At 35.8% G+C, this 288,358-nt stretch overlaps 9 protein-coding genes across 19 annotated transcripts; 4 read left to right on the top strand and 5 right to left on the bottom strand.

The window, feature by feature from the left end:
* The first annotated feature begins 13,174 nt into the window (after positions 1-13,174).
* Positions 13,175-19,193, top strand: LOC121413550 (transmembrane protein 35B-like). The gene is made up of 2 exons (XM_041606405.1): positions 13,175-13,393; positions 15,944-19,193. The coding sequence occupies exons 1-2, from the start codon at positions 13,292-13,294 to the stop codon at positions 16,262-16,264; spliced, it is 423 nt and encodes a 140-aa protein (XP_041462339.1). The 5' UTR covers positions 13,175-13,291; the 3' UTR covers positions 16,265-19,193.
* An 8,141-nt stretch (positions 19,194-27,334) lies between these two features.
* On the bottom strand, positions 27,335-57,370 carry LOC121413549 (aminopeptidase N-like). Its single transcript, XM_041606404.1, has 20 exons — positions 57,265-57,370; positions 49,748-49,999; positions 46,281-46,799; positions 45,639-45,912; positions 44,944-45,064; positions 43,563-43,717; positions 42,386-42,499; positions 41,592-41,726; positions 41,025-41,090; positions 37,230-37,295; positions 36,001-36,182; positions 35,557-35,651; positions 34,844-34,980; positions 34,236-34,439; positions 33,744-33,820; positions 33,151-33,261; positions 32,243-32,410; positions 30,884-31,027; positions 29,718-29,799; positions 27,335-27,998 (listed from the first exon to the last, which is right to left on the bottom strand). Exons 2-20 carry the CDS (start codon positions 49,894-49,896, stop codon positions 27,849-27,851), a joined length of 2,949 nt encoding a protein of 982 aa, XP_041462338.1. The 5' UTR covers positions 49,897-49,999; positions 57,265-57,370; the 3' UTR covers positions 27,335-27,848.
* A 3,562-nt stretch (positions 57,371-60,932) lies between these two features.
* LOC121413548 (MARVEL domain-containing protein 1-like) lies at positions 60,933-74,068 on the top strand. Its single transcript, XM_041606403.1, has 5 exons — positions 60,933-61,121; positions 68,511-68,719; positions 69,838-70,014; positions 70,391-70,486; positions 72,594-74,068. The coding sequence occupies exons 2-5, from the start codon at positions 68,555-68,557 to the stop codon at positions 72,777-72,779; spliced, it is 624 nt and encodes a 207-aa protein (XP_041462337.1). The 5' UTR covers positions 60,933-61,121; positions 68,511-68,554; the 3' UTR covers positions 72,780-74,068.
* A 400-nt stretch (positions 74,069-74,468) lies between these two features.
* Positions 74,469-117,940, bottom strand: LOC121413546 (mitogen-activated protein kinase kinase kinase 15-like). The gene is made up of 37 exons (XM_041606402.1): positions 117,837-117,940; positions 114,896-115,247; positions 114,150-114,334; positions 112,828-112,903; positions 112,101-112,193; positions 111,813-111,919; positions 110,885-110,933; positions 110,173-110,294; positions 109,533-109,645; positions 108,397-108,556; positions 107,768-107,921; positions 106,646-106,765; positions 105,858-105,904; positions 103,802-103,897; positions 102,948-103,035; positions 102,427-102,560; positions 101,570-101,703; positions 100,614-100,717; positions 99,625-99,763; positions 98,863-98,924; positions 98,121-98,186; positions 96,162-96,262; positions 95,161-95,294; positions 94,164-94,254; positions 93,732-93,776; positions 92,306-92,338; positions 88,704-88,833; positions 88,077-88,142; positions 87,596-87,674; positions 87,348-87,427; positions 86,642-86,753; positions 85,801-86,089; positions 85,301-85,393; positions 84,185-84,240; positions 83,077-83,153; positions 82,340-82,416; positions 74,469-81,973 (listed from the first exon to the last, which is right to left on the bottom strand). Exons 1-37 carry the CDS (start codon positions 117,866-117,868, stop codon positions 81,907-81,909), a joined length of 3,963 nt encoding a protein of 1,320 aa, XP_041462336.1. The 5' UTR covers positions 117,869-117,940; the 3' UTR covers positions 74,469-81,906.
* Positions 117,941-124,662: 6,722 nt separating this feature from the next.
* LOC121413545 (DUF21 domain-containing protein At2g14520-like) lies at positions 124,663-139,739 on the bottom strand. The gene is made up of 9 exons (XM_041606401.1): positions 139,454-139,739; positions 138,468-138,936; positions 137,260-137,518; positions 132,953-133,012; positions 128,388-128,494; positions 127,291-127,439; positions 126,655-126,912; positions 126,294-126,473; positions 124,663-124,975 (listed from the first exon to the last, which is right to left on the bottom strand). Exons 2-9 carry the CDS (start codon positions 138,877-138,879, stop codon positions 124,937-124,939), a joined length of 1,464 nt encoding a protein of 487 aa, XP_041462335.1. The 5' UTR covers positions 138,880-138,936; positions 139,454-139,739; the 3' UTR covers positions 124,663-124,936.
* A 1,667-nt stretch (positions 139,740-141,406) lies between these two features.
* LOC121413544 (ATP-binding cassette sub-family B member 7, mitochondrial-like) lies at positions 141,407-180,324 on the top strand. Of its 2 annotated transcripts, none has more exons than XM_041606399.1 (13): positions 141,407-141,530; positions 164,133-164,243; positions 165,904-166,113; positions 166,814-166,943; positions 167,676-167,862; positions 171,385-171,466; positions 174,391-174,567; positions 175,210-175,384; positions 176,550-176,707; positions 177,196-177,359; positions 177,788-177,917; positions 178,405-178,680; positions 179,618-180,324. In XM_041606399.1, exons 1-13 carry the CDS (start codon positions 141,408-141,410, stop codon positions 179,882-179,884), a joined length of 2,190 nt encoding a protein of 729 aa, XP_041462333.1. In that variant the 5' UTR covers position 141,407; the 3' UTR covers positions 179,885-180,324. The 2 variants fall into 2 exon arrangements, with proteins under 2 accessions (XP_041462333.1, XP_041462334.1); XM_041606400.1 differs by lacking the exon at positions 141,407-141,530 and adding an exon at positions 157,562-157,718.
* Positions 180,325-184,987: 4,663 nt separating this feature from the next.
* Positions 184,988-202,147, bottom strand: LOC121413543 (N-acylethanolamine-hydrolyzing acid amidase-like). The gene is made up of 9 exons (XM_041606398.1): positions 201,785-202,147; positions 200,313-200,477; positions 198,873-198,999; positions 195,124-195,214; positions 194,672-194,760; positions 193,296-193,468; positions 192,576-192,638; positions 189,761-189,856; positions 184,988-187,192 (listed from the first exon to the last, which is right to left on the bottom strand). The coding sequence occupies exons 1-9, from the start codon at positions 202,000-202,002 to the stop codon at positions 187,111-187,113; spliced, it is 1,104 nt and encodes a 367-aa protein (XP_041462332.1). The 5' UTR covers positions 202,003-202,147; the 3' UTR covers positions 184,988-187,110.
* A 160-nt stretch (positions 202,148-202,307) lies between these two features.
* On the top strand, positions 202,308-218,828 carry LOC121413542 (trifunctional purine biosynthetic protein adenosine-3-like). The gene is made up of 17 exons (XM_041606397.1): positions 202,308-202,411; positions 204,101-204,274; positions 204,843-205,119; positions 205,694-205,805; positions 206,266-206,334; positions 207,054-207,179; positions 207,860-207,947; positions 208,428-208,682; positions 209,823-210,057; positions 211,181-211,391; positions 212,115-212,313; positions 213,988-214,236; positions 214,977-215,336; positions 215,730-215,858; positions 216,671-216,807; positions 217,528-217,782; positions 218,257-218,828. The coding sequence occupies exons 2-17, from the start codon at positions 204,130-204,132 to the stop codon at positions 218,446-218,448; spliced, it is 3,039 nt and encodes a 1,012-aa protein (XP_041462331.1). The 5' UTR covers positions 202,308-202,411; positions 204,101-204,129; the 3' UTR covers positions 218,449-218,828.
* A 9,056-nt stretch (positions 218,829-227,884) lies between these two features.
* LOC121413540 (AT-rich interactive domain-containing protein 1B-like) lies at positions 227,885-284,635 on the bottom strand. 10 transcript variants are annotated; one of them, XM_041606386.1, is made up of 18 exons: positions 283,341-284,635; positions 279,326-279,559; positions 277,344-277,511; positions 266,849-267,253; positions 250,169-250,511; positions 249,650-249,742; positions 246,879-247,001; positions 243,501-243,611; positions 239,986-240,795; positions 239,478-239,611; positions 237,326-237,880; positions 236,763-236,939; positions 235,630-235,831; positions 234,525-235,257; positions 233,711-234,266; positions 233,037-233,271; positions 230,727-231,320; positions 227,885-229,961 (listed from the first exon to the last, which is right to left on the bottom strand). In XM_041606386.1, exons 1-18 carry the CDS (start codon positions 284,298-284,300, stop codon positions 228,202-228,204), a joined length of 8,193 nt encoding a protein of 2,730 aa, XP_041462320.1. In that variant the 5' UTR covers positions 284,301-284,635; the 3' UTR covers positions 227,885-228,201. The 10 variants fall into 10 exon arrangements, with proteins under 10 accessions (XP_041462320.1, XP_041462322.1, XP_041462321.1 ...); XM_041606388.1 differs by having other exon boundaries at positions 234,525-235,251; XM_041606387.1 differs by having other exon boundaries at positions 234,525-235,254; positions 283,341-284,552.
* Between the last annotated feature and the right edge of the window lie 3,723 nt (positions 284,636-288,358).

The following is a 288,358-nucleotide window of genomic DNA, read 5'->3' as shown; positions in this document are numbered from 1 at the left end:
CCCATTCAAATTTTTTTCAATTTGATGTTGCTGATTGACAAACCTGTATGAATATGATTCAAAATCTAACACTGATTCTAGAAATGGTAACTCCTGAACTTCCTTCGACCAAATTGAGAAGATAAAAAAGTGACTTGGAACTATTTTTTTGACTGGCGGACTAATTAGGGCTATTTTACTGTTTGAGTCGATGAATTTGATCCATTCATAGTTATCTTCATAAATGGCAATTTATTTTTAAAATGAGCTGGCTACGCTACCCTTTCCTGGTCAGATATGGAATGCCAGATATATATCCTATCCAATGGTAGTAAACATTCCACCCTCTAATTTCACATTTATTTTTTATGAATTTTTCAAAAGTGCCATTTTAACACACAAGTCTATGGGGAATGTTTTACGCGCGTGGCACCTATAAGTAATATGGGAAATCCCTAGTAGTGGATGGAATTCCTGGCCAAACTCTTCAGTAGCAAACAATTTCTCACTGATATCAATATGTTTAGTCATCAAGAGGTGCAAAGAATCGATTTAAAAGCTAGCAAGGCCATATCAGCTAAAGTTAGTAGGTCTGTGTATATGTAAGCCTATATGTAGACTGGTCAATGTATAGAGCGTCTATGCCTCTTTTTGTTCTGATTCATCATTGGTTTGTGTTAGTGTACATCACATACTTAATATTAGAAAGACCTTTACAAATTGCTCATGTAAGAGGAAGGGGGTAGAGAGGAGCTTTGAGAACTTTACTGAAGAGAACTAGAGTGGTACCTTCAAGAAGGTATTTAGAAAAAGGCACAAAGTAAGGTAAGGTATCTAAGGGCTAATAGTGCTCAACTAAGGAGGGATGGGGGGGGGGTGGCTGTGTGCTCCAATCTTAGTCTACCCCCCCCCCCCTCTTTATAAGCCATGCCATCTATGAAATTATCTTTCTTTCTCTCTCTCTCTCTTTCTATCTCTCTTTTTTTTTCTCTCTCTTCTATCTAATTTTATGTATCTCTTCCTTCTTACATCTGAGAGGCAATAGCCCGAGGAAAATTTTGATATACTAGGTCAAATGCAAATGTACTAAAGTAGTATGTTCTTATACTTTGATTGTTTCCTCATTCAATCTCATGTATATCTGGTAATTTGTTTGAGGCAGTTCTGGTATCCTGATATCTACACAAAATTTAATACACCTTTATATTACAATTAATAGGGACCTATTGTCATTCACTGCTGGGCTGTATGCAGGCAGGATATGTATGCATCCAAATAGTGAATATAACATGTATGAGTAATACATTAAAATGGGTCATTGCATAGAAAATAGGCATTTTCAATGCATTTCTTTGTGCTAGTGTGAGTGTACAGATATGAAAGAATAGCAAAGTAGCTATTCAATAAAATAAAATTCATAGGTCATATAATATAGGTGCCATGAGCCTAATTACATCAGGAGGGCTCAAGATATTCGTTCGACCCAACCCATTCAAATTTTTTTCAATTTGATGTTGCTGATTGACAAACCTGTATGAATATGATTCAAAATCTAACACTGATTCTAGAAATGGTAACTCCTGAACTTCCTTCGACCAAATTGAGAAGATAAAAAAGTGACTTGGAACTATTTTTTTGACTGGCGGACTAATTAGGGCTATTTTACTGTTTGAGTCGATAAATTTGATCCATTCATAGTTATCTTCATAAATGGCAATTTATTTTTAAAATGAGCTGGCTACGCTACCCTTTCCTGGTCAGATATGGAATGCCAGATATATATCCTATCCAATGGTAGTAAACATTCCACCCTCTAATTTCACATTTATTTTTTATGAATTTTTCAAAAGTGCCATTTTAACACACAAGTCTATGGGGAATGTTTTACGCGCGTGGCACCTATAAGTAATATGGGAAATCCCTAGTAGTGGATGGAATTCCTGGCCAAACTCTTCAGTAGCAAACAATTTCTCACTGATATCAATATGTTTAGTCATCAAGAGGTGCAAAGAATCGATTTAAAAGCTAGCAAGGCCATATCAGCTAAAGTTAGTAGGTCTGTGTATATGTAAGCCTATATGTAGACTGGTCAATGTATAGAGCGTCTATGCCTCTTTTTGTTCTGATTCATCATTGGTTTGTGTTAGTGTACATCACATACTTAATATTAGAAAGACCTTTACAAATTGCTCATGTAAAAGGAAGGGGGTAGAGAGGAGCTTTGAGAACTTTACTGAAGAGAACTAGAGTGGTACCTTCAAGAAGGTATTTAGAAAAAGGCACAGAGTAAGGTAATGTATCTAAGGGCTAATAGTGCTCAACTAAGGAGGGATGGGGGGTGGCTGTGTGCTCCAATCTTAGTCTACCCCCCCCCCCTCTTTATAAGCCATGCCATCTATGAAATTATCTTTCTTTCTCTCTCTCTCTCTTTCTCTCTCTCTTTTTTTTTCTCTCTCTTCTATCTAATTTTATGTATCTCTTCCTTCTTACATCTGAGAGGCAATAGCCCGAGGAAAATTTTGATATACTAGGTCAAATGCAAATGTACTAAAGTAGTATGTTCTTATACTTTGATTGTTTCCTCATTCAATCTCATGTATATCTGGTAATTTGTTTAAGGCAGTTCTGGTATCCTGATATCTACACAAAATTTAATACACCTTTATATTACAATTAATAGGGACCTATTGTCATTCACTGCTGGGCTGTATGCAGGCAGGATATGTATGCATCCAAATAGTGAATATAACATGTATGAGTAATACATTAAAATGGGTCATTGCATAGAAAATAGGCATTTTCAATGCATTTCTTTGTGCTAGTGTGAGTGTACAGATATGAAAGAATAGCAAAGTAGCTATTCAATAAAATAAAATTCATAGGTCATATAATATAGGTGCCATGAGCCTAATTACATCAGGAGGGCTCAAGATATTCGTTCGACCCAACCCATTCAAATTTTTTTCAATTTGATGTTGCTGATTGACAAACCTGTATGAATATGATTCAAAATCTAACACTGATTCTAGAAATGGTAACTCCTGAACTTCCTTCGACCAAATTGAGAAGATAAAAAAGTGACTTGGAACTATTTTTTTGACTGGCGGACTAATTAGGGCTATTTTACTGTTTGAGTCGATGAATTTGATCCATTCATAGTTATCTTCATAAATGGCAATTTATTTTTAAAATGAGCTGGCTACGCTACCCTTTCCTGGTCAGATATGGAATGCCAGATATATATCCTATCCAATGGTAGTAAACATTCCACCCTCTAATTTCACATTTATTTTTTATGAATTTTTCAAAAGTGCCATTTTAACACACAAGTCTATGGGGAATGTTTTACGCGCGTGGCACCTATAAGTAATATGGGAAATCCCTAGTAGTGGATGGAATTCCTGGCCAAACTCTTCAGTAGCAAACAATTTCTCACTGATATCAATATGTTTAGTCATCAAGAGGTGCAAAGAATCGATTTAAAAGCTAGCAAGGCCATATCAGCTAAAGTTAGTAGGTCTGTGTATATGTAAGCCTATATGTAGACTGGTCAATGTATAGAGCGTCTATGCCTCTTTTTGTTCTGATTCATCATTGGTTTGTGTTAGTGTACATCACATACTTAATATTAGAAAGACCTTTACAAATTGCTCATGTAAAAGGAAGGGGGTAGAGAGGAGCTTTGAGAACTTTACTGAAGAGAACTAGAGTGGTACCTTCAAGAAGGTATTTAGAAAAAGGCACAGAGTAAGGTAAGGTATCTAAGGGCTAATAGTGCTCAACTAAGGAGGGATGGGGGGTGGCTGTGTGCTCCAATCTTAGTCTACCCCCCCCCCCCTCTTTATAAGCCATGCCATCTATGAAATTATCTTTCTTTCTCTCTCTCTCTCTTTCTATCTCTCTTTTTTTTTCTCTCTCTTCTATCTAATTTTATGTATCTCTTCCTTCTTACATCTGAGAGGCAATAGCCCGAGGAAAATTTTGATATACTAGGTCAAATGCAAATGTACTAAAGTAGTATGTTCTTATACTTTGATTGTTTCCTCATTCAATCTCATGTATATCTGGTAATTTGTTTAAGGCAGTTCTGGTATCCTGATATCTACACAAAATTTAATACACCTTTATATTACAATTAATAGGGACCTATTGTCATTCACTGCTGGGCTGTATGCAGGCAGGATATGTATGCATCCAAATAGTGAATATAACATGTATGAGTAATACATTAAAATGGGTCATTGCATAGAAAATAGGCATTTTCAATGCATTTCTTTGTGCTAGTGTGAGTGTACAGATATGAAAGAATAGCAAAGTAGCTATTCAATAAAATAAAATTCATAGGTCATATAATATAGGTGCCATGAGCCTAATTACATCAGGAGGGCTCAAGATATTCGTTCGACCCAACCCATTCAAATTTTTTTCAATTTGATGTTGCTGATTGACAAAACTGTATGAATATGATTCAAAATCTAACACTGATTCTAGAAATGGTAACTCCTGAACTTCCTTCGACCAAATTGAGAAGATAAAAAAGTGACTTGGAACTATTTTTTTGACTGGCGGACTAATTAGGGCTATTTTACTGTTTGAGTCGATAAATTTGATCCATTCATAGTTATCTTCATAAATGGCAATTTATTTTTAAAATGAGCTGGCTACGCTACCCTTTCCTGGTCAGATATGGAATGCCAGATATATATCCTATCCAATGGTAGTAAACATTCCACCCTCTAATTTCACATTTATTTTTTATGAATTTTTCAAAAGTGCCATTTTAACACACAAGTCTATGGGGAATGTTTTACGCGCGTGGCACCTATAAGTAATATGGGAAATCCCTAGTAGTGGATGGAATTCCTGGCCAAACTCTTCAGTAGCAAACAATTTCTCACTGATATCAATATGTTTAGTCATCAAGAGGTGCAAAGAATCGATTTAAAAGCTAGCAAGGCCATATCAGCTAAAGTTAGTAGGTCTGTGTATATGTAAGCCTATATGTAGACTGGTCAATGTATAGAGCGTCTATGCCTCTTTTTGTTCTGATTCATCATTGGTTTGTGTTAGTGTACATCACATACTTAATATTAGAAAGACCTTTACAAATTGCTCATGTAAAAGGAAGGGGGTAGAGAGGAGCTTTGAGAACTTTACTGAAGAGAACTAGAGTGGTACCTTCAAGAAGGTATTTAGAAAAAGGCACAGAGTAAGGTAAGGTATCTAAGGGCTAATAGTGCTCAACTAAGGAGGGATGGGGGGTGGCTGTGTGCTCCAATCTTAGTCTACCCCCCCCCCCCTCTTTATAAGCCATGCCATCTATGAAATTATCTTTCTTTCTCTCTCTCTCTCTTTCTATCTCTCTTTTTTTTTCTCTCTCTTCTATCTAATTTTATGTATCTCTTCCTTCTTACATCTGAGAGGCAATAGCCCTAGGAAAATTTTGATATAATAGGTCAAATGCAAATGTACTAAAGTAGTATGTTCTTATACTTTGATTGTTTCCTCATTCAATCTCATGTATATCTGGTAATTTTGTTTGAGGCAGTTCTGGTATCCTGATATCTACACAAAATTTAATACACCTTTATATTACAATTAATAGGGACCTATTGTCATTCACTGCTGGGCTGTATGCAGGCAGGATATGTATGCATCCAAATAGTGAATATAACATGTATGAGTAATACATTAAAATGGGTCATTGCATAGAAAATAGGCATTTTCAATGCATTTCTTTGTGCTAGTGTGAGTGTACAGATATGAAAGAATAGCAAAGTAGCTATTCAATAAAATAAAATTCATAGGTCATATAATATAAGTAATATGGGAAATCCCTAGTAGTGGATGGAATTCCTGGCCAAACTCTTCAGTAGCAAACAATTTCTCACTGATATCAATATGTTTAGTCATCAAGAGGTGCAAAGAATCGATTTAAAAGCTAGCAAGGCCATATCAGCTAAAGTTAGTAGGTCTGTGTATATGTAAGCCTATATGTAGACTGGTCAATGTATAGAGCGTCTATGCCTCTTTTTGTTCTGATTCATCATTGGTTTGTGTTAGTGTACATCACATACTTAATATTAGAAAGACCTTTACAAATTGCTCATGTAAAAGGAAGGGGGTAGAGAGGAGCTTTGAGAACTTTACTGAAGAGAACTAGAGTGGTACCTTCAAGAAGGTATTTAGAAAAAGGCACAGAGTAAGGTAAGGTATCTAAGGGCTAATAGTGCTCAACTAAGGAGGGATGGGGGGTGGCTGTGTGCTCCAATCTTAGTCTACCCCCCCCCCCTCTTTATAAGCCATGCCATCTATGAAATTATCTTTCTTTCTCTCTCTCTCTCTTTCTCTCTCTCTTTTTTTTTCTCTCTCTTCTATCTAATTTTATGTATCTCTTCCTTCTTACATCTGAGAGGCAATAGCCCGAGGAAAATTTTGATATACTAGGTCAAATGCAAATGTACTAAAGTAGTATGTTCTTATACTTTGATTGTTTCCTCATTCAATCTCATGTATATCTGGTAATTTGTTTGAGGCAGTTCTGGTATCCTGATATCTACACAAAATTTAATACACCTTTATATTACAATTAATAGGGACCTATTGTCATTCACTGCTGGGCTGTATGCAGGCAGGATATGTATGCATCCAAATAGTGAATATAACATGTATGAGTAATACATTAAAATGGGTCATTGCATAGAAAATAGGCATTTTCAATGCATTTCTTTGTGCTAGTGTGAGTGTACAGATATGAAAGAATAGCAAAGTAGCTATTCAATAAAATAAAATTCATAGGTCATATAATATAGGTGCCATGAGCCTAATTACATCAGGAGGGCTCAAGATATTCGTTCGACCCATCCCATTCAAATTTTTTTCAATTTGATGTTGCTGATTGACAAACCTGTATGAATATGATTCAAAATCTAACACTGATTCTAGAAATGGTAACTCCTGAACTTCCTTCGACCAAATTGAGAAGATAAAAAAGTGACTTGGAACTATTTTTTTGACTGGCGGACTAATTAGGGCTATTTTACTGTTTGAGTCGATGAATTTGATCCATTCATAGTTATCTTCATAAATGGCAATTTATTTTTAAAATGAGCTGGCTACGCTACCCTTTCCTGGTCAGATATGGAATGCCAGATATATATCCTATCCAATGGTAGTAAACATTCCACCCTCTAATTTCACATTTATTTTTTATGAATTTTTCAAAAGTGCCATTTTAACACACAAGTCTATGGGGAATGTTTTACGCGCGTGGCACCTATAAGTAATATGGGAAATCCCTAGTAGTGGATGGAATTCCTGGCCAAACTCTTCAGTAGCAAACAATTTCTCACTGATATCAATATGTTTAGTCATCAAGAGGTGCAAAGAATCGATTTAAAAGCTAGCAAGGCCATATCAGCTAAAGTTAGTAGGTCTGTGTATATGTAAGCCTATATGTAGACTGGTCAATGTATAGAGCGTCTATGCCTCTTTTTGTTCTGATTCATCATTGGTTTGTGTTAGTGTACATCACATACTTAATATTAGAAAGACCTTTACAAATTGCTCATGTAAAAGGAAGGGGGTAGAGAGGAGCTTTGAGAACTTTACTGAAGAGAACTAGAGTGGTACCTTCAAGAAGGTATTTAGAAAAAGGCACAGAGTAAGGTAATGTATCTAAGGGCTAATAGTGCTCAACTAAGGAGGGATGGGGGGTGGCTGTGTGCTCCAATCTTAGTCTACCCCCCCCCCCCTCTTTATAAGCCATGCCATCTATGAAATTATCTTTCTTTCTCTCTCTCTCTCTTTCTATCTCTCTTTTTTTTTCTCTCTCTTCTATCTAATTTTATGTATCTCTTCCTTCTTACATCTGAGAGGCAATAGCCCGAGGAAAATTTTGATATACTAGGTCAAATGCAAATGTACTAAAGTAGTATGTTCTTATACTTTGATTGTTTCCTCATTCAATCTCATGTATATCTGGTAATTTTGTTTGAGGCAGTTCTGGTATCCTGATATCTACACAAAATTTAATACACCTTTATATTACAATTAATAGGGACCTATTGTCATTCACTGCTGGGCTGTATGCAGGCAGGATATGTATGCATCCAAATAGTGAATATAACATGTATGAGTAATACATTAAAATGGGTCATTGCATAGAAAATAGGCATTTTCAATGCATTTCTTTGTGCTAGTGTGAGTGTACAGATATGAAAGAATAGCAAAGTAGCTATTCAATAAAATAAAATTCATAGGTCATATAATATAGGTGCCATGAGCCTAATTACATCAGGAGGGCTCAAGATATTCGTTCGACCCAACCCATTCAAATTTTTTTCAATTTGATGTTGCTGATTGACAAACCTGTATGAATATGATTCAAAATCTAACACTGATTCTAGAAATGGTAACTCCTGAACTTCCTTCGACCAAATTGAGAAGATAAAAAAGTGACTTGGAACTATTTTTTTGACTGGCGGACTAATTAGGGCTATTTTACTGTTTGAGTCGATGAATTTGATCCATTCATAGTTATCTTCATAAATGGCAATTTATTTTTAAAATGAGCTGGCTACGCTACCCTTTCCTGGTCAGATATGGAATGCCAGATATATATCCTATCCAATGGTAGTAAACATTCCACCCTCTAATTTCACATTTATTTTTTATGAATTTTTCAAAAGTGCCATTTTAACACACAAGTCTATGGGGAATGTTTTACGCGCGTGGCACCTATAAGTAATATGGGAAATCCCTAGTAGTGGATGGAATTCCTGGCCAAACTCTTCAGTAGCAAACAATTTCTCACTGATATCAATATGTTTAGTCATCAAGAGGTGCAAAGAATCGATTTAAAAGCTAGCAAGGCCATATCAGCTAAAGTTAGTAGGTCTGTGTATATGTAAGCCTATATGTAGACTGGTCAATGTATAGAGCGTCTATGCCTCTTTTTGTTCTGATTCATCATTGGTTTGTGTTAGTGTACATCACATACTTAATATTAGAAAGACCTTTACAAATTGCTCATGTAAAAGGAAGGGGGTAGAGAGGAGCTTTGAGAACTTTACTGAAGAGAACTAGAGTGGTACCTTCAAGAAGGTATTTAGAAAAAGGCACAAAGTAAGGTAAGGTATCTAAGGGCTAATAGTGCTCAACTAAGGAGGGATGGGGGGGGGGTGGCTGTGTGCTCCAATCTTAGTCTACCCCCCCCCCCCTCTTTATAAGCCATGCCATCTATGAAATTATCTTTCTTTCTCTCTCTCTCTCTTTCTATCTCTCTTTTTTTTTCTCTCTCTTCTATCTAATTTTATGTATCTCTTCCTTCTTACATCTGAGAGGCAATAGCCCGAGGAAAATTTTGATATACTAGGTCAAATGCAAATGTACTAAAGTAGTATGTTCTTATACTTTGATTGTTTCCTCATTCAATCTCATGTATATCTGGTAATTTTGTTTGAGGCAGTTCTGGTATCCTGATATCTACACAAAATTTAATACACCTTTATATTACAATTAATAGGGACCTATTGTCATTCACTGCTGGGCTGTATGCAGGCAGGATATGTATGCATCCAAATAGTGAATATAACATGTATGAGTAATACATTAAAATGGGTCATTGCATAGAAAATAGGCATTTTCAATGCATTTCTTTGTGCTAGTGTGAGTGTACAGATATGAAAGAATAGCAAAGTAGCTATTCAATAAAATAAAATTCATAGGTCATATAATATAGGTGCCATGAGCCTAATTACATCAGGAGGGCTCAAGATATTCGTTCGACCCAACCCATTCAAATTTTTTTCAATTTGATGTTGCTGATTGACAAAACTGTATGAATATGATTCAAAATCTAACACTGATTCTAGAAATGGTAACTCCTGAACTTCCTTCGACCAAATTGAGAAGATAAAAAAGTGACTTGGAACTATTTTTTTGACTGGCGGACTAATTAGGGCTATTTTACTGTTTGAGTCGATAAATTTGATCCATTCATAGTTATCTTCATAAATGGCAATTTATTTTTAAAATGAGCTGGCTACGCTACCCTTTCCTGGTCAGATATGGAATGCCAGATATATATCCTATCCAATGGTAGTAAACATTCCACCCTCTAATTTCACATTTATTTTTTATGAATTTTTCAAAAGTGCCATTTTAACACACAAGTCTATGGGGAATGTTTTACGCGCGTGGCACCTATAAGTAATATGGGAAATCCCTAGTAGTGGATGGAATTCCTGGCCAAACTCTTCAGTAGCAAACAATTTCTCACTGATATCAATATGTTTAGTCATCAAGAGGTGCAAAGAATCGATTTAAAAGCTAGCAAGGCCATATCAGCTAAAGTTAGTAGGTCTGTGTATATGTAAGCCTATATGTAGACTGGTCAATGTATAGAGCGTCTATGCCTCTTTTTGTTCTGATTCATCATTGGTTTGTGTTAGTGTACATCACATACTTAATATTAGAAAGACCTTTACAAATTGCTCATGTAAAAGGAAGGGGGTAGAGAGGAGCTTTGAGAACTTTACTGAAGAGAACTAGAGTGGTACCTTCAAGAAGGTATTTAGAAAAAGGCACAAAGTAAGGTAAGGTATCTAAGGGCTAATAGTGCTCAACTAAGGAGGGATGGGGGGGGGGTGGCTGTGTGCTCCAATCTTAGTCTACCCCCCCCCCCCTCTTTATAAGCCATGCCATCTATGAAATTATCTTTCTTTCTCTCTCTCTCTCTTTCTATCTCTCTTTTTTTTTCTCTCTCTTCTATCTAATTTTATGTATCTCTTCCTTCTTACATCTGAGAGGCAATAGCCCGAGGAAAATTTTGATATACTAGGTCAAATGCAAATGTACTAAAGTAGTATGTTCTTATACTTTGATTGTTTCCTCATTCAATCTCATGTATATCTGGTAATTTGTTTGAGGCAGTTCTGGTATCCTGATATCTACACAAAATTTAATACACCTTTATATTACAATTAATAGGGACCTATTGTCATTCACTGCTGGGCTGTATGCAGGCAGGATATGTATGCATCCAAATAGTGAATATAACATGTATGAGTAATACATTAAAATGGGTCATTGCATAGAAAATAGGCATTTTCAATGCATTTCTTTGTGCTAGTGTGAGTGTACAGATATGAAAGAATAGCAAAGTAGCTATTCAATAAAATAAAATTCATAGGTCATATAATATAGGTGCCATGAGCCTAATTACATCAGGAGGGCTCAAGATATTCGTTCGACCCAACCCATTCAAATTTTTTTCAATTTGATGTTGCTGATTGACAAAACTGTATGAATATGATTCAAAATCTAACACTGATTCTAGAAATGGTAACTCCTGAACTTCCTTCGACCAAATTGAGAAGATAAAAAAGTGACTTGGAACTATTTTTTTGACTGGCGGACTAATTAGGGCTATTTTACTGTTTGAGTCGATGAATTTGATCCATTCATAGTTATCTTCATAAATGGCAATTTATTTTTAAAATGAGCTGGCTACGCTACCCTTTCCTGGTCAGATATGGAATGCCAGATATATATCCTATCCAATGGTAGTAAACATTCCACCCTCTAATTTCACATTTATTTTTTATGAATTTTTCAAAAGTGCCATTTTAACACACAAGTCTATGGGGAATGTTTTACGCGCGTGGCACCTATAAGTAATATGGGAAATCCCTAGTAGTGGATGGAATTCCTGGCCAAACTCTTCAGTAGCAAACAATTTCTCACTGATATCAATATGTTTAGTCATCAAGAGGTGCAAAGAATCGATTTAAAAGCTAGCAAGGCCATATCAGCTAAAGTTAGTAGGTCTGTGTATATGTAAGCCTATATGTAGACTGGTCAATGTATAGAGCGTCTATGCCTCTTTTTGTTCTGATTCATCATTGGTTTGTGTTAGTGTACATCACATACTTAATATTAGAAAGACCTTTACAAATTGCTCATGTAAAAGGAAGGGGGTAGAGAGGAGCTTTGAGAACTTTACTGAAGAGAACTAGAGTGGTACCTTCAAGAAGGTATTTAGAAAAAGGCACAGAGTAAGGTAAGGTATCTAAGGGCTAATAGTGCTCAACTAAGGAGGGATGGGGGGTGGCTGTGTGCTCCAATCTTAGTCTACCCCCCCCCCCTCTTTATAAGCCATGCCATCTATGAAATTATCTTTCTTTCTCTCTCTCTCTCTTTCTATCTCTCTTTTTTTTTCTCTCTCTTCTATCTAATTTTATGTATCTCTTCCTTCTTACATCTGAGAGGCAATAGCCCGAGGAAAATTTTGATATACTAGGTCAAATGCAAATGTACTAAAGTAGTATGTTCTTATACTTTGATTGTTTCCTCATTCAATCTCATGTATATCTGGTAATTTGTTTGAGGCAGTTCTGGTATCCTGATATCTACACAAAATTTAATACACCTTTATATTACAATTAATAGGGACCTATTGTCATTCACTGCTGGGCTGTATGCAGGCAGGATATGTATGCATCCAAATAGTGAATATAACATGTATGAGTAATACATTAAAATGGGTCATTGCATAGAAAATAGGCATTTTCAATGCATTTCTTTGTGCTAGTGTGAGTGTACAGATATGAAAGAATAGCAAAGTAGCTATTCAATAAAATAAAATTCATAGGTCATATAATATAGGTGCCATGAGCCTAATTACATCAGGAGGGCTCAAGATATTCGTTCGACCCAACCCATTCAAATTTTTTTCAATTTGATGTTGCTGATTGACAAACCTGTATGAATATGATTCAAAATCTAACACTGATTCTAGAAATGGTAACTCCTGAACTTCCTTCGACCAAATTGAGAAGATAAAAAAGTGACTTGGAACTATTTTTTTGACTGGCGGACTAATTAGGGCTATTTTACTGTTTGAGTCGATGAATTTGATCCATTCATAGTTATCTTCATAAATGGCAATTTATTTTTAAAATGAGCTGGCTACGCTACCCTTTCCTGGTCAGATATGGAATGCCAGATATATATCCTATCCAATGGTAGTAAACATTCCACCCTCTAATTTCACATTTATTTTTTATGAATTTTTCAAAAGTGCCATTTTAACACACAAGTCTATGGGGAATGTTTTACGCGCGTGGCACCTTCTCTGTGATATCTCTATTCTGTCGAGAGATGGCGCAATACCACCATTTTCAAATATTGATCCTGCAGCGGCGCGGCGGCACTAATCTGATTGTGAGCTTACCTGGGATTTTGAAGACTGCTTCTTTGCTTCTATTCAACTTGAGTCGGCTTTGAAAGTCAAATTCAATCTCCAAAGATGGGTAGTGCAACATACTATTTGGCTGTTGGAGTAGGACTTGCCTGTGTTGTCATAGGAACGTTGAAAGTTGCCCCAATTGAACCCGCTCATGGAAACCTGGTAAGAAAACACGTTAACGTGGTTGTGGAGCCCGATCCTCACTGCACTGGCGCAGCGCGCAGGGCCAGGCCAGGCTGTGCGTCCGCTAAGCTGCAGCTATTCTTTTGATAGTTTTATAATTAAGCCTGAGTCATATTGATTATTTTGAAAACCGGTGTTCGACAGCTCTAATTTGATCGAACATCGAATATTGAAGGCGGGGAAAATTTAGTCTTTTTGTTTTTGCGTCGATGCAATGCGCTTTGCATGTGCACTACGCACTGACGGTATGCGCTGGCGTTGACCGGGTACCGTAAGGGCACTAGTATTCAACCCGTTTGGAGAGTTTCCTCAAATATGTAGAAACATAGAATTTACCTGAATTTCAGACCCGTCTTATTTCAAAGAGCAAATGCTGGTTATTCTTTTTCCGTTATTTTTTTCTTCCACCAGTCGACTGTGTGCGCGGGCGATTGAATTATACGGTGACGGTTTTTTGCACTAGTATTCAACCCATCTGCACTAGTATTCAACCTAGCGATGAAAGATGGTCCTGTCACTCAATCTACCCTTGTCCCATCCGACTATGGACTAGACCATTTGAGATGAGACCAAACAGGGAATTAATCAAAGCCAGAGACTTACATAGATCTAGATCTAATTTACCAATATAAACCTTTTTGAGATTTACCATTTTTCCTCACTAGGTTGAATACTAGTGCAATTCAGTGCAAAAGGCCATCGGCGCATAATTCGATCCTAGGCGCATACAGTCGACAGATTGATAAAGAAAATACCGACAACAGATTACCCTGGAGATAACAAAGGTATGAAATTAAGATAGTTTCCATATTTCTAAATATTTCTGGAAATATGTCAAAATCTTTGAATTATGCCGGGTTGAATACTAGTGCTCTTACGGTACGCGGGTGACCGTTGCACAAGCAGATGACAGCAAAGTTCGTATACATTCATAAATTATCTCGGCACGAGCAGACGAGTAAAACTCAAACTATGATATAAATAAAATTCAAATTAATGGTAAATAGCATCATAATTACTCAATCGGTTTCATTGTGGGGGCAATAGAAATCAAGTAAGTAGTAAAGTTGGACATAGTGATATTTTGATGATTGATTGTGTAAACCAAACGAATCGGCCGGCCGACGTATTTTTATTTATTTTTTTCGATGCACCGATTTTTGCAAAATCTGCACCGGTGTTCGATGACATCGATCGAACACCGCTTTTAAAATCGATTCGACTCAGGCTTATTTATAATTATGGGGCAAGGCCTATAAAACTGACAAACGACTGGTCTTCGATCTGATATTTGAACATTATCTAGGCCTATCTTGAGTAGGGCCTACATGTATTAAACAGATTTTGATGATCTTCAGCATTTAAATTCACAACTTGATTAAGCTAACCCAATGTTTATGTGATTATCTTCTTTCAATTTATTCAAATTTATCTACTTTTGCGATGGGGGGGGGTAGAATGGATTCCTTTTTAATCATCAAAATACTTAGGGACAGTGATTTTCCGCGATCACGGAAATTGGCCTTTTGAAGCGGAATGTGCCTTCCCAAACGAACCCAGGTCATCGGAATCCGAACCCCCTGCTCTACCGACTGAGCTATCACGCCTCGTATGTTAATTATGTTTCTTTAAATATTCTTTGTACTCCTATCTCTTCGATTACAATAGACTTTAAAATGATGATTAGTACAGTGGGGCATTCTCAAGGTAACTGGCGTTACACGGCACAATGTTACACACTTTTCATTGTGTGTATGATGGTGGGCCCCAAGTCTGCGCACCTAACAATTTGAGTTAAGATTTAACATGAATTTCTTCCTATTTCACAAAATCTTTCAATTGATAATGTTCCTTACATCATGATGAGTTAGTGTGCCAAATATCTCATAAAAATTGAAAAGAAATATATGATTTTCTTGGAAAAAACCTCGGGCAGTCATTTTCAGATTGAAAAAAAAATGGTACCCCATGTCTGCGCACTCATTCACTTTGCACACGATTCGGGGATTTTGATGACAAAGGCTGCATTTTGAGGCTGTCACATGAAATGCCCTGAATTCAATATTTTTCCACCATTTTTAGTCAGATTTTTTAAAGAATACCTGTCGATGAATTGCATGTGTAAAGTTCGCGCTTGTTGCGTATCTTCTTTTACTAGAATCGCGCAGATACGCGGGTGCGCAGACTTGGGAGACCGCGCAGACATGGAGGAACTGACCATATGATTATCTCTAAAACAACAAATAATGGGAGTTTGCTTTAAAGGCAAACTCCCATCATTTGTTGTTTAGAGGTAAAAAATTTATCGGTAATATTTAATAAAATTTAATTGAAATTTAATTTATCGGTAAAATTTTGTACATATTTTCCAGACCTCTGGTCTGTATGAATTTGCATCAGTGACAGGTAACATCAGTCGAGCACAGATGGACTGGTCAGCTCAAATCAGCCCTAGAAAATTGTCATATCCTCATCATCCCAAGAAGCAACGTCTTTATTTAATTCCATTTCATCTTTTTTTTTTCATAGGTTTCTTACATGCACAAGTTTGCGGGAGTCTTCCCACTTCGCGCTGTCGGCTTCCAGCCATCGGGTGCCATGTACTGCGCCATGACTGCCGTTCTGGACATCTTCTGTGGCGCTCTCCTTGCATATGGCCGCTACGACTGGCCCGTCATCAGTGGTTTCGTCCTCCTCGCCATATCAGCCCTCTACATCCACGGCATGCTTGCTCTAAGTGCACCGATGGTAGACTTCTTCTTTCCGGTGCTTCTCACCGTTCTACTGGTGCTGCTGTTGTTTGGACGCAACGGACTCTGGGCGGGACGCGGAAAGGTCCATCTTGCCTAAGCTCCCATCATTAGAGTGAAGAACGAGTGCCCCTCGTGGTCTTGTATGGGTGCACTTGTACCCCACCATCTATATACCAAAGTCTTGACGGGTTAAGGGAATTTATTTAAGCATTTATTTGAATACCGTGATCAATTATTGTATTTTTCATTTGCAGTGGATAAGATCAGGTCTGTTTCTTCCAGTCAAACATCTGGCACTTTTGCCCATAACACAAAAGTTTACACTAAAATTGAAATTTGAAAGAACAATGATGATTAGTTGCTTGAGAGTATGGCAAATACTCTTTGCATGAAACAATGATTTTGATTGGACATTGTCATTTAGCAGAACTTTTGCAAACTATTGTGTTATAGGGTCATGCTTTCTAAAAAAGGAAGGCAAAGTTGTGTATTTGCAAAGTTGATAAGTTTTCCAATGTATTCGTGCACAGTGTGTCAGTGTGTCTGTTATAATGATAATATCACCTTTACTTGAATTGAGATAAAATTAATAGATGAATATTCTCGTTTGATGAAATATTTGACTGAATTTATAAACACAGATTAGGGCTTCACTTTAAACTGAATAACATTTTGAAGGAATATAATTCAGATTTTAGAAATTCCTCATGGAATTATATTCAATAATTTGTCACTTCCAATTAGGCCTACTTCCAATGTATTGGCAATTTACAAAATCAATGTTATAAATGAAATGTTTGCAGCAAACCAGAATATTATGCTACAATGTGTGTAGTTATTATTCTGGAAGCATGACTGCTGCATTCCACTTAAGTTAGTAATGCACAATGTAGTAATATACAAATAATGCACAGCATTGAGGGCATTAGCAAGAAATATGCACACCTGGTACCTTTGGAACATAATATACATGTACGTTATAACCATGGGCATTTGGACTGTTTAAAAGTAGCAAGTGTGTGCAATTATTCTATTGCCTCTGCAAAATGATGTGCATTATTTGTTTTATAAGGTGGTGGTGTGGATCCTTTGATAAACCATTCTCATCTCAAAATTAAACCAGTCAAAAGAACTAGTCATAAGTTCCATTATGGCGCAGTCACATGTCGCCTACGATGACTATTCGGCGAGTTGAAAAATGCTGTTTTTATCATTTTTGTACCAGCTTTGTGTTTGTGGTTCAAATAGAAATCCGTAAAACTGCTGCTTTCAGCTCAATGTGGGCACCATAGTGGAAATGACTGCAGGATTAGCAACTTCTATAATATGACTGATCACATGATATCAGCCAATCATATTACGATTCATACCATCATTTTATAACAGTAGTTACTGAATAGCAGATAGAAGAAATCTCATATGATTAGAATTATGTTATGTGACAGTACATGTTTTGATTAGCAGATGTTAGCAAACCAATTTGTTTTAGCACATAGCAAGTTTACTGTATGGTAGTAATTGTGTGTACAATGAAGTAGGACTTCATCAGTAATCTTGTATTTTGTTGGTTGATGTGTATATTTAGCATTCTTTATTTTTATGACTTTTTGATAAAGGAAATTGGACTCGGGTAACATTGAACTTGAATGGTGTTTATAAAACATCAAAGTATTTTTTTAAGTACACTTAATCATCATGTATTGGTAATTGGTCATTGATATTTCATTTGAAGATCATTCAATCCTATTTTGTATTTAATACATAAATATTGGTAGTGTGTACCATTTAGAGAATGTGATTTGGACAAATTGAAATGGTTATGAATTGTATGTAGCTCATCACTGGACATATCAAAGCAATTCAGGAAAATTGTTAGAAAATAGTCAAGTTAAGACTATCTATTCTATACTACATGTATGTATTTTATGAAAACATAAGTTATGTCAATTGTTCTATGCAACATTTTCTATCGGTAAGAGTGCTCATCATTAAAGTATAGGAGATGGGATAACAGGGTTAATGTATTCAGTATTACTTTAAATCATATATGCCAAAATATTGCATTGGTTGTTCATACCTGCCATGCGAAACAGTAAAAGAAATTTGGTGAAACCATACTTTTTATTTTTATTTAAAAATAGCCAGTGTTGACATGTAAAACAAATTCAAGGATGGTGACAGGTTTTGTTAGGGGGGGCCTCAAGGTGAAAACTTTTTTCTCTCTCTCAATTTAATAATTTAGGTAATTAGAAATTAAGAAATTCACTGATACCTCTCATTTTGCCACTCTTTTTCCCCCTCCCCCTTTCTTACTGTTCTTCTTCTACATAGAGGGCAGTGACCCCCCCCCCACACACACACCCCCTCTGAAGTGCCACCCCGGAATTCATGAACTCTATAAAATATGGTGCCTTCCAAGTTTGTTAGAGGGAAGGTTCAGTCTTGAGTGTGGCAATGCATTTTTCAATCCGACTAGAAGCACACAGCACCAATGGAAAGTCTCTGCACAAGAGATGAATGTTAATAATGTTCAAGTGATGATGATCCACAACAATATGCAAAGACTTTCGGTTGGTGCTAAAGTCTTGTGACTTCAAAGGATATGGTACTCTGACAAGTAACATTTTAAGGTGTACACTTGTATTTAACTTACATGTGGTGCAGAAGTCACCAACTGATTCATGGATCCCGAGTTCAAGCCCGGTCCACGTATTTTGGACAGTTGCAAGTCTGTCCCAAGACCGTCAGCACATAAACAATCCACATCCATTGTTTGTCTCTCTACATCTTGGGAATCTTTTCTATTTTGTCATTTTGAAAAGTGCAGAGTATGCCATGCCCTTCTACATACAAATGTTACCAAGATGTGTGATATTAGTCTCAGGTTCAGCTGTTTTTGTATTTAACATTCCTAGCCTTGTGATCATTTTTATATCCCATTTTTCTACCATTTTATTTATACCTGTGTTTAGTGTGCTTATGGTGTCAATTGTATTTTTTTCCTAATAAACTATAACTTCCTAGAATATCGTCTGATTTCAATCCTATGTTCTTATTACAGAGCTTTCCACAAGATGTTCTGGGTCCCATTCCATGAAGACTTGTTATTATAACAAATGCACAGTTTCTATATCAGCCAATCAGATTGAAGGATTTCAGTAGCTTTTAAGTGTTATTGTAAATTTGTTACTAGAACAAGTTTCATGAAATGGGGCCCTGGTGCTAATGTATAAAAGAAGCTTTCTGTTATGATAACTTATTCACCCAATTGTGTACTTCCTCTGAATCCTTGATTTTGATTGGCTGTTAAGTGTTGAACATTGTTACCAGGGTGCCTGTACATTCATTGATTGAATGGAAAATTGCATTAGATTATGTTTGCAAGGGTTTGCATGGTGGTATGAACAATCACGGAAGAGGTTTACGATGTACCGTGTGTAAAGTCCTGGGGAGCGTTTCATCAATATTTTCATGCGACAAGTTGTCAGATCTGACAACTTTCCATGATTTTTATTGGTTGAGAGGCACTGTTCCTATGGTAACTGTCAGATGAAATGGGACTTGTAGGATAAAATGTCTGACAAGTCCTTTCATGAAATGCTCCCCAGGAGGGACTAAGATGAAAAGTGGATAAAAATGGAGGTGAAATGGAACTAGGCGAGAAAGTGGAGGTTGGGAAGTAGAGTATTCTTTTTTAAATGAGTGTTGTCCTTCAAAGGACTGTAAACCAGGAGTGGAAAGCTGAGAAGTAAGCAGAGAGAGAGGCTTGAGTAGATGAGAGAAGGCTGGCTTGATTTGGCGAATTGAGTTCATATTAAATGGTTAACCCATTGACTACTATAATAGGGTGTACCCTGTGCAAAGCCTACGGGAATCACAGATTCAGTACTCAATAGGTTAATGTAAATTTTTAATATTAAGCACAGAAGTGCAATGCAGTGTAGCATCAGTTGTCAGATCAGGGGGCCCCGTTGCAGAAAGTGATGCGTTTGAAAGCAACTCAAAGAATCAAGCACAAGTCCCTATTGTATGTTTTGATTGATAGAGATATAGATAGAAGGGGAGAGGGGAAAGGAAAGAAGGGAAAAGAAAATGGAGGTAGAAGAGAGATATGAAACGGGTAAAAGAGATGGAAAAGAAAGAGAGGGGAATGGGAATAAAGATGTGAGAATGAAAATAAAAGGAAAGGAATGTGAGAGGAAAAAAAATCACTAGAGAGAAAATGAGAAATTGAAGGGAAATGAAAGAATAAGTTAATACAGATAATGAAAAAATACCATTAAAATCCACATTCATGCCATGAATATCCCACATATAAAAATAAAGTTTCACTAAATGGTATACTATCTTGAAGCAAAGATTAATGTTTTCAATAGAATTATCTCGAAAACAACAGATTTAAACTTAATTACATCATACATGTAAAATCAATGAAATAGAGATGGGCTGGCCACCTTGCAAGATCACATGATAATAGGTGGACCAAACGCATCACAGAATGGAGACCATGGCTAAGATCACAAAGTCGGGGTAGACAGATATGAGATGGGGTGACAAGCTCAAAAAGTTCATGGGCATAAAATGGATTGCATCAGCACAAGACAAGCACCTTTGCCACCAACTTGAGGAGGCCTTTGCCTTGCAGTGGGCTGAACATGGCTGATATGATGATGATGACATCGTACAGTATGGTTGCACTGATCCCATGCAATCTGGTTATATGCAACATACCTCCAGTATTTCAACTACAATTTTGTTTGATTTGCCGGGTCAGTTATTCAGACACAATGGTATTGGCATTACTGTATAAATATTTACTTACTGGTTTGACCAAACTCCAAAAATCTTTGAATAGTTGCTGATTCTAGTCTGGCTATAATCATATCCAATCTACATGTATAAGACTACAACTTGCACTGTATATGCCCTTTATAAAAGTTTATATGATATAATGATAATAAAATTTATTATCAAATTCATTTTACAAGTGACTGCACTTACTGTAGAAGTAACTGAAATTGTGATATAGTTGACAACTATGTGTCCAAGCATTTAATATTTTATTAAGAAAAAGAAATTATATAAAATAGGAAAAAAATCAATTTATCAAAGCTAGACTAGAGGTGACTCACCAAATGCTGAAAATAATTTAGAATATGATTAAATTGTTTTCTAATTATTTTCTAATGATGCTGATTGTTCTATAGTGTTCAATAATCAATTTTAAACTTCAATTTTAGCCATGTCACACCACTCATTTTAATATCAGATTTTCTGATCAAAGAGGGTTCATCCTGATAACTTAATTTAATGAAAAATATAACAATAACTGAATCATATCCATTGGTGAATGTTTATCAAAAGTAGTCACCCAAAGATGAACCAAGAATAGAATCTGTACTAGATGTTTTCTAGGTTGGTCTGTTTGGTCATATATGGTGCCAATGGGACAAGTACCCAGTATCACTGGGAAGCTGAGGACTTCTTCCATTTCCAAGTAAATTTAAATCAACACATTTAATAAGCTATTGTTACATTAATCTTCTCATTTTTAGTTTACCTTTATTTTGATAAACACTAGCTACTCCATTAAAAGCCATTTAAAGGAGAAAGAACTATTTCCTATGCCTTCGATATATCAAACAAGCTCCAATAAAGAAATAAATTCAATTCTTTTCCTTGGACACCCGTGCATTTTGGGCTTGCATTCAGCTGCAGATTACCTGAACGCAGACAAACGCACAAGATCAATATGCAGACAAAAGCTGAGGTTTGCGTTCTACTTCACTTTAGCTCGCTTTAGCTTGCTTTACTGCCACAGCTTTGTAGTTGAAGCTCGTAAGCAAAAGTGTGATTGCAACCAAATATTTTGCTGCATAGTATGTTGCGTTAGTCTTTACATTGCTTTTGCAGCAATACGCCACTTAAAATGGAAAGGTGTGAGCCAGAATTTATAAGCATACCAATTGTGAGTGACAAATTTCAAACAAAACATTTTTGTCCAAAGTTTAGCCAAGCACACAACTGAACACATATTTCAAGTTTTTAAGGGCAAAGTCCACTCCAACAATTTGATTGGAATAATCTGAGAAAAATCATACAAACTGACAAAGTCATGAAATTTGAGCATTAAGTAATTTTATACTCCTTATTTTTTTTTAAGGTGGCACATAGACTTTGCAGATCGTATCACACATTCACTTATTCTTTTTTTGCATTTCATTTTACAAAAATCAAATATTTCAATTATTCCTCCAACATTGTAACACAAAGTTCTTCATTACTAAAGACAAACCATTCTCACTTAAAAGTATAATAATAACAGTGATGATGATGATTATAATAATACTACTAATAATAAAATAATACTGATAATTGATTAATTTATCATTCATTCATTAATTCATTACTGTTTACCAATCAATTACTCAATATCAGTTATCACCATCATTATCATCACCATTCACTACCTTGTATCAGCTGGGGGAGGGGGTGGTGTGGCCTACCCCCCCTGTCTACTCCCCCCACACACAAATCACTATATCACTTCAGGTTCAGTTTTAAAGTACAACCTCAGGAAAAGCTTGGTTGCTTTGCTCCCTCTAATTCAGAACATCACATATTTTTGGCTCCAAGGAAGATAGAATTACCATCAACATCATCACCACTTTCATCATCTAAGGTGGTCCCAAGTATTCTGATATGAGGGGGGGGGGGAGGGCAGGGTAACTGGTTTTCCCCTCGTGAATTTCAACCGATACATCTGGGGTTTTTTCCACTCTCCTTTTTTCCCTCATTTTTTTCTCCCCTTTTTTTCACTACTAAAAAATAACAAATGGGTGGCTGCCCCCTCCCCCCCCACCCCCTCTGTAGAACCATCCCTGACCATCATTCTCACCAAAGTCCTAATCATAATTATTTGTTGTTCAGGCTACAAAATGTACCACAAATATCTTTGAACTTACACTACAAAATAAATAAAACTCACTCTTTATGCAAATTAGCAAATTTGTAACCTTTATATATATTCTTTTATCATTCTTAAATCATTTCAAATACATTTGATTAAAATTCATAATGGATATTTATCATAAGAAAACTCAAATATTGGTGAAAAAGCTGGTGAAATGAGGCTTTAAATAAATCAATGTCACAGATGAGTTGTAAGGTGTACATATATATTCTTCTGCACATATATTAACCCGTCATCAGTTTAATCGAATTGTGATGAAATATATTTTTATTTCACTTTTCATCAAAGTCACTTACAATATTCCTCCATCATACAAGGCAAAACTCAGGGGGGCCTTTAATCTACAAACAAGTGGAATGCCTCTGGCCGTCTCACCTGCATCACGCGGTTCAATATAGCAGCAGTGTTCACTTTGAATACCGGTACTACTCTAACTCGCACAAGATGTTCAGTGATACATGGTTACTCTTATTTCCCTTTTTAATGAACTAGACCAATAAACTTACAGAGATATGATGGTTATTCAACAAAAAACCCCAACATGGCCATGGTCAAGTTCATTGACCTTACATGACCTTTGACCTTGATCATGTGACCTAAAACTCGAACAGGATGTTCAGTGATACTTGATTACTCTTATGTATTATGTACAAGTTTCATGAATCAGATCCATAAACTTTCAAAGTTATGATGGTAATTCAACAGATACACCCAATTCGGCCAAAGTTCATTGACCTTTGACCTTGGTCATGTGACCTGAAACGCGCACAGGATGTTCAGTGATACTTGATTACTCTAATGTCCAAGTTTAATGAACTAGACCAAAAAACTTTCAAAGTTATGATGGTAATTCAACAGATACCCCCGATTCGGCCAAAGTTCATTGACCCTAAATGACCTTTGACCTTAATCATGAGACCTGAAACTTGCACAAAATTTTCAGTGATGCTTGATTACTATTATGTCCAAGTTTCATGAATCAGATCCATAAACTTTCAAAGTTATGATGGGAATTCAACAGATATCCCCAATTCGGCCAAAGTTCATTGACCCTAAATGACCTTTGACCTTGGTCATGTGATGTGAAACTCATGCAGGATGTTCAGTGATACTTGATTAACCTTATGTCCAAGTTTCATGAACTAGGTCCATATATTTTCTAAGTTATGATGACATTTCAAAAACTTAACCTCAGGTTAAGATTTCGATGTTGATTCCTCCAACATGGTCTAAGTTCATTGACCCTAAATGACCTTTGACCTTGGTCATGTGACATGAAACTCTAATAGGATGTTCAGTAATACTTGATTAACCTTATGGCCAAGTTTTATTAATTAGGTCCATATACTTTCTAAGTTATGACGTCATTTCAAAAACTTAATCTCAGGTTAAGATTTGATGTTGACGCCACCGCCGCCGCCGTCGGAAAAGCGGCGCCTATAGTCTCACTTTGCTTCGCAGGTGAGACAAAAAGGTATAGCAGGACTTGAATTAAGTACTCTAAATACTACAAAATGTAAGTAACACCAATTTACATAATTCATCAAATTTAGGCATTGCTCACAAATATGCACATCCGCAACTAACACCGTCAAAGATCACCCAAAAATCTATGGTGTTTGGAATGGTCATCGAACATTCATCCCTGAAATACATGTACACAAATATGAAAAGTGCTCTGTACATGAATACAAAAACATGTCAAATTGTGTCTACATCATTCAACTGGACGAGGCATAACTACAACTCTGAAGAATACAACCTGATGAATAATTAGGTTCTATTATGTATAGATAAATAGATTCATGCCTTCTCCCCCACCCCCTACCCAGGCCCTCAAAAAATAGAGCAAAATGACTACCATTTGATAACTAAATACAAAAATAACCATTCCATTGATTGGAATGTACAAGCCTTGAAAGATATCACTTAACCTCTTTCAAGGTATGGCACATATAGATAAATTCCAATAAATTTCACAGAAATGAATTAATTTCATTCAATTTTACACACATAATTTTCTTTTCAAAATTGATTTGCATATTGTTATTTTTATCAAAATAAATTATGATAGAGTGAATATCAAAATCCCTGCAATCTGATTGGTCAATTTTTGTGCATTGAATTTTAATGGACAGATGATCATTACTGATGTCATGTCAACTACTGATATACTCTGGTCTGTGCATTATTTGCATTACTATTCAATATCAAGACAATCATATATACATGTAGTAGATTAAATATGCATACATTTGAGAAAACATACAATGATATCTAAATTTCCATTTCCGAGTCATATAAATATTCATTTTGTTAAACTATACATGTGAACCATTCAATTAACTGAATTTTATTAAGTTAAATGAATTTCACACGCATAATCTTCTGTTCTTAGTAGAGCGTTGTGGCCTAGTTAATAAGTCTCCGGACTTTGAAACAGAGGGTTATGGGTTTGAATCTCATTGCATAATTTTGTTCAGCACAGAATTGATCCACAATATGCTGCACTCAACCCAGGTGAGGTGAATGGGCAATAGTACAAAGTAATTCTATAAAAAGCTGTGAGCACTGGAATCCATAGACTAACTTAGCTGGGGTAATACAAGAGAATCTTGAGCACCTATCAAGCTGGATAATATTATGTGGCTATACAAATACTTAACATTACTACAACTAGTATTCACATCAATTTTTGAGATCATATAATCATTCATAATAATTCAATATCAATTGGCAAGATCAAATTGAGATGCATATCATTCTTTTTATCAAAATAGAATTACTGTTGAATAAAAGACAATCATCAAAATAGATATATACATGTATATATTTGAGGAATAAAAGATATCTTATTTTCATTTCAGAGTCATAAAAACATATTCAATACAATTAAATCAATAGATTAATTTCATGAAATGCCACACACATAATTTCTGTTTACATCACATTATGTGATCATAGAATCCTTCATAACACAATCATATCATTTGGCAAGATCAAAATGAATTGCATATCATTCCTTTTATCAAACTAGAATTACTGTTTAATATCAAGACAATCATATCATTTGGCAAGATCAAAATGAATTGCATATCATTCCTTTCATCAAACTAGAATTACTGTTTAATATCAAGACAATCATAAAAGTGATATATATTAGGCCCGTTTCGGGTACACGTGTACACGCACGGTCAAGTCAGTGCACGTGTACTAAATTCCATCACCGTGTACACGGTAGCATCTGCATAAACAAGCTCACAGCCTCACATTAAATCTTAGTTCTCAGACACTGCACATGTTTTAATTACTAATATGTCAACATATTTCAATTAATCCAGAGTGAGTTCACTTCCAAAATCGCCAATTTAATCCACATTCTTTCTGGAGACTCACGTTTTTGTACCACGAAATGGGTCTGCTCCGGTCTCAAAAGCTCGAAAGCATTGCTCAATCACACTCAGAGTCAATTTGAGAATCACCAATTGCGATAGCGATCATCGCTACAACTTACGTGTTATACGCTCGCACACAAGCCTACAAACAAACGCTCTTCAAATTGGCAACATAATAATGAAAATTAATCGATAACTTCAGTTACACTTATTCTGCAGCGATCTGTGCATGCATGTACGGTACAGTATACAAAATGCGCATCCAACGAGCGTCGGCGCTAGCTAGGGCCCTGCACTGATTTTCTTTTGCATTCTTTATTAATTTAATGCGCTGCTAAGCCGAGTAAACTTTTAATTTGCACCAATTTTTGTGGATTGATACTTCAAACTTCTCAGGTGAGCTTTAAAACCGTGACTTAGGCTATATAGACCCCTTTTTATGACATATTGATGCGGGTCCGTGTCGACATGAAAACAGAACTCGCTCTCACAGTGTTTACAATGTGTACACGTGTACACGACCGAAAAACACGCCGTGTACACGTGCATCAAAAATGGACTTTCAAAACGGGCCTAATATATATACATATATATATATATGTGTGTGTTGGTATGTACGGGGGGCCGTTTCATAAAGCTGTTCGTAAGTTAAGAGCGACTTTAAGAACGACTGGTGAACTTTCCTTTCGCACTCATAACCATTGCCGATGAACATACCATTTACCACAAGAAAGGATCACCAGTCGTTCTTAAAGTTGCTCTTAACTTACGAACAGCTTTATGAAACACCCGCCAGGTGTACATATTTGAGAAATATATACTTCATTTCCATACACTGTACATATATTTTCAATTCCATTTTATATGGAGTTTGAATGGGTACTACACACCTTAAGAGTTAGGCCACATGGAGGTATTTCTTGTAAAGTCATGAAAGCCTTTATAATAGATTCCGGCAGTGATAGCTTTGACAGCCTTTTCATTTACATTATGACACAGGATGATTTTGGCTATGACGGCCTTTTGAGTTGGCTATGGAAGCCTGCACATAGAATGCATCAGCACATATCATCTTTTCATGTTTTTTTTTTTTTTAATGTTGGAAAAAGCAAGGTTTAATTTCAAAAATTTTGGTGCTGTTCTCCCTACTATGTACAAACATTCATTGATGAGGACACTGAATAATACCAAAATAAACACGCGAAAAAAAAGCCATTACAGCATACTCTTGTGATCCATAGAGTTAGGCAGAGAATACCCACTGTTGTGATCCATAGTTAGGCAGGGATTACCCAATATTGTAATCCATAAAGTTAGGCAGAAACAGCCCACTCCAACCACTCCATGACTTCTTCTTCATAGTCCTCCATCCATCTGATGTTAGCCCTGGTCTGGTCCACAGCCTGGGCAAAGGCTCTAGAACCTGTTCCTTGGTCTGGGTGAGTCTCAATAAAGTCCATGAGCTGTTTGGAGAGGTCAGACAATTATCATTATCATCATATTCGTAATCTTTTCGTGAGAGAAATTTATCATTGTCATTATTATGATCATCAAAATGATCGGTTACTTAATTTTCAAAATACAGACATAATGTAAAGTGATTGCATGGAGAGCAAAGCACTGAAATGAAAAATAAAAATAATAATACTAATCTCATTTGACATATTTAGTACGCAATTGCCAATGCACAAATGGCATTCTGCTTCATCATATCATGCTATTTCAATCAGTAAACCAATTCTTATCTACAAAATTTAATTCTTTGTTTAAAAAAAAAAAAAAAAATATTTTTAAATAAAAGTACAACGGCATACAATGGGTTTAACGTCCTGGGGCCCGTAACACAAAGGTTAGCGATTAATCACTAGTTTGAAAGAACAATTCTGATTGGATCCTAGTCAGTCTACTGAAACAAAATGTGCATGCAACGATGATCTTCATTGGTCATTTCACTGAGTGATTGATGGCTAACCTCTGTGATACAGGGACCTGGGCCCCAGAAGACAGAGAGTTACGATTGATCCAATCAATCTCAACTGTATGGAAATCCATCCATACCATATTTTTCCACAGGCAATTTGCGCAATCTCTCACTTAAACAAAGAGAGTCACACTGAATCTTAAAGAGAACAATGAATATACATCATATCTAGAAAATATTTTGAACAAGCATGCATTTTAGATGTTGACGTTGGCAACTCTGCAATCTTGAGATGCATAACTTTGATTTAATAGGACTGTCACATCGGGGACCTGTCGTACAAATAAGAAAGGCCCAAATTCACAAAGGTGGTTTTGAAAACCCATGGGGCTATTCCACGGTTACTCACGTTACATTTGGAGACACCTTGACTCATACTTGGAGCTGTAACTCCATTATTATTGATAGGAACTAAACATCTCCTTATCACAACAAAGTACACAGTCTGACTATCCTTTGTATAAAAACAAAACTTGAGAAATTCTATTATGCTCCTGGCAAATCTTTGGAAGGTGTCGGTTACTCACGTTACATGATTTGCACCAACCTGTGGAATTGCCCCATGGTTGAGTCCATGGTTTATGCAGATTTCCTGATAATTACGCTTGTTTTACCATGTATATTGAAAAATGTCCAATGCTGATGCGCGCTTTTGTCACAGTGTGCAAAATTGACACCCGTTATCCATGTTATTTTATTCATGAGTCCACTGTTTTGAATTAATGAGTCCACTCTTCAAACAGACGACTCATGAATAAAATAGCGTATCTAATCATGGTAACAGGCGTCAATTTGGCGCACTGACAAAAGCATGCATCAGCAATAGAGTTCTTATACACACACCCAATACGCGCTACATTAAGCGTAATTTATACAGAAAATCTGCATAAAGCATGGACTCAACAATGGGTTTTCAAAACCACATTTGTGAATCTGGGCCTTTGTATTTGTACGACAGGGCCCTGGTGTGACAGTCCTTTTAAATCAAAGCTATGCATCTCAAGATGACAGATGCATCTCATAAATGTTTGCTGCCTTGATCTCATTCCGTTTTGTGTGTCTTCATATCTTATGAAGATCATGTATTCTAAGAATCAACCACTCTTTGCCCTGCCCCTTCCATTCAGTGGGCTTTCACTTAGTACTTAACTGCGAAAAGGTGGTTGGTACTGTCAATCAATATCAACAGGGGAAAACCTACCTCTTGTAACTGAAATTCTGTATTGAAATGTGCCGTCACTGATTCAATTAGATCGGCGAACTGGAATACACTGCTGCCATATCTGATTCAAACAAAAGATATACAGGAGGCATGAAAATGAGAGATGGAAAAAAAATCACTGCCACCAACTTGAACATATTATAGGCCCAAATTTGAATTCACAAAGGTGGTTTTGAAAACCCACGGTTGAATCCATGGTTTATGCAGATTTCCTGTAAAAATTATGCTTAATTTAGTGTGTATTGGGTGCATGTATAAAAAAATTCCAATGCTGATGCGTGCTTTCGTCACAGCGCGCCAATTTGACGCCTGTTACCTTGGTTAGATATGCTATTTTATTCATGAGTCCTCTGTTTGAAGAGTGGACTCATTAATACAATAGCGTACTTTAACCATGACAACAGGCGGCAATTTGGCGCAGTGACAAAAGCGCGCATCAGCATTGGACATTTTTTTAATATACACGGTAAAATGAGCGTAATTTATACAGGAAATCTGAATAAACTCAACCACGGGTTTTCAAAACCACCTTTGTGAATTCGGGCCATAATTTCAGAGTTTTGAAGGGCATTGTAGAAAAAAACGGTACTACATACAAAACTGATGTAAATCATTTCGTGTATATAATACATCTATTATTCCATGACTTGTGTAAATGTACTAGTTTTGATATTAATTTTAGGAGAAATCATTAATATAGAATATTCCTGTTTCATAGACACTTATACAGCATATAGAAAAGGAATACATGTTAAAAAAACAAGGTCAGTACTTTTTGAATCAAGTTTTCTTTTTGCACAAGGAAACTTGCATTTTAAGAATGGTAACTACCTAAGTCAATACTGATAATATAAAGGCATCGTTTATATCACTTTCCATTCTTGCATTTAACATATTTTCTTTAAAACATATCCCAACCTCCCCCTTAAAAAGAACCTACAATTAACAACATTCCATGAAACCATTTTATAAATTGCTGTGAGCTCAGTCTTTCACATTATAATTTTTATCTTTTTCACTCATTCTTTTTTTTTCTATTTCACTTTTTTTTTTACTTATATTCAATCACTTCTTCAATGAAAAAATATACAATAGGAAGGGAGAAAATAAAATATGGAAATAATGGAATTAAGAACAATATTTACTCATTTCTGTAAAAATCCCAGTTGACCCGGAAGAAGTCCCAAGCAAGGTCATAACCAACAGGATTATAGGCAACGTATCCTGCCACATTCTCCGCATCCTGAGACTTGATCGTCCCGTTGGGGGCAATGCTCATATCTAGGTACCTATGAAATAAAATTATTGGGATTTTTTTTTAAACAAACTCGTAAAACTACATTAACCCTTATTAGACTGGGGGGGGTCAATTTGAACCCCCCTCAACAAATTTCATCAATACGCCGTCGCGCTAAGTTTTTGATCGTGCCGCTCACTGACTTTTTACTTTCAAGTCTTGCGCATCTTTTGAGACCAAAATTTAGTTATAGGGAAAAACATACACACACAAAAAAAAAATTTAGGGCAAATTTCATACGCTTATTTGCATAATCAATTAATTAAAAATATAAAGAATTTATTTTTTTTATTTTACCACACAGTCTTGTAGATTACATCCGGCTCTACGCGCATGCAAATTTTCGCAGTGATCGCGCGATCAGTGGCCGAGATCCGAGGGGGGGTCAAATTGACCCCCTCCCCCAGTATATACTGGTCTGAAATAGTTAAGATAGGGTTTATAATCTAGATGATGATCTAAATTTACAGGGTGCCTAAGACATATGCTGTAATGTGTATGTAGAGATCTTTTATCTTGGTCATCAGATTGAATCAGTCAATACTACACACACACACAATGAATGCACATTCTCCACTCCCTGAGAGTATTCCAGCCTATCATCAAATGCCAACTTGAGCACTACCTACATACATCTATTAAAAAGTTCTAGAAATCTGTAAAATATTTCTGTAAGTTACATTACATGCACAAAAACAGATTCAATCATAAAGGGCTGCAATTCTTAAATTGCAGACTCTGAAAACATACTTAAAGTGTACTCTAGTTTTCTCTACATATGGCAAATTTTAAGAACCTGACTGATATACTTCCAGCTTTCACACTGAAATCAGTTTGCAGAAATTCCATTCAATTTATTTGACCAAAGCATTACAAATACAATATGTACATAGGTACAATATATAAAATGATGCTTGGCAGGAAGCAGCCAGAAAGGAAAAAAAAACTTATAACGGCCGACCTTACAATATATCATGAAATGTTGTATAAGTACCTAAGACAATATAATACAATAGAAATACAAACAAAATAAATGGGGGGGGGGGGGGCAAGAGTTAAATGAAACAAATTAAAGAAAATTAACTCACAGCACATGATAATTGGCAAGAATGATTTCTCTGAATGCAGACAGATGGAGTGTTTGGGTGAAATCTGTGGGGTATAAGTAACTCAGAAATATTCTACCAATTAAGGTAGTGAAACTTACGATTTGAGAATCCAGGGTTTCTTACTGCACCCCATGCCCGCCAGAAGGATGTTCTTCTCTGTGGCAACGGGGGTTCGGAGGTATTCTCTGTAAGCAAAGTCCCATTCCTCTTGGCCCCCAGCAGAGATGGCCGTGCAGTACACGCGAGATTTCTGATTTGGAGGTACTCTGAAAGTCATGAATTATAATGATATTCCATATCAGTTAAAAATTATGAAAAGAGTAAGCATAATAATAAAGAATTCTTTAGATAATATTTAGGAGAAATATCATATAAAATGGTTCGCTTTGTACTTCACAACTTGACATGTGTCTAGCAAGATTAGACACGTTCAATTTCAGGGAAATTTAGACCATCATGCACAAACAATATGGCCCCTGAAATGGTTTTGTAGCCAACCCAGCTGGATTGCCACTCTTGAAACACCCTCACAAATATGCTATGAAAGGGAAAAGCTAAATGATCATTCTGACTATTTGCAGTCCCACTATTTCATTACTGTGCCAGTGCATGTGACTCTAGGATGCATCAAGTATTGGTGAAACCTTCTAATTACCTAAAACATACAGCAAGTTTTTAATATAAATGCCTTCCGCATCTGCTTTCAGACATGAGACATTCAATAACAAATGGTAATCTTTCTGAAAGGTAATTATACTTATGTGTACATAACTTTTCTTTGGCTAAAAATTTCAAACATCTCTCTTTGAATTTCAGAGAGAGAGAGACGATTGGTCAATAGTTACACTCTTGTATTAACCAACTGAACTGAACAAGGCACTGTATTTTGTTGTCTAGTTTCCTAATCCATGGCACACTGCAATCGATGGCTGTACTTTCTTGAAAAAATAATTGGTCAATAGTTCCACTATCTCACTCCTAACCACAATAACAGAACAATACTTACGGATTGTTGTCTGAATCATTCATCCATGTTGCATAGTAATTTATAGCAGTGTTTACACAGTCTTCGTTTCCATATCCACAAGCAAGACTAATCGCTATCACACGGCCTCGTCTAAAAACAAAACAAAACAATACCAATAATAATAACGTAAAATAGTATAGGTGTACTTTTTAATAGGATTCATAGATTGCACTTGATTATCAACATGACTGTAATTGGTTGGCCTACTCGTTTACATGGTTAGCTAGTCAAAGTTTGCTTATTGACATGGTTGTTGTGGTCAGACATTATAACTAAGTATGGTTGAAGTAAGTTGGGCTGATTATCAAAATGGTTGTAGTTGACTGGGCTTGTTTATTAACATAACAGTAGTTGGTCGAGATTCATTGCCGATTTATAGTTGAAATTGGTTGGGTTTGATTACTGACATCATCAAAGTTTGTTGGGCTTGATTATTGATTTCTTTTATTTCATTGAAGTTGGTTGGACTTCATTGAATGACATGGTTGCACCTGGGTTTGATTATATACTTGGCTTGAGTTGGGCTTTGCTTATCAAAAATTGTCATAATTCTTTTGTAAGAAATAACTCACTGATCAAGATGGGATCCAGCGCTGTCATTCCAACCAACATATTCATAGAAGGGTTCTACTTGTTGTCTCATATAGGTCTGTAAGATATAAAGGAATTAAAATATACCAATATTAGAGCCAGAAGTGGATAAGGATAGAACTAAAGTCAGGACTAGCTTACGTTCCTCTCCATAAACTTCCCTCATCATTTCCCCTCTCCCCCATCCCACCTGGTTATTTGGTCCAACAATCACCAGTAATCTAACAGTCTTAATGATTTCCACTTAATCTAAAGTTATACCCATTTCATCTCACTGCCACTTTATTATAACTATAAAGTCTTGGATCAGACATAAGAAGTGGATAGGACCAAGAAAGTTTTACATGAATGGGACATTTCTAGGTTCTGGCTGGCACCATAAAAATTGGAAATCTTATTAGAAAGATGAAAATGATGATGATCATCATAATTGCTGGTGGAAGTAACAACTATTATTCACAAAATAACCTTACCGAAAACAATCCATATGCTGGTGACCTGCTGAGCATGAGGTCAACGTACCCCATGACCCTATTTAAAACACTCCATGGAACATACTCTCGTTCGTCCTCCAGGTAAAATGTCAGGTTAAAGGCCGTGACCTGACTGAGTTGACCTGACACAGCAAGGCTAAAGGCATCGCTGATCAGAGCTGCTCGACTGGAGATGGGAATAACCTACAGAACAGAAATACATCAAGGAGCATATTTCTCAATCCAGAACATTGGCAACTGGCAAGAACTGTAAGTACCGGTATTCAAATCATTCTGCATCCATTTCGCAGAATTTTTTTTTTCTTGCAGGATTGTCCATTGTCAATGCCAACTATATCCTTTGTTTCTTATACAATGAAATGTGAAGATTGGCCATTAAAAAGATATTTGATGGATTCCTTTTTAAAGACACATCTCTGACTCTCTCTAGGTGCCTCGGTGTCTTAAATGATAGGACACCACTTATAAAATGGAAGAACTTATTCCACTGGATAAAGTGTGAAGGAAGCTATATTGTTTTTTTTACTCTTTTGAGCCTTTCAATTTTTTGACAGATTTTGTCTGCAAGCAGCAAAATGCTACCTCACCTCATGATCTGCTGTGAGTTGTTTACTGATAAGTTCCCAGTTCTCTGTGTCATAGTTCACCCTATAGAACCCATAGCCATTCACATTAGCAAGAAGCCAGTCATCGGCTGCCGTCCCATCATCAAAAGCAACAGACACTGAATATGATCAAAATAAGAAGATAAAACATGTACACACGATCAAAAAGATTTTAACATCTTTCAAACAAACTGAGAAAAAATTCAATTTCATTATCTATAAGAAGGTGGATGTTGTCATTCACAGACTGCTCTACTTGAGCAGCATCTTCTGGATAACCTGTGCCAGGAGGAAAAAAAAATGGCTTCCTCTAATATCTGATACTAAGGAAAGAACTCATGCCCCTTCTAAGTGTTTATATCTTATTTGGTTATAATCATTTTTCCTTTCTTTATTATATTTTCCTTTGCCTGCTTGTTTGCGCCTTTTGAAACTTTATATGTACTTTCCAAAAAAAATTTTGGGAAAGAAAAGGATGCTCACAGTCAAAACAAAGAGAAGTAAACAACCTTTGCTGATAATAACAGTAATCACAATATATAGGTGTACAGTATTTACCCAGGGAAGCCAGTTCTCAACACTGTTCTCCCAGCGGGCCCTGCCATTATTATTACCCCGGCTGATAAATCTTAATAGTTAAATATTTTTCATTTGAAACAAAAATTTTAATGAGAATTCATTTGAAAACTACCAACCTGACGCCATACTAGGTTCAATCCACTCCAACATTGGTTCAGTGTAGTTTCGAGTATCATTTGTGGTGTACTTAAAAGGGACATACCAAATGTATCTGAAAAGAAAAGAATAAGAAGGAATAAATTTCTTTATTCCATGATATCACTTGGATGCCTATCATTGATGCCAGTATGTTAAGTTGGTAGCGGTCATGGTGGTGGTGATGATGATGATGGTGATAATGACGATGATGATGGTTACAATGACGATGATGATGGTGATGATGGAGGTGGTGGTGATGATGATGATGGTGATGATGATGGTGATGATGATAATGATAATGATGATGATGATGATGATACTGGTGGTGATTGTAATGATGGTGATGATGATGATGATAATGATAATGGTGATGATGATGGTGGTGGTGGTTATGATGATGATGATTTTCATCATTATCTCACCCTAAATCATCATAATATGTTGTTGCATTAGCACCGGGGTTGATAAGAAACCGATCCTGACTAACTGTAAACCCTGTGGTATAATCACGAGTCACATTGATGCTAGGATAGTTCATCTGTTCTGTCCAGGTTCTCATAATATCCTCAACCTTTATGTCTTCTTTTCCATCTTCTTCTGCAGCCTGAGTGACGACACAGTAAAATAAGTACAAAGGTTAGTACCGGTACTTTGTCTATTTCAAAATTAAAATTGAAAGTCAAAATTTTCAAATTGATTCATAAAAGCAACTCACCCTAGATTCGTTTTTAAGTTGAAATTAGAAATTGATTATTATAGATTTATTTGAACAACAAAAACAGAAAATTGTTCTCACATCCTAAGATGTTTTGTTGTTTGAGCCTTAACCCAATAGATTCTTGATTCTATGATTTCCAAAGGCTTTATACAGGGACCTCCCGCATCAGTAGGCAATGGATTAATCAACATCTATATTGGTTCAATCTTGGTCCTGTATCGTACAGTACAACACTTATCCATCATTTGATTTGTAATAGTGCAAGAGTAGAAGAGCCATGGTGTAGTGGTTCTGAGTCTCGCCTTGTAAACAGAGGGTCGTAGGTTCGACTCTCACCGCGGACTAGCGTCCTTTGGCAAGGCGTTAATCCACACTTTGCCACTCTCGACCCAGATGATAAATGGGTACCCAGTAGGATGCGAAAGATATTGTATGTTTGAATTTGCCAGCGCCATTATCAGGCTGCAATGAATGCAAGGAATGCTCCCCAGAACTCAATGAAAAATTATATTTTCCTCATTCAAATGTTAATCTTTTTTTATCATCGAAGTTGTTACAGGTGTAACTTCCAAAAGAGTGCATTTGAACGAAGTGACAGCAGGGCTGGTAGAAGAACAATATGGGGTGATAATTACCAACACCACGAATAGTCTATCCCTCCCCCCTCTCCTGGTTAATCCCATTCTTCTCTCCCTAATAAGCCCTTCTGATCTTTTATAGTAATACCATCAAAATCTGTTTCTATGCATTATACATATTTTTCCATACACAAGAATTGTATATTTTTGTATGATACATTATTTTGGTATGATACACCATAGCTTTGCACATGCATTAGAAGGAAATAAAAAGGAAAAATGAAAATTTGTCTAATTAGGAGAAATTTTATCTATGTTTCTTATTAAAGGAACAGAATGTTTCACTATTACTTACCTCAGTCAACACTCTCCATAAATCGGTGTTCTTTGCGTTAGAATATTCAAACTCCTTGAGGTAATTCTGATAAAGACAAGTATAAAACCAAATACATGACAAATACAGTTCATTGGATGAGAACATCACGTATGTCATACCATATGCCTGCATTCCTACACTACTTGTTGCAGGATGGCTAGAGTTCCTTTATATTACAGTGCCTTCTCATGTAGGGTTGCAAAATTCCCGGGAATTTTCGAGGTGGAAACTTTCCATGGGAATAAACGGGAATTTATTGGGAATTTTTGGCAATTTTCGGGAATTTTCAAGAAGTGTTGGGAATTTTCAAGAAATGTTGGGAATTTTCAAAAAGTAGCAATTTTCTGATATTCATATACAGGAATTGAAAGGATTGCCCTGGCAGATGATGCTTGATTGTGCTTTGTCAGTAAGTTTCAAGTAAAATATAAAGATAAGATGGTTAGACAAAGCAGAATTTCAATGAATTTCATGTAAAAGTTGATTTACTGTATTACTGGTTGAATGGTATGTACGATGGCAGTACACGTACACTGCAAATGCTTTACACAAATGATATACATTGTTCATGGATTGATGCCTCTTGGATATTCTGATCTTTTTGCAGATGAGAAACATTATTAATAATTATGACATTGTTGTAATGAGCATTATATCATTATTATTATTATATTATCATTACTTTATTTCTCATTTATTTCTGCATAGTAGAAGTGATAACTTGGTGCTGTGTGCAGCATTAATTTATAAAAACAGTTTTCTGGTTAGAGCTTAAAGTTAATTTCAGTTCAATTAACCCTCTAATAGAAATAAACATTTTGTTCATTATTTTCAAAATACTAGATCAAATTAAATGAAACTGATATGAGATTGTCATTTAATATCACAAAAGATATGAAACTGATAACAAGTTTCTCAATCTCAATCAAGGTCAAAGGTCATTTGAGGTCAACAAGCTTTAATAGTGCATTTTTATTTCTCCCTTGGTGAAAAATTATTCATCTTGATTGTTTTCAAAGTCAGCCATTATAATATTGTTATTTCTTGCCCCCCCCTCCATTTTTTCGGGGGTGGAGGGCGGCATCAGAAATAAAGGAGTAATTTAACATTTTTCGTTCCTGGACCTGATTTTTCCCATTTTAAGACTCAAGCCAGCGCCATAGCTGCTGGTGGGATTAGTCTGCTGTGCAAACCTAGACTGCAGACACAGACCATGATTGAAACTTTAATCAAAAAGTGGGTCTCCATGCAAAGACTAGCCCGTCCTTCAGTTCACAAGGCATGAGTAGGCTGCACATTCAGACCCTTAACTCGAGTGAAGGCTTTACACAGCAGACTAAGTGCAAACCCTTCACTCGAGGAAAATGGTCAGAATATGCAGCCTAAGGTTTCTGCCAATGACTTGTGTACAGAAGGTCCTTTTGTTTAACAGAAAGTTGTATTTGTGCTAGTCTTGTGTGAAGTCCCACATGTGGATCAAAGTTTCAATAAGGGTCTGTGCATGCATGTTATTATATAATGGCAGGTTCTCACTTAAAAGACATTTACATTTAAAGAAAAGGTGGGATGCCTCTGGCCGTCTCACCTGCATCACGCGGTTCAATATAGCAGCAGTGCTGACTTTGAATACTACTCTACCTCGCACAAGATGTTCAGTGATACATGGTTACTCTTATGTCCACTTTTTATGAACTAGACCAATAAACTTACAGAGATATGATGGTTATTCAACATGGCCAAAGTTCATTGACCTTACATGACCTTTGACCTTGATCATGTGACCTGAAACTCGAACAGGATGTTCAGTGATACTTGATTACTCTTATGTACAAGTTTCATGAATCAGATCCATAAACTTTCAAAGTTATGATGGTAATTCAACAGATACACCCAATTCGGCCAAAGTTCATTGACCTTTGACCTTGGTCATGTGACCTGAAATGCGCACAGGATGTTCAGTGATACTTGATTACTCTAATGTCCAAGTTTAATGAACTAGACCAATAAACTTTCAAAGTTATAATGGTAATTCAACAGATAACCCCGATTCGACCAAAGTTCATTGACCCTAAATGACCTTTGACCTTAATCATGAGACCTGAAACTTGCACAAAATGTTCAGTGATGCTTGATTACTATGATGTCCAAGTTTCATGAATCAGATCCATAAACTTTCAAAGTTATGATGGGAATTCTACAGATATCCCCAATTCGGCCAAAGTTCATTGACCCTAAATGACCTTTGACCTTGGTCATGTGACGTGAAACTCATGCAGGATGTTTAGTGATACTTGATTAACCTTATGTCCAAGTTTCATGAACTAGGTCCATATATTTTTTAAGTTATGATGACATTTCAAAAACTTAACCTCAGGTTAAGATTTGATGTTGACGCCGCCGCCGCCGTCGGCAAAGCGGCGCCTATAGTCTCACTTTGCTACGCAGGTGAGACAAAAATGAAAAAAAGTGTAATACAAAAGTTTTTTTTTTCATGTTGAATTGAAAAGCTTCATTTTGTACATAATGCTCCATCATGTTACTGGATTCATATACATGTAATGTATTTATGTACAGTTTGATGAATATTTTATACCCTGGGCAATTTAAAGAATGAAGAACAGTATAAATACAAATGGAAAGTATGATATTTGAGGATATCTATTTATGATTGTTTATTTAAAAACATAATTTATCACTTTTTGTGAAAAAATGAAAATTCCCAAAATTCCCGGCAGCTGAAAATTCCCGAAACTTTCCATGGAAATTTTCCAAAATTTCCGGAAAGTTTCCAGCCCTTTGCAACCCTATTCTCATGTCAATCAAGGAATGCTGACATTCTTAAGGAGTGCTTCACAAAGATTTATGTGACTTAAAAGTCAAGGCCTACATGGTCACCTAACACATAACCCTGTTGCTGGACCACAAGACTTGAGATAATATGAAGAGGCTTTGAATGATGAAGGAAACCAATTGCATTGCTTGTTCCAGTTCTGGACATCTTTTCAATGCTAACATTGGGTTTCCTTCTTGGTCTAGTTCTATGTCTTAGAGGGTACTTGTCCTAGGGGGTACTTGTCCTAAGGGGATGGATGTCCGGGGGGTAGATGTCCCCCCGAAATACATCCTTAAATATGCTACACATTCTAGGCGAGTAGAGTCATTATTCCTTCAAGTCAAGGTATAGAGATATTGTTTCATCAACCATGTCTTATCCAATAGACCAGTTCGTAGTTACTTCATGGACAATTTTGGTCAAATGACCTTTCATTTTTTTCATTATGATAGGCAGATTTCAAAGCAAGATATTACGTAAGCATGTCTTACATAGCAGGATGAAGAAATTGAATAGACTAGGTAACTATAGCACATCAATGGACACTCTATGAAGGTATTTGTTGCATTTCTACTTTGAATGCATATTATAGCATGTTGTACAATGTACTTGGCAAACTGTAAAATACCAGTCGTTCATGGACGCATTGTTTTTTGTGGATGTAAATGAAAAACACAATTCAAAAGAATTATGAATAATCAAGACATCAAAGTTGGTGCTTATCTCATTAGATTTTAAACCACCATGTCACTTTAGTACCAATGACCTTCTTCTGATCATGCGCTGAATCTTCAGATCATGAGCAGAATGCAACTACGAACTGGCTTATTAAAGACATAGAACACAAAATTCTAGTCACACCACCTAAACTTACTCCAGACCAGCTGAATTATAACGTTATTTTCAATGGTATACATGTATATCTTGTGTGGTGAACTTACCGCTAGTCCTTTCTTGAATGTCTCCTCTCCTAAGAAGTTCTGTAACATCCTCAGAATGGAGGCACCCTGAAAAATAGAGGATTGACAAGCCAAATGGGCTACTCAATGCTTATTTCAACTATACAAGGTAAAGATACAACGATGTTCAACTACAATACAAACAGTAATTGTATCAGGTTTTTAGTGTAATTTGTTTTTTGTACCCGATGCTGATTACATTATTTGCAATGTGTTTATGATTTTGTCCACAATCCACTCAACCAAAGTCATGTGCAAATTAATGAACAGAGTTACTACATATTACTCACTGGGGGCAACATTAGAGGGAGCAGCGGGGTACCCCATCCCATATGATTTCAAGAAGTGAAAAAAATACAAAAATAAAAATAAACAAAGAAAGAAGGATATCAAAAAGAAAGATCTGGGTCATGTGACTCTATGACATCTATGTTATTCAATTGACAAAACAATTGTTACCTATAGGTCATTAAGCCCCCACCCCTCACAAAATATCTGGGCTCCGCCCACCACCAGCCTCCCCCCATCCACCCTCCCACTGATACTCACCTTGTTATAGGAGATGGTATCAAACTGTTGATTGATATCGTCAGGTGTTTCCACGTCAACAATGATTGGCCGAGAAGTGATGAGGGCATCAGCGTCAAGAGCGGTTTGGAAATCGGCCGCAACAAACTGATCTGTCTATGGATTAAAAGTACAATTGAGCAAACAAGACAATTCAGAATAAGACTGGTGACATTCAGCTTCCCTGTGGTTTCTGTGAACATTATTTCAAATGCTTTTCTGTTCATTTCTCATATTTAACACAAATTCTTGTCTAAAGTTTGTCTAGTGGGTTATTAATTTTCTTTTTTGTTTTTTTAGCAAGCATATAGCACATGACAATAGCATTAAGTGGAACGTAAAACCCTTCTACAAAACTTCAAATTTGAAGCAATTTGAAGAAGTCTACTAGCAACATTTCATAAATTACTTGACAAGTTTGTTTGGCAACGTTATAAGGCATGAATATTTGTGATGCCCAGGCAAAATCAAGTAATAATGATCGACATATAAAAAAAGTATTAACTACCCTTTTCTTTGGGAAACAGTAAAATTCATCATCCCTCAATGATGATGAGTACATGTATAAGCTTTCTATTCTACATTGATATTCAGGCTCCAGAAAATATTAGGCATAGTTCCTAAAAGCAATAGTTTATACCCTTATATGCAACCATTATTTGTACATCAGCTGTTCATACAAATACTCAGTTTTTCATTTTCATTTTGTTGGTTTGTGTTCTGAGTCAACTGTGTGATTATCACAAAAACTGGAATCTATATGTGATATTACATACCATTCCCCAATCTGGTTCAGCTGCGTCAGCTCCAAGATACTCGACGTAAGAAGCAAAGCCCTCATTGAGCCATGTATCATCCCACCACTCTAGTGTAACCAAGTTACCAAACCACTAAAAGGAGATTAAACGGTTTATCATCACATAATAATTTCTAAAGTGTCTCATGCAATTTTCAAAAGAATCAAGGCATGTATACATACTTCTTGAATATACAGACTTATAAAATGTCATACTACACAAAACTAGATGAAAAATCAGTCTTAAGAAGAAAAAACTTTTGAATAGCAGACACGAAAAATAGAGATAAAAATTAACATCAACAAACTTTCACTATATCTCTGAATTAATGTAAACAAAACAATAAGATAACAGATTAATGACCATTTAAAGATTGTGTATAGTTTTGGTAAATCCACCAAAATGCACCTATCACTATTCCAATTCATTGCTAGCTAATATGAATGGATATGCCCTATAACAGTTATGATGTGGAGGATATGAAATGAAAATGTGTTTTACAGGATAAATTTTGCGATTTTACATGGAAATTTAACTTGATCGGGTCACCCGATCAAATTAAAATATCTGTGTTTTTGTCTTTCAATTAAATCCTATTCCAAATCATGGAATGGGCTGAAACTTTCAAGATATGTTCTTTGTCTGTAACTTTTGGATATCTAATCACTAAATTTATAAGATAAGTGCTTGAATGCCCATTTTTTAATTTAAAACAAGCATCGCCGAGAGAGGGCGCTATATATCCAAGATTTGAATATTTGAAATTTTCTCAGAGAAGTGCAGTTGGAAAAATATCTAACACTCTCTACGCTTCAGTAAGACTGTCACATTAGATGATATTCGATTATCAATCACAATTGACCCTTTACCAAAGCTATACACTGGCTTTAAGCTACTGAAGTGATATGATTTGATTAGAGTAATAAAAAATTTGCTATGGAAATTGTTGATTTGTTATATCAGGTCTTTATAAAACAGGTCTCTGGGCCCCGTTGCATAAAAATTACAATTACAGTAGCTTTGTCATCCAATGATAATGTGCATGAATCCTTGATTTTGATTGGCTGTCGATCAGCGTTACCATGGTAGTTACCATTAGTGGGCAAAGTTATCATAAAATTAACTTTGTGAAACAGGGCCGTGGTATTGAAGTTACCTGATGGGCAAGTTCATGAGCAACGATTGCACAGACCCTCTGTTTGTTACTCGCTGACGATACCCCAGGGGTATAGAGAAGAGCCGACTCACGGTAAGTGATAAGACCCCAGTTCTCCATGGCTCCAGCTGCAAAGTCTGGTATAGCTATCATATCTGGGGAATACAATCAATAATTACAATTAATTGCAAATTGAGTAGTAGAATTAACCAGTTGTCTCATGATGGATCATACTACTAAATTCTTTGTCACGATGAACCTCTTCCACATCATCTAATGGCAAATTCTGTACATGAATTTTCATAGACTCATAGTAGCAGTGGTGCTAAAAACAAAAGTAACAGTGGTGCTAAAAAGTTACTGAACCCCACCAGAAAATGTACTCCTTTATGCAGAGATGCCAAGTTCAAAGACCAGCTATGCGTGAGATTTTCTGTGAATTCTGAGTGAGATCACAGACATTGTGTACAATGTATATGGGGATAGGCTGTGATAGTTGCGTGAGACAGAGATTTGAGGGGATGAACAAGAGTCCAAAATGCTTGAGTATCACGCATAATGCGTGAGACTTGGTAGCTCTGCTTTATGCCGAGTGTTCAACATACATAAAGACAAAAATGCTACAATGTCTGTTACCTAACAAAAAAAATTAGAATTTGAAAGCTTATAAATATGCTCAGTTTTTGGTGGGGTTCACAAAATTTTTAGCACCACTATATGCTAAATTGTAAAATTGTCTTTTATCTAAAATGAACTATGGATGGTATATCAGGAGGAGAACATTGTCATCTATACAAATGGAAACTACCAATATATCCTTGAAAAGGAGAGGGAAGGGGAGCGATAGAGAAAATGAATATTGAAGGATGGACATGGGCAGGGGGAGAGAATCAGCAGAAATGTAAGACAAGTTTTTTTTTAAGAGCGGTCTCCAAGTTTGTAGGAGACATAGAGAAAGAGAAAAAGGGAGGGAAGTCATATAGTGACGAAAGTGACAGAGGAAACAACAAATTCTTATAGGTTCCGAAGGATTTTGCTTGACTGATGGGCAATACATCATCCTAAACTTTTTAAGATTGATGACGGATAGAGTGATAGTTTGAATAAAATGAAGGAAATCAGACAGGAAACATAGAGAGAGCAGTGATGGCATCAAAGAAGGGACAAGAGAGAAATTAGTACATCCATTTTATTGTAGTTTACTGTAAAGAAATGTCAATTGGAAATTAACATTAATGAATGAGAGGGAGAACAAAAGACTTAGAAGAGGAAAAATAAAAGACAAGGCATGAAACAAAAGAAGATTGGGAGAAGGGGGGATAGCGGAAAAAAAATATGGGCAAGTGAAAAGAACAGTAAAAATGTCACCAGAAAAACATACCCATCTTTGGAAGTGGAAACTTTGTTCCAAAGTAGCCATCAAAAAAGTCCAAAACTTGAGCACCCTTCTCGAGTGCATAGTCCAATGAATCGCTGGCATCTTCCCGTGCCCATACACTTAGCTTTAGAATGGAGGAAAAAAAAGGTTATTTAGTATAAAATTCCTTAGCACAGCTCTCCGTAAGAATACTTTAAAGAAAGTTTTGAGATACATTTCTTCAAATTCAGAATTCACTAAATTTCTCTATTGATATTAAATTTCAAACCGTAAATGATAAAAATCAAAAGACAATTTATGCACAAGATACTGATTCTTCTGCTAGAATATAACAGCCTCTAATATTGTCCTGTTTTCTGTAGGCTGTTATAATTCCTTATAATCACCCTTGCCCCAAGATGATGCTAGTTTAAGATTTTTCTTTTTCAGGTAAGATGGAAAAGCACAAAATAAGTCAAAGAACATCATTTTCCTTCAGCAAGAAGTTCATCCACACTGTGCTGCACTCAACCCTGGTGAGGTGAATGGGTACCCGGTAGAAAAAAATTCCTTGAATGCTCGAGCCCCCGATCAAGATAGCCATGCTAAAGCTTATCATCTTAAGCAGGGCCCACTAGTAGGGCAGTTTTTGGAACTGAAGTGGCTACCCTGGGTAAAATATGACATTATTATTATTATTATTATCAAAACCCACTCACCAAGACATCATTACCGGTTGTGGTGTTCTTTGCAACAAAGTCACAAACCACAAAACAGACCAGATATGTGGACATCGGGACGCTCTTGTCAAAGACAGATCGTGTCCATCCGGTCATCTCTGGAGTTGTGCTGAGGATGGGCATGTTGCCAAGGGCGAGGTAGCCATCTTGATGGATCAAGGTCAAATTGAAAGTGACCTTCATAGCAGGTTCGTCAAAGCAGGGAAAAGCCTTGCGTGCGTCAGTAGGGGCAAAGAATGTGGTTGCCAGGTACCTTTTACAAATAAGTGATGACAAGATTTTTTGAGGAAACTGTATGTGTTTAATACTCCTAATCTAAAAAAATGTTGTTGAAAATAAAACATACTTTACAAAGAAAATTTGCGCTTTGCATATAGGTTCCCTTTCACTTGAGTCAAATTTAACATAGGTCAAACAGACACATTGGGCAAAATGTTTTTAATAGATAGCTAACTTTTCTTGATGATAAACAGTGTCTGAAGATCAACAACATGTAGCAGAGAATGTTATCCTACGAAATGTGAAAGCTTGGTTCATATTTATTTAGCAATATAATTATACAGACAATGGACACAGAAGAAGCATATATCCTGTAAATTACAAAAAAAAAGCGAAACCTACCTTGGCGTCCCGTCACTCGCCTGATAGGAACTCCGGTACAGTCCCACCAATCCATCTTCAAGTGGTGCTTTGAAGTTGATGGTGAAAGTGTAATTTTGTCCTGGAGTAAGCATCTCGTCAAGCTCTACAATGAGATACTGGTTGGCCGGGTACAACCGTGGAGCACCCTTCAGAGGCACGTCGGAGCCGTCAGCAACTGCCGTCATTGATCCAGTATCATCCACGATTTCCAGCTCCTTACTGTGCAGTAGGAGAAGGTCAGTGCTCTCGCGGCACTCCATGATGATGCTGATGGTGCCCTCAAACCTCTGCTGGTCATCAATGTCAATCCTGAGCTCGATATCATAATGGGAGGGTTTCAAGCTTGTTGGCAGTCGAAGGCTCTCCCAAGGTTTAGGAGCACTTGTTGGGGAGTGGGTAGGTTCTGCACTTTCAGTGGTCACTGAATCCTTTGTTGTCATTAAGGGTTTTGTTGTGACTGCAGGTTCACTTGGTGGCTCTGAAGGTTCAGGCACTACTCTGTTCAGACAGAGCACACACAAAAAAAAGTATTCCATTACAGGTATTGACATAAATATAAAGTTAATAACCAAGCAATAGTAATTCCCCTCAATAAATACATAGACCCATAGTAATTTAAAGGACAAGTCCACCCCAACAAAAACTTGATTTTAATAAAAAGAGAAAAAATCAACAAGCATAACACTGAAAATTTCATCTAAATCCGATGTAAAATAAGAAAGTTATGAAATTTTAAAGTTTCGCTTTTTTTTCACAAAACAGTTTATGCTCATCTCAATCGGTATGCAAATGAGGGAACTGATGACATCACTCACTGTTTCTTTTGTATTGTATTATATGAAATATTTTGATTTTCTTGTCATTGTCATGTCAAATGAAGTTTCATTCCTCCTTGAACATGTGGAATTTCATTACTAATAACATTTTGTGCTTCAGGCAAGGAGGTCCTAATCATCAAATTCATAAAAATTGAAATATTGTATATTTCAAACAATAAAAAACAAAAGAAATAGTGAGTGACATCATCTACTCTCTCAGTTGGATGTAACTGGCTCGTTCATATAACTATTTGTTAAAAATAACCAAAACTTTGAAATGTCATAACTTTCTTATTTCACATCCGATTTTGATGAAATTTTCAGCATTGTGCTTGTCTGATTTTTCTCTATTGATTCAAATCAACATTTTTCTGAGGTGGACTTGACCTTTAAGACACACATTGAAGAGTGGAAGAGCCGTGGTGTAGTGGTTCTGACTCTCGCCTTGTGAACAGAGGGTCGTGTGTTCGAATCCCACCGCGGTATAGTGTCCTTTGGCAAGGCGTTAATCCTTACTTTGCCACTCTCAACCCAGGTGCTAAATGGGTCGCATCTGGTAGGATGTGAAAGTTATTGTATGTTTGAATTTACCAGCGCCATTATGAGGTTGCGATGAATGCAAGGAATGCTCTCAAGGGGGTGGAAATTGTGCACTTTTCGTAAAGGAATGAAATGAATCCAGTGAACGGGTAATAATAAATTGTAGAGCGCTTTGAGCCATCATGGAAAAAGCACAATATAAAAACTAGCTATTATTCATTATTGAACCTTGGTAGTTTATAAAAGTTATGCAGCAAGAATGCAATTTTAAAGCCAAATTGTATTTCCTGTAAAAAAAAAGTAGTACTTGTTCCTAATTTGACCCTTTTGTTTTGGAGTGCCATTCATCATACTCTTGGTTAGTTTGGTAGAGGAAGACCAATGATGGAAAGCATTTAAGCTGTGAATCAAGATAGGCCTACTGTGGAGCGTTGTGGCCCAGTGGATAAGTCTTCTGACTTTAAACAGAGGGTCGTGGGTTCGAATCCCAGCCATGTCGTAATTTCCTTCAGCAAGAAATTTATCCACATTTTGCTGCACTCAACCCTGGTGAGGTGAATCGGTACCTGGCAGGATTAATTCCTTGAATGCATGAGCGCTGAAAGGCAGCTCGAGTTTAAGCCGGGGTAATAATAATAATAATAAACGCGCCTTGGAATAGAATATTTCTAGATAGATGGCGCTATATAAATGCCTATTATTATTATCATTATTATTACTGCTCCTGATGAAAAAAACATACTTGTCAAGATGTGGGATAGTCAGAGAATTCAGTCATCCAAGACTTTGCAATTTATCTTCATAACTCACAAAGCTTAGACAATGTAGTAATACAAATACATTACATAATCTAGTCCTTTAACATACATGCATTAACATAATCAAAATTGATCCATACGTGATGAGATCAAACTTACATTGAATAAATTTAAGGACGTTCCACCAGTTATACTTTTGCGCATCTTGATCTGCACATATTTTACTCTCTGTACTGTGTACTCTGACAATTAATTAATCAACTGTAGTTATGAGCTGATTTTCCTCACTACCTGCACTCTAATTGCAAATCTGATGTACTATTTTATGAAGCTGATAAACTGGAATACAATTTCAAAATACTTAACTCTGTAGTTCTGCAAAGTATGACGAACATGACCCCGAGTTTGAATAAATAGTGGAGTGGTTTAGAATTTTTCCTCACTAGATACAGAGCATATGGCACATTTTTGTTGTTTTAAACAGTACATTTGTTCTAATAAAAGTGCTGATAGTTTGAAAACAAGCACATAAACCCCCTTTTTTTAATGTTTTCACCTCATAAGTATGTATACCTTCCTCTACAACTTTGAAAAGTTTGGTGAAAATGACATGGGTTTCGAATTAAGTGCAGCATTTATTGTACTTCTCGAGTTTATTATTGAAGTTTTACCTTTTTTAATAAGATTTTATCTTTCACACCACTTTTAAGAACTGACAGTGCTGTTAGACTTTATTAGAGCAAACAAATAGCAATATAATTAGATTCTCCATCTTAAGGCTAGAATTATTAACTATCCAGTGAAATTTGGTGAATTTTTTATGGAATTTGACTGAGTAATAGAGGTTTTAACTTATTGTAGTGATCTTGTGAGGTCTAAAAATGCCAAATTCGTTTGAATGCACAATTCTCATGAACATCCATTTGGGTGAACTTTGAAGCTCTATCACAAAAAATCAAGCACATGGACCCATGTTAATTTTTGCATACTTGGAATATATTCAGGTGCGTATGTGCAAAGGATATGGATTTCACTTAAACTGTGGAATGTCCTTAAACTGGCTTTGACAAAAACAGCAAGAACTGACCTTGATTTACAAGGATATTTATTTGCAGGAGAATACAAAAAGTACGCCCATTGCTTTCCATAGGATGACAAGTCTTGTTGACACAAAGACCAGTTTCCCTTTGAAAAGTATAAATCCTTTTTACTGAATAACTAATATCACTGGCAAATAAAGCTGGCTTTTGGCAAGAAATGAATAGGATTGAAGGAGAAGGGGGAGAAGGAGAAGAAAAAACTGTGAAGATATTGGAGAAAAGGTTCTTACATATTGCAGGACGGATCATCGGCAGGTAGAAGCCCACACAGCAGACCGACAAGGAGGAGGGAACTACCATATGTACAGACAATCAGAATGGCAGTATTGCGGGAGATCCTGATTTTACCATCCTTGTAGCCCTCACCAGGCATATCCATGGTTACCAGGTCAAAGGTCAATTGCTGGGTCAACTAGCTGTCAGATGTTAATACTCAGTTGTATGAATTCTGTTGACCAGTGCTTCAACTTCGTACAGATATTCTAAATGTATGGAGAAACAAAATTCATTCAGTTGTAAAAAGGAAATATTTCGTGCAATATGTATCTATAAGGCCCCATGTTCTTTGAGAAATTATCACTTTTGCAGATTCAAGAATATGATGAATGCAGGAAGATATTCATGACAACAATCCTTGACTATATCAATCTACAATATTTAACGTTTCAATTGTTTCACTATTCACAATTGTTTCACTAATAAAACTCCTGTAAAACTATCATCTCCATATGCATGCTTTTTATAACAGAACTTGATAAAATTGGACATACATGTGCATGTATGTGTAAAATATTTCTGAAATTAAAAAAAAAATGCAGCAAATATATTTCATACTTCCAAATAAAAACAGAGAAATGAACCCAATAGGAGAATATCAAGAAGTCTCTCCAATTTCTCACTGTTTCAAGAAATACAATGTTTCATTGTAAAACAGTTCTCCTTTGTTTGTCATCCACACAAGATTGAGTTATAATTGCTGTACCATGTAGTATACTTAGACTACTTTGACAAAAGGAAGTAAGTGACATATCAACCAAATTGGGTTTTTGTCATTTTGTGTCTATATTCTTTTAAAATGGATTTCTTCTTGCAGGCCAAATTTCACATCAAACTTAACGCTTCCCATAAGTGGTTTACCATCATGATAATGTAGCAGTGTCTGTGTATCACAGATCTAGATTTTGGTATTTCAAAGAAAATATGTTTTTATTTACTTGTTTCCTTTTGACAATTAGAACAGAGCAGGTATATTAGCTTGGGGTACTTTATCAGTCCTCATTATAGGCAGCTGTTTGAAGTCCCATCTAGATAAGCCATATCTATTGAGATACATGTATTTGAAGGGCAATCATTTACAGAAAGATACCAAACAGGGACGACTCCCATACAGTTCAAAGGTTCGAGGGATTGAGGATTTATTTCCAAATACTGAATTCTGTAAAAAAAAAAAAAATGGTTCTAATATATTATGTGTCATTAATTGGGAGAGGTTATTGACTCTTTTTTTATCTGTGTATCCATCCTGCAGTTATATTAACCCAAGTTAAATATAATTTACTGAAAAAAACTTGCATAACCCCATTTTTATTGAATAATTTGGGGCTACTGAAAGATAGTAATATCAAAATCTTCAAAGTGATGTGAATGGTATTAAGTTTTATGTCTATCTGTTGGGAAAATGAGTGTTGAGGAGAAATGAAAAAATGTGGCTCACAGAGATCCATAATTTATTTATTGTTCGAAATAGACATGATATGAAATACTACGAAAATTTGCTTTGCCCAATTGATCGTGGGCCCGGCAGCCACTGTGCAGCGCCAGATCGACGAGGCTCTATCCCTTTAATCGTTGAACGCCAAACAGGGTAGCAGCAACTCCCATCTTTTCACGTCTTTTGGTCTGACGCGGCGGGGTTTGAACCCCCGACCTCCCGGTTGTGAGACGGACGCTCTACCAACTGAACCAACACACCGGTCATATGGTCCATATATGAAGAGGTGGTCATTATGGTGGACAAAATGGAAAAATGAATGCTTTTTTGTTTTTGCAAGTATACAATGAAATTCAGAGAATGTACTCTACTTCATGTAAGATTCTTCAACAGTTCCTTTATTTTTCAAGGAGACATGAACTGAGTCCATTTTCAAATTGGCAATTCAAATAAAAATTTAATTGGAAATTTCATCATCAAGCAAAATCAAATCTATTCCTGTATACCAGGGCCCCCATTTCATAAAATGTTGATATAAAAGCAACTCTTGCTAGAGCCAATAAAAATGTAGAATTTTCACTTTTGTTATGGTACATGTAGTGTAGTTCACATTCCAGCAAGACTTGCTTTCTTGATCATATTCTTTCAAAATACAGCCAGGATTAATACAGAGGTATTATCTAAAATACACAAGTTCAAACACAAAATGATAAACTGATATTTCATCACAACTACTTCTGCAAAATACACCTTTGTATCAATATAACACTTATAAAATCACGCTCTTGCATTGAAGTATGTATCATGCAAACACACCACACTTAACTTTTGTGAACTAGTTATTCACTGTACTCTCTGATTATCAACGTTGTGCAAAGAATTTGATATCTGTGGTACTTTTTGCAGATCTTGCTCCTCTCTCTTATTTCCCCATGTGAAATATATTGATAACCGCATCAGGGGCCTGTTTCATAAAGAATGTGCAACTGTTGTAACTTTGCCATTATGGCAACTACCATGGAAACCTTGATTCTGATTGGCTGCTGAGCCCTGTTACCATGGTAGTTTCCATAATGGCAAAGTTGCAACAGTTCCAAGTCCTTTATGAAACGGGCCCTAGAAAAGGTTTTAGCAGCACTGTGGTGCTGGTTTTGTAAAAAAGCAAGCAAAATTGTATTTCTATTCATGTTCATTGTTGGAGGCATTTGAAAGATAGTTAATTGTAAATGTTTTAAAAGCAGTGTTTTAATTATACAATTTTGAGAATTGTATCTTAATGATATCAATTGGTACATGAATGACATTGTTTTTGGCATTTGAAATTTTGAATTAATAATATTGGAGATGATGAAAAAATGTATTTGAATGAAAATTTAAATGTTGAAATAATGTTCTTTGAGTATTCAAATGTAGTTAAATGGTGATATTTCAATGATATTAAAATGACACATGATTGGTGGTATAAATGATGATTGAATAATGGAACCATTAGTGCATAAACAAAGGTATGAGAGTATGTTTTCGTGGTTACATGTATATGGAACTTGAATTACCTCATGTTGTTCATATGAATGCTATTGTTGCAATTATACTAGGATATGATGATGAGTTGATTGATGGCATTGATCATGGTGGTATATGAATGAATGCTGGTATTTGAATGATCTTCATGATGGTATTCAAATTTACACACAACCCTAAAGATAATCAGAAGTAATATTTTCAAAGAGAACGAAAACAAAATTCATCACATTACCTGAGCCAATATTAAACTTATTAGTACCTTTCATTCAGTGGTTAACAATGTTGAGTGACAGCAATCACTAAAATCCTAAAATTGGCAATGCAATTCAATTCGTGTAGAGGAGAATCACCACCTTTGCACGTTAAGAACCCACTGCACTATTCAAATAAGAGTAGGGGGAAACCCCGGTGTAGTGGTCCACCTGCATTCCCCAGTTGACCAGTTATCGGGAGGAGAGACCTGCGGGTCACAGTTCTGTGCGCGCGCCCTTCTAGTCGACCCAGATTGGCTGGCTCCTCTAATGCGCAGGCCTTTGAATGTCTTTGACAGATATATGGCGCTATACAAATGCTGTGCATCATCATCATCATCATCAATTCAATCCTACAAACTGCTATTTTTTTACAAATGGCAAATTTTGCACAATAAACTTAGAACTATTGGTACTGGTATTGGTATTTATTTTCCATATCACAATGTTAAAAAAAACAATACAATGTAAATGTATGTACATAATTAAAATTGAAAGTGAGATGGCTGGATTAACCCACTCAGCTTTGTTAATGTAACAAAGCTGTTCTTCCTTGGGGTCCAGAAAATAAAAACAATCTCTTTGATGTGAAGGGGAGAAGACGGAGGAAGCAATAAAAGAAAAATGTAGCCAATATGAACCAAAAAAAGGAGATCAAATACATGTGGGTAACAGAAAAGGGTTTAAACCTGTTTGGAGTATAAATGTTTCTGACATGTCTGAATAGGAAGCCTTCACAAGGGTCTTAGTTTACCACCTTCATCTCAAAGTAAGAAATTCATAAAATAAATTAAAGGTTCTGCCTTTGTTTACAAAGTGACAAGAGACACTTTTCCTCTATATGCTTCATCATGTGATTGCAACTACTTGTCAGGGGCCGTGGAGATAGATTTCAAAGTGGGGGGGAGGGCCGGGGGCTGAGCCAAAAGCTGACCATGCAAAAAATCACAATCATATGGTAATTCTTATGTTTTTGTACAAGATTTGGGAAAAAAGTGGGGGGCTGAAATTCATCTGAAATACAGATATATACACAAGTCATGCAGTCATGTGCCATATTTCTTTCTGATAAGAAATCATTGCTTGTTTTGTGGGCAACATTGGCACTCCCCAATGCAAAGTCTGAGTATGTGAGAACTGAGAATGATGCAGTAGACAGATATAGACTATAGAAAACCGAAAGGATGACGTCAGTCACGTCACAAAAATATGTTTTTGCACTTTAGTATTTTTCGATAAACCTGACGTATCTTTTCGGAGCATAATGAAAAACATCAACAACTCAAATTAAGTGGGAATCAGTCCGTGGGGGTCCAAGATGTAGTTATATATCAAACCTACATAAACTATGCCCCAATGACTAGAGTGTGAATAGCCTAATAAGCCAGTTCGTAGTTCCTTTCTGCGCATGATCAGAGGAAGGTCATTTATACTAAAGTGACATGGTGGCTTAAAATCTAATGAGATAAGCACCAACATTGATGTCTTGATTATTCATAATATTCTTTTAAATTGTGTTTTTCATTTACATAAAAAAAAAAAAACAACAATTCGTCCACAAACGACTGGTATTTCAGTTTGCCAATGCATTCAAAGGAGGAATGCAACAAATACCTTCATAAAGTGTTCATTGGTGTGCTATTCTATTCACCTGGTCTATTCAATTTCTTCATCCTACTATGTAAGGCATGCTTACGTAATATCTTGCTTTGAAATCTCCCTATCATAATGAAAGAAATGAAAGGTCATTTGACCAAAATTGTCCATGAAGTAACTACAATGTACGAACTGGTCTATTCCATACAGTAATGAACAAAGTCAATTTACAATCATTTCAATAGAGCCAATTAATTTGGTTGTACTTTGGGCTACCTTAAACTGATAGATTTGCTAAGTGGCAGATTTTTCATCATACTCTAGCGAAATAAGGTCCTGAATGATAATGCTAAAATGCACAAAAAGAAAACTGATGGTGTCTCACTTCAGAACTCTATATTAAACCAATAGATAATCATAGAAAATAGTATTACTCAAAGATATTTTTAAAAAATATCTCGTAATAATCAATAGGCAGGGCTCAACACTAATTTGTGGTCATGCTGGTTTAAAGACAAGAAATTGAATAAAACCTCTTTTAAATGGTAAACAAAGAATAATGACATGCTGATAACGTATTGCATGATTGTAAAAATTTGGCCGTCTCAAAATCTCTTATGATGCAATTTCACAGATTCTTCCATCAAGCAATTTAAATATTTCCAGTTCTGTATCATAAAATTATTTTTAAAAAAAATCACTTGTCTGTCCCAATGAACCTGCACGTTTTGCACTTTGGATATTACTAATGAATCATACGCCACTCTAGACAGTAATTTATTAACTAGTAGAAATATCACTTTTATAAACTAATAACAGCCATTAGTCTTCCTATTTGCCATCAAGATTTGCTATTGACAGAATTCACATATGTGTGAATTGTATCCTTGTAGGAATTTCATTAAAGGGCAATTCCAACAAAAATTTGAAGGCCAATAGCAAAATATCAAGCAAACAGATAGTTTGATAATTTCCATCAAAATCATATGTAGAATAGGAAAGTAACATGTTTTGCTTATTTTCAATATGAGTGGTAGGCAAACCAGTGAGTCGATGTTATTTGTAAATTAATGTTTTTTCTTTCTCCTCTTGAAATATGAACTATTCTAACTTTTTCTCCAACATGTATAATGTAAACATGGTTTCACTGCATGGATTGTTTTAATTTGGTTTTTAATTATTGTGGGGAAGTATTAATCTTTAAAAGGGGAAGCAACCCCAATTTTCAACTGGTTGTGATAAAATGAAAACATATAAATGAAGATTTGACAAATAATCAAGGTACCAAAATTGAAAAGAATTTGATCAAACATTGGTTAAGGAGTTGATTCCTTGTTTGCTATCAATACCCAACTTTCAATTTTTCAATTTTAATTTTAAAATGAAAGTTAAAAAGAAGCTGAAGAGAATTTTTTCCCGTTTTATCTTACTCTGGGTTTTCATTTGCCATTTTTGTGGATCTAAAAGTTTTGAACTAACATATTCCTTTTCAAATTGTTTTCACTTGTAAAAATATGAAAATTTACTCATCTTTTTTACTTCATTCTATGGAAGCTTGAAGACTGCCTCCTGCAATTAATTTTACTGTTTTGTGACCCTATTTAATTTTGCTTCATTTTCCATTCATCTACATCTTCTAAACATTTTTGTTCCTGTATCACCATGGTTTTTCTTTGTCCTCAGTCACTTTCTCTGTAATGTTTATTTACCCTTCATTCGGTCCCCTTTCCTACTATTTTTTTTTCATCTCTTCCTCTTCTGCTATGATTCAATCACATTACCTCCATATATCCCCATATTTTGCTTACACTTATTACTAAGCTTTTCCACTTCAGACAAATCCCATCTAGTTTCTTTATTGCTCTCCCAATGAACTCATCCATCTTATATTTTGTTTGTATGAAATTAGGTCTCTTGTGACATATTAATTACTGAATGTGGTACATTCACAAATATAAAAATTAATGATTTTCAAATTTTTTAATCAGATGGAAGAAAAAATTACATATTTCATCACATGGCATTTGTATCACATGAGATATGAAGAGCAAAGAAAATACAAATTTGTTGTTCTTTGCTGCTTGGATTTTCTGATAGGAAAATTAAGAAAATGGGATTAATGAAAAGCGAATTGACATTACATTCCCTGTTCTGTTGTAAATATTGGTTGTGTGGATCTTATTTTTAAGTCTATAAGTGTAATTTTGGTTGTGATGATGATGGAATAACTTTAATTTCAAATATAATTTTCCATCTTCTTGGAGGAAACTGTATAATTGATTAGGTGAGTCACTAATTACATGAGTTAATAGTGAGTAAGTCTGTTGTTAAGGCACTGATGACCAAGCAGAGTATATGATTATGACTGATTATTGATGCGGCTAGGCCAGGCAAGGAGTATAGCCGAGCAGAGGTTGCTGCGCCGCCGGGGAAGCTCGGCGACAAACGAAATGGTGAGCTCGATGATGTGCGTCGATGGGTACTTTGGCCGAGACCGAGTTGCATGAGAAATCATCAATCTCAATAGAACTCATTATTCTTTGAGATTCCTGTACATGAAATTCAAACAATGTTTAAGCATCTATATACCCTCACAACCCCCTCACAATATACATTGAATAACAAACATGAGAAGACAAATTACATTTTAAAAAGTTACACTTACTCTTGTTTTGGCACGGGCGATCCGGAAACCTGCACCTGTGCTGCAATTATATCGCTTTCCGAAAATTATCACGTGATGATAATAAGGGGCGTAAATTTGCTCCTGAGTCCTGGACCACGCCCACAAAAGTAAACTTTCGTTTCAAAACTATCCCGAACTTTTCGCATAACGGAGACATACAACGCATCAGTTCTTTTGAAAACTGCAAGTCAAATCACAATGAAGAGCTGAGAGGCTTTTACTGGGCTTTTGTCGAAAGTTGATTGACCAGGACAGCATTGGAATCTCCTGACTCCGGACAACGACATATTTGCAATGATTCGTCTGGCGCAAATCTTCGGATGATTTTGCTCCTAGTCAGTCTACCAACTTTCGACAAAGCCTGTCAGCTCTCTGGACATTCTGATTTTAATTGCATTTTCAAACGAATGATTTATTTACTGTTTCATTTGATATATTGTATACAGAGTTGCCCTCCGGAGTTGCCCCCCCCCCCTGCAGATTTGTCCCTTTGTCCCCTACCCCCTCCCCTTCTTGTGTAATGTACTTTATATGGATAAGGTTTTTTATGTATTATGTCTTTTTTGATGATGTCACGGTGCACTCGTCACAAGCACTGCTTACTGAGTTGCTATACCTCCATTGTGTTGTTACATTTTTGAAATTGTATTTATGCTGTTATCTTTGGAAATAAATGTTGAATCATACCTCGGTCACATTTGCTTTACGGCTGCCGTACGGCGAGTCGAAAACAGCCGTTTTATTCATTTTTATTCAAACCGCACCTATAGCTGGTACAAAAATGTTTCACTTTAAACGGCTGTTGTCGACTTGCCGTACGACCGCCGTAGAGTAAATGTGACCGATGCATAAATTGAATTGAATCAAATTGATACGTTATTGTAGAGAGTGTCTCCGTAGTCCGTAGTAAATGCGAAATCTGCTCTAGTGTGATTGGTGATCGACGAGCATTAATTTTCTCATGGACCACGCCCCCCCAAAAAAAAAAAAAAAAAATATGTGCGTATGGTGGAATTTTCAGGAAGATTTGTTTGGGTCGACATTACAAAAAAGGAAAAAGATTAAAGATCCATAAAAGGTAATACATGTATATCAGACCGGATACCAAACTAGATGCACTATATTGTTCACTCATTCATCAAAATTAATATAATTTGGAGCAAGGAGATATTACCTATATCTCCTTGCTATGGAGCGTAGTATTGCTATGTATTGACCTAGAAGTTATTTTAGGTTGGTTTAGCTTTGTTTATCAAACGCTTTGGGTTTTTTTTCATTATGATTGTGGTCGATCCTTCCCCCCCCAAAAAAAAAAAAAGCCCGAAAAGAAAAAAGGAGAAACCGCTTGATGGAGAAATTGAAGAAAGATATGGATATTAGCTTCGTGGGGGTTTCTTATTATCTTTCTTTTCTGAAAAGAATCAAAACCTAAACGAGAGGTTTTATGTATTCCTCTCTAATTTCATATGTTAATTGCTTTCGCGCTCCACTCGGAAAATGATGGTATTGCCTTTTCCCTTGTTTCCCCACACTTTCTCGACCATATAGGACGAGTGCTTTTTACTTTGAGCAAGTATACAAGTATATCCGGGTATGGATTGAGAGTAGAATTAGGACAAAGTATGAGAAGTTATTTTTTTTTCTTCAAAAATGATCACACAAATTTCTGCGCTTCTGATCAGATTGGGTAAACTGTAATATTCTCTGCCTTTTCCTCATAGACAATGTCAGTATAGTAAAAAAAAGTGGGAGAATAACATAACTGTAAATTATCTTCAGATTGGATTCTGATATTAGATATGCCAGAAAGCTTCCTACCTTACTAATTTTTAGCACATTATTTTCATATATCCCATTTTAGTTTTGAATCAAGATACATTCCCAGATAATTATGAAACATGATTTTGTTGATTGATACGTCTACCAGATGTGAATACATTAAAAGTTTAGACAGCATTGCTTCACTCCCAAATAACATTTTTTTTCCGTCATAAAAAAATGCATAATATACATACAAATGGTTTTGTCATTTTGGAACTATAAACGGAGTTTATTTTGAAAATGTTGAACCTGGGTAAAAATCATGATAATGCATTCTCTATACATATACTGAGGGCGCGCATCCTCTTTGAAAGAAGATTAACATTAATTTTAATTCAATCAGCTATAAACTTCGATGACTTCGTGAGCTTTCAAACTGCCATTAATTTCTGGGACGTCCTACTTGAGATCTCTAAAAATAAGTAAGGTAGAAAATATTTCCCTGTGTCACCGTAAAACGACATTTGTACATTGCCAGTCATTTATATACAGTAGCATAATCAGATGACAAATATTCAAAAGTCCACACTCCCCGCCCCCCAAATAAGGAAATCAATCTAAGATAAAAATGTAGGATTTTCCATACACAAAATGCTAGAAGAAATTCTAAATTTGGTTCATAAGTTTTTCAAGTCACTGTATGTTTAGGCATGTACTGAAATAAACATAAAATAGTTTAAAAGCATCACAAACCATCATCCAGCCCCCTCCCCCCGCTCCTCCTCCCCTTCCCTATCTCCCATTGTATCACTGCCCCATTATGGTATCGATGTAACATAAAATATTCCTGTATATCAAAACATAACTGCCATGAATAAAATAGCTCAAAAACTAAATATTATATGTAGATCATTATTTTGATGTCACAATTAAGGTAGTTCGATTTTTGTTTTATGTCATAACCCTTTTGGAAATGTCGCTTTCTTTTGTCCCAATGTGTTTTTAGAATCCCTTATGGTAATTGTTCCTTTATTCATGATGTAATATTCAGTTTATTCCAATTCTTCTGAGCTTCCAAATTGTTTGGACTTATTAATAAGCTTATTACTTAAGAGGCGATAAGACCAAGAAGTTAAAAGACGAATTGGCACAGTCTCACTTAAACTCAGATGAAGGCAGCGATAGATGGACTGAGAAGAATTTAGACTTAAAATGGTATGCTTCGGTTAGAGCCAGAGGGGCGCGGAACCACAGGGGTTGAATCAGAACCCCCACCCCCTTTAACCGGGCCTTTAAAAAAATGTGCACAAAACGTTGAAAAAATTAATGTGGCATTGTCAGTCCCTCTCCCCACTTTCGGCTCAACCCCTCCAATCTCCCTTTCAAAACTGTCCCGCTCCCATGTGAATGGGTGGAGATTATCTCTGAATGGGCTAAAGCGGATCATTATTACCTCCCCCCCCCCCCACACACACACACAATAAATTTGATTATGATTTTATGCAGCTAAAACTTGGTTGATGACTTCATTTATTTCATAAAACATATATAAGAAAACTTTAAAATGTCACAAATACATCAAAATCATTGTCCCTATTAATGAAAAGATTACCTTAACATTGACCCTCTCCCTTTCTTGCATGTTCACATCTGTCTGGCAATGCCCAATGGGTATTTTATATCACTTGATCACTGCTTTGTTATGTTTATATCTTCTCCAATTTAGTCTCCCCTCATCAAGTACATCAGCGCAGCAACGGTAGCATTATACATCGGGGCATATAAATATTCTAGTAGCTCCTTTGATAATTAACCAGGTAGCGGGCAAAGGGCATGTTTATTCTGCCTCTCTACTTATCACTAAACCCCAAATGAACATCATCAACCCCCTTTATCCCTTGATAACTACATTGGTAACCATCTCTGAACACATTCCACATCAATGGATGTGCGTTGTGTATTATTTTCCGTACATTGAGCGTCATTTTCATGTTTTTCTATGCAACAAGCCACTTTCGCTGATATACGATTTTAGGATAAGGACTTAAAGCCAAAAAGGAATCATAATTATTAAGGTAAGTGGGTGACAATACGGGTTAATTTTCTGTCATTAGGGGCCTAACTTATAAAATAACAGTCCGAGGCTAATCATGCTAATATTAATTGCGGTTACTATGATAATGACTATACCCGTATAATAATTCATTGTTATGCCGATATCCGCTATGAATAAATCTAAATTTGTTTTCATGCTTGAAAACAGACAAATATTATTTATTTCAACCATAGGCCTGTGAAAACAGTGATATAATGTGTTTTATTCATCTTACAAAATTAGAGAATACACCTATTTACTTCTGTTACGTTTTTATTGACAAAAATCTATTGAAATAGCTGTATGCAGATATTTAGGTATATGATTATCAGTATTAAACAACGGTCAAAATAATCTTTGGGAAGGATTTGGAAAATCCCGCCCACGAACTGGATATAATTGAATTTGTTTAAATTGCAAAAATGAGGCCAAAACTAATGTTTAATCCCCGCCATGATCTATCCTATTAGGCTGTATTATGGCCTAAATTGCCATGTAATAATGTCCATTATAAAACATGGTTTCAATGAAATGGGTTGATACTAATTCGAATGGGGGTGCGATTGGGGCCCCTAAGGATCAACCGCTGTATTATACGAGTAAAAAATCATTTATTTTTACGATGCACAATGCGGCAGCTTAATTATATTCTCATAAATGCTCGATATACGCTAGGTCTAACCCCCCCCCCCCATTTCCATGTATTTCTCTTTCTATGTCTTTTGTCTTTCTATTTGTTTTTCTCCTGAGATATCATCGAATCTTGTTTGAGATGGTTTTTTTTTTGGGGGGGGGCTTAATTCTTGTATTTCAAGATGTGTTGTATTAAGATTTTCAATTCCTTTGTCTTGTATATTCATGAATCTGGAGAGAACGAGAGAACAAATTAAATAATCACTTCCTAAAACAGAATGTGGCAGCGGCGTACCCAGGATTTTCCAAAAGGGGGGCAAATTTTAGGAGGATATTTCGTCCTCGAAAAAATTTGACAAGCCAAAAAAAAGAAAAAAAGGTCTTCAACCAACAAATAAAGGAGACTTCGTACGAGAAAAAAAATGGACAATTAAAAAAAGGGGGGGGGGGTCTTCAACCGTAAATAAAGGAGACTTCGTACCAGCATGGGTACGTCCCCTGCATTAGTAGCGGCTCGTCAGGGGGCAGTCTGCCCCCCCTTAGGTACGCTAGTTGTTTAGGGATGCTTCTATAGGATGACGAGATACAGAAGAAAGCTTAGTTGACTATTTCCGAATTTTCCGACAAGAAAGAAAAGTGTCTTACAAAAAAATCTTACAGACATAAACAGCCATGATAAGGGGAGCATTATTCTCAATATGGGCATTGTCATTTTTTCAATGAAAACATAATAACATTGCTAATGAGAGAGACAGGGAGATAGTTAGGGGAGCAAGATTATTGTTTTTAATGAAGGGGAGATGGGTGCAACTCTCAAATCTCTCGTTACCCCCAGAAAGAAATTAGACCTCCCTATTCCCGATCAAATAACAAAAGCAAATCTGTCTTTTGCTGACTTATAATTCCATCAAAATTATGTAATTAAGATCAATTAATATAAATAAAGTCAGTGTCAGCTATTAAAAGCTCATAATTGTCGTAACTTGCTTTGACGTGAAAAAGTAGAATATGTACATAAAATATGAGTAATAAATGTTAATTCCAAGCACTGCCCCGGCCTATTTTCAGCGCTAATTATTAACTCGCGGCGCCCCCGTTACGAATCACGTGCAACATGATATGGGTGTCATTATACATCTAAACTCTTTAGCTTCCTGGCACGTCGCGAGATGAAATGTTAGACGGGTAAACAGGTTCTAAAGAACAGTTTCCCCCAAAAAATTGTTGTAAACTGATCGGCGGTGATATTAAATCGAAAGAATATTCAGTGAGAAGGGCAGGGGAAGGTTGGTGACGAGATCGAATCCTCTCCCCCGACGACTTGGTGTCTATATTTTTTTCAATGCCGGATTAAATTACGAAAGAAGTATTGACCATCGACTGGACACATAAAGTATTAGATTCTTAAGATATCTTTTGAAGAAGAAAATGATCCTGCAAAGAACGAGAAATTTCTGACATAGGCCTAACTTTTTATGAAGTCGATAGCAGGTGCAAGTGTCTTAGTTCGTTGTTACTCGATGTTATGGAACGGATAATTCTGAGACAGAATGAGTTGAAATTTCCTATTTATCGGAGATGATTTTAGTGTCGACCATAACTTCGTTCGATAATAAAGTAGAGTGATATTCTTCTGGAAAGTATTTTATAGCAACTGTTCACAACGTTGAATGTGGAGTTTATATACATCGGATATAACTTGTATTCAAGGAGGATATATTTTGTACTATTGACCGGTAATATTCTATCATGAAGCTGCGTAAAGCCGTGAATGAATATGAAAATTGCACCGGGAATGTATTACCTTGTTTCGGGAGCGCAGCGGTCAGACCGCACCACGCCGGGAACGGATCGGCAGTCCCGATCGCCTTTCCCGGGAATGGGAATATCTATGTCAGGAATGCAGCGACTGAATATGTAGCCAACAATGGGCATTATATAGCAGCCTATCAGACGAGCTATGGACCCTACGGGGTCAGTCGGGACTCGATTTGTGTCCGGGATACCAGTGCCGTTTTCGGGAATACTTCATACGAGCTTCCCGATTTCATCAACTCCGAATCGGTGTCTATTGGATTACCAACAGAGGAGGGATTTATACATCCATTAGGTTTGTTGTAGAATAGTTTGAAATCAGAGGAGAATTCCACTTTAATTCACCAGGGACTTGGGAACGAGTTTTTTAAAGAGGGGTACTGTTTTTTTTTTTAAGTTATCGACAAAGACAAAGAAAAATGTTTTCGCTTAAAATGAAGGTGATTTTGGTCATTTTTTACAGTCAATTTTTTACAGTATTCAGCACCACCAGCATCCCCGTTTCCCACGGCGATGCAATTCACTTTATATCGAGAGCAATCAGAAAAGACGAAATAGGTCCCATTTTCAAAATTGATGTTAGCTAGATATATATATGGCTATATAGTGACCATGGTTAACCATAGAGCGTGTAGGGGCTGATGGCGTTTATTAATCTTTTACTGATATATATGGGCCCATGCGAATAGAATATTATGAAGACAATATAAAAGATTGCTGTTCTATAAAAAAACAGAAAATAAATTTATAATAATGATAATAATAATATTGTACTTATATAACGCATAATATTCGTGATCTCTATATGCGCTTAACAAATTAATTATTTATTACATAAGAAATCAAGCGAATTATTAATATGGTTTTCATTAAATCAAAACTAATTGTGCTACATTGAATTTACATTGCACTGCATTCTATTTGATAAAACTGCATTATATTTATTATAACTTTAGTTTGGTATTTCGCGAACTCTGTATTTAAACATGAAAAGAAAAGAAAAATCTATATGGCTGGTGAATCCATACAAATTACTGTTTGTACAATCGTATACAAACTATAATACGAGTAAGTAAATATGCATGTTCTCATGCTGATAGAAACATGTAACTTTATCTGAACAAAGTCGGATAAATTCCAGATAGTAAGTCAAATTTTTAAGCATGAAAATCACAGCATCTGAATGAATATTGACAACAAGAATTATAATGTTCATATAATGCTTTCAGCTGGAGTGAATTGATAATCTGCTTTAGTACACATTTTGGGAACAAGTCCCAGTTGTTCTTAGAGTCAGGAGTAAATTTAATTACATAATTTTTACCAAAAGTCCTCAGCCTGAGCATGGAATTCGTTTCCATGCAGAGTTACAGGGGCACAGATGAGTGAGCACCCGCCCCAATATATATTAATAATAATAAATAGCATTTACAAGGCCCTGATCTATCTAGTTGCCTATTCAGTGGCTGTAGCTCCAGCTGCTAAAGGCGCTTGGTGCATTCAAGCAATTAAACCTGCCGGGTACCCATTAACCTCACCTTTATATATATATATATGACCATAAAAAGGGATGAAATAAAAGGGAAAATATGAAATTATATTCTGGATTTTATGTTCAAATCTGTCACAAAATTACATTTTCATTTGGAAAAAAGGTCACATATTTGCTCTTGACTACTAGGAATCCTCCCTCCCCATGCAAGCACACCATCTTCCGCCCCGCCCCCCCCCCTTCAAAAATGATTAGTCTCTTACGCCCCACAAATGTCAACCCAATCACAAAACCCAGACAACCATCAAAAGAAACTTGAAGATTTTTTTTTCTAAACACTTGGGTGCAGTCCTTGCAAATTAAAGAAATGAAAATTATTAAAAATACAATAAGAATTATTTTTATCATTCACGAAAACGTGACTTAATTCGCCTAACGAAAAGTTCGGATGAAATTCGAGGGGTGCTGGCATTACGAATCTTCTCATCTTACCTCGGCCGATCTAGTTCCGGAACAATTACATTTTCAACAAGTGTTGCTAATCCGCCGACAGATAGTTCGTCAGTCATCTAAATCCTATGAATTATTACACATCCCTCGTAATCTTTTAGCTCGATTATCCGCTTTTTCCTAAATCTACAAGCATTAACCTCAGAATATGTTACAGTCTGTAGTTTGTCCGTTATGAACATGACTTTACAGAAATTCTCAAACATATCAGATATTACTTTACATTCATTTTAGTGTTATAGATATCTTCCCCATCATCATTGCAGATATTCTTACAACAACAAGTGGTTGATCCAGGAGGGGGTTCAAGGGACGTACACCCCTTTATCATAATTGGTATTAATTGCCCATTTAAGCATACATAATTTTAATGTAATAATATTGCATTTTGCGCGGAGTCTCCTTTTTTCTTCAAATTTGTTATTATGCGCTTCCTCTTTAATTCAAAATCAATTTTCATGTTTCAATTTCAATTTATTTCATTCCGCTCAACTCATTTTAACAACATAAAAAAACATACACAGATATATTATTATAACCATAAAAATGAACAAAATTATCATCTTGGATCGGCCACTACACAACCAAGGAACAAAGCCTAAATCAACAACTTTTTATTCTGGAAATAAAGATAATGCATAATAATAATAATAATAATAGGCATTTCTATAGCGCCATCTATCTAGAAATATTCTATTCCGAGGCGCGTTGTTATTATTATTACCCCGGCTTTAGCTCGAGCTGCCTCTCAGCGCTCATGCATTCAAGGAAGTAATCCTGCCGGTTACCCATTTACCTCACCTGGGTCGAGTGCAGCACAATGTGGATACATTTCTTGCTGAAGGAAATTACGCCATGGCTGGGATTCGAACCCACGACCTTCTGTTTAAAAGTCAGAAGACTTATCCACTAGGCCACAACGCTCCACATCCACGAAGCAAGAATACAAGAAACAGATAATGACAATACACATTGATTGATCACTGGATTAGCATATACATTGACATGTTATGATAATAATGATAATAAACACTGAATTGAAATGAACTGAATAATAATTGACATTTATATAAAGCGCTTTATCAACCTACGACTGCTCAAAGCGCTTCACAGTTAGGCGCACACTTGCTAAACCAACCATAATGACGGTTGTTTCCTACTGGTACCCCATTAGCACCTGGGTGAGAGTGGCAAAGTGTGGATTGACGCCTTGCCAAAGGACGCTAGGCAATGGTGGGATTTGAACACACGACCCTCTGATTACAAAGCGAGAGTCAGAACCGCTACACCACAGCACTTCCATGTAAAAAAAAGAAAGCTTTGAATAAAAGTGTTTTTTTTAATACAAGATGTGTGAAAAGTATATCAGAAAATAAAAATATATATCGAGAAAAATCGATCGATAATAGTGTATTCCATGCATAGTATTTGTATGAATCCATTTGACTATTTTGCTATTGTCATAACACCTGTATGTTCTCATTAAGATGCACATAACCAGGTGACGGTGACTATCATTGGATCAAAGGAATTAAGGATCGCGTTAATCATCCATCTCCTCATAGGTCCAGATGAAACGGTTCCCTGGATAAATAAATAAAGATTGAACATGAAACCTTTCTTTGTTCTCAAACACTGTGGATGTATGCTAATTTGTTATCATGATATATTATGTTAGTAAATATGTTCGCCCTACGTATTATGTTAATCCAGATAAATTATATCCATGGCCTTTATGTTTGCATCTAATCATTTCTTTCTAAATTTGATTCAGCTAAGATGAAATTTAAAAGTTCGATGGAGTATAATTTAATGATATTCAATAGAAATAAATTGGAAAAATATTTTAAGATTATATTTATGAAATGATTTTCGGAGGAACTCACCCGCCATCCTATACTCATTATGTATATAATAATAAATTTTAAAAATCCAAGTTAACACTTCGAATTAAAAACTGAATTTCAACCGAAGAGACAGAATTATATTATTACCAATCACTGTGATCATATACATTTTTATAGGAAAACGCAGTTGTCTATATGCAGGAAACAGAGGATGGTGCACTTTGGCGACTTTGCTATATGGTTGGCTATGTTCCATTTATTCTTAAAAACTGCAACTATCATAAATTATCACTGACATAATTAGGCAATTATTGTAAAGGGTACATGAAATGGGAAAATTATCCATGATTGATAAAACTATATTGTTTATTTTCCGTTCGAATCCCTGGCCACCCTCACCCGACTCCAGTTCTCTTTGGTCTATTGGCATCAAGATCTGTTGGATAACACCTGAATTTCGCGAAATAGATTCGAAGTTACGATTTCTAATTTGGTTCAGTATGCTATCTACGAATCATTAATTTCAGGGGATTTGTGCGACAAGTTGCAAACTAGATCTGAATTATTTAGTCATTCACTAAGTCTTTTCATAGCTTGTTACCTAGGTAACTTTTCACAATGACTGATAAATTGTTTTCGCTCGCTCCCTCTCTCCCTCTCTCTTATTTTATTCCTCTGTCAATGTCTCCATAACCCCTCCCTCCCACACACAAACACACACAATCTCACCTGACCTCCATTCCAATCTCTATAACCAACCCCCCTCCTTTTTTTCTTTTTCATTCTTCTTCTTCTCCACCTTTCTGTTTCACCCCCTTCACGTCCCTGTACCACCACTTCCTCTCTTCTCTCTCTCTTCCCCTCTCCTATCACCTTACCCCCCACGCGCACACACACACACCTTTCATTATCTCATTTCAAACATTGTCTGTACCCATCTTTCTCTTCTCCTTCGATTATTTTTCTCCATTTCCTCTCCTCCTCCCCCACCTCCTCCTACTCCACACTCCCCCTCTCTCTTATCGCCCCTATCATGCCTAGTTCTCTCTTTCTTCTATCTCCCATAATACAGGGAATTACATCTCCATTTTCGCAGATCCAAGTCGCCTCTCCATCATGGCTACCGAGAAGAGTCCCGACCAACCGGCCGTCATCACGACCACGACCGTCACATCGCATACGACCACCACCAAACAGATGAAATCAAGTTCGGGTGTCGGAATTCAATTCGATAAGTCTTTTGCCAAGTCGCCTCAGGGCGTCCTTGCCCTCATAGAAGCCGTAAGTTTCCCTTTGTTCCCCTACATTTCTTTTTAATTATACCGTTCCTTTTCTGTTTTGATCGATTCGTAATAAGTGAATATATATTGTTACATAAAACCAACTGTCTGAATATCCATCTTACCTGTTTTATTTCCTCTCCCTCTGTCCCTCTGTCCATCACTCTCCTCCTCCCTATCACCCCCCCCCCCCCCTCTCTCTCTCCCGCTAACACACACGCGGGTCGTGTGGTCCAGTGGTTAGAGCATTTGACTCATAATCGGAAGGTTGTGAGTTCAAATCCCAACTCTGCCATTGTCTCCACTTTGATAAAAAAGGCCCAAGGGTAATATCTGTCGTCTATAAGGTCAGCCACTATGACTGATAGACGTAAAAGGTTTCCTAGGAAATTGGTTATATATACCAGCTTGGCGTTTACCAGCAAAAATGCTGTCCTGCATGCCGAGTTCATATGAGGGAGTTACCATAAACAGAAACAGAAACACCCGTCTTCCTATTTCTCGTAGTCTTTCTTTTTCTCTCTTGTATACTATTTTAAAGTGTTTCCCATTTTCTCGGCACTGATATAATATGTCATACATATTTTCTGAAACTCTTCCTAAATTTATGAAAGAAAATATAAACATTGTGAAGTAAAAAAAAAATAGTGAGTTTTACAGCCTCCTGCACGTTGCCTTTGCTTTAATACTGAACGAGCTGATGTGCACAACATGCACTTATCTTGACTAGAAAGTTACGCGCAAAGCGCGAATAAGTCAGTAAAACGGGTACCGGTAGTTCAAGAAAATTCAAGAACACATATTTGGTCATCGAGGCCTGTGAGATTTCAGTAGTTTGAGTCTTGAAAAAGCGGGGTACAGACACAAAAAAAAATCAAACGCTGATTATGCAAATACAACACAATGGTTTAAAATTGCACGGTTTTTTTAAATGTAAGGGTATACTCCCTACATCAAATTAAAAGTAGGGTGATGTCTGATACTATGTAACTCATCAAATTTTACTTGTGTATATACTCCCAGAAATTTTATCCGAGCGTTTTTAGAATGGCATTCCATTTTTATTCATTTTGATATAATCTGTAAATATACATCATTTCTGTATTTTTCTAATTTCAGTTCTATTCTTTTGTGGCGTTTGTCATCATCGCGGCGAGTGATCGCCAGATATATAAATCGGGTAGTTTTGCTTTCTTTATGACGGTCACCTTCATCGTTTTCTTTTTCACGATGTGCTACTACATTGGTGAGGTCACAAACCTACGATACAAGCTACAGTTACCATGGACGATACTGGTAATATTTAACTTCGAGTCGATTCCCCCCCCTCTCCATCCCCCAAAAGTTTTGAAATACTCGACTATATATAGAAAGTAATCGCTAAAATATGTATATGTTATGATTTAGGTGATTTTAAATATGAGTACTTCCTAAGTGTGTCTAATAGACACATTTGTGTTCTTTTGTGTCATGTCTGTATATTTTATTTCGCCGAAACAATATACCAAGAAATGACAAAAGGCCAATAAATTGTAATAGATTTATGTATATAATTATATATTGTTTTTAGTGTTTCAGCGAGTCTGATATGAATCACACTCTATTCTAATTTGATAATCATTACATTTCTTTCATCTCACTCAAATCCCATGAACTATTTCATTTTTTATAGGATATGTGGATCTACTCCATATACATCTTAACCTTGCTGATATCATCTTCTTTGGTAGCAGCTAATGGATATTTACCTAACCACGGTGCAGGAGCGGTAAGTATGACAGATGTATATAATTATAGGGTTTTGAAAGTAGGAGAAAACGGTCTATTCAAATTTGAATAGATCAGAGGGCACTTTAAGCCCAAACAAAAAATTGATTTCAATAAAAAGATAAAAATCCAACAAGCATGCACTGAAAATTTCATCAAATTCGGATGTAAAATAAGGACATTTAAAAGTTTCGCTTAATTTCACAAAACAGTTTATGCACATCCTCGGTATGCAAATGAGGAGACTGATGACATCACCCACTCACTATTTCTTTTGTATTTTATCATATGAAATATCCTCATTTTTTCCTCTTGTCAAGTGAAACAACAATTAATTCCTCCATGAACATGTGGAATTAGCATTGTTTAATACTATATGGTTCAGTCAAGTTGGTCCTGTCAAATCTGTACAAAATGAAATATTGTATAATTTAAACAATAAAAAAAAATAGTGAGTGATGGACATCATCGTCTGTCTCATTTGCATGTCACTGCATGAGATGTGCATATCACTGTTATATGAAAAATAAGTCATTACTGTCATTACTTTCTTGTATTTTACATCCGATTTTGATGAAATTTTGAGCATTATGATAATTTGTTTTTTCTTTATTTATTCAAATCAACATTTTTTTGGGGGTGGACTTGGCCTTTAATTTTGACAAGAAACCATAATTATAGTCCTTCCACGTAAGAAAGAACACAATTCCACACAGTTTGTTTACAGTGTGTTTCCAGTGCGTTCCTCGTGTGCACAGTGTTTGTTCAAAGTGTGCTCACAGTATGTTCCCCATTGTGTTCACAGTGTGTTCTCATTGTGTTTACAATGTGTTCACGGTGTGTTCACAGCGTATTAATTGTATGTTCATCGGTGCTTTTTAAAGTGTGTTTACACTATGTATGTATGTTCGAAATGTGTTCACAGTGTGTTCCCATTGTGTTCACAGCGTATTCACAGTGTGTTCACAGTGTATTCCCATTGTGTTCACAGTGTGTTCACAGTGTATTCACAGTGCGTTCCCATTGTGTTCACAGTGTGTTCACATTGTATTCCCGGTGTGTTCACAATGTGTTCAAAGTGTGTCCAAAATTGTGTCCATAGTGTGCTCACAATAATTTCACGTTCACAGTGTGTTTTCATTGTGTTTGTTCCCAGTGTACTCACTGTTAGTTCACTATTTGTTTGACATGTGGAGATTCATACTATTAGAATGCTCACATTTCTTAATATTTATCACACACAAATCCATTATTCCATAAACTAAATATTCTAATAGTATTTGTCATAAATTCACTTCAAAGTTTACTGCTTATAACTTCAAGTACGTAAATAACATGCTTCTACCTTCATTCCACATTTTTCATACTATGAACACATCTGTTCATTGATACCCTACACGTAACTCTTCGAATTCTCATTTAATTAACCCCAAATTGCTTATTGCGTAGAGATCCATACTAAGACACCATGGTCCCGATTTATGGAACTCTCTACAAGAGTCTATAAAAAGATGCTATCTCATTAGGCAAACGTTAAATCTGAAGTAAATTTTCTGTGTCATTATTTCAGTTAATCATTAAATCACTCTTCCTGTGATTTAATCATCACCAAATACTCTCCCATGACCACCACCACCACCACCATCATCATCACCACCACCACCATCATCATCATTACCACCATCATCATCATAATCATCATCACCATCACCATCATCATCTCCATCTTCATCATTAAAATTATGAACAAATATTATCATTATGTTTTATAAATGTATGTAATTTTTCAAGCAATCTGCTTGACAACCCTGCAAATTGTAAATGTTAAAATTATTTGGCAGTAGATCATATTTGTTTAGAATTAAATTGTATTTAGTCTGTTTTATCAATGATTCATGCAAAAAACAGTCAACCATTATAAAATTCTAATGTAATGAACAATGAATTATGGCGAATGTAATGAATGCAGAAGAAGACAATAAATCAAATCAAATTAAATTCAACTAAACCAAGCTTGAATTATTGTTGCCTTTTTAAAGTAAAAACTCAATTTCAATTCATTTTTTGCTCTCTCGTTCAATCTTTTCATTGTACTCTTTTTCTTCCAGACTTTAGGTTTTGTTGTAATGCAGCTCTACATGATCAGCCTTGTCCTTACGATAATGCAATTTCGGGCAAACCAAGCTCTTAACCAACAGTCGACGGGGGCCATGGGGGTTGACAACACAGCTAACACAATAGGGGCAGGGGCGGCCCCCGACAATTTTTATAATGGCCCTGGGCCAGCATATTAGTTGAATAATCTTCTTTCAAATATTTTATACATTCAAAAGGGGAGGGGATCATAACCTTATCTAAAGTTTTGAATTAAGTGATATGATTTATTTCTATATGATTCGACTTACGAATAGACTCTGCAGATATTCTATCAATTAGAACAGATATTGTTTATTATATTTTTCATATTCCATCTAGACCTATAAGACTTATCTAACAGCGTGACCGTCATGTTTAATGTGTTTGTGTATAGTGTTTATTATTGACTGTATTATTGTGTGCTATCCGTTTTTTGGTTCATGCAAACTGTGCCACCTTGTTCGTTTTTTTATAACTTTTAAAGTGGTCAGAGAGAAACAAAACGGAACGTTCAGTGAATATTGTTTACGAACTTATCATATTTTTATTATTATCTGGGTCAATCTTTTGATCTGCTTTGGCATCAATATTATGATTTATTTACAGGGTATGCTTCATTCTAAAGATGCATTATGATAATAAGCATTCAGTTTAATTTTCTTGTTATGATTGCATGTATAATATATTTGTATTATAACACAAAATGTTCATGTCAAGTGAATGAAGATTATTGGTAGATAAAATTCAATTCATTATTGTTATGCAAAACTAAACAACTTTCAGTTAAATGCAAAGCATTTCTTCAACTTTCGTAACCATCTTAGTTGCTCGTGTCCATTTTGTACAAGCAAAAAACATGGTTTTCTATCAATGTGCAGCTGTGTTATTAATAAAATACTATATATTTCACATTTTTCATATATGTGTCTCTTTGAATTTCAAAATCGTATCACAATTATGTTAATGAAGCATGAAGGTTTGTAATCATGATAACATTGTAGTAATTAATTCATTTAGTTATACATGTATTTCATTTATTTACTATATATGTTTATTATTATATTACAATTCAATGCGTGTAATTCGTTATAACAAATTACATGGAATGAATTGTAATATTAACATTCGGGGCAAACGGGAATCCCCACTAATAAAAAAAAATATGTTTTCAAAGCTTTATGGTCCAACTGAAACAATAATTGTTGGAAAAAAAACATTCAAATTAATCAGCTATATACCATGTTTATATTTCGATTTGTACCTTTCCTTTTCTATTTTCCTTTTAAGATGGTCAGATGGTAAGATCAGATTATAAAATAGTTTTCTTGGCTTTTACATCGAATACAAATTGAGTGCGGCGAGAAAGGTATTTGATTCGATAATGGTATTCACGTGAAATCTTGTACATTTCATTTTTATTGGAAAAATAAATTGACTGAGAAAAGTGCATCATGTTAGCAGTGATTTATGTTGTTAAACCTGAGTCCCCATTAATATCCTATTTGATTTACTCCGATATGTTGTTTTCGTTTTTATTGTCCTTTCAATCGTACCTCCTTGTATATTTCCCTCTGTGCCTTCCATTTTCTATGTCCCCCATATATGTTGTCCATTATAGTTTATTTGTACTTTAGATCATTTTATATTCTGTTAATATTATGTTAGAATAAGCCAATACCTTCTCTCTCACCCTCCCCCCTCTCTCTCTCTCGTCTCCCCTTCCTTTTTCCACCATTCCTTCTGTCACCCTCTAAAAGGTTTCTCTCCCTTTTCCATCATGTCCATTCTCTTCAAACATAACCTCTCTGCAAATATGTTATAAAACAAAGAATGAAACCTGCGAGCTTAAACTGAACAATCCTTATTCAGATCAAACCAGTTACACTCATCACACTTGAATAATGATAACAATCATAAGTCACTTTTTTTCTTGGTTCTGTTGCAGAAAGAGCTGGTTACAATCATATGCAACTAAGAAACCCAAACACACTTCCAATATGGATGCATCTGATTGAATGACATTGAAATTATGTTGGATTTTTGTTAGTTGAGATTGACTGCAGCTCTTTGAGAATCAGACCCGAATAAAACATTACAACATGTATGGTGCAATGAGCTGCTGTAATACATGATTAAATAAAGTATAAATGACATAGTAAAATGCATTCCAAATGCATGTATTTTGCTAAGTTTACATAAATCAAAGTTTCAGAATATTCACATTTTACATAATGTTCATTTTGTTGGTTCACTCATATTCTCATTATAAATTTCAAATAAAGGAAGAAGCTATTTCCCTATGGCACAAACAAAAAGGAGCACAACATACAAGACATTCAGAGGTAAATGTAAACTGATTTCAAATAATTGATTTTCAACTTCTCTCTTGAACAGTTCGTTGTTTAACCCGATATCGTTCAACTATACAAATCAATGAAAAGAATTAGAATCTAAGAATTATTATTGCTAAATGATCGAAGGACATTAATATGCCAATAATGCCGGTCAAGTACAAGGATGCTAGATAATATATAGGGCATAAGGTTAATTAAATAATCATGGATTAAATACAAATACCAAAAATAAAGCTTAAAACAAAGTATAAATCAATTTAAAAAATGACCATGCTTTCCGAACTTATAGGCTCCACATGATATAACAATTGAGAAAGTACATAGAGAACATAATTGATTACCAGTAAAAGATCGGGGCAAAATTTTGGCTTGTACCGTTTGGCCTTACTATCAGTCTAATGTTATACCATAAGCTTCATATATCATGAATGATAAATATCATTAAAAAATGATTAAGAGATGTTCGGATGTTGTCTTTATCAGAAATAGAATTGGGATAACATTTAACATGATTAAACAAAATACTAGTGGCCTAAAAATTTGAAATTTAAAATTCATGATTTCATTTGGTAAAAGGTGTATCAAATCTATATTTCAAAATAGAGTTCAAAGGAGATATTGATTTAACATGATGTTGATTTCCTAAGTTATATAGATTACAAAATATACCAAATATATATCATTTGCAATATAATATGTTAAGTATAGTGATTATAGTGATTAAAATAATCATTATCAAGTAACCTGGGGCCTGTTTCACAAGACTTCCAACTATCGTAACTTTTACAATACAATGAATACCTTGATAGTGATTGGCTGGTGAGCCCTGTTGCCGTGGTAGTTGCTATTATAAGAAAGTTAAAATAGTTGTAACTTTTTATGAAACAGGTTCCTGGAGTTAATTAAGTACTAATATGAGAGCAAATGGATGCGAAAAAAAGTAGTCTTCTATCAATTCACTTAGCGATATGTATTAATCATTTATACAAAAAACATGAATAATGGCAGTAATGAAAAGTATGCATTCAATAAAAGGAAACAAATATGACCTGATGAATGCGGACAATGCAGTCTACAGAAATTGATCATGTTTTTAAGCATCTATATTCAGTACCAAAAACTTAGTATATGTAACAGCATAGTTTAGCATGACATACATTTGTAAACCTTGGTCTTTTTTGAAAGCACACTGCAAGTAATCATTCTAGAATTAAAGCAATGACAATCTACAGACAAAACTTGATTGATTTATCAGAGTTTAACAAACTTGCAGCCAAAAAAAAAGAACTATGAATGTATGATAGTTCTTCAGCTTATATTGATGCATAATATAAAGATATGTACATTTTCTTTCTTTTGCTTATTTTTTTCTTGGCCCTTGTAAACGTGATATGAAACAAAATATTACGGCAGTATATTTTGTTATGAAAGAAATTTGTAGGGATTGGTTTTAATTGTCATTTGAAATCATTCTAATAGTCATTTAAAATAATTTTCAAATTGACATAAATTATAAATGAAAATAATTTTGAAGATGTTTATTTGATATCATTTGCCCATAATTGCCATGTTCCACATATTGGTAGAACTGACCTTTCTGAAATTATGAAACATTATATCAATATTCAAAACATTTAATTTCAAGAAATGTAAGAAATGATTTCTGAGTTCTTATGTGCTTTCTTTTTTTTAATACTAATTTTGCCCAGATTCGACACTGATTTAGGAGTATTTATGAATGTACACAAAATGGATGAAATAACACATGTCTTTCAATACTTGACGTTAAGGTATTCATGCAATCACACAATGATAAAACAATAAATGTTAACTCATATATTTCATATTAACGTACCTGCAAGGAAAAATCCATAGAACTTACTTACAAGACTGTCCTGTTTTCTTTCATCATATGTTACAAAACAAATATTTGGCAAGCATTTGAACTATATTTACAAGAATATGTACAAAAAATGCTATAAATGCTATATATTATTAAGTCAGCTATTATCATACAATTCATGAAGAATTTGTGATGCCACAATATCCTTTTCTCTAATTTCATTCCACAGAAGAAAAAACGGGGTAGTCATTACTAATGAAAGTGGAATGCCCTGGGCCATTCGGGGAGGGGGGAACCTAACAGTGACTTTTTTGTACAAAATAGGGGAAGTATAGACACTACCCAGCACACACTTTTGAATATACTTTTTTCCCCTTCATGATTCTCCACCCTTTTTTTTATTATCATTATTATTATTATTTTTTTTTTTGGGGGGGTTGTTATATTGTGGGGGGGCATGGTGCCATCCCTGGGTTAGAGCCAAACTGAACCCATCACTTGCAATGTATGATCTTGTTGAACTGTGTGTGTGTGTGTTTTACAGATGTTTATTAATCACAGTCCCATTTCATAAAGTCTTGTTAACAAAATATACACAACTTCCATTGCAAGTGCATCATCAACCAATCAAATTGAATGGTTTCAGTAGCTTAAAACTGTTTTTAGAAATTAATTATAACAAGTTTCATGAAAAAGGCCCCAAGTGTGGGACAGTTTCTCTACATGTATCAAAGCTATGTGACCAGAGTCCTGTTTCACAATGGCTAAAGATTGTGGTAGCTTTACCATTATGATAACTTCCGGGGAAACCTTGATTTTTGATTGGGTGCTAAGCCCAACTACCAAGGTAGCAACTAACACGATGTCAGAGTGAACCCTATTGTATGTTTCTTTCAATGAAATAGTACCAGGTTTGTTTTCCTTCATTTGAGTAGAGCAAGCTTAATGAAACATTCAGCAATGTCACTATCTCCAATTTAGGCACAAACTTATGGAGTGTGGCAAGAAACTTGCCATTGATTTCAAGTCAATTTTAGGTCCAGAACCAATCACAATTTTGACAATTAATTGCAAATTTGTAAATGATTGCTGGTCTGCTTCTTGAATCAATAACTATAATTTTATTTGCTTCAGTTAGAACTGACCACCACTTGTAAATTTGCAACTGAAATTTGCAAATATTTGCTCTCAACGCTCCTTTAGAATTGCGATGGTGTCGTGATACGGGCCCCCATGGACTAGCTGCACATACTAACCCAAGCTGAATACCTGCCTTCGAGTAATTGAAATATAACTCGTAATTTTGAGTGTTATTGACTACCGTATACAGTGTAAGACAGAGGAAGGCACCCTAAGTATGCTATTGGAATATCATAACTATCTTTATCGAAATGGGATAATAAAAGGATTATTGGTACAGATAAGTATGTACAAATGTATCTGCAAGATTGAAGATGTCAATTCATTGTAATTTTATACATTACAAGTCAGGCCTAAACACGCAGTGTTTAATGGAACTCACACACACACATTACTATATCAACTGTATTACATGCATAATATCTCAAATTCATTACATAAATGTGTATATAATTATGTAAAGTGTCATTAGCCAAAGTGTTATTTGTGCAGTTAATGTAAAATGAATGACATATATCAATGAAGTACTGTTATAACAATATGAAAGAAATGATTGAATATACACATTTAACATAATTTCATACAAAACATCACTTAGAGAATGAACGGATAGTTTATACATGTAGTTCTTGATTTTGTTAAGTCACTTCTTAAATAAAACATGGCATGTCTAAGTACTGAGTTTAACTGGGGAGTAAAAAGAGGTAACCAAAATATTAGGCCAAATTCCACTGAGAACAGAGTAAAGGCTATGAAAATGTGGCACAATTTTGCTTTTTTAGGACCACCATGCGAAAGGAGAGCTTTCCATACTACTTGACTCATGAAAAGCATAAACAATGTGTCAATTACCAAATCTTGAAATGAAAATAAAGGGAACGATGCCTGTTTGTTATTTCAGATCTTCATGCAATCTGATGTTTTAGTGTCATATAAAGAGGTGTGCATGAACACCTTCAGAAAAAAAAATCACCCATGATGAAGATGTTACCGGTACATAAGAGCTTTCTATAAAACAAAGTTTATCACATACAAAACAAATTTCACTCTTGATTTGCAGTGAAAAAAAAAATCATTTGTATCTTGATTAGTTTTTGTTTTAATAACATTGACATAACTTACACAAGGTATTGATTTTCAAACCAAATTGTCAATATTTTAGTGTAATGATATGAAACCAGAGTTTAGGGGAGGGTTTCATTAACATGTTGTCAGATCTGAAAACTTTCCCTCATTTTGATTGGCTGAGAACCACTGTTACTATGGTAACTGTCACATAAAACAGGACTTGTATGATAAAAACTCTGACAAGTCATTTCATGAAATGCTCTACCAAATAAGACCTATGTGTATATGAGTAAAACATTCCATTAAAAATCACACACAACAAATGATCAGAAGTTTGGATAAGTACATTACAAAGCATTCTAAATTGAATACTGTCTAGTTCTAAATAAAGTCTTTCTTCATTTCAGCGATAGGCAATGATACTGTTGATAAGTTATATGTACAGTGCGGTAGTGCAGTGACTAAAGTTAGCTGGAGAATGGATGGTACTAGATCAAATAGCTACATTGCTACCTGCAATTGAAATCAAATGACAAGACTATACCAAATCTAAAATTTGGAGGTGATACCAGAACTTAAATGTAATCTTTTCAACAGGATACTGAGGCTAAAGCAAAGAGCGCATGTAGGATCACGTGCAGCAACAATCACTGAAGAATATGCAGAATTGAATGCTGGGGCTCTTGTTGGAGCAAGTGCAAGGTCAATTCTTATTTCACAGATATCATTTCTCTCCAGATCTTCTAGAATTCTACGAAAACCGAGAGAAACAGGCATTTTATATCATTTTTCATCTACTGTTTCATAAAAACACACAATGATTTGATAATTTGATTGTAATTGTGATGGCATAACTGTTGGTGTATATGTTTCTGGTACAAAATAAACAGCGCCATACATACTTTGGAGTTTCTAACATCTCTCAAAGGTAAACATGCAGCAAGTTTTGTGGCTGACGAAAAGTACAAACATCTATGAAATGACAATTGATGCCTGGAGCACTCCACATATAGAATAAAAGTGGTATATGGATATAATCAATATCTATGATTTGATTTCATCTATTGCCTATATTTTTTGTATAAGTACACATTTTCTATAAACCTCAATATACATGTATCTAAATAAACTAATGCCATAATGTAAAATATACAAATTACTCTATAAATGTAGCACACAGCATATAAAGACATTATTGAAGAATAAAGGGAGGATAGAAAGAGATGGGTGACATACTGAAACAGTCCAGTTGTATGATGAAATAATGAAATGTCCAATAAAAGGCCTGACCCTTTACTGAATTTTTATATAAAACCATTTTTTTCCATGACTCCATCTCAAATCACAAGAACTTACCAAGGGGGAGGGGGGGGGGGGCACAACCAAAAGCTGGACCTGGTTTAGGGTTATATGTTTTTTCCTCATACAACTGTTTAATTTGTGTCCCCTTCAAAATATTTTTCAGCATTTAGCATGAGTTTAGGTTTGTTTTTTTCTCATTATACATTTGTTGTATAAGTTCCCCCTTATTTTTGCTTGTTTTATGTCAACTAAAATGCAACATATACAGTAATGTGCTCAACAGTTAATAAACCCCTTCACAAAATGCACTCCTTCATGTTGAGTGTTGAATATAGACAACGGCACTACAATGTCCAGCAAGCCCAGAGAAACAAACTTTATTGAATGTAATATTTATCACCTGACTTCACAATGAAATATCTAAAACATGGCAGAACTTGGAACACTTTGAATACGTTCATTTTCTGGTTGGGGTTCACTAACTTTTGAGCATCACTGCAACTCGTCTTCAGATCACAAACTTTTGACGGGTTTTAAATCACATCAGGACCCTGTATCAAAAAGCGTAGTGTTTGATCTATAGCTGATTTCTATGATGGATCACATTGATCGTTACGAGAAATCTGTCACACATATTGACTTTAGGATCAATCACTATGCTTGGTGATACCGGAACAGGTGGGAGTTTCACCAAGCTGTTTGTAAGTTAAAAGCGACTTTAAGAACGACTGGGGATCCTCTCTTACACGCTAAACCATCGCCAGTGAACATTTTGGTTGATACCCAAAAAAGGATCACCAGACATTCTTAAGGTCACTCTTAACTTACGAACAGCTTTATGAAACACTCACCAGGCAAGGGGGGCTCAATCGATTGAACCTCCCATATTTTCAAAAGCAAGACAAATTAAGGAGGAAAACAGTTTTCTGTGACAAAATTCAACTTCTTTGTTTGCTTGTCAAAATGGTCAGCAGAGGAAGTGTAGGGATCGAACCCCCAAATTGAAAGTCCTGGCTACAGGGCTGCCCTGACAAAAGTTTGAGAAAAGACTAGTCAAGGCTATTGGCCGGATTCCTACTCAGCATCTTTTTCTTTCAAATATCCCGATCTGGTTCAGGTGACACAAAGAATTGCGATTGATCGTACGCTTGATTGTCACAATTGATTTTACATTTAAGTCAATGGATCCAATCGTAGAAAAATGTTGTACGAACATTGCTAAGTGTTGTGTTACAATCGTAGAAAAATGTACGATCATTGCTAAGTGTTGTGTTACAGGCACCAGTATAGACAACACAACAGGATAGAGAAAGTCAGTAAGTAATCCTTTATGTAATGAAGCCACAGATGTTAAGTAACGTTATTTTACCAAATATTTCAAAATCTTTGAATATCTACATTCTACATTCACAACTCTATGCACCGAAATAGCATCAAAGCAAAACTTATACTTGTCAAATAGACTAAATTGCACCAAATATAATTTTTTTTACATACAAGATGATCTTCTCAAAAGCAGAAAAGACAATTTTAGGAAGAAATAGGGAAAAGGAGAGGTGTTGTCTAAAGGGGTTGATTTCATCTCTTCTGCTCGTTCATTCTGTGTTGTTGGACGGCATCCCATATCCGCACCTGAGCTCCGACCCTGAAAAAACAAAGGACATCAGAATGAATTTTCACATTTGTCTCAATCTTCTAGTCTTGTTTTAACAGGACCTCAAAAATTAATTGTTATCATTTCTTTTTAGTAGCAAATAAATGCCAATAACAAGATTTTATGACTTATTATCTTATAAAGAAAAAATAAACAAATATTCAAACAAATATCCATAAACTGTTCATGAATGAGGTATAAATCACATATTTTATGACATATAGACATAATGAGAGATCTCTTTGCCAGATATTAACACAAACAGAGTGCCCATTCTAACCATATTAAAATCACAAGTCTGAATGAAAATGTTTACATTACTAGCATAAACATTACATTTTTCTAGCAAATACTTACCTAATTTTCAGAGACCTCAGGTCATCTCTAGTCATTGAATTAAGAACCAATGGCAAGGTAAAGTCCTCTTCAATAAACTATACACAAGAATGAAAAAAGAAGCAAAAATTGAATCTTGAAATCAAGAGGAGATGGTAGTCCTGCAGTAGTGTTTACTGTTTTTTTCATTACATAACACCAATATAAAATTCTCAGTTTTGGAAATACACAAATGTAAGACAAAAAGACAGAAAATACATACTTCTTAGGGGAATTGCAAGAAACACATTCAATTTCATTGGATTAAACACGAATATGCAGTTGATTTGTGCTAAATTTCTTGCTATGCCTCCCATTAGGATTTACAGGGGAAATCAAGTTTCTTTCAACATCTCATAAGAAGGAAATCAGGAAAAATATATGTAGTCTTCTTGGTTACATTTCATATGGCAAACAAATAAGGTTAATTTTGCTTTTAACTCAATATTCTATTATTTATTATTTTGTCACATAAACCAATTAATCAGAAAGATTTAAAAATTCAATATTCTATTATTTATTATTTTGTCACATAAACCAATTAATCAGAAAGATTGAAAAATTCAATTCTACAAGAAAAAATTATATAATTACGTCAATCCATTGTGTAACTAATTATCAGCCTTATGTCAAAAGGTCTTCACTCCAATTGCTTTCTCCGGCAATCATGCCCTCTCAGCATAAATCACATGGAATGTTGAGTAAAGTGTATAGCTTACCCTTCTAATACTATCTTCATCAAGTGCTATTGACTGTAACCATGATACTAACTCCTCCTGTTCACTGCCATATGCTCCTGTTGGGGAATATAATGATGGTGTAGTGATGAGTGGTGGTAGTATTGATGTGGTGATGATTATCATCATGAAGATGATAATGGTGATAATGATGATGGTGGTGATGATGATGATGGTGGTGATGATGATGGTGATGATGATGGTGGTGTTTGTGATGTTGATGATGTTGATGATGATGGTGATGATGATGATGATGGTGATGATGGTGATGATGATGGTGATGATGATGATGATGGTGATGATGATGGTGGTGGTTATGATGTTGATGATGGTGATGATGATGGTGGTGGTGGTGGTGGTGATGATGATGATGGTGATGATGATGGTGATGATGGTGATGATGATGATGATAATGGTGGTGATGATAATGATGATGGTGATGATGATGATGGTGGTGGTGATTGTGATGTTGATGATGGTGGTGGTGGTGATGCTGATGATGATGATGGTGATGATGGTGATGATGATGGTGATGATGGTGATGATGATGATGGTGGTGGTGGTTGTGATGTTGATGATGGTGATGATGGTGGTGGTGATGATGATGGTGGCGATAATGGTGGTGATGATGATGATGATGGTGGTGATGATGATGGTGGTGGTGATGGTGGTGGTGATGATGGTGGTGGTGGTGGTGGTGGTGTTGGTGGTGTTGATGATGATGGCGGGGGTGGTAATGATGATGATGATAATTGTGATAATGGTCATAATGATGATGGTGGTGATGATGATGATGATGGTGATGAAGATAATTGTGATAATGGTCATAATGATGATGGTGGCATTGATGATGATGACAGTTGGGGTGATACATTTGGAAGATATAAAATACAATAAAATCTAAGGTAAACAAAAAACTACAGGCCTATATAGTTGTTTCCATATTTTTTTTTCACAAAATAATTCATGTTCCAGTGAAAATAAGTATATATGACATTTATTCAAATATCTAAATTAAACACACACTGATTTATAATCTAAAGAGAGTAGGAAACCAATCATTATGTACTTATAGTGATGAATTAGTTACCTCTACTATCTTGTGTATTAGAGCTGACGGAGTCACTGGCACCAAGAGGCTGAAACCTACAGATGAAATATCAAGTCAAAGTAAAATTCATACATTATTATTACATTAGTAAATTCCGAGGGATTACATGTATGTGTCCTACTCCCAGAATATTTTACTTAATAGTAATAATTGGATTAATGAAGTGCTTTTTGCCTGCGGATACAAAGCACTGCTATTATTACCCGGCTTTAGCTGAGCCGCCATAGATGTGCTCAAGCATCAAGGAATTTCTTCCTACCGGTATTATTCACCCCCACATGCGTTGAGTACAGCACAACGTGGGTAGATTTCTTGCCAAAGGAAAACACAACATGACTAGGAATAAAACCCACACCCCTCGGATCAAAAGACAAGAGTCGTAACCACTAGACCACGAAGCCTTCACATAACTTGTTTTGCATAATATTTCATGAAGAGCATACCGTGAGCAACCATGAAGCATAACCTCTACATATCAAATTAAAAAATTTGATTTGTATCGGTCAAACACCTTTACACATCAAATTTGACAAAATTTGTTCTTCAAAAATATGGTATCAAAAATGCTGAAATGCATAAAAGAAAATCGATAATGCAACAATTTCATATTCTATACACTCCAGGGGAGCATTTCATGAAAGGACTTGTCAGACGTTTTATCCGACAAGTCCTGGGGTGCATTTCATGAAAGGACTTGTCGGACGTTTTATCCGACAAGTAGCATTTTATCCGACAGTTACCATAGGAACAGTGCCTCTCAGCCAATCAAAATCATGGAAAGATGTCAGATCTGACAACTTGTCGGATGAAAATATTGATGAAATGCTCCCGTTTTATCTGAAAGTTGCTATAGGAACAGTTCTTCTCAACCAATCAGAATCCAGGAAAGTTATCAGATCTGACAACTTGTCGGACGAAAATATTGATGAAACGCCCCCCTGAATAGACACAAGTACATGTTCTCACAAACTCAAGGTAGGATCTCAGATTAGGTAGAGAGAGGGGAATGAGGGAAATTTGAGTTAGAAGATGATAAAAAAAGACTGCTCATTCAGTAACTGACTTAAAATGTTTTTTAATATTCTGTTAACTTACCCTATTCTTTCCATGACTGATCTGCTAACACATAGCTGGGTTTGGAGGACATCATTTAAAGATTTCTGGACGTCTACCAACTCTTGAAGTAACCTTGAAAGTAAAGCGTAAAATAAAGCATATCAAAAGCAAACAGATTAAAAATGATGTCTCTCATTTTGACATAACCTGGTTTATAACATAACCCAATCACTAATCAAGTTCATTTGATAGTGGGGTAGTTTCATAAACTACGTAAAATACCTTTTAGTAGGCCCGACCACCAATTTCCCCCATATTTATTTACTTTATGCACTTTATAGAATAACAAAGTGTTGAAAGTCAATTCAACAACATTATTTATTAAAGAATTAGGAATGTCTGCACACATACCACAATGGGTTTGTTGTGACATTGAAAGACCCAAGTTACAACTGAGGACATTGCAGTCACTTTTTGAAAAGTGAGAATAATCTAACGTGTATATATTTCAATCATAAGCTTCGGTGGCATCTACTAACCTGCCCTGCTCCTGGACAAGCCTTTGATGGTCCATCTGCAAGCTAGCCATCAGGTTCCGGTTGGGTATGAAGCACTCATTGGACCTGGTGGAGCTGTCAAAGGTTGACACCCCCGATGTGTTCCCCGCCTCTTCCTCCGCCCCCTTGGGGAGGGGGAGGAAGTGGTGGGCGGTGCCGTAGATGCCCCTGCTGTCCCCGCTGGACGTGCCAGGGGGGCGGGTGTCCATGCCGTGGGAGTGGGCAGGGGGCATATCATCCTCCTTGCTGGGGGCTATGTTCTCTCCAAGATCTAGGATGCGGATACAAGTGGAAAGAAAGAGTTGCGAGTCATTACTCATGGAGATATCACCTGTCTTTGGATTAAGTCTATTACAAACATTGTTATTGATATCACACAAAATGTCTAAGAGCTTACACATATTAAAAAAAGTTTGATATTATCATTATAATTGCACAAGAATATGATTTGTTTAAGCCAGTTTTATCACCAAAGATACTTGGGAAACATCGTATCTCAATTTAATTTTCCCCCAAGACTGTTCATCACAGTCACCAGCTTTGGCTGGCTTGCTTCTCTCGACTATAGTGGACACTCCATATGAACAAAAGTAGTCCAACTGCATTGACCACACAATGCCTTAATCTTCAAATGCATACTTTTCACACACATAGATTTGGTTATTTTTTGCTTTGATATTGTTGTTTAAACTGGATATTTTTGAGAACATTCCAACCATTTCAAGTTTTTCCATACCATGTTTGATAAAAATCTAGCAGCCTTTGGTTCTATAATGCAATTAAGAGACAGAGTTAAAGGGTTTTGATATAAGGGATAGCTCACCTGGGCTGAGGATGGTAATAGTGACCTGTACAGCATCTCTTATTAGGTTATCCAATGCAAACATCCAGTGCGGTTTTATGTTGTGCATGTGTTGACGTAACACTTGATTTACCTGTTAAATATGAAATTAATGAAATAATTATTTAGACTGGTATGGAACCTCAAATGAAAATAAAATGTTCCTCACAACATTTTATTGAATATCTGAAAAGTTTGTAAAATAAACAGTTATAAACTTAATTACTTTTTAGCTTTTATTCAAAGTGATTTTCTTTCTTCTTTTCTTCATTTTTGGTAAGACTTGATGAAATTTTAAGTGATGTTAATCAATTATACTGTTCGTTTTCCTCATTTAATAGTCAACTAGTTCTATAATAAAGATATATGGTATATGATACACTGATAAATAAACTGAAATGAATGAAGTAGACCAATGATTTTATTCAAAGGATGGATTTTCATTCTTCCATACTCACATGCAAATTGGCAAAAAAAACTCACATTTATCAATTTTGAAAGTTTGTCAATAATGTCCGTAGTATATTAGAAACCATACACTGTTCTAGAGGAAATGTACCAAATTTTGTTATATTCTATAGTTTTATATAGAAGTACATAAATCATGAAAATAATTCTTTTGATGGTGCAAAAATATGAGTTGAAAATTTATAAATACAAGAAGCAACACATCCCCAATGGTACTTACCGAATCCTGAAATACATAGAGTGCAGTATGAATTTCACCAAGAGCTGTAGGGTCATAGTCTAAATCATTCCGCAGTTTCTCTGTGAAAATTTTGAAAATGAAGGCAATGTATTAACTAGATTGAAGCATGCAAGGATAAATCAAATACATTATGAATATGTGAAACAATTCACAACACTTCCAGGCACTTCCTATAATTGGCCTCTCATAAATATTAATTATCAACATTATCATTATTATCAACTTACCAAGAGCATCGACCAGCTTCCTTCGTTCTCTCTGCTTGATAAACACTGCTATCCCATGATTCAATGTCATCAGGTGAGCCTGAAATGAAAAATAAAATCATTTAAAATGAAAAAAGTTTCACGTCTGAGGAAAAAGAGCGATTAAGCAATTAGTTATTTATTGTTCCATTTCTATCCCACATATTCATCATCACCAAATAAAATAAAGGATAAATGGATAAAAAATGAGGAGGAACAGAGAGGGGGTGAACCAGAAGAACGATACAGCAGATATTTAATATCCAAAAGAGTTATATTATTTTTCAAAGGTGGGGGGGGGGGCATAGGGGCATGTCAGATTTTTCCAACAGTAATAATAATAACAATTATTAAAAAATAATGATATTGTAGTTCTTGTATAGTGTATATCGAATCATGATATATTTTATATGTGCCTGAAAAGGACTTGGACAATGTCAGGAACATATAAACATGTACTTACAGTTGTAATTTTGGTTGGTGGTCTCTCAGAAGTCAGCTGCAATTTCTTCATCCATTCATTGACGATCTGTAAATCAATAACATACACATTCACCCGTATATTAGGTTTACATTTTACTGGGTGTGTTTTCTCACTTACTGTAATACCATGTAGATGTACGGTGATATCATTAACTAGGATTAAGCATGAGACAATTCATTGTAACCAATAGGCCTGTTGACTATTTGGTGATTAAAAATCATGCATAATTCTTCCCCTTGGAACCTGCTGGTAATGAATAAAGTTAAATAATCCAATCCAAACCAATAGACATTTGATAGAGCACCTTTTCCTTTCAGTTATAAAGTACTGCACACACTCCTCCAGGTTTGGGCCACTAAAACAATAATTCAACACCTCAGAATGGACAGCTTAGTCCATGCAATTCATTGTCCTCTGCACAAAATAGATGGGATTTAATGGCCTTCTTGAACAGGTGTAAGCAGAGGATGCTGTCTGTACTTAGAATCCTCTTTACAAAAATAAGTTGTTGCTATGTCTGACAAGCTTTGTTGAAAAGTATGCATAAAATTTAAAAATGTTCTAAACAGGTCTATTTGAAAAGAGAAACTTGCACCCATATCCCACCTTATCGCCATCGCCTTCGATGATGGTGAGTAACGTCTGACGTCTTTCGCTGTCCTTCCTAAGCATGTAGAACCCGCCTTGCTCCCGATTGTCAGGGGTTACAGGAGTCTCAAGACCATCCTCACTGCTGCTGTTTACAAAGACAAAAAATATTATAATAATAAAATAACATGATAATAGTAAAATAATACTGATAATATGCAACAATATAGCACTTAATACATGTTTCTAAGGACTGCAAACTATTACCCTGGCTTTAGCACGGCTACGCTGATTGGGCGCTCAAGCTTCAAGGAATTACCCATTAACCGGTTACCCATTCATTACACCCTGGTGGGGAATGGCAAAAGAATATAAATGCCTTGCCAAAGGATGCGAGTGCTGCTGTGGGATTTGAACCCCGGACCTTGTAGTTCAAAGTCCAGAGACTTATCCACTGAGCCACAAAACCTCTGCAAACTGCACAACATGGACAGTAGTCTAAACTCTGTAATAGTATGGCTGTGTTCAAGTGAAAAATTAAAACATGGATCATGTTTTGGAAACAGGATTAGTTGAAAAAGATATGGTTGCGTTCATGCAAATTTCAAATGCTGGTAATGGAAATGCAGGCATGTATTTCAAAAACAGCAAAATATGAACAGTGGTCTAAACTCTGGTTAAAACATGGCTGTCTTCAAGTAAAAAAAATGTATACAGATCTTGATTTGGGAATAAGGTCAGTTGAAAAAGATATGGTTGCTTTCACGCAAATTTCACATCCTGGTAATGAGTGAAAATGCAAACATTAATTTGGAAAATAGACAGGTTTATAAAAGATCATTCTATCTGAGAGATGACTGCCAACATTGTTTAAAAGCAACAAATACCCTTTTTAGACAGGCTAAAATTTCCTTAACCCCGTACTATTGGTGGGGCTAAATGGCAATTTAGCCCCACCTATAGTACGGGGTTAAGCTTAGCCCACTTTCGTTTTACACAGCGTTTTTGCAAAGTGGGCTAACCCCACCTATAGTACGGGATTATTTGGCCCTGCAAAAAAGCAGGGTTATCCCACCAATTGCGGTGCTAAGAGCAATAGTACGGGGTTAAGATCGCATGTGTAAAACGAAAGTGGGCTAAGCTTAACCCCGAACTATAGGTGGGGCTAAATGGCAATTTGGCCCTACCTATAGTACGGGGTTAAGGAAATTGTAGCGTGTGTAAAAAGTGTACGAGTGAAGCACTTGTACTACGAATGATCGACAAAAACCACTAGTCCGGGGTTAGCGAGTTTCGTGTGTAAAAAGCAAGCATTCCTTATCCGGGGTTAGCAATAACAATTTGGCATGTGTAAAAAGGAAAAAAAATAGTACGGGGTTAAGGATAGTACGGGGTTAGCGATAGTCCGGGGTTAAGAAAATCCTGTGTAAAAAGGGCAAAAGTTCTCAATCTTTTTATTTTAGTTATGTCACATAGCAGAGTTACAGCTAGGCATGACTTGGAAGGTGTCTAAACTATTCAGATTTGAACTTCATTCTCAAGGTCAAACTGAACTTCATTCTCAAGGTCAAACTGAACTGAATCATACAGGAATGGTAAGAATTGCATTGACAAATTAATACAAGAATGCTCCTTTGCAGAAATCAAAATCGCGATATTGATTTTGGTCCATATTTTGTGAGAACGCAGTTTTCAAGTATGATTGAAACTGTGGTTTTTTAATGTGTATCAAAAATAAAGTTTAACATTAAATACTCAAATTCATCAACATATGAAGAACAAGTACCGGTAGTACTATTCAGTTTTCTGTTTTATAAATGCATGAAACCTGAATAAATACAAACCTAGTTCAAAATGATAAAGAAGTGAAAATGCAAGCCCAGGATTAAAAAAAAATGTGGATTACATAGTACTATCAGAGATATAAGACAAATTGAAAATAAATCCAGTTCCTATGATTTTCTTTTTCTCCCTTTCTTTAACTACATTTTTTGAACAACAAAATAATGTTATCATGAAAGCAGATACTCAATAATGGTTCTTCTAGTTAGTATCCCAACTACTTCAAAGAAATAGCAGGCACCAGATACAGTAAAGTATTTTATGATAAACATAGATGCACCTACCTATATTCTAGTGTCTATTATACACAAAACATCACAATGAATTAAAGTATGAAAGCAATGAATGCAAACACCTTTTCTGATGAAATATCTTATAATGATAATGAAAAGCTGATTCTTTTTTAGATGAAAAAAAAACCAATTGAGGGTCTATTTCTTCTTTCTTTTAGATAATATAATTCTCCTGTAGAAAAGAGTTATAATCAATTGTAATTCTTATTACACCATTTGCCCACACCTGAATGATATCAATTGTTAGCTTGAACAAGTCTGTTATGTTACAGAATGCAAATATTGTAGATTTTATGAATATCTGGTACTCATACATGTAAAGGTAGTAACACTATAAAGTGATATAAATTGTATAAACCCACTATTACCATATCAATCAAACAAACTATAGTATAGGATATCAAATATAGGTCCCAATATACTAGGAAAAAACAGGAATCATCAGCAAGCACCAAAAATATACAAGAAATATGGATGCTATCATATTTCACAATGAATGAAGGCTTTAACTGAATAAGATCGATCACACATAAATTGAATTTCCAAATACTTGTGGAACAGCATTGAAAAGATTAAGATTATAAATACAAAAAATAATAAAGAGAAAAAAATGTTATTTTGTATTCATTAATATTTTCACTCACAAGATGTACAATGTATGCACCTCAAGTCTGAATGTAAAGATGTGTACTAACAGCAAATTTCTAACATGTTATTATTTTGAAAACAGTGAAATGATCGCAGTGACAGTTTGTTAATTTTTCTGTTATGTATGTACAATAGGGCTTCAATCACAGCATTAACACACATTTCCATCCACACCTGTATTTCATTGATGAAATGATCAGCAAAATCTGAATTTCACACACTGCATACAACCTAGTTATCAAAAAATTTTGGAGAATATCCTCTAGGTCCCGTAACAGAAAGGTTAGTGATTAATCGCACACCTGATTTTCACAATTGTGTATTGTAGTCAATGGAATCAATCGTTGAAAAGTGTTTCTACGATCATTGCTAAGCTTTGAGTTACGGGCCCTTTCTCAAAAGCAACAATAAACCTTTCTCAATAAATGTTGAGTTTGAGTTTTAAATCTCTGTTTCAGCATCTACACTTTTTTCTTTTGCCTATCTTACTCATCTTTTTATCACACAAAACCAAAACATAGAAATAATCTAAAAATGTTAAAAATGCTAATTATTCAGAGATTTTGAAATACTAAATCTTCCATTTCATATGACTTTTTAAAACAACAAAAGAGGAAAATGACAGTGAAATAGGGAGATGTGATAAACGCACACAAAAGTTAGTGATTTTGTAAAAGTTTGAAAGATTAGAGAGGGTGCACCTAAAGTAACAGCAGTTGATGCAAGAATATATTTTTGGTTAAAAAGATTTGTATTTTTGTAAATAAACTACAGTACTATGATCATTCTCACACTTCATTCAAATTTAACAAAGATAAAATGGTTTATACGTTGTACCTTAGTAAAGATGAATTATGCCAGGAATACACTCTAGGAGATAAAGAAACAATATCTCAAATCATAAATAATAATCATGACAATGACATTGAAGATTATGGTGACATTGAAAGTGTTGATGATGGTGTCGATGATGATGATACTGATGATGAATACCAAACAATAATATTGATATTACAAAGAATTATAAAACTATATGTAGCATTCATTACAAAAACAAATAAAATCATATTGATAATAGAATAATAATGGCAAATTAAGTTAGAGATTGAAAAAAAAAATGACTACAACTATTGTATCAATGGATGTATGCATCAAATTCTAAAAACTTCCATTCGAATGATGAATATGATGTAATTGATATTGAGCTATACATGTATGTATTAATAATGCAGCTGGTAACATTCTTATAAACTAATCTTAGGTATTACTGTTAGGTTAGACAGCCTTTTTTACTCACAATACAAACATCAAACATGAAATGAGTCTAGTGCTGGGAATAACTCCTCTTGGTGTATTATATCAGTAATCATGTGATTGGTAACACTTTTGTGAACCGACGTCAGTGTTGAAGTTATCATTCTGAGCAACCTTTCATACAACTAACACAAGCACAAAACTTGAACTAACTCACTGCGTAAGGGTGTTTCTGTGTGATGCAATACACTGTGGTGCTATGTGTATACTTGCATTAACACAAAACTTTAGAAAAGTGCATGACATGCTAGGGGTAATGCCTAACAAAATAGAACAACCTTTTCATTTCCACTCCATAAATATGCAATATAACATCTATTTGCTTAATACCATCATACAAACTGTGATAAAACATATCAATCACACTAACATCACAAATCCACACACACACACACACAAAAAGTTTAAACCTTAGCCATGGTACCAGAAGATAAAAATTCAATACATTAGGAAATAAAACGTGGCCTTGCATCATGTGCTCTTTGTGACAAAAAAACTAACCTCCCCTAAGAAAAAACAAAGAAACAAACCAAAGAACAACAGATAAAATCATTCCACAACAACAGTTTTACAACTACTATACCTCATCTATTACTTAGTAATTTCCCCCATTTCTAAATTTTCCACAATGAGCAAGTAGCTGTACTAGTCATTAAAGCCGACTTGTTCATGAGGTACATTCGAGCAGTAGACTACACCAGGGGAAGTTCTGTGATTGGGGCTGGTGTGAAAAGGTCACCCCACTTCAGTTATAACATTCACCCAGGTGACTCAAAGGCACCATTATGACAATAGTAACTTTGACATTATTATAACGTCCAAGAATCCTCTACTTTGATTGGCTGCTGAGCCCTATTACCAACATAGTAGTTGCCGTAATAGCAAATTTACGATAGATTTCCAACCATTATCAAGCCAATCGGTGACAAAAAAGATTTGAACAACTCACCCAGGTGATAATAGCTCAAGTGATCTTCGCTTGTCAAGCCGGAGACTGCCGAGTGCAACAAAATTGAAACAAAAAACATATACAGTCAACACCATTTTACCGTTTCAATTATCACAAGTGTAGAGCAGCTGAGTGATTACAATACAGACCAGTCACTTTGGGATGTGCAACAAGATCAACTTAATCTGCAGTGCATATAAAATGTATGCAACAACAAGGTATTTAATAGTAAACAAGGAACATGTGTAAATAAAAGAAGGATGGTGTAGAGCTTGATGCTGAGTAAAAAAACGCAAGTCACTGTACTGAAACTTGAAAGAAAGTTTTAATTGAAGATCTTCTATTTAATAAATAGTCAAACACTAAACAAAAGAAATTAAATTAAAATAGATATTAATTAACAAAATAAATGAATGTAACATTGACACTAACCTTGAGACTGCATCAGCTTCACTGAAATTGGAGAGGGTCGACGCTATGGTCAAGGGAGACTCTGGACGGCTACTGGGACTGACCATTGGCACTGATGATAGAACAGTATGGTTGAATCATGTCACTATTTGGAACTGCATTTTCTAGTGTTTATGCTTAACCATTACCATAACCAGTATCAGAACTAGATCACCATTACCATTGCAACAACTTGATTTGCTTTTGTCAATCTGATAATCAGCTCCTGAAATTCACTTTTTGCTCATTCATATCACTATTTCTATTACAGCTCAATTCACCATTACTATTATAATTACCATCACCATCACTGTCACTATTACCATTACCACTTTCATCATTATCATCATTACCATTACCATTACCATCACTATCACCATTACCATCACCATTATCATTCTCATCATCATGACTATCACCAGTACCATAACTTTTATCCTCACAATCACCATTACCATCACTATCATCATTACCATTACTATCACTATCACCACTACCATTAGCATCACTATCTCCAGTACCGTTATCATTACCATCATCACTATTACCATTACCATAACTTTTACCATCACTATCACCATTACAATCATTATCACCATTACCATCACTATCACCATTACCATTACAATAACTATTACCATCACCATCACTATCACAATTACCATCACCGTCACCACTACCATCACTATCACCATCACCATCATCATTACCATCATTATCACCATTACCCTTACCATAACTATTACCATTACCCATACCATTATCATTTCTATTGTTAATGTTGTCTGTGAACCTACTTGATACACACCTATTTGTCCTGTAATTGGATTTTTTTTGCACATTCACCAATACCATCGCTATCACCATTCAAATTACCATTATCAGAACCAGCAATCACTATCCCATTATCACTCCAATCACCAACACCATTACCAAGATAATTGTTGATCATCATTATTGATAATGTGTTTGAACCTACTTGATATGCTTCTGTCGGTCCTGTAATCGGCTCCTGAAGCTCCCTTTTTGCTCATTTTTTTCCCCTTGATGAGGAACGGATCCTGGAGGAGATCATGGGCTGTAGCTCTCTTCTCTGGGTCAGGCTCAAAACACCTACAAATAAAAAAAAAAATTCGAATTTCATACCATCTATTCTCAAGCAACATACCAAATGAATAAAGGATTCAAATCTTAAGCCATTTTTGCTTGAAACATCAACCAAACGAACAAGGGATACACTTTTTACCATAAATGATCAAGACACTTATCAAAAGAATGAAGGATACAGATTTTCACCCATCTATGCCCAAATAACCTACTAAAAGAATAAAGGATTCAAATCCATTTATGCATGAAACACTAAACATTAGATAGAATAAAGGTTACACTTTTTTAACTGTCTAGGTTAAAAACACCTACCAAAAAGATAAAGGATGTACTTTTTTACCATCTATACTCAAAACATCTACCAACTCCCCCACTCCCCATCCCTCCACCTCCCTCCAAAACAGAGGGCTCAAAAGAATATGAAAAGGGGGAAATTTCAGTGCTCTGGTGAATAAAAAATGAACCCCAAGTTTATGATGAAAAACAGATAACAAGGAATGTGGGTTGTACAACAAAAAAAGTTTTGTTACGATGGATGTTTAAAAGACATTTCTGCCATTGTGTACTGTGTGTTGGATAGACGCAACACAGTCAGGATGGTCACAGACTACAATATCTCAGAAACTTGCTAACAAAACCATCATCAATGGAATGGACCCACTATAACACTACAGACATTCAATCAAGATTCAAAATTTACATTAGCACACAATATAAGATATACAAACACCAAAAGGGCATAGGTTTCACATACAAAGAAAATGAATCAAATGTAGTTGGGTCACTGAAAAAGATACAAACAGACTTGCCTACGATTCATTATAAGCAGTACATGGCACAAAAACTGACCAAATAACATTTAATACAACATACCTGAGGATAAATTCCTTGGCTGCGTTTGACAGGCTTGATGGAATTTCGGGATGATCCTTGTAGAAACCGACTTTGAACATGGCTGCTTGAGGTGAACCAAGCTGTTAAAGGAAAAATAAATAAATGAAATAAAATATTTACAGATTATTATAAAACACAATAAGATTTGATTTTACTCTAATAAAATATATGGTTGATTTTGCTTTTGTTATTTATAATCTCATTCTGACTCATTTCATTTTTTTCATGCATGTATAAAAATATCTCTCTTGTTACAAGAGAGATATTTAATGCATTGGGGATCATACATATGAAATGAAGATTCAATCTTTGGTTCATATATTTTCAGCAGAAAATTAGAATGAGTGCATTTTCATACTGTCAATTACAAAAGAAAAAGTGGGTAATTAAATCATAAGCTCACTTATAAAACCAATGAATCAAAATAAAGGATGACTTTGTTTTGTATTTGTTAGTATTTTGCTTGTTTGATTTTACTTCATTTATTTAAATCATATTCGGCCCTGGTCAGAAAAATAAAACATCTGCTGACTTGAAAATCAGGAAAGAAATATTGTGTGGGTTTTCATTGCAGAGGAAATATTATATTTCATGTTTAGCTAATAGCTATATCATATACAAGCCAATGCCCAAATCAACGAGAGAGTAGGTATGCCCTTGATACAGAAAGTAGTGAGATCTCTCCAAACTGGAAGACTGTTATATCTACTATGAAATGACTGATGTTTGCAACACAATGGACACACAGCATTAAACATCAGTTAATATTATCTAATGATTGTAGAACAGAGAATACACAAACTTGACTTGCTACAATCGACTAAGGCACATTATAGCAGCTATTTAAGGGTCAGTCATTACAATAGCATTTTCTTTACCACATCCTTTATCAATTTCCAGATTTACAGATCAGGTGATGTCAGTTTCCTCTATCATGGTTAAAGGTCATTACCGTTAATAAAGATGTAAATGTGCAAGGACCCATAACATGAAATGCATGTATTGGGGATGTGCGCTTGATTTATGAGTTCCATATAAATGAAACTGTTTCTGCAAAGGCTCCTGAAATTGAAAGGAAGTGAGCTTACCCACTGCATAAAGTCATTCTCAGTAGCAACATTCAAACTCAAACTTTGACTAAAAACCTTTTTTTCCATCACTTTTGATACATTCTCTTTTCTTTCTGTATACTAAATTTGTTTTTTTAAAGCATTTCAGGAGCTCCTAATTACAGATCAGTAGAATATATGCACATAGTTTCTGCGTTTTACAAATCAGAATTGAAATATCAATACCTGCTTACCAAATGGGCATGGTAAAGGAAATATGATTCATTTTCTGTTATCCAACCAGTGGCCCGTAACACAAAGCTTAGCGATAATCGTAAAAAAAAGATTTACGATTGATTGCATTGACTACAATGTACAATGAATCGTGAAAGTCAAGCACACGATAAATTGCTAACCTTTGGCTTACGGGACCCAGGCCCTGTAGCTTAGCAAGAGATTATAGAGTTGATTTGAATGATGCAATGAATTGTACAAATGAGATGAACAATGGTACTGTAACACAAAGGTGAGTCATGAATTGTTTGCTTGGTTTTCACGATTTGATTGTACATTGTAGTCTATACAATCAATCGTAAAAATATATTCTACAATAATTGCTAAACTTTGTGTTACGGGTCCCAGATGATGATTATTCTACTTATTCTTAACAGTACATTATTATATATAATTAAATTTTCACGATGGTTTTATTTTTTGTGTGTCCATTGCTTTACATACATATAAAACCAAAATCATGAAATAATAAAAACTCTTGAAAATGCTGAATGAGTCTGAAATTTTGAAAATATCTGTACGCAAAATAATTGGCTTTTACAGTATATACATGTAGCAGATCTATCAAGTTAATCATTTTATTTTTTTATCTTACCTCAATAAAAGGGGGTTTACCAGTAGCCATCTCAACGATAGTACAACCCAGTGACCAGATGTCCGCCTGCAAAAAGAAATGAATGTAAGTTTAGCATGTTCTGTGATTTTGACGATATTTTGTTCATGAAGAGCAATAAAGTAAATCTAAATAATAAAAAAGTAAAAAAGAAACAAACAATAAATACCACCATCAAAGCCGATTGTCAAATCACCATGACATTCTACAGATTTTTTTGTGTGGACCCTTACATGAACAGCACTTTGGCTAAGGAGAAGGCCATCCAGCACATGTGTGGAGAACAAATTAAAAAGTGAATACATAAATAAAAAAAATCACGGTCAACCCTATCAATTTTAACACCGCTTTCTTCCCACATCACTATGACTACTACTAACATCACTACCACTATCAGGAATGCCACCAATCTAAATATCACAATCATCATCTTCATCATAGTGTTTTCATCACTACAATTAAGGATCTTTCAAAATGATACGAAAGTGGTTGGTAGTACTAGTTAGCTAGTGTGCAGTGTCTAAATAATCCACTGATCCATTCTCTGATTGCCATGACCAAATTCTAGTAAGAAACAGGTAAAATCATTTTCGCACCATGAACAAATCAACAGGAAAATGTCTTTAATATTTTGAAACAAGAAAAATCTATATTTTCCACTTCTCAATTCTCATATTTCTCCTCATACATTGTGCAATCATTTGAAGATTCAAAATCTACTTACTGGAGCACCATGACCTCTAAGACCTTTGTCAATCACTTCCGGTGCCATATACTGAAGGGTTCCTACAAAAAAAAAAGAGATAAGAGAAGAGAAATATAAAACCTAAACGTTGTAGGTTCCATTCCCCGCAGAGTCATATTAAAGACTTTTGAAATAAGACGTTTTGACTTCTAGCCAAATGCTTGGCACTTTAGAATGGAGAAGTTTAATGACAACATATCATCTAATCCAGGGCCAGCTGAAATATCAGGACTGTTGCAACAAATTTTAGAATTATCATGGAAAGTTTGAAGTCAAATATTAACTACATAGGAAACAAAGTTGAACAGCCAATCAGAAACAAGGATTCCAAGGAAATCACCATCGGATTGCAAGGTTACAATACTGGTGACTTTTCTCAAACATGGCTTAGCTAATAAAAGCTGAAGTGGCTATACTCAGTACATAAATGTCACTCTCATAATCACTGTTATAATGTTTTACCCAGGGGGCCGTTCCATAAAACTGTTCTGAAGTTAAGAGCGACTTTCAGAACCACTGGTGAACCTTTCTTACGCGCTATCGAATCGCCAATGAATTGATTCCTTGAAATGCTTGTGAACTCAACTGTAAAAGGCTTGCTTGGCTCAAGCCAAGGTTATAATATCCAAGCCCCTTTAAAGGTATAGATGTTATGGTGAAATGGACCATGAAATATGCTATATGAGAACTGAAAATTATCATATCATTATTATTGAGAAACAAGAAAATATATGTAGATACCTTTGAATGAACTTGCGGCTGGATTCAACCCAGCCAATCTCTTGGACGTTCCAAAGTCTGAGATCTTGACCACTCCGCTGTACGTATTGACCAGTACATTGTCACCTTTGATGTCCCTGTGGACTATCTTTTGATCATGCTGGAAATAGAATGCAGAAGGTTTGGATATTTACTCTGATGACCAACAAAACTCAAACTTTATTTTGAAAGTGAACAATTATCAAAACAAAAATGATACACAACTTGTTACATTGTCCATTGTTAGTAGCCAGTTTAAAAAATACTACATGAAGGTTCCCCCCAAATCCAAATGGTGTCACTTTCCAATAAATCAATTTTACTCAAAAGTTTATCAAAAAGCAATGCAACACTTCTATGAAATAATTTTGCTCAAGACATCTTCAATAAAAAAGTCACAACATTTTGATGAAAGAGGAGCTAGCTTTTTGTGTTATATCTATTATACATTTTAATATTAAAAGTTTAAAAAATATTCATAATCTTATCAGATCATCACCCTATTTGGAAACATGAGACAAGTTTGAATATGAGAATGATTTGTTTTAAGTATGACCTATACAACCTTTGACAATAGGACCCCAAATTAAGATCACATCATACCACCCATATATGTGACAATATTCTACTTTCAACGATGATATATTATCTTGAATCCTAAAATACCTATTGAAATTATACATTATACACATAATGATAATGATAATAGTGAATATTTATATGGCGTACAGGTCTACCTTTCAGAATACAGGGGGTTTGGATATGTAAAATGTACACATGAACATTAATTGAAACAGAATATAAATATAAGCTGAAGTTTTTCTAATATACATACAGCGTGGGAATGATTAGACCACACTGAATAGAAGCTCAGTAGGAATGTGGTCTAATAATTATTTCCCGAAATGTAAATGTAATTCTGATTCTATTTTCTTGTAAAATAGAAGGGAACAATAAAACAATATAATTACCAAATATCTGAGACCTTCCAGAATCTGCTTTGTATAGTAAACTATAGTGTCTTCATGATCTTTCAGAGGACCCCACTTAGATCTCAGCAATGCAGACAGGCTCCCTGTATTTCATACAATAAAAAAAGTTACATAGAAGGCCTTGAGCCACAGGCCTGTATAAGCCTGGTTAAAGTTAGGTCATGGTCTAACTTTGAAAGCTAAAACGTCAAAATTTCATTGACAATTCATGTTTCCTATCTTTACTTGGTCCTTTCCTATATTTAGTTAAAGATGAAGAGAACTATTTCAGTCAATATTCTCAGTCAGTTATGAATGATTTGGGTGTCTAATGAGCTAACATATTGAACCTGTACTGTTAGAGATACATGTCACAACTGGCTATCCATAGTTACACCATAAGTTAAGACCAGAGTCTCAATTAAACCTGATTTCAGGGCACGGGCCACAGAGTTTATACCCCATTGCCTTCAGGTGCCAGATGGTCCCTGTATGTTAAATAGCTTATGGTCATTTCCATAACATAAACAACCATTTTCTTTGTCTGACCCCATTTTTCCCCATTCTTACTTCACGTAACTACCAGTTCAAGCCATGATACATGTAATTTGAGCATTAAAAACTTTCATATGAACTAGAAAAAAGAGAGACATCATTTCAGAAAGGTCACATGTAAAGAATTTCTTCATATTAGCTATTATTCACATATCTTATCTTGATCAATTCTTGACTTTACTTTTTTCTGATGTGATGTAAGCTGAAGATCATAAAAGTACCATTATCATTAGGCTATAAGAAATTGCAAGTTCTTTCTTGAATTCAGATTTTGCTTCTTGCAACAAGCAGTGAAAATAAACTTGCTTTAGCTCTAATTGATACATTAATTGAATATTTGTATTAGAAGTTTGTAATTAAAAAAATTTCTTGCAACACCCCCAGGTCTCTCTTGTACTTACCGCCAGGGACTTGCTCCATGTATATCTTAAATGTGTTCCCTTCAGTACTTGTATCTGAGCCGAGATATTTGACAATGTTTTTATGACTTAGCCTTGAGTGTAGTAAGATCTCCTCATGTAAGGGCTGCACTTCTCTGTAAAGTGACAAAAGAAAGAATATGAAATAAAATAGGTTAAACTTAAAAAGTATTTATCAGGCTGCTGCTTAATACTGCTCAGAGATATTTGAGTTTGTATAAGGTAAAATTATACTTGACTCTGTACCAACTGGGGTCAATCTGACTCCTGCGCACAAAGTCATGATTAACAAAAAACTGCGAGACATTGCGACATGTCACTTGATTTCAAATCTGTGTACATTGTTTGGGACATGGTTGAGGAAAATTGGAGGATGAAAGGACCACATCTCATTTTTTTTACCCCCCCCCCCCTCTCTTTCAGAGACATTTGTCTGAAAATGACCAGTTACAATAAAATTGGGTTAAAATTACTAATATCTGCTTTTTGATTATTAGAATCTACATACATGTACATGACAGAAATCAAGATAAGACACATGCAACAATTTGATAAGGCTTCAGAGCACATGGGTCCTTCATAATACAATAGAACTACATGACATTTGCTCCGGCGACAATTGCTACGATAGAAAATCTGCACGTTAAACCAAACATAAAATCTAGCCTCCAAAACTAAATAAACCCTAACCATTATCTTTACATTATTCTGAACCAAAATTCAATTATAATCCTACACTCAACCCTACGTCCTCTGAGAAAGACTGGAGGAAGTATCGCAGGAACATATGTCGTGTCACCAATAGAAGACCTACTGATGATTTATAATACATTTCTTACCTCACATCAGTAATTGGAATCTCCTTGACCGCTATGGTCACCTGTGTCCTGCAATCTCTGGCCGCATACACCACACCAAACGTTCCTCGGCCCAAAATAACCCTTTCCTTAGAGTCTGTCAATTCATACTCGACCTGGGAAAGAATTACAAAAATGTTGTTATCACTTATCTTTCCGTGAAATTGCGGGTTTGGACTGGCTGTGAGGCACTGGTCCTACCATGATTTTTTAGTGTCTGTAAGTGAACTATTATCAATGTTAAAAACCTTCATGAAATGTCGGCTAACCAGTTGTGTTCTTAGGTGCTAAATCATCTTCTTAATCATTTTGATACCATCAGCTATACTAAATTACAAAATCTGTCCATGTGTATGTCCTCTGCGCTTCATAGTTGGACAACAGATGAACACTTCTGAAGGCACTTGTGTCTAATTACTACCAGAATATCTATATTTACACATATTGTATATAAACATGGAGCTTTTCTTTCTTTCTTTCTACTGAAAAGATTGTCATCTCACCTGTATAGGTTCATCATTCAGGTCAGAGTCCACCTCACCTCCAATGACTGCACTGCTGCCTAGCATATCCATGATCAGATTGTGAAACCTGGAGAAGAGGTTGGCATGTACAATGTAAATGTTTGTACAATAATGGCTTATTATTGCTTGCAACAGTCTGAAACATTTTTCTTTCAAATATATACCAAACGTGACCAAAGCCCTAAGGGATATATACACAAATGATGACAACCAAACATAAACAGCAATGGCAATATCTATAGGTTTATCATCCAAATAGGTATTTCCTCAAGCTGTCAGAGACAAGCAACTTTACAAGCAAATGGAGGTCCTTTCTTGTGGTGCACACCAGATTTTCATTGGTGTCGATTAAGAAAAGGTCACCAGTCATTCACAAAGTCGCTCGTAACTTACAAACACCTTCATGAAACACTCACTTGTGTTGATTCTCTCGGAATCTTGGATATTGCTTGACTCAGCCAAAATTTGATTTAAAAGGGAAGATAACACATGCTCTGCATAGTATACTTAAAATTAAAATTTCTTTAATTTTATAGACATATGTAAGGGTCAACTTATCCAGACTGGACTGTTTAACAAAATATGAGGTAAAGATAATTTGCATTCTTATTTGTAATTTCTGGATCAGCACTTTCTTTGAATCGATTCACTGAATGCACATGAGTTGTGTGCACATATCTCTGGAGCGCATTTCAAGAAACAAGTAGTAATGCTATTTTCACTAGCTATTGCTATAAGCTACCAAAATCCTCGCATCTGATTGGCCCAGAGAGAATTAGTCAATAAAATTGCAGAGAAGAAGATTCATTTAACACTACCCTGTTTCATAATACCTTTGTCTTTGACTGGAGGATGGATAGAAGAGTTGAAAATCATCTGCGTTTTGCTGGACGTACAGGAACAGACAGCGATCATCTCTCTTGTAAGTACTGAAAGAAAATCAAATACATATGTTTTTTATACCAAATTATAACAAAAAGACATTTCTAAAACAAGTGGAGCGCCTCTGGCAGTCTCGCCTGCATTACGCGATTCAATATAGCATATTATTTTTGCATTTCAGGGCCACATTTTAAAGCACTTGCCATAAAAAATGCACACAAAATTTCTTTGGATAAAGAAGACATAATCCAAGCAAATGAATGATTTCAGTTGGTTCATCAAAAAAAAAATGTTCCTTTCAATATCTTAGAATAGAGTGATGAAAGAAATCAATGGTTATTTCCATGGCATAGAATTAACAAATCAGATGCCCAAGAAAAAAAAAAATCACAAATAAATACTAAGTTTTAAACAGGTAACAACTTCCTACTAAAACCAAGTGGACCATGTACAAACCCTATGGCCCATATTCTAAACTTGGGTTTCAATTAAACCCGGATTTAAAGTTGTGTTTTAACTATGGAGAGCCAATTGGGGCACAAATCCCTAACAGTACACATCCAATCTATTAACTCATATGACACCCAAATTTTCTGGGATTGATAACTGGAGTATTTTGAAGTTTTTGGGTTTTTGAAAGCAAAAGGAAACAAAATAGTCAACATAAGAAATGTACAATATAAACAGAATTATTGAATTTTTGGCTCCCCATAATTTTAGCACAGAGTTAAACCGTGGTTTAAGTTAAACCTGACCTCAGTGTACAGGCCAATAAAAAGAACAGAATTGGGTAGCCAATAGGTCACAACTTTTGTTGTACACATAGGCCCGTATTCTGAAGTCAAGTTTAATTCAAACTCTGGTTTTAAGTTGTGGTTTAACTATGGAAAGCCAGTTGTTACATAAATCTATAACAATAGAGGTTCAATGTATCAGCTCATTTGACTCCCAAACATTATTAACTGCCTGGGAAGGATAAGTATGACAACTGTCTTCAGCATTAAAGAATTAGTAAAGAGCACAGTAAACATGTGAAGCATTCAATGTAAACAAAATTTTGAAACGTTTGGCTTCCCATAATTTTAGCACAGAGTTAGACCATGGTTTAAGTTTTAACCTGACTTCAGAATACGGGCCACATACTAGTAGAATTTTAAAATATCTACGTGGGGTTCACCATGGTACCTTAATTACACCAATTTTATAATGATCTAATGAAGAGAATGAGGAAGAAGAGACTACAAACCATAACGGTGATAATACTATTTTTCTGGATAAAACCTTCACCTTTAAAATCAAGATTATCAGTACCTTTTTGACTCACATCTTCAAATCAGCGAGAAAAGTACAAGAAGATGAAATGACAAGTTAAAAGCTAAAAGTTAAAATAGTTTCAATACTACACACCATTGCTTATATCCTATCACAGATTACATAAACTGACTGTGACTGGACTTCAGAAAATACGTCACTAACATTGTCAAGAATGTATTATATTTTTTTATAATTAAAAATCATTTTACTGAGTTTCAAAATAAAGAAGAGTGTTGGCATCAAAATCATGATTTTCTACAAAATCTTTAAGAAGGAATAATTTCCAAACTGGCTTCAAGTCAGAGCTAATCGTAAAACTGTTCTTATATTAATATAATAATGATGGAGATGTTTTCACAGGTAAGATACTTAATTTTTATTTCATTCTTCATATGAAAATCCCTTTCAACATCTCAACTCTCAAATTTTAAGCAAAGCTAGGAAATATAGAGTTTTACAGTGGTGTGCTGTGATATCTGTGACATGTAAGAAGTCTTGAACTGACAAGTAACACACTTCCATGATCATATGTGAATATATTCTCAAATAACTTAACTTATAAGACCCATACAGGGTATTGATATATATCCCCTAAGACTCTGAACTTACTCAATTCATTTGATATGATAGCGATGAATAAGAACTACAATAGATGAATCAAAGTGATTAAAGCAATATCAATTAGAGACTTACCTGACACCTTTTATAGAAGATAAATTAAACAGCCACTCACTGATCTCCTGCACACAAATAAAAAGACAAAAATATTAATATGAATGCAATAATCATAAACACAGGACCTAATGGCAGATAAGCCATAATAATTCAATAAAGTCTTCTACTTCCACTTCTTCTATTGTGAGTATAGCTGGTATATATGTCACAAAATCTAAATCACTGAATGTCATATTTTCATCCCTAAAAAAAAAAAATGCTAACATACACAAATCCATAAGCAAAGGACTCAAAATTACAGCATGATCGATTGAAAACCGTCTACTGTACCACGATACCATGATTAACGCTTTCTAAAAATAATTTCTTCTGAGAGGTGTTATATAATTGAGAAAATAAAGCAAAATAAGAATAGATAATCTATTTCAAATGTCAAAAAGATATTTCGAATTATTTGGCACATGAAATTTCATTATTTCTGGATTAACCCATGGATTATTGAATTCTGTGATTCTCATAGGTACTTTACAAAGCCATCTGGTGGGTGTTTCATAAAGCTGTTCGTAAGTTAAGAGCAACTTTAAGAATGAGTGGTGATCCTTTATTGTGGTAAATGATATATACATTGGCGATGGTTAAGCGTGGAAGAAAGGTTCACCAGTCGTTCTTGAAGTCGCTCTTTTCTTACAAACAGCTTTATGAAACGGCCCCCTGGTTCCATTAGGCAATGGATTAAAACATACACAAAATGTCAGAGCAAAATATGTCCGTAAAAATTCAAATGAATTCAAAGATGTACAACTTACCCTGCAATTTTTCTCCATGCCGACATGCCAGAGTCGAATGGAATTCTCCTGCGTCTCGTCCCCTTCACTGATAGTAATGTAACTAGGTTTGTAGATCTTACTTGGTTCTAAGACCAGGACCTGGTTAGAAACCAAATATATTCATTATTATGCATATAGCAAAGTCTTGGAATGGACTTCTACTTGATTTTGTTGCAATTGGATCTTAGTGCATTTGTATTGTATATAGTGTGCGCTGGGCTTTAGTCCCAAATGCATGATTTGGATTGGATGAATATCATGTTGCATCAGTGACTGCGATAGAATGGGTTGGTTGTGCATGATATCGATCCGAATCAGCTCTTGTATAACTCCCTTTTTCTACATGGCTGTACTGTAGTAATTTACGAGATGGCGGGTCTTTCCTCCTTTGCTGTAGTGACAAGTGGTCTATATCTTTTTTCTGTCTGCCTTTTGTTTTAATCACTGTTTAGAATTATATTTGCTGTGCTTTTTTTTTCTTTCTTTCTTTTTTCTTATTACCTTGTACATTATATTCTTATTTTGAATCATTCCAATCTTGTAAATATGTAATTATGTTGATTTATTTTAATAAAACATACAAAAAAAATGTTGCATTTTATTTGAGAATTGATTGCAGAAAGAAGTAATTCAAAACCATAAGTAATCAACCAAAAGTAATTCAAACAGAAATGATTTTAAAAAAGCAAAATACAATTCAACACCTGATTTGGCTCAAATTATTGATTCATAATTATCAAGATGTATTTTCATATGGTTCTTATGTATTTATAGACAGAAACATTCTGAAAACATACTGTGATATCTCAAGAAGCATTTTTGCTTTAACAGACAAATAAATGACACAGATATTCCTTTGTACTTAATTCAAGCATTGAATAGAATACTGGCCCTGAATTTCAAACTTGACTAAAACTTGATGTAATTCTTCTGCTACATGGTAAAAAAATATTAATTCTAATGGCCTGATAGTTTGCAAGAACAAATAAATATTTATAATGTTATGTACTATGGCTGCTTTATTAAAAGCAAGTGTTGGCTCTCCTGGAGACTTGAATTTATATTCATACCTAGGCAACAAAGAAAAAGAACAAATCTTACAGGAAAGCGAAGTTCTGTTGTCGACTCTTTGGTAGCTTCTACAAAGAAATCAAGCCAAAAGTTGAAGAGTTGTTGATCAATGGTTGGTTCTTCATCAGAAGTAGGTCTTACCCGACATATCATCTGGATGTTACCTAGTGTAGACTTCAGATACCTGTTTAATACCAAGTATATGAAAATTCTGTTCATGTTGAAGCTGCTCAAATTATCGACTAATTTTAATAACAGGTGTATCACATTTAATTTCAAACATGACACAAGACATTTCCATTGAAGATCTTAAGACAATGAATGTACAATTAAACTCCTCACATGTTAAAACGTCAAGATGTGTCAAGTAAAAGTTAAATCAAATATAAATGTATTTCAGCATGTCAGAAAAAAAAATTATTTTGAAACAGAGGTGGGTTGCAAATAGCAAACTTTAAAATATAAGGGGTGCATATGACAATTTTCTTAGCTTTTGCTTTGTCAATATATACCTTCAATGGGTAATTCTCAACTTATAGAGGGAGTGTACGCCCCTTACGACCCTGCTTGGATCCTTCAACATTATACCAAGTGACATAGAACTTGAGGGTGTTCAGAAAATGTTGACCTTTGAACCTTGACTTAGAGATAGGACCTACCAGATGGGTGGTTTGAGTTTGAACATGCATTCTGCTGCTTGGGAAGCCTTGGAGAAGTCACCAGCCAGAACGCTGATCTCAAAGAAGGTTGCTACATCCCAATAGTCTTCAAGTGATACCAGACTGCCCTTCTTTCCCAGTAGGTTGTTCAGTGTCATACCTGCAGAAACCATAACCATGGCAGGAATGAAATATACAATATCACATGTACGGTTTATTATCTTTATAAGGTGTTCCTGAGGTGTATGAATATACAGATATTGGCTACCTAGAAATTTAATATAACTTTTCATTCCAATGACTGACATCATCTTGGTGAATGAAATGCTGCTGTTTACAATACAACGCAGTTATATTCCCTGAGGGGATGTCAAATCTGTTTCTGGTAACTCCCGTAGGAACTCGGCAGGACAGCATTTTGCTGGTAAACACCAAGCTGGTATATAACCAGTTACCTATGAAACGTTTTACGTCTAGGTTTATCAGTCATGGTGGCTGACGTTATAGACGACAGATATCACTCTCGGGCCTTTTTATCAAAGTGGAGACAATGGCAGAGTTGGGGTTCAAACTCACAACCTTGCGATTATGAGTCCAATGCTCTAACCACTGGACCACACGACCCCTAGAACATTTACCGGTAAATAGGATCCTTGCAACTTTGATCCAATGATGCATATTGACCTATCACTGATTCAAATCTATATGACCTATGTCATATAAATGCATACTTTGGTATGCTGTGCGGTATCAGAGTGTATTGTACGATGTGCCGAAATCTGATGTACTCATCTTCAATACATAATGATCATTAAAGACAATGATAATCATATTGAATGGTGTATCTTCATGAGATACCAGAAACATTCAATTCGTTAGTGCCAATATTACACTCATCTACAATTCATGCTATATTGGCCCTAACTCATGCAATGATTCTGTTATCCATTCTGAGCCATTCAATGTAATCTAACTATTACCACTTCAAAGGGGATAGCTAGAAAATATGGCCAAGAGTAATTTTCTTTGTTATTCTATTTATTCATCTTTTTATGGCACATTGGGGGTGAGAATGAGAAGAGATTGGTTGCTTTGTTTTAAAGACAATAAAGGAACAAGACTTTTGGACAACATACCTATTTTCTGAAGCTCTGGGCATTTAGTGAACTCTTTCCCGGACAGCACAAGAAGCGTTGCAAGATTGATGCCTGCATACTCATTAGGCTGTACCTCAAATCCCTTTCTGTACCTGTAAATACACAATTTCTTTCAAAATCAACCAATCCTTTCAAAGGAGTTTATGCTTCATATGTGACTTTCTGCTTTTCTAATCAGTGTTCGCTTAGTTATTCCCACATCCTCAATTCCCAAATCTACAAAGGCATGGGGGTAGACAGGCTTTTGGACACACTGACGCAGTTCTCTGGAAGGATCTCCCTCTGGTTATCCTAGAATGCACTTCTGTTAACACATTTAAATGTTATTTGAAGACATGCCTCCTTTTGTAATATATTAATGTATATATATATGTAAATACCTTTTTTCTCTATCTTTATTAATTAATAAATTTATTTCTAAAAATATCTTTACAAGACAACATGTTCAGATTAAATGTTTTTCAGCATGGTCCTCTCTCTCTCTCTTTGTCCCTTTTCTTTCTTTCATTTTGCCTTACGCATTCTCCAGAGTGGATTTGGCGTATCATAAATCATATTATCAACAAAGCAACAACAACATTCATTGTCCCCTAGAAAGTTTTACAATATGAATACCTACCAATGTATAGCATGATCTCTGCTCTCTGTATCAATGTAATTGGATTCTGTGTAGATGTCTTTGTAGATCCGACCACAGAGGCAGAACATATCAGGTACCTGATTCTCTTCACTCTTTAATGCCTGAAAATAAACATAAGAGTATCAACAGGATTAACACGTTTTATGAATGGCTGCTGACTGCTCTTGACAAAAAAGAAAATTCTCAGGGGCTAACATTTGCAGGAGCACTGTGCATTGGGAAAAAAATGTTTGGTGTAAACACAAACCATTCAAATTAAATGGAAGTGCCTAATGGTATTTATAATCGGTTGAAAGTTAAGTTGACTCTGATTTTTTTTCCTATTCAGATGGGAGTCTTTGAAACTAACATTGTGAGATGTTAATTGATTGATGCCATGGTGCTCAGGAGTACCATGATGAAATTATCGAACAAGCATCATTCACAAACAATGTATTAAAAATCACGAGCACATCATCAATATTTGTCATCCAACAAGATGTCAGATCGGACTATTTTTGTCAGTATTGATTGGCTGAGAGGCAAAGTGTCTGTTACCATGGCAAATGTTGAATAACAATTAACTTTGTCTGATAAATCATTTGACAAGTCCTTTCATCCGATGATCAAACTTCACATTGAGTATGTGTTTAAATTAGCTGCTTGAAACTTGACCAAAACTCCTATTTGAATGAATTTCTAATCAAAGTACCTTTTCTATGACAGCAACTGCCTTTTCTCTGTCACCGGACTTTTTCCGTCTGTGGAGAAATAAACACACACCAGGGCTCCGTAACACGAAGGTTTGCAATCAATCGCTAAATACCAGTGACCAATCAAGATCATCGTTGCATGCGTACTTTGTTTAAAATACTGACCGAGAACCAATCAGTGCGGTTCTTTCATGTTTGCTATTCATTGAAAACCTTTGTGTTACGGAGCCCAGATCAAACTTATAATTAAATGGTTTGAAATTATCCAATGCGAACTGCGATAGATAAATACTATGAAATATAATTAAAAAAATTAAAGTATGGACAAAATCTGTAAAAAGAACAGAATCAAACGAGAATTATAAGTTGTTGACCTGTTAAAGAAATCTTACATAAAATGCAATGTTTAAAAAGATTATTACGAAGCACAATGCACAATATTTTTTAAATAAGTATGTACCACAAATGAAAAACAGAACACATATAATACCCATGGAGCACTGTAAAATTACATGAGGCAGACAGCAATATGACCCACAAATTAAAAAAAGGTAAAACTATCCTTCTTCCCCTCAAAAGTTACAAAAGAGCAGCTAAAAACACCTTGACCCTCAAAATAAAGTTCAATTTGAACAGATGTAGGCAAATTTATCTCAGTGCAGAAACTCAGGGGGGCATTTCTTCACCAATTAGTTTTTGACAAGCTGTCTATCTGACAACTATGTGTACCCTCCCTACATGTATGTCATCAGCTGAAAACTTGTCTTTGTGTTAATAGATTGGCCAAGAAACATTGGTGTATCATTGTTACTATAGTTTCTGTCACAAAATGACATCTTGCCAGTGCTGACACTCTTTACAAGCCAACCAATGCCAAGATTTATTATCACAAATGACAGATAAAATGCTGACATTTGGAATCCTTACCTGTTCAGGGCAAATGCATAGAGATGTACAATGGCGGGCTTGTCAGTCACATGATCATTCTTCAGCTGCTTAATCGCTTCAACGAGAGACACCATGGAATTATAATCCTGAAATAAAAGATTTCAAAATTATTCATGATTTTATAAGAAAAAAAAACAGAAACCAAACCTACATTTACATGTATCTTATTAAGTACAATTTCAATGAGCTAAAATGCACACAAAAAATAAGATAAAACTATTTTTCAGCGGGGGGGGGGGGCTAAGAAGCATACTAAATAGTACAAACCTGGATTTCTCTGTAGGAGAGGAGAAATTGATGAACGATATCTCCACTCAATAACAGCTGCTCATCCATCCTGGCTTTCAGATTACCAAGTTCCTTAAATACAATACAAAAGACAGATAGTATGTGAATCCAAAAATTTTTTAGAAATACAATATTCTAGATGAATTCAATTTGTGATAAAAATGGCAGTTTATAGAGATTTTTTAACCACGTCAGGGTGGGAAAAGACAACCATCCTATCTCATAGGTTGCTATACAAAATTTGAAAATCAAGGGAGGGAGGCACGTCTTATGTATTCCCCCAACTCAAAGACTACAGTTACATGTACAATCAAGAGATGAATTCAAACAGATGAATTCAAACAGAATGTACATCACCCAAGTGTTTCGTTGTTTATTAATTAATTTCACTTGAAGCATGTGAATTTATCTGTGTTGGCAATGTCAGTGCAAACTTTCAGCACACATCCATTATTTCATTATGTTTGTCCTGTTTAAGCTATGTCAGCCTTATTTGATTTTGATATATAATAGGAAATCAATTTATTTGATTTCTTTACACATTGTTGCTCACTATTGTAGTTGGAATTTTTAAGAAAAGATATGAAAGTCAAAGAAATTGTTACAAAAATAGAAATAATTCTTTGTGATGAGAGGGTATGTTCCATTATATGCCCTACAGGGCAGATATAATATCAATTATAATGAAAACCATTCTTCAGCATACCTTAGCAAGCATGTCTCCCTTCAGTTTCATCCTTGCTTTGCGAATGTCATTCAACAAGACTTCTCTCGCATTACTCCTGATAAAGAGAAATCATGAACTAAAGGTTATTGCACAATACAAAAGTCTGACAGATGGTATATTACATGCTAGATTAAAGTAGGTAGGTCCTACGTGTAGGTTAAAATCTTAATGATAATGGCCAATCAAGATCAATGTTCCACAGAGCCTATTGTTAACATACCCACTATCCTCCAATCAGAATTGTTGTTTGAAAAATATTTGTAAACCTTGGTGTTAGGGGACTACATGATCTATGTCCAAGACTTCCTGACAAATTTTTTCGTAATCAATGCATCCACAGATACTTTCAATATCACAACATCAGATCACATCAAACATCAACACAATCCAACCAAATGGGTATAAAACTACAGAGAGCATAGTGTCATTCTGTACATGAAACCAGGGTGCTACATAAGCACTTGCCCGATTGCCCAGGGCAAGTAAAAGTTAGAGTTGGGCAAGTGTTTTGAAGCAAAGACCTCACACAAACACAATGTATATAATTATTTTGTAATTGTATGTACCTTTAGATGACATACGTACAATTTTGCACACTTTTCTACTTTACTGTACTTGTTACATTATACATAAATAAATATTACCTCATTATCACAATGTTATTTCAATATTACCATCAGCAGCAGCTACAGCACTATCATCATCATTAGCATCACCACCATTACCATCATTTTTATTCTCATCATCATTTTTATCATCACCATCTGCACCATCATCACCATCACCATCATCACCATCATCACCATCATCATCATCACCATCGACATCATCACCATCATCATCATCATCATCATCATCACCATCGACATCATCACCATCATCATCATCATCATCATCACCATCACCATCATCATCATCATCATCACCAGCACCACCATCACCACCTCCACCATCATCAACATCATCAGCATAATTATCACCAGCATCACAACCACAAAAACCATCATCATAAACAATATCATCATTACCATCACCAGCAGAAGCATCATCATCACCTTTAGCACTATAATCCCAGCCCTAAGCCATAACAGTAAGAACAATTCTCAAGGTTAAACTCCCATCTCATTATTTGATCCCAAATTAAACCTTGAAGATATCCTTGAATCCTCAAAACAGCTTATCCAAGCTTTTTTTTTTAATGGTAGTTGTTGTGACAGTAGTGTGAATCATACTTAGTGAAAGAATTTTATTTCTATTTACAATCAAATATAATTGGTACACACTATGGTACATATACTTACCTATTGCTAATGTGGACCTCCTCGATGGCTTCCCGAAGACGATCGGTGAGGAGGGGGCAGAGAGTCGGATCTTCATCAGGATTTTGTCCCACCTTGAAGACACACGCCATGTCACAAACGTAACATTCATTCTTGGAGTCCAGTTTGTAAGGGATGAACATGTACCCTGACCCATGGCAGGATTGCTGAAAGAGCCGAAGAGGAAGGACAGGCAAATGAAAGATTGGTACCAAATCATGCCTTTTAAAACATTAAAGTCATATCTCTGATCAAGTTATGTGCATTTTCAATTCAATGAAAGAAGCATTGCAAGGGATACACTATGATATTCCAATGTACAGAAATGCAATTTTGAATCAACAGAAAGATACCCTGAAAATCATTTAAAATGAGAAAATTTGACGATACAAAAAAATGTATTCTAATCCCTCAGGGAGTCATTGCAATGAATTCTCTATAATATTTAGTAATGTAATATCAGCTGAATTCCTTTTCAACTGTACCATCTACAAGAAGATTATCCTTTATAATCTGCATCTATCAATCAATTTACAGTGCATTCTCCACTATGGGGGTGGGGGAAGGGAACACACCACAATATTTAAAACCTATTTTCCTTGAAAACTAACAAATATAAAGATTTTTGTTTGTGATCTAACAAATCATTTCATGTGCATTCCCAACTCCCTATGGATTTGTTGCATAGAATACACCCCATTTTCCCACCAAGATTCTATCAAACTTACCATGAGAGAAGATGTCCCTTCAGGGTCTACCGAATCATTGTACAGAACCACATTCTTTTCCTTCCCAAAGCTCTCTCGGACACCCATGTGGTAGAAAAGCGTCCGTTGCTGCACGACAACCGAGACGTCCACGACCACCATGTCAGCGGCGTAAAACCGATCAAGAACCTTGGTCTCGCCAAAGTCCAGCCTCTCAAAGTTGACCTTGATGAGGGTGACATTGTTGACCAGTCGGCAGGCGTTGTTCAGAGCGTCTTCGGCAGCTTTGGTGGCGTGGGTCGTAGCGCTGAAAACGCACGCAATCCGAAGCTGGCTGGTCCCAAGTGTAGACATACTACGGTCTTGCTTTGTCCTGAAGTATAGAAATCAAACATTTGCAACTTAATAAATTGATGTTGTACAATCACACATTAATAAAGCACACTAAACTTTTTTAGCTCATTTTATCACAATCATGATAACTACCATGGAAGCAGGGATCAGCATCTAATTAAAATTATAGTTTGCAATGTAATGGCAAAGAACGTCAAACTTTGCATAATAACAAATATTCACAAAGCAGGTTATTTTCAACTTTCTTTAACATAATGTGAGTATACATCAGCAGAGCTATACTGAACAATACAAACAACATATATCAATATATGACAACACATTTCATAAACGTTGATTTAATATGGGAAAGTAATATTGTAATTGTTTGAATTCATAAACTTCACAAAGTTGACATTGTACACTTTGTGAATTATTCTGTACCATATATTAATCTGGATCATCATTAGAATGACATGAATAGGCCATGAACATTTACCTCGACATTATGATCCAAGCATTATTTACCTAATAACCCTTTGTGCGCTGATGTTGCAATCTTGCACAATCGTACAATTAAATTTAATAATCATGATAATTAGTTTTCTCCGCTACCTTCCAATTAGTTAAGCTAATAAAATGTAATAGTTCTTGGATAACATAATATTAATAAGTATCAATGGTGCAATATAGAAATCTTGAATTAAAGAAAATTACATGGAAACAATTGTCATTATTATACCCAAAATTTGATTCAGCTTACAAAAAGTTATGAGGAAGATTTGCATTATTGCATGTCCTGTGTCATTATATACTGCTGCAGAAATCATTAATCCCTTCCAGGGGAATGTTTCATAAATCTCGATCAAAGTGACAGTGACACATGTATCTGTTACAAGCTCCTGATAAGTTTATATATTGTAGCTGACTGGAATCTATTATATGAGAACATGCATAATGAAAAGCTCCACCTAGGAAGTCAGCATTTATACCCCCTAACAGGAAATCAATGGCACCTACCCCCATCTTGGGTGATAATTATTTTGATGGTGACAAATTTGATCAACAGACACAACCTGGAGGAAATTTTCAAGTGATAACTTCTACCCAAGTATTCCAATACTAACCTCGTACTAGTGTGAGTGACTTGTACCTTGTATCAGAATGAGATTACACATGAACTTCTTCAATTAAAAAATATATTGTTGATATTGCAAATTTGCCAAAATTCACAACAAATTGGAGTAAATAATGATTTTTCAAACAAAAACAGAAGCCTGTCATCTTAAACTGCACAGATTTAAAACACAAATTGACCCTAACACAAACATGCACTCTTAAAAACATCCAACTAATCCTACACACCGTTCTCACTATCTTCCTGAAACTAGTTTAGTGGAAACTAGTTTAACATGTAGTAAGAACGGTCGAAGCGATCTTCCAAACCAGTTCAGAAAACCACCTAGCGATGTAGTTTTCAAGATCGCCTTCCCTTGTTAAACAGGTTTTAGCATGAGGACACAACCGTTCTTCAGGAAGCGATCTTAATAAAACTCTTTGACAGACTGAGACTGACCACATTTGTGTGATTAACATTCTAGTATAGTATTAAAAAACGAAGAATGAAAAGAAGACATTATCTTAGTCTTAGCTTAACAAGACATGACATGATTGAATTCAGATAAACTAAGTAAAGACTAAAACAAGGGGCTTTTATGGTAAACTGTACAACTATTTTTTGGACCATTGGCATTGCTCCAAAAAAAATCATTTTCAAAATACATTGTAAGTTAAAGGGGAAGTTCACCCTGACAAAAACCTTATAGTAAAAATAGCAGAAAAAATAATGAAAAATATTGCCGAAGGTTTGAGAAAAATTCATCAAATAATTAAAGTTATTAGAATTTCAATTATTTGATTTGTGACGTCATATGCGAGCAGCATTCCTACATAGCGAATGGTAAAAAATCAATAAAATGTCATTTTCTCAGAAAATTGAAAATGGTTTTCACTGTACCTTTTGTATATCAATAGACAAATTATTTCACACCCGATCATGAATAGAAAAAAAAATTAAGTCATCAGGAACCATGCAAAATTTGAAATTCATGCATTTTATAAACACATGGGGCAGCTGCTCATTTATGACGTCACAAATCCAAAACTTTGAACTCTAATAACTTTCTTACTCTTTAACAGATTTTCCTCAATCCTTCACCAATATTTTTTACTATTTTCTCTGCTATTTTTGCAACAAAGTTTTCTTCAGGGTGAACTTCCCCTTTAACCAACTGGCAGCAAAAAAATAAAATAAACTTAAGACTAAGACCATGAACTTTTATGGCAGATTGTACAACTATTTGGGACCATTGCCAAATGAAATCATATTCATATTTGTAATCAATTGGCACCAAACCCTGCGAACAATTGCAAAACTTAAGCTCTGAAACGAGACAACCCCAAAAGTGAAATACACCAACATATTTTTCAGTACTTGGGACTGATCTCAATAATTTTCTCTGAAATTCCAAAACACATCGTTACATTCCTGGTTATCACACATTGATCATACCAAATTTCCAGATAGCAGAAGATCAGAAGCACCATACAAATAAAATGTATCACTTACAATTGCTTATGTTCATCTTTTTGCGCAGGCATCTTGAAAACATGACGAATGAGCCTTTAGTTGATCCTCAATACGTACATGCGCCGTCTAAATGTGTGAAACCAATGGTGGGTGGGGCTAGCAAATGACGCCACAAAACAAACAGTCAGTAGCTAGCGCTTCGTGCTATGGGGGGGGGGGGGGGGGGCTCCAAATAAGGTTGCATGGTATTTAATCCCAATTAAACTGATAACTACATTAAATTGTGAGATTTTTGTTTACTCATTTCTTTCCTGTAAATTTCGAGAGCAGTTAACGGAGAGCTTTATAAACTGTTCTCCAGAACAGCAACGAGAGAGAGAAACTTGAGGGAAAGCAAAGTTAAAGTTATTAATAATAGAGGCCTACATGTATATGAAGCCACAATGGAAAGGGTATTTGTAAATATTGTCCGCATATTCAACTCATCTATTCTTATTGAGTTTTATGAAAATGTTCAATACATTAACAGTGACGAATCATGAATAGAGAAAATAAAAGGGTAGTTCAGATTACCCTGACAATAGTTTGTCGTAAAAAGGGAAAAAATAATAATTTGGTGAAAGTTTGAGAGAAATCCTTAAAAGTTAAGGAAGTTATTACAACTTATTTTTTTTATTTGTGACGTCATATACGAGCAAATTCTTCCCGATTTGTTATGTAATATAAAATGCATAAATTTCACATTTTTAATTGTTCGTGATGACCCATTGTTTTATTTCTTTGAAGAGCGGGTGTGAAATATCTTTTCTATATACACTGAAGGTAAAATCAGAAACATTTTCGATTTTCTGTGAAAATGATATGTTATTTATTTTTTTACAATAGTGTAGCAATAAAAGCGGTTCTCATATAACGTCACAAATAAAAAAAAATCTACTAACTTTTTGTTCTTGTATGAATTTCCCTCAAACCTTCAGCAATATTTTCCCTTTTTTTGCTATTTCTTGTAAATTTTGTATCAGGGTTAACTTCCGCTTTAACAGGGTTGCTCGTATATAGCCCCTCCCGTTTCAAAACTTGTCATAATAAATAATCAGCAACAGTTTGAACTTTGAAACAACTGAAAGCACTCAATTTGAGTGGCTTATAGTAAACTTGTTTTAGATATTGTGCATTTGTTATTAGAAAAAGTCATTATATGAAAAAAGCAATGAATTGGCCTATAAATCAAAGGAGGGTGTATAATCCCGTGAAGCAGTTGGGTAATGAGCGAAAGAAAAAAAGGGGGTGGCAGAAATGGGGTATGGGGCAATGGGCTATTTATATAAAGCTGCGAGCGAGCAAAATATTTCATTTTTTATTAAAAAAATGATTTTTTAATAGACTAATAGACTGATATAACATTTATATAAATATATACATGATATAATAGACTGATATAATATTTATCATGTTTACACAAAAGTTATTACATTTTACCATTTTGTTTTCTTTCTTCCCTTTTTTTTCTTCATCGTGAAAGATTTTTGGGGGACTATGCCCCAAGCACCTCCCTCATTATGTAACCCAGTGCCATAAAGGGATTGAACCCCAAACGTCCCTAGATCACTAAATCAGTTGTCAATCTAATTTTTCTAGTTCTTGGAGGAAAAAATGAATAAACCTAATTTCATATAATAAAATACAGAAGAACACGTGGGGATGTGACATCATCAGCCCACCTAATGAATATTCATGACGACTGTTTTCACAAAATATTGCTAGACTTTAAAATTCAATAACTGTTATTTGTTATCCGATTTTGATGAAATTTTCAGCATTTTACTTAGGCAATTCTACTTAGGTTATAAATACTTTCAGCCCAGACCATCCCTTTAATATTTAAAGGATAAGATAGAGAGGTAAAGTGGTCGCCCTCATTCCATTCTAGCCCCATCTTTAGCGGGGAGTTGAGCATTTTACCATGGTCTTTTAAAAAAAGTGATTAAGGATGAAAGAAATTAGTCTGATGGGTGAACACCATACCGAAAACGAGTACCATCTTATACCTCCTGGCTCATCGGAGGTGCGTTTTAGGTTTCATTTTTTCAGGGGAGTGTCGAATTATCCCCTCCTCTCCCTCTCTTCCCCCCCCCCTCCCCCTCCTCTTCCTCTCTCTGTCTCACACCTCAGTAGCCTTCCCATGATCCCGGGGAGCGTTTCATAAAGAAACTCGTCGAACGATTTATCCGACAAGTCCCGATTTAACCGACAGTTACCATAAAATTGCTTCTCAGCCAATCAAAATCAAGGAAAGTGGTCAGATCTGACAACTTGTGGGACAAAAATATTGTACTTCCCTTGGTGTCTTCCCTTCTTCACCCTCCCTCTCTCTGATCTGTCCATCGATCCCTCTATTCCCCCTATAGCCCCCCCCCCTCTCTCTCTCTCTTTTGTTGAAACCTCCCCTGTCTCTCCGAAGTGTCGCGGAACAGGGGAAAGCTTGAAATAGCAGTTCCCATTTTCTCAGTATACGTGTAACGAAATTACTATCTACATGTGCTTTTACTTGTTCATACCCCCTTCCAGCTTAATAAAAAAAATCCGACTCTGATGGGGAGCGTTTCATGAAAGGATTTGTCGGACGAAGTCCCATTTCATCCGACAGTTACCATAGTAACATTGCTTCTCAGCCAATCAAAATCAAGGAAAGTTGTCAGATCTGACAACTTGTCGGACGAAAATGTTGATGAAACACACCCTGCATGCACTCCTATCCCCTCCCCATATCTCCCCATCTCTCTCTCTCTCCGCATTATTATGAAAGGCACCATAAGTGAAAAAAAAATAGCTCAAAACATTTTTGCCTTTATTTTTCTTGCACATAATTATATCAGCATGTATATACAAAACTTAATTAAAACGAAAACCATGATAATGATACATTCCAGTCAAGTACTAAATCATGTAAATTCAGAAGAATTAAAAAAAAATCGCGTCCATGAATGACTCTGGTCCCAGCTTCGGTATTTCAAAATCACTTAAAAAAAACATAACGGTTTTAAAAGAAAGAAATAGCAAACACATATCATTTTCGTTTTGGCGTGAACTCGACTTAACACCTCTTTGATTTACTTAATTTAAAACAATACAGAATTATCTAGCACAATGATAAAAACAAAACATGCAGCGATTACTATAATAAGATACAAATCCCACACCCTATGCGTTGCACTGCAAAAAATATTGGGCAAAGCTTTTACTACCACGAGTGTAATTATGTGTCCAACCAATTTTGGGCAGTATTTTACCCAGTGCGGGAAGCATATTGTCCAGTAAAGTTGAAAAATAAGGACCAATTATTTTAGAATAGGCAACATATTCATCAAACTGGATAAATAGAAATGCCAAAAAGAAATGCCCAATGTTTGTTGGACACAAAAAATTACCCTCATGGAGCACTTTTACCCAAGAGTGTGGGAATTAAAGAGCAATACTTATCGTATCGCCCATGTTGAATAATGTAGTTGAACAATTTACGACCATTCCCACGTCATATTTCCGGAATAAATACCTATTATCTTAAATAGTGTTATAGATTTTAATCTTCAGTTAGTGTTTGGCTATTTTTGCGATGGATAATGTCAAACCAGCGTCAAAATCCAACTTTCACTTTTTATCCAAAGAAAGTTCTCGAAAATTAATATAGTGAGTTCAATTCAATTCAATTCCATTTATTCACCATACACAAATATTCAAATACAATACAAGATAACATAAAAATGCATACATGAAAATAGTTTGATAAATTTTTAATCCTCAGTTATAATGTTTGGCTATTTTTTGCGATGGGTAATGTCAAACCAGAGCGTCAAAATTGATAGGAAACGGAAACGGGGATTTCAGTGATTTTTGCAATATGGGCAAAGTGGTTTTATTTAAATCAGGCTATTAATTTTAGTGTGTCTCTCCTCTTTTTTTAATACCTATAATAATAATGACGTCAAATTCATGATCAAACAAAGATGGAAGAGCAAGAAAATAATTTGCCAAGGTTTTATGAGGATACAGAAATTATTTGGGGGGGGGAGCTTCTCACTAAATCTCTTAAATAAAGAGAATCCAGATTCATTTTTTTTCTACACATTTTACTCTATTTTTCGTAGTCTGTGTCAAATGAGGGTCAAATTTAAACTCATAGTACATTTTTTGACAGTAATATCTGTCTCTGAAATAGTGTTTTTTTAATTGAGGTACGCATTAGGAGTGGAACCAGAATTGGCAAGAATGGGGACCATTTTTTTTTCACATACAATTCTATATTGCAATAACAAGCATAGGTTATCATAAATCACGGAGAGCTTTTCCCATTAAAATGGATCTAGGAGGGGGGGGGGGTGGGGCAATGCCCGCCCCTCCTGTATTCTCGTCTGAGACGCACTGTATAATATTCTTTCGGTAGTAGCATACCCGGGGTAGCATAGCTTTTTATTCATTGGTGGCTGTTAACATTTTACAAGCCAATGTTACTTATTCAATATATTCATGAACTATGCTGAAATAAAGGGATTATTAATTGGCGACACTCTCAATTACCTGAGCAAAATAAGTTTGGTGAACTTACCGGCGTTTTAACGCGGATTCTGCTATTTTCGACACTATCATCCTCGTTCGTACACTCTTGAACATTGTAAATCTGTTAATGTCACCTCCAATATTGCAAAACAATCACTCGATATCAAATTTCCTCTCTTTGATGTGTTGAGAATATATTCCTCTGAATCACTTTGCTTAAATAAACTCAAATTAGGAAAGGGGCTCCTAAGTATAGTTTCACTCAGGAAATGTGTTTTGTTGGAATTTCCTCGACGTAATAATGACCCATTAATTTGATCATATTTTGGTCTATTGACTCATCGGGAAGGTCTATTTCGAACCACGCAGGTGTAATAACCCATGTCACTGGGGAGTTTTATCGACCCGTGTCATTTGGGGAGTTTTCTTGACCAAATAATGGATTAACCAAAGTTTTAATCCAAGTTTTGATAGATAAATTGCACATTTTCTCTGTATCTTTAAATGCCACAAACCACAAATATAACAACACCCCATGAAAAAAAAACCACAATGCACGAGTGCACGTGCATTATTATATACACACTAATCGCTATAATTATACCCTTTCTCATTTCCAAACATTTTCCTTTCTCCATTTTCTTCTTACCCCTATTATCAATTAAAAATGATTTGAACATAAAAGTCCTTTATTTCACATTATATAGCTCGACATAGGCCCCTATGCAATTAAGAAGACAGTTACGATGGTGGGCCGACAACATGCATATGTCGTTTTTTTTTTTTTCTGGTTACAATATCGTATACGTTGCAGTCACATTATACCAATTTGACTTCAGATCGATCAAAGATATATTGCTGAGAATGGCATACCATCGGTCGGTTTGGAGTCCGTTTCCTTCGTGTGACTGCGATATTAAAGGATGGAGTTTTCGCTCATTGGGTGATTTCAAGTCCGGTGTTGGCCTTGATGTTGGTGTTAGTGTTGAAATTTGGATTGCTTCCCCTAGCTCCAAAACTTATTCATAGTTTGTAAAACTGATCCAGATCACATTATTAACATCTCAACAAATAGTGAGTGACTTTTCAGGACTATCTTCATTTTATTTTTGGCGTTATAATCGTGTAAAAATTGACCTAACACCAACACCAAGAGGTCAACACTGAACTTGAAATCACCCATTAACGTACAGAGTGATCAAGAACATTCAGAAATTCTATTTTTCAATTGCCCTTCGACAAAGAACAATCAAGAAGTCTTTGTCGACAGTGGTGAATCAGAAGAGCAGTTCCGTCCTCAACTCAAGGCATGCATGGACAAACGACATCAGCTCGTAAACTTTGGACGAAACTACTGTTCCGGTTTACAAATTTTCGACAAAGATCTCCCAAAATTTCTCGGTCTTTACATAGATCATGAAAATGTCAAATTGATTATATATGTAAGTTATCTTCTCGAAACACTGGCATTCTGAATAAACTAAAATATTTTTTTCCTCATCACATTTTAAAAACATTATATTCTACACTTGTTTTATCCCATATGAATTATGGAATATTGGCCTGGGGTAATTGCAATACAACCTTAATTGATAAAATATTCACGATACAAAAACGAGCAATTAAGGTGGTTAATCAAGTTGGTTTTTATTCCCATACAAACCCATTACTTTTCCAAAATAAAGTACTCAAAATTTCTGATATATATGCATTTCAAGTTGGTATATTTATGTTTCAGCTTTCAAGATATGAATTGCCTGATATATTTGTTTCTATGTTTCAAAGGAACAATCTAATCCACACATATATATCCCACTCGGCTAAGTGACTCCTATCACCTTCCGCGTACTCGCAGTCTCCTTGCTCAAAGAACAATCGCATTTGAAGGGCCCAGGTTTTGGAAAGATCTTCCCCATGATATGGTACATAGTGCCTCACTTCATATATACAAACGTAAATTGAAAGCAATGCTTATCAATTCTTATAATTTCCCTTTGTAACTTTTATATTCATGTACTTTGTTAATACGCTCTGTCTGAGTAATGAGTAATAAATAATAGTCATACAGTGGCAGACTCTTTTTTATTTATTTATTTTATTATTATTTTATTTTTTACATTCCTTACATATCCACAATCGTAACATTTTGGCATTACTTTGTTATAATCAATTTACTTACCTGTCCTCTCCTCATTTAGACTGCATTTTTCTGGATCCTGTAGACTTAACAAGCTTTGCTTTTTATGCAGGTCCCCTCATATTTCACTCTTTTAAATTGTCTTTAATTCCAAATCGCTATTTTCTTTAATTTGAATTAATTGTTATGCCTTGTCTGGTTTCTATTCTCATGAGTTTTCTGATATTGTTTTCATATTTTTTTTATTGTACTTGTGAAATATGTAAAATAAAGTCAAATCAAATTAAATTGTTCATTATCATTTGACGGGCATTATTTTCATTATACACTTATTGAGTTCTTGAACCGTCCACACGTAATTGTCAGCACAAGCCCTCAACGTTGAGTCTGTGGTCATTCCAAATGGGCACTTGTCAGTTCCTGATGTGTAGATTAATCTGCGATGTTGTCAAGAGATCAAAGGGCTTTCTCCAGGAAGTCGAAGTTTCTATGAAGTAATCAACATTTGGTTAAACAATATCCGGAAAGAGCTTTCATCGAAATACCATATCATTAATAGCAATGATAAGAAGAATATCTGGTTTCAACGAATGTAAAACTTGCATTGCATCAACATAAAATTCTGAACAATGGAATCATTCTTATAGTCAAAGCGAGTCAAAATGGTCAAAGATACTCGTTTTCAGAATCATTTAACTCAGAGTAAGTCGATTTTCAGTTGAGAACGCACAACTTTGAGCCGGATAAGTCAAACTATTTATTCCCAAATCAGAATTAACTTAGCGTTGACCATAACTCGGTTTGTATTCAGAGCACTATAGCGTACTGTATAAGTAAAAAAAAATGAAGTAGGGCCTAAGTCAGTAAGAAATTCAATAAGTAGTTAGTCAGTCAGTCCGTCCGTCAGTTAGTCAGTAACAATAAGCATGGTCCTAATTTTTAGTGAATATTAGAAAGTCAAATACCAAATCGGCAACTTCGTTATAAATCAAAGTCATGCCAGGGGCGGCGGAACGTATTTTCATGGGGGGGGGGGCAAAGCCAAAAAAGGGCACTTAGGCCTAAGTCAAACTGGTCATTTTGGTGCAAACAGATATTTTCACCATGATGAGATTATCATCAGCATGAAGTAGTGTGTTTCTAAGCATTTTTCTAACTAGGAACACAATGAGTAGGCCTACTAAACAATAATTGATGCGAGCGCGAGCCCTGCGAGCCAAAAATCTTGTGATATTCCAACCTGAAAACTGGATATTCTAAGTATATTTTGTAACCAGGAACATAATGAGTACCTTACTAAGCAATAACTGATGCGAACGCGAAGCGCGGGCCCCCCCCCAAAAAGTTGTGATATCAAAACCTGAAAACTGGACATTCCAGGCAGTTTTCTAACCAGGAACCCCATGAGTACCTTTCTAAAAAGAAATAATTGATGCGAGCGCGAGCAAATTTTTTTTGGTGATATTCCAACCTTAAAACTTGAGCTTTCTAAGCATTTTTGTCATCAGGAACACAATGAGTACCTTTCTAAGCAATAACTGATGCGAGCACGAAGCGCGAGCTAAATATTTTTTTTTGTAAATTTCTAGTCTTTTATTTACTTCAAAAAGGGGCACATTTCTTTTTCCAAAAAGGGCATTTCTATTTTGAAAAAAGAGGACTTTGATTCCTACGGGATTTTTTTTGTTGGGGGGGGGGCAAGTGCCATCCCCCTGCCCCCGGCCCCTCCGCCCCTGAGTCATGCTTATACACCATCGTGATCATAATAATAACATGAATTATGCACAAACATTATCATGGCTTACCACATATTTGAAAGTATCTTCAGGGAGGGATAAGCGTCGATCAATGGCGAGCTGGCGTCGGGACTGGACCAATTTCATTTTCTTGATTGTCATTTTTCTAGAGTCTCGGCGAATTGACGAACGACTCTGTCCAAGAATTACATCCAACACATTCTGCAGGGTTAGAATTCCCCTGACAACCTACAGGGAAGAAAGGGGTGAGGGGTAAGATTAGATGGGGGGTAAATAAGTTGCCAGCGCTTTACGTCTCTAAATCATTGGCGTAATGAGCCAACAATGTTATAAAGGGACCAAATATAGGTCCATTGCAATAAGTAAAATGTGATTTTTCAAAATAAAATCGGTGACAACACACACTTACCCCAGTCACATTATCATACACAGCCGCTACACGATAGCATCCGATATTCATCTCATCCAGGATATCATAGAGGGGTGTGTTTGAAGCGACTGCATGGAGGGGCTGGCGACCCCCTGAGTCCGTGTCTGACATTACCCCTCGATCCTCAAACTCGTCTTCGAAAAAATTCGTCGTATTCGGGTCACCGAATGTGTTTGCATTCTGGTCTTTGCGGGCGGTCACGTGAGAGAAGTTCACCAATGGAAACTGAGGAGGAACCTAAAACGTCACATCGATCGGAAAGATGAAATATTGATTGGAGGATTTTGAAATAAAAGAAACAGTGTAATTGTTTATACCTTGGTACAAATTTAGATATGATATTGATGACTTAATCTCCCCATTGTGAACTTTTTATTACTGTTTATGAAATAGATTATCAGTTGTACCATCGGATGCAATTATAATAATAATAATTTGTTTTATACTTTTTCTGATATGAATAAACTTGAATTTGAATTTGAAATCGTTATTAATCCATTCAATGAGTATAGGTCTCCAATCTACAGGTCCCCAAACTCCCCCCAAACCGTATTACCTCATCTATTGGTATCATTGTATCCATGGCAACCTCAAACTCCCAAACCATCTTCTTACCTCATTCAGTGGTATCATTGCATCCATGGCAACCTTCCTACCCGCATCCAATGCGCCCTTTATGATGAGCACCTCATCCGGACTCAAATTCTTTTTCTCAGCCGCAGCGTCTGGTGACGTCATCTGAAGTTCCATTAGAGCAATGAGTTCTAATTATAAGAAAAACATTCTTTTATTATTATGTGCATCATTGTAGAGGTTTCCAAATCCATCATTACACACTTTTCATTTTAAGCGAAAGGAATCTAAAAAAAAGTCGATATGCAAAGTATTCCAAATATGAATTAATCTTCCGAGATCCAAATCCTCCCGCCAACTTTCTTTTTTTTTTTTATTGCATCGGGATGACAAGACTTCGAAGCCTGGAGAGCGTCTCATCAACATTATTTCCAACAAGTTGTCAGATCTGACATCCTTCCTTGATTTTGATTGGCTGAGAGTCACTGTTACTATGATGGTAAACTGTCAGATAAACCGGGACTTATAAGATAAAATGTCCGACAGGTCGTTTCATGAAACGCTCCCCATGTTAGACGCCCCCCTTCCCATTAGACATGAGCTGACTAAACTAATTTATTAAGTAATTTTGTCAATATTTCACATTTTTTAAACATATTTTTCTTGTGACCCGTTTGCTATAAAAAAAAGTTATCTTGACTTTCACGTGTAAATATTTCTTGTAACATTCTTTGACGACGTTTAGATTAAGATAATAAAATTACCATTTTGTTGTTGTTATTTGCCCTGAGACCCGACGAAGTATTTCTTATTAAAAACATGAATGAAAAGAAAATGGAATCTAGTCTCAAGTTTCAACACACATTCCGGCACCACTTCGGAAACCATATTTTCTTTTCAATTATTTTACATTTTTATTTAATTTTCATTATTTTCTTTATTTTTTTCATTTCATTTATTTTATTTTATTTAATCTTCTTTTATTTTATCATCTCTGATTTTATTTATTGATTTGGTTTAAAACATAAATACATGTCACATGATACCTCAACCATAGTTCCAACCAATGGCCGTACAGATTTTTTTTTCAATATAATATTGTCAGGTATCTGATTCTATAAATATACAAGAAACCTTGCCTGATCTCTGGTAGAATCTCTCCTTTCTCGTTCCCAGGAAGATAGAAAGAAGAAACGCAACGGGCCATGCCACGATGAAGAACAGGAACATTGAGAGATAAACAAACCTATGAAGTGACAGTAACAAAGTGTAATATTAGGAGTTTGTAATAATACAATATATAGTTTTTCAATACTATAAGGTATCTGATTCTATAGATAAACAAGAAACCTTGCCTGATCTCTGATAGAATCTCTCTTTTCTAGTTCCCAGGCAGATAGAAAGAAGAAACGCAACGGGCCATGCCACAATGAAGAATAGGAACATTGAGAGATACACAAATTAACCTGCGAAGTGATATTACAAAGTGTACACCTCAAAAACTGTGGTGTTAACCGGTGTACATAGAGGACCACACCAGTTATTTTACATCGGTGTTAAATTGGTGGTGTTAGTTTTACACCTATAGGTGTTATTACAACACCTTTGGTTGTTACATTTACACTCTTTAGTGTTATGTGCAATCTCTAGGGTGTAGTTTTAACACCCAGGGTGTGGTCCTCTATTAACACCAATTGGTATCAGTTTTAACACCACAGTTTTTACAGTGTAATATCAGGGCCCTGTCTTACAAAGAGTTACGATTGATCCAATCAATCGTAACTCTATGGAAATTTATCAGTGCTATGATTTTTCTATAATACAGGAAATTTATTAAATGTCCTTTATTAAGGAGAACCAGTGGCGTACCGTGGGTCACGGCATTGGGGGGGGCACCAGCAAAAATTTTGAGTCACTTAGCGTATACTGACCTAATAGAGATATTTTATGGACATGCAGTGCCATTAAACGGATATGTATCTCACTGATTGAATAATGCGAGCGCGAAGCGCGAGCTGAAAATTTTTGATATTCAGAGCTAAAAAGGGAAATTATAAGCAATTTTGTTTTATTCATGATACGTAACTGTCTCGCTAAACAAACAATGCGAGCGCGAAGCGTGAGCCAAAAATTTTATATATTGACCCTAAACAGGGAAATTTTAAGGACTAATTTCAGAATCCATTATGAGTATAAATATCTCACCATAGTCATCTAATGCTAATGCCATCCTTTGCTGATTTTGTCAGAATTACTTCTAAACACAGTCATGAGGCACCTTTGGTAGTCATTGTAATCATTATCAAACGCATCTTACTAATCAAATACTGCAAGCGCGAAGCGCTAGCTGAAAATTTAGGAAATTCAGACATGAAGAGAGGTATTCTAAGGCGTGTTTGTAGGAATTCCCTAAGACCGTGCATATTTCACTAACCAAATGATGCGAGCGCGAAGCGCGAGCTAAATTTTTTGTATATATTGACCCCAAACATGGATATTTTAAGGACTATGTTTTTTAGGAATTCATTAAGGGTATACATAATTATCTCACCATAGTCATCTAATGCAAGTGCCAAGCGCTTGCTGATTTTGTTAGAATTACATCTAAACACATGAAGTACTTTTTGAAGTAATTGTAATCATGATTATCATATGCATCTCACTAATCAAATACTGCGAGCGCGAAGCGCGAGCTGAAAATTATGTAGGAAATTCAGACCTGAAGAGGGGCATTCTAAGGCTTGTTTGTAGAAATTCACTAAGACCCTACGTATTTCACTAACCAAGTGATGCGAGCGCGAAGCGCGAGCTGAACATTTTTTTATATTCAGATCAGAAAAATTGACGTTTTAAGGACTGATCTAAGTTAATGAAGAGCAGAAATCTCACCAATCTACTTATGCGAACGTTAGCACGGACAAAAATTGTTTTATAACAAGACCTTAAAATAGGGCAATCACTTTAAGTAGTCATGAAAACGAAGAATATGTCACTACATAAAACAATAATAACTCGAATTGCGAGGAAATATATTTGTTGTATATTGATTTGAAAACGGGAGGTTTTAGTACAACGGGATTATATATATAGTTAAACAGTCTATGCGAACACCAGGAACAACATGAACAATGAAGACACAATGAAGCAAATAATGTTTTATAAACTATGAAAAAATGCTTCTTATTTAACATAACATATAACATAACATAATATAACATTATAATGAACAATAATTTCTTCTTTTCCCACTACGTTTCTCTTCCCTTTTCCCTCTTTTTCTCATTTTCACCGGTTTTTTTTTTTTGCCAGCCGATGGGGGGGCACGTGCCCCCAATGCCCCCCCCCCCATGTAGTTACGCCACTGAGGAGAACACACCAAATTTTTAAGAAATAATGGATTCATGGATATACATTCATATCTAGTAAATATTTTGAACAAACATGCATTTAATACGTTGACTTTGCTGGATTTCCATAGATTCGATTGATCGGATCAATCACAACTCTTTATAAGACGGGCCCCAGGAGTACCGTTTCGTTTGTAATAATACCATATAGCCTCCTTCCTCCTCCTACTCTACTATACTACTTAATTACTACTACTACTTCTACTACTACTATACTACTACTACTACTATACTACTACTACTACTACTACTGCTACTAATACTACTACTACTACTATTAATACTACTACTACTACCTCTACTATACTACTATTGCTACTATGCTACTGCTGCATGCTGCCGCTATACTACTATATTACTACTACTACTAATGCAACTCCTACCACTTCTAGTAAAAACTCTTAAAATATTTTTAGAAATGAATCAGCTAAAATGACAAAATCATAGTTCTATGTGTGTATTTTGAGTCGTATGTCTCACTTCATGTTAGTCAGAAATGTTAATAGTCAAATGTGACTGATATAATCATTGAGTCCATCAGCTCAGTATTTCATCTGATCACTTCTTATAAAGTGCGTCCCAGAAAACACGAAACCGAGATTTAGTGATGATTTATCATAACTTAATCATAAATGAAATAGACAAATGACCTACCAACGTAAAGCTTAGAATCTCCTCTTTTATCTAGTACTACTTAGATTATTCCTCCTTCACGCATGAGTGACAAAAAACTCATTTGGCGGGGTGTATCTAAATTTCAAAAAGAAAGTCACATGGCTAAAAAGTTCAATATCTGCTCTTTTATACCCTAATCACAACAAATGGTCAAGAAGTAAAAAAGTTGTGATCCCTCAAAACAATGCTTGTATTTCTATAATTTTATTAAATAAACGTGTTTTCACCAGTTTCCCACAGAAACTATCGCACGGTAACAAAAGGGTTAATGCATGGCTGATCGTCAACAAAACAGAGCGTCGAGTGAGTTTGAACGCTAACCTGTAAAACCTCTTCATTTTATGAAATTATTGAAATTCAACCCTTATTTTTAATAACCAGAACTTTGTTATTCCTTGACCATTTTCTGTAATTGAGGTATCACATTAAAGAGCAGATATTGAACCTTTTAAAAATATGGTTTTCTTTTTAAACCTAGATACAGCCCGCCAAGTGACTTTTTGGAATCCCCTTTTCAAATTGGTTTTGCTCACTCTTGCGTGAATGAGAAATAATTTAAATAATCCCGGATGAAAGAGGAGATTCTAAGCTTTAAAATGGTAGGTCATTTGTCTACTGTATTTGTGATTAAGTTATGATAAATCATCGATAAATCTCGGTTTCGTTTTTTCTGGGACGCACTGTATATAAGTTCTTGTATCAAGAGTTTAAAGGGGAAGTCCACCCTGATAACAAGTTACTGTAATAATAGCACAAAGAATAATACAAACATATATATAATATTTGCGTTGTGACTTCATATGCGAGCAGCTTCCATGCATATCGTAGGGTAAAAAATCAATGAAATATGAAAATAGTTTTATTGTACCTTCAGCAAATTCATTCCTAAAGCGAAAAAAATAAAAAAGCTATAACGAGCCATTAACAAAAATGGAATGTATATTACGCAAAATGATGTCACAAATCAAAAACCTGAAATTCCAATAACTTTCTTACAATGGATTTTCCTCAAATCTTCACTAATATTTTGCTATCATTTTTCACTCTATTTTTAGAATACATTTTCTGCAGGGTGCCCAGTAACACTCTTCGTACATATATTGATCGCGAGCAATAAGTATATCTCTTATACTCATAAGAAAATGAATTTTAAAGCATAATAGACAAGCTTGCAGTTAGTTAATGATCGGTAAAATAAAAATTTATATATTCCAGGGACAATGTCGGACCAACCCTGTAATTTTTAGAAAAAGATACATTATCCTGCCAATAATTGATTTAAAGGATCATATGCCGGGTACCAGCACCGTTCAATGCTACTGACCTGGAGATCAAATTATCATTGTTCTCTCCCCCATTTTGACAAGGAAACAAAATTTGTTAAAAACACTGATGATGGGGGTGATTATGATGATGATGATGATCGTTATCATGATAATAACAATAATGAAATAATCATTATAGTATGTAGTAGTAATAGTGATAGCTATATTAATAACAGTAATGATGATAATGACATTAATTATAACAATTATAGTAATAATAATGATATTTATGATAATAATAAAATAATAAATGGAATATAGAAAACTTATATAAAGTATTTCATTGTAAATTCTCACCACGTCATGATTCCAGCTAGAGCTAGGCCATGCCTCTCACCAATCGCCTGAGGAAGTACTCTGAAAAAGGAGATTAACAAAAATAAATTTGTAAGATGTTTATACCAAGTTTTCAAAAAGGGAAGTTTAGCCTTATAAACGTTTATTGTAAAAACAAGAGAAAAATGCAATAAACATACTGTCTCGTGAATGTTTGAGAAATTCTCTCAAAAATTAAGAAGGTGTAATAAGAATTCTATATTTTTTTTTATTTGTGACGTCATATGCGAGCAGATTCCATGCACATCGTGTAACAAAAATCTCAATGAAATTTTATTTTTTTCACAAAATTAAAAATTGTACCTTTAGGGTATAAACAAACAAATCATTTCACACCCGCCCCTGAAAGAGAGAAAAAAATAAAGTCAACACAAACCATTAAAAAATTGAAATTTATGCATTTTATATTACATATAACAAATAATGCAGCTACTCTTATATGACAACTCACAAATTCTAATTCTTTCCTAATTTTTAATTAATTTTCCTCAAACCTTCACCAATGTCCCGGGACCCATGTTTTATATTATTGTTCTGCGATTTTAACAATTTTTTTTCTTCAGGGTGAACTTCCCATTAAGGAGAATCCATATAACATTCTTAAAAATAAAACCTTGTATAACCCATCCACGGCATCATTGGTTTACCCACGGAACTATAGAAGAAAGGCTTTCCCCGCCAACAGGCGCGCCGGAACACTTTCAGTTTTGGGGTGGCAAAATCCCGAAGGGGGCACAATATATTTGACAGCGAGAGATACCGAAGCGATCGAGCGGGAGAGGGGGTTGGACCCCCGTAAGGACTTTGTGTAAAAATGGAGTATAAAAGTTGCGTTTCTAAGAGAATTCAAAAATAAATTTCTTGAGAATTAAACATAGAATTCACTACGAAAGACTATACTCAGAGTTTATGAGAACCTATAAAATCTACGCGCAAAATGTGTTTTTTGTGTCTGATCAATTAAATTACGTAATACGCTTATATTGACTCAAAATACCAGAAATTACATTTTTCATGCATTATCCTTTCAGAAATATTTATTTATGTACAGTTACATACACGGACGACGCGAGAGAGCACAATTATCATAAGTTTCAAGGAGTGTATTAAGCATAAGAAGCGTAACAACAGACATTCTAATGAATGTCTTTTCAAATTCAAAATGTCATACTGTTCTGACGTGGCAGACGTCGATAAGCACTTAAATCCCCATTTTATGCAAATCATTTCTGACCTCAGCATTGGAGATAGTCAGTCCCTGATTATCCATGCATAGGCAAAACGTTTCATATTTTGTAACTGGAGGAAAAAGAATTATGACCTGCTTAATTATTGTCTAACAATTTTAAACTTTTCTGAAAATTTAAAACATTACTCGATTTATGTGTTTCCTTTGGCTTGTTTTGTATGGCTGGGAAGCACTTTTGGATGACCCCTTCAAAATGTTCTTTTTTCTTTACATATTTTCTGGGGGAAATGTGACCATAACTAGGAAATGATGAATATCAAATTCCAGGAAATATTAATTTGTAAATAATCATGAATTAACAAACTACGGCAGTTCATAATGTACATTATGTAACATTATTTAGAAGAAAACAATTACATTCCAATAGCGGAGTTTTCGAAAAAGTGGTTAGAGGAAGAAGTGAAATTGATTGTTCAAATGAGCGTAGTCCTGATAAAGACAGTAAACCAGAAAAGGTTGAAGACTTGAAGAGGCTTGATTAGTTGATTGATGAGTACTCCTGCTCTGCACTCCATTCGCCGACTCAAGCTAGCATCTTCTCATTTATCCAATAAGCAACTACTCAAGCCTCTATAACTCTTTAAACTTTTCGGTTTTACAGCTATTTTCATATTCCATATGTTGCTCGAGTAACTAGCGTTCACGCGCGTTGGTGATATCGGGTCCGGGGAGCATTTCATAAAAGGACTTGTCGGACGTTTTATCCGCCAAGTCCTGTTTTATCCGACAGTTGCTATGGTAACAATGCTTCTCAACCTATCAGAATACAGGAAAGTTGTCAGATCTGACAACTTGTCGGACGAAAATATTGATGAAACACCACCCCGGTCCGAGCGTTTCTGTGCGACCGCGCGTTTGTTAGCCGACACAGCATTGGTGAACCACTTTCATTCGGTTTTAAGGTTAAACGTTATAACACTGTAATAAGATGGAAAAGGGGCTTATCAAAGGTATGTTTCACAGAGGGACATATTCGTCAAAAGACGCAAGGCTTACTATGATGTGTAATTGCCCCGTCAGGGGCGAAATTTTTTCATTTTTGACAATGGAAATGACAATTCTTAGGCAGAAAAGTGCCTTCATCGTTTACTTTTGTCCTTAAGTAATATAGTTTTTCTACTTTTAGGGGGGCACATGGGGGGGGGGCAAAATCTCGTTTTGCCCCCCAAAAATTTTCTTTGGGGGGGCAAGTGCCCCCCTGCCCCCCCGCTTACGGCGCCCTTGCCCGCCAAAATAAAAAAAACAGTAGTATATTGCACTAAACGTGCTAAAAAAATGCTGGTTTGCCTTTTCCATGGCCCTCTGCTCATTTTGTTTATTTCTGATCATTTCTTGGAGACAAGTTTTACAAATTTGGTGGTCCTTGATCTTTTTGCCGATTTTTTTCTTTTCGTTTGTTAGTAATAATGGATAATAATTTTTTTTACGAAGTAAGAATGCCCTTCTGTAAAATTGTACTTGATTTGTATTGTTTTATATTACTTTGTATTATGTTTTGAATGGAAATGAAATAAAATAATTGAATTGAACAAAAATGATAAATTCTGCTACAACGAACGAATAAATAAAGTATGAGCCGAAAACAACTTGATTAATAGATACCAAGTAAAATACAGAAAATATTATGAAACGCCACTGGAATACTCTGAAAATGACAGCAATGGCAATGGAATACTAGTAACATTTATGACATGAAAGGAAAGGTAGATGAATTGAAAATAGCAATTATGAGTATGGTGGTGGTGGTGATGATGATGACGATAAATATGATGATGTTGACAACGATGTTGATGATATTGGGAATGGTGAAGATGATGACTCTAGTGATGACAACGAGGATGATGACGATCAGTCGACTGCGGATCCCTATGCTAATGAACAAATGAGTAAGTGAATTTCAGGCCTGAGAGATACTTCAAACGAAATTTCTTTCTCTGTTTTCTCTTGCAAATATTGTGCCAAACTTTTTTGGGGGGCCCAAATACTATTTATTGTATATCATCAGACAGCTCTTACTCTGCAGATGTCAACTCTTGATATGTGCACCTTTTAGATGGGTCAAGAGCCAACTTTTTCCATCAAAATACAATACGAGATTTCTGAAATTTCTGAGTAGCATAAAATGCAATGTTCTGATCGGCTGAATAATGTTTACAAAACAACAGGCGCGGGTAATTTTGAAGAGATTACCACATTATAGTGTGTGTGGCCTTGGAGAGCCCCAGTGTGGAAACCGTTGGAATTTGGATGGAAGTGTACGTGGTCTCTATGACCAATCAGAGCGCAGTATTCTTGTTTTTGAGCCAACAAATTGTACTTGGCCTAGGGAAAATGCATATGCTGACACATCTAAAATACCTCTTCTTGTAAAACCTATATCATTAAAGTTTAGATGTTCAGCTTTATCATTATTTAAATTTCATTTGGGATCAAACAGAAATTAAGTCATTATAGAATCAACTTTTGTCGTATCAAAATAATCATTTTCACATGACAAAAAAAATTTTGGTTTTAAATAAAAAGTTTCATCTATATTACAAAATCTTTTTAAAAATCCAGACACATGACCTGAAAGAATTTGTCTTCTTTATAAAGTCACCAAATACATGAAATTTGCTCAATATCTGAGCAGCAATGGCCCAATAAAAAGACGTGTTTTCGTCCGCACCAGGCTCATAAGATATGCAAAAACCTTCTAGTCATGAATATCACTTGGATAAAAGATGCAACTTTTTGAGGACCTGCCGACTGATTGCGATGATGATGATGATGATAATGATGATGTTGACGAGGATGATAATGAAAATTATGACGATAATGACGCTTGTGATGATGACGGTGACGATAATGATGACGATGATGATGATGATGATGATGATGATGAAGGAGAAGTTTTAAAAATGATGAGGAAGGGGAAGAGACTGATAATATAGTAGTAGCAATATCAACAAAAAAGAATCATGATTATCATAATTGATATTAATGTATTGACAGCCTTAATGATGACAAAATAATTTACTTGTTGAAGAAGAAGACGACAAACGAGGAGAGGAGGATGGAGAACACTGGTCTGACGATGAAGTTGAGGAGAATGGGAAGGCATACGATGGCGGCAACGCTCCCGATGTTGAGGGTGACGAGGAGCATGTGAGGGCTCTTGAGTAGGGGGATGACCCGGTAGGCGTAGAGGCGCTCCCTGGCGGACCCCTGGCGGATGCAGAGCTCCAGACGGGTCAGATCCAAGGAGAAAAAGCTCGTAGTGAGGGCAGAGTATAGGCCTGGTATAATGATAAGTTAGGGTACTATTATTTAGGGGTGGTGCTGTCTTTGGTGACCCCCCCCCCACATTTTTTAAATTAAAGATTCCATTATAAAAAAGACATAGAAAAATGTATTTTAAAAAATATATAGAAAGAGTACTGAAGTCGTGTAACTATATATAATTTGCAAAATAGCTAAAATATATTTCATTTGTATTCCAACGCCCTTGGCAGTAGATTCGACCCTACAGTTCCGGCGTCGAAGCATCGACAATTTCAAATCGCTTGTTCATACCCTTTTGCTCCAATACTTGAATTTAATTGAATAGCAAAAGATGAAAGCAATTGATGATTGATGAAAGAGTTGCTTCACGACCAGTGGACATACACTTGTCACTGATGCCCACTTTCGATATCTAAGACCAAAACAGGGTAAAATATATATAGTGTATATCTCGTATTATGTTGGAAACAAAGCCCATAGGGGAGCCTTTCATGATCGGACTTGCTGGATCCCTTTTTTATTCGACAATTACTGTAGTAACAGTGCTTGTAAGTCAATCAAAATCAAGGAAAGTTGTCAGATCTGACAACCTATCAGACAACAAATGTTGATGAAACACGGCCCTAAACTCAAACTTGAAAAAGAGGGCTAGCCAAAGTTTGTAACATTCTCATCAGCTTATTATATGACCATATAGCTATATTCTAGCTCATGCTCACGTCGTTGGTACACTCATGTGATATTTTGCTCGTAGTTCTCGTGACTTTATTATATCATTTTCTTTTGATAACTTCGATATATTATTTGCCTATTAATTTAATAAAGTTTGCCCGTTTTCTGTCTCACGGGTGCAAAGCTTCTTGGCCGCACGACTCGATTCTTTTTTAAAACCAATTTTTACATCGTAGGCCATGACGGCCACACGCATGACTCGTAGGCCGACATCGTACAATTTGAAAATACCTGACATCAGAGAAAGAGTGACGTAGAGGAAAATGCTGATAAAGAACCACGTGTCATTCGGTTCAACGAATCTCTGGATGCTCGTGGCACACAGCAAAGAGGCGTTCACGAGGTCAAGAGCCTCGTGGTAATCAAGTGGAACGTATTGAACAGACGATGATAAACCAACACTGCTCGTTGTATTCAAGTTGGTCGTCGAGTTGATAGTCGAGATGGTTGAATTCATTATCGAAATGGTTGTGGAATTCAACAAGGTTTTTGGACTCGTCGAAATACTTGAATTAATCATCGTGGAGGCTGTGGAATTCGCCAAGGTGGTTAGACTCGTCGAGATGGTTGTCAAATTTGTCAAATTTTCCATGGTGGTTAGTCTCGTCGGAATAGGTGTATCCATTGAAAATGTTGAATTCATGTTTCTCCTCTTTTGAATTGGACCACTTTATGGCCTAGTCTCCCGCTAAAGATTGACCTGCAGTGAGAGAAGGAGAGGGAGGGGAGGTGTAGATTAATGGAGAAGGATAATCGAAGGTGCATACCTGGATAATAATCCTGGAATTTCTTCTGAAAAAAATAATATATAAATAAAAACACAGAAAAGAAGTGGGCAGAGGTGGCCTTGGGCCGGATTCGTCGTGTACTTCCAGCGGGCTGCGCGCTTCCTCACTTTTTATCCCTTCGTTTATGATAAAACCATAAGGGAAATCTAAACAAAACAAACCACCAGCCGCAAAACAAACAAACAAACATTGACTGTTTTTGACGAAATCACTTTTTGTATGAATATTTATTACTGAAAATGGTTTGTTTTTTATATTAAAAAAAATATTATGTCATACAATTCGTTGAAAAGTATAGTAAGAGCAAAATGTCGCGATTAAAAAAACCGACAAAAGATCGAATTTATAGAAACACTGAAAATCTGGTGACACATAACGACAAGTCTGTTTTATAGTTACTAGTAAATTCAAATAATTGCATTTGCTTACCTGGTAAATTTATCAGCGCTCAGCAAATATAATGATAGGTGCTCCTTTTATCATCAACATACACCATAAACGCATAAATCATTCTCGGCGCACATCTAATCAAGCAGGCTGTTACTTTGCGAAAGATTCTTAAAATAATGATGAAAAGCGTTCATTGCAATGTGATGTTTACAGAAAAGGCTCATGTCATTACTGCAAACAGCCTTGCTTGGTAAAAGTTATCAGAAATTAAATGAGAAAGTCATGGCATAAAATCTATACTGCCACGAATCATTCTCGATAAGGGAATATAGGCCTATAATAAAAAAAAAATCAGTTATGTAATGACCTGGCATTTTTATCTGACATGTCCTTGTCTGATCGAAATGATATACTGCCCGATGAGGCCAAAATTACCAGCTATTTTTTCGACCTTCACAAATTCATGAGCCGTCACACGAGCTTGGGCGTGTTGGGGGCTAATTGAATAGTATTGTAGCGCTCTCATGTGGTTGGGTAGGTGGAAAATCTTGTCAGGAAGGGCAAACTGAAACATTTTATGACAACTGCAAACAGGAATCAAAACTATCCGAAAATAACGAGAGCACAAAAAAGGTCATTGAGGATATTCTTCCCTTGATTTAAATGTATGCTAAATTCTTTCCTTTTCAAACCCTTGAATTTACCGATCCATTGATACGTTCCCCATTAAGATCCTAATAATGTGATTACTTGCGTTCTTTTTCATTCTAACTCATCGTTTTTCTTTCTGAGCGCTAGCAATAAAACACTTGATTATAATTTGCACTTCATAAAAAAACAGATATAACATTCATTACAGAGTTTTACCTTTTGGTTATTTTGTATCACAATATCACTTATCGAAACGTATACTTAAACTACGTATTTCATGTAGGCGTTTATGTATATATTTTGTCAAGTTTTGTATTCATTACGATTGCAGAAGACAACGAAAAGGGGAAAAAAAGCGTAGAGAATTAGTGAGGAAACGAGAAGTTGTTCAAACCTATATTGTCAAGAAAACTGCAAGCATTGGAACATAATGGAAAAACGTAATGGACCAATTTTTACCCCCACTGTCCTCTTTTTTTTTTTTAAATCCTTGATCGCCACAAGCAAACGTAAACGTGCCCCCACCCCACTCCTTCCCGTCTAGTTTTGATGGCGGCGTAATTTCCTTCAGTAAGAAATTTATCCACATTGTGCTGCACTCACCCAGGTGAGGTGAATGGGTACCGGTAGGAAGTAATTCCTTAAAAAGCTGTGTGCGCTATGAACGCCTAGCTTAGCCGGGTAATATAGGAGCGCCTTGAGCACTTAACAAGGTGGATATGTGCGCAATATAAATCCTATATTATTATTATTAATCAGACACACAACACTGAAAATTGAACAGGTTTATAACAACCTTATTCGGCCTCAGACGTTTCAAAGTGTTGTATTATTTCGTTGTTCTGTGCTTGTCTTTGTCGGCCTATTCATGAATAACTTGTTATTGTTGATCTCCGCTCTTTAAAATTAAACTGATTCATGAATATTTTTATCCCCCAAGAATGTAAAACTGTATTGATTCAAGTAAAGATCATATTTGCTGCATATTGATCAGTTGGAAATTACTATACACTCATTTATGAAAGTGCATGTTTAAAATAATTATGATTAAGTTGATAAAATATAAAAAGCAAATATCAAACATTCTGCTTTTAATTAGCAGGGCTCAATTTTCATGCATATATAGGCCTATAATAGTGCTTTCGTCCTCGCGAGATTTTTACCGGCGTTAAATTTGTATTCGAATTTTACTAATTAATTTACATGTATCAATGTTTAGTGAGTAAACGGTGAGTATATGCCGTATGGTTATCTCGACCCGCCGGCTGCGCTGGGATCTCTCGACTTTGATCTCAAACCGTACCCCGTGACGTCATATCGATCGGTAAAGATGGCAGCGCTCATGCGAATAGCTACTTCCAATGGAGGGCCAATTTCACACATTTTTCAAAGTATTTCTCAGAGAAATGTTCATTTGGCCCGTAACTACACACACCTAGCTCAACATCTTAGTGTTTCTTCTCAGGTAAGTGAGCTCTATGTGAAGATAAAGAAAGTTATTAACTGTTTGTTGATTCTATTTTCCAGGCAGTCCCATGTCATATATTTCTATGTCTGTAATACCGGTATGTGATGTCTGAACAAACTTCACTCATCCAAATGCCATGGGCATGTCAATATACAAGGTTATGATAAAACATTAATATTGTCCTCTGTTCGGACTCCCTGTGTGGTGAAATGAGATTGGAAATGCTTGGCTTATGTCCTCTTATTGTTTGGGCCAAGCTGAGAAAAATGTTTGCCTGGCTTGAAGACTGAACTTGAACCTTGATAGGCACGGCCGTAGTCACTAGATGGCGCTGTCGCGGAAGTGCTCAAAATTTGTACGTAAGTTTCGTCCGCTTGTCAATGGGTGAAATCGCATAGCGATGCGATATCGTCAAAATTAAGCCCCTGTCAGCGCGGATGAATATGATATTTTCTCTTTGTGATTGTCCTCCCGTGCGATGAAAAATATGTCATCGTAATGCATAGGACTTTCGCGAGCTACCGAAGTCATTTTCGTGCCCCAAATTCCATGAAATCTTCCAAAAATAACCATGAAAGTGTCGGTAAGTCAAAAGTGTCGTGAGTTGCTCTCAATTCTTACCTTATTTAGTTGTATTTCTTGCAAAATGGGTCTCGAAGGGTTCTGGATTTTCCGTTGATTGTGAAACTTGAATTGATTTCCTTTCTGTGTCTTGCAGTTAAATTGCAGCGCGGGGAATCGCAAGGGCTGTGGAAGCCCTTTTCAGTGAGGTTTACAAGCTGAGCTGCCCTTGAATTTGGTCGAATTTTGAGCCATTTTGATCGCTCGCACGGGATGATTAATTAACATAACAATTAGCAGATTAGAGATCAAGATTACGTCACGTACGTGCGTACGTGTGATACACAGAAATGAAATAGAACTTGAATCACACGGAATCACAGTCAAGAAATGCTTTGTTTTCTTTGTTTGCTAAATGATTTCCTGAATTTAAAATCATGAATAAACACCAGAGTAATGACATGAAGGAGATAATCATGGTCATATGAGGAATAACTAAATATTTTCTGAAAACGAGTGAATATGATGGGGCAATAATGTGCATGCACTGGAAAATGAACATTCACCTCACTGTCGGTGCCGTGGTGTCAGTCACTCAGACACAGTGCTTTACTGCCTTTTACTGGCCTTTTCTTTGCACTGCCGCCGCCACTGGTTTTTCTTTTGCCAACTAGATTAAAACTCATTTATTAATATGTTTATTGCAATTTTTGAATAAATGGTAATACAAAGTGGAAAAAAATGAAGATAAAAATAATTTCAAGGACTAAAAACTTGTCATGCCATCACCCCCCCCCCCTCTAAAAAATACACACTATCTTGAATGACTCGTTAATTTAATTTGCATTGAAAAAATAAATAATTGTATTTATGCACTTTTTTATTTCTCATTCTTTCTGCCAGAATATCAGATGCCATCATGAATAACCTCACCACCAGATTGAACTCCTAAACATCTTGACAATGACTATCTACTGAGATATCTTGCCTTCTTGAGATTGGAAGTTTTAAGTTCAAGTCAGAGTGACCTAAGGCCCTACTAACAAGAAGAATCCAGATTTACATAAAAACAAATCCCACGAAAGATACAAACTGATTTTACTCTGAATGTGTAGTGTGTATGTGAGACACTGTGTTTGTGTTTATTTTGAGGAGGACCTCCTGTCTCTGTTTTTATTATTTTATTGACTGAATGAATGATCAATACCTCAAAGTGAGAACTGATTTTTGAGGAGAGTACATTAGTGTATGGTTTTGAGTGAATTTGATTTGAGTAACTGTTTTTCTTTATTATTTTTCTCATAATTATTATTTTGCCTTTTATTATATATTTTCAGTTATATATTGTCAGTTTATTTAAAGGGGAATGAAACCTTTGGAACAAATAGGCTTGTGTAGAAACAGAAAAATCAAAGAATAAGAATAAAGAAAGTTTGAGAAAAATCAGACAAATAATGAGAAAGATATGAGCATTTGAATATTGCAATCACTAATGCTATGGATATCCTCCCATTGGCAATGCGACAAGGATGTGTGATGTCACTGATGAACAACTTTCCCTTTGGTGGACTATAAAATACCCTCAAAATATCTCTTTTTGCTTTTTCTTATGATGATACAAACTCTTATCTATCCATCTTAAACTATCCATGATGTATTCTTAAAAAATATGTATTACATGCCCTCGTGTAGAAAGAACACATGATCTATGGATAGATGTGATAAAAGAGGCAATTCAAGTAAAATATATACTAAAGTAATGGGGAGAGTTGTTCACAAGTGACATCACACATCTTTGTCGCTTTGCCAATTTGCTATCTCCATAGCAATAGTGATCGCAATATTCAAATGCTCATAACTTTCTCATTATTTGTCCGATTTTTCTCAAACTTTTGTTGATCTCTTTCTTTGATTTTTCTGTTTTCACACAAGCTATCTTGTTCCAATGGTTTCATTCTCCTTTAACATTAAGTTGAACTTCCAAATTTGATCAAAGTGTTCAATTCTTGGGATAGAATTTTATCAGGTAATAAAACTGAGTTTGATAAATCTAAAAAAGGACACTGAAAAAAATATGAACACTTGGAGATGCTCACTAAGAAGAGGAAAAAACATGAAAGGAAATGGAACTTAAGTGGATGTTATAGCATGCCTTTCACAGATCTCCAAGCACCAGGAATCATAGGCGGCGGAAGTGGGAAGTATCCCCCTAAATTTGAGGTGGGGAGGGGACGATTCCATCCCCCTCAATTTTTTGTTGATAACCTTATTTTTAATTTTTTTTGGCTTGTCAATTTTCAATTTTGTTTCCTGTGTCCCCCCCAAGATATTATATGGTCACTATCTTTTTTTTGGGGGGGGTCAAAAGATTTTGGCGGTTCCCCCCTAAAATTTTTGGCTTTCCCCACCAATGCCAGGAATGTTGATATTCAACTGAGAGTTGCTGAAGTGGAATCTCCGTTTGTCTGTGAACTTGTTATAGAGAATGATTATTCCAGGACAAGTTAGATGATATTACCCAGCCCATAGCATACATCCCAACAATGGAATGGAGGCAATATACCCCTGTAATACATGAAGTATCATATTATCTTTAGGTTGGTTTGGAAAGTAAGTCCTCTAGTCAATATTAATGTCTGCCCAACAAAATGGTACTATCTGGCAATTTGGTGGTTCAATCACAAGCAGAAAAAGTTTAGTAAATTGACACTAGTAAGACAAACAAATATAATACAGCCAAACTGTCTGACCCCTTACTTGACTACTGACTTAACTAATTATTGAAAAATGACAAGGGATGCTTAGGCCCTTTGTAACCATTTCATTGGGCAGACTGAAGCAGATGACTAGAATTCATACTTTCATGAAGATGAAGGAACATCAAAATGATTATTACAATTTAGCAAATATGAATTTATAACACTGTCATGGTTATAAAAAGTAATGAATTTCTATCAAGTAAAATGACAATACAATGTAAGACATAACTGCAATAAAGTAATTTCATTTCCAAAAGATATCTTCCATAACTTAATAACCAAATTTCTCAAGATAATATTTCTTCTGCACAAAGTGTATGAAATGCTCAGTGTAAATCATGCTGTTTATAAATCTCTATGATTTTTTTTTTCAAAATGAAAATACATGTAAACTTAATCAAAACCAGGGGTGGTGGATCCAGGATTTATCCGGGGGGGGGGGGGCACATTTTCAGGATGAAAATTTGTCAAGCAAAAAAGGGCCTTACGGGGGGGGGGGGCATTCTTTGATGAAAATTGCATATTTTCATTACATCTTGACAGTAGCTCTCAAAGGGGGGGGGGTTGAGCTAGATGTGCCCTCCCCCAGATCCACCAGTGATAAAAATCAACATTTATGAAAGATTGCATACCTTATATTCTGAATTGGTAAATTCAATGCATATGTCTACAAAATGAAACTGACATGTTTGGATAAATTGCTTATTTTTGTTTCAAGAAAGAATTCATCAATAACAGCTTAGAGTTATTGAGAAAACATCAAGAAAAAATAATATTCTGATATGCAATAACTATATCTATTTTATACATGCTTTTTTTCCAAAAATTTAATCCTTGACATGGGGGGGCTGGTTTAGTAGTCAAATTCACCCCCCCCCGTTAAGTAAAATGCTTTATCAAAATAAGATTATGCTATCATTTATAAATTACTGCATTTTGGAGCCCATTAAAATTCAAAATGAATCAAAGAGGGCAGTGCCACACCTTATTCACTGAAATTAAGGAGGGGCATGCACAGCTGAAAAACTATCAGCAGGGGCAATAATTTTCACTGCAATGTTAGATATCCTAAAAAAAAATCCTGAAAACACATAATTAAAATGAAATTAAACTCCCAGGAAGTGCCCCTGTATACTATTACAGCCCTTGACCTGTATATTCTCAAGGGGTTCAATAATTCCTTCTCTTCCCTTGTAGAGTCGGTTCGGGTGCGAATGTGTCTGAAAAAAAATAAGTAAAAAAAGGATCATTAGTAAAAATTGTAGAGAGAACAGAACATATCATTTTTAAAAAATTTAGCAAGCAAAAACAAAGATTGATCTGGCATTGGAAAATAAAAGGAAATTAATTAACACCGCCCCCCCCCCCCGCTTCAACATATTTTTGTTGTTTGCTTCTGCTTACAACTTTATAAATTTACCCGATACACCTTTCAAAACTTTTGGCTCCATTATCATGATTATGCCACTGTTCAAGTATTATTTATTTGGAAACCACTGCTAAAACTATAAGGTGAAATGAAATTATATAAAGAAAAAATATATATTTCACAAAGTATAAAATCATAATGATGTAGGTCATGTTGAAATTAGACCCTGGACTGGACTTAAAAATAGATCAAGTGTAGTGTAGACCAAATGTAAATTAGACAAAGTGTAGACCAAATGGCAATTAGAATTTTTTTTAAACCAAATGGGTAAAGCCCATTTGGTATATATATAAAGACTAAAATATATGTATATAAGTTAAAAAAAATATAATTAAGTAGCCTAAGTTGTGCTGAAATTAGACCAACTGGACATTTCACAAAATGAGAATTAGACCAAGTGTAGACCAAATGGGTTAAGCCCATTCGGCATTAGACTAAATGAGAAGTGGGCAAATTGCATGTGAACCAAATGAATATACATATTTACAATGTGGAACTGCATGATATAAAGCCAATTTTATGTACCAGTATTTGACAAAGTAAAAAAATATACAATTATGTAGGTTATGCTGAAATTAGACCAACTGGACATTTCACTAAATGAGAATTAGACCAAGTGTAGACCAAATGGCAATTTAGTAGACCAAATGGGTTTAGCCCATTTGGCATTAGACCAAATGACAAGTGGGCAAATTGCATGTAGACCAAATGAAAATACACCAGAAAACACATTTCACAAGTTGGGACTGATATAGAGAGCCGTAGCAGACGACGGAGATGGGTACATGATTTGCGTCCGCAAAAAACGCGCACGCATCTATGTACTAACATGAAAAACAGCATATGGGACGATCTGACTAAAAATCGCACATGCGGGGCTATTTGAGAGTCACAGCAGAGGACGGCTAGCAGACGCCGACGGGCGCGCGCATTTAGCGAGCACATCGTGATCGTTTAAACTATCGATAGTAAGGACAGTGCATTAACAGGGACCCGCGATGTCTATGACTTTTTCGACCCATGTTGGTGCTATGAAATTGCTGTTTTTTGCAGTTTAAATGAATTTTACGTAAGTTTTAAGTGGTTTCACATGACAAATTAGATATTAAGAAATTTTTTGATATCATTCTTGGGGACAACAAACACATTTTGAAATTCTTGTTGTCCTGCCTAACCTTGATCATATTCACTCATTCAATGAACAAGGGGCCGATTGCACAAAAGGGTCTTTGCAAGGACCGTCTTTTGTGTCGCCCATCTTTTATGATGCGCCATGTGAAACGCATTTTAAATAAATCAACTGCAAACATATTTCATTCGCCGGTAAAATTAGCAAAATATTTGTTTATAAAATGATATGATATATCATGAAATTGTATAAAATTTGATTTAAAAGCAAGCTAACGAATCTTATTTTTTATCATAAATTTCAGAAACACCCCGCTTATAAGCGTATCATAAAAGATGGGCAACACGAAAGACGGTCCTTGGAAAGACCATTTCGTGCAATCGGCCCCAGGTTATGATATAACCTTGTTCTCAGTTATATCTCCATGTGTGGCAAAATGAGGATGGCAATGTTTGGCTTATTTCCTCTTTCTTTGGGACAAATGCTTGATTTTTTAACACTGACAGTTTCCATTACACCTAATCGTCATACAACTTGGCTCTTAAGTAAATTTGATTCTTTAAATTATTTTTTTCTCAATTAAAAATAGTGATCAAAAAATGAAAATTTTCTTGCCATATTACTTTCCACCAATAGAGGGCATACACAAAAATTTGCCCCAAAATCAAGTTTTTGAGCGCTCTGGTGAATACAAAAAATATTCCTAAGTTACTCATGAAAAATAATTGCAACTGGTTGAAAATTAGTAATTTTGGTCAAAAAGTGATATTTTAATGATTTTTTTAGTGTGTGCTCTGTACAACATTGGCATACCATAGTCCTACCTGTAGATTCCCCACAGGCAAGATGGTTGCAGTGAACAAGTGATCATATTAAATTCATATTCATTACTTAATGACTTATGTGCATACACTTAGAAAAAGGGGATTGGTGCTAATCAGCTAATGATGGGGCTGTTGCTGTACCGTATTTGCTGGCATAAAGGCCACACTACTTCTGGATGAAAAAATCACGCAAAGTCGGGGTGCGGCCTATACGCGGCGATAGTAAAAATTAGTGTCTGATGGTCAAAGCAGCATGTTGTTGTACGTGTGGGACCACAATGATTCCTTCACCAAATGGGCAGATGAAACAACACTTTTTTTAGGATAAAATTATCCAAAACTACTGCTCTAAGTAACGATTTTCAGTAATGTTTAATACTTTTGGATAACTTATCAAACTAAGTCTATTCATATCTATATTTTTCCCCATCGTCACCTACCATGGATCTTTCCTTTTACGCATTTTATTGCAAAAATGCTGACGCCCTCTAGTGGCAGGTAATTGCCATTCGCAGATGATTGCGGCAATTATAAAATTAATTGCCGGTATGACGAAACAACTTTATCGGCAAAAGGGGTAATGTCAGTAGTGATTTTATTTTAAGGGGATTTTTCGGGATACTATTAATCTTTGGAATTATGTAACATAGATTAATATATGTTTTCTTTTATATCTCCCTTACAGGTAACATTAACATTAACATTACCTCTACACATCGTATTGAAAAATAAAACATAAAATTGAAAATGATTAGTAGATATGCATATTTGAAATCGTAGGAGATGTATAAAATGCGCGATATTTTCCCCTGTGTTGGTTGCTTTTCTTTATTCCTTTGACGCTTGTTAATGTTATGAATTATTTTTGCCTTTTTTTTTGCTGATTTTTTTTTTTTTTAAAGAGACCCAAAATCGGGGGTGCCGCCTATCCGCCGCTGCGGCCTTACCGCCAAGCGCTGGCAAATACGGTACTTGTTGAGGGGGTCAAAATAAGGGAATACTTAGCCAAGGTTACCGTTTTGTTTCCAAAGCTTGTTAACGATAGGGATTCACATGCCAATACTTAAGGGGTGCATTATCAGAACTTGAAATAAGGATGATTTTGAAACCCAATGGTTATGCGTGGTATCCATTCATCAATGGAAGTGCCCCCCCCCCTTCTGGAGTTCCATGTCCCTTTCCTTATTTTGCTAAACTGTTTGAATTTATAATTGACTAATGTTAACAGGGACCTACAGAATCTATACATGCCATATTACTTGCAAAGACTGTGCAATCATTATAGGATGATATAGAAATAAAATCATAGTCATTGTCATTAGTATGTGTGTTGTATTTATACTGCATTGAATAATGTGATATTGGTAGTATATTGGCCATGCACTGTCAAGTATATGTATCTGTTTCTGTTTCCTTTGTGGTAAATCCCATTGCCAATCAATGCCAAGCTGGAATATAACAAATTATGAAACATTTTACATCTAGGATAGTCAGTCAGTGGCTGACAATATTTGGCAACATAATTACTCTCTGGGCTTTTTATTGTTAAAGTGGAGATAATGGCAGAGCTTGTATTTGAATTTACAACTTTTCAATCATGAGTCCAAAATCTAACCACTAGTCCACATGTGTCTTGGTTTGTTCTTGTAGGTAATTTGGCAGAATGTATTATTTGTGAGAAAGAAGATTTAAAGAGGTTTGATAAACTTTGATTGATGTATTGTAGCTATAAGACGAGAGTGCACTTATGATGGTGGTGGCAGCGACGGTGATGATGTCACATCAAAATCTTAACAGATCAATTTCTTGAAATGTCATAATTAATTATGTATTTTTTTAAAAAACTCCTATTTCATGAAACTTGAACATAAAAGTAAACAAGTCAGTTTGCATTTTGCAGGTCATTTGGTAAAAATCTTAGGGCACAGTAGCACACAATGCTGGAAATAGGCTATTTTGATGCTCCAAATGAGTTTTGACCATGTATTAGGATTGACATAAAAATCTTAAAATAAGGTTAAAATTCAAGATGATTTTAAAAAGCACAAGTTCCTGTGACTTCAAACTTGGATCAGTCATGTATCATTAAATGGATGAATGTGATTAGGCATCTGGGCCAATTGACAACGATTAATTGGGGTTGATGAACTGTCCATGTTGTGGTATTTCCAAAGGTCATGATTTTGAATTTCTATATTCTAAGTATGAAATTATTATATTCTGTCAAAATTTTCAGCAATCGTGACTTATCTTGGTACTCTTGTAACTGTTTACCATTGAAACATCAATGTCATTTTGGTATTAATGATTTTGATGAATTATGATGATGATGATAATGATGATGATGATTATGTTTGTGGAACATTGTGGCTCAGGGTATTAGTTTCTTGACTTTGAAACAGAGGGCTGTCATCTGTGGAATTGTGGTTCCAATCCCAGCCATGGAATTGTTTCCTTTTGCAATGAATTGATCTACATTTTGCTGCATGCAAGTGATGCTACCCAGGTGAGGTACATGTCAATTGACACCTGGCAGGATTTTTTTCCTTGAAATGCTGAGCATGTTAGTACAGAAATTCTGTTAAAGCCAGGGTAGTATGCAGCTGCATTAAATGTTGTAGAATGGTTTGGGATATCTGATAGAGAATCATATTGTATAAGCACGTATAAGTAATTTATGATTGATGACAATGGTGATTTTGATGATGATGGAAATGATAATTGTGATATTGATGAATAAGCTGATGGTGATGATACGACAACGATAATGATGACCACAATGCTACTCTCTATTGTGTTGTAGTTATTAGAATGATGACAGTATTGATGTTGATGATGATGATGACAATGATTATGGTGATGATGAAGAAGATGATGATGATGATTCTGATGAAGATGATGATGGTAATGACAATGATGATGATGACCACAATGCCAATGCAACTCTCTGTACTGTGTTGTAGTTATTAGAATGATGACAGTATTGATGTTGATGATGATGACAATGATTATGTTGATGATGAAGAAGATGATGATGATCCTGATGATGATGGTGATGATAACGACGATGATGACCACAATGCCAATGCAACTCTCTATACTGTGTTGTAGTTATTAGAATGATGATGACAGCATCGATGTTGATGATGATGATAATTATTATGTTGATGATGAAGAAGATGATGATGATGATTCTGATGAAGATGATGATGGTGATGGTAATGACAATGATGATGACCACAATGCTACTCTCTATTGTATTGTAGTTATTAGAAGGATGATGACAGTATTGATGTTGATGATGGAGATGATGATGATAATGATTATGTTGATGATGAAGAAGATGATGATGATCCTGATGATGATGATGATGGTGATGATAACGACAACGATGATGACCACGATGCTACTCTCTTTTGTGTTGTAGTTATTAGAATGATGATGACAGTATTGATGTTGATGATGGAGATGGTGATGATGATAATGATTATGTTGATGATGAAGAAGATGATGATGACAACGACAATGATGATGATGACCACGATGCTTCTCTCTATTGTGTTGTAGTTATTGGAATGATGATGACAGTATTGATGTTGATGATGGAGATGATGATGATAATTATTATGTTGATGATGAAGAAGATGATGATGATCCTGATGATGATGGTGATGTTAATGATGACAACAATGACCATGGTGATCACAATGTTGATCTCTATTGTGTTGTAGTTATTAGAATGATGATGACAGTATTGATGTTGTTGATGGTGATGATGATGATGATGATAATGATTATGTTGATGATGAAGAAGATGATGATGATCCTGATGATGATGATGATGATGGTGATGATAACGACAACGATAATGATGACCACAATGCTACTCTCTATTGTGTTGTAGTTATTAGAAGGATGATGACAGTATTGATGTTGATGACGGAGATGATGATGATAATTATTCTGTTGATGATGATCCTGATGATGATGGTGATGTTAATGATGACAACAACGACCATGGTGATCACAATGTTGATCTCTATTGTGTTGTAGTTAGTAGGATAATGATTGATGATTATCATGATCATGAATCACGATAGTTATAATCATCATCGTTATGACCAAGTTTTTCATGACTTGTGATTTTAATAATAATAATAATAATAATTGGATTTATATAGCGCTTTTTCCAGAGGATACAAAGCGCTGTTGATTGCATAAGACAAGTTAAGGTTTATGGATATAAGTGTGTTTTGAGATGTTTCTTGAAGAGGTTAAGAGAAGAGAGGTTTCGAAGAGATGGAGTGAGTTTGTTCCAAAGACGGAGTTGAAACCAGCCTGTTTTGTGGACTTTGGAATTACACAGGAAGGAGCAGATGTCACTGAATTACTTTATTAGTGTATTTAAGATAAAGATAATCATAATCAATTCGTCATAGGATTGTTGACAGAATATATGAAAAATGAATTTTAAGTTAATTTTGTATTATGTAATTCGATGTCTATTTCACATTGTCATTTCATAAACAATTTATTTGATTGTATATACTACCCTTGTATATGTTTTTTTGTCTCACCTTTTCAACGTCAATACAAAATCTTACATGTAACTCATTCTTTCATAACTGAAAATATAAAGACCGCTGTAAATCTTAGTATACATGTAGTGTTATCACCGTGTAGGCTTTTTTTCTCCTAGGGGGGAAAGATTGCGTGTGGAGAAACGACTATGGTACTTTTTGTTTTTAGCGCCTCTAAATACCCATTATTATTAACGACTACTGTATGAAATGAAAAATAAAGTGTAAACTCCCTTCTCAAAAGAAGTATGAGTATATTTAAAAAATAATTGTTTAGTCATGAAATTAATTATTCATTATTTTATTTTCTCAGCAATTGAATGCTCCAGTCTAAGTTGGTATGATGCATATATTGCCTCTGCTATTTATTATTTTTATAATGCAGTGCATTTCTGGGAAAGGGTAATCCAAATCTAGATGGCTGATATTCAAATCATATTTAATTTTGTGAAATTATTCTGCATGGATGTGACAGAGTAATTACTCAGCTTTCCATTCATAGCCTATTCGTAACATTTGTGCCACGCATGACTGAATTAATTGATATTGAAGACAACAGGTGCAGATATCAATTAATTCGGTCATGCATGGCGCAAATGGTACAAATATTTGGGTATCAGTGGAAAGCTGATGAGTTTCTCTTTCATATCCATGTAGAATATTTTACAAAATGATCCGAATACCAGCCCTATAGATTTGGATTATCTTTTTTTTTCTGAAACGCACTGTATCTCCCAATTCATCACAGTTATTGAATTTTTTGAAGCACTATTTTGTGACTAAGGCTGTACTCGTAGTGTCGATATCCAGGAAATCTAAGCCTTTCGTGGAACAGGTTTAGTTATATTGGAGCTTACTCCGTGGTTAAACATAAAACTAAAAATGGGTCCCAGGTCCTGAAAATCTGCATGTCAAGTTCATCAGTACAGGCTGTACGATCTCTGAAGGGTGTTGTGTTACTTGTGTACATGAAGCACTTTTTTTTAGTTTATTGATTATTGGAATAATGCGTACTTTCGGCTTGTTTAATCACATTGGGTTATCGTGTCGGGTCCGGCAATTGCGTATAATCGACCATTCGAGAAAAGAGCCACCTGAACTCCCGAATAATCTTCACAAAAATAACTGGACCCGACGTTTCGGGAATTTTGGGGAAGGGGGCAATTTTTGAATGGTCGAATTTCGCGATTGCCCGCGACCCAACGCAACAACCCGATGTGATGACACAAACCCAAACCTTCGGGGTATTTACTTAAACAAAATTAGTTCCATGATAATATTATAAACGATGTCCTTCGTTTGTCGTTAGATCTGGGTCAAGAGTCTTCATACGATGACGCGATGACGGCTGTGTTTCTCTATATTTAAAGGTCAAGTCCACCTCAGAAAAATGTTGATTTGAATCAATAGAGAAAAATCAGACAAGCACAATGCTGAAAATTTCATCAAAATCGGATGTAAAGTAAGAAAGTTGTGACATTTCAACGTTTCACTTATATGAGCCAGTTACATCCGAATGAGAGAGTCGATAATGTCACGCACTCACTATTTCTTTTGTTTTTTATTGTTTGAATTATACAATATTTCAATTTTTACGAATTTGACGATTAGAACCTCCTTGCCTGAAGCACAAAATGTTAAAATAATGGAATTCCACGTGTTTAGGGAGGTATGAAACTTTATTTCACATGACCATGATGAGAAAATAAAAATATTTCATGTAATAAAATACAAAAGAAATAGTGAGTGATGCCATCAGTTCCCTCATTTGTATACCAACCGAGATGTGCATAGGACTGTTTTGTGAAACGAAGCGAAAGTTTAAAATGTCAATCCGACTTGGATGAAAATTTCAGTGTTGTGCTTGTTGAATTTTTCTCTTTTTATTCAAATCAAGTTTTTGTTGGGGTGGACTTGTCCTTTAAAATCAGTGTTGGAAGGCATATGGTTGTATTTAATCAACCCTTTTTATCAAAAAGCTAAGGTCATGTCTGTGAGGATAAAGCAAACTATCAACATGAAATGAATGCGAATTCGCTTCTAGATGTTTAAATTATCTGTGTTTATTTTGTGCACTTTGCTTTGAAAAATATTAGTCGTTTGAAATCTTAGCTGCAGATAGATCAAAACTAAACTAAACGGAAAGGAAAAACAGTGTCATGTATGCACGGTCCACCTCTCTTCAAAAGGATTATAATAATGACAAAATTAGCTCATTATAGGCCTCACATTTTACCTATAGATGTATACATATAACTAAAAACAAGATCTTTTTATAAAATTTTCGAAAGTGAGAATGTGGTATAATATTTCGTGAAAATAAATATAAAAACGCTTTTTGTTTATCAATATGTATACATTGCAACATATCTCTAGACAATATTATGATGACCGTTTGTAATGAACAGCCTAATTAAGCACTATTTCTTTGGGATCAAAGGAAAACGAGTAAATAGACCAACTGCGATTTTTTGTTTGACTATTATATTGTGGAGTGGAGAGGTATACAAACAAAATATCAAATGTTGTAAATATATATATATATATATATATATATAAATGTGTGAAGTTATACACGTACTACAGCTTTGGCAACTCTTTGTATTTAAATAATGGTCTAGTGGTTAAGGCATCGGCATTCAAAGCTGGGGGCCCGGGTTCGATTCCCGGCAGAGACATTTTTCGGAGGAGCCGTGGTGTAGTGGTTCTGACTCTCGCCTTGTAAACAGAGGGTCGTGTGTTCGAATCCCACCGCGGTCTGGCGTCCTTTGGCAAGGCGTTAATCCACACTTTGCCACTCTAGACCCAGGTGCTAAATGGGTACCCGGTAGGATGTGAAAGTCATTGTAGCTTGTCCAGTATTGTGTGCGCCTCACAGGCGACTGACTGGAATACTCCCCAGGGAGTGGAGGATGTGCACACATTGTGTGCGGGAATGACTGATTGAATCCGATGACCGGGGTAATAATATATCTGTAAAGCGCTTAGAAACGTCGTTCCGATGGATTAAGCGCTATAAAAGCGGATTATTATTATTATTATCACCAATTTTTCCAAAAGGGTAGATAGCTCTGGGGAACCTTGATTTAAGCTACGCTTACCTTTGTTCTCTTCATCCATTTCTGTCACACTATATATATATATATATATATATATATATATATATACACTTGGTGAATGCTATCCTTGTAAAGAAGAGTGCTTGATGTCTGTGATGAGGCAGAGCATGAAATAAAAATCAATAAACTACTGATGAACCACACGTTATATGTGTAACTTTATTTATTTTATATATATATATATATACGTATATATCAAAATACTTAAAAAGTCAATTTTCGATATAAACTGATTTATGCGTTTTTTATATAAAGTTTCTTTGAAAACATACAATATCTTTTTACGAAAAATGATTTCTTGTTGTAAGGTGTTCAAGTTTCCCGCAATGCTTACATCAGCCTGTTGTAATTTTAGCCTATTCTTAACCACATTTTGTGGTACAAGGACTCGATGATTTATCCTTCAGGAGTTGGAGTGTTATCTAAAAGTCTTTGACATCCAGACAATGCCCTATAAACTGACAATCCAAGGATATCTTTGTCATTCATTTCGTGGGACGATTTAATTAGGTCCAAATTCCTTGTCGGCAAACGACAAATTTTCAAAGTTAAAGATTTTCAAAGGTTCGGTAAACAATAGGTATACACACGTACCCCCAGAGTAAACGGGAAACGCCAATGACCTTTTCATTAACATAAAATGTCCCATGAAAGCAAAGCATTAAAAAAAAACATCTTGAGCGCATGACAAGAAAACCCCATTGTTTCATTGTTTTCGGAAAGTTTTTTTTATTACATTTAGAGTTTTGATATGTTTATGACTTGAGACATGTTTTTTAAATGTTTTTTGTATTGCAAGATCCGATTACAACACGTGAGGCGATGATTTACGTTGAGATAAATTTGCCCTTGAAGACAGTCATTGTAATCGGAAGATCTGATATTATTTGTTCATAGCCTGAAAAGTCTATTCATATTTTGCTGAGATATAGTGTCAAATCATAGATTGTTGGAAACTAGTATCAGTGTGATTGTATAAAAAGACACTTCTCTGTATAAAAGCTCGTATTAATTGGCATCAGTGAATCTAGATTATTCTTAAAACTCTAGTATCCAACAAATTTTGAAAAGAAAATCCAATTTTCTCATATGGACATAGGCAAATCGAAGTTTAATTAGAATTTTGTACAAAATAATGTGATTAAAAGGGATAATGTACTCTCAGACCACTTGGTACATGCGTGTTAATGATGTCATGGACTTATCAGTGGATATAATTAGGTCCCCTGAGATAGGCATTGTTCTTACCTTACAATGCCATCGTTATATAATCACTTGACAGTTGACCATATGGTTTTTTGGTGAGAGTTATGAGAGTACATTGTGTGTAAATTATGAATTTTACGAGCTATTGTCTGCTCAGAATATTCATGAAGCAAGTTCCTGCGCTGTATTATCCCAGCTGTGTATAGTGCACAGCCGTGCGAGGTTTTATGGTTCTATGGCGAAGGCTCACGTCACATTGATCTACATAAACTGGATGAGAGGTCGCACGCTGATTGGCTATGCAGACACGAAGTCACCCCATACGCAGAGTGGTCGCCATCTTAGGACAGTACACAAAGCGGTCGATCTCCTTTTTTGTTTAGTTTGTGTTATGCACACGGTACTTCGGCGATCGCAGTAGTTTATCATAGAGACACAGACACCAGACACTCGTCAAAGAGTGTCATTCATCGCAGCTGAAAATGTCGACTTACAGTGTGAACCAGATTGAGGACGATTTTGATGAAGCGTTTGAAGATAAAAGCGAAGATAACTTTAGTGAAGGATCTCTTGAGGAGGTGGTTAAAGAAATTTCATTGAAGTGGTGGACTTTGCTGTTCTTGTATCATTAAGCTGTGCATGGGGCGAATTCCCAGGGGCGAATTCGGGAGATTCTCGGACGGAACTCGCGTAATCATTGGAAATTATTAACATTGGATTAACAACGCACTTTTAGTCTTTGTTTGGATAAATTTTACATTTTTTTCTTCTTACGTTTAATATCTTTGGATTGTTCCTTTCTGATTTCTGTAGGCATATCTTTTTACCAACTCGTGATTTTTCGTTATAGATCTAACCTAGCAAAATCAAATGTGTGATATTAATTATTAGAGATTTAATTGTGACGCGCAGGTTTGAGATTTTTTTTTTTGGGGGGGGGTGGGGGCGGGTTATTGACAGAAAGGAAAGTCATGAATTGTATCTGAATATTACATTTTTTCCACGAAAGACTGTTTAAGAAAGGACGTAATTAGTACTTATCAAATTCGAAATGATAATAATTTGAATTTCGCGGTCGCTTTCAAACAACGGGGACAATAAAATTCGACCCATTGTTGAAAGGTGGTTGGTTCTAATTGCCGCCTGCGTGGGTCGAGGGGGGGGGGGTATTATGTAGGCATATGTGCAGCGTATAAGAATGTATCTTTTAAAACATATTCTTACTTTTATGCAAACTTTTTTTTTCAAAACTTATTTTGGCAATATGAAAGCTTTTTTAGATAAGCAGTTTTCAGCAGCTTCTTTTTGCCAATATGAAAGCTTGTCAGATATAGCAATAATTGATGTGCAAACTGGAATCTTGGTGAGCTAGCACTTCAACATTTCGTCCAACAAGTTCACTTTGATTTTTTTTTGATTGGCAGAGAAGCATTGTAGCTATGGTAACCGCCAGCTAGATGAAACACCTGACATGTCCTTTCATGAAAGTTACGCTGTCCAGCATTGCATTTCTTAAACCTGATCAGTTGATAGTACTTTAAGTTTTTGAAATGTCACCATAACTTATCAAGTGTATGGACCTAGTTCTTGAAACCTGGACATAAATGTGGTCAAGCATTACTGAACATCCTGCATGGCTGAGTTTCAGGTCACATATCTAAGGTCAAAGGTCATTTAGGGTCGGTGAACTTATAGACCATGTTTGGAGAATTGATATCCAAATCTTAACCAAGGAAAAAAAGTTTTTGAAATGTCATCATAAACTTTGAAAGTTTATGGATCTAGTTCATGAAACGTGGACATAAATGAAATCAAGTATCCCTGAAAAAATTATTCAGTAGTTGTTTTCAAAGACAGCATTGCTGCTTCAGGCGCGACTGCGAGAGGTGTACCACTTTTTTTTTAAACAAGTGCACACCTAGTTACCGATAATGCAAATAGCATTTCCATTTATTTGAAAGCAGGATAAAAGAGCATTGTAGATTAAATGCCTTGCTCACGGGCATAGGAGCCGCGGCCGGGGATCGAACTCCGGACCGTATAACCAGGCGCCTTAGACCACTCGGCCACGGCACCTCCACTCTACCAAGAATACCACTTGGTAGTTGTTATTATTACATTTGTTCCTCTCAGACAGAAACCCTTAATTTGTCAGAATTCATTGAACGAATGTGACACAATTTCATACACATATTGTTATGCTTGCAAAGTAAATAATGCTCTCTCGGCAAAATCTATTCAACATTAATTGCCCATACTAATCAGTATTCTAACTGATTCGGACAATAGATCAACAAATATCTGTACTTCGTTCTGGGGCACATAAAGGGGAGATCACCCGGTCGAATTGTTAGTTGTAAAACTAGCAGAAAAATGATTAAAAATTCTGGTGAAGGTTTTAAAACAATATATCAGAGATTAGTAAGAAAATTGTTAGAATTTAATTTGTTTATTCTTTGATTTATTTTCCTCAAACCTTTGTCAATATTTTGAATTATTTTTTTGGTGCTATTTATACTGTAAACTTTTTGTCAGGGTGAACTTCCCCTACTTGGTGCCTATAACTTCATACCGTTTTTACTCTCTGGGCGCTTTTCATTTTGGCAAGAATAAAGTAAAGGAAGTGACTATAATATTTTATTTGCATGGTCTTTATGATATTTTTGTATTTCCAAAATCTTCAGCAGGATTTAAAATATAATGCGAATGATTCCATGCTTCCGCAAGACGATGCCAGAGGCATTGTTTTGTCAGATTATTCGTCATGTATTTCCGTCCGTCCTTCCGTTTAAGAAATCGACTTCTGACATATTACAATACTTGTAAATAAATGTGGCAATGATTTTTTTTTTAGTTTGGGTTATTGTATCATTAAAGGTCACAGAGATCATATTTTGACATTGTGTTTTCAGAATAATTTGTGGATTATTATAACTTAAAATATCGGGATGATTATCTGATAAATAATGCGGATATCAAGGCAAGGGCCACAGAGGTCATTATATAGAAATATCTTCAACTTCAAACTCAGTCCAAGTATGTTGGCATAAAGCTCTTGGGGGAGAGAAGAGATGATTGCATTAGGGTTTGAGTATCAAGGTCACAGAGGTCATTATGTATTAGATTTTTTTTCTTAATGTCTCGCCTAAACGAATCATTAGAGACCTAAATCCTTTTCCTGTTAGTCTGTTGGTTTGTTATAAAAATGTTAAAATCTTGGTTTAATCATTTTACTTTTTACGTAAATGTTAAAGTTTTTGTTTAACTTGTACTCATTCTATATTTCTGCATCGATTGTGTTTTGGTGCAAATGATCCTCGTATAATAAGGGTACCACATTTGTGGTGATGACGATAGTTGGGTCAAAGATCATCTAGGCTAGGGGTCAAAAGTTCAAATAATGGGGTGGGGGCCACGTGTATTTTCTTGTTACAAAAATGTTTAAGTTTTTGTTTAACATGCTCTCATTTTTTTCTGCGTCAGTTATGCTCATACTTGGCAGAAATGACCCTTATATAATGCCACACGTGCGGTGATGAAGATGGTGAGGTCAAAGGTCATCTAGCGTTCAACATTTCAAATAATGGGGGCCATGTGCATTTTCTTGTTACCAAAAAATAATGGATTGGTTTAACTTTCTGTCATTTCTTTATTTCTGCGTCAGTTATGTTCATAGTACTTGGTACAAATGGTCCTTGTATATTACCATATTTTGTATGATGAAGATGATGAGGTCAAAGGTCATCTAGGGGTCAAAAATTCAAATAATGGGGACATGTGAATTTAAACAAAAATTGTTTAACTTACTCTCATTTCTTTATTTCTGCAATGATAGTGTTTATACTTGATACAAATGATCCTTGTATAATACCACATTTGTGGTGAAGAAAATGGTGAGGTCAAAGGTCATCTAGCATTTAAATAATGGGGGCCATGTGCATTTTCTTGTTACCAAAAAGGATTGGTTTGACTTTGCTGTCATTTCTTTATTTCTGCATCAGTTTGTTCATAGTACTTGGTACAAAATAGTCCTTGTATAATAAAACATTTGTGGTGATGAAGATGGTGTGGTCAAATGTCATCTAGGGGTCAAAGGTTTAAATCATGGGGACATGTGCACTTAGTTTTGTTTTGACTCTCATTTCTTTATTAAGCAGCGATTCTGTTCATACTTGGTACAAGCGATCCTTGTATAAAACCACATTTGTGATGATGAAGATGGTGAGGTCAAAGGTCATCTAGATGTAGGGTTCAAATCTTGGGGCATGTCCATTTTAAAAAGTTTTTTGTTGTCTCGCCCACCAGAGGTGAAGACGAGATGTAGGGATCCAAATGTCCGTCCGTCGTCCGTCCGTCACAAACCTAATGACACATAACTCCACAACCGTAAGTCGCTTTTCAACCAAACTTGGGTGGTAGATGGACTTGGGGGACCTGCATGTTATGCTGCAGTCAGAGGTCACATGGTAAGGTCAAAGGTCATTTTCATTTCAACATTGAAATTTACATGCAAGACTCTCTTGTGACACCTAACTCCGCAACCGTAAGTGACTTTTCAACAAAACTTGAATGGTGGATGGACTTGGGGGACCTGCATGTTAGGCTGCAGTCGGAGGTCACATGATAAGGTCAAAGGTCATTTTCAGGTCAATGTTAAAGTTTACATGCAAGACTCTTAACTCCGCAACCGTAAGTCGCTTTTCAACCAAACTTGGATGGTAGATGTACTTAGGCGACCTGCATGTTATGCTGCAGTCGGAGGTCACATGGTAAGGTCAAAGGTCATTTTCAGGTCAACATTAAAGTTTACGTGCAAGGCTCTTATGACAAGTGCTATTCCATCCCAGTCATTTCACAATGAAGTTTCGATATAATCCTCTTGCGTGCCCTCACAAATCATGATATTTCTGGTTATTTTCATAAGTGGGCGAGACACAAAATTACTTTTGCCCTGTTTAACTTACTCTCATTTCGTTTTTTCTGCAGTGATAGTGTTTATACTTGATTTAAATGGTCCTTGTATAATTCACATTTGTATTGATGAAGATGGGTGAGGCCAAAGGTCATCTAGGGGTCAGTAGTTTGAATAGTTTGGGCCATATGCAATTTTCTAATGAAAATGTTAAAGCTTTTGTTTAACTTGTTATTTCATTATTTCTGCATCAATTGTGTTCATACTTGGTACAAGCATGGAGCTATAGAACATCGACAAGTGATCCTCGGGTAAACATCACATTTGTGATGATGAAGATGGTGATGTCATAGGTCATCTAGTGTCAAATGTCAAATTACAAATGTAATTTCTTTATTTTTGTATAAATTTGTTCAAATGATTATTAAAGTTATTGTCACATATGCCTACAAATCTGCATCAAAGGCCATGTCTTCGTCAAAAGATGTTCATAAATCATGTTTTATTGATTTCAATTGATTGATTTTCATGAACCACCTTATTATCAACCGATGTCGATACTAAAAATCTTTGCATCCGATTGGCTGAATTTAAATGAATCAGTGAAAATCACAGAAATTAACTTTTCATTAGAATCCCCCTGACATTTGTACTCCACATAAGCAGTTTGATTTAAAGGAGAGTGAAACCTTTGGAACAAGATAGCTTGTGTGAAAACAAAAAAATCAAAGAAACAGATCAACGATAGTTTGAAAAAAAATCGGACAAATAATGAGAAAATTATGAGCATTTGAATATTGCGATCATTAATGCTATGGAGATCCTCAAATTGGCAATGCGTCAAAGACACGTGATGTCACTTGTGAAAAACTCTCACCATTTGGTATATATTTCACTCAAATTGCCTCTTTTATCACATCTATCAGTAGATCGTGTGTTCTTTCTATAGGAGGGCATGTAATACAGATTTTCAAAGAAATACATCATGGATAAAGAGTTTGTATCACCACAAGAAAAAGGAGAAAGAGACATTTTTGATGGTATTTTATAGCCCATCAAAGTGAAAGTCGTTCACATGTGACATCACACATCCTTGTCGTATTGCCAATAGGAGGATCTCCATAGCATTAGTGATTGCAATATTCAAATGCTCATAACTTTCTCATTATTTGTCAAATTTTTCTCAAACCTTTTTTGTTCTTATTTGATTTTTCTGCTTTGACACAAGCCTACTTATTCCAAAGGTTTCATCCACCTTTAACTGAATCTTGAAAATAAACCTATATCTAGCTAAATTTTATGTTGCGTCGAACTTACATCATCTATGGATGTAAAGTGCCACTCAGTCTTCATACTATGCTGAGGTTCTGAGATAGCTGCCATTACGTCAAACTTCCCTTTGAAACAATATCGCAGTTCGGATTGCGAACTGCGGTGTTGTACCCCATTTTCCATTTGGATCTCCTAAAACTCATTTCCAAGCCCTTATCAACCGCGCTTGGCCAAGTAATCCAGGGGTAATCCCCGCTGTCTCAATTTCACCCCCACAGGCCAGTATATGAGCGTTGAGCAAAGGACGAAAAGATAAACAACAGCTGCGCTATTACGTAAGACTTCTCTGCCTGTAGTAGGACCTTCGGAATGAAATTATTGTATTCCATATTTAATCACGTTTTCAAAGGCATATTGTATTCAGTAACCCAATGTTAGTCCATTTTCAATTTCGAACGAAGAAAATCGACCTCGGAATAAGGAAAGTAAGCGAATAAAAATGACGGCATGCTTACAGGGACGGCATTTTACGTAAGACTTCTCTGCATGCTGCGCATGCATCCCATCGTGTGTGGCCCCCTGCTGTGACTGTATATGCCGGGCTGTTGTTTTATCTTCGGACCAACATCAAGAAACAGGTGTTTTGATACTTAAATTGCTTTCTTGAGGCAGTTACGGCTGGAGAAGAGAATTGATGAGAAGGGGAACTGGGGTATAGTGTTCTCAAATGGAAGTTTTTCGTCATTGGCATTTGTTGTGAGCAGATTTGTCAAGTCACTAACTCATCTCGTTCCCATTTTATGTACAGGTGCCAGATGTAAAGTTCGATTCAACAAGAACTTATTCTCTCAAGAAATCGGATCTGGGTAATGGTACCTACTGGCAACAACAGAAGATAATTCATTCATTAGCTGAACAGGTAAGTCATATTAAATATCAAGTCCACCCCAAGAAAATGAATCAAAAGAAAAATCAGATTAACCTTACACTGAAAAGTTAATTAAAAATTTTTGCTTCTTTTTCACAATATACACTTATTCCATATATTTGATATATTCCATATTACACAATTTTCGAAATTTTGTTTTAAAAGGGGCACAAAAATACATAAATAAATAAATGCCTTATAACTATGCCAGCAAAATTATAAATTGTAATTCATAATTTTGTGTAATTATGTTCATGGGCATGTTACATGTATGTAATGATTCAACTGTTACATTATATTATTCTGTGAATTTCTTTTCGTTGTACATAGCAGGAATAGTCTTGTGCATACCATTATCCATTTAACAGACACAATAAATTCAAATGAAAGGAAATGAAAGTTACATTGTAGGGTTTCATAAACCCCAAGTTATGAACAACTTTATGCCTGACTGATGACCTGTGCAGTGCTTTAAAAAAAATCAACAAACTTCAACAAATTATTAACTTTCCATGTAGAAAGATCAGTAATGGTGGGACAGAAACTTTGTTAGCGCCAACCATGTGCAAACAGAGGGCTCTGTAACAACCAGTAATGTGGCAGCATTGCCTAATGTCACTACAAAGCATTAAATATTTACATCTTGGATCAACATGTGACACCTGTCACAAAAAAAATGTCACTGTGGCCTGGTCCTACTTTTAGTGTGCTGTTAGCGCTAACAACATTTCTGTGCGACCGGTTTTAACTACATGTACATGTATAACCAATGGAAATCGATTACAATAAATACATCGATGAAACATCATCTAATAAACTTGAAGTTATTTTTGACAACTAAAAGGAGTTGATTTGATCTTAGTCCTGTAATAAAATGGTACCAAAAAAATAATTTAATTATAAGTCTGTGGTAAGCCCCCCCCCAAAAAAAAAAAGGAAAAATCAATTTGATTGTACAAACTCTTTTGAAACAAGGGAACAAATTTCAAGTATTGGAGTAATGCACAGACATCCCAAGTATATTTTCAAATGTGGATTTGAGTTTCAACCACCTTTTGAAAATTTATAAATTGGCTGTAAAAAGAGGATCAATGTAGATTATAAAATGAGTTGAGTTAAAGTGATAAACATCATCAGGTCATTCTGTGCATATACATGTTTGTGGAATTTTGAAGACAACTGGCATGCCGTGTAATGAAAATGAAGTAATTAATGGATTTATATAATTAGAGCACCTGTTCTGGAAGAAACAAGGTGCAAAATCCCTATTACTTTGGGGGCAAGGCTGCCAGTTATCTAGGGCAATTTTTTTTCACTCCTCAGTCCGCAAGGTCAAGAATCTATCTAGTCCAGTTTGTAATTCAAAATTTTCAAACAGCATTTCTCTCTCATCAGGGGAGAATTAATGGCGGCTGGGGGCGATATAGCCCCTGAAATGCTCAAAACAGTCCTGGAAACTCTAAAAAGTAACACAGGAAAATCCCCATTTGTTGGAATGTCAATGGTTATCCAATGATGCAGACTCAGGAAGTGTGATGAGAAAATTAGCCCTCAAAAACGAAAATTGAATTTTTTCCTGGTTTGCTCCGTCGAAAATCCATCTAGTTCCATTTTAATTTTCAAATCGTCTTTCTGTCTTGTGTCGTTGCAGAAGCCACTCAACCCGCCGACCAAATTGACACACAATCCTTCACATTGTTTCCATGCCCATGGAGGTGGTATACCGGCCAAGGTGGATGTGGAGGACAAGGTTGGAGGATGGGAGATCATCAAAGCCATGTTGGGCTATGTCTGGCCCAAGGGTGACCTAGCTATCAAGGCAAGGGTCATTGTGGCCATGTCACTCTTGATCGGAGCAAAGGTAAGTTGGTCCTTGGTAAGTTGGCTGTAGTGTAGCCTATTGTTTATGTCAAAGTTAGTTCATTAAGTGCTCAGGAATTTATGAAAATAATTTTCAAATCTTCACGAAGGGATGCAAATGATATTTGATTTACTGAACTATATAACAACATGCTTACAAAAATACTTTTATAGTAAGAAAGTCTGTGGCCTTGATATCAATAAATTGAGCATATAAACCTATCCTCTAAAGTCTGGAAACTGTCGTCTTTGTAATTGGAGAAAAATTCATTTATGTCTAGTTTGAAGAGACCTTCATATGATAAAAGTATTAAAACTTTATATTTATTTGACAATACTTATAATGATACTGTTGTTTATCATTACAATATTTTAAACACTGCTATCCAGGTCAGATGCTCCAGCATTCAATGAATTTCTTCCTACCAGGGGCCCGTTGCATAAAACTTTTTACCTGAGAAAACTCAGGTTGTTTTTACAGGAGTTTTTGCCCTGTGTTAAAGTCAACAGCAGAAATCAGACTAACTTTAGTTTTCAGCTTTTACCAGAGTTTTCTCAGGTAAAAAGTTTTATGTAACAGGCCCCAGGTACTAATGTATTTGTTATTCAACTCTAAGTCGACAACACATGTTTTTTGTCAATAAACCATTTTAGATTGAATTAGAATAAAAACCAAATTTGATTCTGTGTTTCTGTTGCAGGTTTCCAATGTCTATGTCCCATTCCTATTCAAGTATGCTGTGGATCACCTCAATGAATACCAGACAGCTTCAGAAGCTGTAGCCTCGACGGGGACAGGTCCTACGGTTGTAACCGCCCTCCTACTGGGCTGTAAGTTCATCATTTGCTCCTGACATTTGCTTCCCCAAATGATGCTCGGCCTTGTGGGATGACCCAAGTTATTTCTGTGAAAACAGCAGCATATTTGTGAGGGGGTAGGAGAATGGGCACCTAACAAAATTTGACCAAAAGTGTATTTTTTTTAAAATCATTGATTATTACTGACCAATCGCACTTCTATTTATTCTCTTCATTGGTGACTTCCTTTTTTTATGACTTGGTCATGCATGAAAAATCATGAAGACTCAAAGCAGATGCAGAGATTGGGAGATAGCATGAGAAAGATAAAAAAAGACAGTTTGGCCGTGTGTATTCTGGATAAAACATCCAACAAATCCTTTCAAGAAATGCTCCCCAGATCTATGAGGATATAGGTTTTACAGCCTTTTACATGAACTTAGTGTTTAGTACAATTACTCCTATTTATCTTCCAAAGCAATCATTTGCTGTTTGGTAAAGACCATGAGAAAGCTTGAAGCCTTCAAAAGAGCTCATGAAGACTTCATAGGCAACGTGATAAGCAAGATCTATACGAAGCAGTAGACAATACTGAAGGTAATTTTTTTTTTTCCCAGCAATTTAAAAAAAAAAACAACATTTGAACATGTTGTTATTGTTGATTGGCTTTTAACAGTGCCTTCATTCAAAATAATTGACTATTGATGTGACTTAATACTGGGTTGATTAATTATTTCCTTTATTCCTGTCATCCTTTCTCCTCAGATGGAGCAGCGCGTGCAGGAGCATCCTTCTTCAACGAAGCTAGGAATGCCGTCTTCGCCAGGGTGGCCCAGAATTCGATACGACGGGTCGCTAAGAATGTTTTCACGCACCTCCACCAGCTTGATCTTAGCTTTCATCTTTCTCGCCAGACGGGGGCGCTCTCCAAGGCCATTGATAGAGGCAGCAGGTTAGTAAAGACTGGTCCACTAAATAGTGCTTGATGAGAATATTTTTTTACTTTCAGTATTGACATTAATTGGTATTAAGTTGAACCATCAACCTGTTAGTAATGTCCACATATTGCCTAGTCATGACCCATTTCATTTTTTAATGTGTTTGTAATGATAATATATTCAATGACTTATCAATAGTCTCAATGCCTGTGAAAAGGTTAACTTTCTTTCTAAAGATAATATTTCTGTTTAAAAAAAAATAGTTGTGGCATTGTTAAAATGACAAAGGTTAAAGATGAATACCAGTTGTGGTAACAATCACAAAATGAGTGCGAACAGAGTCAAATGAAATTACCACCAAAGTGTTTGTATGTATAAATAAAATATTTGTGCCAAATAGCTCTGTAAGAAAATGCATAATAAGCGCAGAATTCCATCAAATGTAAGGGTATTTTTCGAAGCAATATTATTACATTATCCCACATATGCTTTTTTCTCTGTTAGTAGTCATCAGAATTATCAATTTTGACAAGGTTTCATGAATTTACAAAGATAAGTTTTTATTGTACCAGATCTAGATGTATGACAACATTTTGACAATTAACCGTGATTTTAAAAGACTTTCTCATGAAGTAACCGTTTGCTGCAGCTGTCTTTTACCTTTAAAACAGTTTGTAAATTAACCCTCATTCAGTCTATCAGTCTTGGGGGAGAGGGGATGGGGGCTTAGCATTTTGTTGTAGTTTACTCGTTCATGACAAACATTTGCATGGCAGTAGAAAATTATGTATGTTTTCATAGCTACATGTAAATTTCACAAACTCTACCTTATTTATTTTGTAAGAATTAACTATGCTAATTTGTGTATTTAGTGTGTGGCTAGAAATCTGTGAATAAAGCCCATGAATTTGTATTTTGTTTGTTTAGAGACTGCAGGATTCTGATCAAATGTACATTAGAAAATTGGTAGCAAATGTATTTCTTATGTATTTCATTAATTTTGAAATTCCTTGATGATATATGTATATTTTTTTTGACTAATTGTTTTTTGGGTTTTTTTAATAGAAATTTTGGCAATACTTTTTCAAATGTAAAAAACGTGAATTTACTTTGAGTAGTAATTTTTTTACAAAGATTCTACAGTTTTGGCTATAAACAGTTTGAATTGCATTTGTTCATGAAATCATGTTTAGGGGAAATTTTTGGTCTGACTACTCTGACATGCACTTATATAATGTTACATAATCTTGAAATTTTATTGTCTGGGTTCGCAAATTTGGTATCAAAGGTTGTGTTAGATTTAAAAGAAAATAGTCATGCAGTGTCGTGGTGCATTCTTTTCACGCTACGGTTGGCAACATGGGCCATTAATCCCCCCTCCCAGCTCATTTATTTCAGGTGAAACTAGCTCCGCAGTAGACCAATTATCTATTTGTAAAATAGTAAACAAATATTGACTCTAATGAGGGTAATAAAAAAACTTATTGCCCTGAACTTATCTTGAACTATTGGTTTACTTTTTCAGAGACTGAATGTTGAGGGAAAATAGACCTTTAGTCTGAAGACTGTTGATAGACTTGTTATTGCCTTAATAAAAGAGCTGTCAATATTTGGTTTGTTTACTGATTATTCTTTGAGCAGGGCAATAGTAAAATCTATTCCCTTGCTCAAATCATACAAATTGATGTATACACATGTAGCATGTATCAGTGACATTTTAAAAATCTTGTCTGAAGACGTATCAAATGAAAAACACAGAAATTGATGATTATTTGAGTTTAGTGTCTATGATTTCGATTTTATTGCACTTGTGTGCAGCTCTTCTTAATGTTTTTTTTAAATATGTATTGATCGCTGTTAAATTATGGCCGAATTTCATAAACAAAGTAGTATTATGTAAACAATATTCAGGTCAATATTCCCTTTCTGGAATCATGGTTGCTAGTGCAAATACAAATACATGTAGTATATTATGAAATAAAATTACAAAAATGTCATCTGATTTTATGCATTATTCAATCATGTTTAGTTTTAGCAATAGAATGATAAGAATATGATTATTTTGAATTTGAATTCATTTTTCTTCGACATAACAATGTAATATAACATAGATATAACAAATATATATTGACAATAAATCAGGTATAAATCATTTAGCATAAAATTAATAGCAGAAGATGGATTGCCATAGTAAGCAAAAAAATGCATGAAAAACATGACAATCTATGACAAATATGACAAATGTATTATGTATTTGTGTGTTTTAAAGTATTTTTAAGGTAAAGTTATTAATGGGTTAGCAAGTGATTGTAAATGGAGAAGACTTAGAGGGACAGCTGAAAGAAGTTGAATAACATTGTATAATCTGAAATTGTGGGGAAAGATAATAACACCTAATATGTTGCCAGCCACCCCATAAACCAGCAATAAGCATTAGGGAAGGTTCTGTGTTAAAACTCAAAATAATAATTTGGTCTTTAAAATGTGAAAATGAGAAATTTAGCCTATTTCAAAGGTAAAAGAAATAATTGCAGCAATTATTTCATGAGAAAGCCTTTGAATTCAATGTTAGATCTGCTGCATTGAAATCAACTTATCTTTGTGAAATCTTGAAATCTTAGCTGGAAACCAATAATTCTGATGATAATTAACACGAAAATGCATATGTGGGATATTAATATTGCTTGGAAAAATACCAGACATTATATGGAATTCTGTGCTTATATTTCAGCACTTACACATTTTTTCAGAGGCATTTGGCAGATATTTTTTATTTATACACACAAACAATTGGTTGGTAATTTTATTGGATTCTGTTCAAACCCATTTTGAGATCATTACCACAACTGGTATTTATTATCTTTAGAGATAAATTCCAGTATTGGTGATGATCTCAAAAAGAATTTTTACAGAATCTAATATAATGACCACCAAAGTGTCTGTTTGTATGAATAAAAAAAAAGTGCCAAAGGATTCTGGAAGAAATTGTGTAATTGCTGAGAAATAAGCAAAATGAGCGCGGATTCGGTCACTTCTGTCGGGTCTTTATTCCAGCAATAATAATACACTGTCCCACGTGTGCCTATCTGTGTTGGTGATCTTCAGTGTGAACATTTTTCAGCGTAGATTTCAAGATTTCACAAAGTTCAGTTTATGTAACGGTACCAGATCTAGATCCTCGATGATATACTGACAATTAAGCCTGGTTTTACAGACTTTCTCATGAAATCAGTGTTTACTGCAACTACTAGAATTTCTCTTTAAAGAATACTTCTTCTTACTTATACTGTCAAAATCTGAAGTTGGAAAGTTGAATAAAAAGGCAAGATACAAAAGTTTCTTTGACAGCATTTTTTTGTGAGCTGCTTAGAAGTTTCATTGAGATTGCACAGTGTGCGCATCTCATGCTTGAGTGAACCCCAAACCTCAAACCTTGTTTTCTCCTTATATTGTTCTATTTCTGATGTCTGTTTCAAACAATGAAGAATGGATTATTATTATTATTATTTTCAAAATGTTTCTCTTCTATTTTTCAGGGGTATCAACTTTGTCTTGATGGCTCTGGTTTTCAACATTGTACCAACTATCTTGGAAGTTGGCCTTGTCACTTTTATCATGGTAAGAATCAAGATAAATTATATTCACATAGTGCTTTACACAAAATTATATTGATTATGATAAATATGATATAATATAGTGTTATATAATGTAATATGATATGATATGAAACAATAGTATATATAGTATAATATGTAATATATATAATATAATATGTTTTCTGCATTATAAATGTTTTTATGTTATTTGTTATTATTATTAAATCATCAGTAACATTTACCTGTAAACCATACAGAAAGAAGACATCATGCATGTAACAATTGACATTTCAAAAACTTCTCTTAAATGCTTGTGTACTAGTAATTAGATAAAAACAACAAGATTTAAAAACAGTCCATTGCCTTTTTTGGTAGACATACTCAACAAAAGATGAGTGTGTAGACTAAGAAAGGCAATGCAAATGGTCATCCCCACCCCATTATAAAATTATTTTTGTCATTTAAATAAGTGTCAGTCTCCTCTCCTTCAAGTCTGCCATTATCATATTACATTCACTCATTCATCATGTTCATTGTCTTTTATGCCTTATTTAAAATGTAGTAACTTTTAAATGTATAACCGTTTTTAATGCATTTTACTATGTATTTAATAATGTGCCAAAACCAACTTGTAAGCATGATCTTTCCAGCTTTTGCTGTTTTTTCATGTATGATTGTTAACATGTTTGATTATCAATAAAGACCATTTTTTAATTGAATTGAATTGAAATACTTTTCAGTATTTTGTTCTTAATATTGGGTGATACAATTCAAAGGTGTTTACTTTGGATAAAAGTGCAAGGAGTGCAGAGTGGAATCTAGGTTTTCAATAATACAAATAATGCCTATAAAACATCTGAAGGGAAGTCCAAAGTGTATGTCCAGGTTAAATGAAGGAAAGCAGAAAAAATAAAGAAAATAATGAATGAAAATTGAACTGGAACTGAATAAAGATAAGGAGATTGTTGAAAATTTATCTTGTTAAAAATTTATCTTGTAAAGTTCATGGGGTTATCAAAAGCCAGTTGGGTTATCTTTGCATGGCCCTGGGAAGCGGGGGTGCTGGAATTTCCTTTGGTGTGCTGTAGTCTACAAATGTAGACCCACATCTGCAGTGTGTGTACCTCAGCTGATTCAACGAGTCTGCATAGCAGACTATTACCCCTTTCATAGTGAGAGCCGAAATGGAGTTAGTCCGGAGTCCAGGAGGAGTTACTCCACTTTGGAGGGCAATATGAAAATTCTGAGATTAGTTCGATCCGGATTCAAAGCGGAGTACTCAACCCACTTCGAGAAGAGGGTTACAAACGGAGTTACTCCTTACCAGAAATGCGGTATGCGCTTATCGCTGTGATCTCGCCACACATATGGCGCGAACTCGCTTAGAAACCATGGCAACGACTGTGGATACACCGCTGCGGTGCTTGCCAATATGAAAGGGGTTTAAAGTCGGTCCGCAGTACAAGCGTATAAACTCAATCCGGAGTTATTCCGGAGTAACTCCACTTCGCCTTCAGTATGAAAACGGTATTTGTCTACTGAGGCTGCAGAATTGGCTCGCTTCGCTCACCCTTTTAGATGGTTTCGATCACACCTCACTAGTCATTCAGAGTCTGCATAGCAGACTAGTGGTGCTGCATGTAGTATTCTCCATAGGCAGCACCCCAGGTATTCTGGATTCTGTGTAAATATGGAAAAATGTATCCAAAATGACCTCCATTTTGGGGGAAAAACCTTATATTTTTTTTTCTTTTCAAATTTCTTGGGACCAATTTGATCTTCATTTTGTTTTCTTTTAAAATATACATCAGCACCCCCAGTCAAAAAAGATTGTTCCCAGGGCCGTGAATATTTACTGTGTTGATGTTGATAGAAAAGTCCTCCATTTGCATCTTCGAATAAAATGAATAATTGTTTTGATGGGAAGATCTTTAACAACATGCTTGCTTCGTCATATTATCAGGTGTAACAATAATGTTAATAATGATGATATGGACTTTTGTAACACACCAGTATCCATTATGAAAAAGATGCTCATGGGGCGGTCAAGAAAATAAAATAAATGAAAACCTATTTTTAAGAAACCTACATGTATTAGAGAGTTGAATTTACTTAAAAGCTTGCATGAATACTAAACCATGTTTTAAGTGAAATTTTGGAGTTGGCAAGACAAGAAATATTGAAGATGTGTAGCCCAAAAGTGAAAGGTTCCAGTGAGTCAAGGCTCTTGGGACCAGAGAAATCTCTGCCAACTTGGTGACATTTTACTTAGGAGTTATATAGGTAACTTTTGCAAGTTGTCGTCTGAAAACTTGCTTCCGCTTTAGCCGATGATTCAACTTATATAAGGTCAACTCTGTGGGCAGACTCAAGTCTTGAGTGTGACTGTGGATCTGGGCCTGCATGTTATACTTCAATGACTCAATTTATTTCCGATTGGTCTAATGCCAATTCGTCCAATTTGCAACTCGTCTACTATCATTTTGTCTACCATCAGTTCTTCCTCTATCCACATGGTCTAATTGCCATTTTGTGCACTCACCATTTCTTCTATTAACCAGTTGGTCTAATAGCCATTTAGTCCTTATACCATACACACTGTATATATAGTCTAATTGGACTAGGAATTAGTTAGGCAAAATGAATGAAAAAAAATGGGTATTCGACCAACTGGTTATTGGACTTAGTGATCATGGACGAACCGGTGATTAGACAAAATGATTATTGGACCAAATGTTGATGGGACCAAATGGTTGTTAGATGAAATGTTGATGGACAGAATAGCATTGGACTATTATGAAGGTAGACCATGTTCTGACTGGACGAGTTGGCAATAGACTAATTGGCAGTTTCCTCTGTCACACTGTCGGTCATTTCAAGTTTGAAATGTATGAGTATCTAGGGCCTTTCCCCCTATAATAACATCTCTTCTCAATCCCTCTGCAGTATTACAAGATGGGCCCTGGCTTTGCTGCTATCACCCTCACATGCGTCGGAGCATACGCCTTTTTTACACTGAGCATTACGTCGTGGAGAACCAAGTTCAGGGTACAGATGAACAAAGCTGACAACGAGGCTGGAAACCAGGCTATCGACTCACTTATCAACTATGAAACAGTCAAGGTAAAGGATACGTGTAATGATTGAAGATAAGCCCTGGGACTGAGAATCAAACAAAACTTACAATTATAAAAAGTATCAATGAATGATATATGTCAAAAGATATTTCATGAAAATGTTTGGTAAAGAGCAAATGAAGATCAGAAAAATTACTGGAAAATTCCTGTCCGTTTATAGTGTGGTTCCTCATGTTTTTTTTTGTCTGTGTTAGCTACACCAAGAAAAGCATGTGGTAATGAAATTGATATAATTTCAAGCAAGCTTGAATTACTAAAATTAATCTTTATTATTCTACTAATGATAATCACTTCAGGATTGCTTCCAACCAATAAAGTGGAATGTATGCAAGGTAAAAACCACCTTGCATGGTGGCTCAGTGGTAGAGTTCCTGCCTCATTAACAGGAGGTTGTGGGTTCGATCTTCGGCCGAGTCATGCCAAAGGCTCGTTAAAATGGGACCTACTGCCTTCTTATAAGTTGCTCATCATTCAGTTTAGAGAAGAATAATAAGAACACATTATGTTAGGAAGGCCCCACTGGAAGAGCAGTTCTCCAAATGGAGTGGCTACTCTATGCAATTTTATCATTAAATATTTTGTATTATTTATTAGTATTATTAATCTCCTGACCTCGTTCCTATTTCAGTACTTCAATAATGAGAAGTGGGAGGCTGACATCTATGATAAAAGTCTTGCCGAGTACGAGCGTGCATCCTTGAAGACCGCCACCAGTCTTGCTCTCCTCAACTTTGGTCAGAATGCAATTTTCAGCGCTGCACTGTCAGGTGTTATGTTGCTAGCAAGTCAGGGAATTCTTGCAGGTAAATACACAGTTATACTAGTGAGAATGTTTTAATAATCCCTTAGAACAGAGCTTCCAAGTAGTATTGTACAACGCCTACTTAGCTTGTTGTACGCGATCAAATGGGAGGCTAAATGTCAGACATTCGTACCGTTGCACACAAGACGTACCATCCAAAATGTACCATTGCACGGCTTTAGGAGGTGACGTCACAATGCGATTTCATTGAATAAGGTGACAATGCGCGTACAGCCCGCTGGCTAAATGCGCAATGCTGTCCAAGATCGATCTTGGGCTTGTGGGCCCGGCTTGTGGGATTTGCTTTTCGCTTTCAATATAATTGCTCCCTTTTCATAGATTACTGCAGGGAAAAAACTCTTGTTTTTTCATATTTTCGCTACATTCCGAGGCGTTGTACAACACAAATAGCGAATATTCTTATTCGTGCAATGGTGCGAGATTTCGCATTCGGTGAAAGAAAGAAACGCTCTCTTCAACTCGGCTAACGCCTCGTTGAATAGAGCATCTTTCTTTCACCTCATGCGAAATCTCGCACCATCGCACTCATGCTTATTCGCTATTTGTATACTGATTTTCAGTAATTGGTACTGGAAAATGAGAAGAATACTGATGGTTTCATACAAAGTATTGGTTTCTAAATTTTCAGTTACATGTGTTGTCCTATGGTATTTCCTAATCGAAATACTAATTTTCAGCTTTTATAATACTGAAATATTCTTGTTCATGTGGGCAGCTCTAATTGAAGCTCTACACAAAAAAAATATTTAATTGATTAAGTTATGGTAGATTTAATTAATAAGTAAATAAATATGAATATGTGAACACTCAAAATTAATAAATGAACTAATGAACACATAGATTGATCTGAAAAAAAATAAGTGACTAAATGAAAATATGAAAAAGATAAGTAAATAGATGGATAAACTTTAAAAAAAGGATTGAATAGATCAATTTTTTAAATAACAAAAAAATCATTTGTAGAAATACATGTAAGGGACATTTTTCTAATCAATTCCTTTGTGTAAAAGAACTACTAAAAATCTTTCAAAATATTACCACTGGAAAAACTTTTAGATTGAAGAGTTGCATGCCTTTGCATATTTTCTTTGGGATGATGGTACACTTGTGACATAAATCTGTGTTGCGTTTTTTTTGTTTCCAAGGTGAAATGACAGTTGGTGATCTAGTGATGGTAAATGGTCTCCTGTTCCAACTCTCGCTACCTCTCAACTTCCTTGGGTCCGTCTACCGTGAGATCAGGCAATCCCTCATTGACATGGGCACCATGTTCAACCTACTCAAAGTTGAAACAGACATCAAGGTACGTCACGCGTGAAACAAAATCTAAGATAAATGCCAGTTGTGGTATCGATTTCAAAATGAGTTTTGTACAGAATCGGTTATTTTAAATAAGCAACCAAGTGTCTGTTTGCATAAATAAAAAAATATCTTCCAAAATATCCAATCCAATTCATTTGTTACAGCACCTTGTCCTTTGGGTGACAAAGTACTGCAAACACACTACTCCATGTTTGGCTCCAAAATGCACAAAAAAGCCCTGGAAATAAAAAAAAAGATAGCCATGGAAGATCCTGTTCACTGCATTTTTAAAGCTTTAATATCCAGTGTAGAAGATTTAGGATGTAAGTTGTGAAAAAGAATTCATGTCTCCTATCCATTTAACATGTCTCATCAGAGTCTTTCGCAATTAGCATCCCCTTCAAATATATTTTAAATCGCAAAGAATATCTTTCACTGGCATTAATCATTGATTGCATTCGTCTTTGTTTATTTTCATCCTCTCTACAGAACAAGATAAATGCTCCAGCTCTCCAGATCAGCCCTCAGGAGTCTGGTATCACCTTTGAGAACGTTGCCTTCAGCTATCTCCCTGAACAGCAGATCTTCAGCGACCTGAGCTTCCATGTGCCTTCGGGAAAGAAGGTTGCCATCGTTGGAGGAAGCGGTTCAGGGTAGGATGTGGTTCCAATTGTCACAACTTTGTCATTACACGAAGTGACTTTCAGATCGTATGAAAACTTTGCGGACGTTCTTTCGTATGGGCGATAGGCTGACTAGAAAATAACATCTGAACCCTGTCTTACAAAGAGTTGATCTGATCAACCACAAATATGGAAAGCCAGCAACGTCAACATCTAAAATGGATGTTTGCTCAAAATATCTTCTAGTTATCAGTTTTCCCAGTGTTTCTCTCACTTAAGGAACTATTCACATTGTAATTTAAGAACATTCCAAATTTTCATATTGAGCAGAAAACGTAGGCAAATTATTTTCTGGAAAGTCTTACTTATAGGGGATTGAACGTAATACTCTACATCATTACCCTTGTAGCAACTTTCCAACTTAATTAATTAATTTTTTAAATTGATTGTTTGTCCAGGAAATCTACCATAGTGCGACTTCTGTTCCGATTCTACGACCCTGATGGTGGTAGGGTACTGATCAACGGTCAAGATATCAAAGAAGTGGATGTGGACAGTCTCAGGAAGGCTATTGGTGTTGTACCACAGGTAAGTTCAGCATTAATTCTGAAAAATTAAGATATGCTAGGTTGTATCTTTTTTTTCTTGAGATTTTGAATGCAAGGATTGTTTGTATAAATGTTGCACATATTACATTTTCGTCTCACCTGCATAGCAGAGCAAGACTATTGGCACTGCTTTTCGGACAGTGATGGTTTTGTAGACATTAAATCATAACCAACGATCAAATTTTTGAAATGTCATCATAACTTGAAAATATATGTATTGTTCTATCTCATAAAACTTGGATATTAGGGCAGTCATGTATAACTGATGATCTTGCATAAATTTCAGGTCACATGATCAATGTCAAAGGTAATCTAGGATCATTGAACTTTGACTATATTGGGTTATCAAGAGTGCAATCTTAACCATGGTTAAGTGTTTGAAATGTCATCATAACTTTGAAAATATAAAGAGCTTATTTAATGAATCTTGGACATGAAAGAAATTTTATAAACCTTTTTTTTCTCAGGATTGTGTCCTCTTCCACAATTCCATCTTCTACAACTTGCAATACGGGAACCTAGATTCAACGGCCGAGGAGGTCTTCCGGGCGGCCAAGATGGCCGACATCCACCAAGGAATCAAGAGAATGCCTAAGGGTTATGAGACCCAGGTAGGAGAGAGAGGGCTGAAGCTTTCAGGAGGTGAGAAGCAGAGGGTAGCCATCGCCAGGACTATCCTCAAGGATCCACCCATTGTCCTCTATGACGAGGCGACGTCATCACTGGATTCCATCACAGAACAGGTATGGATGGTACAGGGAAACAGTATGTTATATATATACTGGTGGGGGTGTGTGTTTGATGAAGCTTTTCTTGAGTTACAAATGGCTTTGGAGGAGCCTTGGTGTAGTGGTTCTGACTCTCGCCTTGTAAACAGGGTCTTGGGTTCTAATCCCATCGCGGTGTGGCGTCCTTTGGCAAGGCGTTAATCCACACTTTGCCACTCTCGACCCAGGTGCTAAATGGGTACCCGGTAGGATGGGAAATTCATTGTAGTTTGTCCAGTACTGAGTGCACCTCATTGGCGACTGACTGGAATACTCCCCAGGGAGTGGAGGATGTGCACACATTGTGTGCGGGAATAATTGATTGAATTGGATGACCGGGGTAATAGCATATCTGTTAAGCGCTTAGACACGTTCGGATGTATTAAGTGCTATATAAAAAGTGGATTATTATTTTAATTGGTGACCTTTTTAGTGCTAAATGATATATCTATATGAAAGCTTACTTTGCATGTAAGATCATGTTTAGGAGTGTATGAGTTCAGATTTTAAGCTGATTTCAGCTATTGTTTGTTTTCAATTTCAGTTTAATTTCAGCTTTTTGTCTCGCGCACCAGAGATGAAGGCGAGAGTTAGGGATCCAAATGTCGTCCGTCGTCTGTCTGGGATTTACTGTTTCTTTCCTATTTTAGAACAAAATCCTCCACATTTTTTAGGTAGATGAACTAGGAGGTCTGACTATGTACATAGTATTTTGTGCTGTACATAAGGTATAGAGAGGTGTAGATCTTGTAAGGCTTTTAAATTAATCTGATTTCACTACCAGTTTACTAAGGCTTGCTGATTGCTTGAGTGAAATTTGAAAACCCTTAAGCCACTTGACTTGTACTTTTGTAACATGATCCTCGTGAATTGATTATCTCTCTCCCTTTCTCTTCTCAAATTGGCAACGCAGAACATCCTCAACTCAATGGATGCCGTCACCCTAGGACGCACGTCCATCTTCATCGCTCATCGTCTCTCCACCGTCGTCGACGCGGACGAAATCCTGGTCATCCGTGATGGGAGGATAGGAGAGCGCGGCAAGCACCACCAACTCTTAGCAGATACCAATAGTTATTATTATGAACTTTGGACCAATCAGAATAAGGTCGCGCTAGAATCCGTCCTTGATGACAAGAACGGGGAAGAGTCAGAAGTTGAGGAGAGCCACAAGTCATGATGACAAGCATGTCAGTATTAGGTGCATTAGAAATATATTAACTAGTTATTAAGAATATTATGTCATCCTTATGCCAATAAAGGCATTTTCACAGTACAAAGTAAATGGAGATAGAGGGCTACTCCAGGCTGAAATTAATAATATCTAAATTCATGAAGTAAAATTCAACAAGCAAAATGCTGAAAAAATCTTCAAAGTCTGATAGAAAAGTAATGAAGATTAGTTTCTGCAACAATTATCCTACATAATGAATCAGGCGCCAAACCTTCTTTTTACATTCTTGGAGGAACATATTTGAATAAACATAATTGTTTTTACAATATGATACAAATAATAAGTGGGGATATGACATCATCAGTTTGTTCATTGCATATCATGAGGATATGCAGAGAAATGTTTCACCAAAATAATTCAAAACATTAAATTGTCATAACTCTGTTATTCCTCGTTGAAAATTTTTGTTTGTCTCATTTCTCTCTATCTGTCCAATCACATATAGTTCAGTCCGGGGTGCCAGTTAGAGGCACTTCTGGTATAAGGTTGATGTTTATCAAAGAGTGCAAAATTCATTCACTTATGGATAATTTAATGCTATAGTGTGCTCTTGAAATCCAGCTTCCCAAGGAAGTCAGTCATAATTTATGTGTCTATTGGATGATGTTAATCAACTACTTTCTGATATCTAGTATGTGAAATGACTTAGCCTGTCATGAAATAGCTTGTGTTACCTCAAGCAAATCCACTTGCAGACCAAGAATATGATCTCTATTCCATCTCACAGCTGAGGGGGGGGAGGAGTGAACCCCCCCCCCCCCCCCCGAGATGTCAGCTGCCAATAATTTTGCACATTGGTGAAGTGCAAATATGATCTATGATTAAAGCAGAAAGTGTGAGGGGGTGAATTCTAGCCCACCCCCATGCCTTTTTAGGGTTTAAGTGTAGCATATCATGATTATCATGATTCGAAACTTTCATGATTTTCATTCCAATGCAAAGAATGTTCTCCCTTATGTCCCTGATTTAAAAAAAAAAATAGGTGTGTGTATTCAGTTTTAATTTAAAGTATTAATCAGTTACATGGTGCACAATTTTTGTATGTTCTTTGTTATGAAGTGAAAGCCTACTGGAAAGAAAAGTATTTTTTATGTCTGACTTATTGGCAGCCTAAGAATATCAATCAGGTATGAGTGTTAGAAGATATGCTCCTAAGTTTTTATTATGTTTCATTTATCTATTTAAACCAATATAATGAAACAGTGTAAACAAGGTTTATGAGATAGGACCCTACTACCTGTATGTTTCTACAGCAGTGATTGAATGACAAACTTGGTGGGTATTTCATAAACCTGTTTGTAAGATACAAATGACTTTACCCAGTAGCGGACCGTGACCCGGAGGAGACAAAGCATTGGGGGGGCACTGCATTGTTTGTGAACAATGCCGTGCCCCCCCAATGCTTTGTCTTCTCGGGGTCACGGTCCGCTACTGACTTTACCAATGACCTGGTGATCCTTTCTTGTGCTGTGTGATGTATTCCTATGAAGCTGACTTAGCACCTAAGAACATGTTCCAGTCATGTGTTACTGAGTAAGGGTATAGAATATGGGTGAAGAAATGTAAAAGAGAAGCTCCCCAAATGAAGAAATTAAAGCAGAGAAATTGATACAACCAAATTGGAACTCTTTGGTCAACTAAGAGATTTAAGTATTTGCCTTAATATCCAAGAAAGTGAGTCAAACTTCACCTGAAATTCTAGAAGCATTATGACATCTTGGGTCCTGTTTCATATAGATTTACAATGAAGGTAAATTTGCCATTATTTGTAACTACATAAAAAAATTGATTTGATTGGCTGTTCAGGCTTGTAATCATCATTTAAGAAACCGTCACGAGGATGAAAGAATGTGAAAGTAAAACATTGTACAAATGTAACTCAGACTGACTTTGAATTAAACATCATCCCTGCTGGTCACGACCTCTAAAATATTTGGATTTATTCTCTTTGGTACAGCCAGTAAGTTTCGGAAAACAATGTTATGTGCAACATTGGTTTTTATACATATGATATAGTTGATGGTTCCGAAACGTAAATTGCCTGTACCTCGATGTTTGTTAATCCGAAAACGTATAAGGGTTCGTTAATTCAAACATTTGCGGTGTTATTCCGAAGGTTCGTTGTTCCGAAGGTTCGTTAATCCGAAAACGAGATAGGTTTGTTGTTCCGAATGTTCGTTAATCATTACGTTTTCGGACTAACGAACCTTTGGAATTACGAACGTCATTTCGTTTTCGGATTAACGAACCTTTGGAACTACGAACCTCTCTTTGTTTTCGGACTAATGAACCTTCGGAATTACGAACCTCACTTTGTTTTGTTTTAGACTTATGAAGCCTCGGAATTACGAACCTTCGGAAATACGAACCTTCGGAATATCGAACCTTCAGAATTACGAATGTATGCAATAGTTGATGATGTCAAGCACCTACCAATTCTCTTTTTTGTTTCATCAGTAAAATATAGACATTTTTTGTCAGATTAGACATAAGGAAGGTCTTCTTTGAATCACAATATGTTGTGACAATGGTAATTCTTCATGTTTAGAGAAGAATCAAATAGGCCAGATGGGTGTTTCATAAAGCTGTTCATCAAGTTACAAACGTTTTTACGCATGACTAGAACCTGTTCTTAGGTCTTAACTCAATTACATAGGGATATCACATAGCACAAGAAAGGATCACCAGTCGTGCGTTAAGTCATTTGTATCTTACGAACACCTTTATGAGACATCCACCTGTAACACAAAGCTTGGCAATCGTCTTAGAATATTGATTGATTGCATTGACTACAATGTAAATACAATCGTGAAAATCAAGCCTCCGATTGATTGCTAATCTTTGTGTTACGGGACCCTGTTTCACATTACAACACGGAAAAATGAGGTTTGTCATATTTTACATTATAAATACAGTAGAAACAATGAATGGTGAAGACATTGTTTCCCTCATTTACATGCTGACCAGGATGTACATATGACTGTTTTGTGAAATTAAGCAGAATTTTACAATTTCATAACTTTCTTATCATAATATTTTCAGCATTATGCTTGTCTTACTTTTCTCCATTTAATTGGGGGTGGGCATGACATTGACAGATATCTTAATCTGATGATTGGACATTGCAATATCCAGACCATAAAATTTTAAGACAGAAGTGTAGCCTGTCTCTACTTGAATGGAGCTACATCATATGAGACGAAAGTATATTTTTATTCAACTATTTGTATTTTGGTGTATATTTTATGTAAAAATATTTGTAGCACTTGTACATGTACCAACACAAACAATCAACTTGCTGTTTAATATTTAATAGGAAATAAAAGTCATGTTTATCTGGAATCAGCTTTTTGCAATTTGAATAGTTTTCTATATTGGAGTGTACAGTAATAGAATTTTTTTTCCAATTGGAAATGTTTCATAATATATCAGTGAGACTACATTTTGTTGTCTCAAGTATTACTACAGCTTTGAACATGCAATACATAAAAATTGATGAGAAATCATCTAGATATTGACTTTCTTGTGGAAGTACATTTACACCCAACTCACACCTTTGCAGCATATTATGCAACAAAATATTCGCTAGCAATCACCCTGCTACGTGTGAGCTTGTTCAAAATTGAACGTAGTAAAGCAAGGTGATACCAGCTAAAGCGAGGTAAGATTGGCTAAACCAAGCAGTAATGCTGGGTTGGCCTGCTTATGCTGTTCCTTACTATTGCTCATTTTTGTTAAGATGCAGATGTTTGAAATAAAATTACAAAAAAGCAAGCTAGAACGCAAGGTCTCTGTGTGTTTGCTCAGAGATCTCAAATTAGCTTTAATATTTCATTGTCTGCGTTTGGACAATATGCAGCTGAACGCAAGCCAAAAATGCAAAGGTGTGAGCCAGGCTTTGTCAATTACTTGTTATTTGGGTAAGCAATGCTTTCTGCTTGTGCAACATTTTTTTTTATGGCAAAGTGACAAAAAATTGTTAAATCACAATCCCAGAGATGCCAAGTTCAAAGACCAGCTATGCGTGAGATTTTTTGTGAATCTGAGTGAGATCACAGACATTGTGTACAATGTATATGGGGATAGGCTGTGATAGTTGCATGAGACAGATTTAATGGGATGAACAAGAGTCCAAAATGCTTGAGTCTCACGCATAATGCGTGAGACTTGGTAGCTCTGCAATCCCGAGTTAGCATGAATAAAAGTTATGCAGTTATTACTTTAGGCGAGACAATTTGTCAAATCATTCCCAACACTATGAAAAAATTTGCTGATTATTTATCTCCATATGAGAATGAGGTAATCATTAAATTATTGAGGTATTTTGAAAAAGAGGGTATCCCAGTAGTTTTTTTTTGATGGGGGGGCGGTCATAATGTTTAAGTTACAAACTGGAGTCGGTTGTCTGTTGTAGTTGCCAATTCTTGGAACCAAGTATAACGCAACGTTAGAAAAACATAAGCAGACAAAAAAAAATAAAACCTGCACAAGACCTGCCATTGATCGTCGTGTTTTGCAAATAAATTATTTTATTTGTCACCATCATTGCATGATTGTAATAGAGAGATACAAACATAACATACATCAAGTCACAGTTTTGTGCATACATTTAGAATGGAATGACTAGCGATAGAGATTTGATAATAAAAGAGTTGTGTGATGAAAGAGCTGAAAGGAATACAAACAGATATAATATTAATATATTCTCATTATACAATTAATATATTAATCAACCCTGTGCAGCAAGAAAATCATATTGGACGTGAATATAAAGAGTATTGAACATCTTTTTGAAGAAAGAATAGAAATTTGATAGTACCACTGTGCATAGATATACCTGGTGTAACAATTTGTGCAGTTAAAAGTAGGTTGAAATTTTTGTGAATTTCTTTAGATATAAGAATTATGTACACTCACCAAATAATCATACACATTTTATGATTAAAAAGAAAAAACAAACATATGTTCTGAGAAGTATCTTACATTATACATCGAACATTGGAACAATAATACAAGAATATTTACTTTCAAGATAAATTTTTTTGGGGACAATCGATCGGCAGTTACTTTACAGTATTAAACTGTCATCAATATTTCACATGGATCAGAAGAAAAAAATGAATTTAAAACTGAACTCTTTTTTCTCTCAAAACATGGTATAATTACAGCCTTTTTCCAAATGTTTTTACGATGCAGTTGCTGATTTGAAATATCTTTTTTTAACAAAATGTTTGTTCCTTCTTGCAATCGGTAAAAGTAGCTGCCATACAGATAATTCATGGAATACAATGACTTCAATGATAAAAAAATGTATAAAATAAATATATTCCAATCACATAAAAGGCAAGTATGAAAGAACTTCAAAAGATACATTCTCAATAATTATTTCATAAAAATAAAATCAGTAGACAAACCATTTATGATGAACATCACATCACATTACATTCACTTTATACAAATATATGAAATGATTTGTCTTACAAATATATTCAAGCAGACAATTGTTGCATTGCATTCTTTTAACGAATAATTGCACAAAAATTGGATTCCAAATAAGAAATTTTGTTTATTTCAGAAGTACAAAAACAGGTATACTCCCAATGTCTAGGCTAGGGTCACAAATATCCTACAGGACCCATATGAGAAGTAGAGACCTCAACGATCGGCAGTAATCCTAAGCTCTTACTGCCAGCTCTACCGATTAATCCTTATTCTTCCCTCTGCCTTGGATTCGTTTTTCAGTTAAGCATTTCTTTAATACTTAAATTTTCAGGCGCAGCACTGACTAGGATATATTTACTGATCCAACCGGAAAAGCTGTCCTTTCATGATAATGAACTAATGGTGCATGTGGTATGAAATGCTTTAATTCTCGATGAGCAATGATTGATTGATCAACCATGAAAACACAAATCAGTTGTAATCTACAATAAACACAAATAGAATTTCTTATATTCTACATACAGCCAACAAGCTACATACGATTGCCTATCACTGATCTTCATATTCGAAACATAAAAATATGTAATTAGTCATATTTTCTACATACAGCCAACAAGTTACAAAAGATTGCATATCACTGAGTATAGAATGAAAAGTTGTAAATTTAGTACTGATACATTCAATGAAAATCACAGAGTTGACTTCGTATTTTATATTTTACCGATAAAAGAGATGGCTTTCTGCATGAAATACCATAATCATCTCATTTAGAACAACAAACTCATACACCTGTAAAACCTCATTGTCAATTACACCAATACCACCACAGCTGACTATACATAGGAATTGAATGTTGTTAAGTGCATTGTTAATAAGAATTTGCAAGAGATTATACACAATGTACAAGATATTCCCTTCTAATGTTTCCTCCACATTTCTGTTTTATGTACCTTATTTCACCTAGCATATCAATAGAGAATACTAGTACTTGTTATTCACTTCATACTCCTCATATCTGGGGACGCCGTGGTCTAGTGGTTAAAACACTTGTCTTTCAATCAGAGGGACGTCGGTTCGATTCCCTGCCACAGTGTGTTTTCCTTCAGCAAGAAATTTAACCACATTGTGCTGCACTCAACCCAGGAGAGTTGAATGGGTAACGGGTAGGAATAAATTCCTTGAATGCTTGAGCGCCTACACAGGCAGCGCAGCTAAAGCTGGGGGTAACAATAGCATCACCTTGTATCCTTGGGCAAGATTGCTTTATAAATCCAAATAAATTGCTTTATAAAATTTTTGTATTAGGACTGTATAACATGATGAAAATCAAGCGATGACATTACAATATGTAAGCTTAATACACTCTGGACCCCATTTCATAAACATTTTTAATCAATGGCAAGTTATATTCTGAACTTTGAACTCACATAAATTAACTGGCCAAGAGTGAATTCGCAAAATAAATTTCTACATTTCACTCTATTTCACTCGATTAAGATATGGGGTTTAAAAAATACAAAACAGATTATATAAGCCTACAACAAGTGAATAAAGCAAAAATTTGAAATGCAAGATGAAAAACTGCTTTACCAAAAATTCAATAAAAATGATGGGAGGAATAACACAACAAATTATATGAGGAATAATGTAGCAAATAAAAGCAAAATAATCTTTGATCTATTGCTGATTAAAGAGGTAGGCTTTCAACTGAGTCTTAAAAAAACAGAGTATTAATGATCAGGGAGTTTCCTCAGACGTGTACTGTAGATCTCTGGCCTAGCAGCGCACATCAAGGCAGTGTAAATGGTGTCCCTGTAATAAGAAATACAAAGGAAATTGACAAAAGTGAAATGAATGAATAAATAAATAGATTAATAAATATGATAAATATAAGGAAAGTCAGAATAATGGTTGGAATGCTTTCTCCTTACATAGTATCATCAACATCACTTAAACTTCATGTAAATTAATAGTGTAGATTTATAATGTAAATTACATACAAGATGAAAAATGTTTCTCGCAACTTGATATACTATTGTTGAATGAAAAGAAGACCATGTTCCAAGGTTGGAAAGCTATTTATATTACAACTTTAATATGAATGAAATATCAGAATATTTCCTTTACATCCTTTAACCCTAAAAGGACTGGGCTATTTAAAATGTATTGAGGACTGGAGGGGGGCCATGATGACCCCCATTCAAATCTTGGCCGCCGTTCACACATTCTTTACCATGCAAACTACAAGCTAGTATAAAAAAATCTAATAAGTTTTACATTTATCATGAATAAAATATGCAAATTAATTCATGTAAAACATTATTTGCATATATAACACCCAATTTCACTTCAAATTTTCTTCAATTTTTTGCAGATGTCATCTTTGTAATCTAATTTAAAGGTTTCCACAAAGAAAATTGCAAAAGAATTTCTTCTGTATTTCTTTTTTCATCTTTTGTTTTTCATTGTTTTATTCACTGGAAATTATTACAGACCATTTAACAACTAAATTAAAACCCGAAATTAATCAAGCAGACCAATTAAAACAAACAATAATCACCCTTTTATGAATTTCATCTCCCATAGACTTTGTACACTAAGTATAAAAATGAGCCATTTTCAGCATGACATTGTCTCGTAAAAAGTTGTAAGACATCACAATGCTATACCCGTATGTTGCGAATTTGGTCTCAAAAGTTGCGCGAGACTTCAAAGATAACAGTACAACATTTTTGCGGCGCTATCTTTTTGCGTTTCAGAAATATCGCGCAATTTGTCGAGGGGGGGGGCCATCATGCCCCCCAGTCCTTTTATGGTTAACAGTAATCAATTTGATTGTTGATGAGACTTGACCCAGCCTTCACAGCCAATGGTACCTGTACCTAGATAGATAACATAATAGTATTAAAATACAATGAATTCCTGGGCCCTGTCTTACAAAGAGTTAGAAATGATCCAATCACAACTACAGAAAGCAAGCAACCCAAACATCTACAATGCAATGTCCTTCCAAAATGTTTTCTAGATATGACATATTTATAGTCATTCAAGCAGCAACATCTTGACAATTCAGTATGATTTGAAACAGAGGGTCGCGGGTTCGAATCCCAGCCATGGCATAATTTCTTTCGGCAAGAAATTTATCCACATTGTGCTGCACTTGACCCAGATGAGGTGAGTGGGTACCCGGTAGGATTTATTCCTCGAACGCTTTAGCGCCTATTGATATGGCGGCTCAGCTACAGCTAGCCGGGGTAATAATATGATACCAATTAACAAGTATCAAACCAAAGTTGATGCACATCTTAGTAACTGCACTATATAAATGGATATACTATTATTATTATCCGTTTGTTTAAAAATGGATCATGTCGAAATTCCCTATATATGAAGAATTGTGACATTGGTGGCTATCCATAGTTGAGAATGATGGGATCAATCACAACTCTTTATGAGACGGGAGAGTTTCTGTTCATTTCCAGTATCTACAGGTAAACAAACCACGCTTCCTCTGAAACAAATATTGTTATTTCAATGAACGGTTAGGTCATGTGAGGAAGCATTTCTTGTGAAAAAGCTTGGCATACCTTCTTCAGGAAGTTCTCTAGGACACCAGGTTCTTTCACTTTCATTATTCGCTCATTAACAAAACAAACAGATGAATCTGAGCTACCGCTGGTATTGCATTTATGGGCTGGAATACAGAAACTTGAATAGAATTATTTAGCCTATGATAAAAAAATATATATATCAAAGACTTTTCCACCAAATTTAGTTATCAATTTGACTGATAAACAGCCAAGTTAGATCACAGTTTGTGTTAAACTGGAGTTCCAGGTATGGAATAGGGTGCTCAATTTATTCATAAATTTGACTTAAAGTGTACTCAATAAAAAAAATTAATAAATAGAGGCAGAAACGTGCGGTTACATGTCTAAAATAAAAGTGACTTTGCCAAAAGTATATGTCTATATTAAGTAATGATTGTTTCTATAGTGATCTTTGAGGAATTCATTTCCAAATTTCCGAAATCCGCTTTAATTTTTTTTTTTGTGTGTGAATCTACATTTTAGGATATTCAAGACCCAGGAACGGATAAATATAACACTTTAAGGCGAAGTCCATTCATAAATCAATTGCAGAAAAGGTGCTGAGAAAAAAGACAGAACGATGAAGAAAACAAACAGAAGATGAAAGAGGAGATGAGGGAGAATAATGAGATCAAGAAAAATAATAAAAGCCATCACATTCAAAAGTATTTCTATGTTTTGATTTACAGATCACAAGTTGGCACTTTTCTAATGATAAAATGTATGCTGAACTGACAGCAGGACTAGCTGAACTTCTATAGCACACAAGCTGACAAAGAGACAAACTTACTCATTCAATACTGGCTGAGTAGATAACACATTCCACATTGTGTTGTTATTGATGCTTTTCTCTCCTACTGCATTCATGGCCTTGTTTCCAGGATCTCTGCGATAACAAAAAGATGGATTATAAATATTTATTCCAGTTTATGAAAATATATAGAATTCATACCATTTTTTATTATAAATTATGAATGAGGCAATCCTAAATCATTTTTACAGTATCAGCTAGATAGCTTAACATTCCATTTAAAAACGAATATTAAAAAAAGAAAAAAAGTAAATAAATTAAGGTCATGCTCCCCCCCTGTAAACTTTAAGGTTATCAAAACTTTGGGTGCTGAAGGGGAAAAAAAAGCAAGAATTAATTATGTTGTATATCAAATGGGCTATTGTAATTGCATCCTTCATTTCTACAGCCAACAAATAAAGTACGTCCTATCTTATTGTTAAAAGTTGCAGATACTGAAGGGGAAAAAATTGGCAATAATTCAATCCTGTTGTATTACCATGGACCTACCAGTCCATGGTATTACATTAGGGTTATTTTAATCTCATACATGTCAGAAATTAAACAAGATAATGACATGCACTTTGTCGTATCTTTAGAACTTAAAGATATTGGGGGAAATAGCAAGAAATTAATTATGCTGTATTACAAAAGGGCTCATTTAATATCCTAAGTCATAAAACTTTTTTAAAATATGACACGCATTCTATCTTATCATTGGAACTTACAGATACAGGGGGGATAGAAATAAATTAATTCTGTTGTATTACAAAAGGGCTAATTTAATCTCCTACGTCATAATAAAAAAACATGACATGCAGTCTGTCTTATCATTAGAACTTACAGATATTGTAACATAAACTTTGGCTAGAATTAATTACGAAAGGGTCATTTTAATCTCATACATCATATGACTTTGCATAGTGAGATTGTCTTGCAATATTGTGTACAGTCCAAGTTCTTTGATATGTATCAGTGAGTTTATTGATTCAACTTGAACTTTGAAATCAACTCCTGTATGAAATCAACTCCTGTATATGATGTATGAGATTAAAATGACCCTTTCGTAATTAATTCTAGCCAAAGTTTATGTTACAATATCTGTAAGTTCTAATGATAAGACAGACTGCATGTCATTTTTTTTTATTATGACATAGGCGATTAAATTAGCCCTTTTGTAATACAACAGAGTTATTATTTCTATCCCCCCCCCTGAATATATCTAAGTTCCAATGATAAGATAGAATGCATGTCATATTTTTAAAAAGTTTTATGACTTAGGATATTAAATGAGACATTTTGTAATACAGCATAATTAAGCCATGATTGATTAAGGGTTTGAACTACATTCAAACCAAATTAGAAGGGACAAAATGGATGAGCTATATAAACAGATTAATATCAGATAATATGCCAGTACAAAAATATATATTTCATGGCCAGCTGGTATCAAGCCGAGAAATTGTGAGGTGATACATGATGTAGATTATATTCACTGTCTTTTGACACTCTAATCGATTCTGCAACATATCTAGCAGGCAATGAAGTAAACCATGACAAATGGGTTATATTAATCAATTGTCTCTGTTCAACAGTCTTTATTTCACTTCATTAATCACTTCTCTTAAAGGGGCAGTTCACCCTGACAAAAAGTTTATTGTAAAAATAGCAGAAAAAAATAATAAAAAATATTGCCGAAGGTTTGAGAAAAATTCATCAAATAATTAAAAACTTATTAGAATTTCAATTATTTGATTTGTGACGTCATATGTGAGCAGCATTCCTACATAACAAATGATAAAAAATAAATGAAATGTCATTTTCTCAGAAAATTGAAAATGGTTTTCACTGTAACTTTTGTATATCAATATACAAATCATTTCACACCCAATCATGAAAAGAAAACAAAATTATTTTTCATCAGGAACCATACCAAATTTGAAATTCATGCATTTTATATTACATAACACATGGGGCGGCTGCTCGTTTATGACGTCACAAATCCAAAATTTTGAACTCTAATAACTTTCTTACTCATTAACGGATTTTCCTCAAACCTTCACCAATATCTTTCACTATTTTTTCTGCTATTTTTATTACAAAGTTTTCTTCAGGGTGAACTTCCCCTTTAAGATATACAAAAATTGCTTGCCATACCCTTGCCATGCTTTATAAACTCATATTTACATAAAACTTTACTTCACCACAATTGAATCATTCTTTGCCTTCTAATGTCATCCCTTTCTTTTGGTCTTACTACATGTTCACATAATCCTTGTCATTCTTATGACACTTATAAACATAACCATAACCATTATATCATTGTGTATGGTTCTACTGGAAACGTTGTTTGACAATTCATCTAGTCACATACATCATCTTGTATTCTACTACCACCTGGGGTCCATTTCATAAAGAGTTTCAAATGTTGCAAAATTACCATTCATTATTTCGTAATTCATGTTTCATCAATCCTTTTCATCCATAGTAAACATAACAAAACATCCATGATATAACAGATCGCATAGTAATATTAAAATGAAGTAGGCATATAAAATAACGTGTCTCACATACAAAATAGAATAACATATTAGAAGACATCTGTTTGTTTACAACAAAACATAAAACGATGAGGCAATTGGCCCATGAAAAAAAATACAAAACCGCCTTCTGCTTTTATGTATTCAAAATGGTAAATTACCAATTATGGCATTTTACAATTTTTTTTATGGACCCTGATATTTTTATACTGAGCACTACCATACCCTGTGAGGTGGGTCACATGAGAGAAGAAAATAATAGAACATATTCTTACCTCCTGTCGTCAGATTTAGGGGGCGGTACCCAGTGATCATAGTTGGTCTCTAGCAGGAACCATCTACAAAATAGACAGATTGTTATTTTTCAAATTGTGAATTTCATGGATATATCACAAAATCATAGACAACTGTGCACAACATGAATATGTCAACATCAAGAGCTTGCATTTATGTTGCATTGAAAATATCACAGCTGCTCTAGCAAAATTCACAGAGTGACAAGTTTCTACTTTAGACCTATTTTTTTAAACTCCATCTGTGTACCCAATGAGATATTTCTGTATTGAGCAAAATGAATGACAATCCCTGCCCTACATAACGACACCACTTAGGCAGCCAGTTTGATATACTCATAGATTTTAGTGATTATAACATCCATATTTACGCATTTTTAAAGAATTTTGATTTTTTGTTTGTTAATCCAAATTTGTTGCAGTTTTTATTTTCTTCTTCTGATTTTTCTTTCACTTTTTAAAATAACTTTATTTTGTGCCCCCATAAAAAAATCCCTTGGAATAACCCCTATCTATCAGGCTATAAAAAATATCAGTTTTTTGATATTTTGCACAAACTAATGCCAAAACACACAACTTTGAATAAGTTTTAATATTACAGTGGATGGGGATTTCTTCGGCTCTTTTGTGCATTTTTGGAGAAAAAAGTGCCCTTAGCCCCCCCCCCAAAGTAATTTTTTCCCTGCTCTCCATCATGTATACCTGTTTCCTGAGAGGTCCAATCTCCATACATCGATAGTTGTCTCCCTGCCTCTGGTGACGACCATGCCCTCTCCCGGTTTGATTCCTCCAATGATGAGATACGCAGGGGCGACCTCTTCTTGAGAGGTGAACCTCTGAACGACCTCATCGAAGCTGTTATCATTGGCAAGAGCCTGTTGAAGATAGGAAGTAAATTATTTTTTTTTAGAGGTCTTACCGCTTCCAGATTCAATTTCACATTGAAATTTTTTAAAAGAATGAATCAATGAAATGAAGTTTAAACTTAGAATAAAATTGAAAACTAAAATAAAGAATAATAATTCTCTTAAATAGTTACTGCTTCTACAATGTACATTCAATTTTCGAATTAAAATGAAAAAAATTGAATAAAAATAAACAATTAACAAAATCAAATTACGAGTAAAAATTAAAATACACATTCAAATAGAATTTCAGAGTTAAATGAACAATAACATTTGAATGCAAATTCAAATTTCAATTTCAATTTAAATTGATTTCTCCATCACAAAAGAAACATAAAATGTAAATGGAAAGTTCTGTATTAAATAGCATACCAAATTCAACTTAAAGGACAAATTTTATCCTCTTGTGGCAAAGGTGAAGACGACTCTAGTGAGTTATCAAGCTTCTTTTTGTGTTATTTAGGAAGAATATTATAGTTTATATCAACAATGATCAGATTATGTCTGACAGGAATTAAAGTGATTGGGACCCAAGTATAGAACATCACTCACATGTAAAGTCATGTGTAACTAATTAAAGGAAACCAAAAACTAAGAAAAGAAGCAATCTTATTAAAAAGAGTAAAATGAAAGAAACAATTCAAAAACAGTTTCATCAAAATCGGTTATGAAATAAGCAAGTAGTGGACTTTTAAAAGGTCTTGTACTTTTTATTTGTATTTCTATTTTGTGCACAAATTTTCAGATTTTCCTCAAATAGATCTTTGAAATTGTATCTTGCCTCCTTCAGAGCACAACTTCCATGTATGTCATGGGAAAAATAATTCCCACCACATATGTCAAGGTCAGGAGATAATGTAAAATGTGTAAAATATAGTGGAAAATCTGAAAATTTGTGTACAAAACATATGATGAGCTGTCCACATAATCAGCCATTTTGAAGAACATTTGCCAATTTGAGGATCAACATAGAAAGTACAACAAGACTTTTTAAACGTCCATAACTTGCTTATTTCATAACTGATTTTGATGAAACTTTTTAAAATTGTTCCTCTCATTTTACTCTTTTGAATAAGATTGCTTCTTTTTTAGGTTTTGATTTCCTTAACAACTAAGTGAAATGGCCCTAAGTGTATGAACATTGATTGTCACAAGATAAACAAATTGACTTACATCTCGCAAGACGAAGGTAGTAAACTTTACTTCCTTCAGAAGAATGGCTTTCAACAACTCAACAACATTCTTAAACACACTTCCCTGATCTTAAAGAGAAAATGAGAGGGAAAGAGGGAGAGAGAGAGAGGGATCATGGTGTCAAAACTCACAACTAAACTGTATTATTAAGTATTGTTTGAATTATAAGAATCATCAAAATAATCACATTATTAACATCATTATAATTATTACAAATACATGTATGATGATTAACACTATCATCATTATCTTTATTATTATCATTAACATCATCATCAAAGGTGGTGAAAGGGGGGGGGGGGTAATCGCCCCCTATTTTTTATGTACCGTAATTAATTTTTCTTTAAAAAAAGAAAGAAAAAGGAAGAAATAGTATGATTTTTAATAATACATGTATATTTCAAACAGATTTCAAGCATTTTTTTTCTTACCTCTCTCATTCAGACTGATGGTAAATTTATTTGGTTTCATTCCTGTGAAAACTCCCACTTGACCAACAAAGGAAGTAGTTGTGTAAACAGTCTGAAGAAAGGAGTAAAATGATAACATAAAATAAGAAAAAAAGTTCAAGTTTACTTTGGGGTAACAGAGTGTACACAACTATCCAGGTACAAATCTTTATGTACTAGACAGTTTTCCTCCAGCACAAATTACAATTTAGTCATAAATGGAATTACCAAGTTCCCCTACAGAAATTTAAGCGTGCCGCTTGCTAGTAACCAGCATGCGACTAGCAGGGCGCTTGCTTAATAAGCGAGTGCATGCTAGCGAACAGTCCCTGCTCGCTAAAAGATCGCTTAACTATTACTCTGCACGCATATTACACGCTTATTAAGCTAGCCGCATGCTAGTTACTAGCATGCCGCAAGCTAGTCGCACGCTTGCCGTAAGCTTGGAAATTTCTGTAGGGGTTGTCAGCTTCAAAGCATTTTAGAGAACAAAGAAAAAACTTCCTTTTGTATCATTTACAGGTCTGTCAATATTTTTGAGGCATCTGGATACTATGCAATATCATCTTTACACACATTCACAATACAATTCCAAAGCTTTTTTTCACAAAGAATTACTTGGAAATTGCTTTTCAACCCTGATACAGTTCACCCACTCTGTGGGATTGCTTCTATTGAAAGCATTGTAGTTGATACATGTAACTCATACAAAAATTGGCTCAGAGGCAAATAGAGCATACATGTAGCTTTGTACAGACATATTATATTCTCACAAAATCCAATATATCTTCATGTACTGAACATGGGGATGTTTTTTCAACAGGCCCTAATACTAGCAAAACAGAAATTTTTTTCAACAAGGATTACTTGGAAATTGCTTTCGAACCCTGACACAGTTAACTCACTCTGTTGGATTGCTTCATTTGTATGCATTGTATTTGATAACTCGTCCAACAACTGAGCCAAGTAAAGAGCACATCTTGGTTCAGCCACCTACATTCTAGCAATTCCAATATCTTCACGTAAATGTACATGAGGATACCCATTTCAACAGGCCTGCGCTAGACCTAGCAAAAACAGATTCTTCTTTGATATAGGAAGGCTTCATTCTATCTTTCATCAGTTTTAGATTAATACTTGAAATCAAAAGTAAACAGAAACTGCCTTAAATACCAATTGCCTGGATTTTATATTTCTTTGGAAAAATAAGCCAAGAAAGGGAAGTACTTGAAGGAAATTAGAATTCCTACAATACTAATATACATCATCATTAATGTATGCACATTTCTTTGGTTGAAAATCATGTTGCTTTTTTTTGGAGAATTTTGCAAAGCCCCCCCCCCGAACATATAGACTGTTGATTGCACGGGCATACAGATGGGGGGGGGGGCTTGGAGGGGCCATGGAACCCTAAAATTTTTCACTTGTGACCAAGAAAAAAAAAGAAAAGGAAAGAGGATGATGAAATATGATATTCCATCACAAAATTTGAATTTTGTAGTAAAAGAAAATGTTGAATTTTTTTGCTCGCTCACAACTTTATACAAATTTTGCCTGATACGCCATATCTGGCCCCCTCAAATATTATTTCGTTATGCCACTGCTTTTGTAACAAAAGGTAAGTAGAAGTAGTAATCCAGAGTTTAAATCCAGTTTAATCCCTGCCTAATAAGGGGTAGCCATATTTACTTCCCACTCAAAAGGGCCGTCTGCACCATCTTGAGTTTTCAATTTAGCGCGCTATTTCTGATCCGGTAAATTATCCCGATCTGAACAATATCGAGATTATTTGCAATGGAGAAGCATTTATCACGCTAGTTCGTAGGAGTAATCTCAAGATTACAATCCCAAGTCGACTTGGGATTATTTGCAAAATAGCGCGCTATTTTACAAATTATCGCGCTAATTTGTAGGTGCAGACACACTCAGGACTATTATTCACGGTGTCAGACCATAATGCATCAATGCCTCGCTCGAGCAAGAATCGCTCTTCTTGCGATGGTGGAGACGGGGGTTTCTTGAATCTCGAGATTAATCTCGAAGAGGGCTAATCGGGCTAAAATCTCATGATGGAGCAAACTTGGGATGGTGCAGCACCGCCTAAAGTAAATCACACTCATCCCCTAACTACAACTATTTTTATAAAGATTTTTTCAGTCTTATCTCTCACATCAAAACTTGCAAACCTTTTGATGAACATGAAAAGCCTCTACCAGTAAGAATATTACTTGTTTACCAAAGAAGCTTCTGTCACATGACAGTACTCGAGTATTATGTCACATGAGTAGATAATCTCCCTTACACCTACATGATAAAGCTACTTCATTGATAACTAATCAGTGATCAGTTTACATGGCTTCATAACCTTCATCCTGCTTTACAATGTTTGTCCACACAATAGCTACATACTCTACATTGTACTTGTTTAGTCACAATCCCAGTCCACAATTTATACAGATTTTTCTCTTGATCAGAGTATGTATATTCATTTGAATTCTCTTTCGTGAAATTGCTATACCTGTAGTATGATATGTACCTGTAACTTTAAGAAATGGATCATAATTTATTATTCACCTACTTTTACATGTACATGTATAAAATGCATTATTGCATTCAAGTGGTCATCAGAGTTGAAAATAAAAATGTCTGTGGACTAAATCTGGCTTCTGACCAGTATCATATTTTGAGGATACATTACAGAATAAATGAGGTATTCCAGCTCCATAACTTACAAGCACATCTGGATCAAATCAAATCGCAATCTTATATATTGTGTGAACATCGCTACTGAAACTGAATTAATGAGGGCAACGAGTGATTAGGTAAACTGATAAAACATTGATGTTATCATTGCTATGTATTTAGAAACACCTAGGATACACTTCCTTAATAATAATAGTGGATTTAACAGAGTAGAAACTATTCAACAAACAAAATGTATTTTAGTTTAAGTATAAACTGTGATGATAAATGTCCTACTGGACAAATTATAAATCAATACATCAGTGTGTCTTGAAGCAGAGAATGAGAGAGCAAAATTTAAAAAAAGGGGGTGGTAACTTGGTAGGAGCGGAACGATCTTTTAATTTTCATTTTTCATCCTTAAATATCTCATTTATACAAATCTGAGCCTATGGTAAAATAACTGCTGGGTGTACGGATCAAGTTGGAAACGTGGTAGGTTTTTGTCAAAAACTTACTGATTATTAAAAGTCAAATCCACCCAAGCAAAAATTGAATAGAAAGAGAAAAATCAAACAAGGATAACACTGGCAAGTTCATCAAAATTGAATGTAATCAGTATTTCATTAGGACTAGATAAGAAATATGAAATATCACAATTTTCTCTTGTATATTATGTGAAACAAAATCTAATTCCTCCCTAAACAAGTGGAATTGCAACTAAGCAATCTATTGTTTTTATGAAGAATCTCTTTCTTTACTGAATATATGCAAAAAACAAACATATTGTCAAATTCAAACCTTCCAAGCAATAAAATACAAAAGAAATAGGAATTACATCATCAACTCTCATTTGCGTATCACTGTGTTGTGTAGATGACCGTTAGCTGTGAATTTTTAAAATGCCATAACTTTCTTAAATTACACCCAATTTGGATGAAATTTTCAGTGTCATGCTTGTTTGATTCTTCTCTTCTTTAATTCAAATCAAGTTATTGTTGGGGATGTACTAGCCCTTTAAAGAGCCTACAGACTACACTTAAACTCACCTTTCCCTGTGACTTGAAATCAATGATAGCTGTGACATTACTCAAGGAAGTTGAGAAACCATAATCGAGGTTACGACCATGCCAGATGGTACCATTTGCATCCTGGGCAACGATGCTTGTACAGGCTCTGAAACGGTCAAGTTTGGAATCAAAATGAATTTAAAAAACATGAGGAAATAACTAAGAAATCGTTTGTTTCATCATATTTATTTATGTCTATGGTCTTCAGTATCTGACTCAATCAAGGTTGAAAAAAGGTTTCTAAAAATTAATATACAATGATGACTGAGAAATTAAGAATTTATGATATTGTATGCAACACTAGTCAATTGTGACTACCAAACAAATAGAACCAAGATGAAGAACATCACAAAAGCATATTGACAATATTTCCTATCTAAGCACCTTCAAAATCTCACTAAAAACCTGACTATCCAGATATGGTTTCCATTTGATGTAACTCTCACCCTCTAAACTTTGTTTCCTTTCTTAAACGATCATATTGCCATTACTACTATTATCATCAATATGAATATTTATACACTTAATGAACACTGTTTTAGTTTTTCTATTAAAATCCATTTATTTATGCAGAACATATTAATCATAAATCTTAATTATCAGCAAAATCATTTAAATAATTCATCAAATCAAATAATCTGATTCATTTATTCAATTTGTATTTATAATTCATCTAATTATTTCAATGACCAATTCTGAATGGTAAACCAATGCATATCTGGTACTTCTCATAAAGATGCAATGGCTCAAAATTGGGCAAAAATTGAATGAGACTGTAATTTTGGCTTAAAGATGCCAGAGACAATTGTGAGAAATAGACATGCATACTTTTCCCTCTGCCCAACATAATAGGGTACATGGAGCTTGTCATCATATATTTCAAATTACATGAAACATCATGCTTTTATTACATCATATGATTGTAAAACAATCCTGAATTTCAGTTCAAATTCTCTTTCTGCTTCCTGGTGGATACTGAAATTTCATCATTTGTGTTTGGAATCAGGGAATTTCAAGAATAAATATGACATGGTAATAGGACAGTAGAGTTAATATTAAGTCATAAAACTTTATTAGTTTTATACAAATATTCCCTAGTATTTAAAAACTCCAATAAAAAGAGAGATTATACATAGATTATCTTTAAAAATCAAAATAGTAGTTATTGCTTAGTTCACATTTCAACAGCATCTAGACATTTTTAAGTCAGTTTGTTTTATTATCATATCTCCGCCTCAGATGAATTGTATGACATTTACAATAAAAAACTTACAAAAGATTCTTCATTAAAAAAAAATCCAAAGTGTTTGATATTAATATTTCTTTGTAACGATGATGACTTTCAAGGAAATTAATTTTACATTTAAACTTTATCTACTTTTTTCCTAAATATGAGCAGCATAAGAAAAGACAACTTACGCTGTAAAGTCATAGATCATATTAATGAAAGCCATCTCGCCGACACCAATTCCTATGGTCTTTGCAACTCCCCTGATTTCTCCTGAGTAAGGGGCCGGGAGGAGTTCATCCAAGACATCACCAAGCTGGTCTACCAATGGAAGAGCTTCCTTGGGTACCATTTGTCTGAAGAAAGATTTAAAAAGAAAATAAAGCATGAATATAATATTGCAATAACAATAACTATTATCACCATTATTATTTTATCCAAGAACAATTATTATTAGCAGTCTTTGTCCTTCTTTTCCCACAGGCCTCTTCTCCATTGTATTTATCTTAAAGAATGTACATACACTTCTTCTCATCTTCCTCCTCTTCATGTAACATACTTTGACTAGATCTACTTATTTGCTTCTCCCCTAATTTCTTCCCCCATTTCTCAAGTTGTCTCCTCCCATTTTCTTTCCTTTTCTTTCTTTCTTTCTTTCCTTTCGTTCTTTCTTTGTCTGTCTTTGTTTCTTCTTTTCTTTCTTTCTTCTTTTCTTTCTTTCTTTCTTCCTTTCTTCCTTCCTCTCTCTTTCTTTCTTCCTTCCTTTCTCTCTTTCTTTCTTCCTTCCTTCCATCCATTCTCTCTCTTTCTTTCTTTCTTTGGCTGTCTTTGTTTCTTCCTTCCTTCTTTCTTTCTTCTTTTCTTTTTCTTTCTTTCTTCCTTCCCCTCTCTTTCTTTCTTCCTTCCTTCCTTTCTCTCTCTCTCTTTCTTTCTTCCTTCCTTTCTCTCTCTCTCTCTTTCTTTCTTTCTTCCTTCCTTCCTTCCATCCATTCTCTTTCTTTCTTTCTTTCTTTCTTTCTTTCTTTCTTCTTCATCTCCTTTCTTTTGTTTTCTTGCTTAGATTCTAATTCAGAATTAGATCTATCTCCTTTTAATAATTTCAGCTAGATAACCACAATCCAAGCCAAAAGTCACATCTAAAGCTAACCCAGGGAACTCCCGCCCGCTATGCGGGTGGGAGCCCAGGACCTTACGTGTTGACCATACTCACCTGACTAGCGTGAAGTATGGTCAAAATAATTCTCCGAATAAATAGTTAAAACAGAAATCAAGCACTTACCACGCTTATATGGATGAAGGTCTAATGAGTGGCAGTTTCCTGACATCTTGGCACAAACTGGAACCTCAAAAAAACGAAAAGTTCTCTCCTTCTACCCCAGTCTCGATCGGCCATTTTGTTACGATTCATAACAAAAATGGCCGATCGAGACGGGGTAGAAGGAGAGAACTTTTCGGTTTTTTTAAGTTCCAGTTTGTGCCCAGATGTCAGGAAACTGCCACTCGTTAGACCTTCATCCATATAATCGTGGTAAGTGCTGCCTTGATTTCTGTTTTAACTATTTATTCGGAGAATTATTTTGACCGTACTTCACGCTAATCAGGTGAGTATGGTCAATTACACATAAGGTCCTGGGCTCCCTGGGTTAATCTAAAGCATACTCACTCAATTGTCCCAATAAAAAGAGTTCTCATTTTAGTCAAATTCCAGTGGTGCAATGCGGGACCCCATCGCTCCTCTGCAGGAGAATCGAGGTTCACGCTCAGCCGTGGTACGGGGAGACTTTCCGCCTGGAGTCTAGAGCTAGGACCCGCTGACACTGCCGTCAAAATTAGAGCACAAAACGCGAAGAATGCGAATCCCACGGATCCTAATTGTGCCATGTTTCTTCGTAGAGCACCCTAACCCCGTTTTCAATTAATTCTTAATAACTTAACGAATCAACAGCTCATCATCAACGCTGTTATAAGCTAAAAATAAAATAAGGCTCCGCAGATTTCCGAGCCTCGCTTGTTTGTGTTTTTGTATTAGGGCATGATCACCTGACTTTCCGGAAGCTAAAGCGGCATGCATGAAGCGCGCGTAATAAAAGAAGTTTTTAATTTACCGGCGCGCCAGCAGGTCATGCATGACATCTATGCAATATAGCACATGCACGTGTGCTGTACCAAGACCTAGTAGTATTTGTCAGGAGCACTACAATGTGGATGAAACTCAAGACCATCTTCATAATATAAGACTTAGTGTATATTGCCAAGCCACATCTAGATCAACTTCATTCTGAACAAATTGGTAAGTGATATCATGGAAATAATTCATTTTGTACTACAGGTTTAGGGAGCTAAATCCAACCCTGGTAAGTGGTATTTCTATATCATTTTCAAATGAAGAGTTTTCTAAGTTGCCATGGCTTGCTTGGCTGCTACTTTATAGTCTTAGTACTAGTTGTGCTATTGACTAGTACTAAAATTAATTAACTATCATCGTCAGGTGATAGTAACTAATGTAATATAACGTAAAGTGGTTGTGTTACTGTTAGTCATGTTGCAAGTAACTTTACGTTAGTCAGATCTAACTCAACTGGACGTTACATATGCATAGGACAGCGTGTACGCTTTTTGGGAGAGTACTTCTTCAAGGTTCAAGGTTAGGATCTAACTAAATACCCTGTTTAGATCTGTCTCTCTAGTGTCACACCGACAATCATCTGGAACGAACACTGCATGAAATTCTTGTCAAAATACGAGGTACATATGCGAGGGCCGTTTAGATAAGAACAAACATCTGCGGTAATCGTGAGATGCGCTGTGATCGTACCTATTCCAGTGAGGGGAAAAAGCATGCTCAATCAATTCTGAAACATTTCTATTTTTCATGTTTTCCAACTCCTATCTATTTGATTTTATTTTTTTTATCTTTTTTTCCTTTCAATTTTTATTTATCTCATTTTGATATTTTAATCTTTTTATTAATTCTTATGTATATTTTGTTCTCTCCTTTCGTTTTCTTCTTTTCTTAAGTATCAAATCTGATTTATTTCTATTTTTTCAATTCTTCTCTTCTTTCAATTATGTATTTCCAAAGAGCTGTGTTGGAAGCTCCTTGGTATTTCATTGTTTTGAGTTTTCTATCATATTTTCTATAAATTCTTTTTTATTCCTTTGTTTTAATCTTTAATCTTTTCTTTGTTTTAATTTTTCTTCTATCGATTTTTATGTATTTCTTTGTTATATATTTCTTTCATCATATTTTCTTGTTTTAATTCTTTCATCATCTATCATGTACAATGTATCATATTTTGTTGTCCTTCCATTTTCTTTTTGATTTATTATGTATTTCTATGTGTTTTAATTCTTTCATTCTCTTTTCTTTCAAATCTTATGTATTTTTTTTTAGGAGAGGCAGAGCCGTATATTAAAAGCCGATCTCCATAAAGCTCAGCAAAGTCAAATTTTTCAATTCATTATTAAAGTTATGTTGAAGAGTAATGATGTCTTGGTGTGACATAAACACGCTAGTATCATCCGCAAATAGTATTAGCTCAAAAAGTCATGACATATTGCACATGTCATTCACAAATAAAAGAAAAAATGACGGGCCTGCTTATATTGAGCCTTGGGGCACTCCACACCTTACTGACATCATCTGAGATGCCTTGTCCTCTATGATTAGGATGAGAAATGTCTTTTTATGGAAAAACCAAATTGTGGGTTTAATTCATTGCAGTAGTGTCAGCTTGTGCATAATCTTATAGCTCTCTCCTTCAGAGAATATATTAATTCACATAAACAGAGTTGTCAGAGATGTGCCATCTGCAGATTACCAACACATGCAAGGCAAGGCCTCTAAGATGGCTGTGTGATGATGTCAGTGCACGAGGTGTGTATCAAGCTTCTTGCAATACACTCATCATCCTATACTAACCTGGCAGTAACAGTGCACTTCCATATGTAAATACATATATTTATCTCTTTTTTGTAGATTATAGAGTTGTACCCTGATACTGAGACATGACTGATAAAGTTCTTGTGATTGGTAGTGGAGGGAGGGAGCACTGTCTGGCATGGAAGCTAGCCCAGTCATCACAAGTAGCCCAAGTCCTGGTTGCCCCAGGAAATGCGGGCACAGCCAACAGTGAGAAAATTACAAATATGGGTGAGTATCTCAACCTGCTCTGTAAACTCCCATAGGTTTTTGTAAATTGATTACTGTCTGGTACCAGGAGTCGATCAACTGGTTAAACTGTTAGCAGTAGGTAGCATTATTTATAAGGTAGCACTGTGGATTGATATTTCACTCTCATATATGTTTCTTCATTACAATTTTGTCCTCAAAATATGCTGTATATGCTTATGAGCTGTAAATTTGGTAAGCCAGACAAAAATAATTTATAATGCATGCTTAATAGTTGTAATGCTCTTTTTTTATTGATCGTAATATAGGATGCATTATGTGGCCCTGTCTGAAGATGGGTTGATTAATGACTTGTTACCACAGATCTATTAACAGCAAAAGAAAGTGTTTTTCTCTATTACAATAATGATTTAAGTTTTTTTTTAAAGTTGTAAGATTTTAAGTTGAATACCATATTTTCTTTCATATGATGTATAAGTTTCATCTTCCAGGTCAAATCTGTTTTTGTTTTCTGTGCAAAATATACCTGGGTTAAGTCAATTGCAATTCCTCTTGTTAATTGTCTTGATTTTACTCTTGATACCATCAGGACCAGATGTTCCAACAGGTAACTATCCCGCTCTGGCTTCCTGGTGCCAAGAGAACTGCATCAGTCTCGTGGTGGTGGGACCTGAAGCGCCTCTTGCTGCAGGAATCGCAGACGACCTCGCCGAGGCAGGCATCCCATGCTTTGGCCCAACGAGGGCAGCAGCCGAGATCGAATCCAGCAAGGTCTTTGCCAAGAGCTTCATGGATCATTGCAAGATTCCAACTGCTAGGTGGAAGAGTTTCACAGAGGTGGAGGAAGCCTGTAAACACATTAATACGTGAGTTGTCTAATTAGGCGTAAAGAAAGAATTTCAAATATTTGTGAAGTTTTTGATTTAGTGTGGAATCACATAGAAACCGAAGATGACCTTTCTGAAAATCTGTATTAGTGATGTAACATTAGAGGCTTAATGGTACACCTATACCATGTTAGGCATGCACAACCCAGACTTAAAATTTTTAGCAATCACGATCGTTTTATCATTCCTTCTTAACCAAGGAAAGTCCAATTCTCCAAAGGGTACCATGTATTCAGAACTCGTGAGAGTATTTAAAGTTACCTCTTTTTTTTGCGCGTCCTCCTTAAGATGGCAAGAATTCACCTGTTAAAAGTTTAATGGGTCCTTTACAGGATGTAGCATGCCCAAGAAAGAGGCAGGGCATATTATAAAGCCTCTATATTGATTATGCTACATTTATTGTGAAGTTGTTATACCTCTGTAAAGTCTGTACTAAATACATACATTTCAGCTTTTTAGCTGCAGTAGGATTGTTTTACTTAAAATAAATAAAACCATGAAATGAAATGGGAGACCCAGGTTACTCTCACATTTTTTTCATGTTTATCTACAGTGCCCCATATAAAGCCTTGGTAGTTAAGGCCAATGGCTTGGCCGCTGGTAAAGGAGTAGTTGTTGCTTCAACTGCAGAAGAAGCTTGCGATGCTGTCAGGAACATTATACAGGTGAGTTTGGATGACGATAGATCAGAAATGCATTGTTAATTTAGCAATTGATAGCAATGAGTATGATTGAGTATGTGATGAAAATATCACTTGCTATCAGGCCTTCTTCACTGCAGTTTTCCAGGAGGAGCTTGTTCCCTTTGTTGGGGATGCAACATTTTCTTGCCCCATTTGTTCTTAATTTTTGGCAAACATTCCAGACTAGTTCATGATTCCCAAATCTGTATCTTAAAAGAGATGAATACAATACTTTCTAGAGGAATTATAGAACCCTGACCTTAAAAAAAAGAGTTACTGTGCATATTTCAATCTCCATGAGCTCTATGCATCATTTTTAAGGGAATGTCTTGGAGAAAGCCTCACTTTCAATATCATCGTGATTTGTATAATATTTCTGTTGTATTCTTGCTAGTTTTATTGAAAGGATATCTCTTAAGACTTTTTTCTGTCGTGTCTCCAGGATAAAGTATTTGGTGCTGCAGGAGATAGCGTCATCATAGAAGAACTCTTGGAAGGTGAAGAAGTTTCAGTAAGTTGAGAATTACATAAGATATAATGAGCAGTTATAACTTATAATGCATTTAGGGGTATTAATGCAACTTCTGTGAATCCCTATTTTACAGTTGTGAAAGCATCCACTGTAAAAGTTACATACATATAGAATTTTAATGATACAGTGAGGGTCAGCATTGACCTTTTGTGGCTAGTATTAGGCTGATATTTACATCAGCACAGCATCAAACTTTAAAAAGAAGCTGAACCTAGTATGGATCTCATTGGATGTTGAGCTGTTGATGATGTGATTTGGAAAAACTTTGTTAGCTCTCTTAACTGTGTTAGAGCTGGGTAAGGAAATTGCAATTGCACTTGGAATCACACAATCTAGCAAGTAACAATCATCCATCTTCTCTCCCAATGTGGTGCCATAGTTTCAAGTAATGTTGGGAATTGGTGCAGATGATGTATTGGCTCAGAACAATCAAGGCCAAACTCTGTTCAAGTTCAGGTTTATTTATACTGAGCAATCGTGAAATGATATTATTTGGCAGGAATTATGATATAATTAGGATCCACAAAAACCAGAGCTTTGATAGCTGTCATCAAGCTCAGAAATACAGCTGATGATTATTAACACCTTTCTTGTTATTATTTTTGTCCAAATTGATCATTTTTATTGCTAGATTGAATTTTTATGTCATTGTTCTTGTTTTGATTACCTCTTACATGATCCTCATCATTATTACATAGGTTCTGGCATTTTGTGATGGTAGCCATTTTGAGTCGATGCTTCCAGCACAGGATCACAAACGGGTTGGAGAAGGAGACCATGGTCCTAATACAGGTGGAATGGGAGCGTACTGTCCTTGCCCACAGGTATGTAATTTTTCATTTCCTTGGGGGATGGGTATCAGATATTTTCACATTTCGTATGAAATGATGATCATGGAACAGTTTTTTTAATGACATTGATTAAATTTGATTTGATAGTTAGATCACACTTAGTAATGTGATTCCTGCATCACAGAATCACCTCCCATGAATTTCAGAAGGGATGAAAATATTGACCTATCTGTTTCTTTAACTATATATTATAAGCAAATTGACATACTTTACTTCTAAATTTTCATCAAATCTTTTATGAAAGTGTTATTACTAAAAGCATGAAGAAATGTTTCTGCACCAACAATGATATTTTCATGATTATGTAATATGTCATTAATTAGAATTTTTTATTTAACAATTTTACATCTGAAGTTTTGAATTCTAGAACAAGTATATTATTCACTCTTTGATGGTCACATACTCTGTAGCACAAACAAGTGTTTGTTTAAGGGACCTTGTCGAAAGTCAGAGCTGCGTCTTTCCCACAAGAAATTTGCAAGCAGCATTTTATTACAAATCATCACAGTCATGATGGACAAACCAAAGCTGCAAGATGCATTGTTTCCTTCAAGCAGGTTTCCTGCTAAGAGACGTGGCTTAGACTATTGACAAGTTACCTAATTATCAAGAAGAGATTTGAATTTCAAAATGTTTTGTTTGTGTGATTGCAGGTGTCAAGGCAGGTTATTCAGCAGATAGATGAGGAGATCATTCAGAGAGCAGTAGATGGAATGAAGGAACAAGGGAGGCCATACAAAGGTGATTTTAAGTAATGGTTTTAGGGGTGGGGAATTTGATTTTATGATGTGAAAAATCAAAAAAAGTTGTAAGTTGAAACAGTAGGGAAATATTATGCCATCAGGTAAATATATCAGAATTTAGGAGTATTTATTTTGTTTACATACAGTTTTTTGAAAAGGTTCTAGCATTTTCAGTATCTTTGCACTATATATATATCACATGTGGCATATTTTGATGACACTTTCCAGATGGCCAATACTTGATAGCCCTTGTGAAGCTGATGGATATTCTTGTATCTCTTTGTTATTCGTCCCACATTGTTTATATGATACTGATTCTTGTGCAACATTTCTTTTGTGTGACACGTTTTGAACATAATACAGAATTTAAATCCCATTTCTTTCCCATTGCTCACAACTGCCAATCAAAAGCAGATGAAGTTATTCCTTAAGAGTCGTGAAATATTCCCTGAGATTTGTGGTTTGTTTCCATTATTAGGAGTCCTGTATGCAGGCCTGATGATCACCAAAGACGGCCCGAGGGTTCTGGAGTTCAACTGTCGCTTTGGAGACCCAGAAACCCAGGTCGTTCTGCCGTTGCTGAAGAGTGATCTCTATGCTACCATGAAGGCCTGCGTGACTGGAGACCTGCCCAAGGCCAAGCCAAGTTTCCATGACGACCGATGCTGCGTGGCGATCGTTCAGGCCAGTGGTGGCTACCCAGCATCATACAAGAAAGGTTATGAGATTACAGGTTGGTGAGGGTCTTTCTTTATGATTGATAAAGAACAAAACTGGATTTTAAGAAGCCATAGATCAATTAAACTTCAGAACATAATGATTTATTTGGCTTGTTTCATAAAACTTGGTATGCCGACTTAAGACCCTTTGTTGCAAGATTCTTAAATCTTGTTTTTTCAAGAAGTTGTTCTGTCTACATGTCACACTTTCCCTTGGCTCTGGTAGTAGGTTCCAAAGGAATGGGCAAACTGTTTGGTACTAGCATGGCTGCAGAATTTACTGAAAGGTAACATAGTAATCTATTGGACCACTTTTGGGCTCCACTCCTGATTAGAAAAGGGTTCACTCCCTTAGCCTTTTCCACGTCTCATGGCTCACCACAAGGTAGTGGCTGATTCATGGGAGGGTAGGTGCATCAAACCTGTACGGGCATCGGGAGGCCTACCCAATGCCTGTGTACAGAATCCCAAGCCTATACGTATACCTCAGTACGAGGATTTAACTTGTCAAAATGTGGATCTATTTGTACGTACCACAAGTCAACATCACTGAAGATATGACCGTTCCAGGGGGCAAGCAAGGAGTTCCTTGAAATTTGGAAAGAAAAGTTGATAGTAAGATGATATACATCTTGGGAGGTTGAGGGAGCTTATCTCCCTACTCTGGTGAAGAACCAGCCCATCAACCTCCATTGCAAATTGATTTAAATCAATCCTAGCTCATTAAGGTTTACTTTTATAGAGCTGCAAACTAGTACTGATTTTTGGTATTTGGTACTGAAAAAATGACAATACTGAGCATTTCATGCAAAATACTGATTTCTAAAATTTTCAGTTTTATGTTTTATGCAATGGTATTTCTTTAAAAATATTGATTTCCTCACCAAAATACTGAAATTTAGCTGAAAGATGGTGCTCTTGTTGAGGTTGGCAGCTTTGCCTTTGGTCTATTGCGAAAGGTCTAAACCTTGAAATACAGGCTAGATGGATAAGAATATAGTCCAGATAATTCTTGGATTATTGCTACATTCTTGTTACAGTGCAATCATTTTAAGTCGCTTACGTGTGACCTGACTTGGGGGTCAAACTAGTCCATTTGCATATATTCTTTACAAAATGGTCACAATCGTTTTATCTTCCATTTTCTATCCTAGGATTGGATGAGATAGCCAGCCAACCGGACATGATGGTCATCCACGCAGGCACCGCTGTCAAGGATGGGAAGGTCGTGACTTCAGGTGGGCGTGTCCTAGCAGTGGTAGCCTCGGCAAGGGATCTGGTGACAGCAGCCACCATGGCCAACGAGGGGGCAAAGACGGTCCAGTTTGAGGGAGGCTTTCACAGAACGGATATAGCAAAAAGAGCATGCGACTTCCTTACTGGTAACAGGTACAGTCAATCTGCTTTAGTGATTACCTGTATAGAAGCATTACCTCTCTCTAAAGACCACAATCTATTTTTTCTTGCATGAAACTCCCCATTAAATCATGTATTAAAGAAACCTGACCATAAAGACCAAATTTCTCATATCCCCTAGGTGGTTAGGAACATTTCTCTCCGATAGGTTGTCAGATCTGACAACTTTCCTCGAATTTTATTGGCTGAGAAGCACTGTTACTATAGTAACTACCGCATTAGGCAGGACTTGTTGGATGAAACGTCCATGCATTCATGAAACGCTCCCCTGGTTTCACTGTTTATGGAAGCATTTGAAATCATTTTCAGGGAGAGTGATAATGCAGATGCATTTTACTTTATTTCCGTGCAAACATGTGAATAATGTGATGTGAATACCATAGATTTATGATTTAGATAAAAAGCTATGCACCTTTTATTTCGTATAAAATTTGTTAGCAAAGGGGTTGGTTTGAATTGTATTTTTATCACAAGAATCATGCATTGGCATCCAACCCCTTCAAAATTAAAAATCATATCTCTAATTAAAGGGAGGTGTTTCACAAAGATTTAAGTGTGGCTTAGAGTCACACTTAACCTTCAGCTGCATGCAGTGTATAACGCATCATCACATTGGTCAGGGTCCCGTTGCAGAAAGAGTTGCAATCAATCGCAACTCTAAAAATCATGCGCAACTTGATTTTCAACCAATCAACAGCGTGCATTTGATTTTTTTGACTCGCGTTTAAATGCAACTCTTTCTGCAACGGACCCCTGATCATGCACACTGCCTTCAATCGGATTAAATATTAAATGACATGTGTGTGTTGGCAATTAAGCATGACTCTAAGGGGGTGTTGCAAGGAAATACTTGCGATCAATTGAAAATTTTCTGTTGCTATTTGACAAGTGATAGATCAGTTTTAACGGTAGCAAATCAGATTACACTCCTTGTTTCAAGACGCATATTAAGAATCAATGGAAAATTCACAACTACTTTCAAGACTCTTTATTGATTTAGGGACAGAACATAGACTTGCAATTGATCGCAAGTTTTTTGCAATGCCTCGTAAGTCACACGTAACTTTTGAAACTTTGTGAAACACCCACCCCCCAGATCATCAGGTTTAACATACAGTGGCAGTGGAGTTGACATCACAGCTGGTAATTCACTAGTCCAAGCTATCAAACCTCTAGCCAAAGCTACGGCCAGATCGGGATGTGATGCCGCCCTCGGTGGTTTCGGGGGACTCTTTGACGTGAGAGCTGCTGGCTACAAGGACCCTATCCTAGTATCGGGTACTGACGGTGTGGGCACAAAACTGAAGGTGGGTTTGACTGTTTCGGCAAGTCTTGAGGGGTTCATATTAGGTTATGATTTTTTTTATTGGAGTATGTGCTCTTGACTTCTCACTAGCTTGTGTTTTTCTGACCTGTAGATGCATTTATTCATTATTCAATTCAAATTAATTTGCATTGATTTCTTTCTTGAGTGTATAAAACGTACATAATACAAAATGTTAGAGTATTTATAAGCAGAAATAAAAATGAAATGAAATCTGGAACTGTATAATAAAGCTAGGAAACCTTTTACAAGCACAGTTCCCACGACATTGATTATGGGGTAAAGAAATGATAACATACAATCAAAATGACAAATGATATTTCACGACAGTTTAAAACAAGGTATCAACTGAAGAAAAAATAAAATGGACAAATGCTCCAAGAAATTGTCTATTGGTCCATAATTTTCACTGTGTTTTCTCTAATCTGATGGAGAAAAATAAGGGCAATTAAGTGTTCGTCATCATTTGTAACAGTGATAAAACTGATCCCATTTGTCTTGCAGTGGATGGTAAACAAGGAATTGGAAATCACGATGTTTCATCACTTGAAGAGACGCAGCAGTAACGCACTAAATAATGTGATATGCTGTTCCTTATTGACCACCTATTGGGAGAAAAAAAAACAGGAATAGTTGCAAATATCATTATCTCCAATGAATAATATCTATAGCCTTGTTAAGCTAAACTGGTTGGTTTTGATTTTAGATTGCTCAAGCCTGCGACCTTCACCAGACGATAGGCCAAGACCTGGTTGCCATGTGTGTTAATGATATCCTAGCCCACGGAGCAGAGTCTCTCTTCTTCTTAGACTACTTCTCATGTGGAAAACTAGAAGTGGGTGTGGCAAGGGACGTGGTGGGAGGCGTGGCCGAGGGGTGTAAGATGGCTGGCTGTGCCCTGCTTGGTGAGTGAATCAGATAGCTTATTCCTATCTATGCGGGGGGGGGGGGGCTAGGAGGCCCCGCCACAACATTTTGCGCAATATTTTTGCTGCTTAAAATCTTTTGACCATGCCACTCGCTGACTTTTTACTTTCACCATGTACACGGTTCTGAAATTACACAACATTTTAAGTGCGTGTCAGACCCAAAATTGCTCACAAACGCGATTTCATGTACAAAGACAATGCAAATTGTGTTATCAACCAAAAATCATAAATTTGTGATTATTGTTACTTTGTTGGTCTAAGTGGAATAATTTTATGCTGTTAATGATCTCAAAAGAGTCCCCGACAATGTTCGTTAAAAAAAACAATGAAAAGAAATACCCTGGCCAGATAGGGTTTATTTAAACCATACCTTACTAGGAGAGTTGTAGACCGCTATTAAAAGTGATTTGCCGAAAATTGTGTCAATGCTATGTACCTGCAGCATACCCAATGAGTATGCAGCAGAAGTTATTATTTGAAGTGTCTACTGGCAATAAAAAATTCACTACCTTGCATCATATCTTAAGACAAAGGTGATAGTAATATGTTGGGCAAGAGGTTGTCGAGTGTGAACAAGGATGCAGTATCCATTAACTTATGGTCACTGTGCCAAAAGTGGGGTATTGATATTGACAGTGTTGGAAAATCAAGTTTTAAGGGCTCTATATAGGGGAAGGCGGGGTAAGTTGTGACAGTTTTTGCTTTTTGCATGTTAGAATTGATATCATTAATAATCTTGTCGAAATAAGTACCTTGCTTTGAAATTTCATTCTTCTGAAATATTTTCCACCTATATATAAATTTCTACCCCAACACTGAAAGTCATCGTGACCTTTGAAAAAACCGATGTCAAATGGCTCAACTTGCCCCATATATGGGGTAAGTTTGAGCCACCTTCTGGGGTAAGTTGAGCCACAAAAACTATGTACAAAGTGTATGGGGGAGAACCAGCATGTCAATTTTTTGTTTAAAGTCTTTTCACTTGCTAATTCTCTATAAATACTAACATCCTGTAAAAGGAAAAGAGCAGTCATGTAAATTTGCTCCTTTCAGCCTGCATTTCAATCGATTTTTATGGTTCGTTTGTTTTTTAAGATACATTACCATAGGAATTACCATGGCTCAACTTGCCCCATGCTGTTTGGCTCAACTTACCCCAGTCCGAACTTAGTGCGATAATTTTGTATCCACACATTTATTATGCATCCATCATATAAAAGACTATGACAAGAATGAAGATCCATACCTGGACTAATAATGTTATCATGTCTTTATTATATTTAAAGACATGTGTGTTTATAAAGCACTTATCTATTTCACACTCTTTTTTACTTTTTTGGCTGAAATTCACATTTTTCCCTCTAAAAAACTACTTTTTGTTTCAAAGTTGGAAACAATGTGGTGGGGTTAGGGGTTATGCTATGGGTCATCAATACATGACACCACCACAATATCTGACTCATTCATTATTGGCCTGGGGCTGGTGGCTCAACTTGCCCCTATGCTCAACTTACCCCGCCTTCCCCTACATATCATTATCATTACTATGCATGTGTGTGTGTTGAGGTCAATCAAAAATCTTTGTGAAATATCTCAGAGGTAGACATACTCTCTGTATTCAAAGGATTTGCTTTTCTTTCTTGCATTCAGGTGGTGAAACTGCTGAGATGCCTGGGATGTATGCACCCAACGAGTATGACCTTGCAGGGTTCGCCGTGGGGGCGGTAGAGAGGGGTCACATGCTTCCGAGGGTAGACGAGATCCAAGCAGGTGATGTCATTCTGGGCGTGGCATCGTCTGGTATCCATAGCAATGGCTACAGTCTGGTGAGGAGGTTGGTCGAGCAGGAGGGGCTGGACTTCAAAGATCCTTGTCCTTTTAGTGATGGAACCACTTTGGGTAAGTGGAGTGTCTTGAGTCATATAATGGTTTTCAAGTTTGCTCTAAGATTAATATGACATGGTTATTCCATTCTCATCCTGTTCACTGCATTGAATGTGGCTGATATATTCATACTGATTTGGATCACCATATTCACATTCAGGCTTCAAATTTTGATATTTTTAGGAAAAGGCTGCTTTCCTGTGGGCGACATTTGTACTTTTCAGCATAAACAGGCAAAATTAATGAGGTTACTAAGCATAAAAAGTCATTTTGTGGGACATCAAGGCCTGTAAATAAGGCATTCAAAGCCATGGCCTCTGTCACCTTGGGATAAATTCAAGCTCTGCATATGTTTTTCATGTACCATGGCCCGTAACACAAAGCTTAGCAATGATCACAACTTTTTTGTATGATAGGTTACATTGACTACAATGTAAAATCGATTGTGAAAATCAAGCGTATGATCAATCAGTAATCTTTGTGTTACCATACCCAAACCCAGCTACCTCCCCCCCCAACACACACTCTATGTCTTCAAATCTGAAAGTGACAGATGAACCTAGGCCTTGTTTTACAAAGAGTTGTAATGGTTTAAAATCAAACTAAATAAGTTTGATTTAACAAATTTCCCTATCACTTATCTATGCGATTCAAGATTAATCTCAGTTTAATTTTGATTTGAATCACTTGCAACTATTGCTTGACTGGCCCTTGTAGGAGGAGGAAATAAGTTCATAACTGTTTTTCATTTCCAGGTGAAGCACTGTTGACCCCAACCAGAATCTACTCCAAGACCTTACTCCCTGCCATCCGGTCCGGCTGTGTTAAGGCCTTTGCCCACATCACCGGTGGGGGCCTACTGGAGAACATCCCCAGGATAATGCCTGGCTCCATGGCTGTCCAATTAGATGCCTCCAAATGGGAGATTCCATCGGTGTTTGGGTGGATCTCACATCACGGAGGGGTGGAGGAGATGGAGATGGCCAGGACGTTTAACTGCGGCGTTGGGGGCGTCCTGGTGGTGAGATCGGAAGATGAGGGCGCTGTTCTAGAGATGGTGAGACAGAGCGGAGAGACGGCTTGGAAGATTGGTCAGGTGGTGCCGAAATGTGGAGGTGAGATAGTCAGATGAATTTCTAATTTCTTTCTTTTGTAAATTTCTCTGTCAGAGATTGCTAGTTTATTGGCTTGTACCTTATTTCATGTCGCCTTATCATTTCATAATTGTTAATACTTTAGGTGATTTTCATTTAGTGCATATATTTTTAACTATATTTTATATTGTATTTTGAAAGAGTAACTGGATGGTTTCATAAAGCTGTTCATAATTTACAAATGACTTTAGGCACGACTGATGACCCTGTCTCAGCCGAAATAATATTCCTATGTAACTGACATGGCACCTATGTTCCAGTCAAGTAATTTTACAAATAGCTTTATGACACTCCCATCTGATCCCCTAATATCACAATAGTAATCAACTTTTTGTTTGTTTTATACTATACCAGATGGAGCAGGAGTATCAATCTCCAACCTCTCCTCATCCCTGGCCCGATCTTACTCCCCTGCTATGAATGGTATCCAAGAAGGCGGAGCTGAGAGGAAGATGAGAGTAGCTGTTCTCATCTCAGGCACAGGTTAGTCTACGAGGGCCCCGTAACATAATGCTTAGCGATTGATCACGTAGCTGATTTTTACAATTGATCATACACAATAATCAATGCAATCAGTCTTATACATCGGCCTAAAGATCAATTGATTAGCTTTATGTTATGGGTTATGTTCATCGGTTCCTGAACAACATGTTTGCTATGAAAACTTGAAGCATACAGGGAATTTAAAGTCCCACAAATTACATTCTGTGTCGGATCATAACAATATGTTCTGCCTTGTTTATGTCTGTTTTCTTTTGATGGTGAATGGATGGTTGCCATCAAAATTACCATCAGTTATATTCATGTATCTAGTTGATAACAGCAATATAGCAGTCACATATCTGTCATTATGTGTCATCATTTATGTTTTTAAGGTCATCCAGGTAACTTTGCCAACTAGTGAGTCATCTGTTTTGGTATCACAGAAATCTAAATTAGATTTAGAAGAAGTTTATGAGGCATATTTTGCATAATCAGGAGGGGGAGGTGTTTCATAAAGATTTAAGTATGACTGAGAGTCAAACTTCAATGCCTAATTGTGTGGGGTATCAAAGGCATAACTGCAACAGTCAGATCATGCCAAGAGAATGCGCACTACTAGGTATTTATCAATAAGATTGCGCGTAACGTATCATGTACATGTTGGCATTTAAGTACGACCTAAGTCATACTTAAATCTTTGTGAAATACCCCCTAGGTCTGAAAAAGTTGCTAGAACTCAGGCAAATATATAATTTATAAAAGTTGACTTGTAAATGCAAGGTATCCTGTATATTTATTTGACTTTTTAACAGGTACAAATCTTCAGGCCCTCATCAACCACACCAAGGATCCAAAGAAAGCGTCGAGAGCTGAGATCTGTCTTGTCATCTCTAATATTCCTGATGTATTAGGGTTAGAGAGAGCAAAGAAAGCTGGTATACCAACTAAGGTAAGAAAATTTTCATTTCTTAAAGTGATTGGTTAACATTGGTTTGACTTTTTAAAAATCTGAGCTAGAAGGTCACACTTGTCACCCGTGTCTGTGATATGTTACAAAACTGAAGCCCAGAAAAAATTGCGTTCGAAAATAATTATTTAGTGCTTCAAAAATGGAAATATAAAGTGACCGGAAATTCCATCTTGATTTCATCCCATTCACTTATGTGTACTATTTAGGCGTCTATAAGACGCCTATTTACAAAATCGAGGTTTGCCTTGTAGTTTTAGCTTTTCATTCTCAATAATGGTTGTTTTCAGGGTTTATTAGTTCTAATACATGCACTTGTACACATGTTTCATCTATGTTTGAGAATTTTTTAAATCAACTGCTCACAAAGTAAAACAATACCTTTAATCATTATCAGGGATATTTCATAATACATGAATGTCTGATCTTCTATATAGGGCAGCTATATAGTGACATTGACTCTCATTCGCCTATCAATCACCTTGTGAAAAATAATTGAAACTTTAATGTCACTTCTTATTTTACTTCAGATTTCAACTGAATTTTCAGTATTATAATTGTTTCTTCTCATTTTGTTCAACGAAACCTTTTGTCATGGAAGGACTTAAATGCAAAACAGGTTTTCCTCAAAATGGCTACAGATAAAAGAGTAAATAAACTGGAATTTATTTCATTTTCAAATTCATATCTTATATTCAACAGGTTATATGTCACAAAGGCCTAAACAGAGTAGATTTTGACATGAAAGTCCATGACGCTCTCCAAGCAGCTAATATAGAATTCATCTGCCTTGCCGGTTTCATGCGTATTCTCAGTGGAGAGTTTGTCAACCGTTGGCACGGACGTCTCATCAACATTCATCCCTCCCTCCTGCCATCCTTCAAGGGAATGAACGCCCACAAAATGGTCTTAGAGGCTGGAGTGAGACTATCAGGATGTTCGGTTCATTATGTAGTGGTAAGATATGGGTTTCTGTTCTTGATATGTAGAATGATTTGTGACCGTCTTTTCTATGACTCTCTCTTCCCTCTCAATTTTTCACCCTCCCTGCCCTTCCATTTCTCCCTATGTTTCTTTTTCTATTTCGCACTCGATTTTTACTAGCCTGTAATTTTTTCTTCTCGTTCCCTATCTTCTTCTTTGTTTGGTATGGCTGGCAACCAGTCAAGAAATGACTTTTTTTGCGACTGCTTATTGGAGCTATTTTTTTAAAGAATTGATAGCTTTCAATTGCATAGCTTGATTCAAAATGATTTAAACATTTACCAGTAAAAAAATTATGTATATTTTGTTTTTAAATGAAAGCTTCTTTTAATTGTATTTGCCTAATCTGCTTTTTAACTTTTTGTTGTTGGACTTAGTGCTTATAGTTTCTTCGTATTATGAATTTGGTTTTCTAACCATAATTTTATTTTTATTCTCTATGAACAGGAAGAGGTAGATGCTGGAGCCATATTGGTCCAGGAGTCCGTCCCTGTGTTGCCGGGGGATACGGAATCAACCCTACAGGAGCGTGTGAAGACAGCGGAACATGTCGCCTACCCTCGGGCACTGGAACTGATCGCTAGGGGTCAGGCCTCGCTGGGGACAGAGGGGAAAGTTGTTTGGAAGTTGGATTCATAGCGGGATTGTTTTATGCGAAGATGGGGAAACATTGTTTGAACTTTGAACCGTAACAGGATTGTCACCACTAAGTTTGTGTGACCTACTTTGAAGAACACTCTTTGACATCACCTTTATGTAGGTCACCGAAATTGACCCATCAAAATGGACATTTTGACAGATGGAACTTGTTTGACTTTTTGTGTGGCAATCAATGCTTGCTCATCAGGCAAATTGATGTTATGATCAGATTAAATTTGTACTTTTTTGAACATGAAATGTTGTCTTTATAGATGAGTTTAACATACTTTGTATTTTGAATGCAAGGAGATTTTTCTTTTGTTGGCACATTTTCTCTGATGATTGAACAATAGAAAATATTTGTAAGTTTACTTAATAATTTCTTCTGGTCATTCCTATTAAGTAAATAATGTATTCATGACACATTTTAATGTTGCCTTACACCTTTATGGGATATGGATAGATTTCACAAACTTGTACAGAGTGCGCTTGTTTTGGAATTCAATTTAATTTGATTCAATAATGTCTTTTTAAAAAGATATTTACAGACAACAAACAATGGCTGAATTAAGCAAGTCTATGAAATATTTTTGTGAAAAAAATTCACATTGCATTATGAAATTGAATTGAATTAAATTTTACTGCGATACAACATGAAATGTATGTCTTGTCAGCTGAATTGGATTTATTATGGTTTGTATCTATTTGTTTTGTATTGTAGAAAGTAAACTGAAATATTTAATAAGAGGCAGTAGGATTATATATTACTGTCCTTTTTCAAACAAAATATGAAATATTTGGCCTTTTAATAATCATGGGGATACATGACATTGGTACTTTACGAATTGGCCAGAAAAATGAAGTCATCTACCAGTACTTACTATTAAAGGATAGTATGAAATCATGGCCTATAGGTCCATCAATCTTTTGAGAATACTTTTAATCTAATCAACGAAGCTATTGAATATAGAGAATGTTTTCTATGTAAACCAGTGCCATCAGTGGCAGAAGTAAGGAAGGAAATGGTTTTAAAGTCTTGTTAGTTTCTGTAAGTCTCCTGTTATACATGTCCCCCATTCTCCTGAAGATGACAAGAACACACTTGTCGAAATGTGGCGCTTGGGTTATAACATATGCCCACTATAGAATACATGGGGCCCGTTGCATAAAACTTTCTACCTGAAAAAACTCAGGTTGTTTTTACCAGAGTTTTTGCCTTGTGTTAAAGTCAATAGCAGAAATCAGACTAACCTTAGTTTTCAGTTTTTACCAGAGTTTTCTCAGGTAAAAAGTTTTATGCAACAGGCCCCTGGTGTACCATGAAACCCACTGCACTCATGTCCCCTAAAATGGTTATGGTGTGAAAGATATAAACAAGAAATTTGTTTTATTGGATAAATTTATTAAACTTTCAACAAACTTTAATTCAATCCGGTGCCCAATCAAAATAGAATATCTGGATTTCTGCATATTTTTGTCCTGTTTATATAAAACACATGCATGGAATGGGCTGAAAATTTCAGGATCTTTTCTCTGTCAGTAACATTCTACTATTCGTATACTAAATATGTAAAAATAAGTGCTTGAGCCAACTTATCATCAGGGTGAAATTTCCCTTTACTCGGGACTTCTATTGTGGGAGAGGTAAAGAACCCACTGCACTATTCCTATAAGCGTAGGGGGAAACCCCGGTGTAGTGGTCCACCCGCATTCCCCCAATCAGTTATATCGGGAGGAGAAACCTGCGGGTCATAGTGATTCAGTTCGCTTTTTGCGTTCCAGGCACAGGTGACGCCAATACAAATAATAATGATAATAACTTGAACTTTTTTTTCTAGTCTCATCCATGTACTTCTGAGATGCAAAACAAACTAGAGTTCATTTCTGATCATTTTGGTGTTCCTGAAATTCCAGTGTCATACTGTACATCATTTTGTATTACCATTTGGTCTACTATCACTCCGTCTACTTACTGTCTGGGGGGCGTTTCATCAATATTTTCATCTGACAAGTTGTCAGATCTGACAACTTTCCTGGATTCTGATTGGTTGAGAAGCACTGTTACTATAGCAACTGTCAGATAAAACAGGACTTGTCGGATAAAATGTCTGACAAGTCCTTTCATGAAACGCTCCCCTGGTCTCAACCCACATGCTTGAATCCTCTTTCGTCTACTAATCATTTGTTATAATTGCTATTTAACCCGTTTACCTTGTTTTCCAGTAAGGCTGTGTCCATTTTATCTCGTAACTATGCAGTTCAAGTGATTTTCATTTGACAATGTGTAAAATAATAAGATGGATCTGGGCATGAGACTAAATGACAGTTTGTCCAAGTGAGTATTGAACCAAATGATGGTGGGACTAAATGGTAAATAGACCAAGCTAAAAGTGGACCAAGTGGATTTAGCACCATGATACGTAGGTGCATTAAATCATTCCGAGAAGACATTTTCTTCCACGAATCGGTCTTTATTGCCCTTCTTTGTGGTTCAGTGATTTGGTGTTCAATGCACAATTATTTTTTTAAATCATGTTTATTGGGGTTTTTTTTCTTCATAGCATCGTCGACAGTCCCTTTTTGAAGTTTTTTTTTTTTTTAAATTTTCTTTTTTTTTCAAAATAGATATTGATACAAATATTAGAACTATATTTGTTATTCATGGATGTATATAATTATTACTTTATCACTGAGCTATGTTTTGACAGAAATAAGGTATTTTATGGTGTTCAAAACACAGTACCTGTTATTTTTTTTTTCTGTTCAAGAAATTACCTATATATATTGTTTTTGGCTTTTTGCCAATTCCCATTATTATCAATGCTGCATATTGAAGATTTGTACTCGCCAAGGCAGCAAAATGAGTAAAGCATTCGTTATGAAATGAAGCATTCATCTTGTTCATAAAACCAAGACTGAAATTGGTGCATTTGCAAAGCTGGTCAGTATTGAATTAGATGTACCCCAATAACAAGATGAAATGAAAATTTCATTAATCGAAAGCACAAACTTTTGTATTCATAAACGTTACTTATTTCACTACATTACTGAAATGTTTGATCTATTTTAGGTAGGATAGTGTTTCTCCTTTACCAGATATTGCCCTTGTCAGTGGCAAATACATGGGAGTTAGTTCCTTCTAATTTTGTGTGCTGGTTTTGTCAAATTTCTTGCAAAGAACATATTTCATTGTACATGTTTTCCCTCCATTTTTCCATTTGTTTCAAGAAATAAATAAAATACATAAATTTCTTATTGAATGATAAAGCCTTCTTTTGTAATTTTTGACATTTTAATGTCTACTCAAAGGATGAATACAGTTTAGTAACAATTTCAAAGTGAGTTCGTATATCCAATAAAATGACCACCTTAGTTTCAGTAATAAATGTATGCATAAACATATGTGCCAGAGGATTTCATGACAAATTCATTTTAAAGACTTTCTCATGAAATTGTTTAATGCAACTACTTTCATTTTAACTTGGGGTACCCCAGGCTTAAAATCTAAAATAGATTAAAATTTAGTAAACAAAATGCGTTAAATTTCATTCAAATCTGAAAATAAGTTTTTGAAATAAAGTTCAGGAATATTTTGTAACAGTTCTATGCCCTCATGAATATGCAAAATTATGTCATATGTTCATACGTGTAAAACATACCCTTGTAACAAAGTTTAAGCAATAGTAACTCAGCCTTTGATCCAACAAACTAAAAATAGGACAATATCGGAATAAAATTTCATATAATTACAAAAGAATATGCAGCTATTGAATAGGCAACTAGATAATTGGTGCCTCGAAAATGCTATATATTTTCAATTGATATCTGGTCACTGCTTGCATATTCACGAGAACCAACAAAGCTCACCAAGATTTTGGGGACGTTTTTTAACTCTGATTTCGAAAAGCTGTGACAGATCAAATTCTTAGAAATAATTCATCAGTCATAAAATTTCTAATATTCACTATTATCACCCGTATCAGACATCTGAGCTGGTCATTTACAAAACCGTATTGCCCTAGATTCATAAATATCGGGAAGGGATAGGTATATTATTTGTATTTTCCTCGGTCTCAATGCGCATATTTACTTTGCATGCAGAGACGACGCAAAATATACCTTTGTATTTTCCCTGGTCTCACATCCGGGCATTTGAGGATGCGTATAAAGAGATACGCTTCATAAGGATCTGCGCGCCAACAATATACGTCATAATAAAGACATCACTGGATCCAAGCGCTTGCAAGTACGTCATAATGGTAAAGTGCAGAGCCTAGACCCTTATATTAACAAGACACAATATAACTATTTTAAAAAGAAATATCACCATTATCACGATTTTTGCTCTAGATATCTGATTTGGATAATAAAAATATTGACTGGCTCTTCTTTCGGGGAACATCAAATATATTGCCCTTAAAAGACCCATATTGCCCTCGTCTAAAGACTCGGGCCAATATGATTCTTTTGCTGGCAATATATTTGATGTTCCCCTCAAGGCCAGTCAATATTATATAAATAGTCAACGCTTATGTGTAATTAACTCAAAGGGGGTAATTTTCTCTTAATTATGAACACCAAAAAGGTTGCCAAGTTTTAATGGGTGAGACATTTGCTCTTGCAACAAATGCTCCTCTGCTAATTTCTCTTAATATACAAGCCGAGATCTAGGTCCATATTTTAAAGTAGGGTTTAAATTTACACATTGGTTTAAAGTTGTGGTTTGAATATGGATAGCCAATAGTGGCATAAGTCTCCAACGGTAATCAGCTCATTTATCTCATCTTTATAAACTGTTTCAGAAGGATAAACATGACAGCTTTCTTCACTGTTCATAAGTTAGGAAAGAGAACAATAAATGTAAGAAAAATATGTTAAGAAAATTTTGCAATGTTGGCTTTCCATACTTTTGGCACAGAGACCACGGTCTAAGTTAAACCCGACTTCAGAATATGGGCCCTACACTTCAATATCATTTAAAGATTAGGAATAATGTTCGGTTTGAAGCATGGGTTCATATTTGGCATGATGGGTGTATTTTCAGGTGCGAACATGCTGGAACCTTTTATTGCATCATTTAAAAAAGAACTATTTCTACTCCTATTCAAACTTTACAATGCTGGTAACCAACACTGATTTGAAACTTGCATCTATCATAGGATAAATGGTAAAGGAGTAATTACTTGTTCCACTTTTACCCTTCAAAATGAGAAGACTAAGAGGAGAGAAATAACAACAAAAAACAAAATAGGACTTTCTTTTCCGTGATATTTACAATTTTATTTCATGTTGACGTATAAACTTGTGTTATCTTGTTACAGGCAATGTACAGAAACAAAAAAATGTACTGTATAATTCATCAGCCTATACAATATTCAATATTCCCCAACACACTTGGTTAAGGAATTACACAACTTAAATTTAAATTTCTCTTTTCTTCATCATCAAACATCAAGAGATTCCATGTCTAGAAACATACACAATGAAAAAAAAATTGTCTCTAAAGCTACATTAGATACTACACAAAAAACAATATGAAAATTCCTCTGTAGTGTTCTGTTTTCCTTCAAAGACAAGTTTGCACATGGGACCAACGTAAGATGTACACTGAACTAAACTAACTTCCAGATGAAACATATACACAAAACATAAAAGAACATATCAAAGTACGCACAAATCAACAAGTTCAGTTCAATGTAATCACTTTTCACTAGATAAAACATATATTACATATCTGCCTCAAGTATAAATCAAAACACCTTTTCTTAGTACAGTTATCCCATCTTTACAAAGAATTACACTTGTATCATGAAAAGGCAAATGTTTTCTTTTCTCTTTTATTTTGATCATTTCCTTAAATAAATGAAGACAAAAATTAAAATCTGGTCAGCGAGATATCTCTGGCTGGTCTTTTTCCTCTGGAATTTCCTGCAGCTCTTTGCGACTCAATGCTGTCGCCTACCTACATGTACAAACACACCCTGCGATGAATTCTTCGCAGACATATGCCATTTTGAAGCGTCATTTAAAAAAATCTTTACAACGAAAGAATAAAGTTTATACATATCAAACTGCATTTGAATTCTAGAAGACATCTCAAAAACTAGAAGACAACTGCAGAGGTCTCGAAAAGAATGAAGTTACAGAGATAGAAATCGGAGCGAGAGAAAGATAAGAGAAGGATAACTCGTTTTGTATGTAATGAAAGCACCATGACATTTTCCTCTTTACAAATCTATCTTGGAACAAATGCTTGTGAGAAATTGAGAACATTGACAAAAAATTCAAGTTTTACAAAAATAGTCCTATACACAATTCATCTAAAAACAATCTTCCACACTCTAGTCTCCAATCCCGATTACCTGCTAACCCTTTTATCCCCTCTCCCATCCAATGCTAATCATATACTTCCAGTATTCAGGCAGTCATTATACATCATATTCATCTTGTCTAGGCGGTGCAACTAGTCGGTAAAGCAATAAAGTTGTCTCTGCTCGCTCAAATGTGTAACTGGTGCAGCTAATATATAAAAAAAATTCTGGGTCATTACCGTCAGCATATCTTGGTCAAATTCCATGATTCTGTGAATATTAAATTAACCATGCAGCAGCACAATACAATTATGTTAAATTAAGTACAAAATTAGATCCATATATTAATTGTTTATTTTAATATCTGTGCAAACTACGAAATAGTCTCTGCTTATATCTTATTCATTAGATAACTTCGAGTGAAAAAAATAGATTCAGTTATAAAGTTTTCTGACAGACATCATTAGAATAAGAAATCTTTCAAAATAAACTTTGGCTTGACAAATTTATTCAACTCAAAACTTGCAGCAACATTGCTAACAAGTCAATCTTAATTGGCTTATGGTTATATGCAAGAATAGATTTCTGAAAGTTCTGTTAACTCTGAGGTTTTAAAAACGTAAAAAGTAGGTGCATCTCCGTAAGCCTTAGTTTTCAAATTATCCAGCGATTTCTGGTACAGCAAAATTTCCCAACCAAACCAATCTTGAGATTTGTGTATAACAGAGACAAAACTAGCATGATGTTTTGTTGACTCGATCTCGGGATCACAACTTAGAACCGTTTGCAAATTAACAAGTTATTTCACTAGTTTTCCAGGTTTGTAATTGTTGAGTATTATGCACTTGGTATAAGATTGCATGCTTATCAAACATGCAACCCAGAGCAAGCCCTTTTCACAGCCCAAAGTCTCATTTCATACTCCCACAATTGTACTGATGGAGATGGGGCATCTCAAATCTTGCAAATAATGACGTAGTGGGATGACTGAGCTAAATTTCCGAGATTGAGCAAACCGAGGCTTAAGGAAAATCGCTGATAAAAATCAATTGGTTTTTCCTTGAAATTCCATGACTTCAACTTTGGCTCTGAATTCACAAGGAAGATTCAGCTTTCATATTGTGTATTGTATAATATAATTATCACACATATCAATAAAAGAATTAAAAAAACATCCAGCATCTACAAACCATGCTTGTGCTACAACATTTCCTTTCTTTTTTGTAAGTCTTCCCCCACTATACAGTGATATGCACTGGTATGAATCGGTAGTCTTTCTTTTTCAGGCACTTGTGTTATTGCAATGCTCCGATGGGCCCCGTAGAATATGATTTGTGTACATCTCATTAAAGCCTACAAACACTGCCTGAACTAACCAAGATCTGTGCATTCAACTAGCAATGTATTTCTTCATAAAATGTACGTCTTAGCATAGCAACAGCTGATTTGATTAATGTTTACAGTGTTTGACTTTAACTGTTATTCTTAAGACCTGGAAAATGGACATTATACAAAATGAATTGTACTACGGGATATAAAATGGAATGAGAAAATATTAAGATGCAATCTATACTTGAAGAATAGAATCACTAGAAAAAAATTCTAAGAAAATGAAAATAGAACTCTTCAGGGAAAATCGAATAGATATTTGAGGATTGCACAACATGAATAAATTTGACTTGACATACACTTTAAGCACCGTTTATAGATTACACACTGACATGGCCAAATATCTTCCACAGTATTTGACAAATGTGGATTCCTACCCATTACCAACACAAAGGGATAATCAACAAATTATATTATATATTAAGGTCAAGATCAAGTTGAGTTCAGGTGCATGACTTAACAAATGATCAGAATATGAAGTGCTGAAATTTGAGCCAAAATTAAACAAAATTTACATTTCAAATTGTGACCGTTTCTAAAATGATCTATCGTGGTAAAAAATACCTTACTCTCAAAGAGTTTGCTTTTATAAAAGAAAGAAAATGTTATCTGATCTATTTCAAAACCTGTTCGTTCTTGTAAAGACACTACAATTTTACAAATTCCTAGAGTTATTTCAAAGGGGGGGGGGGTAGTTTTGATTTTTGCGGTCCCAAATTATAGAATAGTTTACCAATTCACCTTTGATCATGTACTTCTGTTGAATCTTTTAAAAGAAATTTTAAAACATTTATTTTTGTTGTAGTGTAATATTGGAGAGCAATTTGTACAAAGTGCATAGAGCAATTTTTATTGACTATGCACTATATAAGAACCAATTTATTATCACTATTATTAAAACTTTGGTAAAGGTTCAACAAAAGAATACGTATGAGATTGTCATTTGTGACATTCCATTACATTCTTAGACCTCTTCCAAGGATCTTGTGAATTTCGTGATTGCAAAACATTACAAACAAAAGATTATATCATGATATTTTCAGTCCATTCCATGCTTAAGAGATTATTTCATACCAAATGGGGAGGGGGGGGATCTGAAGTTAGTTTCATTTCAGTCAGAAACATAATAAAATGAAACTAAACATGCCTTTAATTCATATAAACCATATCCGAAGAGCCTTATGGACATATGTAAAACTGGAATAATGACCAACACTTTTGAAGTTACCATCTTTTCCGATAAATGAATGAGAATAAAAGAGATTAGGAAAAAAGCCTGCCATATTCCTATCATTTGTTAGGACATGCACAAATTAATAAACAACCTTTACTACATTCCATTGGGTGACCAAACAGCATTATCAATTGACATAACATATGCAAGATGTAAACAACATCTAGGAATAAATGCTACCCCATCGCACAGATGTCTCAGAAAGCTTTCGAAAGCTTGCTTGCTTACATTTTTACAGTCTACATAACCCCAAAAGCAATTCAGAATGACAAGTGATTTCAAATGCAATCCAATTCCTTTACTTGAAATAAATATTAATATCACAATCTGGACAGGCAAGGATCGTTTTTACTAAAATATGAAAATCTTACAAGGTATTAATTCATATCTAACAAGGTCCTTTATAAACATTTGCATTTAACATGGAGCAGGATATTTAAACAAATTTACCAATTCATGTTGAGGCTACACAGTAGCATCTAAAAAAAAAGAAAAGCAAAGAAGGAAAGTTGCAGTAACCTTCAATAACTGACAATTACAATCAAAGAATGTCAATAGGAATGTTGTAATTACATCAGTACCACATCCAACCCAGTGTTCTACCAAAAGATTGCAACTAATATTCCTAAAAAAAAAAAATCATCACCAAAGAACAATAATGAAGCCAGAGTAAAATATCAGAATTAAAAGATGCTGTTCACCATAATTTAAGAGAGTGAGAAGTCTGTTGTGTTCACAGCATTTTCACAAATACAATCCAAAGAAATTAATATGAGAAATTCATCCACAGAGTTCATCTTTATAATAAAGGTATTTTGGTCAAAGTGCCAATTCATATAATGCACTTGCTACTCTCTCCTTAACTTCAGAGTCTAAAAGAGGTGACATGGAGAGATTAAGCAGTCTGTTCTGATGCTGAAGGAAGAGCGCCTTGTTGGTTGGGACTCGAGCCAAGCTTGCAAGAGCATCAGCAGCCCTACGCATCATGTCATGACTGGGCTTCGCTAGATCAGGGTTTATCATGTGAGGCGGGTTCTTCTCACATGACATGGTGTACTCGCTGTCCTCAATGTAGCGCAAGAGGAACGAGACAACAGAGTTCTTGGTGGCGATGGCACGACTAGCCGTCATGTCTGACCTAGCAATGTTGCTGAGAAGGACTAACGAGAGCTCCCGCATGACAGGATCTGAACGTTCACCGAGGTACTGGGTCAAGGTGGCATAGAGGCGCTCGAGTCTGTGGAACGGCGGAGTGGCAAGGATCATGTCCACATTATTCTCTTGGATGCTGAGCTTTGCAAGAGCTTCAATAGCTAATCTCTGAGGGGTTAGGGGAGAGTCACTAGACATGGTTGGGAACGGATCAAGAGCACAGGCCGACACACACACTGCCCAATGCAGAAGTCCATCTAGCATAGGTAGAGTCACACTTTCAACATATTTTGACATGTCCAGGACACCACCCAAGTTGGTGATGGTAACAAGTGCATTTTCCCGCATGCACTCTAGGTGTTCACACCACCATCTGTGAGAGTTGGTAATAGGGCACTCTAGATCCAAGTCTTCCTGGTCATCACGGTCATAAGTTTGGGGCAGCTCTTTCCTGCGTGGATGACTATGATGTAGAAGAAGGATGCGACTAAGCACTGTGATGAGACCTGGGTGTTTAGCCATCTCAAGATCATTACCAGGTATGAATGACAAGCTCCTGATTATATTGGAAACACAGACACAGCGTTGTCCAAATGCAGTTTGCATATCAGATGTTGTCACCAGTGAAGGGGTATCATTGACAAACTGCTCTTCATCTTCCAGTACGACCTCCCCTTTCTTTTTCTGAGATTCAGAAACATATATTACATGCTTTTCTTCCTCTACAACATCGAAGTCTCTGATTGCCTTCAATTCTTCACTACAATGTGTTAACCACTCTATTGTGGTCCGTCTTGCATCACTATTCTCTTTGTCCTCGTCCGATTCAATCCTCTCAAAAACACGCAAAATATGTTTGGTCATTTCTCCTCCGCCTTCCTGCCAATGTAACGAACCAGCATCGAACCCTTCGTGCACGTCCCATTCTTGCTGGTTGCAGAAGTATCCGCTTTGTACCCCATCAAACTTGATGGGTTTTGTTTTGTCAACACCACGCAATCTCTCCACATCAGCACAGTCGGCTGCTTCCGCAAGAAGCTCTGCTTCAGTCTTATCATTTGTGCACTTTCCATTAATATCAATATCATTCTCTACCACATTGTCTTCAAGCTTCTCCTCATCACGCTCCTCGTCCTGAACCTCTTCTTTGATTTCTTCCTTGACCTCAGTCTTTGAAGATTGGATGCGACGTTCCAATTGGCTTTTAGTCCTTATTTCAAGATCTTCAAAGCAACCAAACATCTCAATAAGGAGGGCTCTGTAATGTTCACAGACAATCTCCAAGAGTCCTTTCATTTGCTTGAGATCAAAGTACATCACGGTGTGGTGATCAAAGAGTAGGACACTCAGAACTTCTAGAGCCCAGGTGGTCTCTGCCAACAAGCCTGACTTCAGGGACATCATCAGTTTCCAAGCCTCCACAGCACCTAACATAATGAAGCAAAAATAAAAAGAATATTTGAAGTCGATATACACTTAATTAAAAAATAATGAGCAGCTTTATGTTTGCAAAGCAACTTCTGTGAGGAGTTATATCACTGGTTGTGCTGCACATTCTCCTTTTTTATTACATCATGATGAAACGTGCCATAATATTTTGGGAAGATGTGATGTAGTTAATGGGCAAAACTGCAACTGACTTTTTTTTCTACCTTGTGCGACATAACATATAAGCAAAGCTAGCATTGAAATATTTGTTTAGACGGAAACATTTTAAGATAATTTGAGGATGTAAGGGTGCCGATGAGCTGTCTCGCACATTTGCATACAACATTTCCTTCTCCAAACGTGTGTACTCCAGAAGTTGCATGACCTACATAAAGCTACCTAATACACATAATCAAGAGAAAACAAGGTCCAGGGTCCCCTTTTCATTAATGTTGTTATCATCAGTCAATGATAGTAACCATATTCTACCATAACCCCTATTAATTTCATTCTGCATATCCTAAAAGATAAAGAGGTTTAAAATAAACATTACTATTTACAAACAAAAAATATAGCCAACTGACAAGCATACATGCAGATATAAATACATGACGACTATAAACAAATGATAATCTTCTCCCCTTAAGAAAATATATCGTAAGAAAATTTGTTTCACAATCAATTAATTTATACCTACATACTGATTGAAAGATAACACTTTAGGCATGCCTTTTCTCTCCAGAAAATGAAAAAATCAAACTCACCAATATCTTTACTTGTCTTGCGTTTGGTCTTGACAATTATGGGTTGAGTTGCCTCTACTGAATCTGGGGGGAAAGTCATCTCTTTTTTCTGCTGTGATGATGCATACACAGGTTGCTGTGGTTTATGAGGAGGCTTCATTCCCTGCATGCTGGAGATGGGATGCGGGTGATGACTGCTACCACGAGGTGGCATTCCCTGAGTGAGGACAGAGTGGAGCGTCCGGGCCCCGGTGAATGGACTCTGATTCATCATGCTACCTGGTGGACGCTGTTGTACGCTGCCCCAGGATGGAGACGGACCAAGACCAGAGTGGCTGGAGGCCGGTGGTGGAGGCATGCCTTTGCCGTATCCTTCCGGTGGAATCCCGTCTCGCTTAGCACCTTGATCAGAGGGAAAGGGATAGTTAGAATTGAGCCAGCCTGGTTCCCTCATAGGAGGGCCTGGACCAGGGATATTGCGAGGTGAAGGGGTAGGGGCGTGTCTCTGGTTGTACATGTCCATGGGTGGACCATCCATACCTGAACTAGATGCTGGCCAGGGTCCGGGTTCATTGAAAAACGGCGGGTGGTAGGAGTTTACAGGATTACCTAGGGCTGTGCAAAGGAATGGAGCAAGCAACAAAAAACAAAAGAATGGAATAATGGCACATAAGATTTTGAGATCATCACTTTTTCCACCCAAATACAACCACTCAAAGTTTTAAAAACTCCCTTCCAGAAATCTTATTTTTATCAAATTGTGCAAACTAAAAATAAAATAAGAGGGAATTAATATTTATAAAGCCTTTTTTCCTGACTTTTTTATATAAAGAATAAACCCTCCCATTTTTAAATGTTTAAAAGAAAAAAGAAAAAAAAATGTTTTACAAAATTAAAATTCTGTAAGGAAATTATTGAGGTTGAATATAAGTTATGAAAAGTTTTTAAGAGTTTATTTAATGTAAGCCACACAAACCTCTATAATGAGCAAGCCAGGTTTCTAAAGGAAACTTTTTTTCATAAGGAAATGTGATGATTAGTGAACCACAACCTAGATGTGCCAATATACCCAATGAAAGATGAGATTGGAGAAGTATTTTTTTAGAAGCATGAAGTTAGAATGCAGACAGGATAATGAAAGATTGCTAGGGAGGTGTTAGTAGCAAAGCAATATCTAAATTCAATTCTAAGATTGATGAATGAAGTCAACTTCATTCAGAAAGAGTGCAGTAAAATCATTAGCCAATTCATAAAGAATTACAACTATGGTAAAAATACCACTATGGCAAATATCATGGCTCAGCAGTCAACCACAATCATGGTTACCATGGAAATTAAAATAATGGTAAAGTTGCATAGTTACAAGTATTTATGAAATGGTCATGGTCCTGGGATGATTTTACTTTCATTTTTTAGCAGACCTTCATCTATTTATCGTTTAACTATTTGCAGAAAATTATTCATAATTCAAACTCTCTTCATGAATTGGAGTTGTGAGAAAATGCTAGAAAGATATGCTAGCATACTAAAACTGAATAGTTCATAATTTCACATCTATCTATGACCAAATGAATTGAAAACAAGTTTTCAAAAACGTCATCCAAAAAGAATCAATTTTTTGTCAAAGCAAAACAAATCTTGTGTCATGGGAGTTTGATTTAGATTCAAATTAATTGCAAATAATGGATTAGAATATTTGGTGTTAGAAATGATTAGAATAGCAATAGAAGTCAGAGAAAGAAATATCAGTTGCAAAGACATCAGATCAAGAAATGGAGATCGTCCACCTGGAAAAGATGGTGAGTTGAGGCGAAAAGTACAAGACAGGTTTCATATATAAGGAATCAGACAATAAACATGGTTAGAAAAAGGATATTTTCTTAGGAATAAAACACTGTATCCAATCATATTAAACGTAATATGTGCTCACACTTATATGGTCACATTCAATTTCTTCAAAATTCAATAAATCTCTTGAACTCTGTATTGATACATACATGATAATAACACTTCAAATGAAAAAAATATGGTACTGGAACATTATACATAAAATATGAAAGAACTACAGTCTTTTACTGTTCTACAAAATGACAATACTGAACTAACTACTAATTTGCATGAAAACTATTGCAGTTGGCTTAGTTAGAATGGGGGAGGGGGTTCAGTATCTTATCAGTGATTTCCACTCACAAATTTGCTCTCAGCCAAATGGATGCAAGGATTTCAGTAGCTTTTAACAGTTGCAATGAAAATCACTGACATTATGCATCATGAAACCCACCCCTGAAATACAGTAGAGTAACTAAGGTATGAAAATAGAGAGCCACTTACCAGGGCCATGAGGGGGGTGTGGTGATTGTTGTCTGTCGTTGTACACGGGCGGGAACGAGCTTGGGCCCATGGGCCTGTCGCTGCTGCCGTACCCACCCTGGGAGAAGTTTCCCTGCTGCGAGCTGTAAGGAGGCATACCATGGAAGCCTGGTCCACTGCCGTGGCTCCCATCCCCAGTGTGCTGGCCTGGCCCCATGAAGTCTGGCCGCTTAGGGGGTGGTGGAAAGACATCACTCTGTGAAGGCAAAACACATCAACGATTTCAAATAACTCTTCCCTTAATCATATTGAACACCCAAGTTATATCAAGAAAATATTGCACAACAGTACATTAGAAACATCCATCCATTCTACCTCTTCATAACAAACTCTTTGATTGTGCTCCGTACTGCTTTTTAAAATAATCACTACAAAATTTCGACAAAACAAACCCCGCCAAAAAACAATAAATTGAGAGATGCCAGACTTTTGTAAACAACACTTTGATATCTATTCTCAGCAATGAAGTGATTTGCAGAAAACCATTTCATTCCTTGATAGAGATATATAAAAGTGATATAAGATGAAAAGCAGTATGATTGTCTACGCAAAGGGGAAGTTACCAAAACAGACAGATATTCTGTAATTGAACAACACTAAGATATTGACAGCTCAAGTTATGATGATCTACTCACTGGTCTTTTCTGGGGAAAATTCATTCTCATTGGATCATTGCCAAAAGACTGTGGAGGAGGCTGACTTGATGGAGGCATACCACCAGACTGTGACTGCTGCTGCTGGCCTGGAGCAGGAGGTCCTGATGGTTGGGAAGTAGGCCCAGACTGTGGTGAAGGCTGTGGAGGGGTTTGACCTTTTGGCGGGGTAGGGGTTGGGGTTGGTGGCTTTTGCGGCATTTGCTGCTGCTGCTGCTGGGACTGGGCGGGTTGAGATGGTGGAACACTCGGGCTGGCCTGACTCGTTGCAGGTGGCTGCTGTCCTTGAGACTGCTTAGCCGGTGAAGGCCCAGCTGCAGAATATGGCGGGGGAAGGAATGGGGATGAGGAAGCCGAGGTATGAGAGTCACTGGGTGTGGTAGGCCTAGAGCTGGAGCCAAAGCGGGAAGTAAATGGAGGCTGCTGCTGTGGGTCTGGTGTGGAGGAACTGGAGAATGGAGGCATCATAGACTGACCCGATGATGGTGGTCCTTGATTAGGACTTGGTGTCATGTGCGTTGTAGGTGATGCACTATACCTGTAAAATATAACCACATTGTAAAATGTAAAGAAATGGACAATGTTTTATAGAATCATCATTATCATGCAGATCATTTCTTAATACAGTATCATATGCCCTGAACTCAGATAAGACTTCAAGAATTGTAAGAAAAGATTAGCGGAATTCAGTCAAGACTCCAATCTCAACATGACTAACATGACTAGATTTATAAGCAAATTACAACTCAATAAATTCATTCAAATGTTAACAAGAAACTGTTCAAGAAAAATTTACCTGTTTTGATCAAAGTTCGGAGCACCAGGTGGGTGGTTTCCTCCAGCATACTGCCCAGCATTGGCCTGGTTCATCGGACCAGATCCCTGGCCAGCACCTGCTCCTCCTCCACTACCACCACCACCACCTCCGCCACTGTAGGGATCCATGTTACCCCTTCTCGTGTAGCTGTTCATTGCGTATGGGTCGTTGCAAGGCATGTTCCTGTTTGGCATGGAATACGGATCAGACTCTCCAGGCCCTGGAGGTCCTCCAAAGGGCATATTGTTTCCTCCGCCCGAGGCCCCCGGACCACTGGGTGGCCCTCCTCCCATATTGTTCCTATTAAACTGGTGGTTCATGGCAGCATGGCTGTTGGGCGGGAATGAACCATTCATTGCATTTTGTCCCGGGTAAGGTCCTTGTTGCTGTTGCTGCTGCTGCCCTCCATGCTGATAGTCCATATCCGAAAAAGGGTCACACACCATCACGCTGTTAGCTGACATGTCCCCGCCTGGGCCTCCCGGATGCATGTTCCCAGGGACGTTGCTGTTGGGCATGTTCGGACGTGGACCCATATGTGGACCCATGGGCCCCATGTTGTTTCCGTACATGGAGGGCGGGCCGTAGCCGTGCATCTGGTTGGGCATGGGTGGAAAGCCTGGCTTGCCTCCCTGAGGACCAAACTGCGAGTAGGGATCGCTAGGATTGGGGTGATGATTCATTGCTGCTGCTGCTGCCGCCGCTGCTGCTGTAATAAGAAAATATCACAAATATAACAATGAGTATAGAAGCATAAGATACTTTTTTTAGCACATTGGCTAAAGAAAAAATAAGAAATTCACAATAAAATGACTCGAACCTTATGACCTTAGAAATATGAAAGGTGTTGACAACATACAAAGAATAAATAAATCCCATTCATATCTTTTGCACTGTAAAATATCCATAATCTTGATATTTCAACCATTTCTCAAATGATTATAAGTTATAACCAATCCCACAAACAATCTGAAGAAATGGTAACTCATTCTTCAACAGACATACCAACATCTTTTTGGAAGCATACTATTAATGAATAAATTTTGAAGAAAAAACCCCAGAAGAATTTGAAAGACAAACTCACATGAAGAGTCCTTTGACTTCTTTGTGGAGGTAGTATCAATCTCTGCCAGGATCTGCTGTGGGTCTATACCACCCCTATCAAAGAGGCACTCATACGCCAGCAGGTGACGGATGTAGTTCTTCTTCAATGTAAAGGCCGCACTGTTGGAGTTGCCTACAGAGATTTCAATTGCAATCTGCTTCCATTGCTTGCTCTTCGACACCTGGTTTAGATAACAAATAGCAATCTAAATAATGGAAAAGTATATGTATCTACTGTATATTCAATATGAATGATATGCAGAGATGCCAACCTGAACAAAAACATTTCAGCATTACTAAAAAGCAAAAAATCAATATTTCAATGAGGAAATCACTATTTTCCAAGACATACCATAAGATGACACATAAAATTGAAACTCTTTGGCAGCTCTGAATATGGATATGACAGAAATATTGACCAAACATAAATTCAAAGGATTCCAAATCATATAACAACTAGTTCGGACGATCAATTGTAATGCTCCAATTGCAATTCTACCAGAAATTAGAATGAAATACTCTGGCATAGGGGTATATTGTATCAGAACAAAAAAAGATTTCTTTATGCAGGAATCCCTTTACACTTGGCTGGAGAGTGTCAAATGTAGAAAAAATATCTTGCAAAGTACGTTAGTGCTACCATGGGATTTAAACTCTAGAACTTGGGGTACATGATTCTGTGGCTTATCCAAAGTTACATTTTTCAAAGGACATTGTACAAGCGTGATGTGAGGATGAGATATCAAACTTTTAAACACAAGCCTGAATCCTGTATAGAGTATGAGCCTTGAAAAACCATATCATCAGCTTTCATGCAGGTGAGGAAATTTCAGCTTAAAATAAAAATATGGCCATTTTGAACCCTTCCAACTACTTTTTAAAAGTCCAATAGAAATTGGGCATTGACTGCAATGACATTGTCAAATAAAGTACCGAAGTGATGACATATTTGATACGATATGATGAAAAGCATCCACAACACCAATTCAGTTGGAATCGGTCCACAGAGCTCCAGATGTGGCCATCAAAAATTGACAGATGTTACTCTGTTGCAATTCCTTATACAACTTCCACAGAATGCCCAGCAACCATGGATGAACAGAAAACACTTACCTTGATAACACCACCCCTATCTTTGACAGTGTTGTAGAGCTTGAAGAGATCCAGGACGTGACTGCTGATCTGTGGCATGGTGCGGATGGGCTGGCCCCTATCCTCCATTAGCTTGAAGAGACGATCCAGAAAAGCACGTCTCTCCGGGTGAGGGCACAACTCGTACAGCTTGTACAACTGTTTTGAGAGAAGGAAAGATTTTGATGATGTCATTATGGAAGTATTCTAAGCATAGTTATTCTATTATTTCAGAATGTGAAAAGAATAAGAGATCTTTAAATCACAGAGCTGATTAAAATTGTGCAGAACACTGCAGAATAACAATATTATATGTGAAGTTTGTACTATTACTCACATATGATGATCTATCATTATTTTCTACACCTTTTCAATACAAAGAAATTTCATGACATTAAAACAGTTAATTGCTACTTGCAAAGTGCAAAGACCATTTAGAAACACCATGACTAATAAAAGATGAAATATTCAAAAACTTTTTTTATACTGTTGACTTCCCCTCAAAAATAGAAATATGTTTTAAGGTCTTTCATTGAAATCATCACCTTTTTAGGCAAGTTCAGACTGGTAAGTTTACTAGCAGGCTCCTGCGATTGACCCTTCTTCGACTTCGAAGTGGTGGTTGTCGTTGTTGAAGATGCCGTAGTTTTGGGGGTAGGTGCTGGTTGTGGAGTGACCGGAGCAGCTCCTTGTTGCTGTTGCGGAGTTGGTGGCTGTTGCGAGTACGGCGGCTGCTGCCCAGGATGTTGCGGAGGTGGATGCTGGCCAGGATGTTGTGGTGTTGGTGGCTGTTGGCCAGGATGATGCTGCTGTTGATGTGGATGATGTTGTTGCTGCTGCTGCATGTGTTGTGGCGGGTGATGCTGGGGGTGGGGAAGGGACTGATGTTGTTGGTGGTACATACCAGGGTAGGGAGGGGGAGGTTGGTGTGGCTGATGTGGCTGTGGTGGATGTCCTGGTCCTGATGCCTGTTGCATACCCATCCCAGGGCTAGGGGTATTAGCCATGTCTTCCTGGGAGGATTTACTCATCGCCCCAGGTGAAGCTAAAGGTGACGGTCTGGAATGAACTGATGGAGGTCTGGACAATACATTTTCCTCCTAACAAAACATAAAACGCAACTTTTATTAGCACAGTGGATGGAATTCTAAACTCACTGTCATAAGTGGCAAATAACGGTATCAAAGACTTCCATAACAGAGATAAGGATTTGTCATGCATACTGTATTTCTTTATGACAGTACCTCAGCAAGTGACCATTGTGTCTCTTAACCCTATCTAGGCGGGGGGGGGGGGCTCCCAGACCCCCCCTTGAGATCTCGGCCATCGACAGCACAATAGCGGCAAAAATTGGTACGCGGGTTGCCTGGGACATAATCTACAAAATTGTATAGATATCTAAAGTGTACATGAAAAAAAATTTGATATAAAATCATTTTCTTATGTATTATATTGTATTTTGCAATTTCTAATGTATTTCTTTGTTTTTTTACCTTTTATTTTTCATTGTTTTTTCATTGAAATTTGTTGGGGACTCTTCTGAGACCATAAAAAGCATAAAATAAATACATTAAGACCAGCGAAACTAAAAATAATCATACACTAATGAATTTTAGTTGACAACACAATTTGCATTGACTTTGTACACGAAATCACGTTTTTGAGCAATTTTTGATCCGACATGCATTTACATAATGTTGCATAATTTCGGAACCAAGTACCCGGGTGACGCAAAATTGGTCTCAAAAGTTGCGCAAGACTTGAAAGTAAAAAGTCAGCGAGCGGCGCGGTAAAAAAAAAATGCGCTGCAAAAATATCGTGCGATTCATTGAGGGGGGCCCTCCGATCCGAGGCCCCCCCCCAGCCTAGACAGGGTTAATAGATAATTGTACAGAGGGGACTGACGTCCAGACTGTGGAAGATTTCAGCCTGAACGCTAATTAACCTCCATTGAGTGATCTCTCACACACAGCATCATCAACCTTCAAATTGAGTTTGAGGTCAAGAAAGGGCTGGTGTGGATAATATTTTCAATCAAAATGTTTGGTATTGCAATAAAACGGTGATCAGAGAACTAGTACGAACTCTCCGTGTACTACATTTTTACATAGATGTTCTATGAAGAACAAAAAAAGAAAGCTTGGTGATTGTTAGTTCACAGAATTGATGCCACCAAGCATTGTCTATGTCAATATAACAAGGATATTTGATGATTTCAGAGTAACCTCAGTCATTGTCAACTTCGGTATAATATACAATATTTTGCTAAAAAATGTACTGACAATTACAGGAAAGATATGACGAAGACCACCTCATCAGCTTTTAACAGAATTTGGAAGTATGACAAAGAGGACATAATCAGACTTTGTCATAATTTGGAATATCAGATTCTTGTAACCAAAAGTAAAGTAAATTATTGAGGTCGAGTGTATATTGTGGTCAATAAACTAAATTGTGAAAAACCGTTTTATGAACAATTTCTCAGCTTTTTGTTATGGGGTCCAAAACTGCAACACTATGCTGGATCTAAAAGCTCTGAATCACCAATGGAACTGCTGTTCTCATTCTTTAATCATTGACTAAGACTTCTCAGGCACCCTTCGTCATGTGACAATCAATTTCAATCTTCTCTATACAATATCCTGCGAGTAGAGGCATGAAAACACCCCACCCTTTCACCGATTGTGGAATATCTACCTTGATAATCGAATGAGGTGTTCCAGGAGTGCCGGCATCTCTACTCGATTCGCTAGCCGTGCTTGGTGTGAGTGAGCTGACAGAGGATGCTACTGGAGTTGTGATACTCTGGGTTACTGACGTACTGTTGCTTCCTGTAGTCCCATATGAAGATTTTAGTGATGGAAAGGCAAGAAATTAAAATTAGTCACTGGATACCCACATCAAGGAGTAAATGATGGTACTTCATAAAGATCAATCACAAAATATGACTATTATAAATGTACGCTCTTGGTAAAACAAACTGAAAGTCAATATCATTTTGAATCCCCACCCCCCCCCAAAAAAAAATACAGAAATAAAAATTAGCTACTCTTGAGTACAGATTCTTGAACTTTCTCTAAAAATGTGAATTTATTTCACACCCAAACCGTGCAATGGGAAGGTTATGGTTATTTCAATCTGAACCTTAGCAAAATACTGAAAAATAAGTCATATATTAGAATAACAATGGCATAGACCAACATACCAGAATTAGTATTGGCTATTGTAGTTGCAGCTGTATGAGGAGGCATCTGGTTACCAGAACTAGGATGCATGTAACCATGCATAGCATCATTGGGCACTGAAGAAGGCATTTGGTTAAAGTTTGTTTGGTCTGCACTTGTCGGTGGCACACCACCAGAAAACGGGGGACCATTGCCCTGGCTGTACTGTTGATGTTGCCTAAACGACTGCTGGTTCCACTGCTGCTGCTGCTGCTGCTGGGGAAAGGATTGGGGAAATGAACCCTGCTGCTGGTTGGGGAGGGGTGTAGGCGGTTGCTGTCCTTGCATCTGCTGGTTCAAAGGGTACTGGTTCCTCTTGTTGAGGTGGGCAGAGTTTGCTGCGGCAGCAACAGCAGCTGCAGCTGCTGCCTGAGCTCCTCCACCGACCCCCGCACCACCAGGTCCTGGAGACGGACCGGGGGAAAGTCCAGGAGAAGGGCCAGAGCCCATGTTATCTGTCCTATGTATCTGCCCTTGAGCATTTGGTCCATATCCGTACGTAGGGCTCATGCCTGGTCCACCACGTGCTACATTTGGGCTCATGTTGTTAGGTCCAGATTGGTTGTTAGCTCCCATCCCATGGCTAGCATTGGGCATGTTGCTTGAGTTGTATCCACTATGTTGAGAGTTGTTTTCCATATTCATACCACTACCCCCACCACTGCTACCACTACTATTGTTTCGCATCCGTTGCTCATAGCTCATGTTGCCAGAGTTGTTTGGTGCAGAGCTCGGTACATTGCCATGATGACCACCATATCCCTGTGGCCCTGTCTGCCTTCCATAGTTACCTACAAAGAGAAAAAGAAGTAGGAAAGTTGAAAACATAGTATAATGAAACTACATGGAATTTTTCAAAATCAATTACTTAGAAATAATGACAGCAGGATATGGATTTGAAAAAAAGGTATGTTAGCACAAAGCCAAGGCTTATCTATTTCTGAACTGACGAACATGTCACAACAAACGGGTTTTAATAAAACGAAAAGATAAAACCAATTTCACTCAATCACTTCTATTATACATGAAGAAGCAACAAAGACTCGATACGATCACAGCAGAATTTATATATGTATTGAACTCACTATTAATGAATTACTAGAAGGGGAAAACCCACTCATGAAATTATAGCTGGTATTAATACAAGCAGAATTACAAGAAACAATTATTGGAAGTTGTTGAAACAGTCAATCTGTACAACACAAATTGACAATGTTAGATACATTACATACCAAGGTTCTCCTTTTTAATGTGCAGAGAAAGATCATGCACCGTTATTTTTAGTGAATGATGATGAAATGCATGTTTATTCACAGGTTGCCTAGAAATAACATTTTTTGTACATGATTAAATTCAGTGTCCACCGCATATATGTGGACCATATGTATTAGTGGATCACAAGTTTAAGAGTTTTCAATTTTGTAGATAAAGATATTTCTCCAAAGGTTTTCCTCTTGTTAAAACCAACTTAACAACAGATCAGTGAACTTTTCCCCTTAACCTACATCTATATTTCATCATGCATTATCACATTAACAAGACACATTTCCACAATGATCATCATCTAATTAACCATTTTACTTATCAATATGAAGTAATCTTCAGAAGAGATTTAAAAGCATTACGGAAAATAAAAAAGAAAATAAACAGCCCTGAAATTACCATGCAGCCCATATGTACAGTATATCAACAATAATTTTGAAGGGTTTTGGAGTCTTCTTGGATGTGCTGGGGGTTTATTTTTCTTTCATTCCAGAAAGATCTGTAAAACTAAGGCTTGAAAATACAACAGTGTCTGAATCCAGGCTTTGGAATATTACAGATCTGGAGCCCGTAACACAAAACTTAGCAATGATCGTAGAACGTTTTTCTACGATCGATTCTATTGACTACAATGCACAATCAATCGTGAAAATCAAGCGTACGATTAATTGCCAGCCTTTGTGTTACGGGACCTTGTACACTGTTGAGCAAGAATGCAGGTATCATGTAATACTAACTACTTTTGAATACAAATATGTGCCAAACAAAAATGGATAAAATCTCCCGTATCTGGAAATGCACAATTTTAGGCCTACACAATCTATATCAAGGGTCAGTTATATCATTTTTTACTTCCAATAAAATTTTTACTTTATAATGACACAAAATAAATATTTGCATAACAGTTTTCAATATATGAAAGTTTCATGTGCCGAACAGTCTTGTAATGAATAATATGCTTATAGGGTGGTGTTGATATTATTGTAAAAACCACACTTGTACTTGTAGTAAAGAAACTTGCAGTATAAGTCACTTTGTATCTCGCAGTATAAGTCGCTTTGTATCTCGCAGAAAAGGCACTGTATAAACATGACCTTTTATAATTAAGGAGAGGAAAAAAACACTTAACACTATCTTGGTGATTGAAACATATTTACTTTAAACTGCTCATATTTGTTTGTTTGTTACTTTGAAAATATCAGCAATCACTTTTACTATCAGGCCAAAAAAATAGGACCACTCAAGTATGTTCACTGAAAAGTGTATCTCCAACCATTAAATAATAAATACAAGTAAACAAGTTCATTATCAAACTCAGTGACTTTTTCATCCAGATGACTGTTAAAATGAATCAATAGGTCAAAATTATGATGATAAAATTAAACATTAAAAAAAAAGAAAATGTTTGCGGGTTTGAAAAAGGAAATGGTTTTCCACATTCAACCAAGCAAGCAAACTAAGTAGCAATCTATGCAAATGGAATCTGGTAAAAACAAATATCTCCACATATGGAAGGTAATATGAAATGCTGGCAAGGGGGTATTGTAGTGAATCCCCCCCCCCCCCCCAATTTATGATACACCAACCGGGATTAAAAAAAGAAAATACAAAACCAATTCATCAAAAAGAAAATGATAGTTTCATATTGAATCCAATTTTGGTCTACATTTATTTACTTATTCATTAGTTTATTATTATTAGTTCATCATATTTCCAGGCAGGATAAATGATGGTTTATTTCATCTTACATGTACTTCATGAAACCTACCTATTTCTAATCAAATTTGCACCAGGCTCCGTAACACAAAGGTTTGCGATGAATTGCAAATATGAAAGAACCGCACTGATTGGTTCCTGGTAAGTATTTTGAACAGTGTGCGCGGCTGCGCGCAACAATGATCTTGATTGGTCAATCATATTTAGTGACTAATTGCAAACCTTCGTGTTACAGAGCCCAGAACTCAATATTACAAATACAAAGATTATTTCAAGATTCTAATTTTAATCAAACAACATTCATTCTACGGAACAGGGTAAAATAAACATACTCAAATGAAAAGATCAAATGGGTTACTAACACACAAATGAAAGGAAAGGGAATACATTCGGTAGTTGTTTAAATCAAGCAAAAAAAAGAAGACAAATGTTTTGAAAAATAGCATGGTTGGTTAAGAAGGAAAAAAATGAAACAAGAAGGATAGTTGATATGGGCAACACTCTGAGAGAGTCTCACCTTGCTGGTTATAATGACTCATATTTTGGTTGTAGTAACCACCAGCAGTGCCACCAGCGCCACCTTGGCCCTGGTAGCCCCAATACTGGGGCGGGCCCCCGCCCATCCCACCTGTCGGAGAGGAAGAAGATACAAAGTCCTGTCATATTCTGACCAGGTATTTTTGCCCCATCCCGATTACATTACAATCACATTCAACTAGTATTAGTTTCAAGGCCATGCAAAGAAAGTGTAAATGATTTACATTTGATATCACTATTAAGAATAATTTTCCAACCATTAGATTTCAAATTAAAGACTTGTACCCCTTCACTAATTCACCCTTCAATAGTACAGATTAGATTTCTGAAATAGTCCACACTTTCTTTTCATAAATGCGGGATATCTTTATAGTCAAAGCAAATGATAAATATGAAATTTGATCTTCAATTATATAATTATGGTAAATGGTATAATTATGGTACGTGTGGTTTCCACTTCATATGGAAACAAATGACTTCTGGCCAGAGAGTCCATAGCAACGCTTATATACTCAAGACTATTCTAGTCTTCCTACTTTCATTATCATTTTAAAAAAATATGCCTTTAGTCCACGCACACAGTCAATGAAACGGGTACAATATTGAAGACAATTCACTTCCCACAAAGAGTCAGGATAGGTTCATATTCATGTTATTTGCAATTGTTAATACTTTCATATCATCCTATAATGTAACTACAGGAAAGCTTTCACAATAAAGCTAAGTGAAAAACCACACCAAAAGATAAAATTCTAAGAAGAAGCCAAGTTTTAATAATAAACAGGATGCAAGAAAAGTACATCATGGGAAATCCATTTACTTCCAAATATTACTTTAAGGTCAACGCTATTCCAACAAGTAAATTAGAATAAAAACTAGGACAATCAAACGAGCATAACAATGACAATCAAATGTACATGTACACGTAGTGTCATTTATAATATCAAATATTTTGTTTTTTCTTCAAATAATCAGTTTGCTTCCTATCATTTATCATTACAGCTAATAGTGATCATATTATAAAAATTACATATTTCATAAAACAAGATAAATGTGCTACATCACTGGGTACCCCTGTGTTTATACTACCGTAAGTAACGGTGTATTAACCGCACCTTTTTCTCGGCGGGATAGAAGCAAAAGTCGGGGGTGCGGTTTATACACGGTGACGGGTCTGAGCCAGCCCGCCGTAACCCCTCCCGTACATGTACGATGTCTGCCAGTTCACAACACATCGAGTGGCCGGGCGTAGCCGCCCAGGCAATGTCGTTTAGAGGGGTATGAGCCGCGGGTAATGGGAAGCGAACGATCTTAATTACCGTAAATGATGTCCATAACAAACGCACCCACCTTCATGACACTAATTTTGACTTTATTCTCGATTCAAAGTAGTGAAGTTCCCTGGCTAATTTAAAAGGGACGCCAAGCATACTCGGTAATATTTTTGTCACCGATGAGCGAGAGTTGAGTGAGCTTGCTTAGATTGCGTTGGAATGTGGTTATAATGCGACTTAAGCTGGCGCTATTCAAAGTCCCGTTTCGCGCCAGCTTTTTTTTTGCCTTCCTGTTTGCTTTTCATAAGATACCATGTAAACAAGCACGAGAGAGACGGCACGAAGCCGAAAAAAACAACTGGACAAAATGTCAATTTCTTTGTTTCTTGAATCTTCCTGTAATCCCGTATCCAAAATTCATGCTAAGACATCAAATTTTCGAAAGTGATTGTGAGGTTGTGATGCAAGAAATGTGAATGTTTCTTCCTCCTACGCTGGGAAAGACACAGATCATAATTTGATGTACTGGCATGACTGGTACTGTACGTATCGTAGTTTGCAATGTAATGGCAGTGCTATGTGTGTGCGTGTACACTGTGACTGTGAGGTGAGTGTGTAAGTTGCCAATATTGGCGGGACCGTTCTTTCTTTCTAACATTTGTAGATGAATTGATCAAGAACAGCAGATTTCCGCATACCGGTGATCTCTTTGGATACTTTGAAATATTAAAAACTTCGATTTTGTTTCTTCGTATCTGAAATATGCATGTAAATGTAAGATTTTTTTTTTTTTAGTCCAAAGTTGGGGGTGCGGTTAATACACGGGTGCGGTTAATACACCGTTACTTACGGTACTCAGAATGTGTATACTACTCAATCTCAAATGTCTTTATTTTAGATAAAAACATTTTACATTGTTCAATGTCATGAAGCATGTTCCACCACTGATGACCTAGAAGTATCAACAGATCAAATTACGAAATTTACTAGCTTTTACTCTTTTAAAGTCATCTGTTTTCATCATAGCTATTACCATTACTTGAACAGTTACTCTAAGGGTTTCAACATTTGACCTATCGTCAAATTCCAGCTAACCCTCTTGTGCAAATAATACGAAAAACAGGTTTTTGCACAAATTCCATACCACATGTCTCCACCCCTTTCTTTCTCACTCCCAATCTCCCAAATTGATCCACCCATCTTCATGGAGCTGGGTGTACATGTATGTAACATAAATGACAATAACCTCTCCAAGAAATCAGAGCACACCACTACGTGTAGATTTACCCAAGAAATTTTTTGAGTTCCATACTTGCACACACATAAATAGGAGGTAATTCAACTCATTGTCCGCAAAGGTTTCTTTCTTTTTTTTTAAATCACAAACAGCAAAAACAAGTTATCGGCATTACATAAATGATCTCATAACTGTTCTGAATTCATACTAGACTTTCATTTATCCTGTGAACTGATGAGCAATCTCATTCCATACTTGAGCCAAGTACATGTATGTTATCACCTAATCAAGGCATACATTCAATCAATATGAAGTGTTCCCTCTCCAGAGTTGGTGAAGCATACAAGAAATTATCCTTTTTTTTTCATCAAACCTTTGTTTTGTGAGCATGATATACTTTCCTCATGTGTCAGTTTTATAGTCTTACAAAAAAAATGGGAAAAGGTTGTGCATTAAGTCAAATAAGCAGGGAAGGGGAGGGCAAAAGAATATTAAAGGATAAAATTTTAGGCATGGCATTGGAAAAAGAAAGATACAAATAAGGGGAAGGAAGGAAAGAAGGGATAACACATTAGAAATAATGAAGGTGAAAATGAAATGGAATCACAGTAAAGACAAAGACATTACAAAATATAGGACATAAAGACAAAAAAAGAGGGAGAATGAAAGACTGGACACAGACTTTACGTACAGTACATTTGTATATGTTTTAAAGGGAAGAAAACAAATTACAAGAAACAGAGAGTAAAATTGGAGGAGGGGAAGGCATATTCAGGATAAATTCAGGGGAAAGGATATTTTAAAGAGGTTTTTCTTTAGTTGGTTTATCATTGGATAACCAATCTACCTGAAGGATTCTGGGAAGGCAATTTGGACGCAGGTCCTTGCTGGCTATTGTAAGGAGGGGGCTTTTGTGCGGAACCACCAGTACCACTGCTATTACCACAGTTCATCCCATGCTGATTGTATCCTTTGGAAATGGAACAGAATAATGGAAGGATGGTGTGAGTGATCATTTGTAACAGCAAACCTGGCATTCCCATACCAATTCATGCACATCTCTCATCTTCGGTAATAATTGGTTCATGTTCACATGCGTATTAAGCACACAAAAAAAATCAGAAACTAACCCTTATCCATATCCTCTACCCCCCCCCCAAAAAAAAATAACAATAACCCATATCACAATCCTAATATCGTGCAAGTCCCACTCTCCAAAGACATTCATACCACATTTATTCTTAAATTTCATAAACTCTCTTTTTCCCTTTTTTCCCTATGGAATTAAAACTGACATTGCTAGATGAAGAAATGTGAAACTAAAAAGAACTTGATTCTAAACCAAATGGGTATTTTCAACAAACCAATAGAGAAGAACAACTCAGCAATCACCAATCATTTGTACAAGATTCAATGATAAATTTTCATTGCATTAGCCATAATTAAAAGGTGCAGTTATCATCGCAAGTTAACAAAAATTTCTTGACTCTCGGTCATACCATAACTTTTTCCCTAGAATAAAGGTGCTAAGTACATGTAGCTTAAATAAGAAATCTCCAAAGTACATTTTCGTACAGATTTACAGTGAAAGTGTTTTTTTAAACACATCTCATGAAAAAAAACATGATTTCAATGAAGCTACCACAATTCAAATAAAAAGTTTATCAAAGTAGTTCTACAATGAAAGCTGTTAATGCATAATGTTGAGCAAGTGCTGTGTTTTAGGCACAATTTCTTCTCAATTACACTTTTAGGCATGATTTGTTCTCAATTAACTTTATGTATTCACAGCACGAACATTTACATGGGGATTCAAGGCTGAAATTTGTGTGCTTGAAACCAATTTCAACCTCATCTTAAATCTCTAAAGATTTATTTTCTATTCACGAAACAAACTTGTACATAATGAGCCAGAAATCTCATTTTTGATAGAAGCTTCATGTGTCCTTTATTTCCTCCAGGTTCATTCGGCAAAATTATACTGATCCCAGTTTCAAATACAACGCTTCACTCTGTTTTGTCAATGTAATTGTAGCCATTCTTGTATTTATTTCAAAGTTTTAATTCAAACAATGTTAAAAAATATTTGGGGGATGCGTTGTCATAGTGTAATCGACTAATCGTAAATAATCTTTCTGAGCAGATTATATAAGATTATTGCAATACAGCCAACAAATTCTAAGAGAGCATTTTCCTTGATTTCTACATGCAGAACACAATTTTAATGCAATGAAGTAAGTCCAACCAAGTACAGTGGATTTCTTGAAATCATATTACCACATTATGATAAATTTTAATGAACTGTTGCATTTACTTCCGTACTTCTAATCTGGCTTCTTTTCATCAATTTTTCTGTTTCGAAAACCAAAGATTTTTTTTCTTCCAATCCAATCATACATATAAAAAGAAATGAATGATTGTTTACTTCATATTCAAATTCTATATTCAATTTCAAGTGGTTATCCAAAACACGAAAGATAGCAAGATGAATGTCTGTCAAGAAAACAGATTGCACACTAGACCCACTTATCATAGTTTATGAATTCTTCCAATTTTATAGATCCCAAAGGGGATTTAAAGTAATGAATTTAATATATTTTACCCATATTTATCTCATCTTCAATGCAGATGTAGAGGTAATTAAAGATTTGACCTAAAACTACACCCAAGTTCACCCTCTTTCATGATTTGTCAGTGTATTAGTCCAATGGTAAGTCAAACTCAAATCAGGCTCACACCCACTCTCAATGATTATCTCTCATAGGAATTTCGCACATTCACTAGCTATTTTCTTTACAAACTAAATAAAAATGCTGTTAAGAGACAAGACAGAGTTCAAACATATCATTCCGAAGAGTTCAAGATTGTCTGAGGAAAAATAAATGTTGTTCTGTGTGTGTGGACCAAAACAAAAAGTTGAGCATCGAGAGCTCCTACCACGATCCTATTACATAAAACGTCCCACTGATGCTAACTGCCATCAATGGGAATGTTGCAATTGTTGGTCCACTGCAGGAAAAGTTGCTGTTCATGGTTACTTTACACAGGGACCACTTCATGAAACAAATACTGATTTCACTGACAAATGTAATAAGCTATTGAAATTCTTGCATCTGATTGGCTGAGGGCATAATAGGCAGTGGAAATCATGGACCAAACTCTTCCTGAAACGTTCCAAGATAACAGTAGGCCTATATTGTTCTGCCCACTAACCATGATAAAGAGACTGAAATATCGCTTCCCGTGCTCTTTTATATAATTGACATTAATGGACACAGTGCTGATATCACAAAACTGTGTCAGAGCTTGAAGATCCCAATAAAACATCAAACTTACATTAACCATAGTTTCTATGAAACCATTCCCTCTATAGATTTTATCTTTTAACAGGAGAGCATATCACAAATCAATTTGTCAGTGATTATTACTGATAAATCTTCTGAAATCCTTGCATCTTTGTCGGAGAAAAATAACCAGCAAATGCTTCATGAAAACCTTCCCTAGCTAAAAGCTAGTCCCAAACTCAACCAGCCTACTTGTGCATGCAGTGAAATTAGATTGGTAGACTTGTGGACTACTTCATCACATAACAGACATTCAATAATAGAGAAGACTCACCTCTGCTATCTGCTGAAGCTGATGGTGGTGTCTGTGAAGGAGCTTCCGGTGTGTTTGAAGGGGGCTGAGATGGCTGAGGTGTCATTGACCCACCTTTTGGCATAACAAAAAGAATCAAGTGGCAGAATTTTGAACAAAATAGCTGTTGAATGTCGAATAATATAAACTCACAACAGTGCAAGTTGTTAGATTTACAATGACCAGCATTAAATAAACTTTATCACATGGATATTCTGTGGGTAAAGGAGTTGGAAAGTGATTTTAAATGACTTGTTGAAGTAAAGCTTATTACTAATACTTTCAGGCAAGTCTTCATACATGTATAACCAGGTAAGTAATGAGATTCAATTCCTCCCTTCGCATCCAATTCCAAATGTCATTAGAATTTAGACGAGGCTGGGGAAAGAAAAGGAGGTCATCATTATTTCCCTTTCAAGTGAAAGAGATGGATCTCCAACACATTACAAACATGAGTCAATAAAAAATGTCTTATAGTTGAAAGACTTTGACGACACTCACCATGAACACTAGCTGGCGATTGAGAAGAGCGTGATAAATGGCTTGAAGGTGATCCTACAGGTGAAGGGGAAGGTCTGAGGGCCGTGACAGAAGGATGCACATGGGGCGAGTGTACCGAATGCACTGAGGTGGCGGGAGAGAGGGGTGGAGCGGTAGACGTGGATGAACCCCCACTTCCACTGTGGTTGGTAGAGCTGCTGCTTGTGTTGGCGGTGGCGTGGCTGCTGGAGTTGCCCGCTGTTGAACCAGTCGTTGTCGCTGCTGCTGCCCCTCCTGATGAAGTCGATGACTGGCTGTTGAAGTCACATCCTGTAGGAAGATCATCTAATGATCCTGATAGGTCCTGGAGCGAGGGAGAAATAATACAGGATGGTTGATCAGTGGCAGGGTAATTTGCACACCTTTATGGGACATTGATCCAAATATAGCCACATAAATGCTTGACAAATTTTTTCAATGCGACTAAAAAAAAACTTCTTTGAAAGTGCAGGAACAAAATGAGGCTAGCAAAAGGTATCTGGAATATCCATGCTGAAATCAGATCAGTTTTTTTTCCTCTGCAACTCTTAAACAATATTACCTCATGACCTAGATTCTTAGGAACTTTATGGATCAATAGTGGAAAGGACTCTAAACGCTCTGCCCCAAACATTTCGTTCTATTTCGCTCAGTATGCCACCTTAAATAATAACTTTTTTTCCAAGCTACCTCTTAAAAGGTCAAGTTCGCCCAAGAAAATGTTGATTTGAATAAATAGAGAAAAATCAAACTATCATAATGCTGAAAATTTCATCAAAATAGGATGTAAAATAACAAAGTTACATTTTAAAGTTTCGCGTATTTTTTACAAAACAGTGATACGCACAATTCAATGATATGCAAATTATCAAACACAAGCCGTTATGAATGAATTGAGCACTAAATGTGCTGACAAATTGAACTTCCACTTTTAGAGATGTATGTCACGACTGACTATCCAAACTTTAACAAATTTTAACCAGAGTTTCAATAAAAACAGAGTTCTGAATACAACAGGTCAGTGATGTTTAAAAAAGGTAAAAATATAGGGATATAGGGTCCCTGAGATGATACTTGTAAAATTGATATGTTCCCGCTTGGCAATATGATTCATCCTTCAAACTCTCTTGATAACAGCTAATTACTTTTTTAACAACCAGAATATCTCAAAGAGTGCACTGCACGAGAAATTCAGACAGAGAAAAGAAAGGTTGTTACTCGATGAGGGGATTTCAGTTTTGGTACCGTAGGACCTCAAAAATGATTTCTTATAGTTCCTTGTTTTTTAGCTGTGCCCATAATATTGGCCTTTGTGACTGAACAAAGAGCTTATTTTTGTGATCGATCATATTCAATAATCAATGCAATCAATCGCAGAAATCAGCCCCGCAGTTAATCACTAAGCTTTATGTTACAGGGCTATGGTAAGAAGCAAGAAAGCTTCTGCCTATAAAGATATCGTGAAGCTTTCCATCATGATGATGAGCAATAAAACAAGCTGGAGGGGGGATTCATATTTTAAATACAAAGTATGGGGGTTGTTTTTAGTTATTTTCTTTACAAACTATCAAAAATGGTGGCAATTCATAGCACTTGGCTATTTTCAAATTCACCTGGGTTATTTTTACATGTATATTTCATGGGCTAAATGAAACTGCCCCCTGCCAGAGGTGTAGGCCCTATACCTTTTGCTGCAAATGGGCAAAAAGGTTAATAATTTAATATCCTATACAAATGGCAAAAGGACTAGTTAGTTGTGGATAAAGAGAAATGACAGAAAAGAAGCAAAGTGGTAAATTGAAGCAATTATAATATACAAGTAGTTCATACATAATTCCTAATGCAATGAACTTTAAATGAAAATAGGGATTGAAATAAAGCCATTCGAAAAATAAAAAGGATAACTCCTAAGATTTTGGGATTGGCCATATTGTTTGAGATTCTAAGCTTGTTACAGACTGAGCCTATTCGGTTATTGTCTTCTACAGCTTTCTTCATTAATTTCTTTCTATACTACTTCATCTGAATGAAGAACTAAAAAAGTGAACAATCTATACATCATTTTTTTTCTTCTAATTGAACTAGTGTAGGCCTTACATTAAAGGGATGCTCCGGGCTGAAGATAAGTATGTCTCAGTGAATAGAGTAAATATTCATAGAGCAAAATGCTGAAAATTTGATCAAAATTGGATGACAAATAAAGTAGTTATTGAATTTTAGAGATTTGCATTATTCCGGTGACACAGTTCTAGGCATGTTTTCATGAATATTCAATGGGTGGGCTGATGTCATATACCCACTTTTTCTTTTGTATTTATATGAAATTAAGTTTATTCACAATTTTTCTACCAAGAACTAAAACAATTGGATTGACAACTGATTATGTGCATTAATTACTTCTTGCTGCAACTTATTTCATCATAATCGAGACACGTCATTTACAGATTTATGAAAAAATGATTAAATGTAATATCATAAGAAAAAGGAAAGTGGGGATAAAACATCAGCCCACCTAATGATTATTCATGAATACATACCTAGAACTGTTTCATCAGAATAATGTAAATCTTTAAAATTCAATAACTTCATAATTTGTTTTCAGATTTTGATGACATTTTCAGCATTTTGCTCTGTGAATTTTACTCTATTTATTTAGATATACATATATTCAACCCGAAGTATCCCTTTATTAAAGTAACACAGACAAAATTATACAAGAAATGTTTCCCAAACAGCCCCCCCCCCCTAAAAAGGATAAGTAAATTATATTCGAAGTGTATCTGGCCCTTTTTTGAGAGAGAGGGTTTGCATTTAAGATTGAATGAATGAAAGATAATGAAATTTGTACTTTTATTTCCAAGAACAATGCAATGATTAACAAAACATTATCAAAGCATTACTTGCCTGAACAAAGGATACATGCATGTATGGTGTTGGTTTTCTATGGCTTAAAAATCATTAAAAAGGGAAATATATTAAATTTTATCTAAATCACTTACAATGAAATCTATGGAGTAGGCCTTTTGGAAAAATGATTAAAAAAAATACATAAATTAGTAGGCTCAAACAGAAAATATTACAATAAAATTAGCAAAGAGTTTATTATAAAGTTCTTTTAAAATGTAACCTTCACAATTAAAATGAAGAAATAGGCCTACAAAATGTGAAATTTATTCTTTTTTTTAAGTTAGGGTGGATTAGTTTTTATCTATCCTGCATAACTTTCCTAAAGGCTACAGATGCTTCAGTCTACAATAGTCCCTGATACACAAAGTAATGAAAGAGGAAAAAGCCTCCAGGTTCAATTATAGAACTGCTCGCACCACCACTCGTTTTGTATGCTTGTGAAGGCTTCTACCTTGACGAGGTTGGATGGCCAATTTGACAATTAATGATTAACTTTTCTTATGTCAAACCTCTATACAAAATTTGATTGTTTGTGCGGGACTAAAATACAAAGTTCAGTCAGGAGTATTTTGACAGTGTATTTACATTTGAAAAATAAATCTTAAGGTTTAATGTTGGGATTTTTAAAGAGAGAAATGAGCCGTAAATTGGCAACGTCTCTCCAAGAGGTCTTTGGGTTTGAATAAAAAACACACAGCCTTGTTATCATTCAGGCTCCATACCATTATGCATCAGTGGATTCACAGAGCCTAACCCTTGTGCACAGCCAACCCAGTACAATGCTACAGGCTAGCTCGCTGCATGAAAGCAGCCAAGCACACCACACAGAACTAGCGGACTATAGATTTAGCACGTACAGCACTCACATCATACAGCAGACACACACTCCACACACTCTTTATTCTCCCTTGAAAAGCAGGCAGTATTATTTAGCGAAGTGAGCATGTGTGCACAGGCAGTGCATGTAGAATGAGTAATGGCTTATTTATGAGGCCACAACTCATTTGCATGCAAAAGTAGTTCCAGTCTGAAGGGGCCCCATAGGAGAATACAGGCGCTAGTGCTAGAGCTAGTGCAGTGTGTGCGTGCTACGCTCTCACGGCAAATAACACACGTAGGAAATATACATGCACGAAGCATAGAATATCCCTACACTGCATATACAAATCCTCTAACTGAATAACGAAGAGACACTACCACAAAAAAATATCATCCCAGTGCCATATGCACATATAAAATGAATAAAGACAAATTCCACTTTGTTTATGACAACAATGAAACATCAACAAAAAAAGTTTGAGTGAGAGAAAACTTTCCTCATAAATTGCATGTGATCCCTTTGACCTCTTGTGTTTCCCCAAGCATGACACACTTCCAGCAGGTCAGAAATAGCATGGATCAAATGGCAACAAAGACGATATCAATCTATCTCTCCACCCCCATTCCTAATAATTTCACCCAGCAAAGGGCTTGAAGGTGGAAACTAACATCATTCACATCATTTTCAACCATTTAGTCCAGCAAACGCAACCATCCAACAGTGTTTTCCTTCCCCAAACTTTGTCTCCCACGCACAGTGGATATTGATTTTCTGAGGTGATCCCTAATGTCATTTTCCACCATGTAGAGTCCATGCAGTGGAGTTCCTTCAGGGATTTCTCCTGAAAAAAAGTTTGGCACCTCTACTGAAACTGACTTGTGGGTGGCATCCAAATTATCATGAGTATTGTTGATTACATCTTTATACAGGATATGGGGGAATTTATGAATGAGAATCTTTAGTTTTCTCCTTGGCAATCAAGATATATCCCCTGGAAAAACGTGTCATATTGATCACTTCACTTGGCAATCATTAGATAACAATCAAATTATGATTTGATTAATACTTTCCAGAAAGGAGCATTTTCGTCAAAGTCACGTGGCATAAAGTTATGAACATATTGATGAACGGGTTTTTAATTAGCCAAAATTTTCCCTTTATTCTAGACCAATTCAGGGACCATCTCAACATGTCGCATCTACTTTTGGCAATCAAATGAGTTCCTGAAGGTAAAATTTTGAAAACTTTGGTCGAGAACATTGGTGGGATCTTGGGAATTCCTTCTGTTTAGGGTGAAATGTTTGAAATCTATTTGAATTTGTGGGTTGATTCTACATATTCTCCTGCAAAGGAATATATATATATGTATAACTGTGTAGGAACTAGTACACAGTACATGTACAACATGTACATGCAGTATACACTCTGTACACTGCAGTATTCTGAACAATGGAGAAGAGTGTGTACAAACTGTATGCTGCCTTGCTTTGGCCACTCCTCACTGTGCATTGGTTCTGGTCTGTGTCGAAGCATTGCTATAACTTGCAATGATGGTTGTAGTTCTATTATTTTAAATCCTCTAAATACCCTTTCGATACATAACATGTGTATATGCATGCAGATAAAAATGTCTCATTTCTGTCTGTATGAAATAAAGGAAAGGTTCTAGTTTGACTAAGAAAGAGTTTAGCTCTTTTGGGATTACATTAAAATTTCAGTGAAGATATGGGCCCAGTCTACAGCAAATTTTTCGTGTTTTACATTTGGGTTGCCACGTAAAATGCTTCAGAAAAATCAATTGCAATGTCTGAGAGGTAGTTGCACAATAATTATTACGATGTAAGATACATACTACATGGGTCGTTATATACTATCCTACATGTACACATGGCCACGACCAAGATATTGATAATAAAAGAAATAGGCCAAAATTTCACAATCATTCTAATCAATCGTGTTTTTCTTTTTGTATGTGACTGGTACCTGCCAGTATGCACGAAGCTTTACAAGATCTTTTAAGAGATGCAAATATACAATATCTGCTAAAAGCAGACTAACGACCAACCGACACGGAGAGGCTAATAACTGCCAATTTGGTGATTTACTTGTAATGAGAAGCCAATCAAATATATGAGTATGACTTCCTCTGCTTTCTATATTTCATTCTGCAGTAGAGATTACAAGCTCTAGGGTTTATGAGGGGGGTGGGGAGGCTATAGGCCTTATATCATATGTCTACAGTAGCAATGCAAGAGTAAAAGACAGCAGTTTTTTCCTTAAAATGTTACCATCTAAATAATTTTATTTTTACATGAGTCACTCCTGCTTAATGCTTATTCATGAAAACCAGTGGCATTAAATAGCACTCATCTACTGCCAATGATAAACAGATGATGATGAACAGACCAACAAAAAAAAACAGAATCAAAACAGAAAGCAAGATCCGGTCTGCTTCTTTAGCTACCGCTTTGAAAAGAAACACTTTATTGTGTGGGCAACTGCAGGAGAACAGGGAATGAATGGAGGAACCATCACAATATTAAGTACACAGAGATTTACCTTCCTGCTACTGCCTACCTGCCTGCCTCCATGTAGAGAGGCTTTTGTTATGACATGTGACCACATGGCTCAAATGACAGGTCAATGGCCTTGGTCATGTGACCGTGGGGATTACTGAGCTAATAATAGGTGACCTTAAATGAAAGTGCAAACATTGATAGCAGGCTCACAAAGCTGACTTTGGAATGCAGTGTGCCTGGGTTCCATGTGGCCTTTTGTACCACTGAGTAATTAAGTAGGGTGTCTTTTTACTGGCTGGAAATAAATCAATATTACAACTGCCAAGGACAAGCGACATGTATGCTTCATTCAGAAAAAAAAATGAACTTGGTAAAAATAACTCAATAAAGACTGACAAGGTTGAACAAGAGGACAATATTTTTAAGTGCTGTCATGTATTTGACAAGAGGATAACATTTGCAGGTAACAAGCAATATATGGCATCTACATGTAAATTGAGGCCCCTAAATGTACATTGATGTACTTAATGTACATGAATTCCAATTCATCCATCAATCAAATTCTTATTGATATTCCTGTCGATGAAATGGTGGGTAATATAAAAGCAGCATTAAACAATTTTATCTTTTCTCCTTTCTCAGCCTTTATTTGATGATTTCAATTTTAAAAATGGCTTTGATTTACATCAATAACATTGTTCGATTAATTTACTCATTCAAAACAGACACAAAGATGTGTATGTTAGCCCTTCCAAAACTAAATCACAATAAATTGGAATTCATCTTGACTGAACAAGAATCATTCAACATTTCAAGTATAATTCACAAACAAATAGGCCTTTTTCCAAATTGTCATCTCTCTGTCGTGTATTAAAATTCAAATTTTCTGGCTATGAAAGTGTTTGTGCTTTGCAAGGATCATAAATGATTCAAACGTATCAAACCAAGTCACATGCAGGAGCACATGTAAGAATTTATATCACGTAAGCTCTAATGGCGCAGTCACATTTCCCCAACGGTGGCTATATGGTGAATCGAAAAACAAGACGTTTTCAAATTTTTGTACTAGCTACAAAAAGGTGGTTTGAATAAAAATAAATAAAATGACTGTTTTCCACTCGATGTGCAGGCACCGCAGGGGAAGTGTGTCTGCAGCAAAAGTATTATGTAGCCATTATGTAGCGACAGCCTTCATGGATACTTTCAAATAGGCCTACATGTACATGTGTATGTAAATGTGCACGTCGATCTGCATTTTTGTTTTTGCCTACATTTTGCACTATATCATTTTTGCCTCCCCTCCCCTCCCCTCCATACAATTTGCTTCCTATCTACATGAAGGGGTTGCTATATTAAAGGTCAAGTCCACCTCAGAAAAATGTTGATTTGAATCAATAGAGAAAAATCAGACAAACACAATGCTGAAGATTTCATCAAAATCGGATGTAAAATAAGAAAGTTATGACATTTCAAAGTTTCGCTAATTTTTAACAAAATAGTTATATGAACGAGCCAGTTACATCCAAATGAGAGAGTTGATGATGTCACTCACTATTTCTTTTGTTTTGTATTGTTTGAATTATACAATATTTCAATTTTTACAAATTTGATGATTGGGACCTCCTTGCCTGAAGCACAAAATGTTAAAATAATGGAATTCCACGTGTTCAGGGAGGAATGAAACTTCATTTCACATGACAATGACGAGAAAATCAAAATATTTCATATTTCAAACAATAAAAACAAAAGAAATAGTGAGTGAATGACATCATCGACTCTCTCATTTTGATGTAGCTGGCTCGTTCATTTAACTGTTTTTGTGAAATGAAGCGAAACTTTGAAATGTCATAACTTTCTTATTTTACATCCGATTTTGATGAAATTATCAGCGTTATGCTTGTTGAATTTTTCTCTTTTTATTCAAATCAAGTTTTTGTTGGGGTGGACTTGTCCTTTAAACATTACAAAATTTACACATGTAGCCCAATGACAAATTTACACTTTCATGTATCAGAGGTGCAAAATTCTCAGTCATGTACTTATAATGCCCTTCATATTCCAGTAAACTAAACATTTCCTGAGCTTTTGCATCCTATTTCCTTTGCTCTGCAAGACTGACAATAAAGCAATATTAATAAACAGAAAACAAGTTATTTGTATTATGAAAAAGAAGTACCTGTACTTTGTTCTTGCAAGGGCTCTGCAAAACATGCACCTCCTCCCCATCATCTTGTTGTTTTAATTAATATGATTTAAATTTCTTTTCTTTACAAAAATATCAAGGGTTGCATTGAGTATAATAAAAAAAGGAAAGCAAGCACCAGGGAAAAAGTGGATTTCAAGTACATGTATGTAATGCAATGTATTTTGCATGTTCAATTGATAGAACACTTGCACAAGTTACAACTACAGGCAAAACGAACATGTACATGTAGCTCTAGTACAAGGAAGCACATATCAATTGCTTAATATACAAGTACCAGCCATCATAAATTACAGAATATATGTATGTACATGGAGAGTGTCATGCAGGTAGGCCCTACAGTAATGCTGTAACCGATTTTTATTCCAATTCCCGATCCGATCCAATTTTCCCCTTTTTCTACATTTTTCCGAACTCCGATTTTTAACCAGTGGGGAAAAAATCGGATGAGAAAAACCAAAACATAACAAGACAAAAAAAAAACATGTGGCGACATGTTTGCTGTCAAAATGCGCTGGTGATTTGTTTTGATCTCAGACAAAAGCGGTGGAAGGAAAAGATAAAGGGGAAGAAAATTATGATTTGTTTTTATCTCCGATATTAGCGGAAAGGGAGGTGGAGAAGATTATGATTTGTTTTGATCTCCGACATAATCAGGAAGAACAATACGATGATGATAATTGGTGATAATTTGTTATGATCTCCGACAAAAATGGAGGAAGAAGTACAACGAAAAGACGATGATATGTTTTGATCTTAAGCGGAGGCAAATAAGATTTAGTTGAACACGCTGACATGCGCGGTAATATTTACGACTATCTGACTATGCGTCCTCTAAGAGTTTACGATTACCTCCGCCATCACTACGATGTTGTAGAGAAGGTGAATATCATGGTAAACAACTTTGGATAATAATGCGTCTTTTTCGGGAGGTCATGCGACCTCTAAGAGTTTACGATTACCTCCGCCATCACTACGATGTTGTAGAGAAGGTGAATATCATGGTAAACAACTTTGGATAATAATGCGTCTTTTTCGGGAGGTCATGCGACCTTTATGAGACTACGATTACCTCTGCCATCACTACGATGTTGTAGAGAAGGTGAATATCATGGTTAACCACTCTGGATAATAATGCGTCTTTTTCGGGAGGTCATGCGACCTTTAAGAGTTTACGATTACCTCCGCCATCACTACGATGTTGTAGAGAAGGTAAATATCATGGTAAACAACTTTGGATAATAATGCGTCTTTTTCGGGAGGTCATGCGACCTTTATGAGTTTGCGATTACCTCCGCCATCACTACGATGTTGTAGAGAAGGTGAATATCATGGTAAACAACTTTGGATAATAATGCGTCTTTTTCGGGAGGTCATGCGACCTTTAAGAGTTTACGATTACCTCCGCTATCACTACGATGTTGTAGAGAAGGTAAATATCATCTTTTACAACTTTGGATAATAATGCGTCTTTTTCGGGAGGTCATGCTACCTTTAAGAGTTTACGATTACCTCCGCTATCACTACGATGTTGTAGAGAAGGTGAATATCATCGTAAACAACTTTGGATAATAGTGCGTCTTTTTCGGTAAGTAATGCGGCCTCTAAAAGTTCACGACGGACTCCGCCATCACCACGATGTGGTAGAGAAGAGGCCAATCATTGATCGGCGGTAGTGTCGCGCGCTGGAACGTCATTATCTTATTTTCCTTCCTCCGATTATATCGGAGATCAAAACAACTCATCATCTTCTTCCTCCGCTTTTGTCGGAGATCAAAACAAATTCTGCCATCAGTGTAGCGTGCCGCATTTGTAAACGCGCAGGCCACATACAAATTTTAATGTATTTTTTTGTTTTTGAATATCTTCTGATCCGATTTCCGAACTGATTCCGATTTTAGGAGCAAAACTTCCAAACCGAACTCCGATCCCGTAATTGCTCTAACTTACAACATTACCCTACAGTCACACACATGAAATCATTCAAAAATTGTAGAATGTGTCTCATTTTCTCACATTTCAATCTTTACAATGTATGTCAACATGAAATTTTTAACTTTGAATCTGAACCATTATTTCAATTACATGTATCTATTGTTGAACTCGACGATGTCGATAAGCAGAGCTGTCACAATCACCAGCAGATCGCTTACACAGTACAGCCTAGTACGAGACCATACGATGCACGTGGTCTCGTTACCAGCTGTGCAGTCTTAATCGTGCACGCGTACATATACATTAGCCATGCGGCAAGTGCGTCAACAATTCTAAAAAGCCTGTGCTAAAGACTATGCGTACTCCGCATCCCATATTGCAATGCGCGTTTATTTACAATCGCGAAGCTTCCGGTGTTGCGGAAGGCTCGGATATTGCATCGACTGTTCAACTTTAAAGCTGGCAAGGGCAATATAAAAGATGCGCTGGCTCCGCCGCCGGAGAATGTAATTGTGTGAAGTATTTTTTACATTGTCGATGGTATTTTATTGGGGCGATTCTAAAATAAATAGTCGCCCCAAAGCATTGGGTTTTGAGAATTTTTAGGGGCGATTTGGGCTGTCATGGGGGCGAAATCGCCCGTCGCCCCCGTGTAATTCCGACGCTGATTCTGGAAGAAATTGTGTAATTGCTGAGAAATAAGCAAAATAAGCGCAGATTCGGTCACTTCCGTCTGGTCTTTATTCCAGCAATAATAATACACTGTCCACGTGTGCCTATCTGTGTTGGTGATCTTCAGTGTGAATGTTTTTCAGCGTAGATTTCAAGATTTCACACAAAGTTCAGTTTATGTAACTGTACCAGATCTACATCCTTAATGATATTCTGACAATTAAGCCTGGTTTTACAGACTTTCTCATGAAATCAGTGTTTACTGCAACTACTGGCATTTCTCTTTAAATTGGTATTCTATGCTGATATGATTATGAGGAAAATTTGTGGAATATGAGTTAAGGCAATGTTCAAGAATTAATCCTGACATGATAATCCATCTTTTGATCTAGGCACCCATGTGTCCCGGGCGTCCGCTAATGTCGAGCCCTGCAAGGAGTCTAAAAAAAAACAATGCTACATACTAATATTGAAGTTGAATACAGAATTCTTGACCCCCCCCCCCTTTCAAAGTTCGATAAACCATGGTGAGATACATGTAGGTGAGAGATTTGGACAAAGCTGCAAAATCTCGTCAATCCACCTACTATTATGGCGGGGGGTCCAAGCTATAGGTTGGTGATGTCAGAAACAGTTAATTATAATTGTAGATGCATTATCCTAAATATACAAAAAAATTCCTATAAATTATAATAGAATAAAAATCACTTCACATCTCATTTTTCCTTGGATGTCTTTCTTTCAAAAGTTTTTATCTGTCTAAAAGCAATTTATGTACATGTATTCAAAACACTAAATCACTATGCTTAATTCTCCGTGACTACATAAATGATTTGTTTTAAAAATGGACTTTTCACTTGTTTTTTTTTTTGTTTCCTACCCAACTGCATATGTACATCTCATGTATTCCTCAGAATATATTTCTCAATGCTGAATTTGTTATGGGATTACCAATTTTATGACGATAAGATTATTTCAATCGTTCCAATATTTGTATTTCTTATCTGTTGAATTGATCTCATCTAAATCTCGGGAGTGTTTCATCAACAACTGTCATCTGACAAATTGTTAGATCCGACAACTTTCCTTAACGCGAAGTCCCCATTCTTATCTACCTTCTTGTATCGGTTTCCCTTGAACCAGAAGCTAATGAAATCCTTCCGTCTAACTGGCTGATGATAAATTTTATTATGATAAATTTCATTATATAACAGTTCGTTTGATATAAAGAGTCTTTATGAAACATCCCTGGGTTTCACACTATACCCTACTCTAAACTCTAGATTTTCACTTTTTTTATTTCTCAAACAAAATCAGAGCCTAAATTATTTCCTAACATATTTTTTTTTATTAATATTTATTCACTCACTGTAATATTACAATGTATGTTCAATGAAATAATTTGATTTTGTCATCTGATTGACTCTGTACACATGTACATTGGCAGCTATTTGCATACTCATTAATAATCATAAGTCACATGACCAGAGGTTTTGGAGGTGTAAGATTCTGTTCACAAAATTCAACATTTTTGCACTTTAAACCAACTTTTTAAAAAATAAATCTAACAAAACACTTCTTCCAAAGATTGCTTTTACAGATAAACTGGGACATGATGAATTTTCAGATCTGAAGTTACAAAAAAGTGAAATTTAAGCCACTTCTTTCACATTTTCTCTTCTTTACAATTACAGGGACATATCTATGTACAAAACACATGTCAGCATGAGGGCTTTGAGGAGCATATTTTTTGCACATGTCTTGCACTATTTTTGCTTCTCTGAAATACTGTGGAAATGTTTGGTACATCTTCCGATCGCAAAAATTCAACAATCCGCGAAAACGTTGGGACCCACGAGATTCGCGGAAAATCATGTATACGTGAAAATAACAGCTTATATAGTATTCTAAAAGAGAATTATGTTGGCCAGTATACAGAGATGCCAACTTTTGGAAATCAGAATTAGGGAGGATTTGCGACCGACACCCAATTATGTGCGCATAGCGCACATCTCGTGCGCGGAGCGCTCGACCCTTGCGGCCGGGGTCCAGCTCTGGGTTTCTAGATGCTCTCTGGTGCAATCTGACCCTTATTTGGATCATTTCACATGTTTTTAAAAAAACATTGTTCCCACTTTTTTAACATAAAAAATATCAAATATGCATTTTTACATGTAAAAAAAAATTAGGGGACAATAGAAGAAAAGTACCTGTTCAACAATAATAATTAGGAGGAATTATCAGCTATAGGCAGGTTATGTTTCACCATAAATCCAGTAAAGAAAAGCTCAGCGCGGGTAACATCTACCTGTAAAGATCTTGTCTTCGCAATGTCCGTATGCCGTTTGCTCCCAAAGTGCTTCCGAATATTATCACGACCTCCGTGCTCAACTGAAATGTCCACGCTGCAAATTGTGCAAAATGCATGGTAAATTCCTCTTTCCGAATACACGGGTACTAGAGACTGTATTCAGTCTTATACTTCTGAGACCATTTCTTGGTCTTCTTTTGATTTTCTGCCATTTCGTGTCAATATCAACCCATCAACACGCCGAAATCACACACCGATATTCCACCGCACGACTCGACAAATCCAGCGGCCGCGAGCGCATACGGCTCACGAAGCTAGCCAGGCCTACCGGCCTGGTGCACAGTGGATTCCTGTTGGGCATATCGCATGCACCAGCTTTTCGCTGCTCCTTATTTGTCTGCCTTTCACACAGAATATAGTAGCAGCGAACGCAATGGAGTTAATACATGCTAAAGTTAGCAGACGATACATGTACTTTCAATCTAATATGATCAATGCAAAAAAAATCGTAATTTCGGGAGGATAAGGATGGTAATCGTAAGGGCGGGAGTTGGGATGAATTTTCGGGCATCTCTGAGTATAGTACATGTACATAAACAGTAGTCTCTGACACAGGGAGACTTTCTATCGGAAGAGTTATTAAGGGATGTACATGTGTGGTAGTATTTTATATTGACCAGGAATTTTCTTAATGTGGGTATCTTGATATTTATATATATATATATATATATATATATATATAATAAAGGTTTGAAAAATAGAAATTTTGAATACATCAGACGCTACATGCGAAACAGATTTTTAATTTTAAATGCTGAACAAGGTTTCTAAACAGCCTTTAATCATTTATCAATATCATATGTATATTATACAGAAAGAGAAAATTTATTTAGGAGAAAAGTTTAAAACCCAAATGACTCTTCAGGTATTGCATTATCCTGACGCAGAAGTTCACCCCAATATGGAGGGTGTTGAATTTTGAAGGAGTATAAATTATGAAAATGCTAAAATAAATCACTTAAGAGGAAACTTAAGAAAATGTTCAGATGGACTAACAGGTTTATCTCAAAATATTCCTCATTACTATCAAGACATGTAATTTCATCTTCTCATTTAAAACCTTCAGCAATGATGATCTTCCTGCATGCATATGAACAAGTACCAATTCTATTTTACGAAAGTATAAAAATGGTGAGCAATAAACAACTTCAAAATTGTAGGAATTTTGAAATGTAGAAAAAAAGGAAATGAAAAATTGATACTAAAAATTCCTCGTCCAATTCATTTTTTTTAATGATTGATAAATGGTATCTAGTGCGTAATTTACTATGGAATTTCATACACATGTATCTACATGCACAAATAAAATATCAATGAGATGTTCTAATTGTAATTGTAACAGCAAGAATGCTACAGACAACAACAACACAACATGTGGTTAGCTGAAAAGCGCAAGTCCATGTACATGTATTATTCTCAAGAATCAATATCAAGTGCAAAGGAAGTGCTTTGTCTGCCAAGGGATGCATGGTATCAATGAACATAGAATTATTTACAAGGTCAATTACATCTCAATACGTGTATGTGGCACACTCTTGGGAATACAAGACAATGTATCCATCTCCCAAGAGGGAAGCACAAGTAACCTACATTCGTCACCTAACAAAAGGTCTCCATCTCAACTGAGCCAGTGTCTAGTTTAAAATAGAGGAAGTTAACGCAACAAGAGAGAAAATCAATTTCAAGACACAAAACATGCACCAGGGGTCATTAAAACCATTTGAGCATGGCAGATTGACTCAGCAGGTGTCCTATAAATAGCACAGCAAGAAAACAGGGGCTTCCCCTAGCCAGGTGACTCATGCCCCATGAAGTGTGCCACATATGTAAATGAGATTTTGATTCAATGACATTATCTATCATGTGATCAAGTGGATTGACGTCACAGGAGTATGTCTTCCAGCCCGATTGACATAGGATATTACGGAGACACATTGGCTCTGGGGATTGACTTTGCAATAAGAAGCCAGCGGAGAAGGTCAATGACATGACTCAAGTACATGTAGCATGGATTTCCAGGCCATTTGATCATATCATGAGTGGGCGGAATGTAAACATTGATTATCATACTGGCCCTGCCAATAAGAGCTCTCACACTATCACTGGGTGATTAATTAGTAGGCCATGACATTGCTATTTAATGACCACCTGTCAGTTTCATTCAACTCTTTTATTTGACCCATTTCATGGAAAGCAGGCCACGTGTGAGACACAATGCTTTCAATATTGACAAACATTGAAAACTGATGACTCAATTTGTTGAATGTTCAGAAATGTGCAACCATAGATTAAACAAGTGGATATGTCTCATTATGGACACCCGGGAGAACAATTTCTATAGGGTATCAAATTTCACAAGTACAGTCTATTCATATATTCACATTATTCTCCACAAAAATTGTGAAAGTTTAGAATACCACTTTTCCTGAATCAGTAATACCAAATTGAAGGTTTAATGCACTACTACTAGTATTTAAATAAGGCTAGAATTTTATTTTTTTTTCTTTGTTTTTACTCAGGGAGTGCTTTAATAAATTTACATTTTCTGTACAGAGACTTCTTCCCACTTTTGTTAATTCCACCAAGGAGATTTTAAAATTGATTCCTTTGATTCCACCAACATTTACATACATGTAGGACCACATGGGTCACTTTGAAAGTGTGCACGTGAAGATTTTGAGCATGCATACATGTTAAAGAAAGTGTACAGTGTAGTGAGTGCATTTCTATGTGGACATGCATTACCCTATTTTGCAAGAAAGGGGTGGAAGTGTTAATTATTTTATGATTAAAAAGCAAGCTGGAAATTAGGGAGCAAAAATGCATGTGATCTCACACATACAGTCCATCACCAATTAGAAAGTTTGCCAGTGCAACTCAAAGAAAAAGGTGTCTCTATTATCAAAGTCTATACATGAAGCTATTTTACATGGAAAAAGCTAGTTTTCAAAATGAAATGGAACCCATCTTATAACTGATTTTTCTTTTGGGGACTATAAGAAAATATCACTCCTTACCCTCAACACGTCTTTGTAAAAATATGATAGAATTTCCCATCAAGCATGAGCATTCCTATTCTGGACAATCTAATATATTTTCCAGTATAAAAATGAAAATTTGATAATTACTTTGTTTTTAATGCTAATTTTCGAATTCATAATTGCGACAGATAAATTGCTTATAATCTTTTGCTGTTTTTCAAAGCAGCAGAGAAAGAAAATTAACTATTACTTACTGGTAGGCTTGGCGGTCTATTCATTGAACCATCTGCCTTATTGGACGATGATGAAGATGACGAATTCTGCGATGATGCAGATTGTTGGTTGCTGTTACTACTTCTACTACTTGGGAAGTTCCTTTGTTGCTGAGAGGAAGTGGGTTGTTGTTGGTTTTGGTTTTGTTGAGGTTGTGATGTTTGGTGCTGCTGTTGCCGTTGCTCCTGCTGTTGCCGCTGCTCTTGTTGTTGTTGTTGTGGTTGTGCAGGCGGTGTTGGCTGGGTTTCCCCAGGACCAGTCTGTGACTGTGGTGGCTGATTGGGTTGGTTACTTTGTTGGGACTGTGGCCCAGAATGTGGTGATGGTTGTTGTGATTGTGGTTGCTGGGGATGGGGAGAATGAACCATGTTTTGCTGTGGCTGTGGCTAATGGAACAAGATTAGAAGGAAAATGCCAAACATTTAGACTGTGTATACATGTACATATACACCTTTTCACATTATACAAATTATACTGCACCATTCACACGGATGGGGGGATGTTTGTTTTTTCAAACAAGCATACATGTACGGAAACATGTTCTATGTTAAATATTTTTAAAATCTTGTCATCTCACATACATGTGATGTGCAGGGCGCGACAAACCCGCTTGCCCGGGGCAAGTGAAAATGACGTGCGGGCAAGCACCTCTCAAAGTCAATTGCCCGATCGGGCAAGTGGTTGTTGCGTCTTTTTTTTTCTGTACCGTACCTCGTTTTTCCATAAAATCCACACTCAAAATCATGAATCAGCCTTAAAAAATAGCGAGTAGCGCAGTTTCAAATTCCGAAATTGCATTATTTTTTCTGTACCACGTATTTCCATACATGGTACCAGGTATGAAAAAAATCAACGCAATGGCCGGGAAACAGTTGAATGTAGTATAGGGGTCCATTATGACTACCACCATGTGCAATTTCTAATGCACATTTTCCCCCTTCCGATATCACAATTCTGTGATAAAATAATTAGAATTACACAGGAAATAAATCACAGAGTCTAGTAACCTCGCATTGGTGAGTTGTCATGTCATTCGGCTTTGCTTTTCAAAACGGCCTATTAACATCCAAAATAACCTGCCGTATTTGTTAATTATAACTTAAAATTCATTTGTTTCCCTTTTTGAGGGGATGAGGTAAATATCAGACAATAAATCATCAAACAAAGCTTCATCTATTTTACAAGGCCGGCGGGAGGCTCACACACGTGCGCATACTAGCTAGCCAGTCTGAGCTCTGTCTCTCTGCCAGAGCTCTGGGGGACAATTCGCTCAGTAAAGGCCTCAATGATGGTGATTTTCTGTTTCAGACAGAGTTTACATTTCGGGTATATTATTCAAAACTTCCAATAAAGTTTGATGATTTCTTCATTGTCATGTATATTTAAGTTATTAATGAATACATTCTCACCAAATTTAGACTCCCCCATAGAGAAATGCAATTTTCGTAGAAGTCTGCGTTTTCAAAGAACTTCAGGAAAAGTTAGGGTATGTGGGCCTTTATTACATGGCCGAGTACAGGTTATTGTACTGGAATAGGCGAAGTAGAAATTAGATATTGAATTCATTTATATCAAAGTTCAACTCACAGTCACACCACACAAACACACACACACACACCCAAGATTCTAAGCATAGTGAAAAAAATTACTTAAAATCATACAATATTAAACAATGTTACTAATAATTCATTAATAAGTGAACAGGTATTCCTCAAAATAGAAAACAAAAGTAGCATGTAAAAACATGTAGATAAAATTATTGACCGAGTGGAACATCATAAAATGATGAAGAAAAGACTTTATGGTTTCCAAATGATTTTTTTTAATCAAGGAAATATGGAAAATAAATGACCATTTCATGGATTTAAAGATGCAAAATGTGAAATTTTAGCCACTCCACTTTTGATGATAAAATAATTTTTTCTGAGTCAATAAAGAGCTGAACATTTTCCACTGGCTTTCTTTATAGTTTCCAACTACGGTAAATGAAAGCAATTCTAAGGAAATATGTTACGCAGGTAGCCATTTCATGGATTTAAAGATGCAAAATATGAAATTCTAGCAACTTTTGTTGGTTTTTTTTTAAACCTTAAATAGCCATAAAATATCGATTTTTTTTCTCCAAAATAGACGTAAAGACTCAGGCCTACGTTGCTGAAAATATCCTTTTCAATGTGTGTTCTTTTATACTGGACATAATTCTCAATTGTTATTTAGTATACCTTAATAAAAATAAGAGTAGTGCCGTCATAATGAAAAAATTATTTAAAAAGTTGGGCAAGCAGTTTTTTCTATCGGGCAAGCAAATTTTTTCATCACTTGCCCAACAGGGCAAGTGACGAAAAAAAATTTTGTAGAGGCCTGGATGTGTCTAAACATGTAAAAAACCTTGTTGTACAGTATATGTGTGTGTGAGAAGCAGAAAGTTATATTTCAAAATCTTTTCTACTAATATTCACAATCTTCAAGCAAAACTACACTTAGCTTTATCTTTATTTTACACCTCATAAAATTTACTGGAGTTCTTTCAAAACTCGTAACAAATTATTTTTTCTTAATTTGAGGCCCAGTTGCTCCATCAATTTTTTTTCTACTTTTTGGTCATTGTCAGGTTTTAATATAAATCTTTTGTTTTATACATGGAATTCAAAATTCAAGCATGAAGATATTTTCATTTAATATAGAATACCATTGCTCATTATTACATGTATATCAAACAAAGAATATATAAGAACACCGAAGAAATACAGTATTGTTTAAAAGTCATAAACAGAAATTGAAAATAGAGCAAAATGCAGAGATGCCAATTTTTTTGCAACTTTTGTAAAAAAAAATATTTTCTATTACATCAAATTATGTGTGCATCATGCACATTTCCTTGACCCTAGTGGGTTGCTACGAGCTAGATACTGTGGCGCAATCTGATGTTGCAGTAGTTGACATGTTTAATAAATACAAGTTTCAACCATTTTAACATGAATATTATATGATTGATAGTAAATGCATTTTTACATGATTTTCTAATATCTATTTTACATTGTAGTTCTTTTTTTGGGGGGGTGCCAGATGTTCTCTCAAGCAATCTGAGCTTTATTCTTAAGGAGCTGACATGTTTAAGAAATAAAAACAGTTCCCATTATTTTTAATATAGGCCAAATATTAGAGAAATTATTACAGAAATATGTCAAATATGCAATTTTACAGAATTTCATTTTTCTTTGTAAAAACGAGCTAGGGTAATTAACAAGGTGATCATAAAGGGTGGGAGCTGGGAGATTAGGCATCTCCGCAACATGCTGGAAAAGATGGAATTTGAAATCATGAAACTAAATACATGTAGGATTGAACATAAAGATCAGACTTAACTGTTAAAAAGTAAAGAAATATAAAGAACACAGTATTTCAAGAATATTTCTTTACAACTTCATTTCATCTCTATTTCCATTAATGTTAAAGTGATTGGTTAACATTGGTTTGACTTTTAAAAAATATGAGCTAGAAGGTCACACTTGTCACCTGTGTCTGTGATATGTTACAAAAATGAAGCCCAGAAAAATTGCGTTCAAAAATCATTATTTAGTGCTTCAAAAATTGAAATATAAAGTGACCAGAAACACCATCTTAATTTCATCCAATACACTTATGTGTACTATTTAGGTGTCTATAAGATGCCTATTTACAAAATCTGGGATTGCCTTGTAGTTTTAGCTTTTCATTCTCAATAATGGTTGTTTTCAGGGTTTATTAGTTCTAATACATGCACTTGTACACATGTTTCATCTTGGTTCTAGAATTTTTTAAATGGGCTGCTCACAAAGTTAAACAATACCTTTAAATGTTACAAACACACTACATGTATGGCTTTCTTACATGTAATTTGAAATACAATAACATGTACGTATGGCTGCAGTATAGCAAGTTTTTAAACAAGTGGAACGCCTCTGGCAGTCTTGCCTGCATTATGCAATTCAATATAGCAGCAGTGCTGACTTTGCAAATGACTATAAAATAATTATTACAAAAAACACCATCCACATAATATGCTACTATGTTCATTGACCCTAAATGACATTTTGACTTTAATCAAGTGACCTACGACTAGTGCAAGATGAGAAACGGTACTAGATTACCCCTATGTCAAACTTTTATTAACTACATGTATACCCATAGGCTTTTAAGATATGATGGCAATTCAACAATTACAATATGGCCAAAATTCATCAAACTTAAATGACTTTCGACATTAATCATGTGACCTGAGACTCGCACAGGACGTTTAGTGATACTAGATTACTCTTACAGTATGTCAAATTTTCATGAACAAAATCCATAAACATTAAAAGTTATGGAAATTCAACAAATACCCTCAACATCAGCAAAGTTCATTGATCTTAAATAACCTTTGACCTTGGTCATGTCACCAGAAATTTGCACAGGATGTTCAGTAATACTGAATTAGACCCCTGTTACATCTGAAAGTTTCCTACCCGAGACCCGACCAAGTCCACTTGCAACCTTGACTGGATTATTGGTGGATTAGCTTCGCGAACGGACCGAGTCCGAAATGTGGTCTGTTTACATCACAGTGTTCATTCCCTCCCCTATCGCCTTATCTGTACTGTTTCGAGCGGCATCCGATTGCTGACACCTTTAAAAGGCGCTCTCGATCTAGGCTCCGAATAATTCGTGCGCGCTAATTGAAGTTACCCGAGATTCTGAAAGAATGCTGATGATCCCAGCAGTCGTTGAAGATATGATCGACTTGAAAAGGATATGTTTAAAATGCTTCTTTTCACTCAAATCAAAGACTTTATCAATCACAATTCACATGTCGCATGCCGCAAAAACATTCGAAGAACGACGGGGCTGGGGAGGGGATAGCGCGCGCTATGACGTAATTTGACAGCTGGCAAACGGACCGAGATAGGTTCGAAAGCTTGTGTGCGTTTACATCTACGAATCGGTGAACTGGGGCCGGCCCGATACCTACCCGAGACTACCTCTGGATGTGGTCTCGGGTAGGTTCGCTAAAAGGTGGCCCCAGGTAGGTTTACATCTGATTTCTTTCCGACCCGAGGTAAGCCCCGGGCCGGCCCGAGGTAGGAAATCTCTCAGATGTAACAGGGGTCTTACTCTTATGTCCAAGTTTTATGAACTAGCTCCATAAACATTAAAAGTTATGATGGAAATTCAGCTAATACCCCCAACATACCAAAAGTTCACTGACCCTAAATGACCTTTGACCTTGGTCATGAGACCTTAAACTGAGGCATGATGTTCGGTAATATGTGACTACCCTTCTGTTTATTGAGTTTCATGAACTAGGTCCATATACATTTCAAGTTATGATATTTCAAACACTTAACCTTGGTTAAGATTTCTGTGTCGACGCCGCCGTCCCCGCTGCCATTAGAAAAGCGGCTCCTTTAGTCCGCTCTGCTATGAAGGCAAGACAAAAAATGAAATTAAAAATTGTCTATCTATAAAAAAGTTTAACATGTCGGGTACTAAACAAAGAAACATGATGTAATTTTCCCTATCCCATAGAGCTGTCCAAATTTGGCCATTTGTGGCATATAATTCTCTTAAACCTTTCATTCTTGGCAGGTAAACTTCCACATCTGAATGCATGGTTTCTTCACACACATTGTAGGCTGAAGATATCACTAGCTTACTGTAACAATCTCACAAATAATTAGTGCTGTTGTCGGGAACAAAAATCCATGTCGACATGTCCCCTAAAAACTAATCCCGACATCGACAATGTCGACATGGAAAAGGGATCGTAGTTTAGGCCTCAACATTTTTTTAGTAACAATCATTCGATCGTGGCACATACCACTCTCTCAATCAAATGGATTCACCTTGACACAAGTGATATCCCCACACTACATGTAGATCTAGATGTATACAGGCTCAGATCAGGAAAACGTATTTTGACTAAGTTACACGTAGAGTGAATTCACTTCCAAAATTGCTGATTTAATCCACATTTATTCTGGAGAATCAAGTTTTTGTACCACGATATGGTCTCGAAAGCAATGCGCAATCACACTCGGAGCCAATTTGAGAATTACCCATTGCAACAGTGATCATTGCGTATTACATGTATACCCTGGTGCACATGTGCTGCAAACGCAAGCTCCTCAAATTGACAATAAAATAAAAATCAATAATTTCAGTTCCACTTCTGCGGCGATCCATGCAACGATCTCCAAACGAAAGAAAGCAATTTTTCTGTGACTTTGTGTTGAAGTAAGCGCTCAATGACAGCGGTAACAACTTTGAAGAAAACACTTGTTTACTGCTGCTCACGCTTATATGAAAAGTAATACATTGAGGAGTAGTGTATTATCAAGCACGGTAGCAGTGAATGCATCCAAAATTGCATGGGCATGGTACTGTACATGCGTGAACATGAATGCTGCTCACTAGCGCACTGCACAGATCTATCAGATGATCAATCGTCGGGCCGGGCTAGGGCCCCACTGCCCATTTCTGCTGCCGCGCAGCTCGCAGGCATTCTCTATTAATTTAATGCGCTTCAAAGCTGAATAAACCTTTCACTTGTGCCAATTAATATGGATACATGTAAATTAGGCCCGTTTTGAAAGTCCATTTTTGATGCACGTGTACACGGCGTGTTTTTCGGTCGTGTACACGTTGTAAACACTGTGAGAGCGAGTTCTGTTTTCATGTCGACACGGACCCGCATCAACATGTCATAAAAAGGGGTCTATATAGCCTAAGTCACGGTTTTAAAGCTTACCTGAGAAGTTTGAAGTATCAATCCACAAAAATTGGTGCAAATTAAAAGTTTACTCGGCTTAGCAGCGCATTAAATTAATAAAGAATGCAAAAGAAAATCAGTGCAGGGCCCTAGCTAGCGCCGACGCTCGTTGGATGCGCATTTTGTATACTGTACCGTACATGCATGCACAGATCGCTGCAGAATAAGTGTAACTGAAGTTATCGATTGATTTTCATTATTATGTTGCCAATTTGAAGAGCGTTTGTTTGTAGGCTTGTGTGCGAGCGTATAACACGTAAGTTGTAGCGATGATCGCTATCGCAATTGGTGATTCTCAAATTGACTCTGAGTGTGATTGAGCAACACTTTCGAGCTTTTGAGACCGGAGCAGACCCATTTCGTGGTACAAAAACGTGAGTCTCCAGAAAGAATGTGGATTAAATTGGCGATTTTGGAAGTGAACTCACTCTGGATTAATTGAAATATATTGACATATTAGTAATTAAAACATGTGCAGTGTCTGAGAACTAAGATTTAATGTGAGGCTGTGAGCTTGTTTATGCAGATGCTACCGTGTACACGGTGATGGAATTTATTACACGTGCACTGACTTGACCGTGCGTGTACACGTGTACACGTGTACCCGAAACGGGCCTAATGTAAATGCTTCTACCTTTACAGGTAAGCTTTACACTCGTGACTTAGGCTAGACCCCTTTTTATTTCATGTTTACATGTACATGTCGATGTGGGTGCATGCATGTCGACATGTCGGAAACATTAAAAATCATTTGTATGTCGACAACAGCACTACAAATAATAAAGGTATAATTTTACAATTTAACATTACATTTGATAAATGGGATTTTTCTGAAGTGGCCCTATGCTGGTCTGATTATACCGAATATGGAGAAACCAGAAAAATACATGTATCACTAGATAAGGACCGTTAAGTGAAATTTCCAGTGAACTTCCCTGGCGAAGTTCACCGGGTAAAGAGCAGTATGATAGGGGTATAAGTTTGCGATGGCTTGCCATGGTCACCCAGCACCAGTCCAGCTGCAGGGGTAAACATTTGCAGCTTTCCTGGAGAGGATTTCAAGTTCATTCCTTTCTTTACCAGTTGTAGAAACATTTCTTTTACTTGGAAAATTCTTTCAATCTTGAAACAGACATATTCTTTCATGTTTGAAGAAGTAATAATGTCACTGATTTTAAAAGGTTGGAAACTACAAAGTTCCATGCATTTTGCTGCTTTTCCATGTCCGAAGCATCAGTGATAACTATCGGTATGATTGACATCGCTTGATATCAGCTATATGCGATAGGGAGAATTGAAATTCATATGAAAATGAGAAGTTATACAAGGCCACAAATTGATAACTTTGTGAAAGCTAGATAGATTCTTTCACAATTTGTTCATAAATGTACAAACAGTAATGGTATTCACTTTAAAGCCTGTGTATAGCTTTGGTAAAGGGTCAATAATGTGATTGATAATCGAATATCATCTAATAAGACAGTCTTACTGAAGCGTAGAGACCGTTAGATATTTTTCCAACTGCACTTCTCTGAGAAAATTTCAAATATTCAAATCTTGGATATATAGCGCCCTCTCTCGGCGATGCTTGTTTTAAATTTAAAAAATGGGCATTCAAGCACTTATCCTATAAATTTAGTGATTAGATATCCAAAAGTTACAGACAAAGAACATATCTTGAAAGTTTCAGCCCATTCCATGATTTGGAATAGGATTTAATTGAAAGACAAAAACACACAGATATTTTAATTTGATCAGGTGACCCGATCAAGTTAAATTTCCATGTAAAATCGCAAAATTTATCATGTAAAACACATTTTCATTTCATATCCTCCACATCATAACTGTTATAGGGCATATCCATTCATATTAGCTAGCAATGAATTGGAATAGTGATAGGTGCATTTTGGTGGATTTACCAAAACTATACACAAGCTTTAACAAAACCCACAACTAACTTGACATTTTAAGAAAGTTTTTTTTTCATTTGAAGAATTTCCACATTATACAACAATCCAATATGCCTTTGATCGTATAATTGCTATATTTGGCACTTCTCTCATAAATCATTTTTCTAATGCTCTGCAATAAGGAAGTGTATTTGCCCTTTAAGAAATGTCAGCATTTTGCTTTCTAGAAGAATACACTGTCAATCAGACACTGCTTTTGTAGGTGTATATTAAAAAAATGTGCCTCGATAAAGAGTCAACTATGAGTTGGCCTTCATGATATATTTTTTTTTACTTTGGTATTTAGGAGAAGGTTGCACCTCATACAACTAAATGATGGAGCAGTTTTGTTGCATTCAAACATTATAGTTGCCTAATGCACTATATATGTACACTCTGATCTAAAAACCTTTTTTGATGAAAGCTATGAAGACAAGCTCATGCCATATCATGAATATGTCACAAGTTTCTCTACCTTTCAATCTGGGCACAGTTGTATAAATCTCTGAGATTGATCACATAGCTAACTTTTAAAATCAATCTTTCACAATGACATGCAGAAATCAGCCACACAACCGGATCAACATCTATAAAGTGACTTTGTCATATCTCTCTACATGTAATATCTAATACAGAACCCCCTGCCCCCCCAAAAAAAAAGGTTTACAGAGAGCTTTGTGTTATTCATGTCAATGCATATAAAACAATTCTTGCCTCATCCTATGAAACCTATTATCAAAACCTATTTAAGTTTTTCTTTAGCAAAATACTCGGCTGGTAAGCACTTACTATGCAGTAACCTTATGCCGCTGCACTTTGTAGCTTTACAGTGTTTCAATCTGTCAATTTTACTTTTTTAGCTAGAGCCTCTGGTGTAAGTCTAGTCAGTCATTCATCAACTGAAATTCATAGAAACCCCCCTTTCAGAGTAAAAGAAAATACATATTCCTCATATCCTTGTTACTACAAGCTAAATAAAAAGTACTTTTCAGGAAATACATGTATGGACAACATATGGAAATTTTTAGATTTTTAGCAACTTTTGGAGAAGTTTTTAAGGTACATGCTGTCCGTAACTTACAATGTATGAACAGCTTTATGGAAAACCTGCAAGATACATGTTGGTGTTTCATGAAGTTGTAAGTTAATAACAAATTACTTTATGAACGATTTCTTAGGCGCAAAATCACCATCAATGAAAATTTGGTGTATAACATTTGCCACAAGAACGGATCACCAAGTGGATGTTTCATAAAGCTGTTTGTAAGTTAAGAGCGACTTTAAGAACAACTGGTGAACCATTCTCACGTGCGTAACCATCGCCAATGAATAAACCACTAACCACAATAAAGGATCACCGGTCATTCTTAACTTACGAACAGCTTTATGAAACGGCCCCCAGTCATTCATAACGTCGCTCGTAACTTACGAACAGCTTTATTAACCATCCTCCAGGTACCCAGTCATACAATGTACTACATCAAAAGGACCACACAACTTCTACATAATGTATTCATAATAGACAGAAGAGTTAGTTGAAAGCCTATTACCCAGTATGTTCTGCTTTTCAGATAGATATGACAAGAATACAGGAATACAAGAAAATTGACTGGCCTAATAATAGTTTGGTGCAATGTCCATTTGAAAATTGTATTAGTACACAAAAAAGAAGAGGGATTGTATAGTACATGAGTAATTGATAATTTTTTATTTACAAACATCACCAACCCTAATTACCTGTTGGTTCCACATTTGTGATTGTGGTCCTTGGTGTTGCATGGATTGGGAGGGTGGTCCCCAAACACTGTTGCCGTCACCGCTACCATCTCCCTGAGGCGAGTAGCCCGAAGGAGAACTGTAGTTGGTGCCTTGCGACTGGCTTGTTAGACCATAGTGAGGGGACATCTTTAAGGGACACAAATTAAATATTGAACAATACTACTAGTAAAACCAAATATTTTCAAAAGTAGAGTAAACACAAACTATGATATCAAAGAAAAGCAAAAATTCTGTTAATTTTACAGGTCCTTGCATGTCATTTATGTATCATGGTTTTATACAATGTAGGGCTGTCTTCTGTAACCTTGCAGGCTTGCACGCTCCACACAAGTTTACCGTTCTCATTACCATCCTAAAACTAGTTTACTGGAAACTAGTTTAACGTATAATGAGAATGGTCAAGGCGGTCTTGGATGCGATCTTCCAAGCCGGTTCACAAAACCACCTCCACATGTAGTTTTGCCTCATTAAACCGGTTTTAGGGCGGCCCGGGGTGGGGGGGGGAGGGAGACAAAACCGTTCTTCAGGAAGTGATCTTCGCACCTGTTGTGTGTAGAATGCACACACCGCAGTTTCAAATTTTATGCGAAACTGAGAGCATACCCATAGCAAAAAGATCACGTTCTGAGAGTGACCATGAAATGGTGTTGAAAACCACTTTCAGGTGATCAAATGGGAACGTTAGCTAAGTAATCTTCCGAACTGGTTTCCCAAACCGGTTTCCAGTTAACTAATTTTCAGGATTGCAATGAGAAGGGCATCATTGTTTTTGCCACCTTTTATACCTCAAAATGGGCAATTTCTTCACAATAAAGCTAATTACAACAGGGGGGTGGACAATTCTTCAACATTTGTCCCCTTTCAAGATGTCAGATATGACTTCGTTTGTTTTGGGCCACCTAGGCCAACCTAAAAACGGGCAACCACTTTACAAGTGCTATGCTATGATTTGACATCTGACAAATAGTCATAAAAGAAATTTCTTTGAGTTTTATTGCCTGTAAAATACTGTTACTATCTGTCTATAGTACACGTAAGTGTCAGATAATACAAGAATGGCATTTTTAAACATAAAGAGAACCGGCCAAGTCACTAAAAGACGCGATAATGGCGCAGTCACAATTTCGTGTAGAGAGGCAGTACATGGAGGGATGAAAACAGCCGTTTTAATAATTTTTGTAACAGCTTCCTGTGTGTAGTTCATATTGAAATCTTAAAACAATCATTTTCAACTCACCATGCAGACACCTGAGGGAAAATGTAACTGCAGCATAATCAAAATCATGAGAACAAGAGTTTTACTGGCACAGTTGCTGCTTGTTTCAAGATAATTTCTCCAACTGAACTCTTACTAACGACAAACATATGTACCACACAGTAAAGAAATTTGCACCAAAAACACAATGCATTTCTCAAGTGATCAGTCTCAATAAATTTGCAATGAGACTTGAATGTTTAGGAATGCAAGGTGCCCTCTGCAGCAACAAGTAGTGTATGATACGGCAGGCTCCTTTGTGAAAGACATTGTAGACATCTGAAATATGCAAGGCTACACAAATGTTCCTCTGAAATGTCCAGTTTCCCCCATGATGCCCAAGTACACTAGCTACAGAAGACGTCACAGCAATATCTCTGCAACAATTTGAGACCTGCGTTGCCAGCTGAATGAGCCGATTACAAACTCCTGTCCATGGCAGTGATAGTTTTTCCATTTAAAATGCCACACGGATTGGGTACAGTGGTAAACCTGGTTGAAATTAAGATAGCCTTTTCCAGAACTAATTAGATTTTTCAAAATCATTATTTCATTATGAAGTAATCTCTGATGCGACCATTAAATACATGCTTCAGCAGAAAAAAAAAACATTTTGACTCATTTTGACTATGGTCCAACATGTTTCATAAATGAAGAAAATGGAGCCATCCATTCCCATTCTCACCTGTTGAGGAAACTGACCACTACCGGCACTAGCACCACCACTGCTGCCCCCACCACTGGTGCCACCGCCAGGTGCATTGTATGACCGATTACCAGGATACATTGGGTTGGGGTACATCTGAGGTGACATGCCCGAGAACTGGCGGCCACCATACTGATTCTGATAGGGTCCAGGAGGGCCACCAGGATATGGTCTCTTCTGCATAGGGCTCTGACCATCAGGCATCATTCCCATCTGCAAGAAAATGCACAATGGAGACCGGATTAGGTCAAGAAGATTCATTCCCCCTTTTAAATGAGTTTCCCAACTTATGTCCTTTATTAAACAACCTCCACTCAACTGTTATTTTACCGGTAAATTCACATTTTAAAGCATAGGAAATGTTTCAGAAAGTCCGAATTTTCTAAAAAGTGGTTAAATCTCGTCAATCAATTATTTAAAAGGATGAAATATCAGTCCATTCTTGGTCCCGAAAGTTTGAAAGTATGTGACTTCACACACATTTCCAATACGAAAATCAGTACATGGGACTGTAATGTGAATTTTAGTGTTGTGAAATCACTCGGTGTTGATCTTCAGAACCAAGACGGAACTGATAATTTATCATTTCATTTTCAGTAATTGACCAGATTAAACCACTTTTTAATAAAATATTGACAATGGAAAAGCATTTCAAATTTGGAATATGAATTTTACCAGTATAATAGCAGCTGAGAGCAGGTTGTTTGGACTTCCTGTTTTAACTATCCTTATCAACCATTTCCGGAACACGATCAGGGAACATGCGTTTTAGTTGATTTGCTTTGAATTTTTAACTTTTCCGGGTTTTTTTTACCCTCATTCCTTCATATCTTATTTCTTTATTTTTGTTGATATTAATATGGACATTTCAGAAGGTGAAATATATATGTACATGTACTTTACCATTACTCTGTCAGTCACAGGGAGGAATTTATGTTGTCTTTTTCTTTTATTAAATATAAAACAATAAGGTCCGATTACAATCACGATCGATTACCGCAATACGTAATTCAACCACACTTTTATACCGAGTTTAGCTTCAAATGTCCCCTCAATTTATGAAGAAAAAATATATCCATATTCATAAAAAAATTCTTAAGTTAACTGAAGATAACAATTCAAAGACGAGACGGGAGCTTTCATAGTGGATTTTAAAAATATTTTGTGTGGAATTCTTTCTGTGCACAATCACTAACCAATAAAAATGTTTATTTTATACTTGAATCTATGGAGTCCCTGCCGTTAATGTTATTCAATATTACTTGGTAAAATTAATGTGCCTAATTTTCTTTTTTAGCAAACCACTGCACAAGGCCTCTGTGTTCGGTTTGGTCCGGAAGTGCTAAGTTCAGCGAATTTCCATTCGGTTTGGCAGCTCTGCTACAGCACTAGAATATAGATAGGCATTTTATGGATGTAAAGATGTGAAATTTTAGCAACTTTTGGGGGAAGGTCCGTTTTCCTCCATAGTCTGAAGAAATTAATGAAAATATTCATGGTGAATATTGTTAGATGTTTCACACGACTCTCAATGTTAAAAGCTTGTAAGTGATGTAGAAAATATGTAGCTGAAAGATTCTAAGATTTTACTATATTTAAATTTGTGTTTTGGTTTCGTTGAGTTATTTTTTGGATTAAAAAAAAGGCTTTGCAATAAATTGATTGTCATTAGCAAATAGCAATGTGCAAAAATTATCATGTCTGGAAATAAAACAAACATTTAACAAACATGAACAAATATAATATTCATTACAGAATACAACCAATCCCTAACACACCCACGAATAAAAATAGAACCAAAACAAAATTTGCCATCATTGCAAGGGTAAAAGTTAATGATAATCTGTCTCATATCAAATTACAAAATGTGCCTTGCTCCCAGCAGGTGGGAGGTGGCAGTGTTCAGCTGTTATTGTGATCTCCATAAAATATTGGCTGGCCTTCAAATAAACACCATCACTCTCCCAATTCTGGGGAATCCCCTTCCCAGCCATGAGGGGAAAAGGAAAAAAAAAGGAGGTTGAGTAGTCATGTTTTGCTTGTAATTGGATAGAACCTGCAACCACAAGCATTGTTAGGTCCATTCATGAGAAATCTTATTGTTGACATAGGTTGTTCAGTGTATACACAATAGTAGGATTATCTACACTTGTATTCTTCTTGTACCTTTAATAATCCTTGTTAGAAATGGGCACAGGTTTGATCACAGATTTTACATGTACTCTTAAATATTTCAAACTATCCGCTTTCACTTTTTCAGAGTTCATACTCATTTTCAGAATTTTTAAGTGGATGTTTTGTATATTGGGGAATGGGTAGTTTTTAAGTTCAACCATACACTTTATAGTGATTGGTTTGACTTTAAAAAAATATGAGCTAGAAGGTCACACTTGTCACCTGTGTCTGTGATGTTACAAAAATGAAGCCCAGAAAAAATTGCGTTCGAAAAATCATTATTTAGTGCTTCAAAAATTGAAATATAAAGTGACCGGAAACACCATCTTAATTTCATCCCATACACTTACGTGTACTATTTAGGTGTCTATAAGACGCCTATTTACAAAATCGGGGTTTGCCTTGTAGTTTTAGCTTTTCATTCTCAATAATGGTAGGTTTCAGGGTTTATTAGTTCTAATACATGCACTTGTACACATGTTTTATCTTTGTTTGAGAATTTTTAAATTGGCTGCTCACAAAGTTAAACATTACCTTTAACATTGAACAAAATAAATTATCGAATTGTTGGGGTCTCAGAATTATTCTTATTAACTATATTGGAGAACAGAGATATATAGCAATGTCATTATTTCCTTTACTATCAATCTCTCTTCATTTTGGCATCAACCCCCCCCCCCCCCTCCCGTTTATATCCAATCCAATAAGCATTACAAGCCTAGTTACTCAAAGGTTTGTTCAAATCTTTTTCCTTTAATGATATGCAGATCATTGGTATAATTGGGAGGAATTTAAAGCAATTACTATTCAACTATAGTTTTCAAGACTTCAAGAATACAGTGTATTGTACTTTTCAAATTCTTTATCTGGACTGCTTTTCATTTATCATTTTATTAATAATTTTACTACCTATCCCCACATACAAGTATGTAGGACTTATTTGGTTTGAATAAAATGAATGTCACTAAACTTTCTGAGATGTTGCCATTTTAAAGCATTTTCTCGTTTATTTGAGGATGTCATAATCGGCTTATCTACCCCCCCCCCACACACACACACACACAAACCTACAAGAGCAACTAGAGCTCTGGAAGTACCCACAGGCTTTGGATAAATAGCCATCATCTTCCATTGCTGTTCCATCATATTTCACAATACTTCATTGTAGCAAAAATACAGAAGTAGCCTCTACCAGATGTACGAGAAAGATTTAAAAGGGGCGGGTTGCAAATCTCTAAAATGAAAAAAACTTTAATCGCAATGAACAAGATAAATGTACCTTCACATGATTCTAAACAGCTCATAACATTATTTTTGAAGGGCAGATCGCTTTCATTATGTTTCTTTCAAGTTATTATGCCACCATTATGTACATGTTAATGTGAGCAAAAGACTACATGTATCTTGACCCCTCCCCCCTTCTGAACCATACTATACAAAGACATGGTTCAGATACGGCATGCTTCATACATGTACTTTATCCTTATTCAATTGTTAAATTGCATGCAAATGCATATTGACTTTTAGAAATACGAGCCAACATTTGTCTATGTTGAAGCTTATGTATGAATAATTCATCTATTAACAGATTCGACTTAGGCAAGTTTGACTTCATGCGATGACAAGGACACATTGTTTAACAACAAATACAACACTAAATACTTACACATAACATACCGTACCATTTTGAAATGGTTATCATTCCAAAAAGATATGCAAAAAATTAGACATTACATATAAATAAAATTAAATACTCCCGAGCCCCTTTTCTTAGTCTCGATGAACTACACTGTACATGTAAATCTACAAAGCGATGTACCTGACTGCGTTGAGCATATGGTCCCATTGGATGTTGCATTTGGCCTCTATTGGGCCACTGAGATTGATAAGGACCTCCTTGTCCCATCATTCCCATCGAACCAGCATCAGGTCCCTTTCCTGGGCTCACATCACTGTGCCCTGAAAAATTTCCTGAAAAACTGTGAGTAGGGTGTTTTTGTCCTTGTAAAAGTTGTGAAAGAGTTGGAGCTGTGCTCGAGATTCGGTCTCCTGGCCCATACGCTCGTGGATTGTGTGAGCCGCCATAAGCGGCCGAACTGCCTGGGCCCATCGGTGAGCCCATTCCACTGCGATTTGACATATTTGGGTATCCTGGCCTGGAGTTCATATTCCCATCAAACTGATTGTATGTGCTTGTGTGTGCCATGGCTTGATTTGGGGCTCCAGCACCAGAGTTTGCATTTCCTGTCATACCAGGTCCGCCATGTTGGTTCATTCCATACCCTCCATTGTTTCTATTTCCAAAATATCCACCACCATAACCATCTTGACCAAAAGACGCTTGTTTATTACCACTGCTATTCTCCATGTATTGAGGTAAAGCACCGCTAGAAAAGGGATCAACGTTTGGACTTGGCCCGTTGTACGAGCCTGCGTTTGGACGACCCGCTTGCGGAAGCACGCCGTCTGACTGGCCTGTTGAGTTGCAGTTTGGCGTCTTTGTCACATTACCATCCTTCGACATATTCATCGATTGCTGACCATGAGAATCCATAGAATTATTAATTCTTACTCCTACTTGCCCATCAGCTATAGGACCGGGTACTCCTCCGTGTCCTCCGCCGCTGCTGGGGTCATGAGGTTGCGTTCCCTTCCCGGTTGTGTTGAATTCAGAAGGCCTGTCTGCATTTTCCATTGTGTCGTCTCTCGCTTGTTGGACACGGCCCAGTGCTGTAATTTCTTCATCACAATTGACATTTGCAGCAACCTCTGTTGCCATGCTGTTCTACGGAACACAAAGCTTGAATGTGCGTTCCATTGGGCGCCAACCCCAATGTTCCATTCCTAATAAGAAAACATAGATATCAGTTTGTGCGCTTCTTCGATCCGCACACGTGTTTTCTAAGTGCGATTTAGAGAATAACATAGAAAACTTAGTCTACCATCGGGAAGTCCTTATCACGCGCATATATTCCCTTATTTATTGTAGGAGCCTATGGAAGTGTATTAGGTGAATTTGCAAAAATTTTGTTACGAAAATTCATGCGCCGAGAGGTATAAATTTCATTGAAAATGATGTGTTTCTCATTTGTTCTACCCCCATTTTTATTCTTGATAAATTATCAAATTCACCTAAAGTCACACAGGTGACAATGGGTGCGTAAGATCGGACTGTTCTCCAATTATTTGAGAACTAATTCCTTTTGCCTCGCTAGGACACTGCATTCCACGGCGGTAGACAGTCCCAGGCATTCTTTTCATCCTGCTTTAGCGGAGCTATTCCGTACACTCCCTCCGGAAATTACAACATGGTTATCTATCAAAAAGACAATGCGTTTTCACTATTGATATTGACATGAAAGTTTGAAAAACTAATTATGAAAAACATCCTATGGATACAATTTTACATAGTTTACTATTTTTTCTTAAAACTGAACTTTTGTGAAAGCGATCGGAGGCTGGTGGAGGGAGTGAGTACGCTGCCCTCAGCTATCGGATTACCAGCGAGTAATTGAACACTGACGTCAGCAAGGCCGCATTTCTATTCGGTCTTTTGTTTGTAGTCGCTGTGCCCCAGTACCGTGTTTCACAGATGAATTATTTGCGATTTTCTTTTTTTCATTTATCCCGCCGTTTCCTCGGGCCGACCTCTCAAGCAATCTCATACTCTCATATCTCGATAACCACCAATGGGATGAGAGGACTATTACTCCAAGTTTTACGGTAAAAATGCTCCGCGCATGCACATAATTTCCTGACATAGTCAATTCAGCAAGGTAATTAAACTACGCCGTTGCGGCAGGATGTTACTATTTTTTTTACAATTTAGGAGTCATGCAATATAAAAAAATGTAAGCATGAAAATACGAAAAGCAAATATAGGCGTATAATGGAAACAAACCGATGCAGTGTAACAGGCATGTGCAAATTTAAGTGAAAATTTTCTCAGTTTAGCTTTTTTATGATAAATTTCTTCACTTTTCTACTAAAGAATAAACAAAAAAGTATGCAATTAAATAGCTTCAACGGTGATACTTTCAGAAACTTTTTGAACGTAGGATACAATACATCGTACATAACATTGAAAATAGAAATATATACCTGGGTATTCATATATAGATGTTAATTTATTTTACTTTGACAAACGTTTTGAAAGTACATAACCGCATTTTGATAATTTTGATTGAACACATAATGTGGCAAAGGTGTTTTTTATAAAATGTTACGAATCTTTTATAAATTGCATTAGCCTCTGACGAGTCAGCATCATGCTCAAGTTTTGGTCTTCCGATATACCGGGCCGATATAGTGTATTTATATTTTTATATGCTAAATCTGAAGAAAAAAAGGAAATAAGAAAGACAAATCCATCGGGGGGGGGTATACAAACTGATAATAAAATCGGGAACGCGAAAACATGTGACCAGGTCGAAATTAATTGCATGTATATATACTTATAATGAAAAGAATTTTGAAAATATAGCTAGTTCAGGAAATAATCCCAGGAACATGCACCCTGCAATATTTTAAACCGGGATTTTAAAACTGAATGTAACGTTCTGCAATATAAATTGAAATTGTTGCGCATACTAATATCAACTTACTAGTACTTCAACCAATTAATGAGGACACTGACACTTTGGATGATGTCGGCAATTCATTTCATTTTGTCTTTCTTTCCTTTTTTTTCTTCGTTCAGAGAGCCTCAATCGACCTCAGCTATAATCACATTTGTCTTTTCCATTGCGAATTCATTGCAGATCTCGTAGTAAATAAAATATAGAGATAAAGAAAAGAAAAATACTGTCAGCAAGTTATTATTGGTTTCGTTATAGTAAATTGTAAGGCATCATCATCACCGTCACATCATCATCATCATTATCATCACGTTGCCGTTATCCATCATTATCACACATCATCGTCATCATCACCCGGGATCACTACATCATCAACAAAGGAGAAATAGGCCTATTTTCATATCTCGGCAGTAACTGAGCTAAGGCATACCTATGACTTTTTAAAAAGGAGGTCACAAAAACACAGGTATGTTTTGCAATGAAAAAGTAGTTCCAGTGATTTAATTGATTGATATTGAAAAGTTCGTTGACCTTCACGTCATTTAATAACATTGTCTCATCATGCGCGTCTTTGATGTTTCCCGACGTTTCCGAACTAGTTTCCGAAAATGGGTCACACATGCGCGCCGGCTTGGGATGCGCGTACCGGCAAATTCTTTCTCCAAACAATAACATTGGCAGGTCAACAAACTTTTTCTTCTTTTTGACAGTCAAATTTGTATCGGCATCGGTCATTACGTATTATGCTGACTGATTTAAGAAACTAAAAAAGTACACTAGAAAGTGATATTGAGATTTTTCGTTCCATAATTATGTGCACTTTCAATGCAATTCAATTCAGGTTTATTGCTATAAAACATGATTGGCAGTATTTAAACACAAATCTTCTTTTTATACTATCGTCGATTATTTTTCCTATTCCATTCTTATAATTCAGTCCTCAGACATGTCCGATTCATTGGAGTTTACTTTTCCATCATTTGATCATTTTTTTTTAATAATGAAAAAGATTGACTCAAATTATTTTTATTTTAAATTTCGAACTCATAGTTCATATTTAAAGTGATTGGTTAACATTGGTTTGACTTTTAAAAAATCTGAGCTAGAAGGTCACACTTGTCACCTGTGTCTGTGATATGTTACAAAAATGAAGCCCAGAAAAAATTGCGTTCGAAAATAATTATTTAGTGCTTCAAAAATTGAAATATAAAGTGACCGGAAACACCATCTTAATTTCATCCCATACACTTATGTGTACTATTTAGGTGTCTATAAGACGCCTATTTACAAAATCGGGGTTTGCCTGGTAGTTTTAGCTTTTCATTCTCAATAATGGTTGTTTTCAGGGTTTATTAGTTCTAATACCTGCACTTGTACACATGTTTCATCTTGGTTTGGGAATTTTTTAAATCGGCTGCTCACAAAGTTAAACAATACATTTAATTATGGATATCAATTGAACCAATCCTTTTTTTCTGCAGCATTTGAAAACTATTAAAATCCCAAGCGTTTTATATTAAAACAATAATACTGCTATAGGCCTATTCTTTTTAAATGAAAAAAAATGCAATACAAATAATACGTGAAGTTACGGAAATTCATTGTTTTCCGACTTGGTAAAATGTATTTATATCATGGTTGTATGGATGTTGATAGGCGCCATTGATTTAATACTATCTGATATAATTAATACAGCTTTTAGCTTGCGACACATGTTATTCTTGATATACAATTTCTTTAATTGAATTGTTGTCCCTGGCGCCCCCACCCTCTCTCTCTCCCTCTCTCCAATTTTCCCTTTCTTTTCTCTTTCTTTCTTTCTTTCTTTTTCTCTTTCTTTCTTTTTTCTTTCTTTCTTTCTTTTTTCTTTCTTTCTTTCTTTCTTTCTATCTTTCTTTCTTTCTTCCCTCTATCCTTCTCGTTCCCTATCATTTCTCTTTCCTTCTTAAATTCATTTATTTTTCTCGTTGTTATTTTTTTTAAACCATGCAATTAAATAAACCCAATTAATAATTTATATACCTCCTGGGCCATGAGGAGTGGGGATTCCCTCCACACCGAAACAGACAATTTTTCAATATCGGTTATCTTGGAAGAAGGTTGAATAATTTTCCATCCCCTCCGCTCTCAACTCTCTCAAAAACAAATTAAGAGTATTTGGGGGGGGGCTGGGGAGCCCAGCCTTTGAAATGGCCTAGAATGCTTGTCCCCCATATTCAGTGCATTCTTCTTAATGTTTGAATATTATGTTACGTGTTTT

The sequence above is a fragment of the Lytechinus variegatus genome, chromosome 4 (assembly GCF_018143015.1).
Source record: "Lytechinus variegatus isolate NC3 chromosome 4, Lvar_3.0, whole genome shotgun sequence".
Classification (NCBI taxonomy): domain Eukaryota; kingdom Metazoa; phylum Echinodermata; class Echinoidea; order Temnopleuroida; family Toxopneustidae; genus Lytechinus; species Lytechinus variegatus.
The sequence above is the reverse complement of the archived record's forward strand: the minus strand, read 5'-3'. Positions and strand labels throughout refer to the sequence as shown.

What these genes read in the sequence shown, in the direction of transcription:
- LOC121413550 (XM_041606405.1), top strand. Translation starts at nt 13,292, where the DNA reads ATGGGTAGTGCAACATACTATTTGGCTGTTGGAGTAGGACTTGCCTGT. An exon ending in AACCCGCTCATGGAAACCTG is followed by an intron (nt 13,394 to 15,943) that starts GTAAGAAAACAC and finishes TTTTTTTCATAG; the next exon opens with GTTTCTTACATGCACAAGTT.
- LOC121413549 (XM_041606404.1), bottom strand. Translation starts at nt 49,896, where the DNA reads ATGGATATGCCTGGTGAGGGCTACAAGGATGGTAAAATCAGGATCTCC. An exon ending in CATTCAAGAAAGGACTAGCG is followed by an intron (nt 37,296 to 41,024) that starts GTAAGTTCACCA and finishes TGTCTTTATCAG; the next exon opens with AATTACCTCAAGGAGTTTGA. An exon ending in AATGATTCAGACAACAATCC is followed by an intron (nt 32,411 to 33,150) that starts GTAAGTATTGTT and finishes CATGACTTTCAG; the next exon opens with AGTACCTCCAAATCAGAAAT.
- LOC121413548 (XM_041606403.1), top strand. Translation starts at nt 68,555, where the DNA reads ATGGCTACCGAGAAGAGTCCCGACCAACCGGCCGTCATCACGACCACG. An exon ending in TCCTTGCCCTCATAGAAGCC is followed by an intron (nt 68,720 to 69,837) that starts GTAAGTTTCCCT and finishes TTCTAATTTCAG; the next exon opens with TTCTATTCTTTTGTGGCGTT. An exon ending in CTAACCACGGTGCAGGAGCG is followed by an intron (nt 70,487 to 72,593) that starts GTAAGTATGACA and finishes TTTTTCTTCCAG; the next exon opens with ACTTTAGGTTTTGTTGTAAT.
- LOC121413546 (XM_041606402.1), bottom strand. Translation starts at nt 117,868, where the DNA reads ATGCCTGCGCAAAAAGATGAACATAAGCAATT. An exon ending in GTAAACCCCCTTTTATTGAG is followed by an intron (nt 96,263 to 98,120) that starts GTAAGATAAAAA and finishes TTCCTTTAACAG; the next exon opens with CTTGGTTCACCTCAAGCAGC. An exon ending in CATAATTCATCTTTACTAAG is followed by an intron (nt 88,834 to 92,305) that starts GTACAACGTATA and finishes CTTTGTAAACAG; the next exon opens with CAGCAGTGAGGATGGTCTTG.
- LOC121413545 (XM_041606401.1), bottom strand. Translation starts at nt 138,879, where the DNA reads ATGAATTCAACATTTTCAATGGATACACCTATTCCGACGAGACTAACC. An exon ending in CACTCTTTCTCTGATGTCAG is followed by an intron (nt 137,519 to 138,467) that starts GTATTTTCAAAT and finishes TCATTATACCAG; the next exon opens with GCCTATACTCTGCCCTCACT. An exon ending in CTAGCTGGAATCATGACGTG is followed by an intron (nt 128,495 to 132,952) that starts GTGAGAATTTAC and finishes GTCACTTCATAG; the next exon opens with GTTTGTTTATCTCTCAATGT.
- LOC121413544 (XM_041606399.1), top strand. Translation starts at nt 141,408, where the DNA reads ATGCGAATAGCTACTTCCAATGGAGGGCCAATTTCACACATTTTTCAA. An exon ending in TTCATTCATTAGCTGAACAG is followed by an intron (nt 164,244 to 165,903) that starts GTAAGTCATATT and finishes GTGTCGTTGCAG; the next exon opens with AAGCCACTCAACCCGCCGAC. An exon ending in TGGATTCCATCACAGAACAG is followed by an intron (nt 178,681 to 179,617) that starts GTATGGATGGTA and finishes TTGGCAACGCAG; the next exon opens with AACATCCTCAACTCAATGGA.
- LOC121413543 (XM_041606398.1), bottom strand. Translation starts at nt 202,002, where the DNA reads ATGGCACAATTAGGATCCGTGGGATTCGCATTCTTCGCGTTTTGTGCT. An exon ending in CTTTTTATTGGGACAATTGA is followed by an intron (nt 200,478 to 201,784) that starts GTGAGTATGCTT and finishes ATCTTTCTTCAG; the next exon opens with ACAAATGGTACCCAAGGAAG. An exon ending in CATCAGTCTGAATGAGAGAG is followed by an intron (nt 194,761 to 195,123) that starts GTAAGAAAAAAA and finishes TTTCTCTTTAAG; the next exon opens with ATCAGGGAAGTGTGTTTAAG.
- LOC121413542 (XM_041606397.1), top strand. Translation starts at nt 204,130, where the DNA reads ATGACTGATAAAGTTCTTGTGATTGGTAGTGGAGGGAGGGAGCACTGT. An exon ending in TAGTGATGGAACCACTTTGG is followed by an intron (nt 214,237 to 214,976) that starts GTAAGTGGAGTG and finishes TTTCATTTCCAG; the next exon opens with GTGAAGCACTGTTGACCCCA. An exon ending in GGTGGTGCCGAAATGTGGAG is followed by an intron (nt 215,337 to 215,729) that starts GTGAGATAGTCA and finishes ATACTATACCAG; the next exon opens with ATGGAGCAGGAGTATCAATC.
- LOC121413540 (XM_041606386.1), bottom strand. Translation starts at nt 284,300, where the DNA reads ATGGCAACAGAGGTTGCTGCAAATGTCAATTGTGATGAAGAAATTACA. An exon ending in CACAAATGTGGAACCAACAG is followed by an intron (nt 267,254 to 277,343) that starts GTAATTAGGGTT and finishes TTGTTCCATTAG; the next exon opens with CCACAGCCACAGCAAAACAT. An exon ending in ACACCCCCCTCATGGCCCTG is followed by an intron (nt 231,321 to 233,036) that starts GTAAGTGGCTCT and finishes TCCTTTGCACAG; the next exon opens with CCCTAGGTAATCCTGTAAAC.